The sequence below is a fragment of the Lepus europaeus genome, chromosome 6 (assembly GCF_033115175.1).
Source record: "Lepus europaeus isolate LE1 chromosome 6, mLepTim1.pri, whole genome shotgun sequence".
In the NCBI taxonomy this organism is placed as follows: domain Eukaryota; kingdom Metazoa; phylum Chordata; class Mammalia; order Lagomorpha; family Leporidae; genus Lepus; species Lepus europaeus.
This window is the reverse complement of record NC_084832.1, coordinates 36,926,659-37,185,689: the sequence shown is the minus strand read 5'-3', so window position 1 is coordinate 37,185,689 and position 259,031 is coordinate 36,926,659. Positions and strand designations below refer to the sequence as shown.

The window sequence follows — 259,031 nt, the reverse complement described above, 5'->3', positions numbered from 1 at the left end:
AGATGAATGCTCTTCTAGCTGCAGGAGTGAACACTATTGATTAGTTCCATTAGTCATGGAACTTATATTCTTGTTAGAAGGCATGGCTCACAAACACATCAAGAAAACACTATGTAGAAAATTTAATTAGGATTGTGTCAGGGGCTGAGTTAATATATACTTTAGGTTTTGTTGATCAGTAAGTCTTCTGCGCGGGAGTGGCTTTGAAGTTCAGATCTGAATGGTGGAAAGTAGCCAGTCATAAAGGTGCTTGGGAAGAACAGAGGGAATAATCAAGGAGGAGTCCTCACAATAATGGAGAAAGTAGGGGAAGGCGAGGTCAAAGGAGGAGCTTGCTGATGGAAGAAAAGGCATTTGGATCTATTACAAGTGTGATGGTAAGCCATCGGAGGGTTTTAAGCAAGGCCATGTATTAATTTGATGTATAAATTTTTAAAAAGATTTATTTGAAAGGCAAAGTTATAGAGAGATGGAGAGAGAGAGATCAGTCAATCTTCCATCTGCTGGTTTACCCCGAAACAGCCACAATGGCCAAGGCTGGGCCAGGTCAAAGCCAGAAGCCAGGAGGCTTCTTCCAGGTCTTCTATGTTGGTGCAGGGGCCCAAGCACTTAGGCCATCTTCCACTGCTTTCCCAGGTGCATTAGTGGGGAGCTGGATCAGGTGGGACTCAAACTGACACCCCTGTGTGATGCTGGCATCACAGGCAGCAGCTTAACCCTCTATGCCACAACGCCAGCCCTTGTTATATAATTTGAAGATCACTTTGACAACTCCACAGGGAAATCTACTGAGGAGGGAGTGGGGCAAGCATGGATGCTTGTCAGAAGCCCCTGAGTTGTTCAGTGAGTGATGGTGATGGCTGAGTCTTAAAAGTGGTTGTAAATTAGATGGACATATATGAGTGAATTTGGGGTGCTCTTTGAAGAAAGAAGGGCTTTAGTTGAGTCTTCAAGAAAAGGTGAAAGGCAGTAGAAAGGTGAAAGAGCAATTATGGAGTTGGGTCAAAACAGGGTGGATATCGCGGCTGTGTTCTATATCTTTTGGCAGGGCATAGTGGTTGGTTGGGTATATTCATTTATATTCAGAACTCAATGAATTGGGCCGGCGCCGTGGCTCAACAGGCTAATCCTCCGCCTTGCGGCGCCGGCACACCGGGTTCTAGTCCCGGTCGGGGCACCAATCCTGTCCCGGTTGCCCCTCTTCCAGGCCAGCTCTCTGCTGTGGCCAGGGAGTGCAGTGGAGGATGGCCCAAGTGTTTGGGCTCTGCACCCCATGGGAGACCAGGAGAAGCACCTGGCTCCTGCCATCGGAACAGCGCGGTGCGCCGGCCGCAGCGCGCTACCGCGGCAGCCATTGGAGGGTGAACCAACGGCAAAGGGAGACCTTTCTCTCTGTCTCTCTCTCTCTCTCACTGTCCACTCTGCCTGTCAAAAATTTAAAAAAAAAAAAAAAACTCAATGAATTGTACATTTGAAATCTATACTTCACTGTATATACATTTTATCTAAAACAAAACACACACACACACACACACACCCATTGAATTAGAATGAGTATAGGTAGGAGAAAGAGCAGATCAGATTTGCCCAGAATAAAGTTTTGAACCAGTACTTGAGTATAGATGTTATACATCAGTTCCTAAGGCCATAACCTGGAGGAAGTGGTTTATAGGAAGTGTATTATGGTCGTGGTTTGTAGAGTGAATTAGATCTTTGGTACTCAAAGTGGGATTACATCAGTATTACCTGGAAGCTTACTAGAAAGGAATAATTTCAGACCCACCTCCAGAACCTGCATTTTCACAAGCTCCCTGGGTGATTGATATGCATATGAAATTTGGGAAGCAGTAGATTATAAAAAATAGACTATAACAGGGAAGCTCACTTTGCAAGTTATTTCAATCTGCCACCATCTTATGGGTGAAGAGGAACTAGATGAAGTGACAGAATTTAAGAAAGTAAACCCACAGATGGGTGCTGTTAAGTAATAAAAAGAAAATAGAAAATAACCTGAAACAAATTTGGTAAACTGGTTGTGTATAGGTGATGCTTTTATCATGCCAGTAGTAACAACCAAGTGTTCTTTTTCGTTACCCTGTATTTTGCACTCACATTTGTATTTATATTACCTTAAATATCTTAAATATTCCTCAGCAGTGTTCTGCCTGTTGCCCTGTTGGGTTTCTCCCTCTATTTCATTTCTTAAATCAATGGTACATTACCTAGAATTTGCATAGATTCTCAAAGTTTGCTATGAAAACTTTGTACACAATGGGTAAGAAGAGTTATGAATCCAATTATCTTGAAAACATTGGGTTAAACTTTTTCTAAGTTAAAGATATATTGTTGTGAAGCAACCACAGAATATCTCAACTTCTTAAAATTTTTTTCTATGTATTGTGAATGGCATTTTCTAAACATTTCATAAAATAATACTTTAGCATTCTTTGGCACATGCTTTAGCAGGATAGTCCTTCCAAAAGATAAAATTACAACAAATACAGATCTACCTATCTGGCTTTTGTTCAAAATTCATGAACTGGGGCAGCCTCCATTTTTATGAAATAGAATGAGGGCTCCCAATGGGCAATAAAACAATGGTTTTTATAAAATGAGAACAAGGAAACAAGAGAATAAAAACCTGGTAAACATCATGTTCCTTCAGGTTACTTTTTTGTAGGAGGTAAAGCAGAAGAACCTTCCTTATGCTGACTCAAATTTATTGAAACCTGTTTTCAGGGAAAACTTGTCTGTTTTGGGATCTGTCTACTTTTATTTTCAGTTTGATTATATGGCAAGTAGCGTAAGTGACTCTGCCTTGGTTTGATCTGGTGAGGTTTAGTGAAGGAACTCAGTGCAAACAGTAACCTCCCGTAATTTTAACAGCTCTTTGCGAAACATACAGCCTGAACATTTTTTCTTGCTTTTCTGTTCTTTGAACTTTATTCCTTCCCCTGTTCCCTATAATGATTTGTTCAGTCGCTTGCTTGAAACTAGTGCTTAAAGAAGAGATTAATAGTTTAGTTTGAATGGAAGCTTAATGCAGACATTAAGGCTAATCAAATTTGGACCATTTCTGTATACTGCTGTTAATAAGCATGATAGATTTAGGGGGAATGGAACTAAAAGTAAATGACTGCTTGGTGGACTTTTGGGAATTGACTAAACGTCATCCTTCACCAGATCTTTAAATCGCTGGAACGTGTAGAGAAGCTTTTCTGAACTCCATTAGTAACTGCTAATATTTTCCATGCTCATCACTGTCTAAAATGGAAGTTTTCTGTATTGAATCAGACTTCATGATGTCTTAAATGAAAACCACATTCTTCATAAAAATTTTTAAGCCTATCTGATTTGTTTATTCCATCTAAGATTTATGTACAGTGTTTATTAGGTAAACTATCACTGGACTATATATAACAACTTGCTTTTCTAATGAAAGTAATATAGTTTAAACCATACTTTTAGCCATTAATGTTTGTCTAACACTGTAGCTTTCAAAAATGTGTCTATAGGCTTAAGATTCCTCTATTGGTGCTTATAAGAATTGCAAAGAGGCATATTCCCATCATCTTAAAAAATCTTTCCTATGTATAGAAATTGATTTCTTTTAGGTAAATCTTATGCATATATGTGTGTTATACACACACACACACATATGAGTATGCATGGGGTACTTCAAAACAGTTCATGGAATAATGGAATTAAAAGATAGTGCACATTTTTTGTGAGCTTTTTGGAGACCTTCCATTTCTGTGGGTTTCCTGTTCTTGGATGTAATCCACTGTGGATCAAAAATATTTGTTAAAAAAAATCTGTACTGACTGTGTACAGACTTTCTTTCTTGCCATTATTCCCTAGACAATACAGTATAACAACTATTTATGCAGTGTTTACATTTTAACAGTAATTAGGAGTCTGGAAATGCCAGAAATCTATGGGACGATGTGTGTAGGTTCCATGTCAATTCTATACCATTTTAATTAAGGGTCTTGAACATCTCGGTATCCAGTCTCCCACAGGTACTGAGGAATGACTGTTAAATACTCTCTCACACACATTGACTTACACCTAAATTCTCTGGATTAATTAAGTCCTGCACTAAAGTTGAGTAAAATCTCTTTGAAAAGTATGTAATCATTGCAGAAGGTTTCTAGAGCTAATTTAGAGATATTTATAATAACACACATGAAGTTTAATAGTTAATGTTTTTATCTTCTAAGATCTTCAAACAAGGTACCTTGTTGTTTTCAATAAAATTACTACTAAAAACCAAATGTGGAATATACTGTTTTCTGATAGCACAAAGTGTTTTGTCATTCCTTTTGCTTTCTTATTTAAAAATTTGATCTCCTTAAAGTATATATATGTGTATATATATATATATATATATATATATATATATATAGTATTGTGATATGTAAGACATAGCATCACAGAGAACATTTATTTTCTTGGTGCCAGTGGATGAGATCAGTCTACTTTCCTTCAGTTTCATGCATATTCTCACTTAAGTAAAAGTTAATCTAAATCTTTCTCTTTATATCTTTGTTGAGGAAAGTGGTTCTGAACTTGTCTGTTGTTTCTACCTTCTTGATAATCAACAAGGGTCGTCCATAGGAGATTTCTACAGTCCACAGCTGGATACTATATGGGAGGCCATACAGACAATAAAGGCTGTATATTGTGAACAATTCTTTATTGTCTAATTAGGAGGTTGGGAACCTCTAGGTTAGGGACTCTAAAAGTATACAACCTTTACTGAAAGCTATTTTGAAAAATGAATTAACATTGGTTAGAAATATGTCATGTAGCTCTTTAATCTACAAGATGGATGTGAGTATAAATGGAATTACTTAAAATAAGAATCTAAGTGGTCAAGAATAAATCCCAGGGACTTGTTCAGTTGTCAAGACACCATATCTGGGATGTGCCTAGGTTCAAGTCTCAGATCAGCCCTTGAATCCAGGTTTCTGGTAACGTGCACCTTGGAGGCAGTGGTGATGGTTCTAGTGGTTGGTTCCCTGCTGCCCATGTGAGAGACCCAGATTTAGTGCTGGCTCCCAGCTTCTGCCTGGCCCAGCTCCAGGAGAACCAGAGGATGGAAGCTCACTCTCTATCTTCCTGCCTCTCAAATAAATACTAAAGTTCACAGAAAAATGGAATTAATACATGCTTTGTTTAAATAAGGGGATAAATCCCAAGTGATATGAATGACTAATTCAATTGCTTGGTGCAAAACTGTGCCCTTTATCAGCATGTAAAACTGGTTAAATATGTTTGATAGTATTTTCTCTAAGAGTTAAAGGATGAGATCTCTGTGTCCTATGCATGTTTTGTGATTACAAGATGGAAACAAATTGCTTGAGGTATTGTTTGTATCCTAAACGTGAAAATTTTGAAGCACACACAAGAGCTGAAATTAGACTATTTAAAAATGTGGTAAAACCTGTCCAATGAAACATTGAGAGTCTTAACTACTTGCAGTAGAAGGTGACAAAAACAGAGTCTGAATCTTCTTTTAGGGCTAAGCAGTGGGAAGTAAATTTTTTCATGAAAGCTACTTTTCTTTATTCTTCCTGAATAGTAAGTATTTGAAATCAAAAGTCTCTTCCTCCTCAACCACCAACATGGAAACAGACTCTTTTGATCACAGTATATACAATTTATGAGAATGTTACACTTGTTCATATTTTTTTTTATTTATTTTTTATTTTTTATTTTTGACAGGCAGAGTGGACAGTGAGAGAGAGAGAGAGAGAGAGAGAGACAGAGAGAAAGGTTTTCCTTTGCCGTTGGTTCACCCTCCAATGGCCGCCGCGGCCGGCGCGCTGCAGCCGGTGCACCGCGCTGATCCGAAGGCAGGAGCCAGGTGCTTCTCCTGGTCTCCCATGGGGTGCAGGGTCCAAGCACTTGGGCCATCCTCCACTGCACTCCTGGGCCACAGCAGAGAGCTGGCCTGGAAGAGGGACAACCGGGACAGAATCCGGTGCCCCGACCGGGACTAGAACCTGGTGTGCTGGCGCCGCTAGGCGGAGGATTAGCCTGTTGAGCCACGGCGCTGGCCACTTGTTCATATTTTTACCATTGAAAGATCAAAATATGATATTTCATGGTCTGCGTATAAATCAAAGTATGCATTCTTGAGAGGAATTGATTTCTTTTATTAAAAAATGCGAATGTCTTAAATATTCTCCATTTTAATGTAATAAAGATATTTACTCATTTAGCCATAATCAGGTTCATATGACGTATTCAAGATAAGAATGCAATGGTACTGATTTTAAGAACTTTAGAAAATTTGACTTGAGGGCAAAATAAACTCACAGAAAGAATGTTTAAAGCCAACTATTCACCTCACTGTTTCAGCCTTAACCTTGCCTTTCCCATTTTTAGCTGACTAAAACATGTACCTTAGTTGCTACAAGAATTCCAGAGAGGACATTTAAACCAGCAACCCTCTCTTGTTTTCTTACTGAATGCCTAGGAAGGTGAGTAAAGTCACACAGGAGAGAAAATACTCAGGTCATTTATTTCTGTCTATCTAGTATTCTACAGATGATACCTATGTAGATACTGGAGATTTTGTTAAGCAACTAGCCTGATTTTAAAACGGAAAGCAATTCTCCAATTTTGGGGTCTCAGGAGCCCCTTGCACTCTTAAAAATTAGTGAGCACTCAGCAGAGCTGTTGCTCTCTTTTATTAGAGGTTAAAATAAATTTTAAGAATATCTGTTGGCCGGCGCCATGGCTCAACAGGCTAATCCTCCGCCTAGCGGCGCCGGCACACTGGGTTCTAGTCCCGGTCGGGGCACCGGATTCTGTCCCGGTTGTCCCTCTTCCAGGCCAGCTCTCTGCTATGGCCCGGGAGTGCAGTGGAGGATGGCCCAAGTGCTTGGGCCCTGCACCCGCATGGGAGACCAGGAGAAGCACCTGGCTCCTGGCTTCGGATCAGCACGATGAGCCGGCCGCAGCGGCCATTGGAGGGTGAACCAACGGCAAAGGAAGACCTTTCTCTCTGTCTCTCTCTCTCTCACTGTCCACTCTGCCTGTCAATAAATAAATAAATAAATATAAATAAAAAAGAATATCTGTTTATTTAAAAAATAAACCCATCATCACATGTTAGCATAAAGAACATTTTAACTAAAGAATAACTTTTAAAAGAAGAATAACATTGTTTTATAAATTAAATCTCTTTATTATTGACTTTTGAATGATGACTGGATTCTTCTGATAATAAATGCAAAGTGCTGACTGCGGCAGTTGAGAAAGTCAGTAGTACTCTATATCCAAATGCTGTCAGAGGTGGTCATCTAAGGACACAGAAATGTCTCCCTTGTATATCAGGTTCATAAACAGCCCAGGTTTTGGTGTGAAATCCGGTTTTACTTAGTATTCTTGATTTTGACTCAGTAGTTCTGGGTACATTTTAACACCTTAAGCAGAAGTGCTCCCGTGCAAGATTTGCGCAGAAATCACAAACACCAGCACTCACAAATGGCAGCTATTATTAGCAGCACTCCAAGACTGAAATGAACTGTATGGAAAGTAATTTCAAAGTTTGTTTCATGTAGCATCAATTCATCTAATGTTAAAAATAAATAGGGAGATGGAATGAATAGATCACATTTTGTTTCCATGCACAGGAGAACTGTGCATATTTCTTCTGTGACTCGGAAATGGTTTAACCTAGAAAAAAAAAAAATCCCAAAATAGCTGAAGTTAGCAGACATGCAATTTAGCAAGGATGATTGGAATTTTGGTCTTTCCTGTAATATTATTGTACCTAAGCACACTGCTCATTAGGAACACATTTTTATCTGAATCTTGTACTGTTGGGGGCCAAAACCGCTGTTTTTCTTTTTGATAGCTTTCTTGACAGAATCTAATCACTCCGAGCAATTATTTCAACATTCCAACCTATCCTCACTGTTCATGCTTCATTGACAGCTTTGAAATTTTGATGAAGTTCAATATGGTGCTGGAGTGATAGAAAAAGGTCAGTGAAGTTCAATACATGGGTATGATATACACCCATTTTAATTTTTATTATAATTGCTATGAAGACAATAACTATTTCTACTTTTTACAGTCGGCCTTATGCTGAGAACAGAGCTCTAAGCTCTAGACATTTGGAAGCAACAGATCAGTGCATCAGCCCATGTCTACATCTGTGTGGACTGTCTGTATCTTAGGAAAAGAGTCGTCAGCACAGAAGGTAACTATTTCTTCGAGTACTTCTGTATGGTTGCTTTTCAAAGAACTAAGGCAGGGTGTCTCCATTTGGTTCTGCCTCAGGAGCACATTTAGGTTGAAAAGAGGTCGGGTCTGTAACAGGCCAAGAAGTAAGTCATGAGGACAGGCATTTGGCACGGAGGTTAAGCAGCCACTTGAGGAGCCTCATCCCTAGTGGAGGGCCTGGGTTCACAGCCCACCTCCACTCCTGATTCCTGTTAATGTACACCCTGGGAGGCAGGGGTTGACAGCTTTAATAGCTGGGTTCCTTCCACCCATGTGTGAAACTAGGATTGAGTTCCAAGATCCCCATCCAGTAGATGGGAGAGCTCTCTGTCTCTCTTTCAGAAAAAAAAAAAAAAAAAAGAAAAAAAAAAAAGAAAAGCTGGGATTTGCTTTGTGGCATAGCTGGTAAAGCTGCTGCTTTTGACGCCCAGTATCCCATATGGGCACCACTTCGTGTCCCAGCTGCTCCACTTCCAATCCAGCTCTCTGCTAATGTGCAGTGGAAGTAGATGGGCCCCCGCCAAACACCTGGAAGACCCCGATGAAGTTCCAGTTCCTGGATCAGGCCTGGCCCTGCCCTGGCCATTTTGGCCATCTGGGGAGTGAACCAGCAGATGGAAGATCTCTGTGTCTCTCCTTCTCTCTCTGTCACTCAGACTTTCAAATAAATAGATCTAAAAAAAAAAAAAAAAAAAAAAAAAAAAAAAAAAAAAGTTGGCCGGTGGGGCTGCTCAACAGGCTAATCCTCTGCCTGTGGCACCGGCACACCTGGTTCTAGTCCTGGTTGGGGCGCCGGATTCTGTCCCGGTCGCTCCTCTTCCAGGCCAGCTCTCTGCTGTGGCCCAGGAGTGCAGTGGAGGATGGCCCAAGTGCTTGGGCCCTGCACCCGCATGGGAGACCAGGAGAAGCACCTGGCTTCTGGCTTTGGATCAGTGCGGTGCGCCGGCTGCAGCGTGCTGGCCGCAGCAGCCATTGGGGGGTGAACCAACAGAAAAAAAGGAAGAACTTTCTCTCTGTCTCTTGTCTCTTTCACTGTCCACTCTGCCTGTCAAAAAAAAAAAAAAAGTCTGTTCCTGACCATCCTATGCTTACCTCCCCCTCCCCGAAAAAGATCCAACAGGAAGTAGATATTGTAACCAATAAAATTAAGTCAATCTGCAGACTATGCCAAGGAATTTTTTTTTTCCAGGCAGAGTTAGGCAGTGAGAGAGAGAGAGACAGAGAGAAAGATCTTCCTTCCGTTGGTTCACTCCCCTAATGGCCGCTATGGCTGGCGCTGCGCCAATCCGAAGCCAGGAGCTGGGTACTTCCTCCTGGTCTCCCATGCGGGTGCAGGGCCCAAACACTTGGGCCACCCTCCACTGCCTTCCCGGGCCACAGCAGAGAGCTGGACTGGAAGAGGAGCAACCAGGACAGAATTTGGAGCCCCAACCAGGACTAGAAGCCAGGGTGCTGGTGCCGCAGGCGGAGGATTAGCCAAGTGAGCCACGGCGCCAGCCAATATACCGAGGAATTTTCAACTGGAACTTTTATTGTTAGCAACCACACATCGCAGTTTTTCATCCCCTCTTATTAATTTTATGATCATTGTTCACTTGCAATGATAGACTATGCCTTAAGAGGTAGAAGATAATGAGATAACATAAAGTATGTTTTAGTTTGTAAGATGCTTTCACCAAAAGCTGTTTGGGCATGCAGAACTGTCAATGGAGCTACTCAAAGCCAACTTGAATTTAGGTTTGTGTGTCCAGAATTATTAAGATCCTGCTGGATTTTTGCTTTGAAAAGTTTTTCTCATTCTTTTTCTAAATCTTGTAATTGTCTGTAAGCATGCCTTATGTACTTAAAATGCTCCTACTCTAATCATGCGTTAAGCTCTGAGAATTATAAGCCTAGAGCTTCTTTGAAGGGTTCAGGCCAGAGATGGATGCTTCTAGGGCTGCTGTCACATTGATTTACAGCCACTATCCTAACCTGACTTTAGGTCTACTCAACAGATCTGGCAATAAACAGAACATAAAGGTATCCGATTTTGTATAATTTTGTTCTGCATGAGAAAGGTTTGTTTTCTCCCATTATGATGACTAAATGTGTTAGGATATCTATTGAAAGCACTTTTTAAAAAATAGTTTTGATTGGGGCTGGCATTGTGGCATCATGGGTAAAGCTGCTGCCTGCATTGCCCAGCATCCCATGTGGGTACTGGTTCCTGTCCCAGCTGCTCCACTTCAAATCCAGCTCCCTGCTGATGGCCTAGAAAAGCAGCCATCCATGTGGGAGATCCAGAGAAGCTCCTGGCTTCAGGCAGGCCCAGCCCCAGCCCCAGCCATTGAAGCCATCTAGGGAGTGAACCAGAGGATAGAAGCGCTCTCTCTTGCTCTCTCCTCCCTCCCTCCCCCCCCCCCCCACACCTGTAACTCTGCCTCTTCCATAGCCTTGGCAGCTCATGACAAGAGCCTCAGGTGATTACTGACGTCATAAATAAAAGTGTCCATTGTTAAATCAACAACGGGAGTCACTGTGCACCTGCTCCCCATTGTAGGACCTCTGTCCTTAATGTGTTGTACTATGAGAATTAATGGTAAAACTACTACTCAAACAGTACTCTATACTTTGTGTGTCTTTGTGGGTGCAGTCTGTTGAAATCTTTACTTAGTATATACTAAGTTGATCTTCTGTATATAAAGATAATTGAAAATGAATCATGATGAAGGATGGGATGGGAGAGAAGCGGGAGATGGGATGGTTGCGGGTGGGAGGGAAATTATAGGGGGAAAAGCTGCTATAATTCAAAAAGTTGTACTTTGGAAATTTATATTTATTAAATAAGAGTTGAAAAAAAAACAAATAAAAAAGATTTAAGTAAATATGGTAGGCTATCTATTGAAAGCAGTTTTTTAAAAAACAGCTTTGAGATCTTTCTTCTTTTCCTTTCTTCCTTCTTCTTTTTAAAGATGTATTTCTTTGAAAGGCAGAACAAGAGACAGAAAGATCTCCCATTCACTGGTTCACTCCCCAGATGGCCACGAGAGGTCTAGGCCAAGCAGAAACCAGGAACCCAGAACTCCATCTGGGTTTCCCATATGGGTAACGGGGTCCCAACTACTTCGGTCATCCTCCACGGCCTTCCCAGGTGCATTAGCTGGAAGCAGAGCACCTGGGACTTGAACCAGCACTCTGATAAGAGATATTGGCATTACAAGCAGTGGCTTAACCTGCTATGCTTCAACCCTGGCCCCTGAAAGCAGGTCTTGAAATTAATAATTCCTGCTTTTTTGATTTAGTATCCAATAAATCTCTCTGGCTATTGGGGCTTAAGGAATAAAATACTTCGGTAAACATTTTGCTGGCATGAAATTTTACTATAAAAATTATTTTGTGGAAATTAAAATGAAAGGTTAATTTTATACTGCAAGTTTTGAAAAATGGTATGAGATTTCTTTAAACCACTAGAAGAGCAAAAATAATCTCAAATGCCTCTAAAATCTGAATTTAAGCATTCTTAGCATTTTATTGGGTACATAATTGTACTTGACTTTTGGGTGGTCAGCATTTAGTTATGTTTGTATCTATCTATGGTGGCTATTATGGTACCCTTGAAGCTCAGTAAAATATTTATCGCTGCTCAACCATTATGCTTAATGAAATAAGCCAGACCCAAAAAGACAAATATCACGTTTTCTCTGATTTGTGGTAGCTAATATAGAGTACAAAAAAATTAGGGAGGTCCGGTGCTGTGGCTTAGTGGGTTAAGCTGCTGCCTGCAATGCAGGCATCCCATATGGGCATCGGTTCAAGTCCTGGCTGCTTTACTTCAGATCCAGCTCCCTGCTAATGGGCCTGGGAAAGCAGCAGAGGATGGCCTGAGTGCTTGGGTCTCCCACGTAGGTAAACTTCTGGCTCCTGGCTTCGGCCTGGCCCCAGCCCTGGTTGTTATGGGCTTTTGGGAAGTGAACCAGCAGATGGAAGATCTCTGTCTCTCTTTCTTGCTGTCTCTAACTCTTTCAAATAAATAAATAAATCTTTTAAAAAATAAAAAAAATATGACTGAAGTGAATATCTTGGGGTTTGATTATTGTTTATAGCCCTTATCTATATTCCTGCTGAACAGTGGTCTTTGTACTTCGTAATTGTTGAGCCCTTTATTTAGTGGAGCCTCAAGCCTCTGATTATAAAGTGAATTAAAAAAGAAACTTGGAAGGAGGGGGGAGGAAAGGAGGGAGAATTATATTTTTATAGTCCTAGAATATCTGTGAACTACAGGAAATCTGTTCTCCTGGTATTACTAAAAAAGATTCTGGAAGACTCTCCCAATATTAAGACAAAATGTTTATGTAATTTCTAATGTACAATTAAAATAATCAAAAAAGCATTATTAAGTTACAACTTATTTTAGGTATTACCAAGTGAATTATTTTTCAAAATGTTGAACAACTTAGCTTTTGAAGTTTATCCATCTTTATATGTTTCTAGATATGTTGTAGGGAGATGAAAATCACTGAAAAATATGATAGAATTAGGAGTGAAGTTTCGGAAGGCGATGGGTAAATACTGCTCTTCCCAGTCCATTCCTCTTCCAGGAGGAGTTCAAAGTGCAGACGATAACCAGGTGTCTCTTGGTATTTGTAAATCTTTGGCCATTTGGGGTTATATTTCCTATCATTTTCAAATAGAATTGTTTCAAAGACCAGACCTGCCTCCCCATCCCACCTCTCCCCATATCCCCAAGGATTCTTTCTCAAGAGTGCACACTTGCAGCCATCTGTGGTTTTGTTTGCTTCTGCTGAGTTCAGGCTCATCATCCGTGGCAGACAGTGAGCCTTCCCAGGTGGGACTTTGCCTTATGTCAGGCACAAAGAGCAGAGGCTCCAAGGTACCACCAAGGTTAAGCTACGTACTCATCTTTACTGATGGATTTCACACTCCAGGAGAGAAACAGAATACACAAGTGTACACCACTACTGTATTGTAGATATAACTATTTCCTGAATGTAAGGCAAGAAAATCAGGTTCTTTGTAGATATAGCCAGTGTCCCATCCCTTAGGCTCTGCACCAAGGTCCACCTGATCTCGCTTGTTCGAGACAGCCCCTTTCATAAATCTTTCATGGGGCCAGTCTTCCCTCATTGCAAGGACACTTCTCTTACTACCTACCAGAGTTGGCTTTACTGTAGGACTCTTAGACATAAGGATCCACACACAAGTCTGTGTTTGAGTCTGAGTTGTGCTGGAAGTGGTAAGGAAGGCAGTGAATAGCTACAACAGAACAATGGAATATGGCTATTGGCATGCCAGATGCTATCTATATAGAGGTTCCGGGGCCGGCGCTGTGGCCCAGCAGGTTAACGCCCTGGCCTGAAGCAGCAGCATCCCATATGAGCACTGGTTCAAGGCCTGGCTACTCCACTTCCGATCCATCTCTCTGCTATGGCCTGGGAAAGCAGTGGGAGATAGCCGAAGTCCTTGGGCTCCTGCACCCTCGTGGGAGACCTGGAAGAAGCTCCTGGCTCCTGGCTTCGGATTGGTGCAGCTCTGGCCATTGCGGCCAATTGGGGAGTGAACCATTGGATGGAAGACCTCTCTCTCTCTCTCTCTCTCTCTCTCTCTCTCTGCCTCTCCTCTCCTGGTTCGCTCTTTTAAATAAGTAAACAAATCTTTAAAATATATATTGAGGTTCCAGGGGCAATAGGAAGTATGATCTTTTTTATTTTTCCTGATTTGTTTGGTCTTCTCTGAGTACCTTTTGGATAAAACACTCATATAAGCTCTCCCAAGGTCAAACGACTATTCTCAAGGACTGGATAGTCTCGTATCCATTTGAGAGAAGGAAAGATTTCTCTAGAGCCAATAGTCTAGCCAAAAATCTTTTCCTGTCCACAATAAATAGGCTGTTACATTTACGCAGCACAGATTCAGGCCTTTCTCTTCACATTCTTCTAATGATCTAGACCCTGCCCAGAGACATACCTCTGCAAAACATCAAATGAACCCCATTATAGTCCTCTTTCAACAGTAGAGTTGTGTAGCTTTGAGCACCACCTTTAACGGTACGAATACCCAGCAGAAGATGTGTGTGTAGCCTTGATGTGTAACTAAGTCAGTCTCAATAAGCCAGCTGCGACTGTTTCATTAATTCTCAGTAAGCAGAAGTGGAGATGAGGCTTTTCTATATGGGGGATGTGTCAATGTCATGTATTTGTTTTTGTTTTTTTTAAATTCAGTTACAGAGGATTGGAATTGTTTGGCCTGACTGATCTGCTTCTGTCCACAGGACTAAAAGAGGCTTATTATGAAGTCACGGATAGGGGCATTCTTAGTCCAAGAGCTCTTTGGAGACTTTGCTGGTTTACCTCAGAGACCACTTGGTTTTTTGTTCAGGGAAAAGCCCAATTCCTTGTTTACCAGAGAACCCTCTGAGCTAGCTGCAACGCTGGCCTCTCTTAACATGATTTTTTTTGAAAGATGTGTTTATTTATTTGAAAGGCAGAGTTACAGAAAGGTGAAGGGAGGGAGACACACACACACACACACATACAGAGAGAGAGAGAGAGAGAGAGAGAGAGAGAGAGAATCTTCTATCTGCTGGTTCACTCCCAAAATGCCCGCAATGGCCAGGGCTGAGCCTGGTGGAAGCCAGGAGCTTCTTCTGGGTCTCTCACCTTGCGTTCAGGGGCCCAAGGACTTGGCCATTCTCCACTGCTTTTTCAGGCACGTTAGCAAGGAGCTGGATGGAAAATAGACTAGCCTGGACTTGAACTGGTGCCCATATGGGATGCCAGCCCTGTTACCCCTTCTTCGAATGATTTTTTTTCCAGCCCTTGAGGGAGTAGCAGACCTGTCTCTAGGCAGATCGAGATTCTGTGGTCAGGCTGGAACTCGGCCAAGAACTTCACTTCAGAGCTATTTGTAAGTTTCTTCACACTGTCTAGCGTTGACAGTGAGGTCTGCTTGAGATCACCGATGGTGCAATGGAGACCCAGACTGGTAACTATGGAAACCATGGGGGTCTCTTTTCTCCCAGTCCAGTCAGTTCTGTTGTCTTTAATTTTTTTTATTTTAAAAAATTTATTGTGGTAAACATGATGTCTACCCTCTAAATAAAATTTTTGGTATATGATACTTTATTGTTGATCATAGGTACTACCTTTTACTTTTTGAAACTATGATACTATTAATAATTACCCAGTATTCGTCGAGCAGGGAGAATTGTTATAAAAATTATAATTTGAATTTCTGCAAGTTTCCTTTAGTTGATGGACTGTCTCCTCTTTGGGTTTACCTTGAGAATGTAAATAAGAATTGCTATTACAATTCCAATGTATTGATAATATAATAGACATCATGTTTAAATATTTTCCTCTGCTTTTTTAGCAGAACAATTTGAACAGTAAGGCTATTTCTTTTATCAAATAAAGTTAATAAGAAATGGGGTTGAAATTTCTCTACCAAAACATAAAAACAAAGGAAAAGATAAGTATGTTTTAGGGCAAACTGGACTCGGCTATTTTTATCTTTGGCTATCCTTACTAAAGATATCCTTCCAAGGAAAACAGAGTTTATTTTCTTCATTTCACTGGGCTTCGGGAAGAGAAGTTTAGTAAACACACATTCTCTCCTTCCTCTTTCCCAGAAGCCCCAATAGTTTATTTTAAAGCTAATTCTAGGGTAAGTCCTTTTGATCTCACTGCTATCACTTAGAGAACTATAGTGCGGTTTGTAATTCTGGCTAGAATGCAGGACCTTAAAGAAAATAAAGGCTTTAGATTTATGTTAAATAATTTGAGTTCAGTGATGGGAAACCCCCTTACATGTTTAAAAAGAAGAATAAACAAACAAAAAAACCCTTAAGATCTTTATAGTAGGGAGAAAATAACCAACTGCTCTTCAAATTATGGGGTTGGTTCTATGTTTTGAAAGTTACCATCTCTGTTGATCTCTTAATGAGATGTCTGTGCACACAGAGGGGAGGGTCCGTCAGAACCAAGGGCTTTTCATCTCCTCATCGACCGCTCCTGGTGAACTATCCAGAAGCTGCAGAAGACACACTGAGGACCCCTCTGTCCACTGGGTAAAGGAAACGCTCAGCACCTGACGCTGAAAACTTCCTCCAGATGTTTGTCTCTCTCTCTCTCTCTCTTTTTTTTAAAGGATTTATTTTATTTATATGAAAGGCAGGGTTACAGAGAAAGAAAGAGAGAGAGAGAGAGAGAGATTGAAAGAGAGATCCCATCCGCTGAATTATTCCCCAAATGTCTGTAATCACCAGGCCTAGGCCAGACCTAAGTCAGGAGCCAAGAGCGTTTTCTGAGTTTCTCATGTGAGTGCAGAGGCCCAAAGACTTGAGCCATCCTCTGCTGCCTTTCCAGGCACATTAGCAGGCAGCTGGATTGGAGATGGAGCAGCCAGGACACCAAAGCCTCCATACTGGATGCTGGCACTGCAGGCAGTGGCCCAACCCGCTGCACCACAATGCCAGCCTCTCCGCTTGCCTTTTGGGGGAGTTATATAATGTGGGATTCCCCCTATTTGTTTTTTCTCCTTTTGCCTTCTGACACATCCACATTTCCCCTCTTATGTCCATTTCTTAATGATGATCTGTAATATTTTGGCTTCTCTTTTTCCTCTGGCTTCCATTTCCATATAGAGAAACTACCTTTCTGAATGCAAGTGTGTAAGTACTAACAATGTCATAGTCCTCTGATTACTGACACTGAAGCATATATTTTTGTGGGTAAAGGTGGGATAATTAGAGCTAGGGTAAATATAATCATTAGTATATTTAATATGTTTTTTATCTACCTTCTTGGAGTGATTCCTCCTGTTAATTAAGCTGTTACATAAGCCTAAGAAATAGACGTGTACTCCAGATGTTGGTTATCTCTGAATCCAGAAGAGCAGACACTTCTTTGAACCAGAACCAACCACAGTGTAAAATTTAGTTCTTTTTATTAGGAGAATTCCCACTGCACCTGTCTGGTCTTCTCTTTTTTAAGATTTATTTATTTGAAAGGCAGAGCTACAGAGAATCAGCAGCAGAGGTAGAGGTGGAGGGAGAGAGTTATCTTTCATCTGCTGGTTCATTCCCTAAATGGCCTCAACAGCCAGAGCTATATCATTTCGAAGCCAGGAGCCAGGAGCTTCTTCTGGGTCTCCCACGCAGGTGCAGGGGCCCAAGGACTTGGGCCATCTTCTACTACTTTCCCAGGCCATAGCAGAGATCTGGAGTGGAAGTGGAGCAGCCGGGTCTCCAAACAGTGCCCAGATGGGATACCGGTACTGCAAGCGGCGGCTTGACCCGCTGTGCCCCTGGTCTTCTTTTAATTCTTTCCTCATTTATGATTTTTGTCCCAAGCATCATTCAACTTTGCCCCTTCTTTCTAACAGAGTATCCCTGACCCCCATTCACCTTAACTCCTCTCTACCCAGCTCACCAACTTGCAAGAAACTTGGGCCCACGATACACTTCTACTGGACCGAAGCCAGTCCCTCCCCAGGAAAGCAGTCCCGAAGAAGAACTAACGTGATCCCTCACAGGGAGACATCTGGCAAAGTCTGGAGACATATTTGGCTGTCATATCTACAGGGTACTACTGGCTTCTGGTAGTCAGTGATGCCGCTTTAGGTCCTAAATGATACAGGGCAATCACCCCAACAGAGAATTAGTGAAAAATTATTAACAGGAAACCCTGCTGTAAAAACTTCCTTATATTATTTTTGTATTAGCTGTTATAGTCAATGAAATTTTCTACTCTGCTACTGTTGATGCTTTATCAATTCGTTATGGTGTTACATGTTTGATACATACGAGATGCCAGTCAATAAACCGTTGTTGAATACCAGATGTATGTTAGGCACCAAGACTGGGATTGATAAGTTGCTCATGATTCAATGAGGACAACAGATAATGGAATACCTTGAGAAAGGGGCTGCGATTGCTTAAAGAAGCTATACCTAACCTAGCCCAGGAGGATCTGCAAAGATTTTCTGAAGGATTCCCAAAAGGAAGAAGCTTGAATAGAGCCTGGGCGAACAGGGAGAAGAAGGCCAGGCAGAGAGAGAGACGTACATTTCTGCTTTTGAGAATCGGTTTTTGAGGATCATGATGTGGTAAGAGGTGGTTAGGAGCAGATCCTGACAGGAACCCACCTATGGTTGGCAATCACCAGATGTCTCTAAAGGGCCACTGGGAGTCCTCGCAGTCTGTAGCATCAGATTTACATTTTAGGAAGGTCATCCTATTTCTGAAATCCAGCTGAAAGCAATAACGCCTGAACTAAGGTATTGGGAATACAGATGGCAAAGTGGGGCCAACTGAGGAGATAAATTTAAGAGAACTGACAGGGGGCCGGTGCTGTGGTGTAGCAGGTAAAGCCACCGCCTGCAGTGCCAGCATCCCATATGGGCTCCGGTTCAAGTCCCGGCAGCTCCACTTCTGATCCAGCTCTCTGCTATGGCCTGGGAAAGCAGTAGAAGATAATTTAAGTGCTTGGGTCCCTGTATCCATGTGGGAGACCTGCAAGAGGCTCCTGGCTCCTGGCTTTGGATTGGTGCAGCTCTGGCTGTTGTGGCCAATTGGGGAGTGAACCAGTGGATGGAAGATCTTTCTCTCTCTGCCTCTCCTTCTCTCTCTGTGTAACTCTGACTTTCAAATAAATAAAAAAAAAAAAGTAAGTGCTCAGCATGCCAAAGTATCATGTTTTTTAGAAAGAGAGAGCGAGCGAGCGAGAGCACTGACAAGATTGGGAATGAGGTCCACACTGCATGAGAGATGAAGTCCAGCAGGACCCCAGATATAGATGTGGTGCAATTTGGCAAGTTAGGGACAGCAGGAGGAGGCTTCAGCTTGAGCTTGAGACTCGGAGTCCGATTTGGACATATCCTTATTTCAAGCTTATTACAAGCTTTTATTACAAGCTTTCTCATTTATAAAATATACATATGTTTTTGCAAAATAACTTGAAAAACAAACAGAAGTATAAACATCTCCATTCAGAAATAGGCACCATTAAAATTTCCCCATTTGAGGGCTGCTGCTGTGGCATAGCAGGTAAAGCCACAGCCTGCAGTGCTGGCATCCCATATGGACTCTGGTTCGAGTCCCGGCTGCTCCTCTTCCAATCCAGCTCTCCGCTATGGCCTGGGAAGGCAGTAGAGAATGGCCCAAGTACTTGGGCCCCTGCACCCCACGTGGGAGACCCAGAGGTAGTTCCTGGCTCCTGCCTTCGGATCAGCCAGCTCCGGCTGCTGCAGCCATTTGGGGAGTGAACCAATGGATGGAAGACCTCTCTCTGCCTCTCTCTGTAACTCTTTCAAATAAATAAATCTTTTTTTAAAAAAAATTCCTCATTTGTTCTATGTGGCAAAATTAGTCATTTAAAAAATACAATCCCAATAGCTGTTGTGCTACAACTTGCAGTCCATATCAGAGTGCCAGTTCTGGTCCCAGTTACTCTACTTTTTTTTTTTTTTTTGACAGGCAGAGTGGATAGTGAGAGAGAGACAGAGAGAAAGGTCTTCCTTTTTGCTGTTGGTTCACCCTCCAATTGCCGCTGCGGCCGGCTCATCGTGCTGATCTGAAGGCAGGAGCCAGGTGCTTCTCCTGGTCTCCCCTGCGGGTGCAGGGTCCAAGGACTTGGGCCATCCTCCACTGCCTTCCCGGGCCATAGCAGAGAGCTGGCCTGGAAGAGGGGCAACCGGGACAGAATCCGGCGCCCCAACCGGGACTAGAACCCAGTGTGCCGGCGCCGCAAGGTGGAGGATTAGCCTGTTAAGCCACGGCGCCGGCCCAGTTACTCTACTTCTGACCCAGCCTCCTGATATTGCATCCTTGGAGGCAGCAGATGATGGTTCAAGTGCTTGGGCCACTGCACTCATATGGGAGACCCGAATAGAATCTCATGTTCTTGACTTTGGCCTGGCCCAGCCCTGGCTGTTGGGGTCATTTGAGGGTGTGAACATCCATCTGTGTCTGTCTCTCTCTGCTGCTGCTGCTCTGCCTTCCAAATAGATGAAAATAACATTTATTTTTTATTTTTGACAGGCAGAGTGGACAGTGAGAGAGACAGAGAGAAAGGTCTTCCTTTTTCCATTGGTTCACCCTCCAATGGCCGCCGCACTGCACTGATCCGAAGCCAGAGCCAGGTGCTTTTCCTGGTCTCCCATGCGGGTGCAGGGGCCCAAGCACCTGCGCCATCCTCCATTGCCCTCCCGGGCCACAGCAGAGAGCTGGACTGGAAGAGGAGCAACCGGGACTAGAACCCGGTGCCCATATGGGATGCTGGCACCGTAGGCAGAGGATTAACCAAGTGAGCCACGGTTCCGGCCCCAGAGTGTGTTTTTAAAAATTTTATTTTTCATTTTACTTGAAAGGCAGAGAGATAGAGAGTAAGATAGTGAAAACCAGAGTGAGAGCAAGAATCTTCTGCCTTATTCCCTTTGTTGTAGCAGCCAGAACTATGTCAGGCTGAAGTTGGGAGTTGGGAACTCAGTTGGAGTCTCCCAGGTGCATGTCATGGACCCAAGTACTTGTGCCATCACCTGCTGCCTTCCTGGGTGTGCATTAGCAGGAAGCTGGAACAAGAACCAAAGCCAGGACTCGAACCCAGGTACTTTGAAATGGGATGTGAGCCTCTCAAGTGACATCTTATCTTCTCCACCAAACGCCTGCCTCTATTGTTGGAGGCCTTTCTTGCTCTTGGGATTCTTATTTTCCACAAATTGTGCTTGATGCCATCACAGGCTGAATCCTACAGCGATAAGTCCCTCTGACGAGAATAGGGGACAAGCAGGAAGGGACAGGGAGAAGCCCCAGGGTCTACTGAGAAGGCCCTGCAGCACTGTCTGGCATGCGTGGGATCACGTACCGGCTGAGGACTGTTCTGGGAGGAGCATAACCTCAGGGGAGGCTGGCCTGCGTACCTGAGGCCAGCCACGAAAGGACTGGCAGCTGGGGCTCTCCTGCTGGGCAGGGAGTCCTCCTAGGGAGGGAGGTTTGATGGGGCATTCCTGTCTTCACTGCAGAGCCTCACTTGGTATCTTTGCTCATATCCCTTGGCTAAGTTTCCAGAAGGGTGATGGCATGAACATTTGAAGAAAATAACTTTTTAAACAATGTAAAAGGCAGAGAGACACTATCCTCTGGTATACTGCCCGGATGCCCACAGCAGCCCCAGGTGGGCCAGTCGGGAAGCAGGAGCCGGGAATCCAGTGCAGGTCCCCCACTCAGGCGGCAGTGATGCAAGTACTTGTGCTACTCCTGTTGCCTTCAAGGGCAAGCATTAGTGCGAAACTGGACTTGGAAGTGGAGCTGGGACTCTGACCAGGCACTGCAATATATGATGCTGGCACCCCAGGCTGCATCTTAAACACTGTGTCAAGTGCCATCCCCTAAAAACTTTTGATATTTATTGCCAAATGGCCTCCCAGAAGATGGTACCCATTTCCCCTTGGAAGTTCATTTCACCGACCGCTAATGGATAAAAATATGACAGTTGCACTGCTTTGCATTTTAAAATAGAGAAATGAAGCAATGACCGGTGCTTGAGCTGACTTGAAACAGAATTTGCAACACCCTTCAACCCTTTCCACGAAAGCACTGAACAAATACATGACATCTCCATCTATTAGGGAAGGTGGATACACTACTGTCAGAGACCAATGAGAATAACCATCATTTATTGAGTGCCTGCTCCACCCCAGGCAATGCCCTGGGTTTTTACATCCATCATCACATTTAATTCTCACACCAAACCTTTGACTTAATTATTGTCATCGCTTAGTTATTGTCATTGCTCAGGCATTCAAGTTAACCTAAGTCTTAACCTACGTCATTCAGTTTCCCAAGTCTGTGTACTTTTTTTTTTTTTTTAAAAAAAGACTTATTTTTATTTATTTGAAAGACAGAGTTACAGAGAGAGGTAGAGATAGAGAGAGAGTTCTTCCATCTGCTGGTTCACTCCCCAGATGGCCACAACAGCTGGAGCTGAGCCAAACCAAAGTCAGGAGCTGGGAGCTTCTTCCAGGTCTCCCATGTGGGTGCAGGGGCCCAAGGACTTGGGCCATCTTCTACTGCTTTCCCTGGCCATAGCAAAGAGCTGGATCAGAAAAGGAGCAGCCAGGACTAGAACTGGTACCCATAAGGGATGCTGGTGTTTCAGGCCGGGGCTTTAACTCGCTGTGCCACAGCATCGGCCCTCTGTGTACTTCTTAAATCCTAGACAGTTCCATCCAAAACTATTTGTTCAGTTACATGGTAGCAGAGTCAAATGGCATAATATATGCACATACTAATGACAGTAACAATAACCCTCAGGAAGCTTGCAGAATATCTGTCCTATTTATTTAGGAGTGCAGCGGATTCAGTGTCTGGAATTTTTTTTTCTATCACTTAAAACTTTTAGCACTTACACATAAGATTCTTAATAAAATTTTAAGTGTTTTTTTTTAACATTTATTTAATGAACATACATTTCCAAAGTACAGCTTATGGATTACAATGGCTCCCCCCCCCCCCATAACTTCCCTCCCATCTGCAACCCTCCCCTTTCCCGCTCCCTCTCCCCTTCTGTTCACATCAAGATTCATTTTCATTTCTCTTTATATACAGAAGATCAGTTTAGCATATATTAAGTAAAGATTTCAACAGTTTGCACCCACATAGCAACACAAAGTGAAAAATACTGTTTGAGTACTACTTATAGCCTTAAATCACAATGTACAGCACATTAAGGACAGAGATCCTACATGAGGAGTAAGTGCACAGTAACTCCTGTTGTTGACTTAACAAATTGACACTCTTGTTTATGGCATCAGTAATCACCCTAGGCTCTTGTCATGAGATGCCAAGGCTATGGAAGCCTTTTGAGTTCACAGACTCTTATCATATTTAGACAAGGTCATAGTCAAAGTGGAAGTTCTCTCCTCCCTTCAGAGAAAGGTACCTCCTTAAATTTTAAGTGTTTTTTAAAGACTTCTTTATTTTGAAAGGCAGAGTGACAGAGAGGGTGAGGGAGACAGAGATCTTCTATCTGCTGGTTCACTCTCAATGCCTGCAGTGGCCAGGGCTGGGTCACGCTGAACTGGAATCCAGGAGCTCCATCCGGGTCTCTTACACACGTGACAGGAATCCAGGTAGTTGTGCCATCATTCACTGCCGTTTGAGGTGCGTTAGCAGGAAGCTGGATCTTCGGGGGATACTTAGGATCAGCACTCTGGTATGGGGATGCTCGTGTTCTTAGTGCAACTTAACCTGCTGTGCCCCCACACCTGCCCCAACAGTCTTTTTTTTAAAAAAAAATTATTTATTTGAGAGGCAGAGAGAAAGAGTGAGCCCCCAAAGAGGTGGCAGGGACCCAACCACTTGAACCATCACTTGCTGCCACCCAGGGCACACACTATCAGGAAGACGGAATCAGGATCTGAGGAGCATCAGCTCCAACAAGGCACTACAGCAAGAAATAAGGCTGGCCATAGCAGTGTCTTAGCCAATGCATTGAATGCCTGCCCACGAGAGAATAGTCCTTGAATAACCACAGTGACATAGCTTCCCAGTATCTTTCATCATTCCATCCTCTTTTTCAGGTTTGGCCTGATCAGGGTGTCACCGACAGGCAAATGGTTCAGTTAATGATCCCCCACTTCAGCAATGATTGTCAGTTCTTCTAAACAGACCCACTGTTATTACAAGTACCAGTAAAAAACAAAAAAGGTTGTATTGAATGAAAATAAGCCTAAGAAATAAACAAAAACCCATCATCCCTATCTGGAGTAATGTGGGTGGTGAAGCCTGCATCTAGAAGGGTTCTAATCCAGCCTCTACATCTAACTTCGAGGGAACCGGAAGTGCACAAACACATTCACCGAAGACCCCCCGGCAAAGAAGCCCTAAGCAAACCCAGAGGCAGATTTAGCTTCTCCAACAAGATAATGTCAATCAAAAATGGGGGAGGAGAGAAGGAGGACACCGTTCCAGGTTAAGAAGTTGTAATCAATTGCAGTGTGTGGTCATTGATTGGATCCTGGTCTCAGTAAGTCAGCTGTGAAAGACATTTTGGGGTCAGTTAGGGAAATCGGAGTTCGGATCGGATATGAATTGTAATTGCCGTTAGCTTTAACTAGGTGTGAAAATGATATGGCAAAGCAATGTCCTTTCTAAATGAAATGCATGTTGTTTAACATTTAGGGTTGAAAAGTTGTACTCGACTTCAAAACTCTCCAGCAGAGAAGTGAAGAAGTAAATAAGGGAAAATGTTAACAATCGTTAAATACAGAGTCTGCAGCAGTCTCCCTGATCTTTTTCAGTAGAAAAGGTAAATAATCAACTAGAAAAAAAATAAAAAGAGGTTACTTCCTTTTCAGGAGAGAGAGAGAGAGACCCATCTTTATCTTCCCAAGGTGAAGCCACCAGGGAGCCCAGCCAGATGAGCAGTTAAATCCACTTTAAATAAAAATATTTATTTATCTATTTATTTAGAAACGCAGAGTGACTGGGAAACTGAATGAATCTTCCATCTGCTGGCTTACTCCACAGAGGTCGGCAACCAGCTGAAGCCAGGAGCCAGAACTCCATCCTGGTCTTCTTCGTGGGTGGCAGGGGCCAAGTGCCTGGACCACCCTCTGCTGCCTTGCCAGACGGGTTAGCAGGAAGCTGGCCCCGAAGCAGAGCAGCCAGGACTCCCCCGCCGGCGCTCTGAGATGGGACCTGATTTGGCTTCCAGTGAGAGAAGGTCTCCCGTAAGCCAAGCCTCTGGCCTTGCGCACCTACCCAGGGCCACTGCGGATATCAAATAACGGACCGCGCTGCTGCCCGTCTGGGTGTGCCCCAAACAGGAAAGGCTTTGGACTGCCAGTGCGAGGGCGGTCAGACGGTCTGAACTGGGCTGCCCGGCGGCAGGCGGGGGCCTCGCAAGAGTCCCTTCGCTCGCTCGTACCCTCTGCGGCGGGCGGGCGCTGCATGGCAGGTCCCTTCCTACACACTCACCTGGAAGAGCGGCTCAGCTAGGCCGGTCTCCGCTGGGCGAGACCCGCTGCAGGTGCCCAGAGCACGACTCTCACCTTCCGCCAGCTGGGCCGCACCGGCCGCAGGGGGCGGGGACGCGGCGCTCGGGTCCGGCCGCAGGTGAGGGCGATGGGCTAGCCGCGCGCCCCCGCGGGGTGGGGGAACGCAGCTTGGCCCCGAAAGGTGCAATTGTGCACAGCTATTCCTGGTACTGCAGGCCCGCTCGGCGGCCGCGAGCCGAGAGAACGCCCCTTCCAGGAGCCCCGGGAGAGAGAGAGAGAGGCGGCCAGGCGGGCGCGGGGGTGCATCCCCTGGGGCGGGGCTGCGGTCCCAGGGCGGGCGGTGGCCTCTCCCCGCCCAGACGGTGCGACCGCAGAGCCGGCCGCTCCGGGAGCCCGGGGGTAGCAGCTCTGGGGGCGGACGGAAGCGGAGACTCGGCGGGCGGAGGCGGGGCCGGGCGGGGCCACGCGGCGACGTCCGAAGCCCACGGCGCGCTCGGGGCTGGTGCCGCGCGCTGCCTGCCGTCGCCGCCCGCTCGCCCGGCGCCCCGTCGGGAGTTGTGGAGACAGCAGCAACGCCTCCAAGTTCTCGTAGGCTTGCGAAGTTTAGTCGCGGAGCGCAACAAAGGGGAAGCGCGCCCGGCCGGAGCGCAGGCCGGCACGGCGGCAGCGCGCGTGTCCTCGCAGCCCGCCGGGCCGAGCCGCGTGCGGACCCCGACCCCAGTGTGCCCGCTCAGTCTCTCCCTCTGTCTCCCTTTCTTGCTGCAGTCATGGAAGGGGTGGAGGAGGCGGAGGCCGACTGCTCCGTGGCGTTCGCCGAGGCTCGGAGATGGGTGGAGGTGAGTGTCTTTGCGCGAGTCTGCGGTCTCGGGACGCCCGCCCGTCGCGAGGTGGCCGCTGCCCTGGCCTCCTCCGGGCGCTGGAACTTTCGCCGTTGACCCAGCCGGTGCCGTGCAGTTTGGGGACCTTGGCACGGTTTGGCTTTCCTGCCTCTTCCTGCCCAGCTTCGTGTGGGCGCTGCTCTTCCCCGACGGTCGGGTCGGCGTCCTCAGCGCTCGCTGCCCTGTTCTGGGACCTTGCATCCGGAGGGACCACCAGCCCAGGGGCGTCCCCAGGTCGGCTCCGGCCTGCCGGACGTGGTGTCCCTGCCGAGAGCCCGCTGCACGGAGCTGAGCTGCCTTGGGTGCATTTCTCCGGGGTGGCTACGAGTGGGGATGCCCGACGCCCACCTGAGCAGGTCGTGCGTTCAGCGAGTGGGGCGCACGCGAGGGCAGGTGGAGAGGACCCTCGCGGCGCGCCTGCCAAGCTGCCGGCTGTGCTGCAGCCTCGGAGCTCGGGACGTGGGCGTCGGGGAAGCATCTTCTTCACTTTCTGCGTGGAGGGGACCCGCGTATCTGCGGGTCCCTCACGGGAGGGTCGTTCCTGACCCAGCTGGGCCTCACACAGAGCCTCCTCGGTTCCCTTCTCTCCCCCTAAAATGCAGACAGCGTCTCCTCGGGCTTGGGGCGCCCTTTTTCTGTAGAAGCTTAACATCACGATAGCCAGCCTTTCAAGCGATTTTTGTAAAGGAGCAAAAAAAAAAAAAAAAAAAAAAAAAAAAAAGAAGTCTTAGAAGCTTGTTAGAAAGCTGTGGCCTGCTCCACTTTTGCAGTCATTTAGGCGTTATTGATGCCACGTGCTGGTGTGTTCAATGCATTAGGTTTAAAGATTCTTCCACAGGAACAAAAAACATATTCGGAATTCCAAAGCAAACAGTATTTTAAAGTGACTTTTTTTTCTTGAAAGAAAGACATGTTTGCATGTGGAAAAAATAAAGAAACCAACTTCGAATGTTTCATTTCTGACACTAAATAAAAGGAATGCGAAATGTGAATTGTATTAACCAGTAGGAAGTTGGGAGGTCTGAAGACTTAGCTTTAGGTGTCTTTTTGGGCTGAGACCTTGAGGTCATATGAAAGTGACTTAGGAAGGTGTGGAGGGAGGGCATGTTTAAATGGGAGAAGCGTGAACACTGTATTTCGAATTGAAATGAGAACGGAAAAATTCCAGCAATGTAGTTAAGAGAAATAACTTAACCTTATTTATAAACTTTGAAAAGACCAGGCTTCCCACTGTAATTTTCCATCAGCCCGGTTTCTTCTGCATAATTTTAGAAAACACTCACCATTTTGTGTTGGCGGCTTGGGGAGGGAGGGAGGGGGCAGGGAAGAAGTATGGGGGCATTTCTTGGTGCTGCCTGGCTCCTGTGGGGAGTTTGTATCCGCAGGCTTTGTAATTGCCAGAGGAAATCTGTGAATATGGATGACTTCGCACCCTTCTCTCTCTGAGTGTGCAGATTTTGGCAAACTGAAGATTCCTTGTTTGCCCTAGCTTGTTCCTAATTGTGTAGAGTTTTGTAAGAAGTTTGTGTGTAATGAATAGAGAGAAGTGTGTTGTGATAAAGGATGTTGTGCTAAAAGATAATGCAGGCTGCTGCACTGTCTTCTCACTCCCATCCCTCTCTATTGTAAAGGTGTTCATCAGTGATCATTTTAAAAAGGCAGACACACACCCCCACATCGGCGATCTTCTGTCTACTGGTTCACTCCCCAAATACCTCCAACGACTGGTGCTGGGCCAGGCCAAAAGCCAGGAGCTGAAAACTCAGTCGGGGTCTCCCACTCAGGTTGCAGGGCCTCACCCGTGGAACCATCATCTGGTACCTCCTAGGGTGTGCATTAGCAGGAAGCCAGAATCTCGAGTGGACCTAGGACTCCAACCCAGGTGTTCCAGGATAGCATGTGGGTGTCTTAAGCAGCGTAACTGCTGTGCCAAACACCTGCCCCCGTCAGCAGTGATGAGATGACTGAATAAAGGGTTTGGCTTCCCATTAGCAGAAACTCGAATCTTTCCAAAGATAGTATCATATCCTTTTAATGTAGTTAGTGACATAGATTTTTTCCCCTTATGCCACTCATTGTATCTTCAGTGAATTACCTATTCACACATGCTTTTGGAATGCTCTGGCCATTTGAAGTGACAGTGGTGGGGTCTTCCTTTCACTAGTTTGGGTCCGCATAGATCTCTCTTGCTAGCTTTGCTTTTACAACTACAGCACATATTTAAAATGTTCTTGCCAAAGGAAGCAGAATGAATGGTTCTCTCATTGCCACGATGTCTTCATTTTAAGAACCCCTCTATTTGAAGATGAATGTTGATTCCAAAGTGTATTTTATATTTTGGAAAGTGAAGATTATAATTTGAATATTTGTTCTGCTTGCTGATATTTTTGCTCCACTTTTCCCTATCACATTTTTCTGGTATGATGAAGCATTAGTGGGTCCTTCCTGTGGGTGTGTAAGTTCATGTAAATGCATATGTCTTTTGTGTAATAGTGTACATTATTTTAAATTTGTACTCTGCTGCCTCTATTCTTAGCCTCAGCTTTGATTATCTCAGGGCTGAGGAACTGCACTGACCTTGTGAAATTTTGAGTGATGCCTGGACTCTATGTCAGTTGTATCCTTGGGATTTTCATTGTCTGTCTGTGATTTTAAATAGATGATGTGTTGTTATTATACCCAGAATCAGAAGTTTTTTGAATTCACTTTTTTGGGGGGTCAGGGGAGAGTGAGGTGAGGGCTAGTGATTGTTATTCTATCACTTATTTTTTGACTTATTTTTATTAATTTCAAATTGTACTTAGAAATATATATGTGGATATATATGCATGACACCCTGAGGGCTCATTTTGCAATCAAAACACATGTTGAAATGCTGCCCTTTAAGATAACTCAGCATCATCATGCCGGATTTTCATCTGGTTGGAAGTGCTGTTTGGAATATTAACAATGTAGCAGGGCTAGTTTATGATTAAACATTGGTTTTAAAGCCAAGCAGCATAATGGTTTGAAGGCAAAGGCAGAGGGGAAACTTGATTGTACCAAGGTCATGGCGAGGGTGGGTGACAAAGTGTTTGAAAATACAGCCTGGACTCTCTAATTTGAGTCCTCTTGTGCAACCCCTTTCAATTTTCTATACCTAATGGTTGCCTCTGTGTCTCTCGACATTGAAAAGCCTGTGGTAAACAAATACCGGTGTGATTAAAAACCGGATGTGTCACTCTTTGCATTGGTTAGTCATCAGTTTCCAGTCTTGAGTTGATGTTGCTTTCTATGTTGAGGTTTCACAATAGTAATTTATATGACTGGAGCAGAATAGGCCTTTTCTTTTAAAATGACTTTATTTATTTACTTAAGAGGTAGAGTTACAGACAGTGAGAGGGAGAGAGAGAGACAGAGGTCTTCCACCTGCTGGTTCACTCCCCAAATGGCTGCAATGGCCGGAGCTGAGCTGATCAGGAGTTGCTTCTTCTAGGTCTCCCACGAGGGTGCAGGGGCCCTTGTGCTTGAGCCATCTTCCACTGCTTTCTGACTCCACAGCAGAGAGCTGGATAGGAAGAAGAGCAGCCGGAACTAGAACCAGCACCCATATGGGATGCCGGTGCTGCAGGTGGAGGATTAACCTACTGTGCCACAGCGCTGGCCCCAGAACGGGCTAACTTAATTCACTACCTTCTTGCTCACCTGTCCTTCCTGTTATCTCTGAGCTTACTTCTAGTATCACTGTCATCTTGTAAAAGGACCAGGGGATGCGAACTTGAGAGTTCACTGCCAAGTCTGGCACAAGAATATGAGTCCTTCATCATTGACTTTGAATTGGTCTGTTTCTTCATTTGCCCAGTTTGTATCTTTCAAAGATGTGCTGGTTCAACACCTTCTGACTTCCTCTGTTTACCTTGGCTGCTAAAGAATTTAAGGAATTTAAAGCATCTTTTGGTTTTAAAGAATTAGGCTCTGTGGGTACCCCACTGATATTAGCAAAATCCTTCTGAATGGTTTCTCTCTTTCTCCCTACACCACATCCTTTCTACTGTGGTTACCAGCCTGTGGTCTGGTCTGAGAGTTTGCTGAGGGTACACAAGTCCTCAGTGTTTATCTGTGTTGTCCATAGACTAAATAGAGGTCTTTGGAATTGAACTACTGCTTTCCAAGTCTATCTGGAGTGATAAAGGCATTCCCTTGAACATTACCAAATTCATAGACTCAGTTTTGGTAATTATGTATGATTTCAGCTATATTGAATTACTGACCCACAGCTAACTGTACGTGTTTTAAATTTGGCCTGAAGGCTTCTTTGTACGTAGTGTGGAATAAGCATCTGAGTCTCATCCAATCACAAGTGACTGAACAGTCAGACCATGTTTAAATATGGCACACTGGAGTTGTAACCAGTGGGCTTGTCTCTGTATTTCAATTCCTGCTGTCTGTACATCACTGCCTTTTCTGTGGCAGTGAATAGACCCTGCCCACGTGGTGGGATGGAGAGTTCTGAACCATTTTTGGTCCAGACTTGCCTGTTTCTAGAATTGCAAATAAAACCAAATAAGATGAGCAAAACTTAGGTTTGTTTTTGTGAACCTTAAAATATAATAAACAGGGCCAGTGCCGTGGCTCAATAGGCTAATCCTCCGCCTAGCGGCGCTGGCACACTGGGTTCTAGTCCCGGTCGGGGCACCGGATTCTGTCCCAGTTGCCCCTCTTCCAGGCCAGCTCTCTGCTATGGCCCGGGAGTGCAGTGGAGGATGGCCCAAGTGCTTGGGCCCTGCACCCCATGGGAGACCAGGAGAAGCACCTGGCTCCTGGCTTCGGATCAGCGTGTTGCGCTGGCCACAGCGGCCATTGGAGGGTGAACCAACCGCAAAGGAAGACCTTTCTCTTTGTCTCTCTCTCTCACTGTCCACTCTGTCTATCAAAAAAAAAATTAAAATAAAAAAATAATAAACAGATATTAAGCTTGAAAATACTATGATGGTAAAAATTTGTTAAAGAATTTTGATTACAAAAAGTAATTCTTAGGCTAGCTGTTTTAGCCAAAATCATTTTTTTTTTCAAAAGATAAGTATAATTATGTTAATTCCTTGTTTTCTGGGGAGTTAGGAAAATTATTTTAAAGTCTATGATCCTTAGTGTGGTGTTCATGGCTCGTTTTCATTCTAATCCTATCAGCCTATATAGCTGTCTTTATTTTTGGACGTTTTCTCCATAACTAATCACGTAGTTGCTGGATAGTGTAGAGATTGTGACTACAATCTAGTTTTAAAACCATCTTATGAGGCCTGGCTTTGCTCTTTAAATCCTGCAGTCCTCAGCTTTCTCCTTGTCACCTCTGCTACAGTTTTAAAGGAGGAAACATTAACTGAAAGCAGTTAGTGCCCCCTTTATTGTTGCCTGTGTTTCTTGCTCGCACAGAATACGGTTTTCTCACTCCCATGTTGTTTTGCCTGTAATATTTGTTATCCTTTGTTTTTGAGTGAACTCCTCTTCATTCTTCCATACTTGGAGTAAAATCAACCTTTATGGGAAGGCTTTCTGAACTGCCAAACCTCCACCTGTGTCCATTCCTTTGTCTTCTGTATGGCTCATGTAGATCCCTCTGTGTGCTCTATGGTGTAGTTCCATCTGGTTTGCCAAATGAGACTATATAATAGGTACCTTGTGTATGGTGCCTGATAAATGCTTATTGAGTGAAAGGACAATTTTAAGGTTTTATGGATTCCTAGTGGAAACTTCTGTCTAGAGGTGAGTGTGTGCAGCTCTTGTTGGTTGGGATGTGGCTTCATTTAGGGCCTGTGTGCACTTGGATATTGATTCAGAGTTTCCTTTTTTCTCCCATCCCTGGTCCTGAGATAGTTACTGTACTGCTGCCTTATACTTGATCGTTTCCTTCATGGGCACTTGCATTTAGTTGTTGAAAAGGTACCTGTTTTGTGCACTGTCTGGGAGGTACCTCTTGGTTTATTGATTGAGTCACCAAATTATTGGCCTTTGACTTGGACTTTTTGAGAGAAGTGTACCCTGGGGAACATTCTTTCAAACAAAGCCACCATGACTGTCTGTAATTGCTGTAATGGAAGTTTACACCATGTATAGTGATGGCTTCGAGGAGACTGCCCAAGTGTGCCTGCAGATGAGAGAGGACAGCATTTTCCCAGGGTGCAAGTGGGGCTAACACATTGGCTGCTGTACTGGAGCCTTGTGTTACAGAGAGAGGTAGAGACACACACAGAGAGAGAGAGAGGTCTTCTGTTTGCTGGTTCACTCCCCAAATGGCTGCAACAAGCCAGAAGCCAGGAGCTTCTTGCAGGCTTCCCACATAGGTGTAGAGGCCAGGGACTTGGGCCATTTTCTTCTGCTTTCCCAGGCACATGAACAGGGAGCTGGATCAGAATGGGAGCAGCTGGAACTCAAAATGGCACCCACGTGGGATGCCAGTGCTGTAGGCCTGGCCTTTAACCTGCTGTGCCATGGTGGAGGCCCTGCCCTTGTGTCTTTTCACCTTGTGAGAACTTAAAGTTGTGTGCAGCATAGTTCCAGGGGCTGCTTAGAGTAGTTTACTCTTTGTGAGGTCGTGTTTGCATGCAGTGAATTGCCAAGATTTTAAGTGAACACTTGTAGGAGTTTTGTCAGTTGTATACACCTGTGCCACTACCACATCAATCAAGATAAAGGATGTGTTTCTCATCTACAAAAGTTCCCTTCCAGAAGAGTACATCACTCCCCACCCCTTCTGTAAGCAACCACCCTTCTGATTGCTAGAATCGTAGATTTCTCAGGGTGGGTTTTGAACAGCCAAGAAATGTCTAAATGCCTGATTGTACCTTTTATTCTTCAACATTTTCCTTATGCAGTGCCTTGCTATTTCTTGAACACAACATCTTTATTGACAAACAAGAAAGGAATATAGGAAAGAGGGAGGGGTGGCAAGAGATGAGGGAGTTCATAAAAAAAGCTCTTAGAGGGGGCTGAATGCCACAAATAGGAACCAGGACAGCCATGTGGGTGAGCAGCCTGGCTCCAGCAAGTGTAAACAGATGTGTCAGGGTATTTCCTGAGGAGCTGGGAGGGCTCCACCAACTGCCTGGATCTTATGGTGTGCCGATGCGCTGAGAGCTGGAAATGGAATGTTTCCAAAAGTGAGAAGGCATGCAGAGAACGCATGCCTTCACTAAATTAGCATGTACTGGAACCAGTTCGAGAGGTGGACCCAGCTGGCCGAGGGAAATGGGTGATTTTATGGTTCTTAGTACACATCACCAAGTTGCCCTGCAATAGCTTTGTGCCAGTTTGCAACCAGGAATGGGAGTTAAGCTTTTCCATATTCTGGCCAGAGTTGGAAGTGGTCATTTGCATTTTTCGTCTAAGTTAGTGGATGAAAGATGGCGTGTTTTACTTGTTCACAGACTCAGTGGGCTTCTCGGAAGGAGTAGGGTGAAGTTGGGACGAGGAGGGGCTCTCCCCTCTCACTGGAGTCACAGAAGGCAGAGCAGAGTCCCAGCTGACCGTTGTGATGAAGCAGAGCACCTTGCTGTTTCTTCAGCCATTAGTGAGGCACTGAAGTCCTTAAAGCATCTCCTAGTCTGAGATGGGAACATGCTGACTTACTCAGTCCTAGCTGCTGGTCCTTCCGTGCAGTGTGCCAGCTCTCTCTTTCTCTAGATGCTATCTAGGGGACTGCTGTGTAGACTCACTGGCTCTTTTTTCATCTTCGCCTTTCCTTTTAAAATCACTTCTTGGAGCAGGAGGTTATCCTAGTGGTTAAGACCCCCACCTCTCAGGGCCTGCACTGTGGCGTAGCAGGTAAAGCTGCTGCCTCTGGTGCCGGCATCCCATGTGGGTGCTCTGCTTCTGATGCAGCTCCTTGCTAATGTGCCTGGGAAAGCAGTGGAGGATGGCGCAAGTACTTAGGCCTATGAACCCACGTGGGAGAATTGAAGAAGCTCCTACCTCCTGGCTTCAGATGGGTCCAGCTCTGGCTGTTGTGACTGTTTGGGGAATGAACCAGCAGATGGAAGATCTCTCTCTCTCTCTTTCCCTCTGTAACTCTGCCTTTCAAGTAAATAAATAAGTAAGTCTTAAAAATTACAACAAAAAAGAAGACACTTGTATCTCACCCTGGAGTGCCTGAGTTTGCTTCCTAACTCTGGCTCCTGACTCCAGTTTCCGCCAATGTGACCTCAGGCCATTGGGATTCTTCCTAACTGGGAGAGTTGGGTTGAGTTCCCAGGTCCAGGCACCCACCCACCCCAGGCCTGGCAGTGGGGGACTTGGAAATTTGGGCATTTGGTGATTGAATCAGTGTTTGTGAACTCTATCTCTGTCTGCCTCAGGACAGACATAACAGCATTTGAGTTAGAAAAAAAGCCTTGTTATACTCCTTAAGAAAAACAAAGCAAAATCAAAAATTCACCCTACTTCTTCAGTTTAAAGAAAATAGATTTTGTAGGTCAGCTATTTATTGTAGTTACCATCTGCAACTGAGTTGTTGATGTTGTTTTTGTGTTCTACCATTCCTGAGAGAACGTTCTTAAATGCTTGTTGAATGAATGCAGGTTTTGTGTGCAATCAAAATGTTGGCTTATTTAATTGATGCTTGCAGATCTCCTTAAGCCTGTTAACTATGAAGAGTGCTTTGAGCCTGAGGAAATGATAAATTATGCATACTTGTGCTTACTTTTTAGTTTCCAAAGGTAATTATTGGGTGTGCTTCTTTAAAAACGTGTTTGATGTATTCAAAGCTCTTAATAAGGATAATAGCTGTCGTACATGCTCAGCTTTGAAAAGCTGAGGTGGAACACAATCTACTGCTTTGCTCTGAAGATATGGGCATTAGAAAGTCCCTCAGATGAATCACAGCACAGCCCAGTGAACAGCCTCTCCAGAGAATATCAGTGTCTCCAGCAGCATGCTCAAAGACTGGTTCTGATTTCTGAGTCCAGGACCCTTCGGTTGCTTAAGTACATTTGGGTGTCAGTATATGTCTCTCTCTAGACATATGTCCACCTGCAAGCAGTGAGGATTTCCATATAGGAGAGAAGTCAGAGAAACTTGCAGGGTTCAGGGACAGAATTGTCCATAAGTGATTTGTCACCAAGACTTTTGAATCAGTGTTTTGCACATCCTTTTATAAATAAAAAACTGTCCTGTCCTACCCCAGAATGAGATGACTTCAACAGTGAGTGGCACATTAGTGAAGGTTTTATAAGTGAAGGTCTTTAAAAAAAAATTTATTTCATTATTTGAAAGAGTTACACAGAGAAGGAGAGGCAGAGAGAGACAAAGAGAGGTCTTCCATCCGCTGGTTCACTCCCCAATTGGCTGCAATGGCCAGGGCTGTGCCGATCTGAAGCCAGGAGCCAGGAGCTTCCTCCAGGTCTCCCCATGTGGCAGGGGCCCAAGGACTTGGGTCCTCTTCCACTGCTTTCTCAGGCCATAGCAGAGAGCTGGGTCAGAAGTGGAACTGCTGGGTCTCGAACTGGTGGCCGTGTGGGATGCCGGCCCTGCTTTGCCACAGCGTCAGCCCCAGAGTAAATAACTAACAGTTGAAACAACTAGTATTTTTGAGTTGCTACCATGTGTAAGACATGTGGCAGATGCCTTATACTCACACACCGTTTACTGAAGTACTGTTACTACCTGAGAGTGTTTTTCTGAGATGAGGATAAAGTAAAGTGAGAGGTAAAATAATTTGCTCTAGGAAACATTAGTACTTTGAAGTAGTGTTTGGGATACAGAGCCAGTTTACCCTTTTAATCACCATACTCCACTGCCCAAGAGTGATACTGGCTCATTAAGTGTAAAGGATTTTATAATCTGGAAGAGAATGGGCTTTCAGTGTTCGTTCTGTCCAGAGCTCGAACTTGAGCTATTATTTTTTTCTTTTGCATATGACAAGTCCTGTTCACCATCACAGGTTCCATCTTGTGGTAATAGTGTCTTGATAATACACGGTGATCAGATATTACATAAGTTACAGAATGGCTAGTGGACATTTTTGGGCAATAGCTGCGACTTTGGATTTGCATGTTCAGATATATCTAAGTGAATTGATTTATGCTCAGTAAGCCCTTTAAGGTATTAAGAGAAACATTTTTATGTTAGGGCATCGAGTTATACTTCAGCAAGAGTAGGAAATAGAGTATATCTAGTTTCTTGGACAATTTGTAAAAGTATCAGTTTCTCCCCTTATGTAACCTACATTTCAGTCATTTCATGCATACTAAAATTATACAGACTGTTATTCAGGACTTTTTAATATATGTCGTGTTTTCAATGAGAATACTTTCTAGTTTGTATTTTGTACTTAGGTGAGATCATGAGCAAAGATTTTTATCTTCCTGATTAGACTGAAATTTGATATAGATCTTTGAACTGGGAAAGAAATACCTGAATTAATTTATTATACTATTGTTTCAGTATTCCAAAGGAAGGAGGTCCTTGTTAACCTTGTTATAAAATTTGATTCTGGATTTTTTTTTTTTGTCTGATGAGAATTCAAAGTTTTTTATTCTGTCCAAAGAAGGGGAAAATAAGCTAACATGTTTGAATTTACTTCTTGAGTATTGTTTAATCAATCCTATTTGAAGAAAATGCTATCAGTCTATCAACAGCATCAGATATAGTTGGTCATAACTTCTCTCATTTCCTTTGGGGCTGGCACTGTGGCAGGCTGCCACCTGCAACGTTGGCATCCCATGTGAATGCAGGTTTGAGTCTTAGATGCTCTGCTTCTGATCCAGCTCCCTGCTAATGCATCAGGAAAGTAGTGGAAGATGACCCAAATACTTGAGAGTCCCTGCCACCCACATGGGAGATTGGATTGAGTTCCAGGCTCCTGGCTTTGGCCAGGATCAGCCCTGGCCATGTGGCCATTTGGTGAGTGAACTACGATAGGTAGGTAGGTAGGTAGATAGATCTATCGATCTCTCTCTCCCTCTCCTTTCTCCCTACCTCCTCTCTCTCCCTCACCTTTCTCTCTAACTTCTTTTCAAATAAATCTTTTTTAAAAATCCCCTTTAGTTGCCTTCTGGGTTTTTTTTTTTTTTCTTTTTCCTATTTCACTGGCTGTTTCTAGTTTTCCTTTGTGGAGTCCTAGTTATTGTCATCAGTGAATATTAGTGCTCAAAGGCTCGTCCTCTCTGTATCTGTCCCTTGCGGATGTTGTAAAGAACAGAGCTTTACCTACCTTTTCTGTGCTGATGCCTTCCCTATGTACACTCAGGCCCCGACTTGTCCCTCAACTCCAGACCTATATGTGTAGTTACATACACAGGATTTCCCACTGTGGGTCTGAGAAGCACAACACAACCACTGTGTGCAAAGCAAGACTCTGAGTTCCCCCTCCTATTTACCGTCTCCTGTTTATCTCACCACGGTTTCTGGTCTTAGCAAATGGCACCACCGTTTACCCTGTTGCTCAGGCCCCTACATTTGAAGTCATTGTAAACTTCTTGCTCTTTTTTTTTAAAAAAATCATACCTTGCATCCAGTCTCTGAAGAAATTCACTTGGTTGTATCTTCAAATATATCCAGAATTTGACTACTTGTTGCCACACCCACATCACCTCTTATTAAGGATTTTGCAGTGGTCTCAGCATCCTGATTCCAAGAGAGCAGCCAATGCCTCCTTTGAAAATGTAAGCCAGAAATTATAAAATCCAACCTATCCTTCCCCCCTACCCCGACTATGGTGTTCCATTACATTGATAAGATAACCTGAATTTTCAAGCCTCAGTCTGTAGGGCCCCAAATGATCTGTTCCCTCTTGCCTGTCTCATCTCTGTTTCTCTTGCCTTGCTGCACCACACTGGTGCTCCTCTCCCAACCTAGGAAGAAGGTTTCTCTTTTAGGGTATTTGTGTTGCTGTTCCTTGTGCATGAAAACACTCCCTCATTGACTTAGGTCTCGTCTGGAATGATGCCCCTTCATGCCAGCTCCTCCCCATCCTCTAAATAACCTCTCTGTCCCTCTACACTCTTAGATTCACTTATCATCACTTGTCTTTGCATGGTTTGTTTTTTGTTTGGCAGTGACTCCCACTAGAATGTAGTAGCCTTATGTGCAAGGACTTATTTTATTTTCAGGCCTCTACCAGTACCATGTATTTCATAGGCACTCAGTAAATATTCACTGGATAAATGGATGGATGAACAAATAACTTTGCGTTCTTTATACTTGAAATATTTTCAACCCTATGATAGACTGACTTCCTGGCTATATTTCATCTAACGTGAGAGGATGAGTCTGCTGTATTAGGTTTTTTTTCCTTTTATCTTCAAGTTCAATTCTAGATTAAGCAATTTCCAAGTGTATTTTCGTAAAAACAGCAACACCACCAACAAAACCCCTTCAAGTTTAAACCATGAGAAGTGGACTTTATTCAGTCAATTCTAAAGGTTCCTGAAGGCAAGTGTCTTAAGATAAACATTCAAGATTATTTAAAGATGAACTTTCATAGCTGAAAATCCCGTGCTGAGAACCGTGCATTGTCATGAAACTTTGGAGTATTATTCATGAAAGACCCCATGACTCAAGGGTTGAGTTATGTCCTACAGTTGCAGCACGGTCTGTAACTAGTACTAACTGGAGACAGAGAAGTAGAAAATATCTTTACCCTGTCTAGAAATAATCGAATCATCAAGAAGAGGAATGTTTTCCCCTTCTTCCTCAAACCATACATTAAAGATCCATCTCATGCTTTCAAACCAGTTTTTCCAGGACTCATTCCACAAGAAAAAAGTGAGGGAGGAGACTTGCAGAAGACCTTGGTTGAGAAATGAGTGAACATGAGAGGCTAGCCTTCCTGGACTGTTTTGATACAAGCTGACTTTCTCTTAACTTACATTATTTTTCCTAGCTGTCATATGAAGCACGTGATATTCTTTTTTATGATTACAACTTTTTAGCAGATGATAAAATCGAGATTCAGAAAAGTTAAGTTTCTTCCCCTACCCCGCCACCTACCTGATAGTATTCTAACTAGAATTTGAATTTAGGTTTATCTGGTAGAAAAACTCAAGTTCTCCACTACTTTGTTTTTCCCTGTTTCTCTTCTCTTGTGTAACTCTGGTGTATACATGCCCTGTTATACTGTGGACTGCTGCTTGTATCTGTCCCTGTTGTGTTTATTTCCTTATTTCACAATAGGAGCTAAATTACAAAGCATAGGAAAGCGCTTAGACTTAAGACAGAATGTGTTATAAATTCACACCAAAGTGTAATTAGATACTGTTAAATAATTTGGTACTGGGATGAGGCACACGCTTTTGGAAACCATGTGTGTGTGGTGAGGAAGGAAATGGTGAAGGTTCTTGCTATTGTGGTTATTTCTGAGACTCATCCTGACAGGAGATAGTCACAGGGCAGCAGAGCTGCAGGGTATTTGAGAATGGGAAAGTATTTTTTTTTAAACTTTTATTTAATGAATATAAATTTCCAATGTACAGCCCATGGACTACAGTGGCTTCCCCCTCCCACAACTTCCCTCCCACCCGCAACCCTCCCCTTTCCCGCTCCCTCTCCCCTTCCATTCACATCAAGATTCATTTTCAATTCTCTTTATATATAGAAGATCAATTTAGTATAAAGATTTCAACAGTTTGCACCCACACAGAAACACAAAGTGAAACATACTGTTTGAGTACTAGTTATAGCATTAAATCAAAATGTATAGCACATTAAGGACAGAGATCCCACATGAGGAGCAAGTGCACAGTGACTCCTGTTGTTGACCCAACAAATTGACACTCTAGTTTATGGTGCCAGTAACCACCCCAGGCTGTCGTCATGAGTTGCCAAGGCTTATGGAAGCCTTCCAGGTTTGCCAACTCTGATCATATTTAGACAAGATCATAAAAGACAGAGTGAGGATAGTAACCAGTGATCCTAAGAGTGGCATTAACCAGGTCTGAACAATTATACAGCATTAAGTGGGGAAGAGGACCATCAGTACACACAGGTTGGGAGTAGAGCCATTGGTGGTAGAGTAGAGGTTATGATTACGAAGGAATGAGGCCCAAGTGCGCTAGACAGGGTCTAGAACAAAGGACAGAGTCATTATTAGAGGAGCTAAGAAGGGTGCTGTCTAAGCTACAATTAAGTTTTCTGATTGAGAGGCAAATAGAACCTGATAGAAGGGGCTTAATAATAATCTGGTGGGCTTTAGGCCTTGTAAGTTCAGAGGCCCAGACCTATCTATCTCTTCCCATGGGGTATATCCTAAGGGAGGTGTGAATCTCCTAGGGGAAGGCACTCTGTTGACTTTTCATTACTTGGCTGGCCTGGGAGGAGAGCTGGCTAGGTAAAGGCAGGGGGCATCTCTAACAAGAAATTTACAGTTCTGCCTGCAATGTTGCTGACCCTACTTGGCCATCCCCTCAGCTGCAGTGGTCACTTTGGAAGTTGGGCTGAGTGAAGGGCTTTTCAGCTTAGAGCCAATAAGATCTGTGGCTCTGACCTGGGTATCCTTCGACTCCAGGGCAGGTCCATTTCCAGGGATCCAACTCTTGGCAGAGCTGCCAGGGCTCTTCACAAGCTGACTTCTGCTGAAGCCCAGGCTTACCACATTGAAAGCCACTGCAGTGGACTGGCCTGTTGGATCTCCTTGAGGGCAGATCACTGTACAGATCAGCCATTAATAGGCCTGCCACCCATTGCTTCTGATGCCTAGCTTTCTTTTCCTCCTGATTTTTGTTAAAGCAGACCAGAGGATGCAAGTCAAGGAAGTGCCCAAAAAAGTATTTGGAAGCTTCTAGAAAAGGCCCTTTTGGACCTGAAGTAGGAAGTTAGGGGTGGTCCTAGCATGAGCGAGGGGCCATTGGGTTGACCTGTTGGCAGGACAGTGAAGCTGTAGCTGGAGTTGTAGTGTGGAAGGTGCGGATTTGAAGGTGGTGAGAATTATAAGACCAAATTTTGGATAAAGATTGTGACTTAAAAAATATTGTTATCAGGTGAAGTTGGAACCTGTGGGACAGAATGGGTCAGTGGAGGGTAGAGGCCGTATCTCATAAAAGATCAAGGACTTCACCTTGGTTAACATCTCTGTTAGGAGGATGGGAAAGGGAAAGGGAGGTGGTGATCACGAAGTCAGGTGGGGACCAGGAATGTGTCCGAAAGCCAAAGGGAAGCGCTGCTTTCATGAAAAATACGGAGGAAGAAGATTCTCAACAGTGTTCAGTACTAGAAATGATCAAGGGAGAAGAAAATGGGAACAGGACCATTGAATTTGGAGGAGAGTCATCTCTTGTTGAAAGTATAGTTTGGAAGTGCTGCTGTGGTAACCAGATGAAACTTCAGAAAACCCATTGGAAAGTCTTAGAGAGAAACGGTAGGAAGAGCTAGCCAAGTCTCAAACAAGCTGTTATTTGTGCTAACAAAATTGTTCCCTGTCCTCAGCCTACCTTATTGGATGTATTAGAGGTGCTGGATCTTAATATTTAAAGGAACTACCCTCTAAGACAACAGACCTGAAAGAATCGTTGCAGTGTATTCCATCAAATACTAAAGTTGAAGCACATTGCTCTATTTTAGAAAACTGTGACACTGTGACACAGAAGACCAGCTGGATGTCACTTGAATCTTCTTCTGACTTCATTTTTCTTTTTCTAAATAGGGAAACCTTATCTCTTCTTGCTTAGGGATTTTGTTTTTAAAATTTAGAGTAACTCAATTCTAAAATGACAAAAGGAACAATGGCCGTGTCGGAAAGGGCTGTGGCTACATACCACTTATTAGCTGCATAGACTGTGTTCATGAGTGCCCAAGGACAAGGCATGAAGTGATTCATCACTGAGGGCAGGCACTGGGCTCAGTAGTTCAGATGCTTGGGACCCTCACATCCCATATCAGAGTGCCTGAGTTCGAGTCCCTGCTCCACTGTGATCCCAGCTTTCCACCAATGCACACCATAGGAAGTAGCAGGGGATGGCTCAAGTCTTCGGGTCCTTGCCAGCCATGTGGGAGACGTACCTTGAGTTCTAGGCCCCTGGCTTTGCCCAAGCCATTGGGGTTACTTAGGGAGTGTTCCAGGAGATGAGAAGTCTGTCTCTCTGCCTTTCAAATATAAATAAGTAGATACAAATTTGCAAATTAAAAAAAAGTTCATCATTGGAAGCACAGTAGAGGCTACAGCTGTCGGAGACATTTCCAAAGCTAGTCTCTTGGACACCTCTGTGCTTCCCAAGCTGTATGTGAAGCCACTTCATTTTGTACATTGTGCTATTGCACAGCAGAGTAGGCGAGAGTCAATGTCGTGAAGCTGGGAAGGATGGAACGCCCTCATCCCAGTCCAGTTGTGTTGGTGCTGCCCCAAGCCTCACCAAAGCTGACTCCTAAAGGACTGAAGAAGACTATCCTCTGGAAGAATAAAATGGCACTTGTACCTTTAAAAATTAAAATGGGACCTAACACAATGTCAAAAAAAAAAAAAAAAGGATAAAATGGAGTGGCCATTGTGGCACAGTGGGTTAAGCCACTGCTTGGGATGCCCTCGTCCCATAACATAGTGCCTTGGATCAAGCCAGGCCTCCCCCTCTGCTTTCAGTTCACTTCCCTGACAATGTGCCTGGGAAACACTGGATCAAGTGCTTGAGCTCTGCTGCCCATACAGGAGATCTGTGTGGAGTTTCTGTTTTGGCCCAGTCCCACTGTTGGGGGCATTCAGGGAGTGAACCAGGAAATAGATCTCTCCATCTCTCTCTTTCTCGTTGCTCTGCCCTTCCAGTAAATAAATCATTTAAAAAAGACTCAAAGAGGTGTTTACAAAAAAGTTAAATATATGTGAATAGGTTTGCTTTAATGATTCCAAGAAACCTAAAGTCATGTTAATCAGATGCAATAAGAAAGAAAATCAAACTTGTAATGTTCCTAAATTTAAATTCCCACAACTGTAATAGAAAGACTACACGATATTGATAAGGCTTAGGGAAAAAAAGAGTGTGAAACATTTGTAGTACTCAGAAAATGGTAGGTGCCCATGTTGTTATCATTATTATACTTGAATCTGTATATAATCAGAAAATGGATTATTAAATGACCTTTTCTAGAATAGCTCATTTTCAAGGCTATGTATGTTTTTCTGACTATGAATTTAGATAACTTGCTGTTTGTTCTGACTTTTGATTTGTGAATCCAGATTTTCATTAATCACCGTCTCTATATTGGTTTGAAGTTGTGATTAAAATCTTTTTATCTGTGAGAACTCAAGGTTGGAATGAACAAATACTTTAAGAGTAGTGAGTTTTGTTTCTTTTGTTGTCTTCCTCTCTCCAGGGATCCTTGTGTGTTTATTTTAGCATTTCTTTGCTATTGATCTTTTCCTTTCAGTGGATTTATAGTAGCAAGCAAAGGCTAGTTGGGAGACTTTTCACTGAAAAGTCTCCACAGTGCTCTTAGTGCACTGTTGAACACTCTGTCTTCTGTTCTTGTATTCATTCTCCTTTCCTTTTTATACTGTTTGGCGTTTGATATTAGAGGGTTGAGTATAGAGAGAGGCTGTATAAAGGTGTTTTTTTTTTTTTTTTTTACAAATAAATTGGTTTTTTAAGTCAACATTACAGCATAAAAACATTTATACGTCTTTAAGCTATCCTTTGTTCTTTTTGTATTCTCATTTGTATTTTAAATTGTTTTTTATGTTTTTCATGTGTGTCTTTGTGTCATCTTATTAATTTAGCTCTTTTGCTGTATTCACCTTGGGTGAGGCAATTGTAAGATCTTCCCAGGAAGGACATTTTAACATTTAACCTAATGAGCTATTTTAGAAAAGACAAGTGTTTATAGTTTCCATGAGGAAAGAAAATGCACTTTTTTTTTTTTTTTTTAGAAAATGCACTTTTAGATGTTTTATTCGAAGGATAAAGTTTATACAGCTGCTGGTCTTTAAGCCAATTTGCAAACATTTTTAGACTTGGAAAATATTTGTAACTCCTGATAGGTATAACTTGCCAAATAGCTGATACTTTTGAAATTTGGACTAAGTTCTGGTAAAAGAATGTGGTTGACAGCCACATTACAATTTACAGTAATCCTTTTTGTGTAAGGAAATGAATCTACTTGACTTAATAAATTCCAGATGTGTTTCTGGCTCCTTCATTAGTGCCAGGTCATTTAAAATTCAGGTTTCACTGTCTAATTTGGTTGTGGCAGCCCTCTTTTCTATGATGACCAGTATGATATTAAAGTACTTTGTAAAACTGAAACATTGTAGGGGGAAATTTGAATGTTGTGTGGGTAATTTGGGAGCACATGCCTTTGGGGCCACTGCCTCAGCCTAGAGCTTAGAGGGCTAAAAAGTTTCTGGCACCCTGCACTTAAGACCAGGAGATCAATCAAGTTGAAGACCTGTAAGGAAGTACCATAAAGAACTTTCTTAGAAGCCCACCTATGGCCGGCGCCGCGGCTCACTAGGCTAATCCTCTGCCTTGTGGCGTTGGCACACCGGGTTCTACTCCCGGTCAGGGCACCGATCCTGTCCCGGTTGCCCCTCTTCCAGGCCAGCTCTCTGCTGTGGCCAGGGAGTGCAGTGGAGGATGGCCCAAGTTCTTGGGCCCTGCACCCGCATGGGAGACCAGGAGAAGCACCTGGCTCCTGCCATCAGATCAGCGCGGTGCGCCGGCCGCAGCGCGCCTACCGTGGTGGCCATTGGAGGGTGAACCAACGGCAAAAGGAAGACCTTTCTCTCTGTCTCTCTCTCTCTCACTGTCCACTCTGCCTGTCAAAAAAAAAAAAAAAAAAGCCCACCTAAATAAATATGTCTCCTTACTTCTCATTGGTAGCCCTTGTCTTTAGGGAGTTTGGGAAAGGTTTTGAGCTGAGTATGTCTCTGCTTCCAGCAGCAGGGTCTTCTGTTACTCAGGAAGAGCGGATGGACAGTTTAGGTCTCCGCCGTGCTGGGTGTCTGAATGTTACTTTTCCATAGCATTTTACTTTTTTACGACTACAGTCTTAGCTCTCTGATGATACTACAATATAGGGTTTTTTCCCCTTTATATTATCTGTTGTCTCTGTTTCATCCAAGTCCTTTTTTTTCCCCCCTTTTGACATCAGCCTATCTTAAGCTGGAAGCTTCTTTTATACCTATAATCTCCCTGTCCAGCTGCCTTCTGGGTTCTGTGCAAGTCTGTGCAGCCAGCCCTGTCAATCACTACCCCTTGCCTGTTGTTTCCAGGCCCCGAGTCCTTTCTGGAAGAATGTGCTTGCTTTGCTTGTGCAGTGTGTCTTTGCAGATTCTCAGGTTTAAACTTCTCCTGTTCTGCTCTGTGAGGTACTGCCCCCTGTCTGTTCTGTGTCTTCCCAGAGTTTCATCAGTGTTTTCTGTTTTTCGAGTCTTTTTGTCCTTATGGGATAATATCATATATTTTTATGCTGTCATTTTGGTGAGGTTTTAAAAGACACTGGAAGTCAGTAGTGTGTGTGTGTATGTATGTGTGAAATGTAGCTCATAGAATAGAGGGTATAAAAACATGAATAGAGGGAGCTTTGCAATGGTGAGGTATTCTTTCTTTCTTTTTTTTTTAGATTTGATTTATTTCTTTGAGAGGCAGATTTACAGGCAGAGAGAGGGAGAGACACAGAGAGAGGTTCTCCATCTGCTGGTTCACTCAACAAATGGCTGCAATGGCCAGAGCTGAGCCATTCTGAAGCCAGGAGCTTCTCATGGGTCACCCACACGAGGGCAGGGGCCCAAGCACTTGGGCCATCTTCCACTGCTTTCCCAGCCCACAGCAAAGAGCTGGATTGGAAGAGGAGCAGCCAGGACTTGAGCCAGTGCCCACATGGGATGCCAGTGCTGCAGGTGGAGGATTAACCTACTGCCCCATAGTACCAGCCCTAAAGTATCATTTCACACAAGTAAAATATATGCCATCTTATTAAAAAATTTTAAAATGTTTCCTATTGTAAAGCAAGTTAAGAGGGCTTATCTAAATGTTCAGTCCATGCAGTGCAGTGAGGAAAAAGTTAAACTGCGAATACAGATAGTGAATACAAGCAAGCAGAACAACAAAGGCAATAATGAACTGAAGCTGTAGCTGAGTTGGCATTTTTGCCACGTGCTCCATTCTCTGTCCTAATACTGAATCATGAACTTAATCCTTGTGGCAGTAAATTCAGAGACAGTAGCGTGTCCCTTTCCATCCTTTTCACATCTGAGCTTTTACCTATACTTTGATTCACCTGGAGGGCAGGTAATAGAAGGAAACAATGAATATTGTTGAGCATGGAGTAGATACTGAATAAATGAGATTTTTTTTTCTTTCTTTAAACCTTATTCTACCATAAGAAAACTAAGGATCAAATGGCCTAAGGAACCTGCTTGTGTCAATCAGTCAGCTTTTTCACTGATGTAAAGCAATACCTGAGATAAGCTACTTATGAAGTAATGAAGTTCATGGTTTTGAAAGTTCAAAATTCAGACAGTGCAGTGCAAGCTCTAACTCTGGCGAAGGGACCAATGTGGATGGTGGAAGGCAGATAGCAGATGCTAGAGTATAAGCCAAACAAGGATTGCAGGGCAAGCCAGGAAGTGGGAGGAGAGAGAGAGGGAGAGTGAAAGAGAGGAGAGAGAGGGGGGTGGGTAAGGAGGAAAGGTGGCGAGAGAGAGAGAGAGAGAGAGAGAGAGAGAGAGAGAGAGAGAGAGAGATAGGGAGAGGGAGGAGGTGGAGAGGGGGAGGGAGGAGGGAGCAGGGGGAGGGAGAGGGAGAGGGAGGGAGGAGGAGGAGAGGGGGAGGGAGAGGGAGAGGGAGGGAGGAGGGGGAGGGGGAGAGGGAGAGAGGGAGAGAGGGAGAGAGGGAGAGAGGGAGAAATGGGAGGAATGGTGGGCCCAAACTCAGGTTTTTATAACAACCCTCTTGGTACAACTACCTTCTGAGGGCACACCCTCAGTGACTCCCTGTTGTGTCACCATGGGGACCAGGATCTTTGAGGGACTCCTAAACTAATATTCAAACCACAGCACTGTCGGGGGAAGAGAAAACCTTAAACCCAAATCCTGAGTTCCGTCCTGGTGTGCTTTGTGCCACATCACCATTATTTCCAACGGTGTGCATTGTGGGGATGTTTCCCTAAGAGAATTCACTCCTGTGGCACTTAACTTGTTATAATTAGTTGCCTTTGCTGCAAAGGAGGTGCCTGACCATTCAGCACCAAGAACAGTGCTCAGTAGAAATTTCTAAAAGGAGGAGAAGTTCAGTGAGTTCAAGCTTTGTCTATAAATGCTGGTATTGTAAATCCTTATTAACTGTGATCTGAGACTTCGGCAGTGATTTTTGTGTGTAATTTCTGGAGGGAGGAAGTGCTAAATAAGACCAGCAAGGCTATCAGGACAACTGGAAGTGTTCTGTAATGGCTCTATTGTTCTGTAGTTAAAGGAAATATACTCCAGGTCTGTGATGACAGAATCCAACAAATAGTTTTCTGTTATTCTAGTGAATTTAGACTTGTAGTTTTGACACCATAATTCTTCAGAATTTATTAGAAAATGCCTTTATGAAAATCTATTCATGGATTTCAAACTACTTTTGGGCCAAAATAAACTTCTTCCAAGTTTTTATTTATTTGAAAGGCACAGAGAGAGTGAGAGAGAGTGGTGCACTTCCATCCACTGGTTCACTGCCCCTGCACAGACAGTTATGGGATAGGCTGAGACCGGGAGCTCAGAACTCAGTCCACTTGGATGGCAGGAAGCCAGGTACCTGGGCCCTCACCTGTTGCCTCCAAGGGTGCACATTCTAGGGGACTGGAATTGGAGGCAAAATAGCTGGGACTCAAACCCAGACACTGGGATGCAGGCTTCCCACGCGGCTTGAGTCAGATGCCTACCCCAATAAACGTATTCCTAAATTCCATTTACTTGTCAAGATATCCATGTATTACTGTGTAAAACTGTACTAATCAGTTACTGAATAATTATTTTTACATTAGCTAGTAATTAAATTTTATGTGTAGTTTCCTCTTTGCAACTGTAGTGGATCTCTTTATGAAGAATGCAATTAAATAAAAAAGGCAACAGTAAGTCTAATTTTTTAAAAAATATATAAATTTAAACCTTTCTCACTCTCACCATCACTATAGTAACCTCTTCCCTTCCCCCAGATAAGAAATTTGAAATGTTAATCAGGATTCTAGCAGGAAGAAGGTCACAACAGATCATAGAGACCTTAAAGTCAGGGCATGCTGAGAAATGTGCGGGCACAGGTGAGGGAGCCCACAGGGATTCCAGGCAAAGAGGTTAGCAGCAGTAAGAAGGGATCTTCCTGAATGGCTGCTGATGCTGAAGATCAGAAGAGCCCATCTCAAGCCCTGGGCAGGGGCAGCAGGATAGAGGTTTGAGGTGTGGATCTTGAGAAGCAGTGAGGTGGGGAAGAAGACAGATCCCATTTGCCGAAAACCAACTGGCAGCCCCTGAGCAAACAGCTCAGATGGTAGTCAGTAGAGGCAGACTCCTGTGACAGGCAGGGAGAATTATTTAGATCTGGTAGAAGCCATGCATAGCTTAGGAGCAGGACAAACAGCCAGCCAATATGAAGTACATTTTCCCCCCTCTTCTTTATTCCTGTTGCACAGCTTTAGGTCTGGACTGAGAGTTTTCTCTGTAGGGTTTTCTTCATTGATTTAAATAGTCCTTATTTAACATAATTATATATCCCATGGCCGGCACCGCAGCTCACTAGGCTAATCCTCTGCCTGCGGTGCCAGCACACTGGGTTCTAGTCCGAGTTGGGGTGCCAGTTCTGTCCCGGTTGCTCCTCTTCCAGTCCAGCTCTCTGCCCCGGAAGGCAGTGGAGGATGGCCCAAGTGCTTGGGCCCTGTACCCGCATGGGAGACCAGGAGGATGTACCTGGCTCCTGGCTTCAGATCAGTGCAGTGCACCTGCCGTAGCAGCCATTTGGGGGGTGAACCAACGGAAGGAAGACCTTTCTCTCTCTCACTAACTCTGCCTGTCAAAAAAAATTTGCTAAATCTTAAAAATAAATTTAAAAAAGTAATTATATATCCCAACCTCGTTACCCAGGATCTCAGTCTAACATTGTTTCTTACCTTCTTCTAGCTCAAAACCTCTGATACATGTTAGTGACACTTATTTATCAGATGTCTCCCTTGGATCTCTTTATATACCCTAGTTTCTGAATCCTTGCCTATGTAATATCTGTCTGTTATCTAACAGATGAGTGACTCTTTATCTGGCTTCAGAAGTTACAGACTGCAGACTTGATCCCTCTCATGTGTAGCGTTGTTCTGTAGTCATCTCATTTCCAACATTGTAACTGAGAAGACTGTTATAACTTGCTTTTATCTGGAAGCTTGTTATATATATTTCTTATCAGAAAAAAGTAGATTTTTCTATTTCAGTGACATTTTATTCTTTTGTTTAGTTGTCATATGTTTTTGCAACTCCTTTTATTTGCAGTTAGAACCACTTTAGCTCTCCCCAAAATCTTTTCATGTTTTCTGTCTCTTTGAAGCTTTGCTCTGCGTTTGATCGTCCTTTGAGGCCTCTCATCTCAGTAGTAGTGATGACTCAGTTCACCTGAGTTCTTTTGTTCATGGATTACGTGTGTATGTGTGCTATGAAGAGGATCCTTGTGGCAGGCAGCGAATGTAAAGGCAAGCCCTGGCTCAGTTAAGTCACACAAAGGAAAGTTCTCTTCTCCTGGGTTTCTCCATGTGACTTGGCCCTTTGTGGAGGGGAGTCATCCCTGCATGCCCTCTTCCTGTAAGCCACGGAAGCTGGTGTTGGTGTTCTAGGGTTCTAGCTCCACCTGTGGGTCCTGTCTCTGTAAACCGGTGTGGCCAGAGCTGCCTCCTGCGATACTTTCCCATCATGTTCTGGTTCCCTCATGCTGAAGGGGAGATAGACCAGCAGCAGTTCTTCTGTGTGTTTGTGGAGAGCTGGAGCCTTAGCTGGAACTGTGAGCTCAGGAGAGGAATCTGACTTAAATTTGAAGTTGGGAGAGGAAGGGGAGCTGCGTTTGCTGTGCTGGAGGCTTTGTAATGTACATCTGTTACGCTTAAAAGTGCTTTAGAGTTTCTGCAGATGTACTGTTAACGTTAGGCTTTTTTTTCCCCCCCAAATATTTATTTATTTGAAAGTCTGAGTTACACAGAGAGAGAAGAGAGAAAGAGAGGCAGAGAGAGGGAGAGAGAGCGAGGTCTTCCATCCACTGGTTCATTCCCCAATTGGCCACAATGGAAGCAGCTGTGCCATTCTGAAGCCAGGAGCCAGCAGCTTCTTCTGGGTCTCCTGCACAGGTGCAGGGGCCCAAGGACTTGGGCCATCTTCTACTGCTTTCCCAGGCCAGAGCAGAGAGCTGGATCAGGAGTGGAGCAGCCGGGACCCCAACTGGCACCCATATGGACTTCAGCATGCTTTTCCCTCTCCTCATGGAGTCAACTGCAGGCGGCGGCCTTACTACCACACAGCACCGGCCCCAATGTTAGGTTTTTAACCATCTATCTAGCAAGTGATTATTCACCTTTGAAATGTCTAAAAAAAGTTTTGATTTTAGCTTCAACATTTTTCATTAGTACAGAACTGTTTTTGCATTTTAAACCCTGCAGTGTAATATTTTCTCCTAAATTATAACTTCAGAATAAATATATGCATATTTTGTATTACTGAGTGGGTTGTTATAGTTACTGTTTCAGAGATGCCATGTTTAGCCTGTGGTCAGTGGACTATGGAAGGTTTGTGGTTAAGGCCAGTGGAGGGAAATCCTCGCTAGCCAGTTTCTTTTGGATTTAAATGTGCGGGTGTTGGAAAGGCTACATCAACTGTGCTGACTGTGAAAAAGCTCAGTTCAGGACTGGCCCACCAGCGGTCTCTTTGTGTGGAGGATTAGACTTCAGGATGCCTTTCCCTCTCCGCATGGAGTCAACAAGCCAAGGGTGTGCAAGCATCACTTGTTAGTAGAACATTGCTCTGTGTGCCCCGCAAAAGATTTGCTGCAGTTTTAGGATTTTAGTTCCCCAGCACCTTGAAACATGACTCTGACTTCAGTCTGGTTGTGGTCACTTAAAGAAATTATGGTATAAGTACACTCTGGAGTACTACTCATCTGTAAAAAAAATAAATAAATAAAAATGAAATCCTGTCTTTTGCAACACGATGGACACAACTGGAAACCATTATACTTAGTGAAATAAGCTGGTCTCAAAATGTAAGATATCATATGTTTTCCCTGATCTGAGGTAACTAATAGAGTACCTGAAATGTAATGTATTGGAGTGAAATAGACATTTTGAGGGTTAATGATTATGTATAGCCCTTGTCTTTTCCATTGAGGAACAGTGTTTTTCCTTGCACCCTATTTGCTGAACTCTTTATTGTAGGGTTAACTTTATGAATATATAGTAAACTGAAAATAGATCTTTGTAAAAATTTGGGATTAGGAGAGGAAGGAGGAAGAAGGGTGGGAGTGTGGGGAGGAGAGAAGAAAGGGTGGGAAGTATCACCATGTTCCTAAATCTCTATATATTAAATACACGAAACTTGTATACCTTAAATAAAATTTTTAAAAAATATACTATTAAAAATAAATAAATTATATTTTTCAGAAAATCACTAAACTTTAAAAATATAAAACTACCTTTGCTTTCTTGGAATAACCCTTTGTGATGATAAATTTTAAAAATACACTATTCGTTTTTGTTACCTGCTAGTTCTTTAAAATATTTTATTTATTTATTTGAGAGGTAGAGTTATAGAGGGAAAGGCAGAGAGAAAGGTCTTCCATCCGCTGATTCACTCCCTAGATGGCTCAACAGTTGGAGCTGAGCCGATCTGAAGCCAGGAGCCTGAAGCTTCTTGTGGGTCTCCCACGCAGGCTCAGGGGCCCAAGGACTTGGGCCATCTTCTACTGCTTTCCCAGGCCGTAGCAGAGAGCCGGATCAGAAGAGGAGCAGCTGGATGCAAACCAGAGCCTGTATGGGATGCCGATGCTTCAGGCAGAGGCTTAGCCTACTGTGCTGCAGCACTGGCCCCTACTTGCTATTTTCCTGTGATTCTTTTTTCTGATGTATATTCTTTTTTTTTTCTGATGTATATTCTTAAATCTAAAATTCCAGTATTTTATTTTTGGGTATTAGATTGATTTGGAAGAAAGATTTTGTTAGCTTCTTAAAATGTACTGTATGGGGCTGGCGCTGTGGTGTAGCCAGTAAAGCTGCCGCCTGCAGTGCTAGCATCCTCTATAGGTGCTGGTTCGAATCCCTGCTGCTCTACTTCTGATTCAGCTCTCTGTGCTAGCCTGGGAAAGCAGTAGAAGATGGCCCAAGATCTTGGGCCTCTGCACCCACGTGGGAGACCTAGAGAGAGCTTCTGGCTCCTGGCTTTGGATTGTGCGGCTCTGACCGTTGTGGCCATTTGAGGAATGAACCAATGGATGGAAGACCTCTCTCTCTCTTTGCCTCTCTGTAAACTCTGCCTTTCAAATAAATAAACAAATATTTTAAAAATGTTGTTTATTCTCTTATGTGTAGAAACATTTAAAAAGTCTGGGACATATTTCAGGGAAATACAACTAGACAAAAAAAAAAAAAAGAAACAACAGAGTTGATCTATGCTGCTGAACAAATTGATATCTACAGGAAATTTCATTCCACATCTGGAGAATATACATTGTTTTTATCAGTGCATGGAATGTTCTCTAAGATAGGTCATATGCTAGGCCATAAACCAAGACTCAACAAATTCAAAAAAATCAAAATTATACCATTTATCGTTTTTGAGCAAAATAGTATAGATCTGGAAATTAACATAAGAAGCTCTAGAAAATATGCAAACACATAGAGAGTGAACAATATGCTCCTTAATGAATAGTGGGTCATAGAAGAAATCAAAAGAGAAATAAAAATTGCTAGAAATGAATGAAGAAGGCAATACAGAATATCAAAATATGGGTCACAGCAAAAGTAGTATTAAGAGGAAAGTTTATGGGGCTGGCATTTGTGGCAAGTTGATGCTGGCATCACATACAGATGCTGGTTTGTGTCCTGGCTGTTGCAGTTCCAATCCACCTCCCAGCTAATGTCCCTGGAAAAGCAGCCAAGGATGACCCAGGTGCTTGGGCCCCTGCCACCCACGTGGTAGACCCAGAAGGAACTCATGGCTCCTGGCTTCAGCCTGACCCAGCCCTCTGGCTCTTGCAGACAGTTGGGGAGTGAACCAGCGGATGAAAGATCTCTCTGTCTTTCCCTATCTCTAACTCTGCTTTACAAAATAAATAAATCTTTTAAAAAAGAGGAATATTTGTAGCAATTAGTGCCTACACCGAGAAATTGGAAAGGCATCAAATAAATGATGTGACAATGCATCTCAAGGACCTATAAAAATAAGAACAAACCAAACCCAAAATTAATAGGAGAAAAGAAATAATAAGAGAATAAATAAGTAAAATTGAAATCAAGAAAATCAGTGAAAGAAAGCGCTGCTTTTTAAAAAAAAAATGATAAAACATTGGCCCAACCAACCAAAAACATAAAAAAAGACCCAAATTAGTAAATCAGAGATGAAAAAAAGACATTTTACAATGTGTACCACAAAAGTAAAAACAATCACAGGAGTTACTATAAACAGCTATGTGCCAAGAAACTCAAAAATCCAGAAGAAATGGATAAATTTCTGAACACATAAAATTTACCAAAATGGAGGCATGAAGACAGAAAACCTAAATAGACCAATGGAGAATTGAATTAGTAATAAAGGCTCTCCCAACAAAGAAAAGCCCAGGACTGGATAGCTTTACTAATGAAAATAGATTAAAAAAAAATCTTTAACAAAGTACTAGCTAATCCAATCCAACAGTACATCAAAAGATCATTCTCCCAGGCCAAGTGAGATTTATCCTTGGCGTACAGGGATGGTTCACCATTCATAAATTAATAAACATGATACATCACAAATTGATGGGTAAATGCTATATGGTTGGCTCAATGGATGCAGAGAAAACACTTGATAAAAATAAAACATCCTTTCATGATAGAAACCTTAAACAAATTGGACATAGAACATACCTCAACACAGTCAATGCAATATTTGACAAACCCACAACCAGCATCATATTGGATGGGGGAAAGCTGAAAGCAATTCCACTAAGATCTGAAACCAAAGATGTCCACTTTTACCATTCTATTCAGTATAGCCAGAGCCATCAGGCAAGAAAAAGAAATCAGAGGGATACAAATTAGACAGGAGGAAATCGTATTATCCCTGTTTGCAGATGAGGTGATCCTATATATAGGGAAACCAAAAGACTCCATCCACTAAGAGACTATTGAACTCATAAGAGTTTTTGCAAAGTTGCAAGATACACAATTAACACACAAAAATCAATAGCCTTTGTGTACATGGACAATGCCATGGTTGAGAAAGAACTTGTAAGATCAGACCATTCACAATAGCTATAAAAATTTAAATATCTTAGAATTAGTTCAACCAAGGATGTGAAAGGTCTTTACAATGAAAATTACAAAACATTAGAGAGAGAAGACGACAGAGAAAATAGAGGACTCTTCATATTTGTGGATTGGAAGAATTAATGTAATCAAAATAACCATGCTAACAAAAGCAATTTACAGATTCAGTGTTATCCCAGTCAGAATACTGAGGACATCTCCTCAGATCTAGAAAAAATAACCCTAAAATTCATAGGGGAGCATGAGTCCCCAAAGAGCTAAAGCAGTCATTTTTTAAAAAGATTTATTTATTTATTTTTATTTGAAAGCAGGAGTTATAGAGAGGCAGAGGCAGAGAAAGAGGTCTCCCATCCACTGGTTCACTTCCCAGAGGGCCACACTGGCTAGAGCTGGGCCGATCTGAAGCCAGGGGCCAGGAGCTCCTTCTGGGTCTCCCACATGGGTGTAGAGGCCCAATATCTTGGGCCATCTTCTACTGCTTTCCCAGGCCAGAGCAGAGAGCTGGATGGGAAGTGGAGCAGCTGGGATTCGAACTGGCACCCATATGAGATGCCAGCACTGTACGTGGTTGCTTTGCCCACTACACCACAGTGCTGGCCCCACAATATTTATAGGTTCATCAACATCATGTCTTTTTTTTAAAGATTTTATTTATTTATTTGAGAGGTAGAGAGTTAAAGACAGTGAGAGGGAGAGACAGAGAGAAAGGCCTTCCTTCCATTGATTCACTCCCCAAATGGCCACAATGGCCGGAGCTGTGCTGATCCGAATCCAGGAGCCAAGAGTTTCTTCCTGGTCTCCCATGTGGCTGCAGAGGCCCAAGGACTTGGGGCATCTTATACTGCTTTCCCAGGCCACAGTAGAGAGCTGCATTGGAGGAGGAGCAGCTGGGACTAGAACCGGCGCCCATACGGGGCGTCGACGCTGCAGGCGGAGGATTAACCTATTACACCATAGTGCCGGCCCCAACTAAAGTAGTCTTAATAAAAATAAAGCCCGAGACATCACAATACCAAATTTTGAGACATGTTACAGGGCAGTTATAGTCAAAACAGCCTGTGATTGGCACAAAAATAGACATGTGGTCCAATGGAACAGATTAGAAACTCTAGAAATTAAATCACACATCTATAACCAGCTATACACATCCTGTTGTACTATAGGACTCCAGAACTCATTGTTCCTACCTAACTGTATTTTGATACTCACTATCTAAGCTCCTCCTATAAAAAGTAGTTCATTGATATTGGAAAGCCATGAATAGAGCTCACATCTGTGAAAGTGATCGTAAACTGCTGAGCATGACTGTGAGCACGTCAGTGAACTTCTCTGTGCCTTCACTTTCTAACTGCAAGGTGGTAGTAAAACCTTCATCGTAGGATTGAAAGATGATACAAAGCAAGAAAAAAAACGTTTCAATGGGAGCAATGAAGGAATGCAGTAAATGTGGGCCCTGGAAGTTAAGAGAAATGGACAAAAAGGTAGTTTGGTTACCTTAGGAGTGCATGAAGGAAAGAGTAGTGACCTAATTAGTAACCAGACGTGAGACGCTGCTGTCGCCACCTGTTTCCAGTTTCTCTTCCTTTTCTCACTGGTGGAGGAAATGTGCCCTGTGTCAGTACTGGCTGCCTCTGCACCTGAGGCAGCTCTGCCGTCTCCTCCCGTGCTTTATTTGTATTTCTACAACTATTTTGAGGCATGATTTGCCCGCCATAAAATTGTGTGCTTCGTTTCCCCACATTGTCATGGTTATTTAGGGTTATTATATGGTTGAATGATTTTTTTTTTTGTCTTCAGCAGGTGTGCTTTTCTGCTGCTAGAAATGATAAATTGTATTTCTATGTGGAATTCATGACTTTAGATTCTTATTTACCTGCATTTAAACCTTTCATCTTCTGCTTTTAAAATTCTTTTACCTGGTATTTTTTAAAAAGATTTTATTTATGTATTTGAAAGTCAGAGTTACACAGAGAGAGCAGGAGAGGGAGAGGGAGAGGGAGAGAGAGGGAGAGAGGTCTTCCATCCACTGGTTCACTCCCCAGTTGGCTGCAATGGCTGGAGCTGTGCCCATCTGAAGCCAGAAACCAGGAGCTTCCTCCATGTCTTCCCATTCTGGTGCAGGGGCCCAAGGACTAGGGCCATCTTCTACTGCTTTCCCAGGCCATAGCAGAGATCTGGACTGAAGAGGAGTAGCAGGGACTTGAACCAGCGTCCATATGGGATGCTGGCAGAGCAGGTGGTAGCTTTACCTGCTACGCCACAGTGTCAGCCCCATTTCCCAGTATTTTAATATTAGGTCAAAGGTGATAGTTTATCTGAAAGGTTACTCACTTTCGGCCTTGATTCTCTTTTCCTCAAATGGCAGACTTTACTAATTCCAAAAACATTTTTTTTTCGGACAGCAGTTTCCTGTTTTGTTCTTTGGATGATACTCAAAAACTATGGATTCTTTTTTTTTTTTCCAATACATGAACACGAGCACACATTTTACATCCAACTTCAGGGGTTTCATGAATCATGAGTTTGATTCAGTGGAATAAGAAATCCTGTAGGGCAGATATCTTATGTTGTCCATCTTGACACTAAGCATCTTACTGTGTGAAAAGTTCCTCTAATCCTCAGATACTTTTTATTTTCTCACTTTTTTATATTCTTGACACATCAGACATATTAGAGCTTTTTTTTTTTTCTTTAAATTATTGTGAAATCAGTGGGAGATAATGCCCAACATTTTAAAGAGCACTAAGTGCCGGCGCCGTGGCTTAACAGGCTAATCCTCCGCCTTGTGGCGCCGGCACACCGGGGTCTAGTCCCGGGCAGGGCGCCGGATTCTATCCCAGTTGCCCCTCTTCCAGGCCAGCTCTCTGCTGTGGCCCAGGAGTGCAGTGGAGGATGGTCCAAGTACTTGGGTCCTGCACCCCATGGGAGACCAGGAGAAGCACCTGGCTCCTGGCTTCGGATCAGCACAATGCGCTGGCCGCAGCAGCCATTGGAGAGTGAACCAACGGCAAAAAGGAAGACCTTTCTCTCTGTCTCTCTCTCACTATCCACTCTGCCTGTCAAAAATTAAAAAAAAAAAAAAAAAAAAAAAAAAAAAAAAAAAAAAAAAGAGCACTACGTAAGCAAAAGCTGCTGACTCAGTTGTTGTGCCTTCAGGTAACTCGTTTGTGTTTTGAGCCACGTAGGGAGTACTTCCGTTGGAATGATCATCTGAGCCTTCCAGTTCTCAATGACGAATGTCAGGTGGAGCTGTCATCTTGTAGGTGCGGAAACCTAAACCCGTTTCCAAATGCTGGTGCTGAGGGCCTTTCGTTTTTAATCCTAGTATCATTGATGAATTGAATAGATTCTTCCATGGGTTTCTCTAGTTGTTAGCTAAAGTGGTGGAAGTGGTGTTTGGTTTTTTTTTGGATACTCAGTTGAACTCAGTGAGTATTTACTGATTTTCTGGTATGTTCCTGGGAGAGAGGAGATGAACACATCCCTGAGAAGAATGCCCTGGTATCAGAGAATAAAACCTATCCCTGTCTCTGTTTACAGAGATGGGAAACCTCTTAATAATCCTATTTGTTTCCCTCTTGGAAGTTTTCTTGGATTTTGTTAATGCTGAGAGTTTAAAGGAGAACTTGCAGCATCCTATAGCACTGGGTACATGCTCCCCATGTAGGATCTCTGTCCTTAATGTGTTTTACTATGAAACTTAAAACACTACAAGTCGAACAATACCCTATACCTTGTGCGGTTGTGTGAATGCAGCCTGTTGAAATCCTTGCTTAATATATACTAAGTTGATCTTCAGTATATGAAGGTAATTGAAAATGAAACTCAATAAAGGGCGAGATGGGAGAGGGAGAGGGGAGGGCCACGGGAGGGAGGGAGGTTGCGGGGGAAGCCACAACAATACAAAAGTTGCACTTTGTAAATGCACATTTATGAAATAAAAATAAATAAATAAATAAAAGTGACCACCACCAACAAAAAAGTGACCAACATACTAACTTTATTTGTTTTTTGACGCTGGTAATGATTGAGGTGACTAAATTTATGAAGGGGACGAGACTATTGAATGTTACTGTGTTTCTCAGATGGCCTTTGTGATGACCGTCAGCTTAATTCATTATGGCAAATGTATTCTGTTTGTTTAAACTGGTAAATGTAAGACTTAGAAATCCAAGAATTTTCTCTTAAGTTGTTAGAGTAAGTTTGGATTTATACAATATTTACTCATATGTCCTTTCAAAATTCAGGCATCATTTTTATTTTTTATTACATGATCCTTTATATATGATTTTAAGTGAAGTTTTGCATTAAATTTTGGGATTTTAATAGATTTCATACTGCAAGTTTAAAAAATTTAGATTTAAAATGGTGTACCTAAGAATACTGAAGTTAGTAAAATAAAGTGTAATGTTTTTATTTCTCTCCCTTAGTTACATTTTGGTGAGGCTAGTCCTGCGAGACTTAGGTGACTGGGGTCAAATGCCAATTAGAAGATAAAAGAAGGGGCTGGCGCTATGGCACATAGTAGGTTAAGCCTCTGCCTCTGGTGCCGGCATCCCATGTGGGCACTGGTTCAAGTCCCTGCTGCTCCTCTTCTGATTCAGCTCCCTGCTGATGGCCTGGGAAAGAGTGGAGGATGGCTCAAGTACTTGGGCTTTTGCACCCATATGGGGGACCTGGAAGAAGCTTCCATTCCAGTGTATGGAAAACCTCTGTCTCTCCCTCTCTCTCTCTGTAACTCTGCCTCTCACATAAATAGATAAGCATTTGCATATTGTTATGCTGTGGTCTTTGTGTTGAAAGTTAAGAGGAACAAATTGTTTTTCTTCAGTGATAATGAAAAAAGTGACTTTCTTTTTAAATACAAATACTTACTTGTTTTGTATTTAAGAATCCAAATGGGATTTCTAAATGTTGAAATAAAAACCTTTTAGGGGGCCAGCGCCATAGCTCACTTGGCTAATCCTCCACCTGTGGTGCCAGCATCCTATGAGGGCGCTGGGGTCTAGACCCGATTGCTCCTCTTCCATTCCAGCTCTCTGCGGTGGCCCAGGAGGACAGTGGAGGATGGCCCAAGTGCTTGGGCCCCTACACGCGCATGGTAGACCGGGAGGAAGCACCTGGCTCCTGGCTTCAGATCGGTGCAGCACCGGCCGTAGTGGCCATTTGGGGGGTGAACCAATGGAAGGAAGACCTTTTTCTCTGTCTCTCTCTCTCACTGTCTATAACTCTACCTGTCAAATAAAAAAAAAAAAAAAAAGAAAAATCTTTTAAGTTTTGAAGTCTTGTGAAACATCAATGCTAACAGTGAATTCTGGTATATTTCAGCTTTGGGACCATTTTGGTCTTTATGTCGAATGTCTAGGATATAAAACATATCTGTGTTACTTGTCATAAACTAGAACTGTTCACATGGATAGAATATATTTTAAGAAATTAATTAGGGGCTGGCGTTGTGGTATAGTAGGTTAAGCCATTGCGTGTGATGCTGGCATCCCATTTGGCCACTGGTTCATGTCCCTGCTGCTCCACTTCTGATCCACATCCATGCTGATGTGCCTGGGAAGGCAGCAGAACATAGCCCAACTACTTGGGCCCCTGGGCTAACGTGGGAAACCCGGATGAAATTCCTGGTTTCAGCCTGGCTGTTATGGCCATTTAGGGAGTGAACCAGCAGATGGAAGATAACGGTTTCCCTGTCTCCTCCCCTCTCTCTATAACTTTGCCTTTCCAAATAAATAAATGCTTAAAAAATTAACTTTATTTGAGAGAAGTTAGGATAGGGGGAGACAGGGAGTGAGAGAGGTCTCTCATCTATTAGTTTATTTCTAAATGCCCCCAACACCTGGGGGGGGGGGGCCATGGGGAGAAGCCAGGAGTTGAGAAATTAATCTGGGTCTCCCCTATGGGTAGTAGGGACTCAACTGCTTGAGCCATCATCTGCTGCCTCTCAAGTTGCACATTAGGAGGCAGCTGGAGTTCAGAGCAGAACCGCTCTCAAACTCAGGCACTCTGATAGGGAATGTGGCTATCCCAAGTGGCATCTTAGTTGCTAGGCCAAATGCCTACCCCCAAGAATAAGATTTTTTAATATAAATGAATCAAGTAATGTCTTATCAAAAGACAAAATAAGCTTAATGTAAAATCTTAGTTTTTAGTTTTTTTTTTTTTTTTTTTTTTTTTTACAGGCAGAGTGGATAGTGAGAGAGACAGAGAAGAAGGTCTTCCTTTTTGCCGTTGGTTCACCCTCCAATGGCCGCTGTGGCTGGCGCATCTCGCTGATCTGAAGCCAGGAGCCAGGTGCTTCTCCTGGTCTCCCATGCGGGTGCAGGGGCCAAGGACTTGGGCCATCCTCCACTGCCTTCCCGGGCCATAGCAGAGAGCTGGCCTGGAAGAGGGACAACCGGGATAGAATCCGGCGCCCCAACCGGGACTAGAACCCCGTGTGCCGGCACCGCAAGGCGGAAGATTATTCTGTTAAGCCACGGTGCCGGCTAGTTTGCAGTTCTTGAATGAATGTTCTGGTGAGCTGAGCAAAGGAGGTTGACTGCAAGGAGAAAAGGGCTGTGGAAAGCAGAAACAAAATCTGTTGAAATCGTTACTTAGCATATACTAAATTGATCTTCTGTATATAAAGGTAATTGAAAATGAATCTTGATGAAGAATGGGATGGGAGAGGGAGTGGGAGATGGGATGGTTGCGGGTGGGAGGGAGGTTATGGGGGGGAAAAGCTGCTATAATTCAAAAGCTGTACTTTGGAAATTTATATTTATTAAATAAAAGTTGAAAAAAGAAAAGTCCTGCTTGTTAAGTGGGCAGTGAGGCTGTGGAGGGTAGAAGAAGTCAGTTCTAGTCCTGTTGAGTCTGCTGTTACCAAGGAAGAGATACATACTACATGGCAGATTTTGGAAGTGCAAATGATAGAAGTGTGATTTGGATTGGAGATAGAACTTGGGGACTGTGTTGGTGGTGGCTGATGCCATGAGAGAGGAAGAGCAAGTAGAGATGTGTTGAACAACAAGACTGACCTGAATTCCATAACCCTGGGGAACAGCCATGTTGAAGAGTTAGGTACAGAAGGAGGAGCCCAGGGAGGAGATTCAAAAAGTAAGCAGAGTCATCCCTAAGAGAAAGTTGTTGCTGCAACCAGTTTTTAACCTAGGATCCAGCTGGTCCAGGATTAAATTAAACTTCAAGGGGTTTCTTTTTTGTGTTTGTTTTTAGTTTTTTTTTATTTTTTAAAGGTTTATTTATTTGAAAGGCAGAGTTACAGAGAGAAAGAGATCTTCCATTCACTGGTTCACACCCCAGCTGGCTGCAACAGTTGGGGCTATGCCAGGCCTAAGCCAGGAGCTTGGAGCTCCTTCTGCATCTTCCATGTGGGTGGCAGAGGCCCAAGCACTTGGGCATCTTTGCTGCTTTTTCAGGTGCATTAGCAGGTAACAGAATCAGAAGTGGAGCAGCTGGGATTCAAATCAGCATTCACATGGAATGCTGGTGTTGCAGGTGACAGTTTAACCTAGCACACCACAACACCAGCCCCTTTAAGTGGTTTATGAACTTTGTGTATTGCTTGTGTGTGTGTGTGAGAGAGAGAGAGACAGACAGACAGACAGACATGCCGAGGAGGGTAGGAGAGGAAGGTTCATGGCATTCATCATATTTCCAAAAAAGACTTGTGACCTACACATAATTCAGCATTGAAATAGTATCAAATTGAAAGATCAGAAAAATGACTGGAAAAATATTTACTCTGCAAATTAGGAGATTGTAGCTGTTTAGAGCAGTTTCACAGTGAAGGTGAAAGATATATTGGAGTTCACCGAGAAGTAAATTGGAGATGCAGAGGTAAGCACAGGGAGTGTAGAATTCTCTTTCAGGAAGTCTGGGTGATAAGGTGTGGAGAGATTGCATGATAGAAAGGGGTAAGATTAAGCAAAGCATAGCAGTGCCCTGCCTGGCCTCGTCTGTCCCAGGCTCCTTGCCATCCATCTCTTTGTGCACCTGTTCTTAATGAATTTGGCAGCTTGTGGAAAGAAAGCTGCTTTGCTGTAAACTGTAGGTGCTGCCTGTGTGGGCCATTCGGCTGCACTAAAAACTCCTGATTGCAAACCCCATATGGGTTCCCTGGTTAACCTATAGTGCCTTCTGTATTCTGTGCATAAGGGGAAGGGACATGATTAGGTGGAAACACTGGTCCCTGTGCCAAGGGTGTAGTGAACATCTCTGGTCCAAGGTTTCCCTTACAACTCTGCCTGCGTGCTCTCCAGTCCATGGGGGTTGCTGGTGACTGTCAGACTCCTTAAGGCTACACTTGTGGGTGCTTAAAACAGGGAAAGGGCTTAAACCTTTGTCCAAGAGTAGTAGGGCAGCACAACACACACACACACACACACCTTTCTCCCCCATTTTTGACTCTTTTCCTAATAAAAGTTGATGTCTTAGTCCATTTCTTAGTGCTGTAACTGAATAGTACCATGTGAGAGACCTGGATTGAGTTCTAGGGATCCTGGCAGTTGTGGGCATTTCGGGAGTGAACCAGTGGATAGGAAATCGCTCTATCACTCTGCTTTCCATAAAATAAAAAAAAAATTAAAAAAAGGGAGAGAGAGAGAGATTGAATTAAAGCAAGAAAGGATGAATTAGGAAAAAAAAAGAAAGTTTATTCAGTAAAAGCTGGGAGCTCCAGGTTAAGGGGCCACACGTGGTGAGGGCCTGTAGCTGCTGTGTTCTGAAGAGATGCAAGGCTTAGCACATGTGGAGGCCGAGCAAAGGTGCTAACTTGGTTCTCTTGTCTTCTTCCTCTGAAGCCACAGTGCCAGCCCAGGGGCCCCATCCTCCACATTATCTGATCTTAAATATCTCTCACAGTACTCACCTCCTAATGCTATTAGCATAACACTTTAGGAATTATGTTTCAACATGGTTCACTCCACAAATCCCCATAACAGCCAGGGCAGGGCCAGCACGTAGCTGGGATCTGGGAAACCTTGCAGACCAGAGTAGATCAAATACATTGGGCAAGCTCATAAGGGAATCAGAAAAACAGGTGGAAGCCGGGAAGTTGAGACTTGTAGCTTTCTGAACACAGCCTGATGTCCTCAAGTGAAAGTTGCAGAGCCTCTGTTGTGGGTCAGTCCTATCGCCGCTTCTGTTTTCTGCCACTGAGACTTGACTCCTTGGGTATGACCTCCTCACTCAAGCCAGTTAACAAGAAACATTCTTGTCCCTTCCAGCCCTCTTGAAGCTACCAGGATCATTGTGTTACTAATATCAGGTAAGGGTGAAAATCCGTTTAAAGATTAAATGAGAGCTATTTTTTTTTAAAGATTTATTTGTATTTATTTGACAGAGTTAGAGAGAGAGGTAGACACAGAGAGAGAAAGATGTTTTCCATCTGCTGGTTCGCTCCCCAAATGGCTGCAATGGCCAGATCTGAGCTGGTCTGAATTCAGGAGCCAGGAGCTTCTTCTGGTCTCCCATGTGGGAGCAGTGCCCAAGTGGTTAGGCCGTCCTCCACTGCTTTACCAGGCCATAGCAGAGAGCTAGATTGGAAGCAGAGCAACCAGAACTTGAACCAGCACCCATATGGGATGCTGGTGCTGTAGGCCGGGGCTTTAACCTGCTGCGCCAGAGCACTAGCGTGCCAGCCCTGAGAGCTGTTTCTGTACTTGGGTTCACATCTTATAATAGAAGCTTATCAAAAGCGGGTCTGTCACCGGTTGAATTTGTGGTACAGGCATTTTAGATTGCATCCTTGACAGGCTGTTTGTCAGGGAGTAACGTATGTCAAATCCGTCTTGGGGCTCATGTTCCATGGCAGCCTGCTGTCTTCCTCACTCTCTTTAAAAGCTCTGAGCAGTCTTGAACTGTCACTGTTTGGGAAGAAGGTGCAGGTTAACTGCACACAGTAACTGATAGCGTTCGAATGACTTCTGAAATCTGAATGCTATGCATATTTCTTACAATGCTGAATTTAAGGAAAAAAAAAAAACCTGGAAATATAGTAAGGCAGTCCCTGACTTAAAGATGCTATGACCTAGGCATCCTCTGCTATGCAGGGTACAAGAGAAAGATGTATTTGGTGGGAGCTGGACTTTGAATTGTGTACGTGAATCGTTGCCTAGGCTAATCAATGTGGGACGCGACGTTGGGCGGTGCAGCAGCTGCAGCTACGTCAGCCACGGGATCACGAGTGTGGACATTCTATACTTTGTAGAGTACCTTTGCATCCACTTCATCTGGCAATTGATTTTTTAAAAAGATTCAGTTATTTGAAATGCAGAGTTACAGAGAGAGAGAGAGAGAGAGAGAGAGAGAGAGAGAGAGAGAGAGACTCCATCTGCTGGTTTACTCACCAAATGGCTGCAATAGCCAGGGCGGAGCCAGGAAACCAGACATCTCGGACTCCATCCAGGAGTCTCCCACATGGTTGGCAGGGGCCCCGAGTGCTTGGACCATATGCCATTACTTTCCCAGGCACATTAGTGGGTAACTAGGTTTTAAGTGGAGCAATGGGGGCTTGAACTAGCGCCCATATGGGATGCTGGCATTGCCTGTGGTGGCTTAGCCCCCATACCACAGTGCTGGATTCGCTGGCTGTTGATTTTTGTTCAGTGCTTCTGATGTTCTTCATGCCTTCTGTGCTCCAAGTTGCATATGTTAGTGGTGAGTGCCCATAAAACATTCTGTTTTTTCCCTTCAGTACGATATTGAGTAAACTGCATGAACTGTTCAACACTTTATTAGAAAATAGACTGTGTCAGATGATTTGGCCCAAGTGTTGGCTAATAGATGTGTTCTAAGCACAGTTAAGGTAAGCTGAACTATGATATTTAGTAAGTTAGGTATATTAAATGCATTTTTTTTTTGACAGGCAGAGTGGATGGTGACACAGAGAGAGACAGAGAGAAAGGTCTTCTTTTTGCCATTGGTTCACCCTAGGCCATCTTCCACTGCTTTCCCAGGCCATAGCAGAGAGCTGGATCAGGAGTGGAGCAGCTGGAACTCGAACCAGTGCCCATATGGGATGCTGGCACTGCAGGCGGCAGCTTTACCCGCTAAGCCACAGCGCCGGCCCCAAGGCCTAGGTTATTTTGCAGGTGTGTGGTGTGGTTGATTCCCAACAGCTTTTTGGTTTTCCTTTCTGAGGACTCAGGCAATTTACACTCTCATCAGCCCCACAGCTGAAATGGTGAAGATGGTATCTTCTAGCATTTTTTTTAAGTAAACTTTAATTTAATAAATATAAATTTCAAAAGTACAACTTTTGGATTATAGCAGTTCTTCCCCCGATAACCTCCCTCCCACCTGCAGACCATCCCATCTCCTACTCCCTCTCCTATCCCATTCTTCATCATGATTCATTTTCTTTTTCTTTTTCTTTATTTTTTAAAAATTTATTTTGACAGAGTTATAGACAGTGAGAGAGAGAGACAGAGAGAAAGGTCTTCCTTCCGCTGGTTCACTCCCCACATGGCCACCATGGCCAGCGCTGTACCGATCCAAAGCCAGGAGTCAGGTACTTCCTCCTGGTCTCCCATGCGAATGCAGGGACCCGAGCACTTGGGCCATCCTCCACTGCCCTCCCAGGCCACAGCAGAGAGTTGGACTGGAAGAGGAGCAAGCGGGACTAAAATCTGGCGCCCAAATGGGATGCTGGCGCCACAGGTGGAGGATTAACCAAGTGAGCCACGGTGCCAGCCCCCTGCTTCATATGCTAAGTAAAGATTTCAACAGATTGCACCTATAAAGACACACAAAGTATAGAGTACTGTTTGAAGACTAGTTTTACCATTCTCATAGTACAACACATTAAGGACAGAGATCCTACATGGGGAACAAGTGCACAGTGACTCCTGTTGTTGACTTAACAAATTGACACTCTTATTTATGGCGTCAGTAATCACCCGAGGCTCTTGTCATGAGCTGCCAAGGCTACGGAAGCCTCTTGAGTTCACAAACTCTGACCTTATTTAGCCAAGGCCATAATCAAAGTAGAAGTTCTCTCCTCCCTTCAGAGAAAGGTACCTCCTTCTTTGATGGCCCGTTCTTGTAGCGTTGATTTTGTATTGATTGGAATAAAGAGGTTGATCGTCTCTTCTTATGTTCAGTTGTAACTTGTGTCTTTTCTGTGAACTCTCTTAATTCTTAGGCCTGTTTGGTAGAATCTTGCTCCTTATTATGGAAATTAGCTCTTTACCTCATCTATGAGTTTTATTTTGTGTGTGTGTGTGTATGTTGTTTTGTATTTTATTTTTCTGTAAAGAAACTTTTTATGACTTTTTCTAGTTGATTTTTTAGACTTTTATATCAGAGTTTTCTATCATGAAGACCTTTTTTTATTCTGTAACAATTACCACAGTTTATTTACTTTCTCACTTTCTATGATTTAAAACCGTGATCCATCTTGACCTAATGTAAGTATAAAGGTTGAGTTATGGGTCTGATTTTCTTGAACAGCTTCCACCCTTGGGAGATACTGATTGTTCACCTGATACCTGTTCTCTTCACCACTGAAACCCTGGCATTTATGAGAATGTGAATAAATCCAGATGAAAGTACTTGTCTTCCCAGACAGCCTTGCTGCTGGAGATGGTTGTGTGTACAGAGGATTTCTGAGTCTAGCTTCCAGGAGAGGTTTGCTTTGCTGGTAAACGAGCCATTTGCTGGCATAGGCCTGTGGTCTTACTGTTTCCCTGTTTCCCTGCTTGAGTGAGGGTGTAAGGTACGGTGTACAGCAGCCTCTTTGTGAGTTGGGGCAACAAAGCATGAGGATGAAGCCAGCATCTAAGGCTGGAAAGAACGTGGGACCCTGATGGCATCTTAGGGCTTGGTTCATCTTTAAGTCACTTTTAACTAGATTTTCGGTTCCCTGCTTTCCTATGTGACCAAAATAACGCAATGCCTTCATACTATGTATGGTAGGTTTCCTTATTATATGTAGCTTGAAAGGTTATAAAGGAAGTGCGTGCCTGTTGAAGAACATGCAGAGAATACTGCAAAGGACATTGAAAGTGACTACCACTTAGAATCTCGTCACTGTTATAATCAGTTTTATTGGTGTGTGTTGACATCTTTTACTATGCCAGCGAACAGTTTATTTGGCGTTACACCTAGCTGTTTCTTCAGGATACTAGAGAACTCACTGGTAAACAGAAATTTCAGTAGTATTCCTATTTTCCTTTTTGGTTGTTAGTTTTAAACTTTCAGTTAATTTTTTTTTTCAGAAATAGAAACTTTGCTGCAGAATACACCATTTGTTACTGCGATGTTGTAAGTTTGAATGAATGACTTAATAATTTTTTTCTTGTAGATTTTTTTGTAGAGAGCAATAGAAGACAGTGATTTTAACAACACATTTTTACTTTCAAAATAATACTTAAAAAATCTGAAATAGAAGTATTGTGGATCAGTGTTTTTGACTTCCAAATGTATTTCGGAAATTTAAGAAACAAGTATTCTGCAGAGTATCTTCCAGTTTGAACTAGTACTGCAACACAATTGCTTGTGCCTTGCAAAAAGCTTAGGGGGGTTATCATCAAATGAAAATATAGTGTTAAAAATCCTTGTAGCACATCACAAAGTCACTGTGGATTTCACTTGGAGAAACTGCTATGGGTGCTGTCAGTTTTACAGAGAAAATGTAATGAGAGTGAAAGCGTTGGTGGAGAAAGTTCCAGGTTTTGGCAGCAGAGGTCAGAGTGCCTCTGTGCATGTGTGCTTTGGCGCTGTCAAAGCAGATGGTGAAATACAGCGAGGACTAAAGTGAAAGGGCCCAGCCTCTCCCAGATCACACATAAGGGCTGCGGTGGCCCCAGATTTCACTGAAATACAATAGGATCTGAAACCAGGAGTTGGTTTTCCCACCTGGGTATCAACCCGGTTCTTGAAGAGCAGAGGAAACCTGCTGGCAGGAAGCAGGAATCCTCATTCACTAGTGTTCTGTTTAGAGAATGCAGTAGCAGTACTCAGCCTTTAAAAGCTAGATGCCTCGCTGAAAGGAGCTGATCATTTGTTGAAATCACTAGATTAACTCTGCCAGCAGCGGTAAATGGCTTGTGATGGAAACTGTAGAATGTATTACTTCTGAGTCAGCTTCGACTTCCTATCCTTGTTATTTATAATTTTATTCTCAGGTTACATTACAGCAGAAGAATAATCAAACATATTTATATTCTCTATTTCCTTTCAGGTATAAAATCTTTTGTAAGTCATATGTAAGTGAGGCCCTGTGACTATGAAGTAGTTAGATCAAATAAAACTCGAATAAACGTTTAGGAAATTGGACTTCATTTCTTGCAGATTGAATACCTCCCCACCCCCTTGTCTTTTTTTTTTTTTTTTTTTAAGTTCCAAGAAGAAACTAAACCTTTTGGGAAAAGATCTTCCTTTTTCTGAGGTATTGATGGAATTCTGAGCTATCGTTGTTGCCACAGGCAAGCTCTGAGGTGGTGGCTGAACTTTCTGAGAGTGCTCTGTCTAAATGTTACATACCCATCGTGGCTAGATGCTGTTTGTTGAACAGAGACTGGCAGTTACCAACTCAGTTGAAGAAAATGGCCAGTGACACATGAGGATTGTAAAATATAACGTTGCAGAATGTTTTAATCACTCAGCCTCCCTCTTGATAAATCTCTCCTTATAACACACACACACACGCACACACACGAATGTCATTGACACAGTGCTTCTTAGAAGAAGCAAAGTCATAGTTAAACCACGCTAGGAAGTTTGTGAATGTGTGCTGAAATTGTGCATGTTTGGAAAAGACTCAGTTACTGATGAATGCATGTGTGAGGGTTCTTCTACAGGTTTGTGGAGAATGGAATTAAAAAATTACTCTTTTGGTGCCGAAATTTTGAAATCCATCCATATTAGGAGGTCTTTAAAAAGTTCAGGGGCCGGTGCCGTGGCTCAACAGGCTAATCCTCTGCCTAGCAGCGCCGGCACACCGGGTTCTAGTCCCAGTCGGGGCGCTGGATTCTATCCCGGTTGCCCCTCTTCCAGGCCAGCTCTCTGCTGTGGCCAGGGAGTGCAGTGGAGGATGGCCCAAGTCCTTGGGCCCTGCACCCCATGGGAGACCAGGAGAAGCACCTGGCTCCTACCTTCGGATCAGCGCGGTGCGCCGGCCGCAGCGCGCCTACCGCGGCGGCCATTGGAGGGTGAACCAACGGCAAAGGAAGACCTTTCTCTCTCTCTCTCTCACTGACAACTCTGCCTGTCAAAAATAAAAAAAATTAAAAAAAAAAAAGAAAAAAAAATAAAAAGTTCAGGAAAAAATAAGAAAAAAATTGTACATGGATTCTAAATTTATTTGAAAAATAATAAAACTTATCTTTTAATTGTATTTTTCAACAAAGAGTACATGGAAAAAGGAATTAAAATATACTGCAGAATTCACAAGCTCTTTTTACAGCCCCCTCATATATGATGTGAGATGTGTTCCTGATGAGCGCATGTTCAGCATCCTGCCTGGACCAGAGCACACACTCAGTGAATGTTGGTTGAATGGGTGAATAAAATTTTGCTGTTACATATAGCAAATTAATTTTAAGTATGTGCCTTTCTCCAGACTAAATGGTTTGGCTGACATAATGACTTAACACTGACTATTCCTATTCATTAAGATCTTTGATTGTTGCTGTAATTATAGTTAACTTAATAGCTTTCTCAGCACTTGCTTCTGTGTAATCTAGGTTAGCCACAAAGACACTAAGCACTCTAAGTGGCTTCCCTTGCATTAATATGAGTGCCTTCTCAGTGTCTTTTTCTGCAGGGGGAATGCACCTTGGGAGCAAGGTAGTGGTAATGCAACACCTGGCTGTGGAGCAGGAATTTGTTAGGTGTTGGTTCTCTTTTGAATTCGCTGCATATCTCCCTCTTTGTATCAGTCCACACCTGAAGATTAGGTTTGTTCTGCTGTGGATAAAACATTCCTTATTTAATGCATTCCACAGTAGCTACTAATTGAATGTGAATGTGAAACTCAAGCCTCCTTTCACTAGCTAACAAAGATGAGAAGGTATTGCATTATTAACAAAGCTTTTAACCAGTTAGAGGGGTGCTGGGTAAATAAGTTGAGGACACTTCCTGTTGTTTTTTTAAGCAAAACAAACATTCAGGGGTAGAACCTTCCTGTAATAAGGTGACAGAGGCTTTCTTAAAGGGCTTTTAACCTGTCAAATGTTTAAAAAAAAATAACTTGGAATTAGAACTTTTAAAGATGATATCCTGGTGGTACAATTTTTATTTTTGTGTTTGTACTGAGAACGACATACTTTTCCTTTTTTTCAGGAAAGGCTTTTATGACTTTATTTATGGTATGGAACAAGCCCAAGTATTTTTCCTCTGAGATTCACTTTCTCCAATTTTGTTTAATTTAGAGGAAACATACATAATTATATATACATGAAGCACTAATAAAGACTGGCATATTTGGAGCGTCTTCAGGGCTGCTGGGTGAGGTGTGGACCAAGGCAATCCTCTACAAAAATCTAATGCTTTTGAACAGTTGCGGTTGCATTTACTGAGTGGCTTTAAACAATTTTTGTAGTTAGCAGGGTGGGTGTTTGGTGCAATAGTTAAGCCCCTTTTTGGGACACAGGCATCCTCTGTCTATCCGAGTCCCTAAATTCCAGGCCCAGCTCTGTTTCCTATGCCAGCTTTTTGCTGAAGTACACCTTGGGAGGCAGCAGGTGATGGCTCAAGTCTTGGGGTCCCTGCCACCCGTATGGGAGACCCCAGTTGAATTCTGGGCTCCTGGCTTTTGTTTGGCCCTGCCCCGACTATTGCAGGTATTTTGGGAGTGAACCAGTAGATGGAAAATGGCTCTTGTCTGTCTCTAACTATGTTTCTCACAAATAAAGTATGAAAAGTAACATGGTGATTCTCTGGGAAAGTTAACTTTTGGCTTTCAGTTATTTTATTTTATTTTTTTAAATTTATTTGACAGATAGAGTGAGACAGTGACAGAGAGATACAGAGAGGTCTTCCTTCCGTTGGTTCACCCCCCAGATGGCTGCCATGGCCAGAGCTACACCTATCTGAAGCCAGGAGCCAGGTGCTTCTTCCTGGTCTCCCATGCAGATGCAGGGGCCCAAGCACCTGGGCCATCCCACTGCCTTCCCGGGCCACAGCAGAGAGCTGGACTTGAAGAGGAGCAACTGGGACTAGAACCCGGCGCCCATATGGGATGCTGGCACCACAGGCAGAGGATTAACAAAGTGAGCCACAGCGCCAGCTTGGCGTTCAGTTCTTAGCAGTATCTGTAAGCAGACTCTGAATAAACAGGATATGTTGCATATCCATATTTTTAAGCTACATTATGTTCAGGCATCCATCCTTTCATTCAGCAATTATGTGAGTGCCCACTATGTGCCAGTGACTTTTCTAAGTGATTGGGATATATTAGTGAAAACACAGGTCAGATAAACACACAGAATGGCTAATGAATGCGAAGGTATAATCATGTAATCCAGATGAATTGACGGAGTTTGCTGAGAATCTCATATTGGAAGCCAGACAGATTCCTTGTGTGTCCTGCTAGAAGGCTGTGCATTTATTTATCCCTGTGACCTTACCTTGAAGGAAAGTTTCATATGGAGAGCTTTTCCGGGGTGACCCTGGGAAGATGGGGCTGGGTGTGGGCCTTCCAGAGTTTATGGCTTTTTAGTGAGGAGGAGTTTTTTGCACCGCTGCTCCACTTAACCCCCAGTCTCTGCAGTTAGACCAACTCCATTCTTCTCAGTTTTCACCTGTAAATTCCGCAGTGTATTTCCTTAAAAATAAATGCTCTCATCTGGATTATGACTGGATTGGCAAGTCTTGGAGAATGGTTTTTTTTCCTCCTGTTTGCAATTTGCTTTAAACACAAGTAGTTTGGATTTTTCATGATTAAAGTTGTTGTTGGATTGATCTGTGTTCATCAATTTAATTTCTTGCTTATCTTCCCAGCTTGGAAAAATTGTTTATGACGCTAAACAGATGATTATCTGAAATCTATAGCTCCTACAATTGGAAATTTAGAAAAGACTTTAGACAGCATCTGCTATTTGATGGAGTTTGCTATGCTCAACACCTCCAGGGACAGAGCCCACTCTCCCTCAGTTCGCAGCTGTTTCTGTCTGTGTAGCATTCTGGGTTCTGTCTCATAGAGGCCAATATCCATTTTTCCCTTTGTTTTCGTGACACACAGTTTCATAAAACATTTATGGAGTACCTTTCATATAAAAACATTCTGCTATATTGGCAAAAGAAATTGATTAGCCCATGTATGGCTCAATTTTAAAAATAAAAGTATTTTTAAAAATCTTGGAAAATTAATTAAAACATTTTTCTTGTGTACAAACACTCTTTGAGAGCCATGCACAGGTTTTGTGAAATATGCACTTTCCATGAACTTTTCAAAGACCTCTTGTACTTACTTTTTATGGTATCAAAGGTGCTTTGCCAGGTGTTGAGCCTGTAACAATGCACCAACACCTGATGTGCTTTGTGTGTGTATCCTTAGGCAATAGGGTGTGCATGGCAGGTCCAAAAGATGCTGCTACTGCAGTCTATACAACTGGAGTTGCTGAGCCTTGGAAGGATTGGGACCCATCAGATGAAGAATGGTAGAAGGGTGTTTTTTTTTTTTCTTTTTTTTTTAAAATTATTTTATTTATTTGAAAGAGTTACAGAGAGAGGTAGAGCCAGAAAGAGAGAGAGAGAGGTCTTCCATTCATCTGGTTCGCTCCCCAAATGACTGCAATGGCCAGAGCTGAGTTGATCTGAAGCCAGGAGCCAGGAACTTCCTCCAGGTCTCCCATGCGGGTGCAGGGGCCCAAGGACTTGAGCCATCTTTACTGCTTTCCCAGGCCACAGCAGAAAGCTGGATTGGAAGAGGAGCAGCCAGGACACCGATATGGGATGCCGGCACTGCAGGCTGAGGTTTTAACCCGCTGCGCCACAAAGCCAGCCCTGAAGGGTGTTTTCGGGCTTTTACCAGGATTATACTGCGTTACAATCCCCAGAGTACAGTCTTTGGACCTCTGACTTCAGAATCATTTAAAATGCTGATTGAACATCGGATTCCCAGTTCCCATTCAAGACACACTGACTCATGAATGGAAGCAGAGGTGGGAGCCTGGAGTATTAACAGATAGCCTTGCTGATCCGTAATGTGCAGTACAGGACGCTGTCCGAAACTTTGTTAATGTCAGTTCAGATGTGGCAGCGTTTTTGAGAGCTGGTGTGCAGCTTCTAGCCGGAGAGCACAGCTGCTCATATGCCTTTAACCGAAGACCGGTTCTTGAGCAGGGAAGGTTGTCCTGTTCAACCAAGCATGCAGCAACTTTGGGAGGGATGCACTTGGAACCGGAGCCCTGAGGGAGGGAGGAGACACCTGCTTAGCCAGCCAGATCATCTGGATCAACCCTTGTGATCAGTGGGGTGATAGATGTCACAGCCAGATAGCCCTCTCATCGGTAGCTGCATTTTTAATAGCTATTTCACGCTATTGACATCTTTTTTTTTTTTTAAATATATTTTACAGTGTAATTTACCCTTTTTGGTGTATTGAGTGTTGGCAAATGCATGCAGTTTTACAATTAACATCACAATCAAGATACAACAACTTTACATCACCTCTCCAGATTTCCTTCTATACTCTTCTACTGATCCTTCCCTCTCCACCCCTCCTCCCTGGCCACTATTGATCTCTTTGTGGTCCTTGTAGGTACCCGTAGCTTTGTGTTTTTGAGTGTGTCATATCAATAGAATCATACCATTTGTAGCCTTTCTTGTCTGGCCTCTTCTTCTTAGCATAATGATATTAGACTTACCAATCATTCATACTTTTCTGTAGTTGAGACTGATTTTTGGTGTGGATACAGCTCAACTTTGTTTACCCGTTCCCATTTGAGAGAGGCTTGAATTCCAGTTTTTGGATGTTATGAGGCTATCATGACCATCCATGCATTGGCTTTGTGGTTCATTTGTGTGAACATTGAGGGATGGGATTAATGGGTCTTACCGACTTTTTTTTTTAAGAAATTGACAGTTTTCACATGACTGCACCATTTTACGTTGTTACCAGCAGTGTTTGAGAGTTCCAGTTGTTTCTCCACCCTTGTCAGTACTTGCTGTTATGAATTTAAAGTTTTAGCCCTTCTTAAATGTGATGGGTAGTGGCAGTAGTGTTTGTGGGTATTATAGTAGCACCTCTTAGTGATCTTCATCTGCATTTTCCTAATGACTGAGTACCTAGCATACTCTGCTGGACACGGCAGAATGTCAGAATGAATGCTACTCAAGTAGCAAAGACCACAGAATAAAGTTTATTACTCACATAGCAAATAGCAAGAAGTTTATCAAGGAGATAGACTCAGGTTTTGTCTGGAATGAGAAGGGCATTGGTGGTCTGGGATTTTTATTGTGTTAAGGGGTGGAGCCTGGATGGGACACCTTTTTTTTTTTTTTTTTTTTTTGCTAGTCAGTTTGGGGCCTTTTTTTAAAAAAATATTTTTTATTTGAAAGTCAAGGTTACAGAGAGGGAGGGAGAGACAGAGAGTGATCATCTGTGTGCTGGTTCACTCCCAGTTTGGCTGCAATGGTCAGGGCTGGGCCAGGAGCAAGGAGCCAGGAGCTTCATCTGGGTCTCACAGGTGGGTGGCAGGGGCTCAAACACTTGGAGCATCTTCCCCTGCTTGATGGATTGGAAGAGGAGCAGCTGGGACATGAATCAGCACCCATATGGGTTGCTGGTATCACAGGTGGTGGCTTAACATGCTATACCACAATGCAGGCACTCTACCAAACTTTTAATTGGGTTATTTATTTGTTTTTGAGAGTTGAATATTCCAGATGTAAGTAAAATTCATTGGACATGTATCAGATATGTTTTGCAAATATTTCCTCCAGTGATCTGTATTTTCCCCCCATTTTCTTAACAGTATCATTCAGAGGGTTTGGATGAAATCCAGTTTATCTTTTTTTTAATTGGTCATGCTTTTATTCAAATCTAAGACATTCTTTCTAACCCAAGGTCATAGATTTTTTTCCAGTGTTTTTTTTTTCTGGAAGTTTATAAATAGAGATTGTACAGTTAGGTCTAAGATTCATTTGGATTTATGTTTGTTTATGGTGCATGGCATAGATTGAGGTTTATGTTTGTTTTTGCATACAGATGTCCATTTGTGTCCCAGCTCAATTATTGTCATGCTTCTTTAATGTAGTCTCCTGCTTATTTTCCTTAGCAGATTCCTTTTCATCGTGCCCCTCTAGTACTTCCAAAAGCAGTCTGTCCGTTGGGAATATTGATGTGGCATGGCGGTGGCAAGGAGGAGCCGAGCACTGCACTGCCCTAGCCCTGTCCCCTTCCGTGCTGATCCAGCATGACTGCAGACTTGGCATATCCATTCTCCATCATGCACCTGAGCCTCACTTTCCATCATGCATCAGATGCTGTGATTTCCAACACATGCGCTGTGGCCAAATGTGCACCAGATGCCATGAGTTTCCTAGAGATCATCATGCGCACTGCAGCCCTCTCCAAACTCCACACCTGCTTTAAAGGTTCAGTGAGACCCTACCCTAGGCACTGGTTCTATCCAGTAGAGGCACAATCCTGACTCTTACAAACCGCAGTACTTATTTTCTCCTGAGGTTGTCCTCACGCCCATCTGAGTGTGTGCTTTCCCTTTGTCTTTAAATAAATCTGACTTTCCTGCTCCCTTGGTCAATGTCTTCTCCTTGAATTCTTTGATTCATGGAGGAAAGAACCTAGGAAGAAGTGCAGCGAGGAAAGCCTCTGTCTCTTCCCACCACAACAGTATGAAGAAGCGGGGAAGGATGTTTTCCATGACTCTGAGATTGGTCACTTTGAAATTTCTTCATCTACTTTAAAAACAATTTTTAAAAAAATTTTTTGACAGGCAGAGTGGACAGTGAGAGCCAGAGAGAAAGGTCTTCCTTTTGCCGTTGGTTCACCCTCCAATGGCCGCTGCGGCTGGCGCACCGCGCTGATCCAAAGCCAGGAGCCAGGTGCTTCTCCTGGTCTCCCATGCAGGTGCAGGGCCCAAGCACTTGGGCCATCCTCACTGCACTCCCGGGCCACAGCAGAGAGCTGGACTGGAAGAGGGGCAACCGGGACAGAATCTGGCGCCCCTAATGGAACTAGAACCTGGTGTGTCGGTGCCGCAGGCAGAGGATTAGCCTAGTGAGCCGCGGCGCCGGCCTGAAAACAATTTTTACCATGGGAGGCAGAAAGTCTCCTGTGAGAAGGGCACTGGAATCGGCTAAGCTTCTTGTGTAAATTGGGTTAAGTAGAGTGAAAAGCAGGGTGACTCAGATTCCCTAACAGAAAGCAGGCGTGTCTGACCCAGACGCTGTGTGTGTGACCACATCACTGCGCAGTTCACTTTTCCTTATTTCCTTGAGTGAAGAGCCTTACTGTTCTCGCCTTGTAGTTGAATGCAGGGATGCACACTTTTCGAGAAGCTTTGAATGTCAGCTAGTAGATAATCTTAGAGGCCCGTTCAAGGTTTGATCTTCTGTGATGTAGTGATTTGTCAGGTTTAGTCCACCTATCTTTAGCTGTTTGTAACACTGGAATCTTTAGGCATGTTTTCCAAAACTTTCTGATCATCTTTCCTACAGCTAGTTTTCCCAGAATTCATTAGACAACAAGACAAGGTTTCCACCTCTCTGTATCCTTTGGTTTAGATATTCCATGGAATTTGGCTTTATTTCATTTTGCATAGCACAGAATCAGCAAACATCCTATAATAGGCAGATATGAACTTCGAGTAACCCAGGCTTGCGTTTCTCTGAACCCTGCTGGCCTCCGGGAATGAGGCTGTGATGCCACATATTTGAGTGTTCTTTCCGCCTTCGGCTAGCGGCTAGCGTTGACTCATGTTTGTGTGAAGTGGAGGGAAATTAAAGCCTTATCCCCTCCCTGTTGTCTTACAAAAGAAAGCCAAAGAAAGAGACGAATTGGAAGATGAAAGCCTGGTGCATTTTAATCTTCTCATCTGCCTGTGCTGTGTGGCCTCTGGGCCTTGTCAACAGGGGGAAGTAGTTGAGCCTGTGGAATATTTACTTGGATTTGTCCTGTGGAAGCCCACTCTGTTCTCAGCTGTTCCTTGTTGGTACCAAAGTGCTCCCTGAAGCACACACTGAAATAAATCCAGGCTTTCAGGCTTGCCCTTGAGTGCATAGTTGACTGATGCCTGTGATGCTGGCCAGCAGATCTCAAGGTGGAAAGGCAAGATAAGGTGGATATATGGATTGGGGAGCGAATGTTTTCTGTCTCCCCACCAAAGGTTCAGTCACTGAGGCTATGAAATGACCTGAGAGTAGTTGGATTAACAGGAGAAAAGGCTTGCACGGGGTCATCACAAGATGTGATGAAATTTGAATACCCAAATGATGTGGGCAAGACAGGTATTCATTTCACTTGAGGCTGTTCTCATGCACAAAGACAAGCATGGGAAGTGCTGACACGTATAAAGTGCACAAAGTGATAAAATTGATATAAAAGATGAGAAAGTGAACACCCTCCCTCCCCCACGTATACATGTGAGCATGGGGTTGCGTCCCACAGAGAAATACCTGTCATGTGGGGGCAGTAGGCCAGAAGAGGGGCCAAAAGGCGATGGGGTGGGGGAAGAGAGACCCAGAAGGCACCTGTCAGCCCCTCCAGCCGTGATCTGTGACGGAAGAGATACAGAGCTCCCCCACCATGTTGGTCCCTTTACGAAGTGAGGGGTGGTGCCTCTAGATTATGTGGCCCTTCGACAAGTTCCGAGCTTACTTTCCATATTTTCATGGTGTGTCCTTTAGGTCCTGGATGAAGGAGAAGCATCCTGGAACGGGGGCATTCTGCTTGACAATTAGAACTTACAGCTCAGCCTACCTTGCTAGCCGCCTGCCTCTGCCATATCACCCACACACAGTGATATCTGGAAGTTAGGAGCTCTCACTGGGGGGTGTGGACCGAGACATAGGCAACCTGAGGGAGAGTAAATGATTTGGGAGGGAGATGAATGAGCTTCAGAAGGATAAGTGATGGCCTTTGACGGAGTCTGTGTGGGCATGGTGTGAATGTTCAGTCTCTCTCCTGTGATGTAGTTTATCTTTTCTGATTGATGAGGTTCCGGACGAAGGCACTTACAACAGTTGTTTCTTTTAGGGGAAATTTATCTTTAGGAAGATGAGGAAACTACAGAGAAAACCCCTCTGTGCTTAGGGGAAGATGGACTGAGATAGAGGAAGTTGGGAGAAGATTAGAGAGATGTCAGTTCTGAGAACTTCCAGCACTCTTGAGTTCAGAGTGCCCAGACTGCCAAAGCACTGTACTATGTGGTATCATTTTCTGAGCGCCTATAGTAGCATGTCTCTAGAGCCATAAAAATGATATATGTAAAATGCAGGGAGATACATAGAGAGAAAGTGGCTACTCGCTTATGTCAGTTTATTGGGAAGTAAAGCCCAATCAAGCCAAGGACTTCCCATGTTAGCTTTTTATCCTCGGTAAGGGGGTAGAATTTACTGAGTTGGTATCATGGGAGATTTTAGATATCACAGACCGAGGGAATGTGGCCCGGCCCCAGCTGTCGCGTCCATTTGGTGATTGAACTGGTGGATGGAAGACCTCTCTGTCTGTTTCGGTCTCTATCTTTGTAATTCTGTCTTTCAAGCAAAAAAAAAAAAAAATAAACATTGTTTTTACAAAAGGATTTCAATATATGAATGTTGTATGGACACAAACATTCAATCCGTTGCAGTCATGTCACGGGAGGAAGTGGGCTGCACTCATGCCCCCATGAAGGGTATTATCCTTATCCTGGATTTACTATCATTGGCTCTTTGCAGGATATGCCTTTATAAAGTGACCATCAACAGACTGTGTATGGTAGGACCTGGGCTAAAACTTGATGGAATTAGCATCTACTTTGGCAGAAAGAGTGGGCTGTTAGGTCAGTGTCTTAGGTGATTGGAATAAGGGCTGGGTCTTGTTTTGAAGAAAAAAGAGGGGAGAAAGTTCTGGAACAGCAAATACATTTTGTGTGATTTATGAGAAAGTCTTGTCGGGGATAGTGCTTTTGCACCACCAGAGGGCAGTATTCATTCAACAATTATTAATTGAACTCCATAGTCTAAGTACCACTGAGATCTGGGGGAAACAGTAGCAGCACCCGTGAAAAGACAGTTTTATACTAATTTTTTCTTTTCCCCTCTTTTTGCCTCTCTCTGATGACCTCCAATGAAATTTAACATTTTTTCTGTCAACGTTTTCTTAAGCAGGATTATTCTACAGTGTTGAATACACAACTCTTTGTAGTACTTATTATATTTTATTTATCTTTTGATGAAATATTTAATTTGGAGTTACTTAAAATTAATCAATGGCTTTCACAGTGTGACTACAAAATACTGACTCCACTGCAGCCCAGTGAAGATTCTGATATTTTCTGTTACATCCTTCAAACAATTAAAGTTGTTTGGAAAGACAGTATCAGTTGAGACTCTTGGCACTTATGACTAATCCATTATAAACAAATAGCAATCTAGAAAATAAAAAGCTAAAGTAAGTACCATTAAAGGGTAAGAAGTTCATTGGCTATACTGTACAAAAAGATGAAAATTAAAATGGGTTGTGTACTACAGGTTTATGTAAATATAAAAATCCTGTCACCCCCTCCTGCGTATGGTTAGATCCTTGTACAGGTAACAGAAAGCTCCATTCCATTCTCTTCAGTAGCATGATCTCTTTAGGATTGAAGATTGAATAATTAGCTCCCAAGTTTATTTACTTTCTCCCCTCCCCTCCCCTGCCTCTTCCCCTCCCATCCCCTCCCCTCCCCGATTTACTGTTGTCAATTTTATGACACATTTAGCACAATCAGGAAAATCTTCTCAGTCAATTGAGCACTTGGAGCCTGTAAATACATTGAAGAATGCCAGCTAAGATACATATATCCCAGATTGTTTTGGTTTCCTATCTTTTAAAAAAATTTTAGAAACATTTATTTATTTCCATTTTTCTTTAAAAAGCAGAGACAGGGCTCTCCCAGCTGCTCTTCACTCCCCGGATGCCTACAGCAGCCACGCTGGGCCAGGCTGAAGCCAGGAGCCCAGAATGCCTTCTGAGTCATCTCTATGGATGACAAGAACCCAAGTACCGGAGCCATTGCCTGCTGCCTCCCAGAAGGCTCATCAGCAGGGAGTTGGATGAGAAGCGGAGCAGTCCAGCATTCGGATTCAGGGATGTGGGTGTCTTAACTGCTGTGCACAGTGCTCTCCTCACACCTACTCTTTGTAGCAGATCCTCATACAGATTTCTTCTTTGGAACAACTTGTGGGTTTTCAGCATCCTTTTTGGCATTCATAGAGTTGCAGCAGGCAACAGCACTGGCAATTTTTCCAGCAGTCAGTGTGGTAGCTGTCGCGTAGCTGAATTCCTCCTCCATATTCCACCTGTCCACGGCCTGGCCTGTCTTACCAATATTTGTTTTCTTTTTCTTCAAACCTATCACTGATCCCAAAACACTGAATAAGCTTTTCTTCTTTTTTTTAAATATTATTCCCTTTGAGCTGCCACTTCATTTTTCATTTTATGTTTTATAGTGTTTTCCCTTTTCCCCTCATTCCTGAGGTTGAGGTTTATGTTTAGATATTTTTAAAGCAGTTCTTGAAAGTCATTCTACATATTTATGGAAAATCCCCAAGGGCACTACTCCTTTTATGCGTTGCCTATGTTGAAATTTTCAGTCCATTTGTAGAGAAATCGGACATGTGTTTTTCTAATAAGTTGATCTTTATCTTTCTGTAATCTAAGACATCACTTTCAGACTCCATGCCACTTCCCTACATTTAGGCCGAGGGGAAGCCACCCACTCAACATGTCATCTTCAGGGTCAGATCTTGAAGAGGGGGAGTCTAGAAAGGTAGCCTTCTGCTAGGCCACACAGCCAGCCATCTGCAGTCTCAGGCTGTGGGTTAGTTGCAGGGTGGGAAGGAGTCCGGCCTGGACACAGGACTGAACATTTTAGACCTGGGCAAGAGTCTGCCCCCTGGACGTTGCCATGGACTGTAGACCTTCTCCAGGGTGTAGCATTTCAGAACATAGTCCTTCTTACCTGACTCGATTTGGCTGGGGTGGGACAGAAAAACCCTTTCTCACTGAAGGTCTAGGAAGGTGCTGAACTACCTCTTCTGAGGCAAATGTAGGCTGAAAGTTTCTTTCTGATGTGATCTGCTCACACTGGGCCTTGTAGCAGGCCCGCCTAAGTCTGTATTTTATTGTGTGCTTTGTCTGATCCTTGAAATAACCTCCAGGGCACGCTGTATTTGTGTGTATTTGTACCTGGCCAAGAGCGGGATGAGTAGCCCTTCCCCAAAATGCTTGGGATCAGATGCATTTTGGATCTTAGAATTCCTTGGGTTTTGGAATATTTATATATATATGTCAAGAGATGGCTTGGGAATTGGGCGCAAGTTGAAGCACAAAATTCATTTATGTTTCATATACAAACAATACACGTAGTCAGAAGGTACTTTTATGTAGTATTTTTAAAATTTTGTTCTTTTTGATTGTGACCTGTCATAAGGCCAGTTACAGAATTTTCTATGCATCACATGGTAGAGCTGAAAATGTTTAAAGTTTCAGATACTGGATTTTTTAAAGAAAGATTTATTTATTTATTTGAAAGTCAGAGTTACACAGAAAGAGGAAGAGACAGAGACAGATCTTCCATCCACTGGTTCACTCCCCAAATGGCCTCATCAGCTAGGGCTGGGCCAAACTGGAGCCAGGAGCTTCTTCCGGGTCTCTTACAGGGGTGCAGGGGCTCAGCACCTGGGCCATCTTCTGCTGCTTTCCCAGGTCATTAGCAGGATGCTGTAGCAGAAGTGGAGCAGCCGATCTCGAACCGGTGCCCACATGGGATGCTGGTGTTGCAGGTGGTAGCTTTATATGCTGTGCCACAATGCCAGCCCCAGATACTGGGTTTTTAAAATCAGGAATGCTCAACCTTTATTAGCCTTGGCCCAATGTATTTGAATGCATAAAAAGAAAGAACTTGTTTATTTGTCAATATCAGCAGATGGCCAACTTTTTCTGTGAGGGACAGATATTTCAAATGTATTGGCTGTGGGTCTCTGGAAATACTGCTCATTTTCCCTTCCCAATGCTGTGAGAAATTTCATTGCATGTGATTGGAGGCTGCATCTCAATAAAACTTTATTTATAAAAACAAGAGGCTCCGGCGCCTTGGCTCACTTGGCTAATCCTCTGCCTGTGGCTCCGGCACCCCAGGTTCTAGTCCCAGTTGGGGTGCTGGGTACTAGTCCCGGTTGCTCCTCTTCCAGTCCAGCTCTCTGCTGTGGCCTGGGAAGGCAGTGGAGGATGGCCCAAGTGCTTGGGCCCTGCACCCGCGTGGGAGACCAGGAGGAAGTACCTGGCTCCTGGCTTTGGATTGGCACAGTGCGCTGGTAGTAGTGGCCATTTAGGGGGTGAACCAACAGAAGGAAGACCTTTCTCTCTGTCTCTCTCTCTCACTGTCTAACTCTGTCAAAAAAAACCCAAAAAACAAAAAACAAGAGGCTGGTCAGATTTGGCCCATACTATGGGCCTTAGTTTTCCTCACTTGGTTTAAGATGCAGTTTCAAGTGAAATCAGGTACATCAATTCTTTCGCCTCCCACATTACTTTGAGCACAGTACTGAGCAGAGACATAAAGTACACAGATATTTATTGAGTGGGTAATTGAACAGTTGTTTCCATTGTGTGGATAATAATTATAACTGCTTTTTCTGATAATACTTCAAGAAAGTTTTCAGAGAGTAGATAAGATATTGTTTGTATGTTGTGCTACAATTACAGTTTAATTACAGTTAAAACCAGAGGTTTAATTTTAGTGAATAAGAAGTTTTGGTAAGTCCATGCGGAGTGGACTGTTTAGGCGAAACTGGATGATTTCTCTGAGCCAAACTGTGTCTGAGAAAAGTATTTTTTGCAAAGCTTTAAAAAATTAGTTTTGCTTCAGGTAATGTGAATCCAGCCAAAGTATCTCACGAGTGACCTAATGTTTGAAATATTGGTCATCGCATCAATCTTCTGGGTGTGTGCTTAGTCAAGGGTGTTTGCTCAGTTTCATTTCAAGATGCAGCCTGCTTTATCGTCAGAAAGTATGCAGCGCTTATGTGGTCTCGGCCTGCCTCGCTGTCACGACGTGTTTACTATGAGCTGTAACGTGGAGCTGTTTGATACAATGTCAAGGCAATGCGTGTTTTTTTTTTTTTTTTTTTACAGTCAGCTAACTGATGTTAACCTTAGTTGTTACCCGAAGTAGAGGAATTTGGGCCATAACTGCTGAACACTTTGGCTTCCTGGCCCAATTCCCATTTTTCCATCCAGACTTTTCCACTCTGGCCCCTGGAACAATTATTCAGTGGTAAACATTCCAATGTGTACCTCTTTCCTAAGCCTTTTTCCTTTTCCCCTTTGCTTTAAGCGAAGCTCAGATCTCTGGTTCCCCTGTAGTGTCTCCTGGTCATGTTTGCTGGTTTCCCTATGCCGTGTATACCTTGGGATGGAAAGAAGCAGCACCTCTACACAGCTGGCCTGAAGTGTTCACACAGAAATAGCACCTGTAGATAGTGTGGTGACAGCATCTGACAGCTGGGCCAGCACTGTGGCTTAGTGGGCTAAGCTGCCTCCTGCATTGCTGGCATTCCATGTGGGTGCTGGTTCCTGTCCCGGCTGCTCCACTTCTGATCCAGCTCCCTGCTAATGCCCATGGGAGAGCTTCAGAAGATGGCTCAAGTGCTTGGGTTCCTGCACCTACTTGGGAGACTGAGATGGAGTTCCAGGCTTCTGGCTTTGACCTGGCTCAGCCCTGGTTGTTGGAGTCATTTGGGGAGTGAACCTAGTGGATGGAAGATTGCCTCTCTCTCTCTGTCTATAACTCTGCCTTTTTAAATAAATAAATAAATATTTAAAAAGAAAAAAAAATATCCAGCCTCCTTTCACCTCATTATTAGGCTGAGCTGTCCTTCGGAGCACCTGCTCTCCTTCCCGCCCCAACCATGCCATCTCCCTAGCTGAATACAGTGTAGACCTGTAGAGGTCAAGTTCTCAAGCCTCCCAGATCCACGACTTCTGCTTGTACTCGAGCCAGTTTCTTCACTGTCCTAATACTGAAATTAGTTATTTCCTGGGGAGGCTTCACTTTGGCACTGTGAAATCCCAACATCTTACTCTGCAGCTTGCCCCAGAGTTTACCTCGTAGCTTCCGCTATACTTGATTAATTAAAAGCTCTTTTTCTTTGCCCTTGGTGCATGTACCTCCATCCCCTGCTTAGGTGTAGTCTGCTCAGGCAATTAGTAAGCCTTTAGTGGCAATATCTTCAAACTTGCTCAAGTGCCCTCTCCTGTGTGCCTGGGAAAACTCAACAATTGACAGTCGGCTTGAGTATCGGCCTGTGCCAGCACCCCATTGCCTTAGCCAAGTTCTGTAGAGTGGCTCAGGCCACCACGACACACCAGCTGGTTTCAGGGCTGGTGGTCCTTGGAGAGTGTCTTTTTCAAGGAGTTGCTTACACACGACCTGCCGGAGTGCTGCAGTCCCCTGGATTCCTTTCCAGTGATCTTGGGATCTCACATGTGTGCTTGCTCATGTTCCTTTGGGGTTATCCAGCCAAGTGTTCACTCTGTTAATCTGGAGGTTTACTTCATCCTGGTTATCAAATGGCTGTGCCTTCTCATTGTCTTCCTAGGCAGTAACCTCTGTCTGGGAGATGTAACTTGTTTCCTCGAGGCTTTTTGAGAAGGGGGAGAGAGAGAGTACTGGTGGGATTTAGGCTTATTTTGTTGTTGGATGATAAAACAAGACTTTTAAGCAAGAGTGAAGCAATTCTGAGCTAACTTTTTTGACGTAGACAAGCCAGAATTCATAAGCTGTGGTATATATACCCTTGTGTAAATTATTCTGCTCATTTTGGAAACTGAGTGTTTTGCACAATTCCTCACATTGAGATGCAGGAAAGTGGCACGTGTGGGTCCTGTTTCAGAGCTGTAGCTATAATTTTGGGTCACGCGTGTGGGGAGCTGTATTACCTGGCATTTTTTAGTAATACAGTTAATACGATGGCCTAGGGGTCAGAGAAGCAGCATCAGTGTGATGTACACGGTCATCCTTGTCATCAGCACACGCACTTACTCGACAGCCACGGTTTGAGAAACGTGCAGACACAGATGAGTGAACAGTGGAGGCCGTTTTAAGTCCTTTTGTGTCACACGGACGTTTAGTTCTATTATTAGCCCGCTTCTGGACGGAGGTCTTCCATTGTGCAGCCATTAAGGAGCTCATCAAACTTTCATGTGGCCTTTGTGGGGCTCCTTTGTCCGCAGCTGCCATCTGGCTCCGCGTGAGGCTGGGGTGATGATTATTTCATGTGGCCCTCCCGGGCCGCCTCCTCCCTTCCCCCAATCCGCTTTGCGTTCTCTGCATCTTGCCGTCCTCTGACTCTTCCTCATTCCAGGATGTAGAATCGTCATCATCATTCTCTGTTGGAGAGGTGGCTGTTATGTAACAGTGGTTTTCCATCGTTCCTTCCCCCCTCTTCAAGGTGTGTGTTGGACTGTCCCGCTAGAGGCTTTGAGAGTGTTTTTTCCATGGTGCAGGTACCATCTGTGTGCTGTGGGACTCTTGTTTATGAACTATGGCTGCAGCCAGGGTGGCTGGACAGAGAGGCAGGGGGGCTGGGCACATCTCCACCTCTTCCTGCTGTGCACGCTGCCCTCTGGGGATGTCAGCCAGCTCTGCCTCCTGCTCCACTTCATAGCACCCACCTTTTTTTCATACAAGGGCGGAATCTTTTTCCTGAATTGTGCTCTTTAGTTTCTAAACTTGAATTACAGCTTCTCTGTATTTCTGAAGCAGCTTCTCTTTGAACCATTTTGCCTTGAGAACTCTAGATTAAAAACAACTGATCACAAAGAATTGATGTGCAGTGGGAGAAAGCAGGACATGTTGTCTCAAACTCGTATGGAATTTTCTGACCTCAGAAAGGTTTCATCCCAGGATAGAAGAGAAGATGACCAAATGATGACATGAGGCAGAATGGTGTGGCTACTGACTCAGTGGCTTAGAAATGCAACGTCACAGATGTGTCTCCTTGGAACAGTCTGTTAGGGGAGATGTAATTTGAGTTGTTAAAATAGATGAGGTGGAGGTAGGCATTTGACCCAGTGGTTAAGGTGCTTGTTGAGATGTATCCTGTATTAGAGTCCTGATGTTGACAGCTTGCTCCATTTCTGACTCCAGCTTCCTGCTGATACACACTCTGGGAGGCAGCAGTGATGGCCCAAGGGGCTGTGTTGTGGGTTGGATCATTACGTTATGTTGCTTTTTAAAATTAATTAATTTATTTTTTTTGACAGGCAGAGAGGACAGTGAGAGAGAGAGAGAGACAGAGAGAAAGGTCTTCCTTTTCCATTGGTTCACCTCCCAATGGCTGCTGTGGCTGGCGTGCTGTGCTGATCCGAAGGCAGGAGCCAGGTGCTTCCTCCTGGTCTCCCATGCGGGTGCAGGGCCCAAGGACTTGAGCCATCCTCCACTGCACTCCCGGGCCACAGCAGAGAGCTGGACAGGAAGAGGAGTGACTGGGATAGAATCTGGCACCCTGACCGGGACTAGAACCCAGTGTGCCGGTGCCACAGGCAGAGGATTAGCCTATTGAGCCGCGGTGCCGGCCCACTTTATGTTGTTTTATTTAGCTGTTTTATTCCAGATTGTTGATTCCACATGAGATAAGAATTCAAAGCAGAGACACACATAAAGTGCAAGCATGGGGACAGGATTTAATTATTTATTTAGAAAACACTCAGACGTGAATGTGGGCAGCCCGATGAGGAGAAACGCACACCATGAGGAGAATCTGCATTCCCCCAGTTCAGTGGTCTCCTTCATTGGGCAGAGGGCGGTGCCCCTAATTGAATATCCAGATGGTTGGAGTTTGGGGTGGGGTTGGGCGTGTGTGCTGTCCTCTGGGAATGTTTCCATGGTGTCTCCACATGAACTTAATGTGCTTGTGTTTGTCATGGCATCTTCATGGTGGAGGAGCCAGGTGACACATGGGAAAGTAGGCGTGCGTCATTGGCATTGCAAGGCGGTGGAGGTAGGGTGCAGGGCTAGGGACAGAAACTGTGGAACCCCCACCAAGCTTCTTTGTTCACTGACCGACTCCCTGCCTAGCCCATATCAGCCCTGCTACCTATGGGGGAGGCTGGAATTGGGTTTCTAGCTTCCAGCTTCAGTCCCTGGCTTGGGGCTGTTGTGGGCATTTGGAGACTGAACCAGGTGGTAGGAGTTTCTCTCTCTCTCTCCCTCTCTCTCTCTCTCTCTCTGCTTCTCAAATACATAAGTACAACATAATAAGATAAAATCTTCCCACTCAAGGACATGGAGGCATTGAGAATATTGAGCTTGTGTGTTGAGGTTGAGTCACGTATTCTTGAGTGCGAATCAAGGTATGAGTGGCATGAAGGTAGGGAGGAAAACCATACTTTGCAATCTGAATGGGCTTGAGGAAGGTTTTGAGCAGTGCTTACTTTTTTTTTTTTTTTTTTTTTTTAAATAAGCAAGGCTGTTTTGAGTTTTTGGGAGTGATAGGCCTTGAAGCGCAGGGTGGAGAGGGAGGAGAACAGTCAGTAATGTGGAGAAGCCTACGACTGGGGTGGAGGGAGCTGCATGGATTTGGAGGGAAGAGGAAAGTTCATTCTAATACGTTGAGTCTGCGAGGCTGGGCAGATGTGGTCTCATGATTGCCGTGGAGAAGCGAGGTGTGGCAGTTCAGTCGTGGGTGAGAGGGTGTGATCTGTTTTCCTTGGGAGGCTGGAGGTGAAGTGTGCGTGCTCAAGAGGAAGTACCCAGCTGGGAGCAGTAAATGTGGGGCTGCAGGGAAGCCTTGGACTTGGATATTGGACCACCTGCTTGAGTTCGTTCTGCTGTGCGCAAAGTCTATGAGGTGGAAAGGGGAGCACCTAGCCGGTGAGCGCAGGAGGAATTTGAAGGAGGGTGTGGTTGGCAGGTCAGGCTTCACGGTTTCGAGGAGGGTTAACTCATCTTTGGGAAGCCTTCCAGATTAACTGGTGCCCTCCTGCCTCCCACACCTTCTGTCACACCCAGCTGCTGCAGGCCGTGGCCCTATTGGGTTTTGCCTGTATATTCGGTTCACGATCTTCCATTTATTATGGTTGCTTGTCTACCCATATGAGCACCCTTCTGAGCAGTAGTTCTAGGCTTGGAGAGCAGAGTCCATGTACAACCTACACTCAGAAGACTCCAAGAACCTAGCTAAATTAGCCATCCTGGAAGTCTCAGTCATGGTAAATTACAAATGTTTAGGCTCTGCACATTGTGCCAGGAATTTACTCCATTTCTGATTTTTTTTTTTTTTTTTAAAGGCAGAGTGGATAGTGAGAGAGAGAGAGAGAAAGGTCTTCCTTTTTGCCGTTGGTTCACCCTCCAATGGCCGCTGTGGCTGGCGCATCGCGCTGATCCGAAGCCAGGAGCCAGGTGCTTCTCCTGGTCTCCCATGCGGGTGCAGGGCCCAAGGACTTGGGCCATCCTCCACTGCCTTCCCGGGCCATAGCAGAGAGCTGGCCTGGAAGAGGGGAAACCGGGATAGAATCCGGCGCCCCAACCAGGACTAGAACCCCGTGTGCCGGCGCCGCAAGGCGGAGGATTAGCCTGTTAAGCCACGGCGCCGGCCCATTTCTGAATTTTTAAAAATGATTTGTTTATTTGAAAGGCAGAGTTTGAGAGAGAGAGAGAGGGAGGGAGGGAGAAAGGAAGGAAGGAGAGAGGGAGGGAGGGGGGAAGGAAAGGAAGGAAGATTGAGTGATTCTCTCTACTGGTTCACTCCCCAAATGGAAGATTGATTGATTCTCTCTGCTGGTTCACTCCCCAAATGGCCACAGCAGCCATAACTGGGCAGGTCCGAAGCCAGGAGCCAGAAGGTTCTTCTGGGTCTCCCATGTGGGTGGCAGGGGCCCAAGTACTTCAGCCATCTTCCACTGCTTTCCCAGGTTATCCACAGGGATTTGGATCTGAAGTGGAGCAGCTGAAACTTGAACTGGTGCCCATATGTGGTGCCAACATTGCAGGTGGTGGCTTTGCCTGCTTTGCCACAATACTGGCCCCTGATTTTTTTTTTAACCATAGGAAGTTTTTCCTAGATAGGTCTCAAATCTATAATTAAACAGATTGTATACTTTAGTGTGCAATTTTTTTTTTCACAAAGAAGTCTCAATCTATTAGGAAAACATCAGAAGCTCTTGTAGCTGGAGACATTTGCCCTGGTGGTTAAGATACTGGTTAATACAGCCACGTGCAGCAAGTTAAGGTTCCACCTGCAATACTGACGTCCCATATGTGCTCTGGTTCAAGTCCCAGGTGCTCCACTTCTGATGCAGCTGCCTGCCATTGTGCCTGGGAGAGCAGCAGAAGATGACTCAAATGCTTGGGCTCCTGCTGCCCATGTGGGAGACTTAGATGAAGTTCCTGGATCTTTGCTTTGGCCTGGAGCAGCTCTAACTATTGCAGTCATCTGGGGGAAGTGAACCAGTGGATGGAAGATCTCTTTTTATTTATGTCTTTCAATCCCCCCTTCTTTCCTTCTTTCTCTCCTTCTCTCTCTCTCCCACTTCAAGATTTATTCATTCATTTGAAAGATGGTGTCACAGAGAGAGAGGGAGAGACAGCTCTCCATCCGCTGGTTTACTTCCCAAATGGCTGCAAAAGCCACGGCTTTTCCAGTCCAAAGCCGGGAACCTGGAACTTCTTCCAGATCTCTCAGGTGGGTGCAGGGGTCCACAAACTTGAGCCATCTTCTGCTGTTCCCCCCACCCCAGGCATGATAGCAGGGAGCTAGATGAGAATTGGAACAGCCTGGGCTCAAAGAGTTGCTCATGTGGGATGCCGGCACCACAGGCAGCAGACTCAACCTGCAAAGCCATGATGTCAGTCCCATGTCTTTCCCTTTCACTCTCTCTAACTCTGCTTTTCAAATAAATAAATCTTTACAAAGCAAAATAAAAAAGACAGCCACGTCCCACATCAGAGTATCTAGGTTCAGTGCTGGGCTCGGGCTCCTGACTCCAGCTTCCTGCTGATGTCGACCCAGGGAGGTTAGTAAGTGTTTACAGCTCAAGTTTACAGCTCCACTCTCGGTGTGGGAGACCTGGATTGAAATACTGACTTCAACCTGGCCCAGGCTCGGTCTCCACCTTTGTGGGCGTTTGGACAATGAAGCACTGGATGAGAGCTCTCTCAAAAAGATTCTTGCAGATTTAGTGAAAGTGTCAGATGAGCAGTATTATATAGAAGCATTTTTCCTTTTCAACAACTATAACTAGTAGCTGTATTTTTAATCTTGATAGATCTGTTTTTATTGTGTGTTTATATATATACCTGGATCTAGTGGTTGCAAATAGTGGACAGTGGTCCAAGGGCTGCAGTTTAGACCCCTGCAGTTCCAAAGGTGGGCCAGCAGGTGGTAGCAGAGAACATGAATGGATTTCACACTTGGCTTCCATCAAAGAATCAGGGTATTTAGAGCTGTGAGGACATGAAGTGATGATTTTGTGCGCATTCCTTTTCTTTCTTTCTTTCTTTCTTTCTTTCTTTCTTTCTTTCTTTCTTTCTTTCTTTCTTTCTTTCTTTCTTTCTTTCTTTCTCTCTCTCTCTCTCTCTCTCTCTCTCTCTCTCTCTCTCTCTCTCTCTGTCTTGATTTTATTTATTAATTTGACAGGTAGAGTTACAGACAGTGAGAAGGAGAGACAGAGAGAAAGGTCTTCCTCCTGTTGGTTCACTCCCCAGATGGCAGCAATGGCCGGAACTGCACTGATCCGAAGCCAGGAGCCAGGTGCTTCCTCCTGGTCTCCCATGCGGGTGCGGGGCCCAAGCACTTGGGCCATCCTCCACTGCCTTCCTGGGCCACAGCAGAGAGCTGGACTGGAAGAGGAGCAACCAGGACTAGAACCAGCACCCATATGGGATACTGGCACTGCAGGCGGAGGATTAACCTGCTGCGCCACGGAGCCAGCCCCTACACATTCCTTTTCTTATAAGGAAGACAAGTCTCATAGGTACCCTTAATATGTGTTGAAGGTCGGGGCTGGCGCCGTGGCTCACTTGGTTAATTCTCCACCTGTGGCACCTGCACTCTGGGTTCTAGTCCCGGTTGGGACGCCGGTTCTGTCCCGGTTACCCCTCTTCCAGTCCAGCTCTCTGCTGTGGCCCGGGAAGGCAGTGGAGGATGGCCCAAGTGCTTGGGCCCTGCACCCGCATGGGAGATCAGGAGGAAGCACCTGGCTCCTGCCTTCGGATCGGTGCAGCGCGCTGGCTATGGCGGCCACTTGGGGAGTGAACTAACGGAAGGAAGAGATTTCTGTCTGTCTCTCACTATCTATGACTCTACCTGTCCAAAAAAAAAAAAAAATGTGTTGAAGGTCTACCTGTTGGTAGAGTCAAGACTTGTAGCTGGTCTGCCAGGTTCTTTCCACTAAATCACTGTTACAAAGACCATTTTTAGTGAAGACCCTAGTCTTAGCAGTTCTGGAAATGGTGGACTTGCGGGAGTCCATCCAGGCCTTTGGTGTTAGCATCTGTATTATGAGATTTTGTAAACTCTACAGGCAGTTCTACGTGGTAAGTTGACAGGGAAATCCCTTCTACAGAGCAGCCGTTAGGCTGGGCCTTGAGGATGCAAAGAAAAAGAGCCCACGTGATCTCAAATGAACCCGGCTGCCCGGCGCCAGACACGCAGTGAACAAGAGCGAGGCAGGCTGGGTGTGCATAGGGCGAGGGGGAGCCTGGGCCCTGCCACCCCTTGGAGCCTGTGTTGCCTTCACAGACAGCCAGTTGTGGCCGTGAGGTAATGCCTGCCCAGCACTGCTGGACTGTTTCCCTTTTAAGGAGCGGCTAGCAGGCTTCAGCACCGTTTGCTGGTCCCCGACGTCAGCGTTCTGTCCAGGCCGCTCAGAACATGGCCACAGGCTGCAGTCACGTGGCTGTGATTTCCACGTCAGGAACTTACTTCAGTGGGCGCTGCACATGAGCTCTGTGGTGATACGAACGTCGTGGGTAGACCTTGGGAGATGGTACAGTAGGGACAGCAGGGCCATTGCATCATTGAAGGAGGCCACATGGCTTACTGAAGGCCAGTTCTCAAGGCCGCTGGGAGACTCTGGGAAAGCAGGCTCATTTGTGTGGGCAGTCTTCCTTTTTGATATCCCGAAAAGGAACTTGTGTGTTGGTCTTTGACCAGTTGCAGAACACCAATTATTGTCTTAAAAAGTTACCTCTGGAGGTTCCATGTTGGTAGCCTGATTCTAGTAATAGAAGTGAAATTATAACTAGGTCAGGGGTGTTTCAGATGAATAATTGGTGCATTGTGGGACCAGCCAGGAGCCTATCTACTTTTTAGGTAAATAAACTAGAAACTTTGTTACTGCAAGTTGCCTGAGGAAAACTGGTTTCTTCACATTTCTGTTGTTGGCCGTGTCATTAGTTTGCAATAGGGAGTTGGCAGTAATTCTTTTCCTATAAGCCCATTTGCTATGGCCCTCATTGTTACACCTGACGTGTATTTTCTGCTTTGAAACCATATAATTAAAGTGAATTATGAAACAAGACAGTAAGTGTACTGGAGAAAACCTGGTGCTGGGGAATTATTCAGATATAATGCAAAGGTGACATATTTGAAAACAGAAAGATGTAAATTATAATATATGGATATATGATATACAGGAACTATGATCTTAATTTAATGTTAGAATATTTCTAGATGTGAGACATAGGGTTTGGGATTTCTGCTTAGCAGCTTAAGAACTTTATCTGTGGGGCCCGCGCTGTGGCACAGCGGGTTAACGCCCTGGCCTGAAGTGTTGGCATTCCATATGGGCGCCGATTATTGTCCCACTACTCCTCTTCCAGTCCAGCTCTCTGCTGTGGCCTTGGATAGCAGTGGAGGATGGCCCAAGTCCTTGGGCCCCTGCACCTGTATGGGAGACCCGGAGAAGGCTCCTGGCTCCTGGCTTCAGATTGGCGCAGTTCCGGCCGTTGCAGCCATCTGGGGAGTGAACCAGTGGATGGAAGACCTCTCTCTCTGTCTCTACCTCTTTTTGTAGCTCTGTCTTTGAAATAAATAAATATATTTTTTTTAAAAAGAACTTTATCTGTGAAAACAGATTTTTTGAGAAGAGGGTAGGCATTTAGAATATAGTAATCCTAAATAGTTTAACTTAGCCTGAATTGTTTTTTATAAGGGTTTAAGATAATATGAAAACTCTTGTGCAACTTTTTGAAAATCATCTTTATTGAGCTTGATTAAAATGCACAAATTTCCAATTGTATAGTTTAATCCTTTTAAGCCGTGTAAGATCTCTACATTTATTTTTTGAGTCACATGAATATTTTATATCTGATATTAGTCTGTGCAGTCATAACAAAACACCATACACTGGGTTGGATAAATAACAAAAGTAGAGTTTGTTTTCTAAGAACAAACTTACTGAGTTGTAATTCACATATCATACAACTCATTCTTTTAAATAATACAATTTCTTGGTTTTGAGTATGTTCGTCTGATTTCAGAACATTTTCATCACCCTAAAAGAAACCCTGAAGCCATCAGCAGACAATCCACATTGTCTTTCCTCCAGCCCTGACAACCACTAACCTCCTGTCTGTTTCTGTGAATTTGTCTATTCTGGGCCTTTCACAATAATGCAGTCCCACGAGATGCGGTCTTTCATGTCTGCCTTCACTGACTCAGCTTGTTTTCCTGGTTCGTTCATGTTGTACCATGGATCTGTACTTCATTCCTTTTCATTCTGAATTACATTCCATTGTGTGATGATACCATATTCTGCTTGTCCACTCATCAGCTGATGGACATTAGGTAGTTTCCACTTTTTAGCCAATATGAGTAATGTTATGGACATTCTCATCTAAGTTTTTGTGTGGAGACAAGCTTTCATACCTGTAGAATTGTAGACATCCCTTCGCTTCCTAGAAATTTATGGTTGACTTGAAGGAAGGCAGGCTGACAGATGGGTACCAGAAGGCCTACATTTCTTTTGACTGGCAGTAGAAATCCATCAAGAGTCCTTTGATGAGAGTTCTTATATATCAGGACATCTCAGCTCCAAGGCCTACTCACACCAGACTGTCGCTGGATTGTTAAGTATATCATAGATACCAACGGCCTAACTATCAGTCTGAAGTTCATATAAAGTCAGTACCGACTCTCACCTGTAATACAGACACACTGTTTCCCAAAATGAATGTTTCCCACAGTGATGACTCTCACAGTAATTCACAGGGAAGTAAGCCGTAATTGTTGAGACTTGCTAATGTATGTGTGAGACATTTCTGCCAAAAATAACATCTTTTGACTCTTGCGAACCCGTGATTATATTAAGCATTTGGACTATACTTAAAATATCCTGATAATGGATGTTCACAGCTGTTTGTGACTATGTACTAGTTGTTTAAAAACTCTTTGATCTAGAAAAAAATAATCCATGTACCAGAGTAGGATTTTGTTAGACTACTAGGGTGTTTCCTCTATTGCTCACAACAACATGAGCTGGAGTATGAATCTTTATTCATAGACAACGTGTAAATTGCCCATTAGAATTCATTTTTATGATGTTTAATAGAACATGTAGCTGTAAAATGAGCCTATTTTTGTGTGTGATGTTGGCAGTGAACTTAACTGTTTGCTAATGGGGGTCAGGTTGTTTTAGATTTTGTATCTGGATGAAATCTTTCTCATAAGTTGACAGCCCTGGAGCAGATCTTCCTTGAGTTTTACTTAGTTCTATCCAGCTATACTTTATTGTTAGCTTGTTAATAATTGTGTCTCAGCAAGCTAATTGGAGGCTATAAGCTGACGTTGGATATGGTATAGGAAGGTGGGCTTCTTCTGTATTAGAAATTTTCTTTTTTTTTCCCCCCACAAAATGTATAATTGACATTTGTCCCTATGATTTATTTAAAATAAAGATAGCATGATAAGATATCAACTTGAAAAAGGATTATTTGAGAAGCAGAGAGTGAGTGAAAGGGCTCATGCGTGAGCAAACTAGCTCCTGTCTGCTACGCTGGTTCACTCCCCAAATGCCCACAATGGCTGGGGCTTGGGCCTGAGCCGGGAGCCAGACACTCAATCCAGGTGTCCACTGTGGGTGGCAAGAAACCACTTGTACCACCATTGCTGCTTCTTGGAGTCTGCTTTGGCAGGAAGCCAGAGTTGAGTCAGAGCCAGGAATCGAACCCAGCCCCTCTGAACCACTCGATCAGATGCTGGCTCCATGATGACTGAGTGGATATTGTACAGGTTGTTGGCCTTTAGTGATCTGGGAATGCAGCCTGAGGCTTTGGCTTTTGCTGTTTGTTTTCCTCCTCCTTTCTCCTGGCTGTTTGAAGGCTGTTGGCCTTGTCCAGGAGATGAGGGGGCGGTGTAATTTACACCAGCCACTCTGAAATGAGGATCTGCAAGGGGGCAATGGGGCAGGGAAGATGGTTAGACTTACAACCGGTAGGAGGCGTTTGGATTCTATTTAGAACTCAGTGGTCTGTGCAATTTTGATTACCACTATCTTGGAAGACTATGAGTTGGCTTTGGTTTTGCTATCAAATGACATTAGTATTGGCAAAAATAATTGTGGTCTGCTCTGGAATATTACGTAGTATGGTGCCAAATCTTTTTTTTTTTTTTTGGACAGGCAGAGTGGACAGTGAGAGAGAGAGACAGAGAGAAAGGTCTTCCTTTGCCGTTGGTTCACCCTCCAATGGCCGCCGCGGTTGGCGTGCTGCAGCCGGCGCGCTGATCTGATGGCAGGAGCCAGGGGCTTATCCTGGTCTCCCATGGGGTGCAGGACCCAAGCACTTGGGCCATCCTCCACTGCACTCCCTGGCCATAGCAGAGAGCTGGCCTGGAAGAGGGGCAACCGGGACAGAATCCGGTGCCCCGACCGGGACTAGAACCCGGTGTGCTGGCGCTGCAAGGCGGAGGATTAGCCTAGTGAGCCACGGCGCCGGCCATGGTGCCAAATCTTAATCCAGACTAGTGACTTGAGAATTATGTCCTTTAAAGCAGTGTTATTTGCCGAATGTACAGTGCAGGTTAACCAAGAATGAGGCTTAGCCACATTTTAGAGATGCCTGGGCTTAAAATACCATTTTGACCACAAATTTCAGAACTGAGTTGGACTTTTAAAGAAGAATTTCCAAAAATCACCTCATCTTACTTTTTATATTCCTAATGCCTCTCACACCATGTACTTAACGGGTTGAAATTAAGTGATTTTTGAATGAATGTATGTGTGCTTAGTATCTTCGTTTAAATGAAGATTATTACTCAAATGGAGAGTGAATTCTAACATACTCTTTAGCATGGAAAAGCTTTCATGTAGCAAGTCAGTAGTGGTGGCCGCTTTCTTCTTTGAAGATTTCCTCCAAGATTCTTCCCTTTCAAAAAGGCGGATCACAAGAATGACGCGTTTCCATGGAATCCTGTGTGTTTATTCTCAGATCATTGGCACACTGGCATGGGTTCACTGCTGTGCAGAGGTAGGCTACTTTAGCAAGGTGATCTCAGGAACAAGGCAGGTTCTTCCTCCAGGACACAGCCAACCCTCTCATCCCCTTCATGCATACCTCCTTTTTGTTGTGTTCCTTACAAGTGCGACTGTTCCTGGGAAGAGTAATTTGATCCAATGTATTTCTGAGTGATGAGTATGTAAAAGTGGTGTTTCAGCCAGTGAGAAGTTAGGTAAGGCAGCCTGCCCTTTAGAATACATGCTGTAGACTTGGAGCCCAGAGGCACAGGAAATAGGTAGGTCCTTAATTACCTTTTAGGATTCACTGAGAGCTACTGTAGGTGCTCTGGTTTGATGCTGCCTTGTTATATGTGTAGCTCCTTACTGGTTTAGTTCTCACCTCAAGTAACTGCACTGTTAGTCGGTTTCCTTGTGTATACAACAGAGGAAGAATTCCTTCCTACACATAGACTTGCTGGGAAGGTTAGGGAAGACGCCCAAGCTGAGTTCACCACTGGCCATTGTAATCTGAGGTCTGGGGAAGTGAGGAGGCTTAATCTTCATTCCCCAATCAGATTTCTGTCTCAACTGCTGGACTCCAGGTTCTCTTTGTGGCGGAGGGATCTCTCTCTTGTGATGATGGTTTAAAAATGGCAGAGCCCATCTTTTGTGGGAAGAACTGGCTTCTCTAATGTCATGAATAACTTTTTTCATTATTCTGCTGAGGGAAGGGAAAGAAGAGATAGACACTTGTTCTCTTTAAGTTGTGTTCCATTTTTCCTCATGTGATTACTGGGTATCATAACCTCTACATTTATGGTTTTTGTAAGCAGTAAGATCTGTCAAAGTTACTGCATCATCAGTAATGGTATATATTTCTCATAAAATTAATTATAAAAATTGGAGCATCTTTGTGGGGTCACGAGGATCATATAATTCGTTGCTTCCAAACTGAAGTTTAATGAAATAAAAGGAGGGAGGTTTAATTCACTGAGAGCTTTAGAGATTGATGGAAATGCAGACCAGAAATATTGCCCAATATTGACTGTGTGTTTCCTTGAGTGGAAGATTCAGACCTGTCTTCACGGTGTGGTTTCCATGTACCACCATGGCTTCTAATGTTAAATATTACTTACGTTTTCTTTTTTTTTTTTCTTTTATGTTGCATGATTGGCACGATGATGTATATCTTAAATTTCATGCTGTAGTTAGCAATTAATCAATTAGTAAATAATTTAATTTGGAAACATTTGTGAGTCCAGTTGAAGCTCATAGCGTGGTTTTTGTTGGTAAATATCTCCCCTGCCTTCTTTTAAAACAACCTCAAACAGCACTTGTGTTTTTATGCTTTGATTCACATGAAAAATATGGTAGAGATTTCTTTGGAGGTTTTAGAAGTCTTTTAAATGGGTGCTTTAAAAGAATTGAATGGGGTTTTTATTATTTTTACCTAAAGACGTCTCTTTTTGGTAACGACAAACGTGTTTTTTAAAAAAGCCTGGTTTTCTCAATACACCTTTAAAGGTTTTTAAATTGTTTCATATCTGGTCAAGTTGAGATTTTTAAGAACTTCATTTTTAATTTGTAATAGAAGTTTACAATGTGACTTTTTCAAAAAAGTCAACAAACTACAAGCACCTGCTAATAAAGGTCTTAAATAATAATAATAATGAAAAAAGGAAAAATGTAAAGGAGATGAGTGCTTGCTGACTTGCCGTAGTGGGTGTTTTGCTGATAACCAGTCTGGTCTGAAGTAGTCTTTAAGGAGCTCCCAGAATGTTTGGGATTTAAGTCATGCGGATCATGTGATCAGAACTGGAACTGAGTGATGGAGCCTTGGAGAAACTTGTTGGTGATGTTGGTGGGAAGCCTTATGCAGCCAGAGGATTAAAATACAACTATCAACAAGATGATAAAGGGTATGAAGGTAATTGATACGATACATTTCACAGCAAAAGAAAGGGCTTTTTTTGAAATTTGTGAATTTAACTGCCAGGTGTTTTCTTCTACAACATCTGCCCTTTGCAGAAACCTTCCTGTCAAGGAATTCCCCATAGGGATGGAAGCTACAGGTGGTCAGACAGGTTTGGCAGCAGTGTTTGTGCAGAATTTGCTCTGGGCTTGCGGCTCCACCCTTAATACGCTCCATTAGACTAATTACACCTTCACAGGAAGCGTCTCACCCAAGAGCCTCACGCTGGGCCCTGGCACCTCTTTAGCTGCTTAGCTGCAGCTCAGCCCCCAAGGACACGGGCCAAAGGAAACACCAGCCTGAGCCAGAGTGTGTGCAAAATATTTCACCTGCTTTCTGTACAGTGTGAAGTAAAGAGGGCAGATATGCCTTTCCCTTGAAAAATTAGGGAACCGAGTGGCGACTCCTTTGGAAGTGTGAAGTGTGGGATGGAGCCAGGTTGGAACCTCGGGTTTCCGTGTGTCGAATTATTTAGGGTGGCAGTGTTTTCACAAGATTGCACTGGGAAAGTATGGAAAAGGGCAAGCAAAAGAGAGGGAAAGGAGTTTGCATAGAGAACAAGGTGTGGTTGTTTGCCTGTGCAGTGATCACTTCTCTTTGTGTTGACTTTTGATACCTCAAGTGGGAAACACATGGTCTCTATTTGGTCCCTATGAATCACAAGCCCATTACGTAAAAGATGTCACACCTTAAATAACTGACCGATGAATAAGGCTCAGAATTATTGGAAAACTGAGTGATTGTTAGATTAGAACTACTACGCAAAGGGACGTTCTTTCAGAATTCTGGAAAATCAGAATACTGAGCTCTTCTTAAGGGTAGACTCCTGTTTTAAAGTATGACAATTTTTAACAACAACCTGGCTTTGATTTTTGCAATGTTTTCAGGATCTAGCAGCTACTCCAGTAGATTTGTATATAATGTGATAACTGAGTTCCTTCCTTTAACTCGGGTAGGGAATGTCTGGCTGGCGAGCCATGTAAGGTCCGTGAAATCATTTGGTCTGGCCCTGCTAAGGAGACTTGAAATTCAATAAGTTTATAGCAGGGTAAATTTTTCAAAAATATTTATTTATTTGAAAGGTAGAGATGTAGAGATAAGAGAGAGAGAGAGAGAGCGCTCTTCCATATGCTGGTTCACTCCCTAAATGGCCACAGTGGTCAGAGCTGGGCCAGGCCAAAGCCAAGAGCAAGGAGCTTCATGTGGATCTCCCACCTGGGTTCAGGGCCATCTTCTGCTGCCTTCCCAGGCACATTAGCAGGGAGCTGGATTGGAAGTGGAGCAGCCAGGACTCGAGCCGGTGTCCATAAGGGATGCTGACACTGCAGGTGGAGGCTTAACTTACTACGCCACACCACCGACCTCCAGGGTAATCTTTAAGTTGATAATTTTGTGTGGCCCATGAATGAGGTTATAAATATCAAGATGGCCCTTGGCAGTTGAAGTACAGGGTATCACATCTGACAAAGAGACATTTGTGGGCTAAGACGAAGCTTTGCATTTTCTGTGGATAGATAGTGCCAGCAAATAATAACAGCTAATCTTTGCATGCTGAGAGTTTCATATGTATAGCTCAGTTTATTCTCAGCGCCACCCTGGAAGAGAGGAAGATGGGTACTTTTAGTCTTCATTGGATGAGAAAACAGAGATTAAACAGCCTGGCTAGAGTTGATGGTGGAAAGTTGCAGAGCAGGGAGTCAAACCCATGCACACAGACTCCAGAGTCCTCTTCTGGTTTCACCCAACAACTGTTGATGTCATGTTGTGACCTTAAGAAATGTAGCCCGTGCCGGCGCTGTAGCTCAGTGGATTAAAACCCTGGCCTGAAGCACTGGCATCCCATATGGGCGCCGGTTCTAGTCTTGGCTGCTCCTCTTCCAATCCAGTAAGCTCTCTCTCTCTCTCGCTCTCTCTCTCTCTCTCTCTCTCTATCTATCTCCCTCTGTCTTGCTAGCTTTGACTTTCAAAATAAATAAATCTTAAAAAAGAAATAAAAAGAAATGTATCCCAGGCTGGGCACTATGTCACAGTGTGCTTGTGCCCTAGCTATTCCTCTTGATTGTTTCCTGATGATGTGCCTGGGAAGGCAGCAAATGATGATGACTCAAGTGCTTGAGGTCCTGCCAACCATGTGAGAGACCCGGATGGAATTCCAGGCTCCTGGTTTTGCCCCCTCACCCATCCCTCCTGTCTTTTTCTGTTTTTCAAATAAAAATAAGTCGGAAGGAAGGAAGAAGGGAGGGAGGAAGGGAGGAAGGGAGGGAGGGAGGGAGGAAGGAAGGAAGGAAGGAAGGAAGGAAGGAAGGAAGAAGGGAGGCGGTTCTGTCCCGGTTGCCCCTCTTCCAGTCCAGCTCTCTGCTGTGGCCCGGGAAGGCAGTGGAGGATGGCCCAAGTCCTTGGGCCCTGCACCCACATGGGAGACCAGGAGAAGCACCTGGCTCCTGGCTTCGGATCAGCGCGGTGCACTGGCCGCAGCGGCCATTGGAGGGTGAACCAACGGCAAAAGGAAGACCTTTCTCTCTGTCTGTCTCTCTCTCTCACTATCCACTCTGCCTGTCAAAAAAAAAAATTATTTGTTTCTTTGAAAGAGTGTCTGAGAGAGGGAGAAATATGGAGGGGGTGCAGAGATACAGGAAGAGGAAGATTGAGAGCTCTTCTGTGCAGGCTCCCTAAGTACTTGAGCCATGTTCCACTGTCTTCTCGGGTGCATTTACAGGGAGTTGGATCCGGAGCAGAGCAGTTGGAACTGGAACCAGTACTCTGATATGGGGTGCTGGCATGGCTACTGGTAGTCCAACCAGCTGTGTGACAATGCTGGACCCTAGGGAGAGATCTTCCACACACTCCCCAAATGTCCATGGAAGTCCAGGATGGGTCAGGCCAAATCCAGGTCTCCCACATGGGTGGCAGGGACCCAAGTACTTGATCCATCATCTGCTTCCTCCAAGGGCTTGCATTCATAGAAAGCTGAATTGGAAGCAGAGGTCGAATTCTATACCAGTCACTCTGACAGAGAGAGACAGAGAGAAAGGTCTTCCATCTGCTGGCTCACTTCCCAAATGTTTGCAGTGGCTCCTGCCTAGGGCCAAAGCTGGAAGTCGAGAGCTCAATTCACAGCTTCTGTGTGGGTGTCAGGAACCCAGGCACGTGAGCCATCACTGTTTTGTCCCAGAGTCTACATTTGCAGAGAGCCAGAATGAAATGTAGGAGCTGGATATTGAATATAGGGACTCTTGATCTTGATATGTGGGCCTTGTCTTAACCACTAGGCCAAGCACCTATCCCTTACTATGCTCTTAAATATAAAGTTTTTTTATGCAGCAGTCAGCTCCCGGAGAGAAGTGCTACCTGCCTTTTTCTTCTTCACTTTTTAAATGTCTACCAGTATGTAATTAGTTTCTGTCATAGAGAGGATCCTCACATGTCTAATTCATGCAGCAGTGAGTCCCTTCTATAGATTCAGGCTCCCTGTAGGCAAGGATCTTCTACTTTTTCCTGCTTCTGGCACGTCACCTTTTGACCCAGGCTCTTTTGACACTTACTGAACTGACTTATGAGAAACTACCTTGAATTCTGAAAGCAACTTTGTTTTGTCAGTCACGAGACCGTAGGTCTAGCTATAGCAGCATGAGGCATTGTGGAGAGATGCAGAATTAACAGAGGGAGTTGCAGGCGGTTGTAAAGCGAGCTGTGGCAAGTGTGGACAGCAGAACTGTGATGACCGTTACATCCGTGAGCTCTGGAGCTAGTCTGGGGTGTAGGATTCCAGAAACCCGTTCCTGTCTGCTGTAGAGGTGTATCTCTATGGCCGCTGGTGCCATTGCCGCTGGCTTCCTGTTCACATGGCTGTTTGGGGTTCCAGTCTCAGGAGGTGTTCTTGGAGTGTTTTTTCCCACCATGGCCTCCATTTTCTCTACTGCTACTTCCCTTATGAAATTCCCAACCACTGCAACCCTCTGGAGGCAGAATCCAGTTACTTTTCTAGTGGTTTTGCTACACCATTGGTTGCAGTAACTGCAGGTGGCCTGTAATGGCCTTAAGTTGCGAATGGCCTGTTTACAGTATTTGCCATCTTGCCCCTCTCTGCAGGATTTCATAGTCTTCTCTCTAAGATGTTGCACTAAAAAGGCTCTACACAAATAAGGGCCATCTCTTGAGCAAATCGGAGGAGAGTCATACCGTGTGATTCTTAGCTTTGTACGAACCTTGAGGAATGTAAAGATGGAACTAAAACTAAGGATGCTTTAGTTACCCACAGTTTTTTGTTTAATAGAAAATACACTACAAATTTAATTAGCTTCTTTATTACATTTCAGAAAATACTCATTGTGGGTTTTTTTTTTATGATTTTTAATTTATTTATTTGAGAGGTAGAGTTAGACAGACAGAAAGGTCTTCCATGTGCTGGTTTGCTCCCCAAATGGCTGGAGTGGCTGGAGCTAGGCCAATCTGAAGCTGGGAGCCAGGAGCCTCCTCTGAGTCTCCTATGTGGGTGCAGGGGCCCAAGAACTTGGGCTATCTTCCACTGCTTTGCCAGGTCATAACAGAGAGCCGGATCGGAAGAGGAGCAGCCAGGATTAGAACTGGCACCTATGTGGATTGCTGGCGCCGTAGGCGGAGGCCCAGCCTACTACGCCACAGCACTGGCCCTGTGGTTTGTGTGTGTGTGTAATTGTTCATACTAAAATAGTAAAGCTCTTTGTAACATAGACCAATGTGCAATTTTATTTAATATGGGATGAGTTCTTAGTGATATTTCGAATTCTTCAAGTATAATATTAGATGTGCACAATTTAATCTAACACTGAATTTTGACTTGTCTGTTATTCCTACTTAAGGGAAAATTAACACCCATATCTTTATTGCAGGCAGTAACAGAGAAGAATTTTGAAACAAAGGATTTCCGAGCCTCTCTAGAAAATGGTGTCCTGTTGTGTGAGTAAGTATTTCAAGCATGTGGAAAATAATTTAAAGATGTGTGTGTGTGTGTGTGTAATGAGATGTCTTTACTTCCCGTTTCCCCATCAGATGAGATTTGATCCCTGTAAATTGACACCCCTACAGAATGAGATGGTAGGAAGGGTTATCAGTCTCTGTATCTAAAGATAATGTGGGTGAAATATATATTATTTTCAATTAGTAAACAAGAACGATTCTATGATTGCTTGATGGGCCACTAGGGGAGGATAGTTGAGGAGGAAGGCTTATTACATTTCACCACCTCATTTAGGCTGAATATTCTTCCATGTGGAATTCCCTGGTTTAGAAATTAATATGAAACTTCTTCCTTCATTAGTTAATTGTGATGATTGAAATAGCACATCTGTTTTTATAGCTTTACTTGGAGTCATTGCATTACCAAAAATCAGTTTGAGTCGTGGATCATTCATTCAATTAATAAATCTCATCAAGAATCATTTCCCAGGCTTTCATTACCATAAGTGAAATACACTGGTGCTGTAAGTGGTGTGTAAGGCTGACATTGTATGTTTAGTACTGTGTCTTGTACCGCAATGGGTGCATTGTAGAGTTAGTCGAGTATATGACCATTCCAGGTAATGGACAGGCAGGCCTATGGGGTATAAGGATGAAATTCTGGGTGAGGGTACAGTTTGCAGAAATGAGCAGTTGAATTGTAAGTATGTACTTGTCAGTATGTACTTGTACTTTAAGTATGTACTTGCTTTTTCATGTTTGAAAAAACACTGAATTATTTCAGTTTGGACACTTATCCCATAGGTATTTATGGAATCCCTCCACATACAAGCCTTGGGAGTGTGTGTGCTCTTACCTGGGTGATTTTGATTCTCCTTTTGAAGGCTGTTCTTTGTAGCAAAGATCTGGAGTCAAGAGGCCCAGAGGTTAGATTCTTTGTTCCATTACTTGTGGACATTGGAACAAGTACCTTAACATTTGTGTACATTTGAGCAAGTGACAACATTTGAGCCTCATTTTCTCATCTATGAAGTGGAGACCAGGGTATCTGATCTGCCTAATTCACAAGGGTTGAACCTGAGTTCAGTTATCCATGTATAAAGGCTTTTATAAACTCTCACTCTATGTATAAACAGGTTGTTGCTAGGAACACGGTCATGTCACTAGTATTCTCTAGCTCATCAGCTCTGTTGGCAGGTGCTCCGACTTGCTTGTTTCAGAGTTTTATTAATTTATCACATGTGAGTTGCCGCTGTTCAATCATTTGAGATCTACAGAAATTCCAGTTGCCTATAGTTTTACGTAATAGATATCAAGACAGCCTATAAAGAAGGATCACAAATTTTAAAGGGTATTTTCTGTCCTTTTCCTATGTCATATTCAGAATACTTGTCAAATAGCATTTAAACTAATTTAAGTAGGCCACATGGTCAGCCCAGTTGTTCATGATGGGAAATTATTTTTATTTAGAACATAGTGTGATTTCTTTTCTTTTTTTTTTTTTATTTAATGGGGAGAGTTATAGACAGTGAACGAGAGACAGAGAGAAAGGTCTTCCTTCCATTGGTTCACTCCCAAAATGGCTTCCACAGCTGGCACTGTGCCGATCCGAAGCCAGGAGCCAGGTGCTTCCCCCTGGTCTCCCGTGCGGGTGCAGGGGCCTAAGCACTTGGGCCATCCTCCTCTGCCTTCCTGAGCCACAGCAGAGAGCTGGATTGGAAGAGGAGCAACCAGGACTAGAACTGGCGCCCATGTGGGATGCCGGCGCCGCATGCAGAGGATTAACCAAGTGAGCCATGGCGCTGGCTCCTAGAATATTGTGTAATTTCAATGTGTCCTAATGAGATCCAAAGGTTGAGGGAGAAAGATGCCTTAGAAAGAGATGCAGGGGCCAGTGTTGTGGCATAGTGGTTCAAGCTGCTGCCTGCAATGCAGGCTTCCTATATGGGCACAGGTTCTTGTCATGGCTGATCCACTTCTGATCCAGCTTCCTGCTGATATTCCTGGGGAACTAATGGAAGATGGCCCAAGTGTTTCGTTTCCTGCCAGCCACATGGAAGAAACTCATGGCTCCTGGTTCAGCCCAGCCTAACCCTGGCTGTTAAAGCCATTTGGGGAGTGAACCAGTGGATGTACGATCACTTCTTCTTCTGTTTTTTTTTTTTTTTTTGAAGATTTATTTATTTGAAAGGTAGAGTAACAGCGGGGGGCGGGGGGATGGGGAGAGGTGTCTTCCCTTTGCTGGTTCACTCCTAAGATGGCCGAAATGGCTGTAGCTGTGCCAATCCAAAGCCAGGAGGCAGGAGCTTCCTCTGGGTCTTCATGCAGGTGCAGGGGCCCAAGGACTTGGGCCATCTTCTACTGCTTTCTCAGGCCATAGCAGAGAGCTGGATTGGAAATGTAGCAGCTGGGACTTGAACCGTGTTCATATGGGATGCCAGCGGCTTTACTCACTACACCACAGCGCTGGCGCCATAAGATCACTTCTTGCTCTTTGACTCTCTCTGTTTCTGTGTAACTCTGCATTTCACATAAACAAATAATTTTTTTTAATGAGATGTGACCTGTTAGCTACCTTAGTTCCCATATGGCGTATATAGCATTTGGAAGCAAAATAACTTTGCCAATTCTAAGCCCCACAAGTCAGGAGAGGTATTAGGGAGGTATGTGTAGGAGTGTGCCTATGAAGTATGGGGTTGTTTTTTTAAAAAAATATTTTATTTATTTGAAAGAGTTACACACACACAGAGAGAGAGAGAGAGAGAGAGGCCTTCTGTCCGCTAGTTCACTCCCCAAATGGTTGCAGTGGCTAGAGCTGATCCATTCCAAAGGTAGGAGCTAGGGGCTTCTTCTTAATCACCCACATGGGTGCAGAGGCCCACGGACTTGGGCCATCCTCTGCTGCTTTCCCAGGCACATTAGTGGGGAGCTGGGTTGGAAGTAGAGCAGTCAGGACTCCAACCGGCATTCATATAGGATGCTGGTGCTGCAGGCTGGGGTTTTAAACTGCTGCACCACAGCTCCGGACCCTGGGGTTCTTTTTAGAGTTGCAAGGTCATATAGTCCAAACATGTTTCCAGTGATGAACTATTATTCGTCAGAATATGTGAGGGATCACACTTTGTTTTTGGAGCATTGTCTCTATAAGCTTATTACACATGTTTGCTAGTGACAGTTTTTGATTTAAAATGGAGTTTAAGGGTCAGTCTGAGCTCTGAATGATTTGAAATGATTTGCAAAATTTATACCCAACTGGAAAGGATGAGCAAATTGTTAGCAGTGGAGATACTCAGAGTTGATAAAAGCTGTTTTGACTGCTAGTAGTACAAGTTAGAATATATATGTAATTTCTACCTTAATGGTAAAATATTTGGAAGTATGTTTAGATACATATTGTGTTTAGAAAGTGACAATGTAATTCACAAACCTCCAAAAGCTCATTCTTGTGTTGTTTCCATATTGGAATAATATGTCTGAGGTTTTATATGTTGCTATGTTAAGTTTAATCAATCTGTTTAATACCGAGTACTCTTTAAATGAATGTTTCATCAAAGTAACTTAAATAACTATTAAGCCAAGGTAATCAACAATTGTAGTTTATTGTGGGATGCCGAAGTTCTGCATAATATTTGTATTAAAACTTCTTTGTCTAAATTCTGAATCACATTGTTTATAGCCATGGTTAATGAAGACACATTAATCTAAAAGATGTCATGCTGGACAGAAACAGCTCAGGTAATTAATGTTCTTCATCAGTCTATAACTGAAGAAAGCTCGCTGATTAGTCTATGCAATGATTAATCAGGCACCATTGTTGCAGACTGCCTCCAGCTGAGTTCTGGGTTGTGCGTAGGAGGAGACCCCTGTCAGAGGCCTGGCATCAGAGGCCCTGGCTCTGGCCTGGCATGAATAGTGAATCTAGTAAGCCGTCTGTCTGTGAGATTTTACCCATTAGAGATTTCAGGTTTCTGCTAAAACATGATTAGACTGTTTTAAAAACCTACACCCAGTTTGTACAGGAAAAGGCTGTCTTCTCCTTTGCTCGCTGCCAGAACCTTCTTTCGTGTGAGACACAGGGTCTGCTGCTTGCCTATTAAGTCTCCAGGCATCCTCGTTCACTGTCACCATTAGGGAGTTTTCTGAATATTTCATCTGGCCATTTCAGCAGTCTTTTAATCTTTCAGGAGTACTTTCTCCTCTTTGAACTGGCATTCTGAAATACCTAAGTCAGGAGTTGGAGGAGCTTATTATAGGTTGCACACAGCTGGCAGTGTGCTGACATTTCGGAGGGTCTGAACGGGGTACACATTGCACCACGGTTTCAGTCCAGATCCACATGTCAGGAACCAGAATGGTTAGGTGCACTCGTTGCCTTTTAATCCTATTGGCTCTGGAAGTTAGGATCTTCATATTCCGCAGCATAGTGTGAGATGGTTTGTGCGTTCTGGTGAGTTCAGGGCTAACGTGTACTCCCCAGTTCACAGTCTGTTACGCTCATTCTTTATAGACACCGAATCTATCTGGGGTTTACCACATGGGACATCGGAACAGCATCCAGTTTGGGGTTTTGTTCTGGTTAGTAGAAGGGTTGACAGGAGTCCAGGAGGTGATTTCAGCCCCCTGGTATTTTTGGGATGAATTCCATCCGTCTTCGTCTCTCAGCTCTAGCAGCTGCCTGCTCTGGGCTCTAGCTGCACTGCTTTGCCTTTCTCATCATAGCTGGTAGTGGCCTCCCTCACTAGTGGGGCCAGCTGGTCACTTCCCAGCTCCTCCTCTTAAGACAGCAGTCTTGGGGATATTCAAATGAAAACGTCCTTGGCTGCTTTTTGGAAGTGAGAAGATCTGTCTGAAGACAGTCTGATGGCTGTGCCCTGGTTAGTTCATTCTTCCCAACCTGGGAATGATCCCAAGTCTTTGCTGTGTCCCTAGCAGCCTTGCATCAGAAGTTTGTACTTTTTTGCACACTGGCTCACATTATTGAGAAAACTCTTCTCACGTGGCCACCAGCTCTTCTGCTTACAGCTTGGAAAGAGTGGATCAAGGTGTTCACCAACTGTTGGTTTTCAGAGATACCAAATTGTTCTGTGTCTGCTGTGTGATCACTAACTGTCTGCCTGAAAGTATCATAATATTTTTTAAAGATTATTTATTTATTTGAAAAGTAGAGTTACAGAGAGAGTGAGAGAGAAAGAAAGAGAGAGAGAGAGAGAGGTCTTCCATTCACTGGTTCACTCTCCAATGGGCTGCAATGGCTGGAGCTGCACCCATCTGAAGCCAGGAGCCAGGTGCTTCCTCCTGGCCTCCCACATGGATGCAGGGGTCCAATTACTTGGGCCATCTTCTGCTGCTTTCCCAGGCCACAGCAGAGAACTGGATTGGAAGAGGAGCAGCCAGAACTTGAACTGGTGCCCATATGGGATGCTGGCACTTCAGGCAGTGGCTTTACCCGCTATGCCACAATCCCATCCCCATAATATATTTTCAAAGGAACATTCAATAGGAGAAGCCAAAAATATATATATTTTTAAAGATTTATTTATTTGTAAGGCCGAATTACAGAGAGGCAGAGGCAGAGGGAGAGATGAGTCTTCCATCCTCTGGTTCACTCCGCATTTGGCCACAGCTGGTCGGAACTGAGCTGATCCAAAGCCAGGAGGCAGAAGCTTCTTCTGAGTCTCCCACACGGGTTCAGGACCATCCTCTACTGCTTTCTTAGGCCATAGTAGAAAGCTGGATGGGAAATGGAGCAGCTGGGACTCGAACCGGTGCCCATGTGGTGGCTTTACCTGCTGCTACGCCACAGCTCCAGCCCCCCAAAAATATTTTTACAAATCCTGTGTACTGTGGGACACTCAGGTAATTGTTGTAAGGCATTTGGCAAAATAGAAAATTTGGTCACTTGTCATTCATGCCAAGAGAGCTCTTTTTGTTAGGGTTGGAGATTTCTGCATGGAATGCTAGGGATATCAATCGGTCCTCAGGGCTCCTGTGCAGGGCTCCACAAGAAGCCCAGAGGCGCTTGTCCAGTGGGAGAGCTTTTTTCCTTGCAATGTTTATGCCTTTGAATTTCCTCAGGAGGACATTGCTTGCATATAGTGCTCCAGCATACCAGTACTTCTTATTCACCCCAGTGTACTGCTGTGCCCTTTTGAAACTTAAGTAGTGAATGCTGTTGATTTTTTCACTTCAAGTGATAGACACTTCGAAGTCTCCATGTTACTTGATATCTCAGCAATTGGGAAACAAAGATGAAATGGTTCAAGTTTATAAAGGTGCTTCCACTTTTAAACCAGCTTCTCTTCACATTAGTAGTTAATGGCATCTCTGTTTTTTTTTTTTTTTTTCAGCTTCATTCATCCAGTTTACCTATATATATTTTTTAATTTATTTGACAGGTAGAGTTATAGACATAGAGACAGAGAGAGAGAGAGAAAGGTCTTCCTTAAGTTGGTTCACTCCCCAAATGGCCGCCACGGTGGGTGCTGCACCAATCCAAGGCCAGGAGCCAGGTACTTCTTCCTGGTCTCCCATGCGGGCGCAGGGCCCAAGCACTTGAGCCATCCTCCACTGCCTTCCCAGGCCACAGCAGAGAGCTGGACTGGAAGAGGAGCAAATGGGACTAGAACCCGGCGCCCATATGGGATGCTAGTGCCGTAAGTGGAAGATTAACCAAGTGAGCCACGGCGCCAGCCCCTGTATTTTTTATAATCAACTTACCTTTTAATTTCCTGTTCATGTGAACTTTTTTAAAAAAAGATTTATTTGAAAGGCAGAGTTAGAGAGGGAGATATCTTCTATCTGCTGGTTGACTCCCCAAATGGCTGCATTGTCTGGGGCTGGGGCTGGGCCAGAGTGAAAGCAGAAGCCATGAACTTCTTCAGTGCGGGCTCATCCCGGGAGGTGACGGTGCTCTTCGGCAAGAAGCACCGGAGACAAGTTTCGGTTAAAGTGTCCGCTTTCTTAATGACCACCCACACTTTTTAAAGGGCAGGCCGGAGGGGTGTGACTAATTCAGGGCAACACCGATTCTGTAGGATAGAACCGTATTGGTGCTGCCGTGCTTCTCCAATCAGCTCCCTAGCTAGGGTAGCTTTCCAGGTGGTCCTAATGGGCCTGGGACACCCGGGAGCTGTTTACCTGATTGGCAATTACGGGACCCTTTCACAGGGAAGGGGTAGGGAGGGAAGTGCCTGGGGCTCCCGCTGCCTGCTGGGCCTGCCAGCAGTCAGGTTGTGGGGTCCTTCCCAGGAGGCATGGTGTGCCAGGCCCTCTCAACCTCCTGTATGGACAGGGCAGGCAGACTCCCAGCCAGGTACAGCATCACCCACACTTCCAGTTCTCCCATATGGGTGCAGGGACCAAAGCGCTTGGGCCATCTTCTGCTACTTTCCCAGGCACGTTAGCAGGGAACTGGAACCCGAAGTGGCGCAGCCAAGACTCGAACCGGCGCTGATGTGGGGTGCTTGTGTTGCAAGAGACAGCTTTATCTGCTACGCCACACTGCCAGCCCCTTATCTGTATTTTAATATCTGTGTATTTATTTAAAAGTTTAAAATGTATTTTCATTTTTAAAAAAGATTGATCTATTGTTTATTTGAAAGGCACAGTTACAGAGAGAAACAAAGACAAAGATCTTTTATCTGCTGGTTTATTCCTTAATCTGCTGTGCACACACTGACTCTAATTTTCATTTTTATTTGACAGGCAGAGAGAGAGAGAGAAAGAGAAATCCTCCATCAACTGGTTCACTCCCTAAATCCCCTCAACTACTAGCTGTGGCAGGCCAAAGCCAGGAGCCAGGAGCTCCATTTGGGCCTCCTGAGTGAATGGCAGGGACTCCAGTACTCGAGCCATTACCTGCAGCTTCCCAGAGTGCAGTAACAGGAAGCTGAATCAGTAGTGGTGCTGGCACTCAGACGTGATTCCAAGTGGTTTCTTTAAACCACTGTACTAAACACCCAACCCCAAAATATCTTTAATACGGAGTATATCCAGTTGAAGGTCAGCTTGGCAAATAGAAACTTACAAATTCACTTGTCTTGTGGTAGCCATACTGTACAGACTCATTTCAAGTTGGACAGTTGCTTTATTTTGCAGCTTCAGAGTTGAAAGCAGAGAGCACAATCATGGATATTTCACAAACTAGCATTGAAAAAAGATTTATTTATTTGAAGGGCCGAGTGACAGGGAGGAAGAGGAGAGAGAGAGAGAGAGAGAGAGAGAGAGAGAGAGAGAGTTTCCAACTGCTACTTCCATCTCCTCAAATATCTGGGGAGATAGGCTGGGCCAGGTGGGGCCAGACTGAAGCCAGTAGCCAGGAACTCTATCTAGGTTTCCTACGTGGGTGGCAGGAACCCAGGTACTTGGACCATCATCATCTGCTGCCTTGTCAGGAACATTAGCAGGAAGCTGGATCAGAAGCAGAGGAGCCAGTACTTAAAACAGCACTCTGATATGGAATATGGGCATCCCGAGTTGTGACTTAACCAACCTCTCCATAATGCCTTTGTTACAGTATTTTCTTACCATATAAATCACTGAGAAGTAATTGTGAATAAGTTTCTTAATGGGTTAGGAGAATAATGTATGTGCTAAATATCTTCAAGAAATTTAAAGTTGATCAGTAAGAAATGATTGAAATAAGCTTTTGATTTAATGGGAACTCAATTGAACTTTTTTTTTTTTTTTTTTTAATTAATTCCCCATATGGTCACAACAGCCAGGGCTGGGCCAAGCTGAAGCCAGGAGGCAGGAGCTTCTTCTGGGTTTTTCATGCAGTTACAGGGGCTCAGGCACCTGGGCCATCTTCTGCTGGATTGAAAGTGGAGCAGCCGGGATTCGAACCGGTGCCTGTATGGGATGCCGGCACTGCAGGTCGCAGCTTAACCTGCTGTGCCCCAGCGCCAAACCCGAAAATTAAGATTTTTAAGTGTAAATGACTTTTCTTCTTTCATGGACTTTGTGCTCAGTTCCTGGTGAAGTGTCCAGGGGCAGGGCTGGCAGGAAGCGAGGTCAGCAACTCGGTGAACCGGGCGAGCCCACGAGCGGCGTGTGTAGGTGGCGTCTTATTCCTGGCTCCACACGGCTCTGGGAGGAGACTGGCTGGCCTGGGAAGGGTGGGTGATGTGAAGGTGGTGGCAGCCTGGGCGTGGGAGGTTCCCTCCAGGGTCCCTCCCCTCTCCTGTGCTTCTCCCTCTCCGCAGGGCTCAGTGCTGCTTTGACCTGAACATTTTATGAACTTTGAAATGGTGAAAGTGGAAATTCTGGTCAGTGACATGAGAAATGTGTAAGAGAAATGGCTATCAAAAGGAAGACAAATATGTAATGGTATCACATCAATTAAAACTAGATCATTGCTTTGTGTGAGAAACTTAATCTTGGGATTTTTTTTTTAATTAACAAGCATCAGAAAATTAGATGAGACATCATGCCTAAAAGTGGCAAGCTATCAAACTTAAGAAATGAGTGATGAGCAACATGTGCCAATAGATTTAAATGAGTTTATCATTTTAACCCAATTCCTATATAAAATCTAGCCAAATGTTTTGGAGGCTACAAGTTATTTTAAGGTTTGCGTGGCAAGATAAACAGATTAGAATAGGAAAAATTCTAAACTTGCAAATGCCTGTAGAACTTGCCTGTCCCAATATTAAAACAAGTGACAAATATGCAAAGTACCGTATTTGACAAGTATGGATTGAGTTATAAATGTCCCTATGGATGGACCAGAAAGGTCCAGAAATAGTCTCACATGTTAACAGTCTATAACAAAGGCCAGCATTGTGGTGCAGCAAATTAAGCTACTGCCTGTGACACTGACATCTTGTATGAGCGCTGGTTCAAGTCCTGGCTTCTCTACTTGCAAAATCCAGCTCCCTACTAATGTGCCTGGGAGAGCAATGGAAGACGGCCCAAGTACTTGGGTCCCTGCCACCCATCTGGGAGATCCGGATGGTGTTTCAGGCTCTTGGCTTTAGCTTGGCCTAGCCCCTTCTCTTACGGCTCTGTTTGGACAGTGATCCATCACATGAAAGATCTCTTTCTCTGTCCTTCCCACTCTCTGTCACTCTGCCTTTCAAGTAAATAAGTCTTTTAAAAAAGGAATTTATAGGGGCCGACGTTATGGTACAGTGGGTTAGGCCCCTGCCTGTGATGCCAGCATCCCATATGGATGCTGGTTCAATTCCCAGCTGCTCTACTTCTGATCCAACTCCATGCTAACGGGTGGGAAAGCAGCAGAAGATGGCCCCTGCACCCCTGGGGGAGGACCTGTACGGAGCTCTTGGCTCCTGGCTTCAATGGCCATTGGTGCCATTTGGGGAGTGAACACCTTTGGGGTGTTTGTTGTGCCTTGTGTTGCATATAATCTGATTGTGTCCACAGTCACTTCTGCCTCCACCTTCGGCGACCCCTGCTGCTCCTCTGCTCGGAAGTTCAGGTGGTTGCTGTGTCGCTTGGCTCTGCTGGTGCTTCCTGCTGCGCTCTCAGACCTCCTGCACACTTGTCCTTGGGGATTGACCAATTTGGAGGTGGCGTAAAATCCCAAGCTTTGAGGGAATAGAAAAAAAGGAAAGAAGTAGATATTTATGTAAGTGTTTATATGTGTACACACACACACACACACACGTACTTTCTGGCAAATGATATTCTAAGGAAGATATTTTAGTCAAAAAACTGACTTAAATATTATTGAGATTCCAGAGTACATCTTGTAAAACCTCACCAGGGTGCTGGCGCTGTGGCATAGTAGGCTAAGCCTCTGTCTGCGGTGCAGGCATCCCACGTGGGCGCCTATTCATGTCCCAGCTACTTTCTGATCCAGCTTGTGGCCTGGGAAGGCAGTGGAAGTTGGCCCAAGTGCTTGGACCCTTGCACCCATATGGAAGGCCTGGAGGAAGCTCCTGGCTCCTGGCTTCAGATTGGCCCAGCTCCGGGCATTGCAGCTGTTTGCGAAGTGATCCAGTGGATGGAAGTCTTTCTCTGTTTCTTGCTCTCTTGGTCTGTGGTGCTACCTCTCAAATAAATACATACAATCTTAAAGTGAATAAATAAATAAAAAAAACCTCACCAGACAGGGTCTGGCACCGTGGCTCACTTGGTTAATCCTCCACCTGCAGCGCCGGCATCCCATATGGGCACTGGTTCTAGTCCTGGTTGCTCCTCTTTCAGTCCAGCTCTCTGCTGTGACCCGGGAAGGCAGTGGAGGATGGCCCAAGTGCCTGGGCCCCTGCGCCCGTGTGGGAGACCAGGAAGAAGCACCTGGCTCCTGGCTTCAGATCCGCATAGCTCCGACTGTAGTGGCCATTTGGGGGGTGAACCAACGGAAGGAAGACTTTTCTCTCTCTCACACTCTCTCTCACTGTCTAACTCTATCTGTCAAATAAATAAAAATTTAAAAAATTAAAAAAATAACCCTCAGCAGACAAATGAGGAAATACTCATGTTGCTAAATATTTTGCAAATGAGGAAGGAGTACTGGTAAATAAACAATAAATTCTCCACCTACGTTAGTAAGAAGTGATTATGCTACAGCTGGATACTGTTTTTTGTTGTTGTTGTTGAAATTAGTAAGTAACTCTTTAAAAAAAAATGGCCATTGGGGCCGGTGCTGTGGTGTAGTGGGTAAAGCCGCTACCTGCAGTGCCAGCATCCCATATGGGCGCCTATTCGTGTCCCAGCTGTTCTTCTTCTGATCCAGCTCTCTGCTATGGCCTGGGAAAGCACTAGAAGATGGCCCAAGTCCTTGGGCCCCTGTACCCACCTGGAAGACCTGGAGAAAGCTCCTGGTTCCTGGTTTTGGATCAGCACAGCTCCAGCTGTTGCAGCCAATTGGGGAGTGAACCAGTGGATGGAATACCTCTCTCTCTCTGTCTCTCTCTCTCTCTGCCCCTCCTTCTCTCTCTCTTTTACTCTGCCTTTCAATTAAGTAAATAAATCTTTTTAAAAAGTGGCTATATTTGTGGCAAATGTTATATAATATTCTTAAAATGACCGTTTTGAATATAAGCTGATACAACTCTCTGAAAAGCAGATTGGCAATTGGGGAGTGAATTATAATTATATACTGAATTGTTTGTTAACATAGAAGTAAATGTATTTATCACATATATTCCAAGATTTCCTCAGTAATCTTTTGGGAATCTATTCTATGAAGACTCCAGAATGGGGGAAGGACTATGTACAAAGCCTGTTTGTAGTGGAAGGTATAAAAACCAACTTATGTATCTGAGATGTGTAAAATATGCAGTAGGAAGCTGACAGGCAAAGGAAACGATGTTGCATTATTGTTGTCGGGGTGAGGAGAGGTAGGCACAGGAAGACTCCCCGAAGGTGAGGAAGTAAATGGATTCATATTGGTATTGCCCAGCTCCTCTCCACTAAGTGTCAGAGGTTAGCACGGATGATTTTACTTCCTAGAAATAGAATTTAAAACAACAAGGAGGATTGACAGTTAGGGTATATGTACAGATACGCATTGAGCATGTTTACAGTGATGAGAACCTAAATCCGACTGCAAGAGAAAGGCATCGCTGTCACTCGTGCAAAGGGACCAAGAAGAATTTACTAATATTACCTCACAGTGAAATGGGAGAACTAGAACAGGAACCCAGAATTCCCTTGGTACCTACATTTTTTTTTTTAAGTCCTTACCTTTGTAGAACAATTTTGGATTCTGAGAAGAATTGACAAAAAGGTACAGATGGGCTATTTCTTCCCTGGCCCGCAGCTGCACAGCTTCTGCTGCCGTCAGTATCTGCCACCAGAGTGGCACATCTGTTACAACTCACTGACACGCCACCACCACCCAGGTCCTCCTGTTCAACCCTTCCTAAACTCTAACTCCTGGCAACCGCCCCTCTTTGTACTTCCACAGTTTTGCCTTTTTTCAGTGTAACTATCATTTAAATCATAAAGTATGTAGCCTTTTCAGATTGGCTTCTTTTACTTACTAAACATGTTTTCTAGTGCTCCCCATGTCTTTTCAAGTCCTGATATCTTATTTCTTTTAAGTGCTGAGAAACATTTCATTGTTCAGATGTACCACAGTTTATTCATCCATTCATCTAATAAAGGACATCTTGCTTCCTTCCAAATGCTGGCATTATGAATAATAATACTCTAAACTTTCTTGTTAAGTTTTTGCATGGACATACGTTGTCTTGATCTGAATGAGACGGTGAAAGTCTGTTTTAGTTTTGTAAAGAAACTGACAAACTCACAGAGATTACAGTGTTCTATCCGCTATTGGAGTGCCTGGGTTTGAGTTCCAGCTCGGCTTCCAATTGCAGCTTCCTGCTGATGCACACTCTGGGAGGCAGTACATGATGGCCCAAGTATTTGGGTCCCTGCCATCTACATGGGAGATCCAGGCTGAGCTCTGGGCTCCTAGCTTCAGCCTGACCCAGCACTGGCAACTGTGGACATTTAGGGAGTTAACCAGCAGATGGAAGCTCTTGCTCTCCACACACTTGTTCGCTCTCGCTGTCTCTCGCTCTGTCTCTCTCAATTAAGAGTAAATATGTAACAACAACCTGCCAAACTCTCTTCCTCAGTTACAGTACTGTTTTATAGTTCCACTAGCCAGGAGTGAGAGTTCCTGTTCCTTTGCCTCCTTGTCAGTAACTGGTGTCCTCAGTGTTGTGAATTTTGATTGTTCTATTAGGTGTGAGTGGTGTTTTACTGTTGTTTTAATGTGCATTTCTCTGATAACATGCTCTGTGGGCCTTTCATATGCTATATATCGTTGATTTATCTTTGGTGAAGTGTCTGTTAAGACGTATGGCCCATTTTTAAATCAGGCTGTTTTCTTACTGGTGAATTTTAAGAACTCTTTTATTTAGGATAATAAGATGATTTAGGATTATATTTAGGATAATGATAAGAATCTGCCTTTATCAGATATTTTGTGAGTCTGTTCCTTCAGTCTGTAGTTTGTCTTTCTATTCTGATAGTATTTTTCATGGGTGGAAAACTGATTTTTTTTTAAAGGATTGATTTATTTAATTGAAAGAGTTATAGAGAGAGAGGGAGAAGCAGACAGAGAGAACGAAATCTTCCATCTGCTGCTTTGCTCCCTGGATGAAACCAGGAACCAGGAGCCAGGAGCTTCATCTGGGTCTCCCTTGTGGGTGGCAGGGGCCATCTTTTGATGTTCTTAGCAGGCCATTAGCAGGGAGCTGGATCTGAAGTGGAATAGTGGGGACATGAATAGGCACTTATTTGAGATGCTGGTATCGAGGCGGTGACTTTACTGCCATGCCACAATACTGGCTCCAAAAACTTTGATTTCAATGAAGTCCTGCTGATCAGTTCTTTGATGGGTGATGCCATTGATGTCATAGCTAAAAAGTCATCAGGAAACCACAAGTCATGTAGATTTTTCTCTTAGGATATCTTCTAGGAGTTTTATGATCCTACTTTTTACTTTTTGATCTGTGATCATTTTGAGTTACCCATTACAAACGGTATCAGAGCTGGGTCTAAAATGCCCATTGCTTTTGATGGTATTGGTAAATTTCCTGCTACTCAGTGAAGTCTGTTTGTCCTATAAACTATTGAGTTTCCTCAGAATAAAAGGAATCCACTGTTGGACTATGCAGGCTTCACTAGATTCAGTCCAGGAAGCTTCAAGAATAACAGAGAGGCCAAATAAGGAAGTTCTGTCATAACAAAATGGTGACATAAATTACATTGGTATTGACTTTTTGCTGTTCAATTCATATTTCCTTATATCTTCCTTTCTTGCTTCCTTTAAAATTTTTTTTTAATATTTATCTATTTACTTGAGAGGCAGAGTTATATATAGAAAGATGGGTCTTCCATCTGCTGGTTCACTCCCCAAATGGCTGCAATGGCCAGAGCAAGGCTGATCAGAAGCCAAGAGCCAAGAGCTTCCTCCAGGTTTCCTACGTGGGTGCAGGGGACCAAGCACTTGGGCCATTCTCCACCACCTTCCCAGGCCATCAGTAGAGAGCTGGATCAGAAGAAGAGCAGCTGGGACACTAACCAATGTCCATATGGGAAGATGGTGCCGCAGGCAGAGGCCCAACCTACTACGCCACAGCACTGGCTCCACATATTTTTCCATCTTAGTCCTTATTATTTTTTTGTTGTTGTAGATAATTTATCAAAATTAGCACCCTTAGGGACTCTAGAAATTAAATATTAATTTTGTTGCCAAGTTTTGAGAATACCATGGTGATCATAAATATTTACACTGACTACTTTTAAACTTTGAAATTCTAGGTTACATATGCTGATGGTGTTAGCCGTGGAAAAAGGCTCACTGCCTACTCAAATGTGGTTTTATTTAAAAATATCTACAGCTTGGAGATTTAGATAGAAGTTATTAATTTAAGATCTTTGTAAAACATGTATTTCAGGTAACCAGTATAAATGAATGTATCAGGTAGCTTACTCCCTTGGTCAGCTTAGACAATTCTGAGAAAATATTAAGGTTTTGCTTGTCTGGCAACAGAAAAACTACTAGAGGGGAAGTGCTGTTGGTGTAAGCAAAAAGTCATTTCTAGTATTTGATGGAAACCACGGTGAGAATTTCATCAATTTATTTCTATGAAGAAAATGGTTTTTGGATCATAGGAAAAATTCTGCATTAAAAGCTAGGTGGGGGGTTGACTCCGTGACACAGTAGGTTAATCCTCTGCCTGTGGTGCCAGCATCCCATATGAGCATATGTGCTGGCTGCGTCTCTTCTAATCCAGCTCTCTGCTGTGGCTTGGGAAAGCAGTAGAAGATGGCCCAAGTACTTGGGCCCTGCACCCGCATGGGAGACCCAGAAGAAGCTCCTGGCTCCTGGCTTTGGATCGACATAGCTCCGGTCATTGAGGCCATTTGGGGAGTGAATCAACGGAAGGAAGACCTTTCTCTCTGTCTCTCCCTCTCACTGTCTGTAACTCTACCTATCAGATAAATAAATAAAATCTTTAAAAAAAAAAAAAAAAAGCTAGGCGGGATATTTAGCCAGGGTTTTCAGAGCACCTATAGGTCACCTTAGTGCTGGGAGATGCTGTTTGGAATGAGAGACATGTTTGTCCCCCAGCAGCTGCCTGATCTGAATGGTGTATGGCTGTATGGTATATGGCTTCTCCCAGCCTAGTGCTCTTCAGTAAGCATTGCTAAGGTGTAGAGATCAGGATTTCTGTTTACAAGAAAAGTAGGCGAGCACACTAGTGCCATACAGAGGATAAAACAAAGAATATCACTTTAGATTGTATAAGGAATACATGATAGTTTTATATCTTTAGAAAATTTAGCTCTTAACAGTAAACGTTTGATACCGCGGGGGATATGATTGTGGGGCTGGTGTCTTGGCACAGCGGGTTGAGCTGCCACCTACAACACCGGCATCCCATATGCACTCCAGTTTCAGTCCTGGCTGCTCCACTTGTGAAGAATAGCAAGGTAATTCTAGCAAGGGTTAGAAGGGATAGGGCCAAACAGGGAGGTAAAGTGGTCCCTTGACTGACTCTAGATCCTCGTCAGTGAAGCACTAGAAGGTGAATAGTCAGTGACGAAGGCAGTGCTCCCTTTAGGGACAGGTGAAATGCAAGAACACATGTGCAGAGAAGCTATATTTGTGGCTGGTGCTGTGGCCTAGTAGGTCAAGCCTCCGCCTGTGGTGCTGGCATCCCATATATGCTCCACTTCCAATCCAGCTCCCTGCTAATGGCCTGGGAAGGCAGTGGAGGATGGCCCAAGTGCTTGGGTCCCTGCACCCACGTGGGAGACCCAGAGGCCTGGCTTCGGATCAGCCCAATTCTGGCCATTGCTGCCATTTGGGGAGTGAACCAGTGGGTGGAAGACATCTCTTTATCTCCCGTCTCTGTAATTCTGCCTCTCAAATGAATAAATGAATATTTTTTAAAAAGAAAGTTTGTTAAAAGAGTATTTCCATTGATGGCACTTGCATTTTGTTTGACCTAAGACAATGTCCATATTCCTTTAGGTATACTTAAATTTCATGGAAGTTTAGATTTTTTATCAAACCTACTTATTCTTCTTGGAAGCAATATTCAAAAAGTTCTTTTAATTGTATATGGAAATTACTGATAATTCAAAATTTGGTTAGATGTTCAGTGTCTGCCAAAGCTACATGTGTGTTTTCGCCATATTCTAGTGCTTCAGCTGATGGCCACTATAACAACAAAATCAAACAGCATTTTCCTCTGGTGACTCACCTTTCCCGAGGGTGGTTTTTGTGCTCTCCAGGGTGTTATTTTTTCCTTGTGGCTATTTCCGTGTTTGCACATGTCCTAGAAGGTTCAGGAGTAAGGAACGTTAATCCATTGTGTCTGTGTTGCTTGTAAATAATAGCTCTGGTAAAACCTTCTGATGAGGGAGCAGTCATTTATCTGTGCTAGTTCCTTAAACTCTATCCCAGTCTCTTGGCTGACTCAATTAAGAGCAGCTTGTGTTATTATTCATTCCAGAAACTGTAATACAAAAATAAGTGATATAAACAGGTAAGCTGTTTGACCTGGCCAGAGTCACCAAGTGACTCAAACAGGTGGGGCAGGAATTTATGGTAGTCTCATCTAATTAGGACAACTGGTGCCAGAGTTTCCTGAGATTAGTTGCTCTTTTTGGCCTCTGACTTCTTATCACTGAAAAATTGCATTTAAAATACAAGTTATTCCAAGGAAGTCACTGCCAAGCTAGTACTTGTGATTTTTTTTTTTTTTTTTAATTTCTTTGAAAGGCAGAGTTGGGAGAGACACAGAGAGAAAGATCTTCCACTTACTGGTTCACTCCTGCGGTTGGCCTCAATGTTCATATCTGGGCTGGGCTGAGGCCAGGAGCATAGAGCTCTGTCTGGTCTCCCATATGGGTATCAGAGGCGCAAGCACTTGGGCCATCTTCCACTGCTTTTCAGGCACATTAGCAGGAAGCTGAATCTGAACTGAACTGGAACCAGCACTCATGGGATGCCGGCATAGCAGGTGGCAGCTTAACCTGCTGCACCACAGTAGCAGTCCTTGCACATAATTAGTTGATTTTTGATATGCCAGAATTAGGTTCCTGTTGAACAGTTCTTTAGTCATAAGTTCTTTGCATTTTGAGAGTGCTACCTATAATAAAATTATAGAAATTACAGAAATACCTGTTGGATGGAGAACAACTAGAAGAATTATTTGGAACTGTCATTTCTTATAAACCTGCTCAATTCTTTTCTGGCTCCTCAACTGGTGTTTAAAGAAAAATAATGTAGGCGTGAAGGGAGTGTGCCTTCTTTTCTCCTGGGTTTCAGTGCACAAATAAAAAGTGAGCATTCATGGACTAACAGTGCTAGGAAATGCTTACAGTCAAAAGGATGGTTTTATTATCTGTGTTAAATTGCCTAGTGATCTTTGTGTGAAGAAAACTACAAAAACAGGAAAACACCTTTTGTTTGACAGACTAAATCTTCATAAGCTATTGCTTTGTAATTTTGAACCTAGTCGGACAACATTCTGAAGGTAATTAAACTGAGACTTTTGTCCTTTTTATTCTTAGCACACTCAAGTGTACACATGAATCTCTGGAATGTTGAAAGAGTGACATTCCATGAGCTTTGGAATTTTTTTCCCTGTTGTTCGTTGTGAAGAGGAGACCAGTAAATTAGGAATGTTTGATTCTTTCTCTTTTGTATGCTTTCTTTTTTGTAGCTGTGTTACAAAATTAAAAAAAAAATTGTTTTCTTTGTGGATGCATTATTGAATTGGAAAATCACTGTTGAAGATACTGTTTTCTGACAATGATTAATTAACCAAGCTAGTGTTGATAGAAAAGCATAATTATAATATTATAATGTTATTATAATGTTAAATTTCTCCATGCCCTGGCATTATATCAGTGAACAACTACAAGTAGAATTCATAATTCTCTTAACTTAGGACCAACATTGTACTCCAAGTTACAGTTATCAAAGTTGAAGTTTTCTTTAGGGTTTTAGGGGATGGAGACTTGGATATCTTTCAGTAACTGTCATATTAACATGCTCAGTTAGATTCTGAGCTAGCTGTTGGCTAACTGGGGAAATTCTGGTACATTTAATTTAATTTTCACCAAGTCATTCTGCCATGGTAACAAGGCAATCAATCATGGGCTTGAATGTGTAAGTCTGAATATTAGTTGACTATCTGGATGAGTTCCACTGTACCCATGAAATTTAGTGAAACAACATGGATGTGAAGCTGTTTTTTAAAATACAGATCCATTTGTGAAAAAAAAATGAAAATTATTAATGGAGAAAAATATTCTTAGGGCTAGGAAAGTATATCAGTAAATATTAAGAGCTAAGTTATGATGAAGAGATTCTTCAACTGGTTATGGTAATAGATCTAAATATTATCTTTTTGTTAATAAATGTAAATCTGTTTTTAAGGACGTGGCTTTGGATGTTGCACTGTGCCATGGAAGACCCAGTCACCCTGTGGGCGGCTCTGTTCTTTGTTTCTTGACTTGTTTTCTTGATTGTTTGCTTTTCAATGAGCTTTTCATTCTGAATAACACGCTGAGGAGTGGATAATGATATGTGATTTTTTAGAATGTTAACAAAGCCACTAGACTGATATTGGCATTCTTATAATGACATGTTATTTCTTTATTTACTTGCAGTTTGATCAATAAGCTTAAACCTGGTGTCATTAAGAAGATCAATAGACTGTCCACACCAATAGCAGGTTTGGTGAGTAACAAGTTATCCTCAAAACTAGATTTCTTTTTTATATGTTTTCCTTTACTTTTGATGGACAAATGATAATTGTAGATATTAATGAGGTATAGTGCTTTATACTGTTCTGTGGCATACTAGGATGGCTGTAGCTAATGATAATATATATATTTCATTATAGCTGGAAGAAGATTTTGAATATTCTCACTTCAGAACCAGATTTCTTTTTCTTTGCTGTGTAAAAATGTGGGCATAGGTTGATTGTCTTATCTACAAGTACCCTAGAAAGTAAGTTAGGGGCTTTTTCTCAAGAAAAGCATTTCTAGTGATTTCTCCTTATTTCTTTAGTTCCTGTCTTTTCCCTTCAGGAAGGAGGCTTTTCTTCCTTTTTTTGCTTGTTTGTTTTGGCTTTTGTGCTCTCGAACTTCACCTGTCCCCTTTCTTGGCTTCTTTATCCCACATCTTCTATTTGTATAGGGTCACATTTCCTCCTTAAGCTCAGTCCTGCATCCATTGTTTGCTGGCTGACCATGGTGGCTCTATTGCTCACTAGTTGTATCCACTGATTAATGCTTGCGTGTTATCCTTACCCAGCACATAGATCCTTTTTTCTTTCTTTAAAGATTTATTTATTTGAAAGGTAAAGTTACAGAGAGGCAGAGGCAGAAAGAGAGAAACACACACACACACACAGAGAGAGAGAGAGAGAGAGAGAGAGAGAGAGAGAGAATCGATCCTCCATCTGCTAGTTCATGGCCAGGGCTGGGCCAGGCGAAAGCCAGGAGCCAGGAACTTCTTACAGGTCCCACACATGGGTGCAGGGGTCCAAGCACTTGGGCCATCTTCTATTGCTTTCTCAGGAACATGAGCAGCGAGCTGAATCAGAAGTAGGGCATCTGGGACTTGAACGGGCGCCCATATGGGATGCACCGCAGGTGGTGACTTTATCTGCTATGCTACAATGCCAGCCCCAGCACATAGATCTTATGAGTGTTTGTAAAATACTCAAGGCTTGCTAGCGCTTGTGCTTTGTGTAATAGGTTTCCTCTCAACGTCCTGTGCAGTGTTGGGCAAGTGACTGCATTCCTGTTGCCACAGGAATAGCATCGGTGAGATGACTGTGATGATCCTCCAGATTGTTTTCTAGCTTTCAATTCTGGATTTTGTGTATAGAAAATACTGTGCACAGTTGTTTTGTAGTTATTCTGATGTCAAGACACTGGAGAAACTAATCACATGAGACTGTGTCTTTGGAAATAATTTGTAATTAAATACAAATGATGAATAATTTTCAGAAAGTTAGAAATCCTTAAAAATCAATGCAGCTTATAGGAGTCTGTTAAAAAATTAATATTACAAAACACTGAAGTTTATGATAGCTAATAATTGGAATAAAAAAAAAAAACTGGCCGGTGCCACGGCTCACTAATCCTCCGCCTGCGGCACCAGCACCCTGGGTTCTAGTCCCGGTCAGGGTGCCAGATTCTGTCCCGGTTGCCCCTCTTCCAGGTCAGCCCACTGCTGTGGCCTGGGAGTGCAGTGGAGGATGGTCCAAGTCCTTGGACCCTGCACCTGCATAGGAGACCAGGAGGAAGCACCTGGCTCCTGGCTTTGGATCAGCACGGTGCACCAGCTGCAGTGGCCACTGGTGGGTGAACCAACGGAAAAAAGGAAGACCTTTCTCTCTCTCTCTCTCTCTCTCTCTCTCTCTCTCCACTCTGCCTGTCAAAACAAACAAAACCCATTGATTTCTTCAGAATATTCATACTGTTTGTGATGCATCCAGGAATGTTCTGTTTGACCATTTGCTGATTTACAGATGTTAAAAGGATGAGTTATTAAAGGTAGCACTACAGGCCCGAGCCACGGCTCACTAGGCTAATCCTCCGCCTGCGGCGCCGGCACCCCAGATTCTAGTCCCGGCTCTCTGCTGTGGACTGGGAAGCCAGTGGAGGATGGCCCAAGTGCTTGGGCCCTGCACCCACATGGGAGACTGGGAAGAAGTGCCTGGCTCCTGGCTTCGGATCGGCACAGTGCGCCAGCCATAGCAGCCATTTGGGGGGTGAACCAACGGAAAGGAAGACCTTTCTCTGGGTCTCTCTCTCTCTCTCTCACTGTCTAACTCTGCCTGTCAAAGAAAAAAAAAAGTAGTAATACAAAATTTTGGGTATGTAGAAAGCATAAAAAGCTAACCCTGTTGGGATAAGTTGATTGCAAAGTGTTTATTATTGGAAAAAATATCTAACAGAGAAGGAATGACACATTTTTATAGTTTTTTCTTTCTTTTTTTTTTTTTGATATTTATTTATTTGAAAGGAAGAGCTACAGAGAGAGAGTGAGAGAAAGAGAGCTCTTCCATCTGCTAGTTCACCCCCAAATGCTTGCAACAGACTAGGCCAGGCTGAAGCCAGGAGCCAGGAATTCCATCCAGGTCTCTCATGTGGGTGGCAGGAGCCCAAGGACTTGGACCTTCGTCTGCTTCTCGGGCGTTTTAGTAGGAAGCTGGATCAGAAGTGGATTAGCTGGGACCCAAACTGGCACTCTGATATGCAATGCTAGCATATGGGATCCTGGAGTTTTAAGAGGCAGCTGAATCCTCTGCACCCCAATGTAGGCCCTTACGGTTTTCTGTTGAGCTGTTGAGTAAATCTGAATTTGCCAGTGCAACTGGGCTTAAGTACTGATTTCTTCTTTCTTCCCAAGTTGCCTCCCTATTATATCATGAGTAGGCAGCCAAACTGATGTTTTTTTCTTCGAACTGATTTCAAGTTTGGTTAAATAAATAAAGCCTTTGCGGTCAGGTGTTTGATGGTTAAGATGGCTTTGTCCCACCTTGTAGTGCCTGGCTTCACTTCTCAGCTCCTGATTCTGGTTTTCTACTAATGTAGACCTTGAAAGGCAGTGATGATGGCTCAAATATTTGGGTCCCTGCCACTCTTTTAGGAGACCTGGATTGAATTCCCTGCTCCTGTGAGTGAATCAGTCAATGGAAAAATTGAATTTAGTAAGTAAGCTTTATGTGAAAATGACTTACAAAATAACTTCTGTGAAACTTGAAAGTTTGAATCACATTTAAGTATTCTGTCCTTTTAAATGGCTTGAGTTATTCTAAGATGCTTTAATGCTTAATTTTTAGATAGTCATTTCTTGAATCAATTATTTGCATTTTAATGAAATTAGTCTATGATTTCAAATATCCTGCATGTTTGGAATGCTTGGATTTTGTGGTTTATTGTTGTTGGCACTTGGAGGTTTTATTCAATTTTCTGATTGTATGATTAGATGAAAGCACAATGTATTTTATTTTTAAATCCAAATATCTCTCCAAGTATTTCTATTTCAAGCATCAGAAATCCTATGCAGTTTTGACTTTATCTCTAGAAACTAAAATGGAATGTGTTTCCAGTGTATTAAATAGGATTGATTTTCCAAATACGGGACACTGAGCATTTTCAGTGGATGTAGGAGTGTAAGAGTGACGATAACCTCAGACCTGGGCCAAGTGCAGTTGCTCTGGAGTAGTCCTCACACCTCATTTGACTGCTTTAGATAGTTGTCTATCAGGATGACTGCATCACAGCTTCTCCAACCTTAATTTCAAGTGTGAATCGGAGCTCCACCATCTATCTGGAAAAGGGTTGTTATGACATTTAAGAGAACAGTATAGATAATCTGGCATATGGATACTGAATCAATTACTACTGTTATTTATACTAAATATTTCTTTTAACAAATCATTGAGTGCTTGTAGGTTGAGTATTTTATCTTGTTTATAGGGACGTGTTAGAAGAACAAAGACATATATGCAAAAACACCACAAAATAAATGTGCTGCAGGGAATTGTCTGACATATGTTGGACACATGAGCATGCAGAGTTGGGAGTATGCAGACCTCTGAAAATTTCTTAAGAGTGTATCAGAAGCCTTAGTTTTTGCTTTCTTGAAGAAAGATGAATAATCTGAGCTGGATTCTTCCTACCACTAAGCGTTGTGTTCACAGCACCTAACATAATGACTGACATGCCTAAGTGGTCAGAGTCTTGCAAAAAGAAATGAACGAATGACATGTCCATTGTGGAAAATAATAGGTTCTAGAATTGGATCTTTTATGGGATACTGTTTTACATTGGGTTGTGTCCCTGCCCGCCCCACTCCAATAAAGATACGTGAAAGTCCTAAACCTTCCATCTAACTCAGACTGTGACCTTATTTAGGAATAAGGTTGCTTCAGATGTTATAATTAGTTTAGATGAGGGCATGCTTTAGTGTAGGCCCCTAATCTAATATAACTGTTGTCCTTATAAAAACCTGGCCTTGTAAAGACAGACACACAAGGCATGCCATGTGAAGAGGGATTGGAGTGAGGCGTTTATAAACCAGAGATTAGGGAGGGACATGAAAGATTACCCAACAGGTTTCAAAGGGAGCCTGATTTTTCCAACACCTTGATTTTTTTTCCTTCTGGTCTTCAGAACTTGGAGAAAATAAATTCCTGCTGTTAAGCTACCTAGTTTTTAGTATTTTGCTCCAGCATCCCTAGCAAACTCACACAGGTAGGTAAATGCTTCAGGTTATAGTTTGTTTTGAAAAGCTTTTTACTTTGAAATAAATAGAGATTCACAGGATATTGAAAAAACAGTGCAAAGATGTCCTGTGTACCTTTTACCTACTTTCCCTGGTGTACCATCTTCCATAGCTGTAGTACAATGTCAGAAATTGATAGTTGTGGAATCCAGACATTTATCAAATTTTATCAGTTTTGCATACAATAAATACCTTTTGTTTAAGTAGGGGAGCATAAAAATGTTTTCTTTGTTTCTTTGATTTTAAGATTTTTACTTATTTGTTTATTTGAAAGGGAGGGAGGTAGAGAGGGAAGGGGAAGAGAGAGAGGAAAAGAGAGAGAGAGAAAGAGAGAAAGATCTTCCATCTGCTGGTTTACTCCCCAGACGCTCATAACTTCTGGGGCTGGACCAGGCTGAAGCCAGGAACTAGAATTTAATCTCTGTCTTCCATGTCGCTGGCAGGGACCCAAGTACTTGAGTCATTACCTGCTGCCTCCTGGGTGTGCATTCGCAGAAGCTAATATGGACATAGATCCAGGGCTTAAACTCAGGGACTCTATTATGGGATATGGCTTTCCCAAGCAGCAGCTTGACCACTGATACCCACTCAGAAATGTTTTCAGGTTAAGTCAGATTATGAGTGTCTTGGGGAATTTATCAGAGAATTCTCCCATTTTTCTGGTGTTCAGCCAAAAGCCATAAGCATGACAGCAATATTCTTGGGTATCACTTAACTGAAGTTCCCAAGTAAAGACCCTGAATGGTTCAGGTTGTTTTTCCTTTCCAGGCTGCAGAAATCACTGTCATTGGCCAGCCTTTAGATGATTTCCTTAAGAAGAGAGTTTTCTTGGCCAAATGGAAGATGGTCATGAATATTGGTTTCCTTTGGCTCATTCATTTCAGGTAGATGGGGTAAAGTGGATTTTGTACCAGGGGTTTGAGTAGGGTAGATACACAGTGGTGAATCCAATGCAGTCACCATTTTTGTGCAAAGGTTTAAGCTGAGCAGTCACAATGCTGCATGCCCCCCTTCCACTGTACTGTTCTCTTTTGTGTAGATGTATGTTTTGTCCCACTCATCCCAGCTACGTGTGTATTTAGCTTTCCAGTTAAAGCAATGGATTTACCCTTGCAGATGAACCTGTGGGAAAAACATGTAATACCCTCTGAGTCATGATAGGCAGAGAGATGTTTAGATGATGTAGATACATAGTGAGTGCTTTGCTTGAAACATTCATGTGATTATTTTTTCTTTGGGAAGTTTGTAGCCATGTTCTCCTAGATCTTTTCTTCTAGAGATGTGGCTTTATTACTCAACTGAGTTTTTTTTTTTTGTTGTTGTTGTTAAATAAATCTTTCCCCTATAGTTAATATTTTCTTTGTTCTTTGCAAAACTGTGTTAAAAAAACACACCTTAACCCAAGAGTTAATATTTTCCAAAAATTGTCTGGTGTAAAATGTGACTTTGCATGTTCAAATCATTGAAACTCAAAAATCTAAAACTTCATTTGGAATAAAAAAAAATCTAACCTAAAAACAGAGCCCACAGAAACAGGCAGAATATCCTGATGGTGAAAAGAGCCAGTGAACCAGAATAATGCTTGCTATCTGATATGTTAGTGTGCACGAAATCTAATATGTGTAGACACATTAAGGAGTTATTAACCCTAACATGTATAGTCATTTGAGCCCTTAATGCTTTTTGTGTTTGTGTTTAGCTAATGCAGGTTTTTCAGCCTCACCATTGACTTTTTTGGCTGGATTATTCTTCATTGCAGAGATCTGTCCTATGGATTATAGAATCTTTGAACAGTTTCCCTGGTACCTTATCACTTGATGCCAATAGCATGCCTTCCTCTCATTTGTGGCAGCTAAAAATGTCTTAAAATTCTGACCTCGGTGGGGTAAAACCATCCCTGATTAAGAACCCCTGAACTAACCAATCAGGAAAGTACACACCACTCCCTTTCATGAGCTAATTTGCTGACTGACTACGGATTTCATTGATTTATTTATGTTTTCTGTTTCAGTTGTAATTTCCCTTTGAAAAGCGATGGTATTCCAAAAAATTCATTTGTTGGAATGTTGGTATCGTGGGTTCAGTACAAAAATCCTCAGTATATCCATATTTGTCTGAAAATGTGGGTTGATTTTAAACAGCTTTGCTATGAAGGATTACCTATTCAGATTAAATTTTTGTTTGAAAAGTACACACAGAGAGAAATAGAGAGAGAGAGAGAGAGAGGGAATCTTCTCTTTGGTGGTTTACTCCCCAAATGTCTGCAACAACTGGGGCTAGGGCAGGCCTGGAACTCTTCTCTGAGTCTTCCACTTGGGTGACAAAGAGCCAAGGACCTGAGCTGTCATCTGCTGTCTCCCAGGTTGTGTATCAGCAGGAAGCTGGACGTGGGCATCCCAGTAGGCATCTTAACCTCTGTGCCAGACACTCCTCTGCCCTTTTTCAGATTAGTTTCCTGAGTGGGATGTGTAAGACGTGACTGTTGAGGCTGGGGAAGTTGTCTCCAGAATGAGGAATAACGTAGAATACAGGAAATGGGCAAAGATGCCCGCCGGCTTAAGCTGTTGGCCGTGTCTGTTTCCTTTGCCTTCATGATGGCTACTTCAAGAGGGAAGACAAGTCTGTGGGTCTGTGCTCTTTCCCAGGAAGTCATTAGTAGTTAATGTTCTTTTGTCTGTGTGAACTAATTTCTCACTCTTCACCTTTACTGCCTATTCGCTCAGTGTTGGTAGAATAGTGTGACCTGCTCCATGATGAGAGGTCGTGGTTTGTAGGTGCTTTCCACAAATGAAAACAAAAATGTGAGACCTCAGGACACAGTGTTTTGTTGTTTTTTGGGGAAGCAATTAAAGCCCAATTCTGTTTTCTCTAGGTTCATCTAGGATGAAATAATATAAGATGTACACATATAATTACTGTTTTCATTCAAGGGTACCAGCTTCCTGGGCAGGAGGCAGCAATGAATTTTGTATGGTAGAGAAAATAGTCAAGGAATATTAGAATGGGACTTAAGAAATGAGTTTCAGGAGTGAGCAGACAACAGATCCCTTGCTTATAAGAGTGTGGATGCTGGGTGGTACTATGTTCTGGGTCTCAAAGGGAGTGTCTCCCTAGTTGTCATATGCAAGATACATTTGTTTTAATAGGTTTAGATGTTGATTGGATACAGAACATTGCCAGCAAGTGATAGCGCTGGAAGAGGTGGAAGGTAGTTAAAAATCAGAATCAACAGTGGCAAATTACTTTGAGGAGATCCACTTAGAACTTTTGGGAAAGGCTTCCACCAAGTCAGTTCTCCATGAATTGTTCATCCTTGCCTGTTTGTTGTTTAGCCAGTAGGAGCAGCATTTGTTCTGAGCTAGTTCTGGCTGTCATGTTCCCCATCTTCAAATGGGTAGAAATCAATCTCTGTGTGTTAAGGAGGGTATGGAGGGGAGCAGCTTTGAGGTCCCTTCCCACAGCAGGGTCTGGCACGGCTCTGCCTCACCTCCTCCTCTTTCATTTCTTCACATTTGATAAATAATGAACACTCTGTGTTCCTATAAATTACCATGTTCCTTAATTTCATTTTCTCATCCATCAGTATCTTGGTACAATTTTGTATTTATTGCATCAGACATTGGTGTTTCATTGAGTTGAAAGATAAATTTCAATCTTTTTCTCCCATTTTCTAATAGAGACAGTGGATGTTAAAGAATATCAACAAGAAACTTAACTGAAAAGTGATCCCTGTTAAATATAAGAGTGGTAATAAGAGAGGGAAGAGATGTACAATTTGGGACATGCTCAAGCTGACTTGCCCTAAACAGTAGAGTTAGAAACATACCAGGGGATTCCAATTCAATCCCATCAGGGTGGCATGTACCAATGCCATCTCCCTAGTCCAAGTGATTAATTTCTGTTCACAATTGATCATAATGATAGGACTAAGAATCAAAGGGATCACATAAACAAGACTAGTGTCTGAAAATACTAACCGATAGAACAAAAAAGGGAGAGAACGATCCAACATGGCAAGTGGGAGACACAGCAGACTCATAGAATGGCAGATGTCCTAAACAGCACTCTGGCCTCAGAATCAGCCCTTAAGGCATTCGGATCCGGCTGAAGAGCCCATGAGAGTATTTCAGGCATGGAAAGCCAAGACATTCTGTCGAAAAAAAAAAAAAAAAGACCTAAATGAAAGATCTCCACAAGTGAGATCCTAGTGGAAAGAACAGGTCATCAAAGAAGGAGGTACCTTTCTCTGAAGGGAGGAGAGAACTTCCACTTTGACTATGACCTTGTCTAAATATGATAAGAGTCGGTGAACTCAAAAGGCTTCCATAGCTTTGGCAGCTCATGACAAGAGCCTAGGGTGATTACTGATGCCATAAACAAGAGTGTCAATTTGTTACGTCAACAACAGGAGTCACTGTGCACTTACTCCTCATGTAGGATCTCTGTCCTTAATGTGATGTACATTGTGATTTAAGGCTAGAACTAGTACTCAAACAGTATTTTTCACTTTGTGTTTCTATGTGGGTGCAAATTGTTGAAATCTTTACTTAATATATGCTAAATTGATCTTCTGTATATAAAGAGAATTGAAAATGAATCTTGATGTGAATGGAAGGGGAGAGGGAGCGGGAAAGGGGAGGGTTGTGGGTGGGAGGGAAGTTATGGGGGGAGAAAGCCATTGTAATCCATAAGCTGTACTTTGGAAATTTATATGCATTAAATAAAAGTTAAAAAAAAGAATGTCAACAAATTTGATTAAAACTGCTGAATTGTGATCTCATTAGTAAAAGTGTACTGTAGAACTTATTAAAATTCAGTTTCATTCATTTGAGAAGCAGAGAGACGAAGAACAAGCTCATTTGCTTGTGCACTCTGCAATAGCTAAGCCTGGCTGGGCCAAAACTGGGAGCCTGGAACTCAGTCGTCATTTCCCAGGTGGGTGGCAGGAATCCAACTGCTTAAGCCATCACTGCTGCCTCCTAGGATCTGCATTGTCAGAAAACAGAGGTCAGGAGCTGAAGCGAGAAATCAAGCCCAGGAGTTCAATGCGAAATAGAGGTGCATCTTCACTGCTAGGCAGAACACCTGCTCTGAGTGTTTTGATTTCAGAGGAAAAGTGAACCACTTTCGAGAGTTCTGAAGCTCGGTCCCAAATACTGGGATGAGAACTGCTCTGTTTTTTTTTTTTTTTTTTTTTTTTTTTTACAGGCAGAGTAGACAGTGAGAGAGAGACAGAGAGAAAGGTCTTCCTTTTGCCGTTGGTTCACCCTCCAATGGCTGCCGCGGTAGCGCGCTGCGGCCGGCGCACTGCGCTGATCCGATGGCAGGAGCCAGATGCTTCTCCTGGTCTCCCATGGGGTGCAGGGCCCAAGGACTTGGGCCATCCTCCACTGCACTCCCGGACCACAGCAGAGAGCTGGACTGGAAGAGGAGCAACCGGGACAGGATCGGTGCCCCGACCGGAACTATAACCCGGTGTGCGGGCGCCACAAGGCGGAGGATTAGCCTAGTGAGCCGCGGCGCCGGCCTTTTTTTTTTTTTTTTTTTTTTAACAGTTCTTATTCTACTAGCTTCTCAGTCTTGTTACTTTCTTAAAAATCAAAACAGGAATAACACGGAATACTTTTAAGTAGATACAAGAGAATACTGCTGTGGTATTAACATTACTAGTGTTTCATTATCCTGTGTAAGCAATTATAGCATGGAAGTTAAGTGTTGACTAAAATAAAGTCATTTTGTGTGTTGAAAGTGAAATTTTTCATGATTATTTATTAACTTAGATAATTTTTTAGCCGGCGCCGCGGCTCAATAGGCTAATCCTCCGCCTTGCGGCGCCGGCACACCGGGTTCTAGTCCCGGTCGGGGCACCGATTCTGTCCCGGTTGCCCCTCTTCCAGGCCAGCTCTCTGCTGTGGCCAGGGAGTGCAGTGGAGGATGGCCCAGGTGTTTGGGCCCTGCACCTGCATGGGAGACCAGGATAAGCACCTGGCTCCTGCCATCGGAACAGCGCGGTGCGCCGGCCACAGCGTGCCTACCGCGGCGGCCATTGGAGGGTGAACCAACGGCAAAAAGGAAGACCTTTCTCTCTGTCTCTCTCTCTACTGTCCACTCTGCCTGTCAAAAAAAAAAAAAAAAAAAGAAAGATAATTTTTTGTGGGACTGGTGTTTGGTGTGGTGATTAAGATACTGCCTGGGATGCCCAAGCCCATGTAAGAGTGCCTAGGTCTGAGTATTGGCTCTGCTCCTGACTCAGGCTTTCTGCCAATGTGCACTCTGGCAGGCAGCAGCAAGTGCTTGGGTACTTGACAGCCATACGGGAAACCTAGATTGAGTTTTAGCCTCCTGGCTTCAGGCTAACTTAGCATTGGTCTGGCCCAGCCTTGGCTTTTGTGGACGTTTGTGGAGTGAATCAGTGCATGGATGATCTCTCTGTTTCTGTCTCTCTCACTGCTTTTCAAATACATAAATAAAATTTAAATATTAATTTGTTATAATCTGCGTTGTACTGGAATTGTGGGTTACTCTGTGTTTTTAAATAGTTTGGGATTATCTAATGTCTGGGTGAATAGACAGGGGATTGTGTGTTGGTTTCTCCAACACAGTAAGAACAGGAAGAGGTAGAAAGTGGTTAAGGATAAGAATCTAAAGTGATGGCTGCTCTCCTGGAATTATAAGAGTGGGGATGCTGAGGCCGGCGCCATGGCTCACTTGGTTAATCCTCCGCCTGCAGCACCGGCATCCCATATGGGCGCCAGGTTCTAGTCCTGGTTACTCCTCTTCCAGTCCAGCTCTCTGCTGTGGCCTAGGAGGGTAGTGGAGGATGGCCCAAGTGCTTGGGCCCTGCACCCATATGAGAGACTGGAAAGAAGTACCTGGCTCCTGGCTTCGGATCGGTGCAACGCCGGCCATAGTGGCCATTTGGGGAGTGAACCAATGGAAGGAAGACCTTTCTCTCTGTCTCTCTCACACTATAACTCTACCTGTCAAATAAAGAAAAAAAAAAAAAAAGAGTAGGGATGCTGAGTGATGCTCTGTGCCAGGTCTATGCCAGGATGGGTCTAGGTAACAAGTGTTAGATAGGAAATGTCTGAGCGCCTTGACCCCTCCTTACAAATGGCATTTACATGGGCAGTGGTGGCTGTGGAGTATTAGATTCCATAGAGGCATCCTTGTCTCCGTGCTTCTCTCCTACCTCCACCTTGAAGGCTGAGTGTCCCTGAGAGAGCAGTGTCAACACTGACGTTTTCAGTCTCTCCTCATGCTATAGTGCTGGAAACCAGGAAACTCTGCTTTCTTTCTAACCACAATCTCTCTCTTTTTATAGTAAAAATAGATTTTTAATTGTAGTAAAATCAAACAAATGTTTACTGTAAAATTGAAGCCATTCAGAAAGAAAACTGCGACGCTGTGTTACATCCCCCAGCTGCTTGTAGCATAACTAACAGTCTCTGGGGCTTCTTCTCCCAGAAGCAAGGATACTCACACGCCCACACTCACATTTTCACATTCAGACACCCGTGTTCTGGTTCTTCCTTTACTGGCCCGAGCCTTGGTTCCCAGATTGGGCAAGTGGGAAAGAGAGAGTGGCCAAACTCACAGGGTGCCTGCAAAGCTCTAGTGTAATGTACACTTTGATGAGATAATTCTGCAAATTGTCAAGTGTGAAATAGATCAAAGGAGTAGCTGGCCTCCTCCCCACCCCCAAACAGGAAATGGTTAGAATTGGGATGCCAACAAAGTCATCTTGCATACAGACTGCTTATAATGAGAGCCATAATCACTTAATCGTTGTATTAGCACAGTTTGGGAACACTTCCCTTGAACTCCAGAACCTAAGGTGAACACTTACGTGCCAGGTTTCAAGGTTGAAACTTGGCATAATATTTTGGAGCATTAATGAATTAGAATTGCTAATGCACACTATAATTAACTTGTAGGGTTAAAAAATAATCCCCAAATATTGACTCAGTGTTTGAGTAGGATTGTATCATAGAGGACATTTTTTCCCCTGGTAGACTTGGAATGCCTCTCCTTAGGTGCCTTTTGCTATGTAGAAATGGAAACAAAAAGAGGCATTGAGACTGATAAGAAATAAAATCCGAGCTGTGAAACTGGTACAAGGGTACTGGTCATTTGATATGTCTTAGGCCAAGACTCTCCCTCCTTTCCTAAAAATACTTACCAAACACTTTACTCTGTCCTAGGTTCTTTTCCTGGAACTTGGTCTACAGCACCCAGGGCAGAGCAAGTTCCTGCCTCATGGAGCTGACATTCCATGGAGTCTGGGGAGCCAATTATACCCAGCGAGGGACCAGTTGTTACAGGGAGGAGAATATAATAACTCATCAGTTGCCACTAATCCTACTGGAATTCATGTGAAGGGGTCAAGTATGTGGGCAGGTGTGCGGAGTGCTATAGAAAAGGTGCTCAAGACAGGGACCTGAGTTATGTGGGGGGCAGTGATCCCTGGGGGGACGTGGGAGTGAGTGGGAGACATGCAGACAGAGGGAGGATCAGCAGGGAGGACTTCGTGGGATGAGGAGGCTGCGGAAGCTGCGTGAGCTTTGCTGAGGTCGCGCCTTACTGCAGGTGTGATGAGGAGCTGTTGGGGACTTCTGAGAACAATTTACTTGCTGTTAGAAGGCCACTGGCTTGCCTGTCGTGATGGAAGAAGGTATCTGTGAATGTACTGAAGGCTACTTCATTGTCCCCATGAACCAGGGGAGGTGCATGATGTGTGAATTGTACCTCAAGGAAACTGATTTAAAAAAAAAAATAACTGGTTGCTGTATGAAATCTAGGCCTGCATTTGCCCAGAGACTTCTGCAGACAGGATGGGCATCTGTGGTGTCCTTGGTCTCTTGTCCTCTCTCTGACATTACATTGGCTTAACTTGTTCGTAATTTAGTCATTTGTATTGCCAGACTTTATCTTTTGTTGATCTGTCTTAATTCCTGAAGCATGTATGTCATTGTAACCTTGGTAGAGTTAAGATGGAGAAGAGTGGACCAGATAATCGTGTCGGTAGGCAAGATCTTAGTTGAGTGAACATGGTCAATTTTAAGGAACAAAAATGTTTAAATTCATTTAAAACTTCAAGTGAGATTTTTGGCAGTTTGCATTAGGGATTTTACTTGCCCTGTTTACATTAAAAAAAAAAAAAAAGATGAAAAGCATCCAGTTCGTAGATGTTGAGACAATAAGGTATAGCTAATCTAGAATTAATAATTATCTGAATGGGCCCAAGTCTCTAAAGGTGTCCTTATCAGTAAAAAACTTTAAGTGTGTTTTAGTTGAGAAACATCAATCATGTGATTCTAGAGTAGGTTTATATTACCTACAGACTTAACTGTATATATTTTAAGCTTTTATTCATGACCGCTCCTTGACAGGATCACATTTTTCAATTTATATTCTTGTATATCCAATTTGGTTTTCTTCTAAAACTGACTAGCTGTGTCCCAGTACAACTCAGGTCATCCTCACCGGCGCCTGACTCAAGCCACTGTCCGTGATCTCCGTCAACACTGTAACGAATGTAACATAGATGCTGCAGTAGGAAATGCCGTGACTTGGGGCAGGCATCGTGGCATAGCAGGTTAAGCTGCCATGTGTGATGTCCATGTCTCACGTTGCAGTGCTTGTTCGATTCCCAGCTACTCTGCTTCTGAACCAGTTCCCTGCTACTGTGCCTGGGAGGTAGCAAATGATGTGTCAAGTAATTGAGTCTCCGCCTTCCATGTGGGAGACCCAGATGGAGTTCCTGGCTTTTGTAATCGGCCTGGCCCAAGGAATAAACCAGCAGGTGGAAGATCTGTCTCTCCATCTCTCTCCATCACTCTGCCTTTCAAATAAGCAAAGAATCTTTAAAAATAGTCATGACTTGTAGAAAGAGAAGTGAGCACTTCCTATATTCCTAGAAACAGTGACAGAAACATGTGTTTTTTTCCCTCAAAAAACCTGTATGAAAACCCTGTGATTCCCGTTTTGTAAGATAAAGGTTCTTGGCATTCAAAGGACAATGATTAATTGTGCTTGGAGTCCTGTGTTGTTTTACAAGATGCTTTATTCCAAGAAGGAGGACCTAGCACACAGGGCCTGTCTTTAAGGATGTGTGCTGATCATGGTGGGGGCTCTCCTGCTTGAACAATGGAAGATGTTAGATTAAAGGAGCATGCAGGGTACACAAGGCAGGAGAGCCCCTGAGTAGCTCAGAGGCCTCCAGAGGTCAGTGGACGTTCAGACATGGAATGTGTGGGTGATACAGGTAATGGTGTTCAGATGGGGATTGTAGTATGGATGATACAGGTAGTGGTGTTCAGATGGAGATTGTAGTGTGGGTCATCCAGGTGGGCCCAATGTAATCGTCACATCCTTATTACAAGAAGAAGAAGCAAGAAGAGAGAACAAGAGGCAGATGGCCGTTGGTTTTGAACATGAATGTCAGGAGCCAATGAATGCAGAATCCTTTGGAAGACAAAAACGGCAATGGAATGAGTTCTTTCCTGGACACATTGACTGTAGCCCATTGAAACTGGTTTGGGACTTTTGACTCCGAGAGCTGTTAGATAGTAAAAATTGCTGTTGTAAGCCATTAAGTTGTGGCAATTTGTTTAGTAGCAATAGGAAACTAATGAGTACCGAGGTTAGCAATGCAGATTTGAGTCAAAGTCCTGGCTTAGAATCTCAGCTCCACAGCTGAATGTAAGACCGTGGGCAAGTTACATAACTTCTCAAGCCTCAGCTCCGGGAACAGTAAGACTTCTCCAAGTTTCCTGGTGGGAATTTGAATAGCATTTGTGTAAACTGCTGCAGTGTGCTACCTAATATGCAGTAAGAAATCAATGTCATCCTGGGAAAATCAGGTATTGGGGGGGGCAGTTAGGATAGCAGAAGAACTGGAAGAATGCCACGTGAGGGACAGGAGGCGTTCAGGAAGAGAAGGGGTGTGGTTGTGGGAGCACGCGGAGTCTGAGGCAGGAGCACACCAAGCTCGCCTGGAAGAGAAAGGTAAGGTTGGGTTTGCGTTATGACGGCGACAGACTGAGGGTCAGTGTTTTACAGTTGCAGTGAGATGGTCTTTGGCTTGCCTGGCATAGTGAGGACTGAAAGCGAGGCATCCTTGTAGGCAGCCAGTGCTTGGGCCTGGAAAAGGTTAGACAAGGGCTGATGGTCCAGACACAGAGTCTGTAAAAGGGATGCCTGCAGAGGGGTGGGGCTGCAGGAACGGAGCCCCAATTCTCAGCTGGCTCTGCAGTTTTCCTGTGTTCTTCTCTTGCCTTAACTACGCTTTATTGCTTCATAAAATTATGTTCTAGCAGCATTGTGACATGTTTGCTTAAAACAATTATTTGTTTTACTTTGGGCTGTAGAACGTGGATAATTTGAGGACAGGACTTGTTAGGCAGCGATTTCAGCACTTTTTTTCTTTTTAAGGAGAACGTGAGTTGGAGTTACTTCATTTTTGGTGTAAGGTTTAACTTCATGAATAATATGCAAGTCTGATTTAATTGATGCTGCAGTTTGACAAAGCCTGTTATTGCTTCTGTGTAGTTAATTGCAACCTGAGATGATGAAGCGTTCCGATGACCAGCTCCACCCACCCCACACCCGTGAGCTCTGCCCTCCGTCTTTGACTTTCTGCCACCCAGACTGGGCCACCTCTGCCTTGCTTTGTTTGGTTTCGGCTCCTGCTCAAACCATGCTGGCGAAAAACTAAACCACCATGCTGCTGGCATCCTTACCCTTCTCACTCGTGATACCCTGGGCCCTCCATGTCACTTTGTGGGTCCCCTTAAGTGCTCCTAGTTTTTGGTTCGTGTCCCTACTTTCACATGTTAGAAAACTGGCCCCGTACCCTTAACTCCTTTGCTCTCAGTAGATGACCAAGCCTTTTTCTTTGTAGAGAAATACGTACTCAAGGGCAGGTTTGAAACATTGACGAGTCTAGCTGCTCATTTTTCTCACAGATAAAGCTGGGTCGCTGGCAGTTGTTTACCTGTATGTTACGTTTCTTATTGGCAAAGCCATAACATAGAGTGTGAGTTCTCCAAAATAATAGAGAAATCATTGCCAGCTGCGATCAGATTGTGACTCACGGGCTGTCTTAAGAAAGCAGTTCTTAAGAAACCGTGTGATTAAATGCAAATTTGGCTTATTTTAGATACCCTGCTACTTTGGAAGTGCTTTAAAACTATTTTGAACAGTGACATTAATGTATGGCAAGAGTGGGATTCAAGTACTTTTGGTGATGGCCTAGTGTTGAGCTCTTAATCGCAGGTGACTCATCTGCACACAAACACTGCTGTAAGTCTTATTTGATGAGAACATTTTCTTCACTTTAACAAAAGCTTTATTTATTTATTCAAAAGGCACTGTGACAGAGGGAGATAGATCTTCCATTTACTGTTTTTTTTTTTTTTTTTTTCCCCCCAAATGCCCACAACAGTCAAGGCTGGACCAGGCAGAAGCCAAAACTCCATCCTGATCTCCTGGGTGGCAGGAGTTCAAGTACCTGAGCCATCGCCTGTTGCCTTCCTGGGCACATTAGCAGGAAGCTGGTTTTGAAGTGGAGAAGCTGGGACTTGATCTGGGACTCTGATATGGATGCTAACTTTGCGAGCAGCAGCTTAACCCACTGTGCCATAACACCCACCCCTTTCCTCACTTTATTTACCAAAAACTTACCTATAAAAACTTGAGTCACTTGGGTAATCTTCTCAGTGTAGATCAGTTTGTGTTCAGCTTCAGACGGATTAACTAGCTACTCTTTCATTGAAAAAAAAAAATCGTGCTTAAAGTAAGCATACATAGTTTTTTCCTGGGAATACCAACCGATAGTAATCGTGAGAATGGTATTGGGTTCATTGATAGGGGCGCTTCTGGGTGATGTCGTCTGGGAGCTGTCATTTAGGCTTTGTAAGGCCTCAGGTCACAGCTTTGAGTGTCGCTTCAATGTTTTTCAGAATTAGTTATGATTTAAAAAAAAAATCTTAGTTAATTTTCCATACTACCTTTTATTTGCCTTGTTGCTATACAAGGAATTCACTTGCATATAACTCGGGAGATTTTTGTGAAAGTGAGTAACTGGTTCAAGCTTACTCATAGACAGCTCCATAGTTCCTGTTACATGAGGGTTTCCTGATGTAGTGCATTCCTGCCTATTGCTGATGGCTGATCTTCACTGTCACTTAGTCCTCTGCCCCTTGGAGTCTGTGTTCATAGTACCAGAGCTTTTTTTTTTTTTTTTTTTTGGCGGGGGGAGTGTTTTCCTCATTGCAGCTCTTTGCAGCACCTGCATCTCCCTTCTTGAAACTCTCTTCTGTTGGTTTGCATGATGCTATTCACTGCTACTTTTCCTCTTATTTTTCTGGATTCTAGTTTTTTTTTTTCCTTTCTTGACTCCTCTTTATTTAACCACCCCTTAAATATTGGGGGTTGGTTGTGAATCCTTCTTTCTCTTTGCCTTTCCTAAGAGGGCTTTCTAGCATCCCTAATTTCAGCTACTACTAATGTGTACTTAACCCCATCACCCAAAAAAAAAACAACCCCATACTCTAAGATCATAAATATTTCTTGTTGCTGAAACCTAATTTACTGCCAGCTAGGTATTTTTGTGTGGATATCTGAAACTTAACATTGCTAAATATTTATTTTTTCAGCCAAAATTAATGACTGTTCTGTATTCTTTGTGGCCTGCTTCCTAAATAGTTCCAGTGGTTATTTTCTTTGGATAGACATTCCCTTGTGCCTGGAAATTGTACCCAATAAAGTAGGCGTTCTAGTAAGGAAACTTCCAGGGTTTTGAAATGCTGTCTTGATTCTCTTTACTGTTATACTACAATGTGAGAGAAGAGAAAAAGTGAAGGGTGACAAACATCAGGGACGTAGGACTCAGGCATTGCTGATATTGAACATGTCAGCTTCTTTAGTCAGTAAATGATGCTAGAATTGGGAAATGATTTCAGGCATGGATCATATTCAAACAATTGGCAGGAAAATATGGCCTCAAGAGACAGTTGAGGGCGTGGTTGTAAAATCCTGTAAGGTCCTAGAAAGATCCAAGGTGGTGCCTTGAAGATCTATCCAGACCAGCAGTTGGGCTTCTAAGAAACTTCAGGGTGTTGTCCTTCAGTCATCTTCGAAGACCAAGATAGAGATTTCTTGAAGAGATTCCTGGGTATTAATTTTGTCTAATATAATGAGTCCCAGTAAGATTCAAAGAAAATCTGTATCACCTTTGAAAGATTGGTACTTGTGTTTGTGGAAACACTGCCAGCTCAGATGGAAAGGGTTTGAGAATTATAAAATTAAGAGACCTTTAGTTGCCCCAGACTTCTTTGGGAAGGGTAGGAAGAAGACTGAGGAAGCTATATGGCTGTAAACACAGGCCACTTTCAAGGAAAAGGGAAGGTGATTTTTGGGTGGAACCAAGAGTCCAGAGGGTGGAGTCAAAAACCATGAAGTATTCACTGGCTTTGAGTCCTAGTGAAGGAACTGCCAACCTGTACCTTGCGGGGTATCAGAATTTCTGTGAATCCGTGACTCCTGTGTGCCTTTCATTTGTCTACAGTTTTGACCTGCAGTGTCTACAATGATTACCAGCCATCTGTTCCACCGTTGTATGCTGGGGATATTGAGGGCAGGTAACCTGTCTCTTTAGTTCACTGGCATTCAGATTGAGAATAATATGTACTCAAGGACTAAACTTAAGGAATTACACCTGAGTCACCTCGTTCACACCCAGATCTGACTTAAGTGATGAGATTCTGGACTTTGAGCTCACTTTGTAAAGGGATGAGAATTTCCAGGGCTTTGGGAAGGAGTTTGTGTGCTTTGCATGTGGGCAGGACTTGAATTATTGTGGTGCGAAGTGAATGTGGCAGCCAGCCCACAAGAAATCCTCCAGTGAGTCTCACCTCAAGGTATTTATGCTCTTGTAGTCTCCCCTGCATTGACAAGGGCTGACCTGTGTCACCAGTGGGATATTGAGGAAATGACAGAACATGACTTCAGAAGCTGGGTCATAAAGCATCATGACTTTCTTCTTGCTGTCTCTTGGATCTATCAAGCAGTCCTTTGGAAATGTCCATTTGGTAAAGAACTGAGGCTTGCTGTCAACACCAGCCATGATTTTCCAACCACATGAGTGAGCCCCGGGAAAACCTTCTGACACCTGTGGTCTGGGCTGGCATGTGGATTAATACTTGATGAGTGGTCCCCGAGTCAGGAGCATGCAGCCAAGCCCACTCCCGAATTCCTGACCTTCTGAAACTGATATCCTCTGTTTTCTTAAGCTGCTAAATTGTGGGATAATTTGTTATTCAACAATAGATAACTAATAGAGGTACCACGGTGAACTAAAAAAATCCCAAGAATCTCTGTGGATTTTTATGGCTTCCTCATCCTACCTAAGTTAGTAAATATGGGGTACTTCAAAAAATTCATAAGAAAATGAAATTAATAGTTTATTTTGAAATCCTTGCATAGCTTTTCATAATATGCGTTTCTGAGTGGGAGATGGGAGGAGTGCAAGTGGGAGGGAAGTTATGGGGTGGGGGGGAAGCCATTGTAATCCATAAACTGTACTTTGGAAATTTATATTTACTAAATAAAAGTTAAAAAAATATGCATTTCCACAAACTTTCTGAAGATTCTTTATAATGCTATTCTGGTTACTAATCTCTCTAATTTTCTATCACCCTGCATACCTCTACCTATTATGACTGTTTTATAATCAGTTCAGTCCTAAGGGGTAGGATGGAAGTTGAAGACAATGGGAAATCTTAAGTCAACTACTGTTTTTATTTCTATTCTGTCTTTATTCATAGTCATAGAAAAATTTCAAATTGAAAGGAGCTATTACATATCTTTAGGGTTCATCATTATTATTGGTTTGTTTCTGAGAAGTCACTTTTGGTCCTAAAAGTGCAGGTATTGCAGATGTTTGGGGCAGACTTTTGACATGAAGCCTTCAGTGTAAGCTGAGTCATTCAGTGCTTGTATGATGGATTGGGGCTTGGAGGGTAGGGCTTCCCTCCCCTTGCAGAGAGACGTGTTTGCCTTTGGTAATGGGTTACAGATCCACAAACTACTCATTTCACAGATGAAGAAAACAGGATCAGAATGTTTAACCAGTCTTTCCAAAGCCACCTAATTGGTTAGTGGCAGAACAACTTGGAATCCAGGCTACCAGTCCAATTAGATAAGATTTATTTGAATTTCTCTTTTATTTGTACTCTTCTTTTTTGCTGTTTTCAAGGCAAAATTGTTCCACTCAATGAAAGTTGAAGGCTTCTATTTTAATCATTTTGCTGGGTGTGGCATCTTTGTTTGAACAGACACAAAAATATTTGTATTCCCTTTGGGCACTTCTCTGGCTGGGTACTTTGAAATTGTAAAATATAAATTACCAATGGGCTCCAGTCCAGTATGCCTAATGTAATTTACCATGATGTCAGTACAATCAATTCCTGCTGTACAGGCCTTATGTAACTTTGTTCACAAAGCTTTTCTAGTTTAAGGTTGGACATTATTGAACTATATAAAAGATATTCTTTAAGTGTTAAAGAGACCATATAAATAGCATCAAGTGCCTGGTGATCACAATAGACAAAATTAAAAAAGAGGGAATGTCCAACATGGGAAGCAATCCACACAGCAGATTCATAGAATGACAGTTGCTTTAAGAAACACTCTGACCCCAGAATCAGCCTTTAATACATTCAGATGTGGCTGAAAAGCCCATGAGAGCAATGCAGGCATGGAAAGCCAAGACACTGTGGCAAAAATATCCTACATGAAAGATCTCTGTGAATGAGATCCTGGTGGAAAGAAGGGGCCATCACAAACAAGGATGTACTTTTCTCTGAAGTGGGGGGAGAGCTCCCACTTTGCTTATGGCCTTGTTTAAATACTGATGGTGTTTGTGGTCACAAAAGGCTTTCATAGCTTTGGCAGCTCATGGCAAGAGGCTCAGGTGATCACTGAGGTCTTAAATAAGAGTATCAGTCGTTAAATCAACCACAGGAGGCACTGTGTCCTTACTCTCCATGTAGGACCTCGGTCCTTAATGAGGTGTACAATGAGAATTAACTGCAAAACTTGTTCTCAAACAGTACTTTTTTCATTGTCTGGGTGTATGTGTGAAAACTGTTGAAATCTTAACTTAGTGTAGAGTTGGTCTTCTGTATATAAAATTAATTAAAAATGAATCTTAAAGAAGAATGGGATGGTAGAGGGAGTAGGAGGTGGGATGAGAGTGGGGGAGGTAGTGTGGGTATGAAGGGAAAAAACACTATATTCCTAAATTCCTATGAAAATTGTATTAATTAAGTAAAAGCTTTGTAAAAAAAGATACTCTTTTTGGTTAAAATATGGGCTTTAAGACTAAAAGTAAATTATTATTTATATTATTTTTTCTTGTACTTTGTCTCTGATTAAATATAGTTGCTTTAGATTGTAAGAGGTTTCTCTGTGCATACTTGGATGGGTTTTGAGAAGTGTGGCTTTATTTCTCTGTCCTTATCAACCTGTACATATTTGTTAACCATATGAATGCTATTTAACTATATAAAATATGTGAAGAATTGTTTTGGCTGCCAGTTCAGTAAGTTTACCTTTAGTTTAAAGTGTTACAAAATACTAAAACAAACATACAGAATGAAATTGAATTGGTGGGAAATTTCTAATGGCCTATATTTGTTCTTCTTCTTCTACTTTTTTTTTTTTTTTTGATAGATTTGCTGACTAGAATTTTTGGTATTGGTCCACCAAACCATTTGTTCTGTGTATCTCATATGGTCAGTTTAGAACCATTAATTAGTTTCATGTGGCAATTACAGTTAACATCATCTTTAGAAATTGTGAGTTTCACAAAAAAAAATTATTTTTGTGTCTCTTGGAATTTTGCCAGTAAATTACTTGTGCCTTTTCCACATGAAATCAAATTAAAGCTAGATGCCTCTTCGTTGGGCTGCTCAACTTTGGACTTACAAATCTCTTTACTCTTTGACTTCTTATTTCAGATGATTCATGGGTTTGAGCCAATAGCTAGGTACTCGTGCTGCCTCTGACTGATAGCACCTTCCTCCTCCCAGCCTGGCACCGTGCTGTCTTCTCAATCTCCCTTCATTCCCTGGCAATCAGAGTTGCTTTTCTCCTGCTCTTTCCCGGAATCCCCACACTCTCCAAGAGCCTAAGCTGTGGAACTGAGCCTCTTCCTTTCTCTAATCATTCCTACCCACTTTTCCATTTTGCCCTGACTTTGTTCCTTCCCGTTGTAGGAAAAGAGTAGTTGGCCTTGGTTCAAGTGGCAGGATGCCTTCCGGTCTGGGGGAGGCTCTCTATGGCTGACACAGGCACCTGCTGTTGCCAGTGTGCTTAAGTGTGTATGGGGAGGGCACTCACTGAGCAGGGAGCTCTGACGAAGGGAAGGGAGGAAGCCTGCCTTGGTTCATCACAAACTCAGCCCCTTAAAATGTTTTCTTTAGGAGTAGTAACTGTAACGCCGAAGCTCATTCTGGTAACTGGGTGTGCGCCTGTGTCTGAAATGCAGCTGGCTATAAATAGAATATCATGGTTCAGGTTTGTACAGCAGTGTACATTGATGAAAAGTGCTGGTTTGTGAATGGGGAATTTCGGTTTTGAAATCAGATATGCGAGCAGCCTTGGGAGGTGGGGGATAGCTTTTCAGTTTTTGGAGGCAGCTCCTGCGGCAGGTGCAGGGAGTGAGTAACGTGCCACTCCTGAACGCGGTGATTTAGCCAATGAACACTGGGCTTGGTCCTGTGGTATGGTTCCCCTGTCTGTCAAGAGCTGGCTCAGCAACCAAGCCCAGATTCCAGGTGTGGTATTCCACAGTCGTGCTGTAATTTGTAATCATAGAAACAGAATGTGCCGCCTCTGATTCCTTCCCTGCCAACAGTTTCTGGGTGGGTGAATGTCAGTAGCCAGAGTTATTTTTAAAGAGGAGAGGTGAAGCTTGTCGTTCGAAGCTGGGAAGAGGGCGTTTGTTTGCAGAGCTGACATCAAAGTGTAGATTGCTGCTCAGTGGCTAGGCACTTGTCCTGTAACAGGTAATGTTTAACGTGCCAGTCACAAAGATCACAGAAACGGCGTTGCCCAGGCATAAGATAGCAGCACCGTTTGTGGTCTGGAAGGCTGAAAGACCTTATATGCTCAGGTGTTTTTGTTTTTTAGTTTTTCAAGTATATACATATATAAGTCTTGGTTTTGCTACTTCCTCTGTTCCTGGCTGTGATTGGACTTTGGAGCTTGGAAGTTATATCATAAAAAATTCGTAACCTTTGTGTGAGAGAGCTCGGCTAAGCAGTCACTTTCCGAATCTCTTCACAGGATAACATCAACGTTTTTTTGAAAGCTTGTGAACAGCTTGGATTGAAAGAAGCCCAGCTTTTCCATCCTGGGGATCTGCAGGATTTATCAAATCGAGTCACTGTCAAGTAAGTTGCCCTGGTTTGCTGTGTATTTTTAACCTTGTGGCTTGTAGCTTGAATGAAGGGAGTTGCTGAGAGTTCTTGACTACAGATAGATCACTCTTTTCTGTGTCTTTCTCTGTGCTCCAAAATAGACTGGAAAATGGCTTAGCGATTGTGAACGTGAAGCCGTCTGTAAGGAACAACTTGCCAGGGTCTTACTGTAAGTGTCTCTATGACAGACATGGTAGTTTATATTTTAATGCCTGACTAACGTGGTAGTGTTTGATTGCTAATGGTGAGGCTACTCATTATACGTACAAAGTGAATTTAGAGATAATTTTAAATTTGCAGAGTATGAATTGTTTTAGAATAGCTTTTTGTATATCTGGAATTAAGACATACTTGCTAACGTAAGAATTAGGGTATTGCCTTGGTCAGAAAGGCGTTCTGAATATTTGGAATTTGGAAGGGAGTGACAACGTGGACCAGTGTGTAATGCCAGTGACCCTGTCAGTTACGGCTGAATTTCAAAAATGAACCGTTTCCCACTATTTTAACAGCACAGGACAGATGAGAAAGTGAAAGTAGGTATGAAAACATGGACACAGGTGTACCGTTGGATTTTAGTGGAAAATGGTGCTCATGTGTGAGTACGTGGTTTCAGGAAATGTGGTTTTATTTATGCTTTTGTGAGATTCTGCCCCCCACCTCACCCCATACATCTGATTTGCTCCCAGAGAGTCAGTAATAAACTCATAAATGTGACCGGAAAACTATATAATTTTCTAATAATGGCAGCTTCCTTATCATGATGGCTCTAAACTCTAGTTAGGATTTTTCCAAGGGAGCATATAAAAACCCTTATTTCATCTCTAGAAATAATGGAACTGGAAGTAGCAGTTTCTGTGTGTTCAAAGACTTTATTTATATCATTAATGTTCCTATTAAGTTGCCTTTCATAGCTTTAAAAAATAACTATGAAATATTAATGGTGGCCTTTTTGTTAAGAAAAATAATCATATATTCATAAATATCTTTGATGTGTAGAATGTCTTCTTGCAGCACAGCCTAAAAAACCCAGGTAGAATTAGTCCTGAGCAATCTAACAATATATGTTTTTCACTGAGCGAACAATTTTGAACTTGTCTGCTTCTGGTTCTGTCGAACATACTTTGCTAAACTCCTCAGTGATAGGTGGCTGCCGCCATGAGTCTGTCTGCATTTCTGATTAATTGAAAGACAGTGGAGAGACTCAGGTTCATGGCCACAATGAAATGTTTGCTTCTGCAGTGTTTAAGGTCATGTTTTAATTTACTTGAAAAATAAATATTTGGATGTGTTTGTCTTATTTTTCCTAATCAACAAATGCTTAAGACTTATCTGATGGGCATAAACTTTAGACCTTGAGAGTTGTCTTTTTCTTAAATCGCTAATGTCTATTAGGGGTAAACTCACTTCCTTCTAAAGTTATGCTGTTTTGCAGCTATAGCCTGTATTTGAGTAGGCTATGGATTAAGCAAAATGCATGTGTTCACTAAATCCAAGGGTGCTAGGACAAAGTTTGCCATGAGACATTGGTCAAAAGTGCTTAAGAAAAATTAGTATCTTGGCTCAGCCGTCAGTGAAATTAAATTCCTGATGGACTGAAACTGGGAGGTCACGCGGTTAGGGCTGCCGTAGGAAGTATGCAGAACAACTTGTTTCAGGGGAGACGGCAAGTCTGTCAAAGCAAGGTGTGCCTAAGTAAGGCTGGCAAGAATGCCCGAGTGGAGACCTTGACTTTGCTAAAGAACATCTCCCCTGAGAATTCTGTCTTGTTGGGCCAAAGAGCAAAGGCTTCAACCCTGGGTCTACCTCAGTGGGAAGCCCTGGAACTCCCAGATGACTCACAAGGAAGCTGGTTAATGACTGTTTTAAAATGTTCGTGAATATCTTTTTCCCTAAGGTAGTGTTGGTCAGGAAAGGAAAGCAAGTAATCGTTTACTAAATAGTAACGCATTTCTGAGTTGTTAGTTTTTGTTCTTCCATAATGTGGAGAGTCCTGGAGCTCAGAGATCTTGTCTGAAGGAACTAGTGTCACTTAGGTTAGTGCTTCTTAAACTGGGGCCAGTTTTGCCTTCCCATGGGCATTTGGCCATGTTCAGGGACACTTTTGTCCTGGTTGGAGTTGGGGGCTGCCACAGGCATCTAGTGAGTCAGGATGATGCTAAATATCCCATAATGCACAGGGCAGCCCCTCTCTCCTCACCTTTGAGAATGTTCCTGTTCCAAGTATTTATAGTGCTGGGTTTTGGAAACACTGGCATAGACTTGGAATTCCTTACTCACTCCCTTTCTGCCAGTGAAATAGTCATGTGGAAATGAAGGGTACTGACTGTGACAGACTTTTGATGTGTGCTAAAGTGTAACCGTTTACTTATGTAACAGGCTCCCCATTTCCTTGTTAGCCTGTTTGTCTCAATAGGAAGAATTATTGTAACTTGTGCTGTAACGTGAGTAGCTTGAGAGTATTTTGCTCATCTGTGTAGAATGAATTTAGCAAACAGTGTGGCAAATTATTTGGTTATTTTACATAGTCTGTTGTAACTCAGCTGCTCGGACGGATCTAACAGTACAGAGAGCTGTGGTTGTCTGTGTTGCGAGCACAATCTGAGCAGGATGTACAGAGAGCAGATAAGAAAGGACAGCTGATACCCTCCTCCATGCTGGCGAATGTTGAGGGGGGGTTAGCGGTTAGCAATGATATATTCATAGTTGGCACATGGCATTGGGAAAGTTGTGTGTGGCGAATGAGTGGCAGAAGCAGTGTCAGTTCAAGAGCTGTTACTGTTAAATAATTTTAGTGATTTGGAATCAAAGTACAATAGTCTCCCCAACAGTTTTCTACCGATTTGAGATTTACAGTTTAATTTGCAATAAAAAAATTGTCACTAGACAAACAGAACTATAGTACTCCTTATCTTTCTTGTAGTTATATTAATATGTGATCTAATTTTCTAACTGAATTACTTTGCAGGAATTAGTAGTTTGAATTTTTCCAAGTGTGTTGGAATTGGAATTATTCCATTTATTTGGAGATCATATATGTGTGTTCAAAATCAGTTGATGGTTTTAATTTTGATATCCTTGATTTCATGGGTAGGATCTATTTTTATTTTCTCCCAGGAGAGTAATAAGCAAATTTATGACTTAGTTTCCATGAGTGTGGTAGATTAAAGCTTCCCTGATCTGAGTCCAAGACCCTGAACTTGTATTACTATTAACTGATGATCAGATATCAATGTTGAACTTAGAAATGCACGGGATCTGCTGAGAGGAGGTGATGTGGCTCCCACATCACCTGTAACACACCTGTAACAAAAGGCCTGGAGGAGTACAACACAGTGGCCATGCCAACAGACCACTGCACACTGGAGAGCTCCAGTAGCAGGTGGCATGGTTCTTCAGTGGAATGTGGACATCAAGAGGCACAGAGCAATTGTTTGTAGTATAGAACGTCTCAATAGAGTAGCCTCGGGGATACTGTATTGGAGGAGCTGGAGTTGGCAGAAAGATGGGGTTCAACAGAAAGGTTTTAATTTTCTATCTCTAGCGATTTGACTCAGAAAATAATGCTCTAATCAATTTACATATCAAAATTTTTAAGCTGAGGATTTGAACAGATTGTAAACATGTTTCTTCTCTCCACCCCCTTACCATTCCAATCCAGCTTTTAGCACTTCTTCAGATACATTCTGTTCATAATATAATTACAGGATGGCAGTTCTTTTGAACATAGTACTCCAGTCAAACAAAGAAGTTATTTTCTGGTATAAACTTAATCATTATTTGCAGTATTCATATATTAGGTGTGAAATGTAATTTTAGACATTGCCATTGATTGAGTTCTTTTTATGAATCTATCAGAGTGAGGATATAGAAATCAAATCTTATTTTTACACATGCTAATTGTCCAAGGAACAATAATCGGAAGCAAAATTAGTGTTAATGTATTTCTATCATGAAAATAAATGAGGCTCAAATCAATGTTTTAAGGATTTATCTGATCTCTGAAGCTTCAAAAGAGTGCTCAATTTTTGTGGCAATACTGTGAAGTCATTTTTTTTCGGAATCAAGTTCCCAGATGGTGCCTGTTTTTTATCAGTCTGCCAAATTGTGCTTGAGGTACTTGTGTGTGTGTGTGTGTGTGTATTTAAGGTTTACTCATATAAGTAGAAATGTACCTACTTTGCATTATTCCACCCTTTTCTGATTTAAACCTGGTTTTTCATTTTTTTGCAAGTACGTGTCTTTCAAGTGAGTTGTACAACATCTTAATCTTTTTATAACAAGCTTAATGATTTCTAAACTTGGATCTGTAACTTGAGCATGGTGTCTTCCACCTGTCACTCATGTTACTATTTTAAAACATTCCTTTTCTACTGCTGCATTAGAATAAGACAGAGGAAATTTTTGCATTGACTGTATCCTTACTGTATTCAGCCGTTCTGTGTGGTGAGGTACTTATCTAGAGGGGGACAGTAATTCCTCCAGATTGCTCACACACTGACCAGCAGCAGAAACGTCTGGCCCAGTTCATAAATGCTTTTAGTTGCAAAGTTTGAGTACCTGTGAGTCCGAGCTGCAGAGAAGGATTGTGGGATAGGAGGCGGGTCTCATATTGGAAGAAGTGATAAAACAGTTTTATCTGAATCCATTTCTTTCTGTTTCTAGTGATTAATTTCTTCCTCAGGCACAGGAGTTTCTGCCTGCTAACTCTGCTTCCTTAGCTTTCCACACCCTCAAATACAAAAATGGCCCCGGGGGGAGTGTACAGCTTCTCTCTTGGCCTGCTGGATGTGACCTCGTGTTGTGGACTTCCCTAACCACAATTTTTATCTCCAGAAGTAACCTGAACTCTGTATTTTTGTAGAGCCCTTCTTGATGGCACATCTAAAGCATTTATTTTATAACAAGGCCCTTCAAAGTGTTAAGTCAAAGACACCAACATCTTTTTCAAAGAGGTCCGTCTGTCTTTCTGATTACCATCTGTAGGGCTGCCTATGTTGAATTAATCCCACTTTTAAAATTACATGCACTGTCAAATTGGTAGTCTCTTCAGCTGTTTTTGAAAATTTGGCTCTACCAGTAGTTTGAAGTATTAAGCATTGTTTTCAAGTTTCATCTTTTATTCTGCATCGATTTAAGTGATCATTTGTGTAATAGGGGTAGAGGTGTTGTTAGAGTATATGCTTAAGTCTATTTCTGGAGCTACGGAGTAGGAAATCGTACTTAATTCAGTAAGAGGAAACTTTAGCCTACATGAATCATTCACTTAGCTATCATGTAAAAACCTTGATTCTGCATCTGTGATGTGGCAACACACTTAGGTATAGATAAGACAGAGGAGTGACTGCAGCAGGGTTCACGTTGTGATCCAAGAGATGTCCCTGTAAATTCACAGCTAGGATGTACGTGTAAAGAGTTCTACGGGAAGATAGAGATGTATGGTCATTTCACCTTGTTATGAAGAAGGTGAGCTTTCAGAGAAATAATTTTTTCTGGATCCTCAAAACTATTTGTGGGTAGAGAACATGCCACACTCCTTTTATGATCTTGGTTCCTGACAACCATAGTTGTTCAATGTTTGAAAATTGGATTTCAGCTACAAAGACTGCCTGGATATTTTAAAGCCATTCTGTCATGATAGGGAGAAACTGATTTTTTTTTCCTTTGCCAAGACTTCCTCTTCCCTCCCACTCGCAGCCCTCCCAACTCCTGCTCCCTCAGCCATTGTAATCCACAAACTGTACTTTGGAAATTTATATAAAAGTTTTTTAAAAAAGACTTCCTCTTTTTTTTTTTTCCTCATCATCTAAATTCAAAGCAGATCTGGCAAAGCAGTCATTGAACTTTTGGTTTCAATTGCCTTTCACTTATCATACCAGAATAATGATATGGCAAATTACAACATAGTCTGAAACTCACACGCCTTAAGAGAGGCGGATGTGTCTCCTCCCCGTGTGGGAGCGATAAGTAAAAACTGGAAGGTTGTTCCATGTGTCTTTCAAAGTAGCTGGTGGAAGTTTTAATAAATCCTTGTGATGATGTAGAAATGATACACGGTTGGCTGACACGTGAAGGATGTTTATACAAAGTATTAGAAACATTTCATTGTCTTCATATGATGATCACTACTCAGTTTTCTTTGTGTGGAACAAATCTAAAATGTATGCTTAAGATTTTTGGATAGAAAAATATAGCAGTTTTATGGGTATTTGGAATAATATTGTAGGAGCTCAAAGGCAAAGAAATTTTTTAACAATGTGAAATCATAGTGGAGGTAACATTAATGAGAAAATATTTAATAAGACATCTCACTGAGACATTTAACAGGAAGCCTCACTCTTTCCAAAGTCAAGCTGCCTGCCTTGGTGGCTCCTCGTGTCTGGCATTAAACTCCAAATCCATCTGTCGGTCCAGTAAAAGATCACGTTAACTTTGACCTGGCCGTAACTAAAAACCACTTGAAGAATAAAAATAAAAGACACTTGAAGATTTCCTAACAGTTCATTTGAACTCTTTTTGCTGTATGTCAGGCTGAAGTGTAGTGACTTTTCCCCCAGGAGGGAACACGAACACTCATTAGATGTATGTTGCTTGTTGCGAACAGAAGCATCTTGAGGAGTGCAGGGCTTGTGGTGTCTCCTGATTGCAGTTTAATCCTGTGTTACCCAGTGGCTGAGTGACCTTACATGGATTACCTTTCCTCTCTGTAATAGATTTGCTTCTCTGTTTTGATTTTATGGCAAATAATTCCTGCTTGTTCACTGTGTGTCCAGCCATGTGTTCTATGAGTATATTAGTAAAGAAGGTACATGTAGTTGGTGTTCTCGTGGAAATCAGCAAATAAAACCACTTGGGTGCTATTGCTACTTCACAAGGATGTTGTAATGATTAAATGAAGTGAGGTGTGTAAAGTGTGTAGTGCCTGGCATATAGTCAGTGCTTAATAAATGACATTTAGTTATTATTGTGGTCATTTTTGCAACTTGACTTTTATTTTCTTGACCTCAAAATCTTGTCCCTGCCTACTTAAATTGTAATTATAAAGTATAGGTACTTTATTTTAAAAAAAATTAGGCCATTTTAGAATTATTGCTTCTCTCCTTTGGGAGATGTGTGTCTTTTGATGTTTGTATGTAGTCAATTTTTTATATTAAACTTTTATTTAATGAATATAAATTTCCAAAGTATAGCTTATGGGTTACAATGGCTTCCCCCCTCCCAAAACTTCCCTCCCACCCACAACCCTCCCCTTTCCCGCTCCCTCTCCCCTTCCAATCACATCAAGATTCATTTTCAATTCTCTTTGTATACAGAAGATCAGTTTAGTATATATTAGGTAAAGATTTCAACAGTTTGCCCCCATATATCAACACAAAGTGAAAAAAAATACTGTTGGAGTACTAGTTATAGCATTAAATAAGAGTGTACAGCACATTAAAGACAGAGATCCTACATAATATTTTTTAAAATTAATTAATTTTCTATGCCATTTCCAATTTAACACCAGGTTTTTTTTTTTCATTTCCAATTATCTTTATATACAGAAGATCGATTCAGTATATAATTAGTAAAGATCTCATCAGTTTGTACCCACGCAGAACCACAAAGTGTAAAAATACTGTTTCAGTACTAGTTATAGCATCACTGCACATTAGACAACACATTAAGGACAGATCCCACATGGGATGTAAGTACACAGTGACTTCTGTTGCTGACTTAACAATTTGACACTCCTGTTCATGGCGTCAGTAATCTCCCTAGGCTCTAGTCATGAGTTGCCAGGGCTATGGAAGCCTTTAGAGTTCGCTGACTTTGATGTTATTCCAATAGGGTCGTATTTAGTCAATTTTTAAAAATTAAAATAGCAAAACCAGAGACCAGGGAATGGATAATTCTTTGATCTTGTTTCTGCATATGCAGGACTGAAATATGTAACATTTTTGACATCCAGTTGTTTTTCTCTATTTTCTGCAATGTTTAAAATATTTTAATTCCATTTGGATCTGTTTCTTCCAAGGTTTTTTTTTTTTTTTCACATACTTTGAAAAGGAAATATAAAAGTACTTCCATTAATCCAAACCAGTCAAATCCTGAACTTGACATTGTTTATTTGTTTATTTCTGTTGCACCATTTTCTTGTCTATTTCTGTGAAAGGTGTCACTGTAGTCACTCTTTGGTGATTCTTTAGATAAGAAGATATTATCTGAATGGATTTTTAGGGCTTATTTTTTTTTCTTTTTTTAGGATAGATATTGATAATCTTGTCTTTACTGACTTTACATGTGCACTACATCTGTATTTTCCAGTGACAGAAAAGCTAGCTAGCTTATTTGAGGCATCTTCCATTTCTTTTGTCTATCCAAAGGCTACTATCCCAACATAACAATGAGCATGAAGATTATTAATTACACTATCTGAAATAATTGGGATTTTTACTGTAGGCATTACAAAAATTACAAAGAAAGGGCAGACATTGAAGAGCAGTGACGTCGCAGTTTTGACACCAGGTCCACTTTTCACACCAGCATCCCTTATTAGAGTGCCAGTTCAGATTCCTGGCTGCTCTGCTTGCTCTCCATCTTCCTGCCAATGCACCTGGGAAGGCAGGGGAAGATGCCGCACTTGTTTGGGCTCCTTTCACCCACATGGGAGACTAAGGGATGGAGTTTCTGGTTCCCAGCTCAGCCTGGCCCAGACCTGACTATTGGAGCTATTTGGGGAGTGAACCAGAAGATGGAAGATTTCTCTCTCTCCCTTGTGTCTCCTTTTATGTCTGTCTCTCTTTGAAATATATAAATAAAACTCTAAAAAATTACAAATGACAAAGGCACTGTGTTTGAGATGGAAAGGCATGCTTATGATTTAGTTCCAATTTTACTTGTATACAATGAAAAAGTCAAACTAAGAAATAGGAGAGATCTTCAAAAAATTTATAGAAAAATCTGTATTATTGGGGCTGGCTCTGTAGTGCAGTGGGTTAAAGCCCTGGCCTGTAGTGCTGGTGTCCCATATGGGCACCAGTTCGAGTCCCAGCTGCTCCACTTGCAATCCAGCTCCCTGCAGATGGGCTGGGAAAGGAGTGGAAGATGTCTCAAATGCTTGGGGCCCCTGTATCCTTGTAAGAGACCAGAAGAAGCTCCTGTCTCCTGTCTTCAGATTGACCCATGTCTTCAGATTGACCCAGTTCCGGCCATTGCAGCCATTTGGGGAGTGAGTTAGTGGATGGAAGACCTCTCTCCCTCTCCCTCTCCCTCTACCTCTCTACCTCTCTCTGTAACTCTGTCTTTTAAATAAATAAAATAAAAAATTTTTAAAAATCTGTACTATTAGTTGATCCTCTGTATATAAAGATAATTAAAAGTGAATATCAATGAAGAATGGGATGGGAGAGGGAGTAGGAGACAGTTTGGGGGTGGGAGGGTGGGTATGGGGGGAAGAACCACTATATTCCAAAAGCTATACCTATGAAATTTATATTTATTAAATGAAAGCTTTCTAAAAAAAAATCTATACTATTAAAACTACATGGATTTCCAAAAACTGTTATACCAAAATAAACCTCTTTTAATTTCACTTTCCATGAGCTTTTTGGTGTACCCTCAAATACTTTTATGTTCATGCATTTTGTTTTATGTGAATGCAAATTTTGACATAGATTTATTTTTTTTTAATAGTGGAATCTGTCCATCTAATGTTAAATATGAGTAGAATTAGCATGGAGGATATTGTTTAAAGAATTTAGGCTAATGGAGCAGTTATATTTCAGGGCTAATGACCCTGGTGTCATTTCTGCAGCACTGAGCAGTGTGGGATTGGGTGCCAATGGATTTATCTCTCGTGTCTCAGAGACACATGCCTTGCTTCATACATGTCTAAGCAGGAAGGATCTCGTGTCATCAGTTGATCTTCTCAGGAGTTCAGTACCCTGCTTCTCATACCACTGGCCAAATATGCAGAGTAAACCCAAGAATTCATGGCTCGCACGTGTTGCTGAGAGAGGATGGAGCTGTGGCACAGTGGAAGCGTCTTGCAGTGCCGGCATCACATATCAGAGTAGCCATTTGGGTCCGGGCTGCTCTGTTTCTGACCCAGCTCCCTGTAATGTGCATGGTATGGCAATGGAACATGACCCAAGTGCTTAGACCCTGCCACCCATATCGGAGACCTGAACAAAGTTCCTGACTCCTGGCTTTGGCCTGGACCAAACTTGGCTCTTTAGGCTGTTTGGGGAATGAACCAGTGAATGAAAGATCTCTTTTCACCTTCTCTATCTGCCTTTCCCTGTGTCACATTGCTTTTCAAATAAATGATTCAAGATTTTTCAGTAAAACTTTCTTTTTAAAAAATATTCATTCATAAATGAATATTTTTTAAAAAGAAAGTTTTACTGAAAAATCTTGAATTTTAGGGAAACATAGTCTACTATCTCTGTAAATCTGAGTAACTCAAATTAGCCTGTTTCCTGCATATAAATGGTAGGTTTAATTTCTGTGGTATAATTTTTATTAAAAAAGGAGCAGATTAAAAACATATTTTGAGTCTTAAGCTAAAAAAGGAAAAAGTTGGGATTTAGCCTTGGGGAAGCACCTGCTTTGCATTAAGCTGTGTTTATATTAACCGCTGTCAATTTAGCGGGGGTTTGCTTTCCGTGCTTTGAGCACTTTTGGGGAAAAATTGCTTGAGATCAAGAGTATCATTGTTACTACTGCATTTCATATTTTATTGCATTATAATATTGATGACTGCCAGGCCTTTTGCAATGCATTTTTTTCTAAATTCACTGAAGTATGGACATCTTCAAGGAATCGGTGTTTCTGGGTAAGCAGTTTGGCTGACACATTATGAGACTACTTTTGATGATCATACTGAGAAGGAAAAATCTAATAGGTCGCTCTTGTTTATCCCATGTTTATTAATAAATGTGTATAAAATGTATCTGCAGCATTCCTAAGACTAGAACATATGCACATTGGTTTGATAAGAACATGTTTAAAAATGTCTGAGGTCTCCGAGCAAGGCTGCAGATCCTGTGGTTCCCTGGATCTTTGTTTTGGGTGATAAACTAATTTCCCCGAGGGGCTCTGTCCATCTCTTGGATGGACATAGGAGTAGTAGTATTAATCAGAGGCATCCACAGGTTGCTGAGCTCCCTGTTATTATGAAATAGAGCTCTGTGTCTTCCCTCGTATTCTTCTTCTTGTCATAGTACAGGGAGGTGGGTTATTTCAGCCTCAGATGGCCCTGGCCCATGGGGCTGGGGACTTGCTTCCAGCACAGGTACAAACAGCACACTCCTGCGAGGTTGATGCGGAGGACAGAGGGGCAAGAGGGGTGGTAAGGCTTGACTCAGGGTATTGAGCCCTGCTACCTGTGCCCCTTTGCTTTGTTAATGGCATCCTCTGCATATTTAATATTCACTGTGCAAACATCCTGAATCCTGTGGGTAGATAAGGTCATAAGACCTATTTTTTCCTTACCTGGATCTTGAAACCAAAAGTGGAGAAAAGCGAAAGCATTCTTGATTGTTAGTTTGTTTTTGGGTCTTGAGCACTGAGATGACTTCATTGTCCTCCGTCAGGGGATGCTAGAGTTGGAATGATGACTAGCAATGAACAAGGTTAGGAAATCATCAGAATGAGTCCAACCACTGTTACTCAGTTAGGTTTAGATAAACTGGGTAAGAGCTATTGAGCATCATCAAGTATTTTACGTAAGTTATTTCTAAACTAGTTATAACAGCACAGCCTGGCATTTCTCTTTGCTTCAGATGCCTCACGTGAAATGAGGCGGAGAGGAAAGGAACTTGCTTAGCTGTATGAACTTGGAATAGCAATGAAGCTAGGAGTTTAATTCAGACAGTATCTTTGCCTCCAGAATGTGCCCTCTTTCCACTCCGTTGTCTAAATAGACCTAACAGGCCATTAAAAATTTGCTGATACTCTTCCTAGTGCTCTATGACAAATTGACATAGGTTGCTTTTTAACCGGATCAGCTGTGCCTAACTTGGATTGTGTACATGATTGATAGACTACCTGATTTGGTATATAACAAACATCTTTACAATATGACTTTAAATTTTACCTAGTTTGTGAGGAGACTTGAAAAAGTTAATGGAAAATTATAATTAAAATATACATCTGGTACAAAGCATTTTTTAAGAACCCCATGGATAGTTTTTTTAAAAAATATAATTAGTATTTCCTATGAACTTTTTGAGGACCTCTTCACATACATAAATTTCAAAATATTTTTGCACCAAAGTGGACTTTGAATTCTATTTTCCATGAACTTTTTTGAAGTCTCCTATGCCTTTGAATCTAAGATAATTGATTTTATTTATTTATTTTATTTTTTAAAAGATTTATTTATTTGAGAGGCTGAGTTACAGAGAGCCAGAAGCAGAGCAGAGGTAGAGAGAAAGAGAGGTCTTCCATCTGCTGGTTCACTCTCCCAGTGATCGTCTGGAGCTGCAACGATCTGAAGCCAGGAGACTTGTCTCCCTTGCGGGTGCAGGGGCCCAAGGACTTGGGCCATCTTCCACTGCTTTCCCAGGCCATAGCAGAGAGCTGGATCAGAAGTGGAGCAGCCGGGACTCAAACTGGTGCCTGTATGGGATGCCGGCACTGCAGGTGGTGGCTTTACCTGCCACACCACAGTGCCAACCTCCAGTTAACTGATTTTAATAACTCCTCATTTTAGTAATGTTAAATGAGAGCACATGTGTGTTATAATAGATGAACTATGGTATAAGTTTGGTCCTTCAACACAAGCCAGTTGAGAAATAATAGAGTATTTGGATTTTATTGATATGTGCATATAAATACCTTTTTAGATTTTATCTAAATTTTATCTAAATATCTGCTTTCATGCAGATATTTATGAATGTTCAGTTGTATTTTCTGTGATAATTGAACATTCCTGTTGAGGCCTGAGGATTGTAAAACCTTACTAATCTAAATTGCCCAGGATCATATAATGACATTTTGATTTTTAAAGCATCTGCACCCCATGGGAGACCAGGATAAGCACCTGGCTCCTACCATCGGATCAGCGCGGTGCGCCAGCTGCAGCGCGCCAGCCGCGGTGGCCATTGGAGGGTGAACCAACGGCAAAAGGAAGACCTTTCTCTCTGTCTCTCTCTCTCACTGTCCACTCTGCCTATCAAAAAAAAAAAAAAAAGATAAAATAAAGCATTGGCTTGGAAACTGTTTTTAACACAGTAACTGGTAAATTTACTTTACGTAGCATAATTTCTTTGCTTGTTTTTTATGATCTCCAAACATTTTTGACTGGGAATAAGTGGTACACACACACACACACATATTAAATGGATTATTTTTTTCAGTTTAGGTCATTGTATATTAAATTTTATACAAGGCCTCAATGATTAATCATCTGAAGTACTATTCCAGTACCCAAGTTATAAACAAAAGTGTAGATTATAGTCATGTTCTATTGTATTAAAGAAAAAAGTTACTATGGTACATTGGCCAAAGTCCTGCTGTAAGTGTAGCCATTGGAGAGTTTGAAACAGGTGGTAAGCAGAAAGCTTCAAGTGTAACAATAAATAGGACTGGCCAATTCCAGTAAGATGAAACTCTAGTTGCTGAAAAAAGAGTGGAGGATCAGGTAGTGACTCAAAAAAGCAAAGTCCAAGAAATGACTCAAACACAGAAGCACTTCAAGAATTCCTTTACCAGGATTTACAGTAAATAGAGTGATCACTTCTTCTCATACCAAGCCTTTAGAAATTATTTCTAAACTATAAATGAATGACATTCTGTAATGTGATATTTTAGATTACCAAAGAAATATGAAACTAGTGGTAGCCCAAGACACGAATAAAGCAGAAAATTACAAAGAAGGACAATTTTGCATTAAATAGCCAGTAGATGGTTAGATGTGATGTTTACAAAAACAGTGGAGTGTTAAGGCTATTATATACCATGAGAGAAGGAAAAATACTGCTTGTGAGAGAGTAGAGGAGAGTGGAAGGAAACTAACACTTGAGTGTTTTGCTGAATGCTATGTGTAATCTTATAAGCACTTTGTAAGATAGGGTGTTTGCCCAAGTATACAGGTGTGGAAACTGAGACTCGGTGACTTGCTCAGGGTCACACACTTCTTAAATGGTGCAAATGGAAAAACTCATTCTCACTCTAAATCTAGTGCTCTCTCCATCATAAAATTCTGCCTCCAATGTGTTCACATGAAAGATATAAAGGAACAAACATTTAACATACTAATGTGTATCTGGCAGACATGAACTGAAGTTCAGAAAGCTGGTTGGGTAGGAGGTAAGTTCTGGAGATATGGAAGCATTTGAAATTTCTAGAAGTTATGAGTGAGAAATTACCCAGACTTGTGAGAGTTTTAGTACATAGCATAAGTGCTTCTTGAACTTCAACACACTTCTAAAATAGCTGGGGATCTTGTTCAAGTGTAGGCTTTGAAGCTGGAGGTCTATGGCAGGGCTGTGCATCTGTGTTTCAGCAACCTTCAAATCTTGCCAGTGAGGCCCGCAGCCTGAGTGTCAGGGGTTAAGGCAATAAATGGCAGGGATCGCACATGAAGGTGTTGTGGATGGGAGGCTCGAATGTGCATCTAAAGGATTCACAGGATTGAATGAGAAATGGGAGCTGGGTGTATTCAGAGGCAAAGAGGCACGGAGTTCAACCAGACACCTGACAGCGTATTCTTCATGGGAAGCAATGGTCTCTGCTCTTGAGGCCTACATTTTGGCGAGAGAAGCTTAAGGAATGCTTCTTATGTGCAATTTGGCAGCTTGGAGACAGAGTGACAGGGTGCTGGGCATGAGCTTGGGGGATCCTGGAATGGTACCTCAGATATCCTGGCTAGGTTGAAACTTTATCTCGAAATTACTCGAATCAGTACCAAAACTTCTGAGCACCAGGTTAAAATGTTGAAAATCAGTGATGTAGAGGGGCTGATGCTGTGGCTCACTTGGCTAATCCTCCGCCTGCAGCGCTGGCATCCCATATGGGTGCCAGGTGCTAGTCCTGGCTGCTCCTCTTCCCCCAGTCCAGCTCTCTGCTGTGGCCCAGGAAGGCAGTGGAGGATGGCCCAAGTGCTTGGGACCCTGTACCCACACGGGAGACCAGGAAGAAGTACCTGGCTCCTGGCTTTGGATTGGCACAGAGCTGGCTGTAGTGGCCATTTAGGGGGTGAACCAACGGAAGGAAGCAACCGGGACTAGAACTGGTGCCCATATGGGATGCCGGTACCGCAGGTGAAGGATTAACCTAGTGCGCCAGCCACATCGCCGGCTCCCCTTTATTCCTTTTTAAAGAGCAGTTCCTTGTGTTACATTTGCTTTCATGCCTTTGCCTTCTCATTGGTGTAAAATGATGACCATTGACTCCAAAACCAAGCCATACCTTTGTCCATGCTGTTTCCTTCTCTTGGACACACTTCCCACTCATCTTTACCATTTGCCTTAATTTTTTTGCAGCTTTATTGTTGTATGACTTGCACATAATAAAATTCATATTATGTGTACAGCATGGATTTTGAAATAAAATGTGACTGTGTAGCCATCACCATAATCAAGATGTAGAACCCCAGGAAATTTCCACATGCTTCTTAGCAATCAAGCCCTGTACTTGATCTCTAGCTGTAGTGCTTTTGGTCACTACAGTGTTGCCTTTTCTAGAAAATCAGATAAATGGAACATACAGTACATAGTCTTTTGAGTTGGATGACTTTTAATTTGTGTACTTAAAAAGTTATTTTTTGAGGAGCAGAGACACATGAAAGTGTGAATGGGAGAGAGAATGCTCTCTTCTGCTCTGGTTCACTCCTCAAATGGCTGGGAACTTGGCCTTAATTCAGGTCTCCCATGTGGGCATTGGGAACCCAAGCTCTTGAGCTCCTGCTGCTCCCACCAGGGCCGTAATGAGCAGGAAGCTGGAGTTTGGAGCTGAAGCCGGGTGTGGAACCCAGGTACTCTGACAGGACATGTGCATCTTACCTGGTTTCCGAGCTGCTAGGAAAGTTTCTGCCGCTAGGTACTATTGTTGAGATTCATGCATGTTGCATGATTATTACTGAGTAGTATTTCCAAATATGGATAATGCCAGTTTATTTGTTCACCAACTGACAAACATGAATTTCCAAATTTTGGCTGTTGTGAATAATGTTGTTATAAGGAGGAGTCATTAAAAAATTCATGAAAAATATATACTATGAAACTGTTCATAGATTTCAAAAATTTTTTGCACCCAAATAAACTTAGGCTTAAATTCAATTTTCCATAAACTTTTAATTATTTTTTGAAAACTTTTTGATGGAAATTTTGTTTTAAAAATATTTATTTATTTATTTGAGAGATGCAGAGAGAGAGATACACACACAGAAGTAGAGATCTGGTCCACTGGCTGTTTCCTCAAATGCTTTCAATGTCTTGTTCAAAAGCCAAGGTATGAAACCCAATCCAGGTCTCTGACGTGGGTGGCAGGAACCCAGCTGAGCCATCATCACCACTTCGAAGGTTCTGCGGGAAGCTGGAGGCAGGAGCTGGAGGCAGGAATTGAATGCAGGCACCCCAGTGTTGGGTGTGTGCATCTTAACGACTAGGCTAAACACCTGCCCCTCCATGAACTTTTGATTCTCTCATGCAAGTCTTTGGGTGAACGTGTTTTCACTGTTCTTGGATAAGTACCTAGGGATGGGATTGTCATATCAGAAATGTACAATCAGCTTTATAAGAAATTGCCTTATTACTTTCCAGACTGACCATACCATTTTCTGTTTCCATTTCTAATGTATGAGAACACCAGTTGTTCCACTTTCTCATCGACGTTTATTACCAGTCTTTTGGACTTTAGTCATTCTACATGGTATGTAGTGCTATTCCTTTTGTCTTTAGTTCACGTTTCCTCATGACTAGTAATGGTGAACATTTTTCATGTGCATACCAGCTATTCCATGTATTCTTTGCTGAAGAGTCTTTTCAAGTCTTTTGCCCACTTCTTAAAATTGAGTTGTCTTTATCTTAATGGCTTGTAAAAGTTATTTTTATATGTGCTTAGTAGCCTATTGTTATATGTTTGTCAAACATCCTCTCCCAGTCTCTTACTTGCTTGTTTTATAGTTTCTTAACTCTGTTTTCTGAACAGTGACAGATTTTAATTTCTCTGTAATTACCATTTTATTATTTTTTCTTTTATTATCTGGGCTTTTTTTTTTTTTTGTATCATGCTTAAGAAATCTTTGCTTAACTCAGTGTTGCAAATATATTGTCTTCCCCCTCCTCCCCTTGAACATAATATATTTAGCTCTTCATTCACATTCATAAATGTGGTCCATTTTGCATCAATTTATGTATATTATATAAAGATTGAGGTTCATTTCCCGACCCTGACCTCATATGGATTTTAGTTGTTGTAGCACTAATACTTGAAAAGATTATTTCCCATTGCATTACCTTGGCACCTGGGTTGAAAGTCTGTTGTCCAGATAAGTGCGCATCTATTTATGGCTCTGTTCTGCTCCATTGGTCAGTGTTCCTAACCTTCTGCCAAAACCACATGTTAATGATTGTAGATTTAGCCTTGTTTCTTTGTGTTTTTAAAACCCAGGTAAGAATCCCTTCTTTTCATTGAAGTTCAATATGTTTTCTGTAGTGCTGTTGAAAAATGTTCTGACTTCATATCCTAAGAACTGTTTCTCTCTGGAATAATGGGCAGAGGAAACATCAACCCTGCAAGAGCAAAACCATGCCTTATGCGTAAGAGAGTATATCTTCCAAACCCACGTGGTTATTGAAGTCGGTTCAGAGAATCCGGTATCACCACGTGGCATGTGCTAGCCTAGGAGTCCTTCAGCCATCATTCCCACTGTGTGTGTGACTTCCATAATGCAGACTAGTGTTTGCCATCCCAGCCCCTCCCATTTGGTTTGTACATTCTCCATAGCACAAGGAAAAATTGTTGCTTATATTTGCTTTTTTTTGGTTTTGTTTTGGCCAATTACCTTTAAACCTCAACTCTGTCTTGTAAACTGCTGATCAAACAAGAATCTCTACCACCCCAGGACTCCTAGGCTGGGACACACAGGGATGTTGACTTCTTTAAACTGACTTCTGTATACAGCTGGGTCCAGAAGACATCCCACGTGGTTGTTTTACCCTTGGAGGTCCAGTTTTACCCTTGCAGGGTTGATGTTTGTTAAGACTGAAGTTTGGGGTGCGTTTTAGGCCTTTTCTCCTTTGTATTCCTGGTCCCCGTCTTCTAGGTCATTAATAAGCCCACTGGGGCTTTGTGTCTTCTTTTAAAAAATTTTTATTTCTTTTCATTTTATTTTGCCAAGAGAACATGGCACAACACAGGTGAAGTTCCTGTAGACTGAACCTGCTCTACAGACAAGGGAAGTCTTCCACCAGTTTACAGACACACATAATTGGAGGAAAACCATGAATAAATTTCAGAACTTTTTTTGCACCAAAATGTATCCTTATAATTCTATTCTTGCATGAACTTCTTGAAGTGCTGTGGTACAAAAATCGGAAGAAGGACCTCCATAAATACTCTTTACCTTATATAAACAAGAAAGTTGTTTCCTTTTTGATAATGCTAATTAAGTCTTCAGGCATGAAGGTCTATATGATTTTGGATCTCCCCATAATCCTTTGATGTTTTGATGATATAGTAACAATTATAAACATTTGGATTTATCCTCTACATTCAGTAGTGTTCTGAGAATGAAGAAAGCAAAAATGTTTATTTTGTTACCCTAAATCTAAAGTACATAAAATTATAGATTTTATTTTATAAAATTATATTATAAAATTTTATTTTAACCTAGTTCATTAAAGTTTTACTTATGATTATATAATTTGTCCTCTTTATGTTGGTAACAGTTGTCTTAAAATTACAGAGGTAGGAAGGGCATCATCTTCCTAAGAAATTAATAATCATTCTGTCTAAGCGCATCAAGTCTTTTGAAGTTAGTTCCTTCATAAAATGCTGCTAATGATAGAATCAAGAGAGACTTATCTTAGGTAAACTTTATTTTTATTTTTATTTACTCAAGAGGCAGAGGGGCAGAAAGGTATCTCCCATCTAGTGGCTTATTCCCCAAATACTGCAACAGCTGGGTCTGGGCCAGGCCCAAGTCAGGAGCCTGGAAGATAATCTATCTCTCATATGTGTGTGGCAGAGGTGCAACCACCTGCTGCCTCCCAGGGTCTGCATTAGCAAGAAGCTGGAATCAGGAGCTGGATCCTGGACTTGAGCCCAAGCAATCCCGTGTGGTACATGGTCATCCTAACCTCTAGGACAAAGCCTGACCTGTGATAAATTTTGAACTTACAGGTAGCCATCCTTACAAGTTGCTATTACCTTGTTCAAGATTCTCTTCCTCCTCTTCAACTCACAAACAAATACTTTGTCCATCTTGTTTTGATCCCTTTCTTATGTCCTGTAGAGACATTGAGAAGAAATTTGAGGTTCTGACTTTCAAAAGCTTATTTTTTACTATTTCTTGGAATTGCTTTTTATGGAATGGCTGAACTAATTTCTTGCTACCAACATTGCTGATTGTCATCTCAAAATAATTTTTAACTTCTCATGACTTTTTTAAATTGACATGCACTGAAGAGGAGATAGTATATTCAAAAGGTTGACAGCATTAACACCTCTGGAACACGTTATCCCACAGTTACAGTCGAGGTAATACATGGGAACATCTATTTATATTAGTGTGCAGTGCTTAGTCATGTCACCCAGTTGATGCAGGCACACATTGTTTTATTTGAACTTACCAGAAAGGCCCTCTAGAAAGACTGGTATAGCCCCGTGTTGGCTTTCACAGCAATTCAAAAACTGTAGTGGACATTTTTAATTTGAGCAATGTTCTTTTCAGGAATATGCCTTTGTAAGAGGTAGGAATCAGAATATCAGAGAGAAAAGGCCCTAAAAAGCTAATCGCATCCAGTGCAGACTTGTCACAGAATGGCCCTAAAGAGCTCTGGTGGAGGCAGCAGTGGCAGCCTGTGGCTAGGTGGCTAGGTGGATTCTAGTCCTCCCTCCTGGTTCCAGGTGTCCTTATTTCCACTGTGCGGCACTGCCAGCCCAACCGGGGCAGCCAAAGACTGGAGCACGTTACATTTGATCTCTTCCTGCAGATTGCTTTGCTATTATAGTTTTTCCCTGTATGATGTTCCAGTGAAGCAGCCTTCTATTCATGCTCATTTACATTCAGATGAATTACTCCACTGTTTAAATCAAATTTACTGGGGAAAACGTCAGCTAATGCAACGCAAAACTGTGTGTAGACTGGCTTCTCACCAGTTACCTTCTTCAGAAACATCAAACAGGAATGCACGCTAACATGAGGCAGTTACAAAGTGAGTGCCCCAAAAGTATCTTCTTTTAACCTTCTGATAGTGCTTGAAAGCTGGTGTTGGTTGACTTTTCAGAAGTCATAGGAAAGAAATTCCTCTTTTGTCACTTGACGCATTGTGTTCTGTGGCCTCAAGATATATTTTTTGTTTACATGTTTTCATCTGGATCCCATGGAGTCTTGGTGCTTATGTGGTGTTAAATAATAAACTCAGTGACCTTCCCTGTCCTTTGGGTCCCTGGACCAATGGACCCTGGGAGCCGGCTTAGTGCACAGCGATAACAGCAAATCAAGTGCATTTTTATGATGCTCTGTTAAGCATAGCAGAGCATGTTAAGGTTTTTAAAGTCAGCACTTGAAAAATCATTGGCGGTAGTTCCAGCTTTTTCACTTCAGTTTCTGTTTCCTTGTGTCTTTAATTCTAGCTGAGTAAGGCTGGAGGAATTGCTTCAGGCTTCATTTTTCAGAGAAATAGCTGAGCTCTTGAAGTTGAGCTGGAGTTTTAACTTTGGCATTGGCTTTTAGTCCTTAGTGTGCATCGTGGTCACCAGGAGAGTCATTCCTAGACCCCTAGCCCCAGAGCAGGTTCCATTTTAGGAATGTCAGGAGGATCTCTGTGGAGGAGGTGATGCAGGCCAGAGTGAAGGCTGAGAATGGGTTACATCTGAGGACGAGATGCAGCCAAGAGAGTTTTTTAAAAGATTTTTATTTATTTGAGAGGCAGAGTTACGGAGAAAGGGAGAGACAGATCTTCCATCCGCTGGCTCACTCCCCAAATGTCTTCAGTGGCCAGAGCTGGGCCAATCCAAAGCCAGGAGCCACGAGCTTCTTCTGGGTTTCCCACAAGGGTGCAGGATCCCAGGCACTTTGGCCATCTTCCACTGCTTTCCCAGGCCATGGCAGAGAGCTGGATCAGAAGTGCAGCAGCTGGGATGTGAACTGACGCCCAGATGGCATGCTGGTGCCACAGGTGGAGGCTTAGCCCACTATGCCACAGTGCCAGCGCCCCGCATTCAAGAGACATTAGGAGCAACCGTTGATGGGATTTGCTGATGAGGAAGTGAGAGTTTGCAGGATGAGGAGTTCGGTTGGTTTAGGCCTCAGCTTCTTGGCTGTGAAACTTGAGGTTCTCTTCACCAGATCAGAGCATTGTGGAAGGATCAGCAGGCTTGGGGATTAGATGATGCTTGCATTTGAGAAGAACTTTCTACATTTACCTCTGGGAGGAGATAATAGCAGTGGGACTATAAAGGGTAATGACTTGAGCAAAGTCTTCTGGGAGTATTGGAATTGGGTTGGGACTAAACATGATGAATGGAGACTCAGGGGAAAAGAAACTCAGTGGAGTAGTTCTTGGGAAGGCTCCAAAAAGGTATTCATAAATGGGAAAGTTGAAATTGATTGCAATAGATGTAAAGTAGCTGAAGCTGACTGAAGGTGTATTGACATTGAAAGTTAACTGACAGGTCAGGGTTGTGTTAACCTCAGTTTGAAAGCCAGTTGTGTTATTTGTTTAAAGTCTTTATATTCCTTCTCAGTGGTTTATTGGTGACACTCTGATATCCTGACATTCCAAGTGTTATACGGAAGGCAGAATAGGAAATGGGAAAGTTTGTGTGTGTTATGTACATGTACGTATGTGTATGTACATGGATTTACTGTTACATAAAAAAATCAGTCTGGTGATGTCAAAGGAAAATTTTAAATAATGCATCATCTTGACTGTCTAGTAGTAAAAGGTAACTTTGGATTATCAGAACAAAATATTATGTTAAAAACATGAAGTTTATCTTCCTTGGACAAGTAGTCAGTTTCTCCAACTTCGTTTTGAGATAGGTTTGTCAACCTAAAGAGCGGTTGAGGGCATGCCAAGCGTGAGAGTGAGGGAGTTCACTGGAGCTCGGGCGAGAGTGGGCACCCAGGAAACACCCAGAGAAGGAGTTCCTGTATGCAGTGTGAGTAATTAATACATCGACAAAAAGGGAGCATAGGGAAGCTGTCATGCGTTGCTCGTTACAGTTACATTGGCTGATAAGACAAGCACAAGCTGCTGATGGCCTTTTGCTTACTCCATGTGATAGTCGTAGGAGAAATAACAAAAAGTAGGAACAGGTGCTTTACTTGAGTTGTTTGCTGTTGAAATGGTGTCAACTGGCCAGGAAGGGTTAACTAATACATAGAATTGTATGTAGCTAGGATCTCACATATAATCATTTCCCTCAAACCAGTGACTTTTAGTGAGCTTCAGTCTTACCTGGATTTAAATTCATTTCTCAGGTTGGATGTGGCTTTATTATTCCTAGAAGACTTGGAAAATGTATTCATGAAGGCGAAATTCCGAAATTCTTATTCCTTTTCCCAGGGGTATATATTTATAATTTGCTATGGGAGATGTGGTGTCTTTAAAGTTTTTTTTTAAACTTTATTTTCTTAATCTAATTGCAATTAGTTTCATGTGAAAGTTTAGTAACAATTTAGCAGTGAATTATGAATTTACCTGAAAAAATTAAATACAGATGGTACAGTTGGTAGCAATTGATTGTAGACGAGGACTACAATGTTGAATAAGAAAATAGACCTCTCATGTTTTAGCCAAATGATATTTATATGCTGTGAACTGGTGTTTATGGTAGATAAATTTGGGTTTGAATTATCACGGTATAAGAAAAGTAACTTCTGGAAAATTGCTGAACCTTATTAAACTTCAGTCTCACATCTGCACAATGAGGATAACACCTGTGGAGTTGTGCAGTATTGGTGGCAGAGTTAAGCTGCATGTGTGATGTGTAGCACAATGCTGATGTCGTACTTGTATTAGTTTCCTGTTGCCACTGTAACAAATTGCCTCTGACTTATTGATGTAAAATAATAATACAAAGTTATTCTCTCATAGTTCTGATGTTACATTCAAAATGAGTCTTTTTTTTTTTTTTTTTTAAGGATATACTTTTATTTATTTGAAAGGCTGAGCAATGGAGCCGGCATTGTGATGCAGTGGGTTAAGCCACAGTCTACAATGCTAGCATCCCATGTGGGAACCAGTTTGAGTCCTGGCTGCTCAACTTCCAATCCAGATCCCTGCTAATGCTCCTGAAAAGGCAGCGGAAGTTAACCCAAGTGCTTTGGCCCCCACCATCCATGTGAGAGACCTGGATGGAGTTCTAGTCTCATGGCTTTGGTCTCTGTCTCTCTCTCTCTACCTCTCTCTCTCTCTATCTTTAAAATCAGTCTTTAAAAAAAAGGTCTAGTTGACTGAAAGGTTTTCCATCCTCTAGTTCACTCCCCAAATGGCCAGGAACTCCATCCTAGTCTCCCGTGTAGGTGACACCTTGTGCCATTGTCTGCCATTGTCTACCCGTGTCACAGGCTGCAGCATAACCCAGTGTGCCTTGACAACCGCCACTCAAAATGACTCTTACGGGGACTGAAATCAGAAGTGTTAGCAGGTCTGGTTCCTTCTTGAGGCGCCAGAGGAGAATCCATCTTTGCTCTGCTCCCTTCCCTCTGTTCCCGAGGCAGCCTGCAGCACTTGGGCTCCTGGCTGCCCCACTGCGGCTTTCGTCTCTGTAGTCATATCCCGCTTTCCTCGATAATGCTCAGGTCTCCCTCTTCTTCCGTCTTAAATTGACACTTACGTTAACTTTTCAGATGCAGAGCTCTTGCTTGGCTGTCTGCTCTACTCATATATTTAATATCTTTTTCTGGATTAATGTCATCAGATGACCCTTTCAGCTAATTTTAGGCCTCCAGAGTGCTTTATCTGATTGGAGAATTAAATTCTTAGATTTGTTTAAGCATTGATTTTTAACCGAGGTCAATTCTGTCTCTCAGGGGACATTTGGCAAAGTCCAGAGACATATCTGACTTTGATGGTTGGGTTGGGAAAATACTACTGATATCCAGTGGATAGAAGCCAGCAGTGTTGCGGCTTAACCTTGTCCATGTGCGGGACAGTCCCCCTACAACGAAGAGCTAGGAAGTTCAAAATGTTAATGTTGCTGTGCTTGAGCAACTGCTATGTAAAGTTGTATTATCTGTATTAGCCTTTGACATAAGTAAAGTTATGAAAAGTTGAGTTGCTTTTTTCTCCATCTCAGATTGCTTGGGTAGTAAGCTTTAGATATGAGACTTATATAAAATAGGGAAAATTTGGGAAGAAAGTGATTTGTTACCAAACTAAAGGTCTAGGAGGTGTACTGATTTTAAAAGAAGTCTCCTTGGCAAGGGAGAATAATCCCTGGGGGTCTTTGAGAAGTTCATAGGAAATATGAATTATGAAAAAAACTGTTTGGATTTTAGATTTTTTTGCACCAAAATAAACTTTTAATTCCATCTGTTCATGAAAACTTGTATGGAGACTTGGGAGCATGTTGTGTGAATAGTTTGGTATATTTATTTTTTATATAAAACTTTTATTTAAAAAATATAAATTTCAAAAGTACAACTTTTGGATTATAGCGGTTCTTCCCCCATAACTACCCTCCCACCTGCAAACCATCCCATCTCCTACCCCCTCTCCCATCCCATTCTTCATTAAGATTCATTTTTAATTATCTTTATATACAGAAGATCAACTTAGTATATACTAAGTAAAGATTTCAACAAATTGCACCCACATAAACATACAAAGTATATTGTTTGAGGATTAGTTTTACTGTTAATTCACATAGTACAACACATTAAGGACAGAGGTCCTACATGGGGAACAAATGCATGGTGACTTCTGTTGTTGATTGAACAATTGACACTCCTTTTTTTTTTTTTTTTTAATAGGCAGAGTGGGCAGTGAGAGAGACAGACAGAGAGAAGGGTCTTCCTTTTTCCATTGGTTCACCCCCCAATGGCCGCTGTGACCGGTGCACCGTGCTGATCTGATGGCAGGAGCCAGGTGCTTCTCCTGGTCTCCCATGCAGGTGCAGGGCCCAAGGACTTGGGCCATCCTCCACTGCACTCCCGGGCCATAGCATAGAGCTGGCCTGGAAGAGGGGCAACCGGGACATAATTCAGCACCCCGACTGGGACTAGAACCCAGTGTGCCAGCACCACAGGCAGAGGATTAACCTATTGAGCCGTGGCGCCAGCCGACAATTGACACTCTTATTTATGATGTTGGTAATCACCCAAGGCTCTTGTCATGAGCTGCCAAGGCTACGGAAGCCTCTTGAGTTCGCAAACTCTGACCTTATTTAGACAAGGCCATAATCAAAGTGGAAGTACCTCCTTCTTTGATGGCCCATTCTTTCCGCTGGGATCTCACTGACAGAGATCTTTCATTTAGGTTATTTTTTGCCACAGAGTCTTGGCTTTCCATACCTGAGATAACTCTCATGGGCTTTTTAGCCAGGTCCAAATGCCTTAAGGGCTGATTCTGAGGCCAGAATGCTGTTTAGGACATCTGCCATTCTATGAGTCTGCTGGTATGCTTATTTTGATTATGAGGGTTTGTTTTACCAATACATAGTTCATGTAATCCATTTTAATGATGTAATATCTTACAAATAACAATTTACATCATCATATACTCTGCAGAGAACTTCCATATACAACAGAAAGGAAATAAATTTTTACATGTTAGGCACTTTAAGTGTATTTCATTTTCCCAAACTTAAAGATAGATTGTGCCTTCATTTTTTTAAGATAGAAAAATTCACCTTCAGGAAACACGAAGATCTACATGCTTGCTTTATAATCTTAGTTATTCACAGTGGGTGCACTTCTTAGAGAAACCACACTTACAAGGACCTTGTGGCAGTATGGTTGGGGAATCAAATACCTTGGAGTTGCTCTCACAGCCTGAGAATTGTGATGATGTTAGTATTTCAAGTACTTGGAAGTCTTTTTAAAATGTGCTCTGGCATTTATTTGTGCACCTCTGTATAATAAGCTGTATGTGCAAGACAGTGGAACATATTTGCACATTTTACCAGAAAGGGCAATGAGCTGCTTCTGCCATTGTCTTTGAGAGACATTTTTAGGGAGGAAGTTTTTGTTGTCATGGATGGGCTTTGAACCAAACACTTGGACAGAACACTGGCAGTTGTATTTCAGTAAATATTTTAAATATATCATGGTAGAAATCGTTTGTGATTGCATGCATAGTAAGGGTCTTGTGAAAGTTTCTCAAGTGTTCGGAGTCTCAGTTTTATAATCTCTAAATCTTTAGATTGTCATGTGGATTAAAGGGGATAATGTTGAAGAGTCAACATAATATAAAATACAGAATAAAGGTGATTGTTATGATTATGTTATAATTAAGTACAGAGTAGGACTTAAACAGAACACAGTTGAAAGGAAACCTCATTAATAGTAGTGTCGTAAATTTTAATAACTATTCTTCCAAAGAAAAACTCAAAAGCGAATTTTACAAAGTGTTAGGACTGAGCAGAATTTTAATTTGTTGTTTTGTATGCAGAAGAGGACAGTATTGCATGATGTAGCACTTTTAAAAACTTTTTTTTTTTTACCTTATGTCGTGTAAAAATTTTGTGGGTATCTCCTGTTCTATGGTGCATGTTGAGAAACACTTGAATAAGTTATATCACCTGGCACATTGTCTCTCAAATATCACCGTCGTAAGGCTGGAAGGTTCATACTGATGGTCGATTTTAGTAATCTGGAGTGAGCCCTGAGGTGTCTCGTTCAGTGTTCCCTTAGTGTCTTCAGGAACATCAGTGGTTTGGATGTGCTCTCTGTTGGGATTGACTTAGCTTTTTCAGCCTCCTTGGAGGAGAAGTGATTGGCAGTTTGGTAACTGGTTGTGTGACGGTGTCTGTGTGCCCCACTACTGGATCTTCCCTCAGCCCTCATCCTGCTGCACCTGCTAGCAGTGATACAGACCTTGTTTGTTTTCCCCTTCTGTCTGGCCTTCTCTGAGGCAGGCACTCCCATCGCCCTGGGTGGCCCTACTCTGTTTGCTTTGCTGGTTTCTCCTCTTCCTCTTAACCCTTATGGTTCGGGTTTTCCAGGACTCAGTCCACGGACCTCTTCCCTGTGCCGAGCTTATTTTCTGGGTCATCTCATTTAGTATTAGGTCTTTACATTTCATCTGTATGCTGACAGCTTCCCAAATTATGCCTGCAGTCTAGATTTCTACCTTGAGCATCCTTCTTGAGTGTCTAAGTACTGTTTAATTACTCAACATTTCTGCTTTGTTCGGTGTCTTGAATCTAGCAGTTCTAAACCTAAAACCCACACCCAAACCCACTTATTTTTCAAAGCTTTCCATTTCTGTGGCTATCTAAGTGTTGTTACCTACGGGAGAAAAATTGCATTTATTTAGTTGACATCTCATCTCATCTAGCCTAACTCCATGTCATACACAGACCATATATGATGGATATCAAATTCTGTATTTACTAGCTATCTTAATGGTAAATCCAATATACCATCTAGAAGAGGGGAGATTTCCATTGTGAAGTCACTTTTGTGTGATAGCAGGTGTCTGAGATAGCAAAGAAGAATTGAAGAGTCTGTGGTTGAGATACAACTCACCTTTTGGTTCAGGAAACAGCATTCTTCAATTTTGTTATTTAAGTGGAACTGTGTGTCAGTGCAGATGCATATTTTTCTTTTTTTCCCCCCTTCTCCCTTTAAGTGAAACACCACTATTCTTAGTAGTATGTGGGAGGAATGTGAAGTTTAATAACAAATTTTTAACAAGCGAGTACTTACTCATATCATGATTGAAATAAGCATTATATTGCTAGGGTAAAACTGTTAAGTTTCTAAGAGTGTTTTTCACACATAGGTAAGTATGGAAATTAGGTTTATGTTTGTGTTCATGAAGTCTCTCCTGGGATGGTGTTGTTTGCTTAAGTGTCATTTTTATGGTTTCCACAACTCTCAGATAGAGCTACATTCTGTAGAAATGGCAGATGAGAACCTGTGTGTTGTGGGTCTCTAACATAGCTGGGAGGCTGTGAAACGAAACACAGTTTCATTTTTAGGAATGAAGGGAAGGAGGAAGAATTTGAGTTTCTGGTGTCAGGCATTGTGGCATCCAGGGTTGAGTTGCTGCCTGAGACAATGGCATCCCATATGGGCAGTGGTTCATGTCCCGGTTGCTCTACTTCTAATCCATCTTCCTGCTGATGGCCTGGGAAAGCAGTGGAAGACGGCCCACGTGCTTAGACCCCTGCACCCACTTGGGAGACCCAGAATAAGTGCCTGACTCCTGACTTATGCCTGGTCCAGCCCCCGGCTGTAGTGGCCATTTGGGGAGTGAACCAGCAGATGGAAGACCTTTATCTCAGTTTCTCTCTCTCTCTCTCTCTCTCTCTCTTTCTCTCTCTCTCTAACTCTGACTTTAAAATAAATCATTAAAAAATAATTTCAATGCAACATTTTTGAGTGAAAGCAAGTAAAATAGTCAAAGAATTCATCCTTAACTTATTTTATTCACAGATTTCTTTTGTTCCCCACAGTGAGAAAAAGATGATGGCATTTGCTGTATTTTAAATAATGCAGTAGGTGAGCTTCCATTAAGAAGAAAGCTTCCATTAAAAGAAATGAAGCCATTACCAGACAGATTTCTGAATTCCTTCAGTGCTTCTTGCATTTTGAAAAGAAATGCCCTCTTCCTTTAGACATAGTAGTGCTAAAAATTATTTCCCTGCTGTAGTTCTGAAAATTTCACTCGGTACCCTCAGGACTGCTCAGGATTCCTAGGCTGTCCTCTCATTTGGAGGCAGACTGTCCTATTGTGTGCACCAAAATGATGCCCTCTGCTGGGCTTTGAATGGGCCCTCCAAAGTTTGTGTTTTGGAAACTCAATCCCAGGTGTCCTGTTGGGAGGTGGGGCCTTTAACAGGTGATTGGGTTGGGACAGCGCTGCCCTCATGAATGCACCAAGGCCCCTGTGGTGGGAGAGGGTTCCTGGTGGAAGGAATCCAGCCCCTCTCTCTCCCTGTCCTTCCCACTGTGTCGCGGGAAGGCACAGCCTGCAGGCCCTCGCTCTGGGCAGGCCCTTGACCTCACACTTCCCAGCCTCCAGAAGTCTAAGAAATTTCTTCTTCTGATAGAGCAATCCTGAGTGGACTAAGAGACTCCTGTTTTGTCATTAGAAGAACATCTGCTTTGAGTTGTCTCTGCTGTCTCTCACTGCCACACACACACACACACACACACATGCACACACACAACTCCACCCTTCCCCTGCATGGATCTGGCAGATTTTAATCAGGTGCTCTCCATTCACTTCTAGAAAATCGTGCTGCAGGACCTCATTTCATGATTTTTTTTACAAGTTGTGAACAGGTAGCCAAGCTGCATTAAATAACAACCAGAGAGAGAACAGAGGTTATTTAGTGGTTTGGAGAGGGACCAAGTATCTTGTGAGCCCAGCTCCTCTAATAATAGCAACCTGGTTTCCCCAGAGGCAACACCCAGGTCAGGCTGGTGCAGGGCAGGGCAGGGCAGGGCAGGGCTGGAAGCAGCTTTTGAAGGGTTGGGTCTCGAGGAAGAATCCAGGCCTTGCCCTGGGAAGCAGCCTGTGGGAATAGAGGCCTGGGAGGGGTGGTGCTGCTGCTGCTGCTGCTGCTGCTGGTGTATAATCAGTAAGCTACACTTGTGGAACAACGGAGGCAGAGTTAAGTGATGTGACCGCGAGAGTGGATCCAGAATCCACATGCTGGAGGGCTGGCCCCAGAGCCTGTCCTCTTAGCCCTGCTGCCTCCTCACAGAAGGGCCCTGGCGTGGCGTCCTCTGGAGCAAGAGCGTCTCCGTAGACCGTATTCCTTGGCCCTTGGTCAGAGTTCTGTTATGTGATGGATTTGTACTAGCATTTTTCAATAAAATGAGAGGATCGCCTCGAGTGTGCCTGGTGACTGTGAGACAAGGTGCAGACAGGTAGGTGAGCCACTGGAGGAAATGTGTGTTAGGATGAGCCACATGGATTTCAAAAACTTTTTGCACCAAAAAACTAACTTTTACTTCTGTTTTCCATCACCCTTTCGAAACACCTGCCTGTCTCTGGCACTTTGTCAGCTAGCAAGGGCGTGACCAGAGACAGTCCATTGAACAGAGCGCATGATTGCATTGATGCTAGACTTGTGTTTCTTTAATATTAGCTGTGATATTGAAAAGTTAAAAACATACATATGGTCCAAGCATGGTGTGACAGCTATCAACATATTCAAGATATTCATTGTCTGAAATTATTAATATTTCATCACTACCCCACTGTATGGAAAATATGGGTTTGGGTTTAGGTGTGGTTTCTTTGGCGTTTGTCTTTTGGAGGTCTTTTTCCTTAGAGAGCAGCATTTGAACCTTGTTCTTGGCACTTTGAAGTTGGTCTTTTTGTTTGTATGTTGCTTTTGGATTATTGTTACATATTTGTAAATGCCTTTTTTATAGTTTTAAATATAGAATTTAAAAAGAAGTCTAACTATAAGTATCAATACAATTTGAGTCAAAATTGCACGTTAAAATGGGAATTATTTTTTTTAAGTTTGTTTTACTTGAAAGAGAGAAAGAGAGAGAGAAGGGGAGAGAGCTTGATTGATTGGTTTTACTACTGGTTCACTCCTCAAATTCATTCAACAGCCCAGGCTTGACCAGACCAAATCTGGGAGCCTGGAACTCCACTCAGGTCTCCCACATGAAGGCAGGATCCCAGTACTGGAGTCATTTCCTGCTGCCTCTCAGGGTGCACATTCACAGGACGCTGGAGTGGAAGCAGAGCAGATGGTACCCACACCAGGCTTTCTGATACAACATACGGGTATTCTAAGCAACATCTTAACTGCTGCACCAAATGCCTGCCCCCAAATTGGATGTATTTTTAGGAAAACTAATGTAACTTAATTGTTGCTTTTGACAACATGAATATTTCTTAAGAATATCCTGAGCTTTTACTATTTTGTGCCTTTTCTTCTTAATTTACATTTCTATAAGTTCCAAGTATTCAAACCAATAGTTGAGGGTATTTGTATGCCAGACATTGTGCTGAGTATTTTATTTTATTTTTTAATATATTTTTAAAAGATTTATTTTATTTATTTGAAAGACAGAGTTACAGAGAGAGGTAAAGACAAAGAGAAAGGTCTTCCATCCTCTGGTTCACTCCCCAGATGGCTGCAACAGCCAGAGCTGTGCCAATCTGAAGCCAGGAGCCAGGAGGTTCTTCCAGGTCTCCCACGTGGGTACAGGGGCCCAAGGATTTGGGGTATCTTCTACTGCTTTCCCAGGCCATAGCAGAAAGCTGGATCAGAAGTGGAACAGCCAGGATTAAAACCTGCACCCCTATGGGATGCCAGCGCTTCAGGCCAGGGCTTTAACCCACTGTGCCACAGTGTCGAGTATTTTAAATAAACATCCATATGTACTTGTCAAGTGTTAGACCTTGTCTGAAGGCACTTAGAATATGGCAGAAAGCAAAACCACAAATTTCTTTTGGATTCTGGTGGAGGAGAGAGAGACAAAGAATAAAGGCATGTTGTTGATGGTCATAAATATCAAAAGCAGGGGTGAGAGACAGGGAGTATCAGGTGAGCTGGTTGCAACTGTAAGTATCTGGGGTCCAGCAAGACTTCACTTGGAAGGCATTTGTGTGTGGAGTGAATAAGAAGCGCCCTGCTCTCACAAGTGTGTTCGGACATTGTCCCCTGGTTTGTTCAGAACGAAGCTGAGGCTTTGAGAGTCAAATAGATTGCACAAATAAACATAGAGCTGGATCTGACTCCAAAGTCCCTGCTGCTGAACTCTCGTGTTACACCCTGTCAACTGTGGACACATTCATTACAGAGAAGTAACTCAGTTGGGGCTGCCTTTTTTTTTTTTAATTTTTTTTTTGACAGGCAGAGTGGACAGTGAGAGAGAGAGACAGAGAGAAAGGTCTTCCTTTGCCATTGGTTCACCCTCCAAAGGCCGCCGCAGCCGGCGCACCGCGCTGATCCGAAGCCAGGAACCAGGTGCTTCTCCTGGTCTCCCATGTGGGTGCAGGGCCCAAGGAGTTGGGCCATCCTTCACTGCCCTCCCTGGCCACAGCAGAGAGCTGGCCTGGAAGAGGGGCAACCGGGACATAATTCAGCACCCCGACCGGGACTAGAACCCGGTGTGCCGGCGCCACTAGGCAGAGGATTAGCCTGTTGAGCCACGGCACCGGCCGCTGCCTTGTTTTTGATTCTGATGGTCGTGTGGCAGCTTGGCTGGCTCACAGCAAATCTTGTTAGCCCGAGTTTCCCTTCCCTCCTTATACCTGTTCTGTTTAAAATACATTGGGTTGTGCCCTGTGGCCTTCATAGGCAAAGAAGCCACCGGGTTACTTCCTAGTAGTGGGATGTGTTTGCTGTGTGTCCGAGGAAGAAGTCTTTGCTCTAGCAAATCATTGACTATTTGAATTCCTATCATTGCATTTCAGCTGATAGGACACTAATTATGCTGGCCTATGCATCACTGTGTCCAAGAGTGTGTTGTAAATGCTCATATTTAGAAGAGAATGTGAACTGAGTGAAAGGTAACAATGCCAGTGTCACTGCTCACTGTGTTTATCACAGAATAGGCCCTCCCATATATTTCTAGTGATTGCTTTATCTTGATAAAAAAGGTAAAAAACAAATGAGTGTGTTGGATTGGAAACCTTTATTGAGAACTGTGGATTGGAGGTCAAGGGTTCAAGAGAGCTCCATTGTACATATTGTACGTACGTTCTTTACTGAGTGTGCTTATGTTAAGAGTAGGATGATTTTTGGTCCAGATCCTCACCCACGTTGGCTATTGGTGGTTCTTTTGTGCTTTGAGGAACAATGTTTGAGGTGTTGATCATCACTGTAAAAAGTGGCAATAGGTTTACAATGCTGTTGTTATTATGGTAACCTGAGGTGGGGAAACCTCACCCCCCTTTCAGGCAGGCGCTAGACTGAGGGAGGCTCGAAAGCAGGGTATTAAGGTAGTGGAGTCGCCACCAGAGAGACTGAGCCCCCAGCCAAGGTTCCTTACAGTACTTAGAGGTTCCTCATCCTTATGCCTTAATCATTACAGCGTTAATGGGTTTAAATGGTAGCCCATCTGACTTAGGACCACCTATGGGGAACTAGTCTGCAAGACCTGAGAGCACAATTGCGACAGTCGGAGATACCAGAGCAGGTTTTGATGGGAGTTCGGAAAGCTGGTTAGGACTTTTTTCTTTCCTAGACGGCACAGTGGTGGGCAGTGGCTTCACCAGGTAATGGCCACTTTTCCAGACTGTCTCAGGCTCCTGTTCTCCCCTTTGTCTTTTTTTTTTTTTTTTTGACAGGCAGAGTGGACAGCGAGAAAGAGAGACAGAGAGAAAGGTCTTCCTTTTGCCGTTGGTTCACCCTCCAATGGCCACCGCGGCCGGCGTGCTGTAGCCGGCGCATCGCGCTGATCCGAAGCCAGGAACCAGGTGCTTCTCCTGGTCTCCCATGGGGTGCAGGGCCCAAGCACTTGGGCCATCCTCCACTACACTCCCGGGCTATAGCAGAGAGCTGGCCTGGAAGAGGGGCAACTGGGACAGAATCTGGTGCCCCAACCGGGACTAGAACATGGTGTGCCGGCACCACAGGTGGAGGATTAGCCTATTGAGCCGTGGTGCCAGCCCCCTCTTTGTCTTTGTTGTAACTTTATTTCCCCTTCATTATGCTTTGTTGTCAGTTTCTAGTGACTTTTCCCATGTACTACTTCTGAAATAAGTGATACAAATTTTAAATGTGATTTTCTTTTTCTTAGGGATATATAGTTTGAGCACTTGGGTGGTGACGTTTACTCAATTTACTTTTTTGCTTTTGGCTTTCTCCTGATGTGTGGTTTATGTATGTTTTCTTTTTTGAAAACATTTTAATTAGTTTGTAACAGATTCAATATAGTTCATAGCTACAATTCTAAGAATTTAATGATATTCCCTTCCTCCTTCTCCCCCTCTCCCTCCCCCCCCATTCTCCCTTCCTCTTTCTCCCGCTCCCTTTCTTTCCTTCTTTTTATAGTTATTGAGATAACATATTTTAAATTGACATTGCAGTAGAAAGGCATAGTGCTTCACCAAGTAAGAAGTTTAATAAGCAAAAAGCCAAAAGACCCTCGTTTAATGGGAATACAGGCAACAGCCATAAACAGTAATTGATTGGAAAAATTACCATTTCACTGATATACAGTAAATTTTCAAGTATTCCATTTACTTCTTGTGGAATTGTACAATACATACAGAAAGATGGACAATTCAAAAATATTTTTCCAAAAATGAATACACGTAAGGTAGCAAGCTTTCAGGTCAAAATGTAAATTGTCAGGGGTAGGCATTTGGTCTAGGGGTTAGGATACATCACTTAGGATGTGTTTATCCAATATCGAAGTGCCTGGGTTCTAGTTCTGGCTCCGTTTCTCATTCTAGCTTCCTCCTAACATGCACTCAGCTGGATCCCTGCCACCATGTGGGAGACATGGATTGAGTTCCTGATCCTGGTTTCCAGTGTGCCCAGGCCCAGCTGTTGCAGGCATTTAGGGCATGAACCAGCAGATGAGAGAGTTTGCTCCAGGCCTCCCTCTGTCTTTCTCTCTGCCTCTATCTGTGTCTCTATGCCTCTCAAATTAATAAACTAAATTTTAAAAATATGTAAATTGTCAGCATCTCTCACAGGCCCTGCTCCCTCCAATCACTTCTACCATTCACTCCTAGAAGGATAACTTTCTGACTTCTAATAGCATATCTTATCTTTGTCTTGCCTGGTTTTGTGCTATAGATGAATGAAGCAATGCAATCTGTATTCATTTGCACTGGCCTTTTCTTACCATTGTTTGTGACGCTGAACCATATGGTTGAATGTAGCTGCATTGCCATATAATTCTTCATTATATGGATATTGCATAATTTACCCATGTTACTGTTAAAAACATATGTGTACCTTCCAGTTTGCTGTTACGAGTAGTGCTACTGTATAAACATTGTTCTGTTTGACTTTTGGTGAACAAATATGAGCACTTTTGATGGGGATGCACATAGGAATAGAATTATCCAGTCATAGAAAATGGATATATTTAGTCGAGTAGATATAAGCAAGTGGGTTAAATGTTTTAGTAGATAAGTGTCCATTTTTAAAATTGTTTTCCAACTGGCCTTTCCACTAGGAGCGTGAGAGTTCGTAAATTTTATTGTTGAGATGCCCTTTTGGGAATGGGTGGGAGGTGCCTGGTATTTTTAGGTTCATTTTAGTTCATGTTTGTTCTGTGGAAAGATTGTTTGAAAGTGAACTTAAATATTTGTCTCTATACTCCCTTTCTCTTTTTTTTCTCTTTATTTCTCTGTGCATATGAATGTGTGTTTTGTGTGTACAAGTCTACCATGAATATATTGATAACATACATGCATGTGTGTATTTTATCTTACAAACATACTACTACTGCTAGACTGAAAAGCTATTTTAAAGGTCATGGAATACAGGCTTCTGTAGCCTCTGAGTTCCCACTACCCTCGTGTGAGTGTGAAATGATAGGAAGTATATTATGTCAGAGCGATGGATCCCTTTGTCAAGGCAAATACTGTTGCTTCTTCATGTCCTGTAAGTATCATGCCTGTATACGAACGAGCAGAAACCCATGATTTTTGTAATAGAGTGAAGTTTTTTCAGGTGTAGGTTCATGATTATTTTGTAAATTGCACTTTTCAACATTTGCAGGTCATGGTCTCAATGGTGTGCTTTAGGGAATTTGAGTGACAAACTGGTAAACGGTGGAGAACACAACTCAGTGCCAAGTTGTTTTTTCTTTTCCCATTTATCAGTTTTCCTGTCATGACTGCATATTGATTTTTTGTCCTGATTGCATTCAGACATTTAAAATAGAAGCACAAAAAATGCAGAGAATGGATTTTGGAAGTCACACTATAGTGAGGAAAATAAGAAGCAGTGTTTATTTTTATTTTATAGGAGATAGATCAGGATATTTCAACAAATCAGTGAATCTGGAAAACTCACAATGGCTAATATGTACTCTACGATGTTGGAACTTCCATGTGAATCTAATATATTCGTTGAACTTGAAAGCAAAAATGAGCTTTTTTTTTCCTTAGCTACAATTAATAATTTAGGGTTCGTGGACATTAACTGATATTTCCTTTTTTCTTTTACAGTCAAGAAGAGACTGATAGGAGAGTGAAAAATGTGAGTGTTCGCTTCAGTGAATCATTATAAATGGTTTTTACTTCTATGTTGTATAAGACAGCAGTAGATCTGAAGATGATATACTCTGTATTCTTTTTTCTCCTTTACGTTTGTGCTAAAAAGCAACCAGTCACAGACTCTAAATACTTTAAACTGTGTGTATTCCAGGATACAGTCAAAACACATTTTCTGACATATTGGTACAAAGTAGTTGTACATTATTGGTACACAATCTTTACGATTTTGCTTGTTTTGTTGCAAAATTTTTTGAAATTCATATATAGGATCTTCAATAAGTCCATGAAAAACACATAAAACAAAAATATATGCATAGATTTCAAAAAGTTTTTTGCACGCACACTTATTTTTAATTCCATATCCATGAACTTGTTGAAGTTCTCTTGTATGTTATCAATGTGGTAAAGGCAAATAAATACTACTAGTACCTTTTAAAGGAAGAAGTATGAATCCACCTAAGGACTCTGGGTAATTGCTCGATGGAGGCTCATATGATGTGATTAATATTCTGCATATATTAGAACAATGTTTAAGAATGTGACAGCTTTATTTTCAAAAAGATTAATATCCTCCTTAAGGAAATGGAAACTCATTTCAAGAGTTCATTCCGTGAGTTTGTTGCAAAAATGATTAAAAAATTTTCGTTTGTGTTTCCCTAGAAATTTTTTTGCTTTCTTCATATGTCCTAGTTGAGTGTCTTAATGGCTTTCTGGAGCTGAGTTTTTAACCTGAGAACTTGTGTAGGGTCAGGAAAATCTCAGAAGAATAAGTAAGATTTTTAATGACCCCTTTCCCTTCCCATGAATGTAAAAGAAATCCTGCTTTCCAGTCAAAGAGTAATTTATGTTCTAATTTTTCTGCGACACTCAACTGGATTTGAGTTAGCAATTGGTTTCTAAATAGATCTTGTTGTTCATAGTCTGACTCCCTCTCTCTCTCTTTATTTCGAATAAAGGTTTTGATAACATTGTACTGGCTGGGACGAAAGGCACAAAGTAACCCGTACTATAATGGGCCCTATCTTAATTTGAAAGCATTTGAAAATCTTTTAGGACAAGCTCTGACTAAGGTAAGGAAATGCACCTGTAGGACGTGACTGTAACTGCTGCATTGCTGCTGCTACTTTCTCATCCTCTTTCCCTTTGCTCCTTTTGTTCCTCCGCTTCCCCTCTGCAGCAAACAGGTGACTGTGACTTTCCTTCACTGTAGATTGGGCTGAGTAGCCAGGGTGGTTACTCTTTGCTGGCTTCACAGCCTAATAGCACGGAGTGAATGAGTGTATTTCCAGAACACTGCAAAGCATAGAGATTTGTCTCCGAACCTTCGGTACTTTGATGCTACCATTTGCTTCCTTTCTTGCCTGCTCTGCATAATTTAACTTTTTCCCTAGTCATGAACTCAGCCTGGCATGGAGTTGCTTCCTCCCATGAAATGTATGGACGTTACTCAATTTCTTCGTATTAATGTGTTCTTGTCATGGGTGATTGTATCTCTAATGCCCACACTTTAATAGCCTACAATTCTAACATACTCTTTTCTCAACAGTAGTGGGTGCTAAGTGAAACTTGCTGAGCTAAGGTGAAGCCTTTTATTTTAGACACATTTCTGGTCCTTCAGATCCTGGAATCAGTGTGATGGGCTTTTGAATGCTTGTGGACCTTTTTAGAAGAGTTGAGAGCCAGGACTGAGCATTGTTCTGTCCAATCTTAGTTTTGCTGTTTGGATCTTAAACATGAATTCCTCTGTGGACGCACTTACCCAGGGGCATTTGCAGGCTCAGGAGGAAAACAGATAGTTGGAGTAACAGATCATCATCTAATTAATAGTAGTTGCTCTTTGGGTTTTTATGATGATAAATGATATTGTACCAATAAGTCTTTGATAGCACCATGTAAGGATGCAGTGAGTGATAGTGGCCACGATTGGAGGATAAAAGTTTATGCCAGGAGGAAGATAACCACTTTGCTTTACCTCTATCCTGCTCTTTAAATGTATTATGTGAGCCCAGCCACACATAGTATAGAGCTAGGATTACAGATCCTAGGAAGTTCAGGTGTTTATTTTTCTTTTTAATTATAAGGACTTGGTAGCATTATATTCACATCCTTTGAATCAGTTAATTCAGGTAATAGTTGTGATCTTAATGTGCACACACTCTGTAGTAGGTGTTGGGTAAACGGCCGATGACCCACCCTCAGAGCAGGGACAGATGAGCAGATCAGTCAGTGCTGTGGAGGGTGGGGCACTGCGGGGGGAATCTGTGGGCCTCTGGGCCCAGGATAGCGCTGCCTCACAGTTGCTTCAGCTAAGAAAAAACTCAGTGAAAGTCCGTGCAGGACTTTGGCATCTGTCCTGGTGCTCTCTATATAGCCTTGGGTCATTTTTATGACAGTCTGACTCAGGATAATCCTGGTGCAGTGTTTATGCAAGGAATGCTTCATTCAAGCCCGTTTCCCGTCCCCACTGTCAAAGAGTGCATACAAAGAACTTTTCCTGTATAGGACTGTATATAATGGGGCCGGCATTGTGGTGCAGCAGGTTAAGCATTTTTTTTAAAATTTTTTGACAGATAGAGTTAGACAGTGAGAGAGAGAAACAGAGGAAGGTCTTCCTTCCGTTGGTTCATTCCCCAAATGGCTGCTATGGCCAGAGCTACAACGATCTGAAGCCAGGAGCCAGGTGCTTCCTCCTGGTCTCCCATGCGGGTGCAGGGCCCAAGCACTTGGGCCATCCTCCACTGCCCTCCCGGGCCACAGCAGAGAGCTGGACTGGAAGAGGAGCAACCGGGACTAGAACTTGGTGCCCGTATGGGATGCCGGCGCCCAGGCGGAGGATTAACAAAGTGAGCCATGGTGCCGGACCTGGGAATGACAGTTTGAGTCCTGGGTTCTCCACTTCTTCCTGCTAATGTGCCTGGAAAATCAGTGGTCCCAGTACTTGGATCCCTGCCACCCAAGTGAGAAGACGAGATTAAGTTCCTGGCTTCTGCCTGGCCCAGCTCTGACTCATGTGGGCATTTGGGGAGTGGTGGAAGATCTCTCTCTCTCTGTCTGTGTCTCAGTGTGTGTGTTAACCCCATTGTCTTAAATAGAAGCAGATGATAGGCCAAGTACTTGGGCCTTTGCTGTCCTTGGAGACCCTGCTGGTGTTCTTGGCTCCTGGATTTGACCTGACCCAGCCGTGGCTGTTTGACCATTTGGGGAGTGAAACAGCAGATAGAAGATATCTCTCCTCTTCCCCGCCTCTCTCCTGTCACCTCAGTCCCTGTTTCTCCCTTCCTTCATTCCTCCCTTTCTCTCTCTCTGCTTTTCAAATAAATAAAGCTTTAAAATTAAAAAAACCAGCTATATAATTGTGGTTCTCCTCCAGTTACAAAATAGGCATAACTGTGAGAGGCATGTGAATTTATCATCTCTGTTTCCTACCAGTTCTATTAAAATCATGTGTTCAACACTTTTTTTCCCATTTAACTAGACAATGCTTAATAGCTAATCCCAAATATCAATTAAAAAAAGAAACGACATCTGCTGTTGTGCCTGAGTCATCTTGTAGCTGGAGGTGACTCATTGCAGGTGACTTGTCCGAGTGAAGTTTCCCTTAAAAACCAGGCTCCAGGGCTCACTGAGGTTATGCTGTAACTGAGGTGGCCTGTCATCACTAACACGTACGAGGTCAAAGGTCATCTTTCTGTGTGTGGAACTCTAAGGCTCCCACAAATGCGTGTCTGAGAAACCTGGTAGAGCTAAGAGTTGCTTGAAGTTTCAAAAAATCTTCTTTTATTTTGAGACGTACTTTCGTGCTACTAGCACTAGGCCTAGTCTCCCCATCTGCTTGGAAGTATCAGAGTGTAAGGAAGGAGCTGGCAGGTTCACGACGCGATGTCAGCCCCCACGCCAGGGTGTGTGGTGTTTAGAACTATATGAAATCCCACTTAAATCTGCGAGACCTTTCTGGTACATTGGACACTTGTCAGCAGTTGTACCATGAGGTGACAGATCCAGTGCTAGTTAGAAGTGTGCCTGAGTCAGCTGCTGATTACTAATTGTAAATATACTTTTTTGTATATTGAAAGTATTCGTAATTCAAAGTTGAAGAATAGTACAAGAAATGCCTATATATATATAAATAAAACATCTGATTCAATTAAAGTTTCCCATTCTGTCTTCATGTATTTATCCACCTATTTTTTTTAAGAAAGATTTTATTTAATGAATACAAATTTCATAGGTACAGCTTTAGGAATATAGCAGTTCTTCCCCCTATACCTGCTCTTCCACCCCCCTTCCCATCCCACCTCCTGTTCCCTCACCCTCTCCCACCCCATTCTTCATTGAGATTCATTTTTAATTAACTTTATATACAGAATACCAACTCTATACCAAGTAAGGATTTTCACAATTTGCACCCACACAAAGTATACTACACTTGATCTTAACTAAAAGGCCGAGAAGCGATACAAGTATAAAGTACTATTTGAAAACACGTTTCACAGTTAATTCTCATGTTTTTACTTAACCATTTTAAGGTTAAACTGCAGATATCATGATACCTTACCCCTACATGTACAGCAATTAGCTCCTAAGAGTAAGAATATTTTTGTAGATAGCCATAATGTCTGGTGTACTTAAGCAGACTTGAAAATATTTCCTGTTGTTTAATACTCATCCACATTAGAACTTGCCCAGTTGAGTCTCTACTATTTTTCATAGCTCCTTTAGCGGAATCATGATTTAATCAAGGCTACATTTTACATTGGGTTGTTAGTAATTCCTAAGTTCTTCAGTGGAGCAGCTCTGGTAAGGGACGCTTTGCAAGCAGCCGTCTACCCAGCTTTGCCACAGTGCCAGCCCCATATCCCCTACTTTAATAAATGTTCTATATTAAATATGTAGTATCTCACTGTCACATTAAATGTTGAAAACCTCCTTTCTCAGTTGTGGGAAAACAGTTGCAGGTTCATTTTCTGGTTTTTATAGCCTTTGTCTTAGATTCAGCCGGGAACTCTGATCGCCTCACCTATCAAACGAACCACAGCTTCAGCTGTGCAGGCAAGTAGCAGCCCATTGGATTTTTGGAGCTTTACGCTAACTGCTGTTCTTCATCAAATGTGTTCTTTAGGCACTTGAAGACTCCAGCTGCCTGGCAAGGAGTGGCAGAGACAGTGGCTACGGTGACATCTGCTTTCCCGAGCGTGGAGAATTCTCTGCTCCTAGTGCTGGCAACCCGCAGCGAGAAGATTCCTTTGAAAGCTTGGACTCTTTGGGGTCCAGGTCACTGGCAAGTGGTTCCTCTGACATCACGTTGAGAGGGGCACGTGAGGGTGAGTTGAGCTTTGGTGTGAGCATGTTTTTATCTCTTTGCACATTAAGAAAACTGGAAATAGGAGAGAATACGAAATAGGAGTGAAAGCAATTTAAGCAAAAATTTCACAATGAAGTAGATTTTTCATAGAGACTCAAGTGTAAGGGGGTTTGTTTTTGTTAGTTTTTCCTTCCTGATAGTGGTGGAAAAGCTTCAGGTTTTACTGGTGTTTTTTTTTGTTGTTTTTTTTTTTTTTTTTTTTTTGCTGTTTCTGGAGAGGCCTGGGGAGAAGGCGCTTGATTGTAACCTGTTTTATCAATGTTGATCTGTCCTGACTTCTTCTTTGTTTTTTTAAAAAGGGTTTATTTATTTATTTGAGAGTCAGGGTTACAGAGAGAGAGTTCTTCCATCTGCTGGTTCACTCCTCAAATGGCCCCAATGGCTGGAGCTGGGTGGAATCTGAAGCCAGGATCCAGGAGCTTCTTTTGGGTCTCCCACAGGGGTCCAGGGGCCCAAGCACTTGGGCTACCTCTTACTGCTTTCCCAGGCCATTAGCAGGGAGCTGGATCAGAAGTAGAACGGCCAGGACTCAAACTGGTACCCATTTGGGATGCTGGCACTGCAGGTGGCAGCTCAACCCACTGTGCCATGGCACCGGCCCCCTGAATTCTTTCTTCCACAGTGAGCTTTAATAATCTGTGCCTATGAGGCCTATTAGCTGATATATCCAAAAATAGAATATACATAGGATTGGTCGGCACCGTGGCTCACTAAGGCTAATCCTTCAACTGCGGCACTGGCACCTGGGTTCTAGTCCCAGGTGGGGCGCCGGTTCTGTCCCAGTTGCTCCTCTTCCAGTCCAGCTCTCTGCTGTGGCCCAGGGAAGGCAGTGGAGGATGGCCCAAGTGCTTGGGCCCTGCACCCACATGGGAGACCAGGAGGAAGCATCTGGCTCCTGGCTTCGGATCGGCACAGTGTGCCGGCCGTAGCGGCCATTTAGGGAGTGAACCAATGGAAGGAAGACCTTTCTCTCTGTCTCTCACTGTCTAACTCTGCCTGTCAAAAAAAAAAATATATATATATATATATATATACTTACATAGGATTGTCCAAATTAATCTGTTCGAGTTCCTGAGAACTAGCTGTTTCACACATTCCCCCTGCAAAAAAAAAAAAAAAAAAAAAAAAATCTTAAGAAGAAACATGAAAGTATTTTTATAATTATCTGTTATCTCTGATAGGTTATCTAATTTGATGGTAGAATCCATTTTTGGGTTCTCTTAGGATCAGGGCTAACCCAGGACAGAATGAGTATCCAAGTAAAGTGTTAGGGAAAGTTACTCTTTTTGGGAAAGGAAACTTCTTCCAAAAATCCCAAGCTTGCGGTCAAATCGGTTATTTAACCGCATGTCTTTGGGCAGGTGTTTGCTATGGTGGGGAAGCCGCCATCTTGGAGTGCCCAGGTTCAAGTGTTAGTTGTGCTTTCAGTTCTTTCTGCTTATGAGCACCCTGAGAAAGCAGCACTTGATGGTTCAAGTACTTGGGTCCCTGCCACCCAAGATGGAGAACCAGATTAAGTTCCTGGCTTTAGCCTGGCCTAGCCCTGACTGATGTGGGCATTTGGGGAGTGATGGAAGATTGATATCTGTCTCTCTCTGTCTCTGTCACTCTCTCTGTCTCTTTTAAAACAAAAGCAAAACTGAAAACCCCATTGTCTTAAATAGAAGCACATTTTATTCCTATGGCCCTTAAGAAATATCAAGCTTTCCAGCTTTGACCTGACTGAGGTCGCAGGCAGAGTTTCTTTAGATGTTTCTGGACTTCTGCTGTCATTAACATGGAAAGCTTGAGAGTTCTGGTTGTAAATTTGTGCTCCATTTTAGTTTTCTTGCTTAGAAACATAAAAGTATTCAGAATAAATGTCCTTCTTAGTATTTTTATTGGAAACTTCAATCACTGGCAAAATTGAAATATTTTTACAGTGAACAAAGTTGTACCTACCAGCTAGGACGTCCATAGATTTTACTGTTCTTGCTTTATTACATACGTGTATAGCTGTCTCTGTATTATTTTATCCACCTTACTTTTTGAGGAATTTTAGGGTGAATTATATGTATCTGGAGTATTTCAGTGTGCACATCATTAGCTAGGATCAATTTATATTTTTCTTCTGTTGTAAAATTTACACATATGCAATGTATAGTATATTCTTTGAAAAATAAAATTAATTTATTTAGCATGGTAAGAAAAAAAAAAAAAACCCAGTACTTTAGCTTTTAGAGTAGTAGCACTATTTTAAAATGAAAGCTAAGAAATGTGAATTGCAGGCTTTCACCTCTGTAAGTTCTGCTGCATTTGTGTGCTGTCCAGGTGTGGCATTTTCACGGCCCAGGTGACTGACTGCACTCCTTTTAAGGAAGTGGATTAAAGCTGTTAAAGCAGAGGCTACAAATTCTCAGTACCACGTTACTTTGTTCTGAAGAAGAACCTGTAATATTCAGTGTTGAAATTTACATCTGGCCAGCAAGAATCAGAGAAGCACAGAAGGAGGGCATGAGAGATGTGCAGACTTCGGTTAGTTTGTACACAGTGGTCCAGGGTTGTGGCATCTAAGTCCTCTCCTTAGGTACTTGGGCTGCGTGCTGGGTGTGGGCCACTCTCAGGGCGGCTGCCTGGCTCAGGAAGGGAATTGCAGACATTGTTTAAGGAGTGTGGTAGGGACCTGTGCTTGGCTTAGTGGTGTAGGCACCAGTTGGGATGCCTGTGTCCCATCCTGGAGTTGCCTGGGTTTGATACCCAGCTCTGGCTCCAGACATCAGCTTCTTTTTTGTTTGTTTGTTTGTTTGTTTTTGACAAGCAGAGTTAGACAGTGAGAGAGACAGCGAAAGGTCTTCCTTTGGTTGATTCACCCCCCAAATGGCCGCCACGGCCATGCCCTGTGCTGATCCAAAGTCAGGAGCCAGGTGCTTCCTCCTGGTCTCCCATGAGGGTGCAGGGCCCAAGCACTTGGGCCATCCTCCACTGCCTTCCCGGGCCACAGCAGAGAGCTGGACTGGAAGAGAAGCAACTGGGACAGAATCCGGCACCCCGACCGGGACTAGAACCCAGGGTGCCGGCGCCACAGGTGGAGGATTAGCCTAGTGAGCCATGGCACCGGCCAAGACTTCAGCTTCTTACTAATGCAGACCTTGGGAAACAGTGGCAAATGACTCAAGTGATTGGGTTCCTACCACCCATGGGAGAGACCTGGATTGGAGGCATTTGTTGGATGAATCAGCAGGTGGTAGTTTGCTCTCTGTCTCTCTTGCTTTCTTTCTCTCTCTGCCTCTCAAATAAATATAATTTTTAAAGAGTGTGGCAGTGAAATCTTGGTAATTACAATTGAGCAATAAAAAAAATAATTCTGGAGTCGGGGAGTGAGGTTCCAGGGTGGTAAAACTTTGTGATTAACATATTAAAATCCTGCTGCTGGGGCTGGTGCCATGACTCACTTGGTTAATTCTCCACCTGCGGCACCGGCAACCCATATGGGTGCCGGGTTCTAGTCCTGATTGCTCCTCTTCTGATTCAGCTCTCTGCTGTGGCCTGGGAGGGCAGTAGAGGATGGCCCAAGTGCTTGGGTCCCTGCACCCGCATGGGAGACCAGGAAGAGGCACCTGGCTCCTGGCTTCAGATCAGTGCAGTGCCAGCCATTGTGGCCATTTAGGGGGTGAACCAATGGAAGGAAGACCTTTCTCTCTGTCTCTTTCCCTCACTGTCTATAACTCTACCTGTCAAATAAAAAAATTCTGCTGTTATCCACTGTGTTGTTGTCCCACAGTGGTGGTCACCACAATTGAGGCTAACATTTTTAGGATAAAAAGAATTGAAAAGTCAAGTTCCTTAGGTTTTTGTTGTTGTTGTTGTTGTTGTTTTGACAGGCAGAGTGGATAGTGAGAGAGAGAGACAGAGAGAAAGGTCTTCCTTTTTGCCGTTGGTTCACCCTCCAATGGCCGCTGTGGCCGGCGCATCTCACTGATCCGAAGCCAGGAGCCAGGTGCTTCTGCTGGTCTCCCATGCGGGTGCAGGACTTGGGCCATCCTCCACTGCCTTCCCGGGCCATAGCAGAGAGCTGGCCTGGAAGAGGGGCAACCAGGATAGAATTCGGCGCCCCGACCAGGACTAGAACCTGGTGTGCTGGCGCCGCAAGGCGGAGGATTAGCCTGTTAAGCCATGGCGCCAGCCCAAGTTCCTTAGTTTTAACACGAAAACTCTTATATCAGGAATGACATTCAGGCAAACAGAAACTCTGCAGATCTCCATACTGAGCTGTAAAAAGACTGAAAATTCAAAAGGGAAGTAGCCTGTTTGTGATTTTTAAATTTTGCACGTACAGATTTTGGCAAGACTCATAGGTACACTTACTGGAAAAGAGGGCCAGCTGTCTTACTACATATTACTTATGCTGTTCTTCTTGGTCGTTGCTGCTTAGGTTGTCTCCCTTCATGCCCCAACTCTCCTCTTACCCTGGGCCTGTCTCCTAGATATGTGTTAATCCACATCCTGCAGACTCTTCTCCATGTTATTGACTATACCTTCCTGCCAGATAGGAAGGAGGAGACAAGAGGGCCTTTAGCTTGGGTTAAGGCTGCTGGTGCTCTGTGTGCTGGGATCCTGTTGCTGTCAGTAGCTGCATGTGGCCAGGCTCAGGGTCAGCCCTGGTGGAAAGTAAATGACCCTTCCCATTCTTCTTTACAGGTGCATGGGAGGCTGGGAGATGGCACAGACAGGGAAGACAACTCAGTTTGGATCTGTAGTGTTTTTCTCTGCCTCCTTTTCTTCTTAGTCTTAAAGAAACGGTTTCTGTTGAAAGAGTGAATTACTAATTGTATCTATCTGAATTACTAATTGTATCTATCTGAATTACTAATTGTATCTATCTAATCTGTATCTAGCTGTATAGATACAGATACTATCTGTATCTATCTGAGGTGCAGTTATTCTTCGGAGTTTGTTTTTGAATTATTTTAAATCAGAATACAGGGTTCTCAAAATCATTTCCATGGCCACCTTCAGACGAAGCCTTGAGTTTTGGCCTCTTACAGAGCCATAAGACTTGTATTTTTTTTGGGATTTCAGACGACATCCAATCTAACCTTGCATGTAGTGTGTGATTTTAGTTCATAGAGGTGACAGCTGCATACATACTTTAGAGTTTCCCTAGAATTATTTCTGTTAGCTCATTGCTGGGTTTTATTCCCATGTATCACATCAACAGATTTTATGAAAAATCATTGAGGCAAAGAAGATCGAGACGCAAAGGGGTTCCTCGGTAAATTGGGGCTTTTTCTGCTTAGAAACTGCAACAGCAAAAGAATGTTCTGCCTGTGCCTCTCATATGCAAAGCAAGTTCCTCCTAATGGATCTTATCTCAACTTCATGACAAATTTCTAAAAATATTCCCTGCAGTTCGCAATAACAGCACTGGGTTTCCAAGGGAAAGGCAAAGCAGGCATGCCGTGTGGATTTCAGTTAGGCGAAGAGTCTAGAGCCTAAAGCAGATGCTTGTGTCTTCTTCCTAGGTTGTGAAAGTGACACGGATTCTGAATTCATATTCAAAATGCAAGATTTTAATAAAGATGACATGTCCTATCGAAGGATTTTGGCTATCGAACCCAAGTCTGCTTTACCATTCAATCGTTTTTTACCCAACAAAAGTCGACAGCCAACCTATATGCCAGCACCCTTGAGGAAGAAGAAACCAGACAAAAATGAGGATAACAGACGGAGCTGGGCAAGTCCAGTCTATACAGAAGCAGATGGAACGTTTTCAAGGTACTGGCATGTGATGTGATAATTGAGTGGAGGATGCTTTGTGAAATGCGTGTGTGTGGGGGGTGGGTATTTAAATATGCTACAAGAATGGTTCTTAAGGGTGTTTCCTAGGTGATATATTAAATTTCACTAATGAGTTTTTTTTTTTTGTCCTTACCTCTATTTTTAGTCATACCTACCTTGAAGGTAATTCTTCTATTTTAGAGGGTCAGCAGCTGATCAGCTAAGTCTTATTTTAGATGTATGCCTTCAGCTTATTGGTATTTTTCTGGTTACCGCATGATTTACATGAGGTATTACTCATTGTGAGCTCTGCCAGGTTTTTTTCTTTCATTTCCTTCCTCCCCTGCCCCCATTTTGATTGATCTTAGTGGACCTTCCCAAACTCCTTTAATTTCCCATCACATTAGCAGAGCAGAGTGTGGGTTTTCAAGTCAGAAGGACGAGTGTGGTTCTGCCAGTGGTTTGGACTCTGAGGTGGAGCGAAGGTCACCTGATATGGTTTTGCATGACTTAGCCAACCAACTGTATATAGATTCCAAGGGAAAAAGAGGCCGAAGAGTTTCATCTGGAAAACCACCTCTCCCTAACTCTTATCTGAGAGTATTTCCTCCTGTTGATGCATTAGCAATGGGCTGCACATACTGAGGAGGTCAGAAATGTTTGTCCTGGATCTGGGTGTGTCTCACGCTGCTGATTTTAATTCACAGAGTTAACGTCCCCAATTGTTTGCGATTTGTCTTCCTTTCAGCACAGCTTTGAATTCAGTATCTTTGTCCCATGTGTATCTAGCTAATACCTTTTCAAAATGAGATGCTGTTAGAATGCCTTAGCTTGGTTCCAGGAGCTCTGGTGACGAGAGTGGGAATTAATTTGTTTCATTCACAGTGGTGCAAGCTTTGTGAGCCAGAAAGCATGCTTGTCTCACAAATTGCTCACACGGTAACTTAACTGGTTGGATGTTTTGAACAGTAACCAGAGGAGGACTTGGGGCAGCAAGGTGCAGCACTGGCCAACTGTGCAAGAGACTCCCGGCTCCTCTTGTTATTTGGAAGAGGCAGAAGAAAAGGCTACGAGCATTCCCAGCACTCTAAAGGATGATCTCTATGTGCGAAAGCTAAGTCCAAGTGTGCCAAACCCAGGGAATTCTTTTGATCAGTTTCTCCCAAAATGCTGGACCCCAGAAGATGTGAACTGGAAAAGAATAAAAAGGGGGACTTATAAGCCATGGTATAAAGAATTTCAGGGATTCAGGTTCGTCCATGCATGTTCCTGTCACTCCAGTGTTCATTCAGCACCCAGGCTGGGTGCATCCTGTGTGCATTTTTATGGGAGAGATGAGAAAGGTTAATTTCCCTTCTGCAATCCATAGAACCTGGATACGTGAGACCAATTTCTGTTTACCTGTAAGCCTTAGGCTCTGGCTCTTTCAAAGTCCTCTTCTAGTCGTAGTCACGTCCTTCTCCTCCTGTCTGTCTGCTTCACTCCCTGCTTCTTTTCTCCGTGTCACTCCACAGTGGATGGAATTCAGATTCTGACGATGACGACTTGGGCTCTGACAAAAGCTCCACCATTTTTAGTAGAATACAAAGAGCAGAGCACAGGCTAGACAGCGGCTGGCCACGACGTTCACTCTTGCTGGAACTAGCTACCAAACGGGCCGTAAAGTCACGGGACACCCACGTGGCCAGGAGAAGCAGCGGTGCTTCAGATGAGCCCAGGTGCACCTGTCCGCACGAGCCTGCCTGCTTGGGGTCTGGCCTCAGACACCCACTGTGCCCTCTTCTGCTGCTGCATTAACCAGGGCCCTAACCGCGCTGAGTCCTGAAACCTTACTCACTCACTAGATTTCATCCAGAAGCATCATGTGTAGCATATTTCTTTGTGTATGAGCATGGGAGCTTAGAAGTCCATAGCATCCACCTTTAGCGCAGCAGCATGCAAGGCAGTGTGTATTTGCCTGTGGCGTAGTTTTTTTGGAAAACTGTTCTGAGAAAAAAACTTGTCAGGGCAATTTCCTAATTTTACAGTTGTACTGTGTTTGGAGATGTGGACAAAGGAAACAGATGACAGGCCAGGAAGGGCAGGTCTGATGGGAAAATGCAAAGAAAGGATTCCTTGGGGGTCTTCTATAAAACTCTAGAGTAATGTGTTTATTTTTTCAGCTGATCACACGAGCCTGTTGTGCAAAGTGCATGGTAGCCAACTCTGAAAGCTTTCCAGGGTCATTCCTTCTGGCCGAGGTGGGAAGTGGGCAGTTAGGCTACTATGTGTGGCACGTGGAGTGAGGGAGGGGTACCAGGGAGTCTGCCCGTGTTCTGCGGAGATGTAACTTGACCTGCATTCCAGGCCCAGCCCGCGGCCTCCCTGGTGCCCACTTTTCCTGAGATGTGTACTCTGCTCGTGTTCCCTTCAGGGGTACCCTGGAAAGGCACAGGTGACAGCATGCAGTTCTAGTCTGTCTTCCTGGCAAGCGTCCCCTCTGTGGCCCTGTAAAATAGTTAGCCGCTGTCACTGGCGCGTTGGTCTGCTACCTAAATGACCTTTTCTTCTCAAACTTAATCAGATTCTCCCTTTTTCTTTTCTGTGCTCCAGTCAGTTTTTATTGCTTCAGGCTTTCCAAACATACTCTGATGACATCTTGTCTTCTGAAACAAATGTCAGGATTGATCCCACTTCTGGCCCAAGGCTCATAACACGCAGAAGGAATCTCTCTCATGCAGCAGGCCACGGAAGAGGGGACTTCGAGTTGTCAGCCCTGGATCCTGACTTAGAAAACGATGACTTCTTTGTCCGAAGGACAGGGGCTTTCCACGCAAACCCGTGCGTTCTTCGAGCCTTTGAGGACTTTAGGAGGTTCTCTGAGCAGGACGATCCTGTGGAGCGAGACATAATTTTGCAGTGTAGAGAAGGGGAGCTTGTGCTTCCAGATTTAGAAAAAGACGATATGATAGTTCGGCGAATCCCAGCACAGAAGAAAGAAGTGCCTCTGTCCGGGGCCCCAGATAGATACCAGCCAGTCCCTGTCCCTGATCCCTGGACTCTACCTCCAGAAATCCAAGCCAAATTCCTGTGTGTACTCGAGAGGACGTGCCCACCCAGAGAAAAAAGCCCCAGCTGTAGGATACTCGTTCCTTCATTTCGGAGGAAGGACGATGACATGCTGACCCGCAAGATCCGGTCTTGGAAGCTGGGGACCAGTGTGCCTCCAGTGAGCTTCACTCCTGGCCCCTGCAGTGAGGCCGACCTGCAGAAGTGGGAGGCCATCCGCGAGGCCAGCCGACGTCGGCACAAGAAACGGCTGATGGTGGAGAGGTCAGAGTGTGTTTCCGCGAGGGTCGAGGGTCTTGCTTGTGATGGATCGTCTCGTAGAACGTGTGTGAACAGTCTGCCTACTGCTGCACCTGCATGCGTGTGCCGTTTGGAGGCATCCTGTAAAAACCGCCGTGTGCCTTGAGGAACGCTGAGTCCCTTGTGGAAAAAGTGTAATTCCATGTTTGCACACTTCTTCCTTAGGCCTGTGAAAGAAGGCACACACTCAGGCCTTGCCTTTGGTGCTGTTCTGCAGTGTGAGATTTCACAAAAATGCTTCCCATTTAGGTTTACAGGCTTTTATTCTCATGTCCTAGCTTTACTGTAACGGTCTGGTTATGGTTTGGTTTTCTGTGTTTCTTGTAGTTGGGAATGTCTGCTTTGGGGAGTAGATTTCACGTGAAATATGGCATTGCAAATTTCATTTAACTTGATTTTTGTTTTTGAACTAGGGTTCTTGGACTATCAGTTTGTAACTTAAGTTTATCCATGAAGTTCATTGCAAACTTTGGTGTTAAATGCATGAGTGTTATCTGGTGTTTTCTGAATTTTACTAATGTATAACCGGTGGTCATTTTGATAATTTGTGGTATGCAACTTGTCTTTTTGATGAATGTTGAGTTTGTTGAATTTAGGGATGGACAAATCTGATTAGGTTGAATCAAATTAATACACTAGTTGTAATTTACAACTTCCAGACAGCTGGGATCCTTTCCTGATGGATTTGTTGGTTTAGAATAAATTGAAAAAGCCTTCAGTTTACCTTGTTTGACTTCCTTGAGATACGTAGACGCAGCCTTTTGAGATTTGTCCATCTCCAAATAGATTTTTAAGTTACAGTTAGAAACTAATAAAACCAGAAAATGACTTTTTTAATTGTATTTTTTGATTTTCTGGTTCCTTAGACTCTTTCAAAAGATTTATGGTGAGAATGGGTAAGTTTTCTGGTTCACAGAACAAAAAAAAAGCTTGTGCATATTGTTTGTTCTTTGTGTAGTTTGTCATTGCACTTCTATCCTGGCATGTCACTAAAAGGGGGTGCTGTGTGCAGTGCATGAGATTTTTTAAAATGGGAGGTTTTCATTAATTTTGCAACTAATGGTGATACTTCTGTGTCTGAGTGTCCAGTGCATGAAGTGCTATGTGAAAGCAATAGCTTTGTTGCATTAGAAAATTTAAAATTAGCTCATTAAAAGTAACATAATGCTTGCCCAGGGTTGGGTATGTTTATTTTGGTTTGTCTGCTACATAGAGTAAAATTATGATTTCTGAATGCTGAAGCCAAAATAACTACGTATTTATTCAAGGTTAGAATGCATGCAGTTGGCACTTTACATAAACTCAGCTCGTGGGGAGCTTGTTAGCAGGGATGGTGAGTGGTGTGAATCTTCCCTTAGTAGTATTCGGGAATATTTTCAAGATTCCTGGTGAGGAATCTTGCAGCACGGCTGTGTTTATAGAGCAATGTTGGCTTTCCAAAATAGCAAAAATTAGAATTGTAGTAGTTTCCAGTATTGTTGTGGACACTATATTTGTGACTAATTCTCAGTTTTTGTTTACTGACTAATTCTAATCTGGTAGACATGATATCATGACACCAGTTTTCTTGAAGCAGTTTCTAAAATAATTGAAATTTAATAGTAAGTAAATCACTCATTCTTCTTGCAAAGTTAGCAGGTGGTTATCTCTTAATATTTTCCAGGAAAAATGGTGTAACTTGTGACTCTAACTGCTCATGCTTTTTGAGTAAGGGTAAGACAGTTTAAAGATGTTACATATTTTAATCTATATAAGCCTTGGTAGCTAAATAGCTTCTCTGGGTACAGTTTATTTAACCGTTAAGCCTGTCTAATTTTGATAGCTGTTGATAACTTTGATAGTTTATAGAGACCTTGGATGCTACTGACATTAGCATTTCAAGCAAGGTAACCATTCTAGATGGTGACTAATTGCAAGTCCTTCGCAGCCACTACTTCTCAAAAATCAGATTCCCAGCCCATTTCAGTGTGCCAGATAAAGGCATGTTACCTGTATAGATCCTCATGTGCTTAGATGTCTTCCTCTGTTCGGGTCAATGAGGCAGTTTTCAGCATGACACTTAAGCATTTACTCTTCTGGGTTCATCATGGAAAAGCTGCTTTAGTTTGATTAAAATCCCTTTGCAGCTTCAAGCATCTTGAATTAAGTTTCGGAAAAATTTCCATTTGCTGATTAAATATGACTTTATAATATAAGTAGGTGTCGGGAATCAATGCTTCTCTTAAAGGGGATAGAAGGGCCCAGAGCACAGATGCTGGATGGCAAGACAAGCATACGGGACCTTTTCCGTGATTGTACATGTTCCTCCGCTGTAGAGGCTCCATTATAATGTCTGAGTTCAAAAAAGAACTCCAAATGCCCAAACCTAGGAAACGAGGTTTTTTTGGCCTATGTCTAGGTGGGATGACAGCAGCAGCAGCAACCAGTGCTCTCTGGAGAGCACTCATAGATAGTTGTTTGGGTAGCACAGTGTTTGTTTTGAAGGCTGTTCCGCATGCAGTTTGGTGCCAAGGTAACCACACAAATAAAGCAAGATTACCTGTAAATTGAGATTGATGAATAACGCATGACTTGTCAAATAATGGAAAATAATATAAGCGAGTCTTCAGAAAACTCGTGTGCTTTAGACCACTTGAAATCAAATCAGTCATATGGTTTTTTTTTCTATATTCTGTCAGTTACCAGTGTTCTTAAGTTGATCTGCAATAAAAATGAAATACAAATTTAAGTTGGATTACCCTTGAGCTTTTAATTTAGAACTGATTCTGTGTTTAGGCTGGGTGATCTTTCTCTAAACATCATGTACATTGTCAAGCGTGGCATACTTGCCTGGGAAAGTATTATTGCTCAATATGCTATAATTGAAAACAATAGCTGCCTTCTTTTTGGTAAGGACCAGGTTAAAGGCAAATGTATACTTTGTTTTGAAGGGTTAGGCTGCTGATTTCTGGCTTGCTTTTTTTATTTGGCTTTTAACACCTGTCAGTTTATTTTTAGTAAGATTGCTTTGAATGCTGCTGTCATTTTCATGTGTGTGCTTCTATGTGGTATGAACTGTCTTTAGAGACCTCCTGAAGTTTGGAAGTTTGATGATGTCGCCTTCTGACAAACTTGCTGAGAGAGTATATAAAGGTAATTCTGTAGTGGGATTAAGCCATGGACTGTGCTGCCAGTCTGGTCAGGAAGTGCACAGCGATTCATAGTGAAGCTGTAAGCAGACAAGTAAGACATCCATCTCTCACTTATGGATTTTGCCCAAAGCATTCTTTAGAACGTAAGACACAGAAGACAGCAAAAAGCAAGGGGGAAACAAGTTCATGTAGGTTACTTTCTGGGGATTTTTCACCCCAGGGGACATTTGGTTATGTCTGGAGATAACTTTCTGTTATCATAATATGTGTTTGTGTGTATGTGTATATATATACACACACGTGCTAGTGGCATCTAGTTCCTTTGTAGCCAGGGTTGCTGCTAAATGCCCTACAACGCACAGGACAGCCCCCTCCAGCTGATCATTTGCTGGCCTCCATAGGTCTGTAGCGCTGCTTCTGAGACCTTGATTTAGCCTACCAGTCTGTGTAAATGAGAAGTCCTCATTGTAGAACCTTATCATTCTAGTTTATGGTAATGCCAAAGCTTCTCACCAAGGTTTTTGCTTGACTGCTCTTCTGCGCGTTCCTAATACCTGATACCTGATGACATAAATAAGTATAGTCTTGCCCCCTCTGCAAGTTGGGGGCTATTAACTTAGTGTCATGGAATTTTGGTTTTCTGTGTAAGGCTTTCATTGACTTTATAGCTAAGAAAATTTGCCACGTATTAGTCTTTTTCATTCCTTACTCCTTAGATATTCATGTGTAAAATTCTGAAGTTGAGTTCTAAAAATAATACGCCTTGATACTAGCCAAAAAGCCTCGGGGGTGTGGTAAGTGACCAGCCTGATGGAAGAAGAGAGTGACACTTGCCTCTTGTTTTAGGATCAGCGTCCTCTTCTGAAAGCATTCCCTGTCCTGTCTTCCTCATAAATGCTGTCTTAAAGACAAAATTTTATTCACCCAAAAAGGCAAGATGGTAGGCCTGCATCTTTGGGGGTCGGGGGAGAATATCCAAATGCAGTTCTAAATTGGAGTCTTTCCAAATAAGGAAATGTGAATGCAGTTGAGTTTTAAGAATTCTGTGGCTTGTTGGTCAACAGCCCCTCGCTAGAGCTGTGCAGGTGTCTGTAATTTGCCCCAAGTTTTCCTGACTCTGTCCCCGGTGCTTCTGTCAGTTCTCTAGGTAGACAGGTAGGTGTTCTTTGCATTTCAGAGATGTGGAGAAAGACAAACAGATACTGCAGCTTTCCCAAGGATGTGGACTGTTGAGTGGTAGGACTGGATGAGGGCTTTGCCTCCTGAGATAAGCCATGCCTGCCTGGCCCGCAGCAAGCCCTCAGGAGTTTAATATTGTGCTGCTAGTGCTGATAAGGAGGGAACGAATCCTTTATGCTCTGCCTGGGAGACTCCTGTACTGCAGAAGTTCTAGATTTTATCAGTGTCGTCTGGGGTGACCTCTCTAATTTGAAGTGGCTTGGAGAGAGCTTACGGGAGCTCCTGCACCATCCTATTTGTTTTAATAATTACTGGTTTGTAGCAGCAGATGCTTTTTAAAATGTACTCAGTGTGACCTTATCCAGTTCTCACAATCCTCACGTTGCAGATGGATAACTGAGGCTCGGAGGAGCGAACCCACGTGTGTCGGGTAAAGCCTTGAAACCTGTCCCACAGCTGGGCCTTGAGCCCTCTGCTGCCATCTCCCGCTGCCTGCCCAGTCTGCTCTGGAGCGTGCTTGGGCTTTCTATGGGTAACTTCATATACCCCAGGGAACAAACTGAGCTCCCATTCCTGCCTTCACGTGGGCCCCTCTGCTTCAGGCTGTACCGGGCTCACTCTGTTCATACTGAGGCCCTCTGTGGAGCACAGGAAGAGGGTGCATCCTCGTCCTTGGTGGGCACACTTACATGGAAAGACATGTTAACCTCGCAGTGCAGAAAGGTGAGGGCTGAAAGAGCCCCTTTGGGAGAGTCTGGGCCAGTTCAGTCTTCTTCCCAAGAAAAGATTGCTAAAATATCAGCACTTCCATTTTTGTTCCTTGTGAGTGGGCTATGCAGACAGAGTCCCCTCACACCATGGTCCTTGAAAATTGTTCCTGCTTCCTCTTTGTGAGCCTGTTGTAGAGCTTGAGTAGCTTCCTTTTCTTGCTTTGACATAATCAGTAAATGTTTGTTCTCAGATTCACACATCACTTCTGTGTGTAGTCATACCTGGGTAGATACATTACATTAATAGACCCATGTCTTTTTATAGATGTCCTCGTATAAGGTCTATACTCCCAAATAACTTTTCTTAATATTCCTTAATAAATCTTACAAGACTTTCTTTTAATTCTTTTAGAACTCTGGAAATCATTAATACTTTACCTCACAAAAGGAATTGCAAACATTTGAAGCTTAGGGTGTTTTGCTTGATAAAATGACAGGTTTGACTTCCTTCTTACCACAGATGATAAATGAGTGCGTTCTGTACGCCTTGTGCTGTGTGAAGTCCTCTTCATCCGCAGCAGCCTGTGACTGGAGGGAGATGAGCTGAGCACGCGTGCACGTACTCTGTGTCACCTGACGCTCAGTGTTTCTGCCGTGAGGGAGGTAGAGCTGAAACGCCAGGGCAGCTGAAAGGACAGACCACTTTACTTTAGACACGGAAGAGCTCAGCGGTCGGATGTTCTCTGGGTCATTGATGGACCCTACTTCCTGAGCACTTCTCATGAGTGGGGCTCCCTTTTAGGCACAGGTGGTAGACTAGACAAATGAGACAAAGTTCCTGCTTTATAATGTTACAGTGCAAGGCAGGTGATATGTGCAAAATAGATGCATTTTAGATGGTGATAAATGCTATGGAGGAGCAAGGATAAAGCTTTGTGTGAACCAGGGGAGAGGAGCATTTGCTCGTAGGGTGATCAGGGAATGAAAGACCCAGGTAACATTTAAAGAGATGCAAGATGAGCCATGTGAGCGTTTCATTGGGGGAGCATTCCAGGCAGGTGGGAGAGTAGTGAGAGGAGCAAGAGTTTTGAGCAGAGGCATGGAGCTCACTTGGCTGCAGCGGAGTGAGTGGGGCATGCTGGGGTAGGTGCAGAGGGGCACGTAGGAACCAGATAATGTCAGATGTGAAAGATCTCCAAAGACCTGCTTTTTAAAAAAATTTTTTTATTTAGGCCAGCGCTGTGGCTTAACAGGCTAATCCTCCGCCTTGCGGCGCTGGCACACCGGGGTCTAGTCCCGGTTGGGGCGCCGGATTCTATCCCGGTTGCCCCTCTTCCAAGCCAGCTCTCTGCTATGGCCCGGGAAGGCAGTGGAGGATGGCCCAAGTGCTTGGGCCCTGCACCCGCATGGGAGACCAGGAGAAGCACCTGGCTCCTGCCATCGGATCAGCGCGGTGCGCTGGCCGCAGAGCGCCTACCGCGGCGGCCATTGGAGGGTGAACCAACGGCAAAAAGGAAGACCTTTCTCTCTGTCTCTCTCTCACTATCCATTCTGCCTGTCAAAAATAAATAAATAAATAAATAAATAAATAAATAAATTTTAAAAAAAATTAAAAATTTTATTTATTTATTTATTTATTTTGACAGAGTGGATAGTGAGAGAGAGAGAAAGGTCTTCCTTTTTGCCGTTGGTTCACCCTCCAATGGCCGCTGCGGCCGGCGCAGCTCGCTGATCCGAAGCCAGGAGCCAGGTGCTTCTCCTGGTCTCCCATGGGGTGCAGGGCCCAAGCACTTGGGCCATTCTCCACTGCCTTCCCAGGCCATAGCAGAGCTGGCCTGGAAGAGGGGCAGCTGGGATAGAATCCAGCACCCCAACCAGGACTGGAACCCGGTGTGCCGGCGCCGCAAGGTGGAGGATTAGCCTGTTAAGCCACAGCGCTGACCTCCGAAGACCTGCTTTTAACTTGGGGGCGCTGGGAAGAAACTGGTGGGTGTGGAGTAGGGGCATGGCATGCATGGCCTGAGTGCCATTTGCAGGAATCTCTCTGGCTTCTGATAGAGAATACAATATGGGCCAGAAGGACTGGGAAGGGGAATGTTATTGAAGTAATCCAAAAGGGAGAGGTGATGACTTGGACTAGTGTGGTAACTGTAGAGGTGGTAAGAGTAGCTGCATCCTTGATAGGGTGGAGGGTGGCGTGAAGGGATTTGCTAGGGTATTCTGGGATGACACCAAGATTTTTGACTACAGTCTGGAAGCATGTTATTGTTTAGTGAGATGAGCAGATTGTAGAGGGTAAAATCCTGTTTTTAGTCTGTGACCAGCTAAGTGTGAGATGCCTGTTAGTCTACCAACTGCAAGAGAGTGAAAGTGAAGTTTTGTACAGCCATTCAGAGTTTGGTGTAGCAGGGACCTCACGGAATGGGTGGTGTTTCAGAGGATATGTATTCTGGGGAAGGATGCTTGAGTTGGAGGGAGCAGTGGAGAAAGACCTTCTCCGGGTGAGGATTTCTGTAGCTCTTTTGGAAGTCCTGGCAAAAGTTGGCTGTGCTCTGATCTAGGGTGTTGGCTACAGAGATGGAAAGAAAGAGACACAGACTGAGAGGCCTTGGTGACTAAATGCAAGTGGGAGAAGGAAGAAACAAAGGTGAAAAATGGTTCTTCAGTTTCAAATGGGCCTGAGCAGAGAGCAGGCAATGTCATTAGCAGTCACAAGAGGAAAAGCAGGTTTGGGAACAAGATTAAGCCTGCCTGTGTCAACAAAAACCATATGTTTAGCGAGTTACAGTTTACAAAATCCTGTCCAGATGTTTTTTCAACTGATCCTTCTACAATTGATGTACCTAGGGGATGTCCATGCAAAAATGTTTAGTTCAACAAGTGGTTGCAAATGAGTCGGATGGGCTGGCCCTCAGCTTTGTGGGTTTGGGAGTCGTTTGCATGGGAGTGATTGGATTCCCGAGCCAGCCTAGTCTGAGTGTGTATAAAAGAAATAGGGAGGCAGAATTGTGAGGAAGGCGAAGTGTAGATGCCTAAGAGGGTGGAAATGTCTTAGAGTGTGAAAGGCCTGTAGGAAAGGGAATGGGGCGGGGGGGGGGGGAGGAACCCCATCTTCAAAAGCTCTTTCCGCCCTCTGTTTCCTTCCTGCTTGCTCAGTATTCAGATCCAACCCCTCCGTTTCTAAGAGGCTTTCCACAGTCTTCCTTTCCCTTGGCCTACAGTTCACTAACCCCTTGTAGGTGCGTATATGTAGACAGCATTCACCTTGTGTCGAGGCAGAGTTTACCTGGCTCGGTTCACTGGTTTCTTTGAGCTCTTCAAGAGCTAACCCCCGGTCCTTCTGCCTGGAGGTGCTACAAGTGGAGCAAGCGAAGTCGCCTCTGTGACGAGGTCCGTGGGGTGGTTGGTTGTAACTGGCTTTTTAAAAACTGTCTGCAGTGCCTTCAGAACAAGTTCAGTGCAGTGGTAGTGCAGGTCTTACAGAACCTCTGAGAGGCAGGAGCACACACATTCGTGGTATTGAACTTGAGGAGAAAATATCAGGTAATCATTAAATTATTTAATAAGTGCCCAGAAAAGGAGCCAACCCTTAAAAGATTGTGTGGGAGATACAAAAATACAGACGGACAATTCTAGTGACTAATAGCTAATTTTTTTCTAAATTGACCCTTGATGCATTGATATATACACTGGATTCTTCTTTTTTTTTTTTCAGAAAAGAAAAGTGTCTAGTGTTCACTTAGCTGTTTCGTGTAAAAAATAATTCACACCCGAGCTAGGCTCTCGTTTCTGCGTTTTGGAAAAACACCATTTATCTCTGTAGTGCTATTTCTGTGATGCTATCACTCCAGTGTCTGGGCCGTACAGCAGAAATTTAGATGGAATTTCCAAGCATAAGTCCAACCTGCCAGTTTTAACCCCAAGCCCGGTTCTGTGAACCTTAGTAACCGCAGATACTTCTGTTGTAGGAGCAAGTCCATGAGTGATGTCAGCGCGGAGGATGTGCAGCACCTGCGTCAGCTGCGTTATGAGGAGATGCAGAAAATCAAATCACAATTAAAAGAACAAGACCAGAAATGGCAGGATGTGAGTATTGTTGAAATTAGGAGAGGGGGGACTGGGTGTGTGACTTAAGCGATGGTACTCAAGGCAAAGTATTCAGTTCTGTAGAAAAGGGGATCAGCTTCCTCGACCAGGATTTTCAAGCCTTTTTGGCCTATTGCTGTTGCATATTTTAAGAGCTATCCTAAGACAATGTGTTTCTCTGCCGCGTTCCGAGTTCTCAAGAATGTGAAGCTACTTCCTTGCCATGTTGTCGGCTTGTGGTCTTGGTTTGCTGGGTGAGCTTGGAGTGTGACTGTTAGCTATGCTTTTGCTAGGATAAGACCTTGTTCAAGGTTGGGATAGAAGAGGGCAGGGGTCTGGTGAAGACCTTGGCCTTGGTAGGGAAAGAGGAAAATAGTTATAAAGTCAATTGAGGGGATTGGGTGGAAATAAGGAATACAGCCCCAGGTAACATTTGTGCTGAAAAAGTCATTATCCAGTTTGGATTAAAAAATGAATTATTTTCCCAGGGTGGATACAATCCCGACTGTTTCTATGGATGTAAACTTGATCTATAGTTTTGACCCTGAAGACCAAAGCTTGGCCTATTTCCAAATAATAATTGTTATAAACTAAAAGACTATAAGGGACTATGATAGACAAACTGTACACAAACCCTGTGACATTTGGAAACAGGTTTCTGGTGAGAGAGTTACGTGGTGGCATGAACAAAAGGGTTTGAGACAGTAAATCTTAATTTTCAGAGAAATTAGAAGTCTGTGCGATGAAGAAGAAATCCTTCCCTTGGCTACATTTCTAAATTACGAGTGCCACTTTTAGTTGAGGACTCCATTGGCAAGAAATAGTAGTTTAATATCATTTTTCCTAAAAGCATGGTGATTATTTTGATATGGAAATCCTAAGTATTGAAGGGGTGGTGGTTATCCATTGGGCTAAATCAGATGAAGTTTCCTGTCAGTCATCTGCAGAACTCAAAGCCCACTGCTTCTGTTCTGTCGGGAAGTAGTCCGTACTGACTTGAAGCTGGTTTGAAGGCAGTGGTGGCTCTTCTCCCAGAGGGAATAAACCATAATCACTCTGCATGTCCTGGAGTGAGGTTCCATTTGGTCTGAGACGTTGGCTGTACTTCTGTTTGGACTGGAATGCCCCCTTGCAGCCCTCAGCCTGCTAGTTCTCTGTTTGGGAGGCATAAAGGAGTCCAGCTGTCCAAATGTCTTAACCCTCTGGGTGGCAGAACAGCCCAGGTCGCAAGGGGTCACTAAAAAGCTGAATTGGGTTGATTGTCCCGAGGTCCCCCTGCTCTGTCAGACTTAGCCAGCGGTCCTGGGAGCTGAGAAAGAGGTGTTGGATTCCTCCTTATCCTCCTGTCCTGTGTGGACCGTGCAGCCTTTGTGAGTGACTCTCAAGTCCTCATGCAGGTCTCTGCACGCCCTGCCCCTGCAGAGGTGGCCCTGTCCGCCTGCTCCGGGAAGCTCCTCTCCCAGGCTGTCCTGCCACACACGCCCATCACCGAGCTTCTGTTTCCATGTCTGCTCCTCGCAACTGAGAGTTCCTGGGAGGGAGCCTGTCTTACTCATCTGTGGGTTTACGGTTCCCAGCCCCAGGCCTGCCTCAAAGTAGGGGTTGAGCTTGTCTGTTAAGGGAAAGACCGAGTGTGCGTCCAGCTTAACCATTGCAATCGCATTTCTAAGTTTGGGTCCTGCCAGTGAGGCGTGTCGTTTCATGTAACAGCCAGGCTTTTGGAGCGAGATGAAAATGCATTTGAAACAGTTCCTTATCTGTCTCACCCGGCACCCAATTACAAGCATTTAGCATTCTTTGTGAAATGGGCAAAGAGGCAAGACTTTCTGGGAGAATAGAAATGGGGTCTCTCTTATTAGGTCAGGTTTTTCAGACGGACACATGAGATACAGTCTTGGTTCAGAAACACTGGCTATAAAAAGCAAAATGAGGGCACGCTGGCATCAAGAGGGAGTGAATGGTGCCAGGGATGTAACAGGAGACGCAGGCGCTTTCTCAGGGCTGGAAAGGGTGTGCACGAATTCAGGTATGCCTGCGCTGATGTGATTTTTTCTCTCAGGACCTTGCAAAATGGAAAAGTCGGCGGAAAAGTTACACTTCAGACCTGCAGAAGAAAAAAGAAGAGAGGGAAGAAATTGAAAAGCAGGCACTTGAGAAGTCTGAGAGAAGCTCCAAGACCTTTAAGGAAATGCTGCAGGACAGGTAAAAGGGCTGAATGTTCCTCACGGGTGGGGACAGCAGCGCTCGGCGCTTGTGTAAGTACGGGGTGATGTAAGTGTTCATCAGTATGAAGTTCTAATCAAATAGGCACTGAAACCTTCAGGGTTTTGTTGTGCAGTTTCAAAAAAAAAAAAGTATTGCTTGGCCTGTGACTTGGATTAACCGAAGAATTGAGTGCTTAAAGTAGATGCTCAGTATGTCTTTTGTGTTCTGTAGTACATTTGCATGTGGAATTGGATGGTATTTGCTTTATTTGCTGTAGGAAATACTCTTATCTCTCTAAAGTATCTCTATGAATGGGATGGTCAAAGTAGCTCTTTTAACTAAGTCGTGTAAAACGTGACGGGGTTATTTCATGTGTCTCAGTGGCACAGTCCAAATTATATCTTAAAGGAGGTCTCTGTAAGCAGATGCAGGGGGCTGTTTATTCTTTGCATTGCAACACACAGGATCCAGATCCAATTTGAGCTTTCGTGTAAAGCAGTTACTGTGTGAAACACCAGTGTATTTATAGTTCAAGGAAAAGGCAAATATGCTTTGAGCTTAATGTTAAAAGGGAAATATGCTGTCAGCTGAAATTAAACAAAACTGCTTTGTGTGGGAAAAGTCAACGATCAACACAGTTTTATTCAATGCAACGCAATGCAGAAGGACTGAGAAGTAGGTGGTAAATCTTACTAAAAGAGATGAGGATGTTTCAGTTTGTTTCTGAAATTATTTTTAATTCCTAATAGTTGTCTACATAAGTACTATCAAGATATATGAAATTGTTTACTGCCTTGATCTTGACAAAAACCTGAGTCTTGTGGTCCTGTTTTTGTTTACTAGCTTATTATACATTTTATGCAGTAGAAAAAATTCAGAATGATGTCAGGGCTCCACATCCTTGGAAATTTCAAATTAGCTAAATCAATTCTAAATATGATGTTTTAATTTTGGAAGAATTAGAAACTTAGGGCTAAAACTTTGTGAATACTCTCTTATGAACATACCCCTATTTCATTATTAAAATCTTCTTATGATAAAGAAAATTCCCGTGAAGTAGATGAGAACCTCTTTAATAAAAAGTCCAGTTCCTACCTTTCATTGTTGTGGCCTTGAAAAAAATGTATATATTTTTCATCACAGTCTGTTAGTGTTGTATTGATTAATGTGTTGTCAGGAGCCTTTTTATTACCAGATCTTTTAACATGTCAGTTGCTGTCTCTCCATGTCTGGTGTGCAGTGTGTAACATTGTGGTGTTGGGGTGTTTCTTTCTAAGGGAATACCAGCATGAAAAGTCTGCATTTACACTAAGAAGAATGTATTCCTCTGATGATGTGTTGAACAGTGAGGAGCAACCCGCAAGACTGATTGTGTCAGAAGCAAGTTACCAGAGTGAGAGAGTGGAGAAAGGGCTAACTCCTACCCCAGCTCTGTCAGAAGCAAGCTATTGGAGTGAGAGAGTGGAAAAAGGGCTAGCTCCTACCCCAGCTCTGTCAGAAGCAAGTTATTGGAGTGAGAGAGTGGAAAAAGGACTAGCTCCTACCCCAACTCCATCAGAAGCAAGCTACGGGAGTGAGAGAGTGGAAAAAGGGCTAGCTCCTACCCCAACTCCATCAGAAACAAGTTATTGGAGTGAGAGAGTGGAGAAAGGGCTAGCTCCTACCCCAACTCTGTCAGAAGCAAGCTACGAGAGTGAGAGAGTGGAGAAAGGGCTAGCTCCTACCCCAACTCTGTCAGAAGCAAGTTATTGGAGTGAGAGAGTGGAGAAAGGGCTAGCTCCTACCCCAACTCTGTCAGAAGCAAGCTACGAGAGTGAGAGAGTGGAACAGAAGGGCTCAGCGTACCGTACAGAAAGTCCTAAAGAAGACTCGACAACTTTTACAAAAAGAGAGGACAGTATAATAGCTGAATTCCAGCTTCCTTCTCAAAAGCCCACAGAAGAGCGTCCAACCTCTCTATCTTCTGAACATTCACTGCGCACACAAATGGAGGCGACTCGAGTTTCAGCTTCTCTCCCCAGAAGCTACCAGAAAACTGATACAGCCAGGTTGACATCTGTGGTCACACCGAGACCTTTTGGCTTCCAGTCAAGGGGAACCTCATCACTCCCCAGATCTTACACGGTAAAAATGGCCCCAGTTCCTTTAGTCTGTTCTGAAGAGCAGAGTCTTGAACTTGTACAGAGACTGGAGTTACGTATAATTGATGTGTCAAGTGTACATGACGTACATAGAAAACAGTTTTATTTGTGCCTGTTTATATGCAATAGAAATGCTTAAAATATTGCAGTGAGTCGGAGTTGTGCAAGCAGGGCTGATACATTTTGATGGTTGATTTGTTTGATTTGAAAGGCAGAGTGACAGGGAGGGAGGAGGGGAGGGGGACAGACAGTGAGTGAGAGACCTTCCATCTTTTGGTTCACTCCCCAAATGACTGCAACAGCCAGGGCTGGGCCAGATGGAAACCAGGATCCCAGACCTCCATCCGAGTCTCCCACATGGGTGTCAGGGACCCAAGTGCTTGGACTGTCATCACTGTCTTCCAGACATGTTGGCAGGGAGCTGGGTGGGAAGGGGCTAGCTAGAACAGGCCCTCAGATAGATGATGCGCATCCCATGGAGCAGATTAATCCACTGTACTACAACACAGGATGATATATTTTAAAGAATGAGTATGAGAATTTCTGAGGCAGAGCAATTATTTCTTAGCATCATATTTTTTTTCAAACATAGCTTTCTTAAAGTATCACGTAATACAAGTTGGCCAGTAGTCAGCACTTGCTGGCCAACAAATATGTAATCTAAATATTTTCAGGAACCTAACTACTAATTTCTGCATTTTCCTGATTTCCCAATTAGTCAGATCTTGATATGTTTGAATATAGTTATTAAAATGTACCTGGCTCCTGCCATCGGATCAGCGCGGTGCGCCGGCCACAGCGCGCCTACTACGGCGGCCATTGGAGGGTGAACCAACAGCAAAAGGAAGACCTTTCTCTCTGTCTCTCTCTCACTGTCCACTCTGCCTGTCAAAAAAAAAAAATGTATCTTGGTCAAATAGATGTATATTTAGATTGGGTTTTTGAAGGACATAAAATAGTGAAAAATCCTGGGATTGAAAGGATACCGCATATGCAGCAGCAGGAGAGTTAATCTGAGTTATCTGAAAGGAAGTAATAAGTTTTAAGATTAATGTTCAAATTTCCTTTTGGCTCTGCTAAAGTATATTCCCAAAAATCTAAAAGATAAAAAAAAAATACTTTAAAAAAAAAGTATTTTAGATAAGAGAAACCAACCTAAACAAGCCAGGAAATCCTTGACAGTTATATGGAGGAAATAAGCACATTTGGCAAACTACAGATTAAATTTAGGGGCGGCCATCATGGCACAGTGGGTTAAGCTGTGGCTTGGGATGCCCACCTCTCATGGGAGAGCCTGGGATGGAGTCCTGCCTCCGCTCTGGTCTAGCTTCCCTAGTACTCACCCTGGGAGTTAGTGAATAAGAGCTTAAGTACTTGCATCCATGTCACTCACATGGGAGGCCAGGATGAAATTCTTGGCTCTTGGCTTCAGTGTGACATAGGCACTGCTGTAGCAGGTGTTTGGGGAGTGAACCGAGGTATGGAGGATCTCTTCTCTCTCGCTCTGCTGCTCTGTTTTTCATCAAATAAATAAAAATAAATACATTTTAAAGAAAACCCAGTTGGGTTCTCTGTTTCCACTTGTCTGAAGCTTAAGAATAATACATTTATATGAGACACCATTAACATGGTCAAAAGCAACTGATAGGCCCAAGAAAAAATCTCAGCAAATTATATGATAGATAAAGGTTTCATATCTTTGAGATGAAAACAGTTCTGCAAATTGGAAAGGGAAAGATAAAATGGATATAGGAAATGAACAGTCAGTTTTAGGGAGAGGGGTTTTCAAAAGCTGGTGGAAACATACCTGCTCCGGGGTGTCCAGCATTCCCTTGTCAAACTGACAAAGACTTAAAACGCTGGAAATGCCTAGTGTTGGTGAAGAGTCAGGGAAACATACTTTTTTATATACTATTTAGAGAACGTGCTGCTACAGGTTTTACAGAAACTGTACCTACTTAAAACCCCTAGACCCAAGAAATGTACTTCTGGAATCCTGAGCTCAGAAATGAAAGTTCCAATTATAAACATGTGTGGATATTTGTTGCAGTTTGGGACGTGATAGAAAACTTCCAACAGCTTTTAATGCACATCAGACGAGTCAAGCGTTGATGGACACAATACTGAGGGTTCAGCTGTTACACAGGGCCTGGTTTAGAGTTCTGTCACCTACAGTGATGTAAAAAGCACCTCAGATTTCAGAAGACTGTATAAAACAATGCTTTTTGTTAAAACCACGGTTCCTCCCGCCGCATAATGTTTTTTCAGTTTGGAAGAATGTACTCTAGGATTTTAGCAACACTTTGCTCTGGGGCATATGTGTTACTTGGGTCGTTTAAAAAATAGTAATGAGTATGTCTTTTAAACAGAAAATAAAGACAATAGATCTGTCAAGTTTAAAACAATGTCTCCTTCCTCTGTTTAGATGGATGATAGTTGGAAGTATAATGGAGATGTCAGAGGCTTTAAGAGCGTTGAAAATAATTCGATCAGCACCTCTGCCCCCAAACCTGACACAAGTCACCTCTCAGGGAGTTTATCCATTGAGAGACAGGCAGCCACAGAAGATGTGGTGAGACTGCCCTCTCCTACACCCTCCTTCTCGTCTCTGTCTCAAGACCAGACTGTCACCTCTAAAGCCACGCTGTCTACATTGTCTGGCACCGATTCCACGTCTGAGTTTGGAGAAGGGAGATACTCACCACAAAGAGAAGTCTCCAGATTGCAGGTGAGTTTGGGAAGGCTCTTTGTCATCCACAGCTCAGATATATCAGGATTTAAATCTGGAAACCTCCTTCGAAGCTCCAGGTGTTTGAGTCAAGGCTGATAACATGCCAAGTTGTATCAGGGTTTACTTGTAACAGATCTAGTGACCTTTAGTACTACTTCATATTCTAGAATGCTTAGAATTCTGCATGGCTTCCTGTCTCTTAATGGGAATAGAGAGGTTTAGTTATATTATGGCAGTGCACTGCTTAACATTTGGAGTCCAAGGGCCTGCATTTGATGTAGTGGTTAAGATACTGCTTGGAATGACTGCATCCCATGTTGGAGGTCTCGGGTTTGAATCCTGGCTCTACTCCTGATTCCAGCTTCCTGTTATTGCATACTTTGGAAAGGCAGCAGGTGCTGGCTGAACTACTTGGGTCCCTACCACCCACATGAGAGACCCAGACTGAGTACCCAGCTCCTGGCTGTGACCTGGCCCAGCATGAGCTGTTGCTGGCATTTGGGCAGTGAACCAGTGGCTGTAAGATCATATTCCCTCCCTCTCTCCCTCTCTGACTTAAAAAAAAAAAAAATTTGGACTCCAAACAAAATATACCATCAAGTGAAGAATGACCAGGGTTGGGGGTGGGGGGAAGAAGGGAGAAATTTGTAAAATACTAACAGATATCTTTTAAGAAATTTTTATTAGGTAATAACTGTTCCTTTTAGCTTATGTATAAACATAGTAAAAGTCTTTGTCTAGCAAACAGGATGCTTTTCTCTTTGAGAACAGCCCTTGTTGAGCAATTTGAGTTGTATGAACCCCTTAGCATCAAGGAGCTTTTGTGTTTCTTCGGCTTGTTCTGATACATTCTGTTGCCTTACTAGAGTATGTTGCTTTCCAAAGCAAAGCATCAAGTATTTAATTTGGCCAAGGCTATATTAGTGAAATAAATTTCTGTGAAATTATTTAATACAGCATTTTTAGCATTAGATTTTTATTTGTATAGGAGAGCTTTAAAATTTTTTTCTAGTTATAAAATTCTGTGTGCCTGGGAAAATCTTGAAATGAAGGAAGATATAAATAATGAGAACATCTGATATTTGCATTATTTGGAAATAATCGTTAACCTTTCGATATATTTTTCATAGGTTTTTTTTCCTGTATATATTTACAAACATATGCAGAAACAATTTATCCAGCTTTTAATTTTTAATTTCTTTAATTTTTGAGTAGCCTTTTTGTTTATTTGAAAGGCAGAATTCCAGAGAGAGGGAAAGACGGGGCTGGGGAGTGGTTTCCCTCTCTGCATTGATTCACCCCCCAAATGGCCACAATGAACAGGGCTGGGCCAGGCCGAAGCCAAAAGCCCAGAATTCCATCTGGGTCTCCCACATGGGTGGCAGGGGTCCATTCACTTGGATCATCTTCTGCTGATTTCACAGGTGCATTAGCACAGGACCAAATGGGAAGTGGAGCAGCTGGGACTCGAACCAGAGCTCATGTGGGGTGCTAGCTCTTGTTCAAGTTTTTGTTTTTTAAAATATTTATTTATTAATTTGAAAAGCACAGTTACAGAGACAGGAAGAGAGAGAGGGAGAGAGAGAAAGTGAGGTCTTCCATCCTCAGATTCACTCCCCACATGGCTGCAAGTGCCGGAGCTGGGCTGATCCGAAGCCGGGAGTCAGGAGCTTCTTCCGGGTCTCCCATATGGGTGCTGGGGTCCAAGCATTTGGACCATCTTCCACTGCTTTCCAAGGTGCATTATCAGGGAGCTGGATCGGAAGTGCAGCAGCTGGGACATGTACTGGTGCCTGTATAGGATGCTGGCACTGCAAGCTACAGCTTTACCTGCTACACCACAGTGCCAGTCCCTGTTCAATGCGCCAGCCCTGTGATATTGCATATGATTATTTTAAGAAAGAAAAGAAGGAAAATCCTATGGCAGTATTGTGGTCCTATGGTATTTTGTGCCATAAAGAGGGAAAAACATGATGAAGGACTTAACATGTCTTCAGTTAAACTCTGCTGCAGGAACTCCCTGTAGCTGGGGATTTTGTTCTTTCTCTTTCCTTGGCCCTCCTCCTTCTTGTGTGGTTTGCTTTTCTCCTCACCGCCCTTGCCAGTCCAGGTTGCCAGGGCAGGTCTGGGTGATCCTGGGAAAGGAGAAGGGAGCATGACCTGAGTCCTTCCCCTGTCCAGCCGCCTTGCCGACGAGGCTTTCCCCACTTCCCAGAGCAATCTTGCCTGCAGGTTTCTCTCTGGCCTTTTCAAAGCCTGCACTCTGAAACCTCTTCTGAATCCACCATCCCGAACCGCTGCCCCAGATTTTTTTTTAAAAAAGAGCCTGAATGTAGGAAGCAAGATTTTTTTAAAAAAAGATGTATTTATGTATTTGAGAGAGTTAACAGAGAGAGGGTGAGGGAGAGAGAAGGAGAGACAGAGACAGAGACATTTTCCATCCACCAGTGTACTTCCCAGATGGCCACGATGGCCAGTGCTGGGCCAGGCCAGTGCCAGGAGCCAGGAGCTTCATTCTGGTATGCCACGCAGGTGGCAGGGGCTGAGACACTTGGGCCGTCATCGGCTGCTTTCCCAGGCACATTAGCAGGGAGCTGGATTGCAATTGGAGCAGCCAGAGTACAAAACGGTTCCCATGTGGGATGCTGGTGTCTCAGGAGGGAGTCTTACTTGCTGTACCACAATGCTGGCCCTGGAAACAAGTTTTTTCACATGACCATTTCCCAATTTTAAGCCCATGGTAAGTTTTCCTTTTAACAGTACCTAGGGCTTACCTTGTCCTAGCTTCAGACCATGCATTTGACTTGTCACCTTTGCTGGACCTTACGCTCTGTGAGGGTGGGAAGCCAGCATGGTGCCCATGTCTGTGAATGGTGGTTGAGCACTGCCTGAGTTCTCTCGGCTTCTGTGCTAAGTGTGTGAGAGTTAAACAGGATTTTCTGTAGTCGATCTGGAAACTGTATGAAGTATTTCCATGGGAAAAAGAAGGTAATTACTAGGCATTAGCTGTGTGCCTTGGCACCTTTTAAATGCTTCATTTAATCCTCTCAATAATCTTGCAAAGTAGGTGGCATTATCCCCATTTTTACCAATGAAGTACTTGAGATTTGAAAGTTATGTAACTTGCCCCAGGCTGCTGAAGTGCTTAGGCCACAACTGTAACTTTTCTGGCTCTATTTTTTTTTTTTTTTAATATGACATACTCTCACTTGGAAACTCCCTTTTGTATTGTAATGATACCAAGTACTGTTTTATTTTTAACTTTACTGTGTCTTTAAAAATTAAGCACCAGTAGGGACTGGAGTAACTTATGAAACCATTCTTAAGATCTTCTGGAGGAAAGGTATAATGTATCCATTGAGACTTTGCAGAGTGGGATCTGTTTTTGAAAGGCAGAGTTTGAGATCTGTGAAGTAGGTGGTGAGGAGCGACCAGAGAGGTTGTTACAGGATGTAGTACAGAAAGGAATCCAGTAGTTAGCAGTTCACCACAGGAGATGAAGGAGATTGTGGCCTACACAGGGTGATAGCCCGAGGGAGGATGGGAAGAATGGGGGTGATTCAAGATCAATCCGTGGATTGTACACTCAGTGGTACGTTATTAAATGCATATGTGTGGGAGACAGTAGAGGGTAGGGATCGTTGTGTGGAGCTGAGTTTGAGAGCAGTTAAGGCAAGAAAGGAAAATGGGGCCTGGAAAGAATATGAGATTTCTAACTTGGAAAGAGGTTGGGTAGTGATGCAGTGAACCAAGATGTGAGAAACAAGAGGTGAAGGAGAGGCTTTGGAAATCAGGTAATTTTGGAAATGGGGTTAGGATTTGAAGGCAAGACAGCACTTGAAGTTACTTGGGAAAACATATGGTCAGAAAGACTGCAGACTGGCTAGGGGGCAGGAGTGGCTGCATGACATTGGAAGAGAAAAAAGAACACAGCAGTGACGCTGAGAGGTGGCTAGAAGTCGGGGTAAAGAGGCAGGAGAAGGTGTTCTACTAGATGGCTTGGAAGACTTGCTCCTGAAGAGGAGGAGTTGTCATTGCCTGGTTGGATGAAGACTGAAAGTGGATTTGGTAGGTGGAAGATAAGCTTGGAATGAGCGCTCTGAAGCAGGAGGGAGTGGAAATGCCACCTGCCGCTTCGGAGTGACGAAGGAGAAGGAGAAATCAAGGTTTGGATGCATCTTTGAAGGAGAGCAGCTCTGCTGTCAGTGAACAGTCATGCAGTAAGGGCTGCTGGCTTCAGGCTCTCATCCCACAAAGACCCTGGAAGACACCAGAGAACCCTGTGTACACAGATGCCAGGACCATTTTCTCTGTGACGTCGCAGTGTGAATTTCTGTGTTTAGCAACTCAGTAGGCTTCCTTTCAAGTCAGCATGTTTGCCTAACTGGGCAAGTCTGAGGTTAGCTATCTGACTTGGTACTTAAGACTGACCCCGTTTTTCATTAACTCCCAACTGTGGTGATGTGGGAATCTAAATCCATCGATTCTTTTGAAAATCTAACAGTTGCGACTCTAGATCGTCCTCGTGTTTTTAACACTTGGAGTCTTGTATGTCTGCTTCATTGGTCTGAGAGTTGGGGTGATATCAGCTTTCATGGTATAGTTCTGTTCAGATGTACCTAACTTGAGGGAAATTACTGTTATTTTAAATCCTACGATGTCAACAGTGAGCTCTTTAAAAATCTTTTCTGGCGTGGGCAGCTAAAGCCACTTGGACAATTAATTTGTCAGTTGTTAAGAATGTAGATTTACCCCAAAAATCCATATGCTTGTTTCATCCAGTTCAAAATGATAATTCTCCCATATTATCTTCAGAAGCTCAGACCTTTTGTGGAATAGCTCATTTGTAGTAGAACTCCTCCCTGCAGCCACTGTTGAGCAGTAGATGCATGAACATCGTTGTAGATACACCAGTGTGCACAGAGCCTGGGGATAATCTGACGTGTGAAGCCAGGAGTGCCGAGTGGTGCCTGAAAGTGGCTAGGAAGGTGGCCCTGCCGGTGGGCCTCTGGGACGCTCAGCCTATGACCACAGTCACCCACTTCAGTGCTCTTTATCTTTGGTTTGAGAGGGGAGGCCGTGTGCATAAGGTTTTCCCTAGAAAGTAAGGGTTGAACAAAGAAAAACCAGTTTGAAAACTAAAGTCATTGAGAGGGGGAAGGCTTTAAGAGACTCACTGATAAGCCTGAGGTTGCTTAATTGTTGACAGCAATGCACCTGTCATTGCCCTGTGGTCCTGTCTTCTGTGAACTGTCCCTAGGGTGGATGGAGCAGCCACCACAAAGCTGCTGTCCTCCCTGTGAACTTTTTTTCAGAGAGGTGGTTATCTGTCCTTTCATTTAATATGCACAGAGATTGCTTTCTTTCTGAAGTAAGAACAGCCCTTCCTGGGACAGTTCTTGATGTCCAGCATAATTGTGAGACTCTTCCTGTATGGTTTAAGCGTATTCTTATTGTCCTGTGTTTGGTAGAAAAGGATAGTGTTCACTTGCTGTTTCCCACAGAGTGGCCCTTATGTCGTTTGAGACTATTTATTAAGCCCCACCCTGTCTTTTATTCTTCAAGCCAAAAAACCCTCAATTTGTGTTTTGCATATCTAACCCATCATTTGTCTCTGTGTTCTTCTGTAGCAGTAGATTCTGCAGTTGAATTGCCTTTGATTCAGATTTCTGGTTGTTAGTGTGGTGAAGGTGGTCACTTACTTTCATTGAGTCACCTCTAAGTGTATGGTGATTTGGGTTAATAATTTGATTATTAAAGAATTGATAATTCTTTCTAAGCAGAGTTTATTGTATTCACATCAGTGTTCATCGGGATGATTATTAATGAATGTAATGACTACCTACATCTGGATTCTCACTTTGAAACTGTTTACAAAAGACGTTCTGCTGCACACTTTCCTATGTTATTGGCTGCAATTGTTTTAGCTAAAAAGCTTCCCATACTCACTGTTGGAGAGTCAGGAATTATTTTCTGAGAGCAAGCATTGGCTCTAATTCATCTTTATGTTCCAAAGTGCTAATTACTTTGCCTTATACGGAAGAGATGTACAATAAATATATGAACAAATGAATGAGTGCAAAGTGTTACAACACTTATGTTCTACCTGTCCATATATCATAGTAAGTTCCGAGTCCTTTATTTTAGTATAGTGCCTTCCTTGTCTGCCTTCAAATTCTTAGATACTATCCAGATTTTTCTCAGAATATTGTCATTTGGATTTTCAACTTATTTTATAAATGGGAAAACTTGAGCAGAAAGCTTTAAGAACCTTTAAGAACTGGCCAGTGGACTCCAGGGTTGACTCCAGGTTTAACGGCCAAACTAAAATGGAGACTTTGTAGGTTTTTTTTTTTTCCCTTTCCTGGGAAGTAAAGTAGCTTTAGGAAGATTTTTTAAAAAGTAGATAAGTCTAAATTTGTTATGGTTGTTATGAAAGAAACAACTAAAGCACTGATAAACTTATATGGAAATCTGTATCTGTTTACTTTCTAAAAATGAAACAAAATATTTACATTTTGAGAGAATTAAAGTTTCGAAAACATGATGTATTATACAACTGAAACCATTTTCTTTTTTAAAAATTTATTTATTAACTTGAAAGAGTTAGAGAGAGAGGGATGGGGGGGGGGGAGGGAAGGAAGGAAGGAGGGAGAGAGAGAGGGAGAGAGGGAGGTCTTCAATTCTGCTGGTTCACTCCCCAGATGGCTGCAACAGCTGAAGCTGTGCTGATCCGAAGCCAGGAGTCAGGAGCTTCTTCCAGGTCTCCCACTTCCAGGTCTCCCACTCGGGTTCAGGGGCCCAAGGACTTGGGCTATCTTCTACTGCTTTCCCAGGGCATAGTAGAGAGCTGGATCGGAAGTGAAGTCACCAAGACGTGAACTGGCGCCCATATGGGATGCTGGCACTGCAGGCAGCAGCTTTTTTTTTTTTTTTTTCTTTTTTGACAGGCAGAGTGGACAGTGAGAGAGAGGGACAGAGAGAAAGGTCTTCCTTTGCCATTGGTTCACCCTCCAATGGCTGCTGCAGCCGGGTGCGCTGCAGCTGGCACACCGTGCTGACCCGAAGGCAGGAGCCAGGTGCTTCTCCTGGTCTCCCATGGGGTGCAGGGCCCAAGGACCTGGGCCATCCTCCACTGCGCACTCCCGGGCCACAGCAGAGAGCTGGCCTGGAAGAGGAGCAACCGGGACAGAATCCGGCGCCCCAACCGGGACTAGAACCTGGTGTGCCGGCGCCGCAGGCAGAGGATTAGCCTAGTGAGCCGCGGCGCCGGCCCAGGCAGCAGCTTTACCCAATACAGCACAGTGCCGGCCCCAAACAGAAACAATTTTCTAAACTAAATGTTTAAGAAGGTCTTGTGAAATTTAGAATTTATTGTTGTGTTGTATAGTTATGAAAGTGGACATAGAATTTTACCTTCTGTCCAGGAAACTGTCCTTAGGCTTTTAGGGGCTGATGCTATTTCAAGAAAGTCACGGTGAATAGCTCAAGGTGGCTATGTGGGGACTCCTTGGCATCTCAGGGAGGAAGAGTTCAGCATGGGTTGCAGCTCTGCCGTTACTGCTAGATCCCCATGAGGCAGTTGAGAAGCAAAAATACCTGGCCAAGTTTAAGGTGTCTAGTGTGGGGCGGGGTGTACCAGTCCTAGATGACATTGTGTGTCTGTGGAGTTAGGGAGTTAGGTGTCTTTAAGCTGCTTAAAATTATTCAGCTAAATTAATGTTCAATGTTGAAGGAGGTAGCTCTTTTTTTTTTTTTTTTGAAAAAAATTGTGGCATTTTAAAAGTAAATGATTTACATCACTCTGCTGAATTTTTGGCCAATGAATAAAGAGCTGGTAGGTTACTCAGTTGCATGGTGAACAGAAGCCTAGGCTCTGTCAATGGCCAGCTGATGCACAGTATTAATGTGAAGAAAACTGTTTCTTGACAATAAAATTTCCTTTACTTGAGCAGAAGAATATGATAAACTCAGTGATCTTTCTATAAATATGTTTATCCCAAAACCAATGAAGAAAGAATGGAGCTTCTGGTTTACAAATCGATAACTCAGGTACACCTTGCGTGCGGCCTCGCTTCTTGCGTGGATAGAGTTTCCTTCCTCTGAGTGCCAGGAACACTTGATACCAGCGTTTCGTGTTTTATTTTCAGGATCAGTTTAGTGATATGAGAATCAGCATAAACCAGACGCCTGGGAACAGACTTGACTTTGGGTTTACAGTAAAATGGGATTTTTCCGGGATCTTCGTAGCATCCGTTGAACCAGGTAAATGATAAGAGTTTTACTGAACTTTCTTTTTTGTTACTCTATGCTGCGGAAAAACAAAACACAGAAATTAATTTGTTTTATATAGGTGGAGAAACTATACGAAAGCTACATCAATAAATAAAGGAGATACATCCTATCCTCTGAGACTCTTAGAAGTTGGGGTTACAAGTCACATCTTGCTTATTTTCCTAGAGTATTTTTGGCTTTGAAGAGTCTTAATTTTTGCAGAATGTTTCTGTTAAAATTTTAGGATTAATATTGGGAATATTAACAAACAGTAATCAATTAAAGATTTAGAGAAAACTTTCCATAATTGGTAGTGCATGTGGCATTTAGATGCTGTACAACAAATTATATATATATGATATATGGCCAATTAATGTTTATACATATAATTTTTGAGCACCCTTATATATCTGTTATCTACTGCCTGTGGAGTCATCAGGACACTTTTATACTTTTGCAAAGGAATTACCTCTCCTCACCCAAGGTTCCACAAGTTAAATCCAGGAACTCTTGGAAAAATATGACTCCCCACGGCCTGAAATGAAAATGCACACTGGTGGGTTTAAGAGTAGATCTTGGCTTACATATTTCAGCTATGTAAAATTTCATGCTAATATTGGTTATTTCTTTTGAAGTTCAAGCCTGCTGTAATTATTTAACCATATTTTAAGCATAAGAATAATTTTGTGTGCTTGTAAGTTTCTGTTTTCTTCTCCATCCAGAGTGCATGTGATTTGGAAGCACAATTAAAGAGCAATATATTTCACATTTTAAACTTAAAAATGATTTAAACTTTTCTTTGTCCTTTGAAGGTTAATATTTTTCACTGAATATATGAAGTGAGAGTTTCTCCTATAAATGTTAGTAAGATGTGCATTACCGAATTTAAAAATGCCTTGGTTTTTTGAATGTTATTGATAATCAACCGTTTGGTAACACAAAAAAATTTTAATGACTTCACCTGAAAAAAATGAGAAATGGTTTGTCAAGATTTAAGTCATTTTTGATTAATTTAAAGAAGCAGGTTTTTTTTTTAAATGTGATTTTTAAAAAATTTTTAAAAATTTACTTTGCATTATTTAGGCAGCCCAGCAGAATTTTCCCAGCTACAGGTTGATGATGAAATTATTGCCGTTAACAACACCAAGTTTTCACATAAGGATACACAGGAGTGGGAGGAAGCCATGGCTAATGCTCAAGAAACTGGCAAGCTAGTCCTGGACGTCAGGCGCCACGGGAAGTCTGGTAAGTGCCTCTAACCGCTGCGTCTGGCTTTCAGGCTGGGAACTGGTCTTGGGCAAGTGGTTGTTAACAATTTGCTTCAATAACATTTTACTTTTTTCATTTTATTTATTTCTTGGCTTAAAAGTGTTTTGTAGTTATGTGGGAACAGATCTTGAATGATGCCTTTGGGTATTCTGTCTCAGAACTTTTTACTAGCAAATTTACTGAATTCTGTACTGTTTTAACTGATTACTCTCCTGCTCTGATGGCATGCAAGTATCAACCGAGAACAAATGTGCTCTCTGGAGTCATTTATAATCATGATGAGAATTTAGAATTACACTATGGTTTACCTTTCTCTACAGTGCCCCACCTGCATGGTGCGAAAGTGTGTGGTAGGTGACTGTCATTCTCAAAGGACTTTCTCTGGATACATCCCATTATTGTTTCTTAGAGAGGTTAGATGGGGAAGGACCGTCAGCTTCCCCAGACCTGGCAACTCATGATATGGAAATAGAACACCTCATCCTGGTTTACGTAAAGATTCAGGGAATTTGCTAGTCTTCTCTTTATTAACACAGTTTAACCCGTGTACCTTGTTTTGGGAAGGTGGTCTGTAGTAAGAGCCCTGGGTTCTTCCCTTCTTTCTCCTGCTACCTGATTTGTTTGTCTGTCTTGTGTATGTGCATCTTGTACATGTACATTCAGTAACTTTGTTCTTTCCACTTCATCATTTATGTATATTCATTACTTGATCTTCATGTGCCAATCAGACTGGGGCAAAGACCAGCCTTCCCTGCCATGTACACGCCATAAAACCCTCAATCTCACCAGTATGGCTACCAAAATTATAGGTTCACCTGAAACAAAGTGGATCGATACAACTTCTGGAGTTTACAGTTCAGAGAAGTCCTCCAATCTGTCAGTAACAACTGATTTCTCCGAAAGCCTTCAGAGTCCTGTAAGTATTTTGAGCGGGAGGAGTGCTTGCATAGAGCAAAACAACTGGAGGAATTGTGTGCACAGTTTGATACTGCTTTAGCAAGGAAGAATTGATTATGGTATTTTAAAAGAGTAAAATGTATTTTTGAAAACAGTGAGGCAGTACTCATTAACAGGGTGGTAGTGAGTTATATATGGTAAAATCAGAAGCTCCCAAAATGTTGATTTGCACATATTTTCCCACCAGTCTTTCAGTCTTGCATCCATCTTTCAGGTCTTTGTGAAATAGCAAGTATATAAAATTCTACACTGTAACTTCCTTATGCATTCTTTATTTTTTACTAGCAAAATAATATGTAGTCATCGTTTACAATGTAAAACCTTATGAAACAGTTTTAGTCCTTAAGCATAGGCTTAAGAATAATCACTTCCATCGCTTCTCGGCCTTTTGGCTAAGATCAAGTGTGAAGAATAATCACTTCCATTAGGTGATTCAAAATAATTATAATGTAGAAAATTTTTCCAAATACTGAAGCAGTACATTTTATATAGCCTTTGATAAAATATGTTTTCTATTTATGATATTCACTTAATTTAATTTAACTGTTCACTTAATATAACTTTCAACTGAATATTATGCATTTGTGTTTGGTCCCTAGATATCAACACCATTATCATTCTAAGATACCCCATTTTATTTACTAAGGATATCGTTGGTACTCTATATAAGAAAGGTTTAGATGTTAGAAAGTCCCACATGACTTTTTTGTGTGCTCATAAATAGAAGTCAAATGGACTAATGATTTTTTGACACATCATGTTTGTTGGAAAATAAATGGCTAAAGTTGTCCGTGCCTGCAGCTTGTTATTAATCCTTCTACAAATACTGAAGAATAATGAAAAAAATTGTTTCTACTACATGTAAAAGACTATAAGAAATCCATCAGTATCCTGAAAAACTTACCTTGTTAAGAGAGATTTTCACTAATGAGAAATGCATTATTTAAGCTCAAAGTCCAGTTGGAAGGAATGTTCATTAACATTTTTATTCTTTCTAGAACACTGAATCCAAAGAAATCAATGGGATTCATGATGAAAGCCACACTTTGGAATTAAAAGGTAAATATCAGCATTGTAACTTAGATTCATCGTGAAGGAAAAGCTATGGCACTCAAATCCTGCTATTATAAAAATTAATATCTGTGACTGCGGGAAAAACAGATCCACTGCAAGTTGAAACTAACAGGTTAGCACACAGATCCAGTTGCAACCAGGTGGGAGGGCATTCGGTTCCAGCACTGAAGAGTTCAGGAAGTGCAAACAAAGCTTTGGCAGCACGTTCTGGAGTTTCGGGTGCCTGTGTGCCTAAGTCAAATACGAAAGACTGGTTTTCCGGAGGCTGTCAGCTTCCTGGCTGTGGCATACTGGCTAAGGGACTGTTCCTTAAACTTGAATGAAACCTCCTTTATTGTTGTGAAGGGGGCAGGCGTGGAGGGAGCCAATCTTAAGAGGAAAGCTCCAGTGGTGATAACAGTCATTAGTGTATGTGCCTGTTTATAATGAGAAACAAGACAAGCTGTCTAGGGAAATGGTGGAGTTTGCACTCTGTCCTTTTGTCCATCCAGAAATAACTTAGCTCCATCATGCTGTGTACTAGACCTTGGTCATGCAAAATAAAATAGAGGTTTGGTCTACATAGGCAGTGAGAGAGACCCATAGTAGGTACAACTTCTTTCACTCTGAGATAAAGCCCATCTAAGCATGCACGTTTCCCTTCTGTCGTTATTTGTCTTTGTAATTCATTTCTAGTAGTTCGAAGTGGCTGTGTTTTCACTGGTTTAAAATTGTGTTCTTTGCCAGAGAGTCTTTAAAATGAGCAGTACTTGTTTTCCTTCATGCTGTTAACTCTAAGGTATCCAGGTCCAGTTCTGCCAGTGGCTCAGGTGGGGCTCGCTGATAAGAGCTATTTAAATCTTTCATGCCAGTGGGTTGTATGCAGGCCCTGTCAAGGAAAGTTTTGGTTAGATAAGTTATCACCAAGCAGCATCAAATAATAATCACGTTTACATTTTAGGCCACAGTCTTGTGACAGATCTGTGGGAGAAGCCAGAATGTTTTCTGTCTAACTGGGCTCCATTTGCCTGACTCAGAGTTAATAGGTACAAGATCATGAAAGCTAGAGCACAATGCTCTGGCTAAAAGAACCTTTGCACTTTAGCATTTGTTTCTATTGAATCTTTCTTTGGGTAGCCTTTTATTGTCTTCCTTCCCTGTACTTTTTAGCTCTTATTCATCTCCAGGTTGTGAAAATTCTCCATTACAGATAATTCTTGCTTATAGATAATTCTCATGCCAGATGAGATTTTGGATTGATTAACCTAAGCAACATGTGTTAATTTCCATGGCCTTAAAGCAGTGTGATGTAGCACGGAAAATTGTATTTTACCTTTCATCGTTGTGAAACTGTAATGCTATGTGCTAGAGTTAATAAAAATATTTATTCCTTTTACTAATTTGAATGTAATATAGACTACTAAAAGTATGTGTGTATGTGCCTTGCCATAATGCGTATCTTCTGCGGCTATCAGATTTTTCATTTAAAAAATACTGCTGTAGATTGGGAAGGTGTATCGAGAATCATTTAAGTTACCAGTGGTGAGAAATGAAAATGAATAGACGTGGTATTTACTGATGACTTTTGTTTTTATTTTTCAACTAGCAACTGAACCCATTTCTTTGAAAAACTTAAAAAGACGATCACAATTTTTTGAACAAGGTAAACCATAAACCACAAAGCTGCCCATTCATGTACTTTTCATGGACTTGTTCTCGCTCTTCACTCTTCCTCATGGCCTGTGGTGCTGGGCACTGCACCTTTCAGCGTGGCTGTCATTATGACCAAGCAACATAACCCGTCTCCATTCTTCCCCTAGGGTCGCCAGGCTTTTCTTACAGTTCATGGGTCTACCTCTGTGGTAATGGGTCTTCGTGTGTCCTTTGTTTACCTCCAAAGGTTTTTTTGTTTTGTTTTCAACTTTGTTAAAAGTCTGACTTGCTCTTAAACACACACTTCTTGCCACTGGGTAACAGTAAGAAATGAGGCATTTCACGTACACCTTACTGCTTCCTGCAACTTGCATCATATTTGATTACACCAACATCCAATTGGCCACCTTTTAAAAAACTCTGACTTGTTTTTGAGTGTGGAAAAATGCAGAGTGATTTCTCTGATGTTGAAAGCTGATGGCTTTGGAGTGGTCGACAGGACTGCTCTGCTGACTTGTAAGTAAATTCAGAATAAATTTTGGTTGCTTCTGAGAGCAGCTGCGCTTTGAGATTCTGGTGTTGGTGTAGTTAGGCGTGCTGCCTCCTGATGTGTGATGCGTGTGGCATTTCTTCACGTTCCACATGCATCTAACACTCTGTCTCATGCATGTTCAAGCTTCTGTGTTCCCTATGAAGAACTTACAAGTAATATCCAACATTTGAGATGCAACGGGGAGAAGATATTGTGCTGTTGCTGTCTAAAATGTTACTGTTTCTTACTTTTAAGATTATTGAAACATGGCCAACTTGTGCTATAACGTAGTGTTACATGTGTTAGTATATTTTGTGTTAAAAATCGCTTAGTCTCCTTTTTTGTGCATTACGGTCTCTTTTTTGTCATAAACATAAAAAGTTTATTAGCTCTGCCCTTCTATTTGTGTCAGTATTTTAAGTTTTTTTAAGTTAATATTTTAAAATTTAAACTCCTGATTTCTATTTAAACGAAGCAGTTAGAGGCTCCAACTAAAAACAGCAGAAATAATTCCTTTGCTTTTCTAATTTTGTCTCACTTTCCATCAAATGGCTATTTTAGGAAGAGTGGTTAAGTCTCAAAGCTGTTTTTTTTTTTTTAAATATCAAGTGAATAATTAACATGACTGCTGAGGTTTCAGGGAAATTTAAAAATACTGTGTGCTAGTGTGTTTTCTGAAAGGCTGTTTTTTGTTAAGTATTGTACTATGTCTAGTACACTTAATGTAAGCCCCGTAATGGTGAAAAGAATAAATTGTGCCAATAAGTTTGCACATGAAGTTTGAATACTTGTGCTTCAAATAATAAGAAAGGACAGTGAATTGTTTCTTGAACATCTTGTTGGGTGACATATTTGTGAAAACAGTTCCCTACCAACAAGGCCTGAAAAATGTGACTTGTGGCTGTCACTTTATAATAGAATAGTGGCAAGTGAAATGTTGGATTTGGTAGATTTTGTAGCATTTGAAGTTTTTTGTTTTCTCTTAGGCCAAACTATGAGACATTGACCCGGTTTATTAATTTTTAAAAGAATCCTAAAACCACTTCAGAAATCTCCCTGGGTTCAATTCTGGTACCCAGAGCTAGGGCATACCTTTGGTGTGCATGGTTCATCTGTATGTTACCGACTTTGAGTTTGGAATATGAGCAACAAAACTAAAGAGAAATGATTTACTGTCATTTGAAAAAAAACATTGCTGTTGCTTAGTGTACTGGCCTAGAGACAGGAAGGATAGTACTTTCTGAAAGGAGCAGTTTAATGGAAATGGAAAGACTAACGCTGTGCTTTGCCCCTCTCCTCACCCACCTGCGGTGATACAGGAAGCTCCGATGCTGTGGTTTCTGATGTAAGTAGAACTCCTTTGTATTTTGGGTCAATAGGGTGACATGGGTGGGACTGAATTTATACAAATTGCTTCCCATTACTTTACATAGGGGTTTATCAGGTAATAATCCTGCCAAAATGAAAAAATAGACTTTTTGTTTGTTTTGAAAACTTTTTAAAACTTTTATTTAAGGTATACAGATTTCATGTATTTCATAGGTTCATTCAGGAACACAGTGATGCTTCCCCCACCCACACTCCCACCCTTCTTCCTCCCTGCTCTCCTAGTCCCATTCCTAATTTTTTATAAAGATCTGTTTTCAGTTAACTTTATACTCATAAGATTAACCCTCCGGGAAGTAAAGATCTCAACAAATAGTATGAAGAAATAAACACTGTTCCTCAACAGTCGAGACAAGGGCTGTTAAAAATCATCATATCTCAAGGTGTCCACTGCACTTGCAGAGATCACCTTTTAGGTGCTTCGTTAGTGACCCCAGATAAGGGACTTTGCCGTGGAAAACGCACTCTTCCTGGCTAGCGCAGGCCAAGGGGACAGGCACACTTGATCTATGTGAAAGCAGTTCATGAGATGACTCAACGAAGTTGTGTTGTTCTGTGTTTGCTCCTCTTCCCTGGCGACCGCTCAGCTTCCCGTGCCCACCGTCAGCGCGCCGAGTCGCCGGGCCTGGGACCAGGAGGAGGAGCGCAGGCGGCAGGAGCGCTGGCAGAAGGAGCAGGACCGCCTGCTGCAGGTAGCCGCCGCGGAGTGGGAGGCTGAGGGCTGAGGCTCCCTCCCTGCCCTTCTCCTCTGTGTCAGCCAGGATTGAGCAGCAAGTTCAAAGCGCAGGACAAAACCCCTTCCATCTCCTCACTAACCGGTCCTTTTGTGGGATGGAAGCTCATTTTGCATTAAGCAAATACTTTCCTCTTTTGGGCATTGCAGAGCCATCCTTTTAACCACGCTGTGTATATTTTTCGAGGGTACGGAAGGTAGCACTCAGGAGTGAGAGGTACACAGCCTTGGGGAGGGCTCAGTTCCAGTACCTGGAGAGGAGGTCCACATGGACCATAGGCCCCCTTAGAGTTGGCCTGAGGCGCGGTGAGTTCCAGCCATGGTAAAGCGTGGTTATGAGTTTGATTTTGGAGTGTCTGGCCCCTCCCAGCATCTGTATTTCAAATCAATAGAAGATCATTTTTCTCTTTCACAGGCGAAAATCTGGCTGATTGACTAAATTCAATGAGAATAAAGCACTGTCTTTAATGGTTGAGGTGACAGTTCAGAGAGAGCAAAAGTGTTTGTGAGAAACATGCTGTGTAACGTGGAAGGTCAGCCTGTGGGTTAACGTGCTGTGTCCCCTGACAGGAGAAGTATCAGCGTGAACAGGAGAAACTGAGGGAAGAGTGGCAGAGGGCTAAGCAGGAGGCCGAGAGGGAGAACTCCAGGTACCTGGACGAGGTATTGTGTCTTCCTCCTTCTCTTCCCCTTGTCCGTGGAATTAACTCGGAAGCAGCAGAGACCTCTTTCCCCTCCACTTTTGGCCACATGTTCACACATGTAATTCCTGGGAAAAAATGCAGTGAATTGTGATTTGCTGAAATTTTGATGTTTCCGTCTCCTCTCCTAGTTTTTCTATCGCATCATTAATTATATTGCCAGAACTTGAAGTTTGTCTTCCTCTTCTAAGTTATACCTTCATCCCTTATGCATAATTTTTTGTGTGTGTGACATTTTTAAGTGATAAGACTCTTAATATTTTTTCAAGTGGAATTCTGGGCCAACTACAGTGAATATCATCCAAAATGAAACATGCGTGTGTCCATATGAGAGTCTAGAAAATTTTCTTTTTTTTCAACTTTTATTTACTAAATATAAATTTCCAAAGTACAGCTTTTGAATTATAGCGGCTCCCCCCCCATAACCTCACTCCCACCCGCAACCATCCCATCTCCCACTCCCTCTCCCATCCTATTGTTCATCAAGATTCATTTTCAACTATCTTTATATACAGAAGATCAATTTAGTATATGCTAAGTAACGATTTCAACAAACTGCACCCACAGAGACACACAAAATATAGAGTACTGATTTAGTAGTAGTTTTACTGTTAATTCACATAGTACAACACATTAAAGACAGAGGTCCTATATGGGGAGCAGGTGCACAGTGACTCCCGTTGTTGATTTAACAATTGGAAAGTCTGGAAATTTGAGAGATACACAGTTTAGATGGATTTTGTTTTTTTCCCTGTTCACCTAGGAACTGATGGTGCTAAACTCACACAGCATTTCTCTGACTGCCCGGGAGCCCACTGTTGCCACCTGGGAGGCCTCCTGGAGTGAAGGGTCCAAGTCTTCTGACAGGGAAGGGACCCGGGCTGGCGAGGAGGAGAGGGATCCGCAGCAGGAGGAGCAGAGAAAGCGGCTGCAGGAGCAACTGGTTCTGGAGCAAGAGAGGAAGCTGAAGGAACAGCAGTACCAGGAGGAGCAAGAGCAGAGGCGACGGGAGGCCCAGGCCCAGGCCGAGGCCGAGGCCGAGGCCCAGAGGCGCCGTGTGGAAGAGCAGAAGCACCAGGCGGAGAGAGAGAGGGAGACGTCGATCAGAATTTACCAGTACCGGAGGTGTGTGTGTCCCCACAGCCTCGGGCCTCAGGGCCTTTAAACTGGCTTCCCTTAGATGTCTGCTTGCCTCCTTTTAAAGTCCCCATCCGCACGGTGCACAAGTGAGCACAGACAGCCCCTAAACCCGATCACCTACCCCAGCTCCCTGCTCAGAACTCACCGATGGCTTCTCAGCCACGGCAGAACACCATCCAGACTCCTCCTCGTGGCTTGGAAGGCTCCGTATAAGCTATGGATGGTGGCCCTTTTGTCGACCTCTTAGTCTCTAAAACAGACTTTGCACTGCTCCAGGCACTCGGGGCTCTTTTTCTTCCCTGAGACGCCCTGTGCATTCTGCCCCTGCACTTGGCCTTTTCTGGTTCCTCTGCCTGAATCAGGCTTCCCTCACGTGTTTGTATGTCTTACTGATCTTTCAGTCTGCTCAGACATCACCTTCTTTGAGTGTCCAGAATACTTGATCTAAAGCATGTGCTTCCCCCACACTCGCCTCGTACTATGTGCTGATTTGTTTGTGGCCTGTTTGCCCACTGAGATGTCAGGACTATGAGGCCACTAAGCTTGGTTTGTTTACTTGTGTTCCAGCCCTGGAACCGTACATGGACATGGTAGGCACTCGGTGTATGCTTGTGGGATGAATGAGGTCCAGCTGTCTGGTGACAGCAGTAGTGATTGGTAGCAATATTTCTGGATGTTGAGTATTTAACTCAGGCACGGTGTGCATGAAGAGATTAGAAAAACGTTATTTTTTTTTATTAAACTTTTATTTAATGAATATAAATTTCCAAAGTATAGCTTATGGGTTACAATGGCTTCCCCCCTCCCATAACTTCCCTCCCGCCTGCAACCCTCCCCTTTCCCGCTCCCTCTCCCCTTCCATTCATGTAAAGATTCATTTTCAATTCTCTTTATATACAGAAGATCAGTTTAGTATATTTTAGGTAAAGATTTCAACATTTTGCCCACATAGCAACGTAAAGTGAATAAACTACCGTTGGATTACTAATTATAGCATTAAATAGCAATGTACAGCCCATTAAAGACAGAGATCCTACATAATTTTTTTTTCAAATTAATTAATTTTCTATGCCATTTCCATTTTAACACCAGGTTGTTTTTTTTTTTTTTTCATTTCCAATTCTCTTTATGTACAGAAGATCAATTCAGTATATAATTAGTAAAGACCTCATCAGTTTGTGCCAACACAGAAACACATAGTATAAAAATACTGTTCAGTACTAGTTATAGCATCACTTGGCTTTAGACGACACATTAGGGACAGATCCCACATGGGGTGTAAGTACACAGTGACTCCTGTTGCTGATTTAACAATTTGACACTCCTGTTCATGGCGTCAGTAATCTCCCTAGATATCATGGAAAAAAAAAAAAAAAGACCTAAATGAAAGATCTCTGTGAGTGAGATCCCAGTGGAAAGAACGGGGCCATCAAAGAAGGAGGTACCCTTCTCCGAAGGGAGGAGAGAACCTCCACTTTGACTATGACCCTATCGGAATAAGATCAAAGTCAGCGAACCCTAAAGGCTTCCATAGCCCTGGCAACTCATGACTAGAGCCTAGGGAGATTACTGACGCCATGAACAGGAGTGTCAAATTGTTAAATCAGAAAAACGTTATTTTGGTATCCTTTTTTGTAAATTTAGGGAAAGTCTTAATGTTTTGACTATAAATTTTTTTCACCATCTTTTAGGCCTGTTGATTCCTATGACCTATCAAAGACAGAGGAAGAATCTTCCGGTTTGCTTCCTAGTGACAGGTGAGTAGAACATTTAATCATAATTTGGTAGATATTAATTGGCTTTGGGTCAGTGTTCCAAGATTTGGCTGGATGATGTAGAACGACTTTAGCTCTTTGTCCTTTGTGTGATACACAGAGAACTCTCTGGTCAGTCTTTGTTTCAGTTTTTGCCATGTAACCCCTTGGGTGACTTAGCTTAAGATCTTGTGAGTCAGTTTTTGGGGCTTAGCTCAATTGGCAGTTATTCCAGTCAACTTGGCTCACTGGGCCTCTGCTACCAGTTCACTAGGTGGCTTTGCTCTGGGGAGTTGGCCAGCGTCCCCTGGAGCAATGAGAACAACTGGGTCATGTGTCTTTCAGCATCCATCAGACCAGCAGAGTCTTACATACATGGTGCTTAGGCAGGACGGTCATGTCCACAGTAAAGTCACAAAGCCAGCTCAAGTTCACAGACATGCGACAGACTTTATGTCTTCACCTATTTGTGGGAATGGACAAAGAAAATAGTCCATTTTTTTTTTTTTTTGTAATGCACTATAACCTGTATTTTTAAAATGTTATGAGTAATGGCTTAAGATTACCCACCCCAAAATTCATTACCTCTGGACATCAGAAATGAGAACTATGATCTTTCTCCTCAAGAAGTTGATTAGAACTACTCATTAGTTTTAGGAAATAAAGACAGGATTTAAACTATCTGAAATATTTTTCACATCTTAAGATTTCCTAAAACAGGACTTTTTAAAAATTTATTTATTAATTGAAAGGCAGAGTTACAGAACAGAGAGAGAGAGAAAGGTCTTCCATCTGCTGGGTCACTCCCCAAATGGCTGCAGTGGCGGCAGCTAGGCCGATCTGAAGCCAGGAGCCTGGAGCTTCTTCTGGGTGTCCCACGTAGTTGCAGAGGCCCAAGGACTTGGGCCATCCTCCACTGCTTTCCCAGGCCACAGCAGAGAGCTGGATCGGAAGTGGAGCAGCCAGGACTCGAACTGGTGCCCATAATGGGATGCCAGCACTGCAGGCGACAGCTTTACCTGCTGTGCCACAATGCCAACCCAGGAAATTTTAATAAAGTAATTTCAAAAATAATCTACAGTTTTGGAATTAAGGGCTTCTGAACAAACTCTGTCCATAAACATCCAGTGTAGGTTCATTAACTTGTGTTTTCAGACCTGAAATATCCCCTTTGGGAAGTATGTCTTCCATATTAGATACAAGGAAAGACTTGTATCTGTTGGCAGTAAGGAAGACTGAACAGGGCTCAAAGTAGAAAGCAAAAGGGTAAGGAATGATTAGATATAGTGGACTACAATAAGCTAAAGAATAATCTATTGATAGACGACCTTCTTCATAGAGAGTTGCCGTAGGTTAATTGTAGACCACTAAAATGTTTACCTCTTTGTTAAACCTGTGGATTTACTTACATATTTGAAAAAGCTTTATGTAGCTTATTACCTTAAGGAAAATAAGAAAAATGCAGACAATGGAAATATTAAAGAATCCTGGGAAACATGAAGTACTCACAGGCCATCCTGAATAGCAGGCCCCAGAGGCATTGAGGAGTGTGGTAGACACCTGGTAAGAAGGGTTTTCCTGGTGCAGCTCTGATACACTATAATGTGTTACCGATTACTGCATTGTATATGCAGATCCATTGTATGTGTGTGCATATGTATAATGCTGTGTATTATTGTCTTGTATATATTATGCATTACTGTGATTTTTAAGCTCACTGTGCCTAATGGAGTGAGAATGAGAGCAATGTGTATTGATTTATAGACCTCCATTTTACCACGACAAACCTGGTATTTTCAGAAGTTGGCAATGCAACATGATATAGTGCCTCCCTGGAACATCAGGAAAGCAAATGGCAAATTCCTCTTCCCTACGAGTCAGTGGGGATGCTAATACCTAAGAAGTTGCCTTTATGACCCTGGGGAGGAGTGGAAGAAGAGGGACAATATTGTATGTTTAGGTGGTCTGATGGCGGTGTTTGCAAGCCCAATGAGATTGACATCTGGAACATGGTGAACACTGATAGAAATTGTTCGGTCTTCATGGTCTCCAGAGTTGTATCACTGTAGGATCTAGAGCAGTACGCTGACGTGCTTCTGTCCATGTCTCCTGTCTTCACTGTTTCCTGTTTTAGGATGTCTCTGTTGGCTGCTGGTTTGTGCAATATGAAAAATTCCTTGGCTTAAAAATAAATATGGCTCTCAACAGACATAGGACATAAATTAGTTGCTTTATAAAGCAATCTTTTTTCGTGTTTTTACCTCATAAATATGAAAAAGATATTCTTAATGAGATATATTTGATACATTGTCTTCTGTGTTTTAGGAATAAGTCCAAGTCTACCACTGAACTGCGTGATTTTGCCACAAATAAAAATGGTAAGTATAACTTTTTTCAAATCCTTACTTGTTGTCACACAACAGGATCCATGTTGTTAAGGTCAGAATATTTCTGATTAAGATTGCTTAATTAAAACTGAATATTTTTAGCATCTGTATATAAAACCAAAATGAGGAATGTGCTTATTTTGTCTTTCCTTTACAATGGAAGGAGGATGGAGAGAGTGAAATGGTTTAAAAATAGCTAATGTAGGAATTTTACAAAGGAATGCTGATGCGGTTTTGTACAGTAGATTTTATCTTGCAGCTGAAGAAATAGGACAGCGAAGTTTGCTGCAGGATATTGTTAGTCTAAAACATGTTTCTAAGGAATGCATGTAACTAATATCTTGTAACCAAGGGAGAAAGCAGTAGGCGGCACTTGCAGCAGCGCTTGCCTGGGCCTCAGCGCGGGACGGCAGAGGTGGGGACTGGGGTGCAGGCACTGCCTGAGTGGGCCGTGCTCTCCGAGTCCAACTTGTCTCCGCCACGTGGGAGAATGCAAGCCTGCGGCTTTCGGCTCTGTCTGCCTTAAGAGGAGTTGGCCTGTCTTATTTCATGGGTGACCTGTGTAAGTGCTGACAAGGAATTTTTAAAACTGTAAAATTCCTCTGAGAGCAGAACATGTCTATGGACCAGAATGCTCTGGGCACAGGCGGTTTGTAACCTCAGCTTAAAGCTGTCACATCAGGGCTCATCCTCATGCCTGCATCTCTGGAGGACTCCTGGTTCTGTGACCTCGCCTCTCCTTGAAGTTATCTGGTCCTTGTTTCCCCTTCCTGCATAATTTACTGTTTTCCCCTTTAGCTGTACCCAAAGGGTCCTCTCTCTCAATTCCCGGTTGACCAGGTACCTTCCCATCTGGTTCCTCCGGTCTTACCTTTCTTCCCCTGTGTGGATTTCCTGTTCTTTCTCCCCTAAACTTGCCCCTGGTCACTATTAAAATTGCACATGAAGTAGTACTTCAGTCTCCATGAAACATCTTTAACCTGCGGTGACGTGTTAGCAGCAGCAGCTGTGAATCTCTGGAATGATCTTATTAATGCATGTGGCTTGTGTCATTGACGTTATTTTGGTAGGATGTTTTCTCCCCTTCAATAACTAATTATAAACTCCTGAATGACAGGCAGTGAAAATGATTCTATTTGACCAAGTAAGCTGGTTACACCAATGAGCATCTTAAAAATAGAATATGTTTTATTTAAAAATCTGAGTAAATGTATAAGCTATGTGTATACACAAATATAAATATGGGTATATGTAAGAAACCGATGGTAGAGTAGCACATTGGCTAACGGAAGATTAAGACATAAATTATGAATTTTGAAAGGATGATCATGGCAGTAGATATAGAGGAAGAAGGCTCCTTAGATGACGCTTCCTGATCCAAATTAAGACAGATGATGCCTGAAAGTTGTCAATGTTTTGTCCAACTCAGAAATTAATCAGCAAATCTAAGAGGCAAAATCCTTCTGATAAAACGTTACTTAGTTGTCATTAATATGTCATCTATATAAACCAAATCTGGTTTATAGTTCTGTCAGTTTCTAGGAGTGGAAATGAGTCTGATAAGATTTTGATAATTTGCGTTAGTGAAAAATGTTTTGCCTCTTCCTAAACGCCATTTTGGTGACTGGCTGTGCTCTCCTTCCTCCAAGCTGATGCTGACTGTTTCTGTGACTCATATGGTGAGCACTCGGGTCGTGCCAGCTGGGGATACACCTGCTTATGTCTCCTCTGCCTCCCCAGGGGGGAGTGTAAGTTTTCTGCAGGAAGAAAAGTCCCCGTTCCTTTGCAGAAGTTGTCACAGCAGGCATTGGGTGATCGTGTGCTTGATTGACTTAATTAAGGCTATTTCTAGCCAGGCACTTCGTAGCTGCATTTTGCTGAAAGGAATACCAGTTGTTTGCTTTGAAGCAGCCTCCTTTGTCTTGCTGACTTGCTCGGTGCTGTGCAGTCTCTGGGTGTGGATAAGGCATCTCCAGGAGTAGGAGACAGTTCCTTCGTGTGCTCAGGGCAACCTCACTGAAAGCTGATCACGTTAGCACAGGTACACGTTGCCACCTTGTCGGCTGCACTACGTTTGGAGATCTGCCCACTTTCACAGTCTGCTAATCCTGAAGCTTTTCATGTGTTTTTGGTTTAGGAAGCAGTAGATCTTCAGACCGCAGTGGGGACACTAGCTCTTCCCAGAGGAGCTACAAGAAGGAGCCAGTCCCGTCGGGAGCAGAGTTGGAAAGACAGCAGATCCTTCAGGAAATGAGGAAGAGAACGTCCCTTCACAACGACAACAGCTGGATCCGGCAGCGCAGTTCCAGCGTAAACAAAGAGCCAATTAGCCTGCCGGGGACCATGAGAAGGTGCGAGGCCTCTTAGGAAGTTTTCCCTCTATTGCTCTGTGAGGCAGACGTTTCATTTCAAGGCAGGCTGGTGCTTTGGACGGGAGAATCGTCAGAATTTCTTCTAGTGACCTAAGATACGGGGAGAGCAGGGGAAGCAGAACAGTTGTCACCGAGCACGGTCCGGTCAGCCATGAACCAGTTGCTTTGTCTACCTCATCTCATTTACTCTTGGGGCCGCGTTCGGCGGGTGGGGACAGTAATGGTTTCCATGTGCAGAAACTGTGGCTCCCCAGGGAAGACGTTGGACAACTTCAGACAGTTAATAGACTGCAAATGTGGCTGCAGAGCTCAACATATAAATAATGTATGCCCCTTTAGTGCTTTCTTGCCTGCTGAACTGAAATAGGGGTCACGTTTTCCTTTAATGCTCATAGTGAGGTAATTATTATACTGGATAGTGTGAAAACTTCATTTTTATAACTTTAAGAAGGTCGGTAACTTAGATGTACATTGGAGATGAGTGGCTAAATGTTTTAAAAGACATATTTTCAGTAAACAATACTGCAGCCACTCTGATACAATATTTCCTTCTCTAACAAAGAAACTGGAGAAAGTTTTTGTAACAGTTTTGTAGGCAAAGAGCTAATTGTCTTAATATACAAATAACATCTTGAAAATCAGTAAATAAACCCTTACAACTTTATAAAAAATAGACAAGTAATAAAGACAGTTGACAGGAAAAAGAAAAACAAGAGATGAGTAAGCATATAAAAGCTTAACCCTGCTAAAATGACAGTGATTGATCATTTTTACTCATGGGATCTGTAAGCGTTTCAAAGATTAATCAAACCTGGTATGGACAGTTGTATAAGGAAATAGGAATTCTTGTTCTTGACAGATTTTTCAGTGTGTATTAAAGCAAACATTTATATACCTGTGCTCTGTGAGCAGTTTAGTTTCTACTGTTTATCTTTCAGATATATTTGGGTAAGTGTACAAATGTATATTCAAAGAGGTACACTTAAAATACTATTGGCAGTGACCAAAAAAAAAAAAAAAAAAAAAAAAAAAACAACAACAACTCATAATATCCACTAAGAGGCTTTAGGAAGGCTGGTTGAAATGTGAAACATGGTGGTGTTTAAACATGGCAGCTTTGCTTGTACAAGTTCATTGTTTCTGTAGCTGGACTTCTGCATGTGACTGTGGAACTTGGCTACACTTATGATGGTATGAGGCGTTGGGTAGATATCTAGCTGCATGTGTGTTGTTCTGATGGATCCTTTCTGTGTTTCAGAGGTGAATCTCTGGATCACCTGGACTCCTCCAGATCCAACTCTTGGAAGCCAACCCCGTGGCTCGGTCAGTCCACGGGTATCTATGCCTCTTCCTCTGTTCAGGACTTCAGTCGCCCACCACCACAGCTGCTGTCCACCTCCAACCGTGCCTACCTGAGAAATCCATCCTCCAGCATTCCCCCTCCTGCAGCTGGCCCTGTGAAGACCACAGCCGTGGGCATGGCCACCACCCGCACCCCCACCCCACAGAGCCATTCCCCTTCCACCTCACAGCCGGGCTCTCAGCCACGCAGCAGGTGAGGCCCCCTTGATGCTTCTCTGCTTAGTCCCAGGTGGCCTTCTCATTGGCACTTCCCCCAGATCTTGTCCAAGTTTCCCAACAAGAAAGAAGAGTGAGTGCTTTGAGTGTCTAGTAGAGTTCTCTTATCAGATCAGTTTCCTTAGGATGGTTTTCTTGGTGCCTTTCCCTGGACCCTCACAGTACTGACAGGTGTCAGGTGTGGCCATTGGCGACCTCTGTGATGTCTGTTCATTGCCCTTGTCTCCATTGCGTGTCTTGTGCTCAGTATCTGAGATGTAAGATGGGCCTCAGTAGCTCCCAATGTGGGATCACCATAATAGCAGCTCATTATGAATGCTGTTTGAATTTCTGAATATAGGCAGTGCTATAAACAGCTGGCTATTTAAACGACACTGTGATGCAGACTCATAGGAATGGCGTGTAGAAGGAAAGTATTATCATCAGGCTGCATTGTCTGAGCTGAATTAAGAAAGAAAATGTTAGGTAGGTTAGATGCTGCTCTTTGGGTTTCTGATCGCCAGAATCGTTGCTAGCCTGCTGTTTGGTTTACCAACATTTTGTTCAGGCTACATCGACTGAATTCTGTGGGTCACAGGGTAGGGGAAGGGTTGTATGGAGGACTTCTCAGGTATCTGTAGGTGTTGGGTTTTTGAAGCTGCGAAGCTTCTCCACGGCACTGTTCTCCTTCTGAGTGCACGTACCTTAGGGGAGTTCTGGCATAACCGCTTTCCATCACAAATAAAATACATAAAACTAGAGACACTTTGACTGAAATACTAGGGTTTTTTTTCTTAAGCTATCAAATAATTATTTGGTAAGAAAATGCATTTTATATAAGTTCAAAATACTGTTACATGTATCAAGGTCTATAGAATGCATCTCAGAGAGTTTCAGATAAATAAATCAATTCTAAAAAGGGAGATTTTTGATGAACTTTGCAGGGGAGAGATGAAGTGTGTGGGATGGGAGGAAGACAGGGTAGAGGTGCCCAGTGACTCTCCAGGAGCACTGCTCAGGAGTGGCCTGGGGAGGGCTGGGCTTTCCATGCAAAGAACATCTTGGTCAAGGGGGTGATGCTCTTAGCACTAGATTCTCAACAGCTGTGCACTGCTCAGTGCCACTCAAGTGCAGCTCAAGTGTCATGATGGGGCCACAGAGACCTCAAGGTAAGCAGAAAGTGGTCTTCACCTTAGCACCTGCGAGAGGGGAGAAGACCTATATGCCAAAGTAAAGAGCTGTGCATTATATACATGTATTGAAATGTCACCGTGTTCCCTCCAAATATGCATAACTACTTATGTGCCAACTAAAAATGAAAACACGTGGGCACAGAGAATAAAGCAGAAGCCCTCCTTCCCTATCCAAACGGCGGTAGTGGTGGGGGCAATGTTCTTTTCGTTCTGTGCAGAGCTGATGGTGGAAGCCGGAGGCACAGTCAGGAAAGCACTGGCAGGCACTTCTGTTTAACGCCGCCGACATCTGGTGCATGAGAAAGAGGGTGAAGAGTGAGGCCCAGGAGCTAGAGGGAGCACTCGCAGTGCCTCTTGGTTCTGAAGGGTGAATGGCATGCTTCGAGTTGTGTGCTCTGGCAGGTTTAATTGACAGAGGCTGTAGGTGTACTGGAGGAGGGGCCTTACTTACTGAGCACAGATGTGCTGTAAAAAGGTGGCCTCACGAGGTGTGGAATGAACTGATGGCACTGAGCTCACTTCGGTGCATGGGTGTCGAGGGCTCCAGAGCCACCATGGTGTTCGTTCAAGGCTGCGATATGATGAAGGCATGTGTTAGCTGCCCAGGGAGGAGGTTTTCTCCCGCAGATACAGAGAGCCTGCCTTCAGTCATTGCGAGTGTTCCTACTGCAGTGTGATTTTTGTATCAGAGCTTTGAGCCGCACAGGTGAAAGCCGGCCTTCCGTTCTTGTTCTGCATCTAGGTCAGTCAGTGGGAAGCGCGTGTGCTCCTACTGCAATACCGTTCTGGGCAAAGGAGCTGCCATGATCATCGAGTCCCTGGGGCTTTGTTATCATTTGCATTGTTTTAAGGTGAGACCGAGACAAACAGCCTGCAGCCTGCAACGCTTTGCTTGGAGAGCGCATGGCTTCTTTGAGCTGCTGGGTCTGGATGGGCCACTAACAAGCCAGGTGCTGCCTTTGTCGGGCCGTGCTGCATTTGAATCGCCAACTTCTTGCTACTTAGTTCTCAAATCTTGAGCCTGACTTCAGAATGTAAATCTGGAATCACTATGTATTTCCTCTCTCTCATCTGTTATCATGCCATATGTGAGATTTCTGATGCATAAATGCTCTCTGTAAGATGCTGTCATAGGCATACTTGGAATACAGTTTACCAGTGTTACCCATGGCATGTGGACATGCCACTATCCCAGCATCCTAGAGCCTGGCTTTGCTTAGGGGGAGCAGGTAAAGAAAACCATTGGAAGTATTTTTGCAGTTGCACAGCCTGTTTATCCCTGATAGGCTTTTTGCCCATAAGAAAGAACTAAGGCTGGAAGTGTTTGGTTTTGCAGTGTCTGTCTTTAGAGACACAAGCTCACAAAGTAATTCTTGAAGGCTACAATTTCCCCAGATTTGCGGGCGTTCTGAATCAGATGAGACACACGTCTCTTTGATCCTTGAGCTTACACTGGGCTGCAGAAAGGTCCCAGTCTTGATCGTGCAGCTCACCCCTTGTACCTTGCTCGCTTGGACTTGTCCTAGGCAGAGCAGAATGAGTCAAAATACTTAGTGTTTGCATGCATGGGACCACAGAACCCAGACTGAAATGATGGGCTTGTGGGCACACTTGCCAAGCTAGTGCAGTGGGGACACTGGGAGTGGCCCGCCCCAGAGTGGAGTGCCAAAAACCCAGCCTTCATGCACTGGGGCCAGTCTTCATGTGGCGCTCTGTGCTCCACTCTCCTTCAGGGAATGAAGACCGGGTTTCTTTAAGTCTATCAGCAAATCATTTCTACTGTTGTTTTTTTTTTTTTTTTTTTTTTTTTGGTAGATTTAGAATGATCATCTTGGCTCTTAACAGTGGCTTTGTCAACCATTTAAATGTGTCTGATCTAACAGGCTTGATTTTAATCTACTAATCATCTTTTAGCCTTTTTTTTTTTTTTTCTTTGCTTAAATGCGTTTAAGAGCTTAGACGCTGCCTCCTGTGCATCGCCGCTCCCCCAGCCCAGCCCAAATCCTGGAGTGCTCCTAGCCTTCTCCAGCTGCCTGACCATGGGCATTCTTTGTTTGGTGTCCTGCAGTGTGTGGCCTGCGAGTGTGACCTCGGAGGCTCGTCCTCAGGAGCCGAAGTCAGAATCAGAAGCAACCAGCTCTACTGCAACGACTGCTATCTCAGATTCAAATGTAAGAGAGCAAATCCGGGAGAAAATCTCGTGTCTGCTGAGGAGAACCCGGGTGCCCATGCCTTCCCCTGAACCCGCGGCCGCCTCTCCCCCCAGCTCACTGCCTTAGAGTTCCAGGCTTGGGAACCGCACCCTGTCCCCTTCCCAGAGGGTGTGTAGTGAAAGGGCCACGGCGCGGGGTTCCAGCTACACAAGAGTGGGGTGCGGGACTGAGGAGCTGAGAGGGACTGGTATGGAAAGTCGGGACAGTGCCTGGTGCGGTCTGCCTAGGGCCTGGCGAAGCCTCAGACTCAGGAGTGCAAACAAACCCAGACACTCAGATGGCGCTTCCGCATGGGCTGTCATCTGTGTCCTGATAAGCATTGAGCGCCCCTCACCAGTGTGTTTCTCTAACTTAACAGTGGGCTACAGTAGGAGCAACTTCAGAAGCTAATGTCTACAGTGATCTATAATCAAATACCAGTATTTTTAAAAGGAGGGTTTTTCGTTTTGATTATACTGTCTCAGTGTCATTTGTAGAAAAATTGGGTTCTTCAAAAAACTTCCACTGCTTCTTTGCGTCTGAGTAAGTCCTTGTGCGTTATAAAACAGGATAGCGTAATTAGCTTGTGTGTTGTTCATAGCTGCAGCTAGACAGCCATTTCTGCTCTGTTTTGCACCTTGATGCTGGTAACGTGTGTTTCTTCCTCACTGTGAAAGGGCATTACAGGTGGTATCAGCAAAACCATTTGGTTTTGAACTCCGAGGTATTTATGTGGCCCTGATGTGAAGCGTGCATTGGAAATGGTCCGAGCTCAGTCAACTCTCTTTTATCTGTTGTGGCTTCCGAGCCTTTGTTTGCTAGCCATCCAGTCCTTTGCTGGATGCTGGCCCTGGGGTGGAGAATGTCGAGGCTGGGCGTGCACCTGGTGGGGACTGTGTGTATGTGTGTGTGCTTTTCTCTCTCTAATCAAATTCCCAAGCCAAATAGCATTGATTTTTGGAATCGTTATAAAATTGCCCATGCCTTTTCTCCCCCTCCAATACAAATAACAGAGAGTTGAGTGTAAGGTATTTTCTGTTATCTGCAGTTAATTTGTGCTCCGCTTTTTCAAATACGGAACTCTAGAGCCCGGAGGCTATGACCTGCCTCCTTTTATCCTAAGACTGAGTGACAGGTGGCTCTTTCTACCTCCCTGGTCACTCTGTGAGTGATGATGCTATGTGCCCCAGGTGGCAGGACTCGGGTTGTTTCTGACTCTAAGTGCTTTTTCTCTCTTCTCTTCTTGCCTGATCAGCTGGACGGCCAACCGCCATGTGATGTAAGCCTGCACGCGAAAGCACTGTTGCAGATAGAAGAAGAGGTGGTTGCAGCCGGTGTAGATCTATAAATGTGTGTTGTATGTCTTTTTTTGCTCCCTTTTAAAAAAAAAAGAATAACTTTTTTTCCTCTTTAGATTACATAAGAACACTGTAGGCTTGGTGGAGCCTGTGTTTTGTTGTCATTTATTTATAAGAAGGTAATTATGTGTGGGGGGAAAGGCGCAGTATTTACTTTTTGAATTCAAGTATCATAAAAGCACAAGGGGAAAAGTAAGAACTTAAAATATTTTTGAGGCTGATAATGATCTAGTTTGACTTTCTAGTGGTGTTTTGAAAAGAGGGTATTTTATTGTTTTTTTTAAAAGGTTCTTAAACATTTGAAATAGTTAATATAAATACCTAATTTCATCCGCTCTGTTTATTGTAATGTATGCAAAATTAATGCAAACGTGTATGGGAAATTTTGTTAAAATCCACCTCCAAATTTGCTTCCTGTATCCTGCTCTCCATCTGTGTAATATGATTTTTCAATATTTCGCCATGTAACATGTTATTTGCTCGATTAGGGGAGCTCTCTTTCTGCATCAGAGTTACTGATAAGCAATTCCCAATGGAAAGCTGCTTCCTTTCATTGGTAACAAGTAACCATGGTTTGTACACCAGAAGTTTTCTCCAGAAACCAGTGAGCATTTCTGTTCAACTACATTTGTAAATAAATTTGCTGATGCCTTAACGAGTGGTTCCTTCTCTTCTTCAGTGCGTCTGTTGACTTTTGCGGCCTTTTAATTATACATCTCCACATGGTCTTTTTGATACTACATTTTATTTAGCTGCTTTACCGAGATAACAATTCATGTAAAATAAATGGCATGTACGATTTGATAAATTCTTTCAAGTGTAGACCAGTGAAACTAACACCGTAGTCTCGATGTCCTAACTGAAAAATTTTAATGGGTAGCTTTGTTTTTGGCAGTTACCTTTTTGGATATAACATGTTGTTTATGGCAGGAAATAGATGTGAGCAACACATTGTTGGGTCATTCAAATAAAATCTTTACTTTCGCTTGCTGCTGTGATAAAAGCAGAAAGCAGTGAGTTTAGAAAATCCAGAGCAAAATGTACTTTTGCTTCAGAATTATAGTGTGGGATTGCAAGAGTATACAATTTTCACATGCTTTGAATTAAAATACAAATTTGCTTAGGACCTTTCCAGTGTAGGCGGAGGGAATAATTCTAGGACACGAAAACTGTTAACTTATGAGGGGGTCTTCAAAATGCTTGTGATAAACATGCATTAAGAAAAAAAATTATATGTGGGTTTTCAAAAATTTTTGCATTGAAATTTTAAATTCCATTTTCCACGGACTTTCTGACGTATACCTTAATATGTATAATTGAGAAGCATTAATGTGGGAGAAAATTAAAGATCTGGTTATTGTTTTTGTTTAGTCTTTATTGTTTCTTCCTGTTTATTAAAGTAGTACGTGTTTATTAAGGAAAATTTGTCAAATGCTGCAAGGCGTAAACACTGTAATTCTTAATTCCAGACTCCAAAGACGTGAGTGCTGTATTTTCACTCCTTCAGCATAGTTATTTATACTGTGTCCTTTTCTTAAAAAAAAAAATTATTTACTTGGAAGGCAGAGAAAGAGAGCAAGAGCATGCGTGTGAGAAAGAGCGAGAGAGCAAGCGAGCGAGCGAGCGAGAGTGCTTCTATCCATTGATTCACTCTTCAAATGGCCATAGCAGCTGGGTCTGAACCAGGCCAAAGTCAGGAGCCAGGAACGCCTTTAGTTGAGGGAGATAATAGAGCATCTCAAGCTTTCTCATCACATGCAGATGGGGTAAAGGACCATGGAGAACCAGTGATTGATGTAAGAAGCATCCGGGAGTGCTAGAAATGGAAGGTTGCTGCTTTTTCATAAGAGACCTAAGAGATACCTTCCTGGACACTGGAGCTAAACCCCAGGAAATGAGGAAGCAGAGCATTGAGACACTTAAAGGAAAAGCATCTCAGACCTCAGGAACCTCAGGTCTCGCAGCCTTGGGGCAGGAGAATGTTGGCTGTGTTCAGGAAGAAGCTCAGTGGATGGGGTGGAATGAGGAGGGCTGTAGGGAATGTGGGGAATGCTGGCTGGCACAGGTCAACGAACCGTTGTAGGAGTTTGGCTTTTGCTCTGCATGGGTTAGAAAAGCACTGGAGGGCTCCAAGTACAGGACTGAAATGAACTGACTTAATGTTCTAAAAGGACTACACATAGCAGTGTGAATGATCAATTACAGAAGGGCAAAGGTGAAAAAAAGCAGGGACACTAGTTTGGAGTCTGTTGAAATTGTCCAGGCAAAAGATGAAATTTTCTTTCTTCTCCTTCTTTTTTTAAAGATTTATTTATTTTTATTTGAAAGGCAGAGTTACAGAGAGACAAAGGCAGAGAGAGAGAGAGAGGTCTTCCATCCACTGGTTTACTCCCCAGATGGCTGCAGTGGCTGGAGCTGGGCCGCTCTGAAGCCTAGAGCCAGGAGCCACCTCTGGGTCTCCAACATGAATGCAGGGGCCCAAGGTTTTGGGCCAACTTCTACTGCTTTCCCAGGCCATAGCAGAGAGCTGGATTGGAAGTGGAGCAGCCAGTCTCAAACCATCGCCCATATGGGATGCTGGCACTGCAGGTGGTAGCTTTACTCCCTATGCCACAGTGCCGGCCCCCAAAAGATGACATTTTCTACAAAGCATGGTAGCCAAGGAGGTAGCAAGGAGTGGGAAGACTAGTGTGTGTGTGTGTGTACAATGTGTGTTTGCAGAGTTTGTGTATATTGATGGTGACACTGGCAGAATTTGATGATGGATTTTACATAGCACGAGAGAGAGAGAGGAATCAAAGATGACTCCCGGAGCTGGGAAAGTGGAGTCCCCACTTTGAAAAATGGAGAAGATTGTGGTAGAGCACATTTGCAGACAGTCAGAGGTCTGGTGTATAAATATGGTGAGGTTGAACAGTCTGTTAGATACCCAAGTGGCAGGGTTGGCTGGCTGGCTGGCTATGCGTGTATGGAGCTGAAGGGAGCAGCTTAGGCTGGAGCTAGAAATGTGGAGCCATTGGTGTGCAGATGGAATTTAAGCTGAAATTCGGGAGCACATCACATCACCTGGATTGCAACTGTAACTTGAGTGGAAAAGATGTCCTAAGACCAATTCTTGGGTTCCTTCTGCATTGGAGAATAGAGATGAAGAAAAATGTCCAATGAAGCAGGAGAAGGAAGATGTTGGCGTCCTGGAAGCCAAGAGGCCTGCTGTGACACAAGCTTTCCAGCAACCCATTAAAAAGAGGACTGACTGGAGTTCAATTTTTTTTTTTTTTTTTTTGACAGGCAGAGTGGACAGTGAGAGAGAGACAGAGAGAAAGGTCTTCCTTTTGCCGTTGGTTCACCCTCCAATGGCCGCCGCGGTAGGCGTGCTGCGGCCGGTGCACCGCGCTGATCCGATGGCAGGAGCCAGGTGTCTATCCTGGTCTCCCATGGGGTGCAGGGCCCAAGTACTTGGGCCATCCTCCACTGCACTCCCTGGCCACAGCAGAGAGCTGGCCTGGAAGAGGGGCAACCGGGACAGGATCGGTGCCCCGACCGGGACTAGAACCCGGTGTGCCGGCGCCGCAAGGCAGAGGATTAGCCTAGTGAGCTGCGGCGCCGGCCTGGAGTTCAATTTGTGATGTGCCTTTTCCCTACATGGATGTGCTGGTGTTGGTGGATTGCTATACTCCAAGGTTCAACTGGGGGCCCTTCATGTACCTAGCCTACTTTCCAGCGCCTGGCAAACTCCCACTAAATGGCTCTCATGCTTTTTGTCTATTTTTCCAGCAATACGAACCGAAGGAGAATGTGGAGAGCTGTGTCAGGGGCACTTGTATCCACCCACATAATACATTATAAACTGTACCTGTGCTTCCTAGTGTGTGGTGCCCCTTGGACACATGTGTTGTCCCTCCCTTCTCCCCCTTCCTTGTAGTTTCTGTTTTATGGATTGGCAAAATGAAGAAGAGGGCATCTTCTTCAGTATTGAATTCAGGAAAGAAGGTAACGTGCAAGTTCAGTGTGTTCTGCCCAAGAATTGAATCTTGGCATTTTGTTTGAAACACTCAGAAATATCACCGAGTGGAAAATAGCCAACAAAGTGAAACTATCTGAATTTCAGTGAATCAACATAGAATAATAATTACCACCTGATTGAGAGAGAGCTGAGAGGGTGCATTAGAGTTTGGATTTTACTTGTTTTATTTAGCACTCCAACATCCTTCCTTGCAATCTGGAAGAATGTTTAAAAGGCATGCTAAATGTCAGTCCCAGTTCATTGCTTAAAAGTGGCATTAAAAAGCCCATGCTTAAGGGGCAGGAAAACAACTTCTGATTCTATTTCATAAAAACATGTAGCTGCTGGAACATTTAGGACAAATCCAAAACAATCCTGATTCTCACAGAGGAGAGAAGCATGTAACTAAAAGGTTCTAGTACATGGTAGAAGAGACTAGGACTATGAAAGAAATACAGTAGGTGAGAAATCTAGGAGTCATTTACACATGGAATAGAAGCAGGTTCACACCATGCTTACTATTTGAGCTACATCTTTAAGGGCAAATACAATTTTTTTTTTAAGATTTATTTATTTCAGAGGTAGAGTTCCAGACAGAGGGAGAGACAGAGATAAAGGTCTTCCATCTGCTGGTTCACTCCCCAGATGGCCACAACAGCTGGAGCTGGGTGGATCCAAAGCCAGAAGCCAGGAGCTCCGTCCGGGTCTCCCACGTGAATGCAGTGGGAATGCACTTGGGCCTTCTTCCACTGCGTTCCCCAGGCCATAAGCAGAGAGCTGGATCAGAAGAGGAGCAGCCAGGACACAAACCAGTGCCCATGTGTGTTGGGCATTGCCTAAAATCTCCATTACAATATGGCGCCTGGTGGATGTTCAAGGGGCGTGTCTGCGGCTGCTGCAGTTAAGCTACGTAAGATCAGACCACCAGCAGGGATAGGTCCGCTTTAGTTCCCGGACACATGGACAGTGCATGATCCCTATACTTTGCTTAAGATGCCCCTGTGCGTGATCCACCCAAGCCTGTGTGACCTTTTAGCTGATTGGCTCCCCTACTGTGCATGTCTTTCGTAAGCTTTATAAGCCTGCACACTTCTTCAATAAAGCGCTTCCTGCTTCGACAGAACTCATGGGTGCTTGTGGTGTGTACTTGACCCGTCGACCTTACCCTTCCCGTTCGCCTTGTTGGGGAGTGTCTGTACTGGTCAGGGGCCAGCCTCAGACTTGAGACTCCCACACATAGGGGATGCTGGTACCGCAGGTGGAGGCTTAATCTACTATGCCACAGAGCCAGCACCTCTTCAAACCTCCACCCCCCGTGCAGATACAATCTTAATAGATAATGTATAGAAAGAATAGAATGTGTTTCTGGGTTAAGATCAGCATACTCGTGAGTTCTCACTTACTTGGTATTCCCACCAAAACCTTACACAGTTCAACCTGTTTTGCAAAGGAATAACCCAGTCTTTAGATATGTTGTGTGTGGTAATGTACCCATGATGTAGTAATTATTTGACTCAGTAGAGAGGAAAAACCTGTTTCACAGCACAGGAGGGTGACTGTAGTTTCCAACAGTTATATATTTTATAAAGAAATTCAAATTCAAAGTTTTTCAGCATAAAGAAAGGGTAAATGTCCAAGGAGATGGGATTGTTAATTACCTTGAATTGATCATTACACATTGTGTACATGTACTGATTTATCAGTGTATCCCCTCAAAATGTACAACTCCCACTTTGCAGTTAAAAAGTACTTAGAGAAGCATTGCCCTAAACTTCCACAAATCCTGGATTCAAAGCCAGTAGCCATTGTTCAAAGTGGGAATGGCTGGCTTGCTCTCTTCTGCTCAGATGTCATCTCAAGGTGGATTTCTGTGACCAGCTTGTAGCATTCTCTCAAGGGTATTTATGGTACTTATCACTGGGTAATTCTTATATATTTTTATTCTTTGATTTACTAATTATTTGGATCTTCTCCTGGAGCAATGCAAAGTTCATGGGGCCAGGAGTTGTCTTATTGCTGTTGTAGTCCCACTACCTAGACAAATTCCATATTACCTGCTCAGTAAGTAATGAGTACATGAAAAAAAAATCTGACCTGAAGTGGTGAGACTGCAAAAGGGACTGTGTAGAGGGGTGAGCGGTCATGACTTGCTCATGTGATAGAACCCAAAAAGAAGCAAAAGAATAACTTTGGGATCTGAAGCCTGAGTAGTTTGATGTTGGTTGAAAGAGCAGACGAGTTCTGTTTTGGACAGAAAATACTACAGTGTCAGTGTACAAGCAGAAATGTGTAAACACAGTTAGTCGTAGGGGATTGGGTTTAAATGGCAAGAGAATCCATTAATATGTGTCCATTTGCGTTGCTCAAATCAACTGCAACATGCGGAAGTTTATTGCCTCACCTGAGAGACGTCAAAAGTAGAGTCACCCCGCTGTTCAACAGTGGCCATCAAAGGACAAATTATTCATCTCAGGTTGTTTAGCCACGCACAGCATGTGCCTGACCCTAAGGCTGGTTACTACCATGCTTGCAAGATGATGGAGGGACTTCATATGTCCTTGTTCTCATGCAGTGAAAGAGATTGCTCATTACCTCAAGTGCCTAGGGAAACTTTCCAGAAGACACCAGCAAAAGATTGCTCTTCTCATCATCCAGAATTGAATCATTTGGCCAGTTTGGAACCAACAGATTCCCATTTTCTTAGCAATCAAAGACCCCTTTTAGTGATGATCAGGCTGCAATCATGTTATTGCTAATCAATTCATGGTGATGGAATGACACTTGGGAAATCATCCACAGTGCTTCCTATAGTTAATTTTATGAAATTCCTTGAAAAATATTCACTGAGTATTTGTGCAAGACCTTGTATTTTTTTTTTTAATTTTTTGACAGGCAGAGTGGATAGTGAGAGAGACAGAGAGAAAGGTCTTCCTTTTGCCATTGGTTCACCCTCCAATGGCCGCCGCGGTAGGCGCGCTGCGGCCGGCGCACCGCGCTGTTCCGATGGCAGGAGCCAGGTGCTTCTCCTGGTCTCCCATGGGGTGCAGGGCCCAAGCACTTGGGCCATCCTCCACTGCACTCCCGGGCCACAGCAGAGAGCTGGCCTGGAAGAGGAGCAACCGGGACAGGATCGGTGCCCCGACCGGGACTAGAACCCGGTGTGCCGGTGCCGCAAGGCGGAGGATTAGCCTGTTAAGCCACGGCGCCGGCCTAAGACCTTGTATTTTCAATGAGTTTCTTAAACTACAAACAGAGCACAGGAGAGGGCACAGGGCTATTTTTTATTTTGTCATATCTGGCAAGGATCATGTGTGGGAGTGTTTACTTGATGAAAATTTTATGTGATCTTGTTAATATGGAAGATCATCTTATGGTAGTGATGAGGAGAATTGGAAACCTGAATAATTTGCACATTCTTGGTATAAAGTTTGAGAGAGTTTACACATTTTAAGGCTTTTTATAACAAAATCATAATTTTATGCTTAAATTTTAAGTACTTAAGGTTATAGATTTTACACACTGAAATCCCATGGTATCAGCACATTTAGATGACCTAGTAAGCCTCTTGATTATTGTTTAATAACTGTGTGAAGCTTTTTAATGCTTACACTGTAAAGATCCTCAAAGCTCTTTATGGATAGTTAAGCCTTTTTCACAACACTACTTCTGTGGAAGATTATCGTTAACTCCTTGCTATTAAAATTATATCAGAGAAGAAACAGGACTTAAAATTCTATAGAAGCTTATTGGAATCAGGAAAATGATGTAGCAGTTTTTTCTAGGTTATATTCAGGCTTAACTTATTTTTGTGTGCTACTTGCAGTTACTTCTTTTTTTCTTTTTAACAACTCGAGTGCCTTACTAGATCTATAATGAATTCAGTGCTATAGACCTGCGTAGGAGGCATTACTGATCTGCCTGTTGACATTTCAGGCTAATCAGAGTTCCTCTTAGATTTGTCAGAAGCTCATTTGCTCTTTCAACCTCTATTGTCCAACAACAGGAAAACACCCATCATAGATGGTCAGAAGATCTCACAGTTCAAGCCCTTGAGTCACATGTCTCTTGAAGCTGTTCCTACTGCCAGATCAACTGGTTGTCCAGGGTTTGTATGATGCAAAGTGCTAAGTTTTAGGTTGCCTCAGGTTCACATGCACAATGCAGTTTGGATTGTCCATAATGTCTTCTTTCTGAATATGTTTATGTCCTCATCTTGGGACTATAGCTTACAGCTGAGAAGAGATCTGATTGAAATTGGGCAGCAGACAGAAGACAGGAGAGCCTCTGCCTCTACTGAGTTCATCTCAACAGTTTTACTGAATTCTTTCTATGTGCCAGGGTTGTTAGGGATATGATAGCAAATGTGATGCTTTCATTATACAAGGGGACTTGTATTTGAAAGTTATTTGAAAAATGGGTAAGAATGAAACTGACATCTTGGGATTTGATTATTATTTTTAGCCCTTGTCTATACTCCTGTGGAAGTGGTCTGTCTTCTTTGTATTTGTTGAGAAATATGGTTAGTGGTGCATTAAGCCTGTGATTATAAAGTAAATTGAAATTAGTTTATTGGAAAAATTATAGGAGAAAAGAAAGGGGAGGATTGAGAGAGGGAGGGTGGGAGGGAAGGAGGTATGGTTATCTCAGATACTGTGCCTTGCAAAGCTCTCATTTATTAATGAAGGTGAAATAAAGGTCTTCCATAATAAACAGAAATTGAAAGAATTTGTCACCACTCGTCCAGCCTTACAAAAGATGCTTAAGAATGTGCTACACAGAAGCACAGAAACATAGTCATCACTATGCAAGAAGGTGAAGGTAGGAAATGTCCCAGTAAAATTACAAAGAAAATCCAAAGTAAACAATAGGAATATTTATGGAAAAATGGCAGGGCCAAGTCATTACTTATGAACAGTCACCTTGAATGTAAATGGCCTCAGTTCTTCAGTTAAGATACAGACTGGCTGAATGGAAAAACAAAACAAATTAACCATGTATTTGCTACCTGCAAGAAACACATCTCACCGACAATGATACACACAGACTGAAAGTGAAAGGATGGATCTCTGTCCTTAATGTGTTGTCCAATGTGAATTAATGCTATAACTAGTACTCAAACAGTACTTTACACTTTGTGTTTCTGTGTGGGTGCAAACTGTTGAAATCTTTACTTAATATATACTAAATTGATCTGTATATAAAGATAACTTAAAATGAATCTTGATGCGAATGGAATGGGAGAGGGAGTGGGAGATAGGAGGGTTGCGGGTAGGAGGGAAGTTATGGGGGCAGGGGGAAAGCCACTGTAATCCAAAAGCTGTAGTTTGCAAATTTATATTTATTAAATAAAAGTTAAAAAGAAAGTGAAAGGATGGAAAAAGATATTCCATGTATCAGAAACCAAAAAAAGAGCTGGTATAGCTATCCTAATATCAGACAAAAACTGTTAAAAGAGACAAAGAAGGATACTATGCAGTGATTAAGGGATCAATTCAACAGGAAGATGTGACTATAATAAACGTATATGCACCTAATTACAGGGCATCTGGCTATTTAAGAGAAGTGTTAACGGATCTAAAAGGAGATATAGACGCCGATACACTAGTGTTGGGGGCTTGAATATCCCACTTTAAGCAATGGACAGAGCAACCAGGCAGAAAATCAACAAGGAAACAACAGTTAACACAATAGACCAAATAGATCTAACAGATATCTACAGAACTTTTCATCCTATAGTTTTAAAATACACATTCTTCTCACCAGTGCATGAACTTTCTCTAGGATAGACCACGTGCTAGGCCACAAAGGAAATCTCAGCAAATTCAAAAAATCAAAATCATATCATGCATCTTCTCTGACCACAATGGAGTGAAGCTGGAAATCAAGAACTTGAGAATCTCTAGAACATATGCAAACACATGGAGACTGAACAAAATGCTCTTGAATGAACAGTGGATCATAGGAGAAATCAAGAAGCAGTTGAACAGTTTTCTTTTTCCTATTTGTTGAACTCTTATTTTAGAGCTAATCTTCTGTGTATAAAGTTAATTTAAAATAGATCTTAGTAAAAAGTAAGACTAGGGATAGGATAGGGAGGAAGAAGAAGTTGTGAGATTCAGGGTGGGAGGGTAGATATGGTAGGAAAAATCTCTGTGTTCCTAAAATTGTATTTATGAAATACTTGAAGTTTATATACCTTAAAGGTTTCTGGAAAGACAAATATTGGAGTGAACAATGGGGCTTGTCCTTACAGAGGGCCATCAAGGGACCTATAAAAAATGTAGATCCAAAACAGTGATCCTAAACTCAAACTTAGGCACTTGGCTTTGGGTCTGGAGAGTGCTAAGGGACATCTTAACCAGTGCATCAAGTGCCCACTCCTATAGATTAAAATTTTTAAATAGCAAAATATAACATGAAAAAAATTAGAGATTTTTTTGGGGGATGGAGTTATCCTCATTTGCTTTTTTAAAAAATTATTAATATAAAGAGAACAGATTTAATGTATTTCCTAGATGCATTTCTAAGACCTAATCATTGTTCTTCCATTCATCCTTTTCTCTTTGATTTTTACAATAGCACAGTTTCAACTTACTTTATAATCAAAAGTGTAGTGCACCACTAACCATAATCTTCAACAAGTAAAAAGGAGTGAGACCGTCATTCCACAGGAGTATAGACAAAGGGTTAAAAAAAAAAAAAAACCTCAAATCATAGATATCAGTTTCATTCTCACTGTATTAACTAGATGTTCATCATCTGATTGGGCAAAGAAAATGTGGTATTTATACACAATGGAACACTACTCAGCCATTAAAAAAAATGCACTGTTATCTTTTGAAACAAAATGGATGCAACTGGATAGCATTATGCTTAGCGAGATAGGCCACTCTCAGAAAAACAACTCCCATGTGCCTTCTCTGACATGTGGTAGGAGATACTCTTACACTAAATTCTTAGGGAACTTAAAATTCTCTCACACTTTAGAACCCATTAGAGAGTCATAGAGTTGCTGTCAATGCCTTTTTTATCCCTGTTAAAATTATTTGATTGAAAGGTAGAATGAAAAGAGTTGAGTATAGGCCAAGCAAAAGCCAGGAGCCAGAAGCTCCATCTGGGTCTCCCACTTGGCTGTCAAGGACCCAAACATTTCAGCCATCACTGTTACCTCTTGAGGGTGCAGGAACCTGGATCAGAAGTATAGGCAGGAGGAATTCAATCTCATGTATTTCAAAAAAAAAGGATATGGGAATCCCACATGGTAACTTATCCAATGCACATCACAGCCCTGTCTCTTCTACATGAGATGACTGACAAGTGTCATATTTTGCTAGTGTACTCAATAATTTGTTGCTAAAGCAGTATATGGTCACCTATTACTAGAATAATGAACTAACGTTGGAAATATTTCTATTGAATTTTTCATAACTCAATTATTTTTTTAAAACATTAAGCATTAGAAGAATCCTTCATCTAGTGATTTTTTTTTTATTTTCACAGAACAACGCAAGATAAATCAGAATCTTTTTTTTTTTTTTTTTTTTTTGACAGGCAGAGTGGATAGTGAGAGAGACAGAGAGAAAGGTCTTCCTTTTGCTGTTGGTTCACCCTCCAATGGCCGCCGCGGTAGCGCGCTGCGGCCGGTGCACCGCGCTGATCCGATGGCAGGAGCGAGGTACTTCTCCTGGTCTCCCATGGGGTGCAGGGCCCAAGCACTTGGGCCATCCTCCACTGCACTCCCTGGCCACAGCAGAGAGCTGGCCTGGAAGAGGGGCAACCGGGACAGGATCGGTGCCCCGACTGGGACTAGAACCCGGTGTGCCGGTGCCGCAAGGCAGAGGATTAGCCTAGTGAGCCGCGGCACCAGCCGATAAATCAGAATCTTAAATGAACTGTAAGGAGTGGGAACTCCACTCTTATTCCTGAAAAATAGGAAAAGCACCTGGTAAAAGAAAGATCCCTCCTCCCTTGATCCTACTAGTCTGGGAGCAAAGAAACTAGATAGAGATGTACCCTGGCTCTTTGGTAATGTGATTTATTCAAGGGATCCAAAACTAATAAACATTTCTTTAAAAACCTGTATCAAATACATGAAGTCTGTTTTCTGTATTAATTTTTTAAATGGAATTAGAAGATAAAGATATAAACTTTCTCAACATGAGCACCATAAAATTCAAGACACTTTTGTAAGCAGTGATACCAGCCTCAGAGTTCATCCCCCAAAAATAATGCTGGAAGCTTAACCATGACGGTACAGTCATTTTTACATTATTGATTGAAGAAAAATGGGTGCTTTTTTTTTTTTTTTTTTTTTTTGGACAGAGTGGACAGTGAGAGAGAGAGAGAGAGAGAAAGGTCTTCCTTTGTCGTTGGTTCACCCTCCAGTGGCCGCCACGGCCAGCGCACCACGCTGATCTGAAGCCAGGAGCCAGGTGCTTCTCCTGGTCTCCCATGTGGGTGCAGGGCCCAAGGACTTGGGCCATCCTCCACTGCACTCCCGGACCACAGCAGAGAGCTGGACTGGAAAAGGGGCAACCGGGACTAGAACCTGGTGTGCCGACGCCACAGGCGGAGGATTAGCCTAGTGAGGCGCGGCGCCAGCCGAAGAAAAATGAGTGCCTTTTCAAGATCTTTTGCAGATTAGGAAACAAGAAGTGATAAGGAGCCAAATAGGGACTGTAAGATAGATGCCCAATGATTTCCCATCAGAACTCTAACAAAATTGACATTATTTGATGAGAGGAATGAGCGGGAGTATTGCCATGGTGGAGAAGGTCTCTCTGGTTAAGCTTTCCTGGGCAATTTTCTGCTAAACCTTTGGATAACTTTTTCAAAAAATCCGCATAATAAGCAGAGGTTATTGTTCTTTGACACTTCAGAAAGTCAGTGGGCAAAAACGCCTTGAGCATCCCCCAAATTATTTCCATGAACTTTGCTCTTGACTGGTCCAATTTTGTTTCAACTCAACAACTTTTTGCCTCTTGGTAGCCATTGCTTTGATTATACTTTGTCTTCAGGATTATACCAGTAAAGACATGTTTTGTTTCCTGTTACTTTTCTAAGAAATGCTTCATGATCATCCCTCTTGTTTATAATTTCTCTGGAAAGCTTTGTTCTTGGATGCAGCTGATCTGGATACCATAGTTTTGGCATGCATTGAGTAGAAACTTTGCTCAACTCCTAATTTCTTTCAGTCAGAATTCTGTGAGCTAAATCACTTGAGATGTCTGTAGTATTGGCTGTTGTTTCTGTTGTTAATCATTGGTCCTCATCCATAAGAACATAAATAGGATGAATTTTTTTCCTTGCAAATTGAGATGGATAACCTGCTTTTACAAACTTCATCTTCAACAGTGTCTCCTTTCTTAAAATGAGTTCTATAGCTGCAAACTCTTGATTTCTTTAGGGGCATTCTTCCCATAGACTTTTAGTAACCTGTCAGCGATTTCACAATCTGTAAGAGCTTCACCATAAATTTGATGTGTGTTCTTCCACTTTGGCACATTTCCTGTTGCTTTGATAGGGGTTCTTTTCAAACTGATGTCTTATTCTTCTTAGTACCTGCAACTGGGTTCTTTTCAGACATCTTATA

At 42.9% G+C, this 259,031-nt stretch overlaps 1 protein-coding gene across 4 annotated transcripts; it reads left to right on the top strand.

Moving 5' to 3' along the window:
- The first annotated feature begins 25,896 nt into the window (after nucleotides 1-25,896).
- Nucleotides 25,897-246,108, top strand: LMO7 (LIM domain 7). Of its 4 annotated transcripts, XM_062194078.1 has the most exons (31): nucleotides 25,897-26,078; nucleotides 103,972-104,042; nucleotides 123,656-123,725; nucleotides 147,651-147,757; nucleotides 184,228-184,258; nucleotides 185,232-185,345; nucleotides 189,395-189,596; nucleotides 195,139-195,391; nucleotides 196,364-196,645; nucleotides 197,987-198,706; nucleotides 199,609-199,638; nucleotides 207,731-207,848; nucleotides 209,908-210,050; nucleotides 211,331-212,177; nucleotides 214,620-214,922; nucleotides 223,076-223,190; nucleotides 224,283-224,444; nucleotides 225,278-225,384; nucleotides 226,424-226,484; nucleotides 228,085-228,141; nucleotides 229,983-230,008; nucleotides 230,637-230,741; nucleotides 231,353-231,445; nucleotides 232,247-232,608; nucleotides 234,315-234,380; nucleotides 236,703-236,755; nucleotides 238,902-239,115; nucleotides 240,395-240,691; nucleotides 242,629-242,737; nucleotides 243,955-244,057; nucleotides 245,334-246,108. In XM_062194078.1, the coding sequence occupies exons 1-31, from the start codon at nucleotides 26,010-26,012 to the stop codon at nucleotides 245,354-245,356; spliced, it is 5,313 nt and encodes a 1,770-aa protein (XP_062050062.1). In that variant the 5' UTR covers nucleotides 25,897-26,009; the 3' UTR covers nucleotides 245,357-246,108. The 4 variants fall into 4 exon arrangements, with proteins under 4 accessions (XP_062050062.1, XP_062050058.1, XP_062050060.1 ...); XM_062194074.1 differs by lacking the exons at nucleotides 196,364-196,645; nucleotides 197,987-198,706 and having other exon boundaries at nucleotides 25,904-26,078; nucleotides 225,197-225,384; XM_062194077.1 differs by lacking the exons at nucleotides 196,364-196,645; nucleotides 197,987-198,706 and having other exon boundaries at nucleotides 25,905-26,078.
- Nucleotides 246,109-259,031: the final 12,923 nt, after the last annotated feature.

Bases quoted from the DNA above. Each gene is read 5' to 3' on its own strand.
- LMO7 (XM_062194078.1), top strand. From the start codon at position 26,010: ATGGAAGGGGTGGAGGAGGCGGAGGCCGACTGCTCCGTGGCGTTCGCC. The intron at 230,742-231,352 runs GTAGCCGCCGCG...GTCCCCTGACAG, and splicing joins AGCAGGACCGCCTGCTGCAG to GAGAAGTATCAGCGTGAACA. The intron at 232,609-234,314 runs GTGTGTGTGTCC...ACCATCTTTTAG, and splicing joins AGAATTTACCAGTACCGGAG to GCCTGTTGATTCCTATGACC.